At 38.0% G+C, this 223643-nt stretch overlaps 2 protein-coding genes across 10 annotated transcripts; one reads left to right on the top strand and one right to left on the bottom strand.

Moving 5' to 3' along the window:
- Positions 1 to 14612: 14612 nt before the first annotated feature.
- PALLD (palladin, cytoskeletal associated protein) lies at positions 14613 to 205766 on the top strand. 8 transcript variants are annotated; one of them, XM_031045797.2, is made up of 21 exons: positions 14613 to 15574; positions 80656 to 80834; positions 83607 to 83673; positions 84229 to 84334; positions 85278 to 85352; positions 86925 to 87066; positions 88426 to 88449; positions 96948 to 97071; positions 97891 to 98196; positions 166436 to 167131; positions 180384 to 180519; positions 182841 to 182942; positions 183491 to 183541; positions 185025 to 185246; positions 190099 to 190248; positions 194408 to 194502; positions 199481 to 199613; positions 200541 to 200748; positions 201459 to 201624; positions 202513 to 202646; positions 203621 to 205766. In XM_031045797.2, exons 1-21 carry the CDS (start codon positions 14628 to 14630, stop codon positions 203791 to 203793), a joined length of 4236 nt encoding a protein of 1411 aa, XP_030901657.1. In that variant the 5' UTR covers positions 14613 to 14627; the 3' UTR covers positions 203794 to 205766. The 8 variants fall into 8 exon arrangements, with proteins under 8 accessions (XP_030901657.1, XP_005145566.2, XP_030901660.1 ...); XM_031045800.2 differs by lacking the exons at positions 14613 to 15574; positions 183491 to 183541 and adding exons at positions 60171 to 60398; positions 63321 to 63414 and having other exon boundaries at positions 96948 to 97067; positions 97854 to 98196; XM_031045798.2 differs by lacking the exons at positions 14613 to 15574; positions 183491 to 183541 and adding exons at positions 60171 to 60567; positions 63321 to 63414 and having other exon boundaries at positions 96948 to 97067; positions 97854 to 98196.
- An 8205-nt stretch (positions 205767 to 213971) lies between these two features.
- Positions 213972 to 221276, bottom strand: CBR4 (carbonyl reductase 4). Of its 2 annotated transcripts, none has more exons than XM_005145510.3 (6): positions 221176 to 221276; positions 218505 to 218646; positions 217838 to 217958; positions 217246 to 217382; positions 216504 to 216638; positions 213972 to 215129 (listed from the first exon to the last, which is right to left on the bottom strand). In XM_005145510.3, exons 2-6 carry the CDS (start codon positions 218644 to 218646, stop codon positions 214951 to 214953), a joined length of 714 nt encoding a protein of 237 aa, XP_005145567.1. In that variant the 5' UTR covers positions 221176 to 221276; the 3' UTR covers positions 213972 to 214950. The 2 variants fall into 2 exon arrangements, with proteins under 2 accessions (XP_005145567.1, XP_030901648.1); XM_031045788.2 differs by having other exon boundaries at positions 217838 to 217955.
- Positions 221277 to 223643: the final 2367 nt, after the last annotated feature.

Below are 223643 nucleotides of genomic sequence, written 5' to 3'. Positions count from 1 at the left end.
CTTTAGATACTAAATAAAATTCAGCCACATGTATGCTTTAAGCCCTAATGAAAGTTCACCAAGATTTGGGCTAAATTCTATCCATAAGTAAAACACAATTGTACCAATTCAGTACAGATAGTACTGGATTCAGTAACAGCCAACTGAAATCTCCGATTACTCCTATAATACGGATGCATGAAGCGCACAGACTAACCACACTAAATGTGCCTTACTCTTTCAAGCTCATGATTATCACAGAGTAAAGCTGTCAAGCAGATGCAAACACAGGAACAGCAGCTAAATGCTTACTGGGGCACTGGGTGGAGGACACAAACTGGTATTATATGAAAATATGTTTTCCCACACATAAACACACAGATTGCCCTTCAAATCTTCCTGCAATCCATACAACAGTTTGTTGAAGTTGCATTGTATGTCTGCTTATAAAAATATTTACTTACCAGTTTCTAAAAAGGGAAGTCTGCATTCTGGTTTCATACCAGCCATACTACAATCAATCAATAAGAACCAGCCAAAGTTCTCTGTTTTGGTGGTGTACTCATTTAATACAGCAGCAAAAAACTGGGAACACCTTATGAAGTACCTACAGAAAAACACATTTTACATTTATGTTTCTAGCAGTTACAGGAAAATATGCTGTAACCAAACCAAGCACTGTAACTGAAGTTCATTACAATACAGCCACAACAATCACCGCAGCTGCTGGGGAGCAGGAGGTACAAGGCTACTCATGGCCAGTAGCCATACTGGCAGTGCAGGCGGAAACAGAAGCAATCACACAACCCAGCCACACCAGAGACATGCAAGTAAGCAACACAGCGCTGTGACAGCAAAAAAATCTTAATCACAGCCCAATCACCACCAAGAAAAGAAAGACACCAAAGGCAATCTAAGAACCCCACACAGTAACTCAGCAACAGGGCTAAAACAAGCCAGCTGCAACCAGATGGAGCTTAAACGGAGTTCCATGACTGGGGAGCGTAGGAGAAAGTTCCAGATGAGGCTGGTCAGGGCAATTAATACCAATTAGTACACTCAGGACCCTGCCAGTATCTGAGCTTGGGCTGAATTAGTTTTCAAGCAAGTTTCAGTATTTGCATATTAACTTCCAAGAATCAAAGCTGACTTAGAACTAACACCCATGTATTTTGCAGTTTTGAAGCACCAAATTTCAAAGCAACTCCACTTGTTAGCATTAGGATCTGCAGGACAAATTATCTTCTATTTTGTACTGTTCATGGGAACAGTACACCTGAAGGTGCCATTTGGTACCTTCCTGAGCTTGCAAATGTACTGAAAGAATATTTTAGAAAATGGGAATGTGTCTTCTCTGCTGCATGTTTCTTATTGATTACATATGAAAGACATTTCTCCTATGTTCAAAAAGGTATCATATGTTCAGTGAAAACAATGTTAGAACAGGGTATCGTGGACTATGATCCCTTTATCACTGGTGATTGAGTGCTAGGAGCTGTTTTCTTTTTCAGACATTGTGTTGAAAACATAAAAAAGACAACACAATTAATATGTTCCTAATATTGCTTTCCTGGGTAAATAAATGTTATCTTTCCAGATAAATATTTTTAAAGGAAAAATCTTTTAGTACATGAGAAAAAAATCGTAGATCGTAGTTCATATTTTGTGAAAATTTGGCAAGGGCTGTTGTAGAAATACTCTCTCAGGAAAGTTATATGCTTGCACAAGACCCTAATACCTTCAAGGGTTCATCAATTTATATAGTTTACATTTGAGAATATATCCTGAATCAACAGTTACTAATATGGTTGCTGTCACACTGAAACTCTCAGTGATAAAGTCAGATATTTCTTGTCGGATTTTCAGCTATCATATATTAGAATGCAATTCACCTCTATTATCTTTCCTTTATCATAAGCACCCCTTTAAAACACAGTGGTGGTAGAACCTATTCTTCAGCTAATAATGTGGAATTAAAGACCTACAAAGGAAACAGCATTAAATTTAAGCTTATTTGATAAAGGTGCCAAATAAAACACAATCTGTGGGGCAGAAAGGTGTTAACTAGTAAATACTTAATCTCTGTTCACCAGCCTTTCTGATGCAAGTGAAGTATGTGAAAGTGAAGTAATTTGAAAATTTTGGGCTGAACAGCACAACTAGAAAGCTGCTGGACAGTAAAAAAAGTAACAGCCACTGTAACTAGATAGGCAGTGTTAAAAGCTAAATGGCAGAAAAAGAATTTTACCTTTCATTGTTTGGAGCAATTTTAATTAGGCAAAAGAGTAAAGAAAACTGCAATTGGTCCGCTAAGGGGTAGGCGCTCTTTAGAAATAGCAGCATCATTTACAGAGAGGATTACTGAACGCATAAATGGAATTGGATTGCTGGAGAGTCATGTAAATCTGAAAAAAACTTCTGGAGGACACTGAGAAACAAATTGATTATAAAAGCTTACACGCTTCAGAGAAAAAGTGCATCTCAAGGTATTAAGCACCACTATCTGATATGCAGTGAATCATGCCATACTTGGCATTTAGGAATATTTGTAAATAGCAGCAATGTCATAGGTCTAGGGGTTAAAGCCTTGGTGGTAACATGTTATTGAGTCAGCTCCATGTAATAAAATTTGTTTCTGACTTTTTCCTTGTAAAGAATATAGAATTACATTTATAATACTATTACAGAGGCCTTCTATGGAGGTTTTGTACTTCTCAAATTCAGGAAAGACAATCTTAAATTTCATTTCATTGTTTGCTTACAGCAGGTAGTACAGGCAATTACAAATAGTGTATCTCTGAATTTTACAGTTCCTTATTTTGCAATTTAAGTAAGTCTTTATTGGGTGTTTCACTGCTAATATTGTAGCTTATTATTTTGAGAAAGAATATCAACTATGCAGCAGCAGATAAATAGAGAAAAGATAGAAAAAAAAACAAAAAAAATATGGATAGCAACCTATGGTAAATCCAGATTGTTTGCCACATTCTCAAATCCAAAATATATAAGGCATTTGGCAATCCTCTAACAATCTGTTGTCTCCAGTAAATCATACTGTTTATCCAGCAGTGAATGGATTCTTCTCACTGCTTCAATGGCTATTCTTAGATCTTTCACACTTCTGCCTTGGGGAAAAAAAAAACAAACAATAAAAGCCAGCCATTAAGAGGGTCACATTCAATACTTTTGCTTTTAAGATTCTTTCCCATTATGAAAGAAACTTTCAGAAATCAGGTGCCAGTGATTCTCACAGATGTCCCAATGTCTACAGAAATCAGAATACATGCTTGGAAACAAAAAATGCATGTATATTCTGTCTGCAAATCTGCAGCAACCATTTCCCCTGGTCTCCCATATCATTCCAGACTTGCAGTCTTATAAACCAGAGGCAGCTGCTGATATGAGTTAGGTGGTTACTGATGTCAGCCCACTTCTAACTCTTGTCACAACTTCATTGCTAGGGTTACTCTCCCAGTTATTCTACATTAACTGATGATACACTAACCTTTATCTGTTAGGTGATCCAGCTTGAAAACAAAACAGAAAGCTGCAAGAAGCAGCTGGTTTGTACAAGAATTGAAATTATTAACACGAAAATGATCAAACAAAAGACTACTACAAGTTGTTTATAATTTCCTTTCATTTCCGGAAAGGGAATCAGTGGGCTCATCAAAATAGCTTGAATAGACCAGTGTCAACAGTCCCAAACTGAATGGATTCTAGGTCTGGGCAACCACAAAACAGCAACAAATCACCTGATACAGTACCAGTGCCCCTGACTGATGTTGTGGAGGGAGAGTATTAGGCAGAAAAGAGGTCATTATACACACTCACTCAAGGACCTTTTTACACCTTATTGCTCATCATGTGAAGAATGTATGTTCATCATCACCGATAGGACTTTAGCGGAAACAGAAATGAACTAAGATACACAAGCTTGGTACAGTAAAAACACCCTCAAAAATCACAATATGGTTCTATTGTGTGCCTTAGCATATTTAAAGCAATCTTTCCTCTCCTATTACTCAGCTAGCCCAACATAATCTGCAATATGCTTATTAAGAAAAACTACTCACAAAACTTGGATGATGCCAAACTGATTAATTACTGTGTCTAGACAACTCCTCAAATACAGCATATGCCTCTCCCACAAAATAATTTTCTTTAAGTGATCTGAGCTGCACACAGAACTTTGCTGTTAGTATGAAAACAGTATGTCATTGCATTAGGAAAAGGTTATTACCATGTTCTTCTCCAGTCTTCATACACTTAATTCCTGCCATCCACTCCAAAAAAAACCACAAAAAAAGAGTACACTTACATTTATCATAGAATCATAGGATCTTAAGATCATCTAGTTCCAAACCCCTGCTATGGGCAGGGACACCTCACACTAAACCATGTCACCCAAAGCTCTGTCCAACCTCACCTTGAACACCGCCAGGGATGGAGCATCCACAACTTCCTTGGGAAACACATTCCAGTGCCTCACCACCCTCACAGTAAAGAACTTCCTCCTTATACCCAATCTGAACTTTCCCTGTTTAAATTATAATCTGTTACCCCTTGTCCTACCACTACAGCCCCTAATGAAGAGTCCCTCCCCAGCATCCCTATAGGCCCCCTTCAGATACTGGAGAGCTGCTATGAAGTCTCCACACAGCCTTCTCTTCTCCAGGCTGAAGAGCCCCAACTTTCTCAGCCTGTCTTCATATGGGAGGTGCTCCAGTCCCCTGATCATCCTCGTGGCCCTCCTCTGGACTCATTCCAAAAGTTCCATGTCCTTTTTGTGTTGAGGACACCAGAACTGCACACAATACTTCAAGTGAGGTCTCACAAGAGCAGAGTAGAGGGATGAGATCACCTCTTCGACCTGCTGGTCAGGCTCCTTTTGATGCAGCCCAGGATATGCTTGGCTTTCTGGGCTGCGAGTACGCACTGCAGTACATACTTACTGCTGCAAGTACTCCACTTACCTTTACCTATGGATTGTTCCTTCAAGAGCTGAAAACAGACATTCAAAGCAGACACTTTTGCAGTACATTTCACAGAATTACTTTGACATGTTTCCAGGAAATCTTTTAATTTATAACCTTAACTCCAGACCTAAATTTCTGTTTAACTTGGTTGTCAATGCTTTTCCATTGTTTTTTCTCTTCTTTTCCCTCTTCATCTTTCATTCTTTTCTGGTTTTCTTCAATGATTTTTTCTGCCTTTAAATCTACTGATAAATCAATGTAAATATAAAGTATTTCTGAAATTTTAGTTAAGAAATGCTCAGTGCCTTCCATAAATTTCATGTTGTGTTTAACAGCTTGTTTTACTTACAAATCTTGGACCTCCATTTTTCCAGTCCATCAGTCAGAATACCAGGACTGTACCCCTCAGTGTGCTTAGTCACTGGGTCTGAAGCTATTATGCCTAGAGAGACAGGTGGTTATAAGTACAAAATCAATACTCTGTCAAAATTCCAGCTCTTCACAGAGCCAGTGGATTCAATCTGGGGCTCCAAGCTCTATAAATTGCCTCCCAAATGAAGAAATACAAGGATCATCACTGCTGCCACACAAGTTTTCATTGCCACTGAAAGAGTCCTTTCGAGGCTTGCTTTATGTCATTCCTAAAAGTACCTATTTTAAAAACATGTTTGCTACATGATCTACCTCTAAAAGTAAAGGATTCCTTTATAATGGAATAATACATTTCCCTTTTGATGGACACAGGCTTTTTAAACATAAAACATGCATTTGTAAATCAGATGTAGAATACTTCACCCAGGAAGAAAAAAATAGATGGTTTTAGTTTTAAGCCACTGAACATGCACTATGTTAGAATATACCACTCTCAAACTGTAAACACAGTTGGCTGTATTTTCAACCAACACTGATCAGTGCTTTTTCTGACCTCTTTACATTTCACATCAGGAAAAGAGAAGGCAAAAATTCTGTTACATTTTTACATGATACAGCCTATCATAAAACAAAAAACAAGTTGCCATTGCTAGTCCATATGATACTCACCATGTCTGGAATATTTCTGCCACCACCTTTTTCAGCACCTGTCCGTTGGCCAATCAGAAAAAAGCAAAAGGCCTGAAGTCTCTTCAACTCCATGGAAACTCTTTCCAAAAATACCCCCAAGCTAAGTGTCTCCCTAATAGAAGCTAGTGACTGACAAATCTCTCAGCAGATCAGTCTAAATAGCCAGCTGTGTTTTAACATGTTTTTTTTTTTTTTTTTAAATTGAGTCCTTCTGAGGTTAACAGCGGAAGTAATCAGCTGTTCAGTGTTCCTCCTTCAGCATTCATTCCTCTTTCCAGAAGTATGGATGTCACATTCTTACACGTTTGTCTTTGTTTAGCATGATGACTTCTGGCAGCAATACACAGCTGTCTACCCTTATCTTGCACCAACATGTTTTTAGGTGGCAGGCTAAGCCTTCCTACAGACCACAGGAATATATTTGGCATAATCAAAAGGCAGTTTGCAATAGCTGTTAAAAAGGTAAAGCAATGTAAAGCTGTATCATGATAAAAGGAAAAAGACAAGTAAATATTTATTTTCCTAGAGATCATAGCATTTCATAGTCTGCTGAAAGAGGTGCATTCCTTTTTTAAAGTTAATCCCCTTGTAAAGAAAGAGGCTTTAATCTAGTATTGAACTTCAGCGCTGTCTGTGCCTGCTCAGATCAAACACATTGCACATGCTAAGACGGAATCTGAGTGCATGACTGGCTGTGAATATAAACATGTAAAATATGCACACTACGCTTGCAGCTAAAATTAATCTAATGGAAATCATTTTCCTCATGAAGAGGAAAGTCTAACTGAGCTGCACTGACAAAGACTTAGTATGTACAACATAAAAAGATACCATGTGATGCTATAAAGCATTTTTCTCACTGCCCAGCTGTGTGTTTTATGATATGTGTAAGTGCAAATGGTTTTTATTTAATATAGAAATTGCATTTCTTCAAACTTTATTTTTCACAGACATATACAGGCAATAGCTGACGCTAGTGGGACTGAAGCACATACTTAAACAGGGCATAGACAGATAACTTTCTGGTATGGGAAGTGAGAATTAACTTACCAAGTGAGATTAATTTACCAAATAAAAGAAATGGTAAAGCCACATTAATATTACTAGTATTTAAAGCATACAGGACAAAATCAGCTTTTAGAAGAATAACAGTTGAAGCAAGCAGTCCAGTTATATGAAACTAGACAAATTTAAGGTCTTGAATTTGGAGTACTTAAAAGAAAACTCTCAATTTTAAGAATGAGACTGCTGTTAACTCTCCTTTGTGCAAGATAGGACAGTTCAATTAAGTACCTAGCAAGGCTTGCTTTTCTTCTTTCAAATATGAGGTATCTAAGTTTGAATGTTAACTTTCATGACACAGATTTTCCACTAGAGTGTTTTAAATACAATTTACCTCACTTCTTTCCTTAGCAAATGATGTAGGACTACACTGAGCTGACACATTAACACAGGTTCTTAGATTTATTAAATTTATAATGTAATCTGAAATCTTTACATGCCACAGTATTTAATCTCAACCATATTGCTATGTGCTACACTGCCAAATTTTATCCTTGTCGCTACCCTTGTGAGACTGCCTCAGTCCTGCTGTCTGCAACTTTCGCTCCTTTCCAATGTGTTTCTTAATTTAACAGGAAATGGATTTGAGGGTTTGTGCTTTAACATCAGCTGTATTATAGCATTTCCCTGTGCTAAAACTTGAAATAGGCTTTCTACTTAACTGCAGAAGACTGTCAATTCCAGTCTGTTGACACCTCATTTCTTGTCTTTTAATACTATTTTACAACATGCCTTAAGGATTTTAAGGGAATCAGGCAGTGATTCTTCTCTAGGCCTTCTGCACAGATGTGCGCCTAGCCTATATGGATTTTTAAAGAATTTTATCACGAACGTATCAGTACCTGTAAATCAGATTGTTCTGACGAGGAATCATAAGAAACGTGTCAACAGTGCAGGGCCTACCGTACATGCTGGACCCCGCAGTAAAGTTTGACAATACACTCCACAGCAACGCACCCTGACTGACAGCCGCGGCGCCTCAGCCGTGCCACGACACCAGACGAGGCGGCCGGCTCCAGTGATCGCCCCCCTCCCTCTCTCCGCGGCGCCTGCCCCTCACCCGGAGGGGCTGCTGGGCTCCCCGCATGAGACAGCCGTTCTCGCTGGGTCTGCCCGAGACCTCCTCACCTACGGCAACACCGCCCCTCAGTAGACGGCTGGCGCCCGCCTCGCCTTGCCCGCCGCTGACCCTCTCCCGCCCCGCTCCCTCAGCACCGAGCCCGCTCTCTCAGCGCCGACCCTCTCCGCTCCCGCTCCCACAGTGCCTCGCGTTGGGCCGTTGATCGCGGACATGGGCCTGTGAGTGGAAAGGCTCGGACAGACGAAAGTCAGACTCAGAAACGAGCGTGTGTAAACAGCGTCGTGGATCTGCAAGAGTTCGTTGAGCGCCGGGGCCTGCCTAAAAGCACCTCGGAGGCCCGCTGACAGCACCGTCTAGGCCAGGCCACTGCCGGCTCAGGTAACTTGGGCATCTTTATCCTAGTCACAGTGTCTATTGGCAAGGATCAGATAGTTTTGCTCAAAGTTTCGTTGTCTTACTGTGATAATCCTGTGAGAGCACAGAGTACTTCACAGCCCCAAATGCAGAAGTGTATTAATCACAGTCCACACAGGGGTGCAAAATTCTGTTGAGATTTTAAGGGATGCTCATGGCATCGCCAGTAAACTGGCAGTTTGTCCATAAGTTCAGTTTTTATCCATCTAGCTACTTATGGATTGAAAAATACAGCCTCTTGAGAGAGAACAGTATTACAAGTGTTCTAGTAGTCTTGAGGTAAGGGAAGCTGAAATACGGGTTTCTCACTGTGCGGGAGGTTGCCTCAGCAAGGCTTTAGATACTATATATCTTGGACTGAGAAGCAGTTATCTCTTACCCAGTTTAAGAAATAGTATTAGTTCTTTGTGAATTGCCAGTTAGCCTTCCTTTCCATTTTATGGTTTCCTTTCTGACTCATAACTGTGGTAATTCTGTAAAGTTGTAATATTCTTAAGTTTATGGAACTGTCGTTACTTGCAGCCCCTCAGTCACTTTGTAGATGAAGTATTCTGTAAAAGAAGAGAATGGGTTAGTGCTACTAATCTTTTATCAGTTTAATTTTAGCAACCGTTGTATTTTTTCTAGACCAAGTACTGACACCACTGCTAGCAAAACTGAAGGCATATGAGCTTTTGTGCTGCATTTCTGCACTTGGGAAGATAATGTTTGAGTACCATTGACACTGCCTGACTATTTCACTGTTGAATACATTTTAATATATACAGGTAGGTACTTCTAGTGCACTCTATAAAAACACAGGTTAGTCCTAGGTAGGTAATAAATTTATTTACAGATATATTTACAAGCAAAATTTAACATGTTTGGATACTTAGAGAAAACAAACAAATAAACAAATAAACCAAAACCAACCCAAAACAATGCATAGCACCAAACTACAGCAAGGCAGTGACCAACTATGCTTAGGCACAGGTGACCAGATTTAATTTTTTTTAACTTTTAGGTGTGGAAAAGAAAATGTCTGTTAGTGACTCAAAATAACTGGAAGATTCTGTGGCAGCTGGTAAAGGGGGTTATATCTGTCTCTGCTGCTTAAAGTAGAAACAGATCTTACTTGAAGAGCTGTTTGACTTTAGGTCTTGGAGATTGCCTATCTGCTTGTATTTTACCCTGCTGCTATTTAGAGCAAGGTACAAAATAACAAGGACCATTACAGTGTTTTCCTGCTTTTTCAGGTAAGTACACAAATTACTAGGGTAAAGACCCATGCTTATTACTATATTTTGGTTTTAGCCAAAAATTAAAAGCTTTTGCACCATGTAACATCTTCACCAGATGGAATGGAAAGCTTGCACAGCCAGAATAGCTTTACAGTTTATGACAGGAGGTTTTGAATCGCTTGGGCTGACTAGTGTCAGAAATTATTACAGGGTTTTCAGTAAACCTGTCTAGGTATGCTCCATCAAGTGTGTTGATAGTGAAAGTATTATGTCCATGGAGATGTGTTCATCAGTTGAATTTGCCATGGTACTGTAATAGGAATGGGGTCTATAGCTGGTGTAATATTCTTTATCTTGTTTGTATGCTATTAGTTTTTACATTTTACATGTAAATACTAACTTACTACTACATCATTGCACAAAATTAATTCAAACCAGAGAGCAGATACAATGTATGCTGACAGAAGGGGCGGAGATCTGTAACATCTATTTGGAGCTACAGTTTTTCCTGTCTCTTCTAGGGACTTTGACTCCCAGTAGGCTGCAATCTGGCAAAAACAATGTTGCTTTTATTTCTGGAAATTACGTGAAAGAGTCTGTAGCAGTCTTCATGTTTGCTTCTTCTTTTCATGGTGCATGGAAGGAAATGATGGGCCTGAAAAGGTACAAGTGTGCTCTTGGACTGAAAGTCTTTCTTCCATTCAACAAAACTCTCACAGGAGTTCTTAATGAGGTACTTCCTTACAAAGACAGTAAGGGAGAGTTGACTGTGTTGCTCATTACACTCTACAAGGCCACAGAAACTATAAATGCATCTTGATTGTTTCAGTATTAATCCATGTGTCATAGCTGCAGGGTCTTCTTACAGCATGCATGTTTTCCATGGATTTTGTGTGTCAATTCTGAGGGAGATAGAGAATTCTTTTCTGATTGTAGGATTACTTCATTTGAGATGTGAAAATTCAGTAGGTAAATTTATACAGTGTAGTATGTGGTTACAGATTAATAATTATTTATTACTACAAAAAAGATGGACCATTTTGGCTGATAACTCTAAAAATGTTAAGGGTCTTTTCCAACCTAAATGATTCTACGATTCTGTGGGATTTTTTTTTTTTTCTTTTCCTGGAAGATTTTAAGGTGCACAAGGAAGCTGTTAATTTTAAATGCTTTTTTAGTAGAAAATCGAATTATTTATAGTCATAAAAATAGCTAATTTTATTAAAAATAAAAATCTGTTAATACAGAATCCCATAGAAAGTAATTATTGTTTAAAAATAAGTTTTACACACTGTGTTTTCTATTACCTGTGGAGGTGGGCCCTTTAAGAGTGAGCAAAAATCACATCCTAAAATTTCAGATTAATATTTTAAACCAGCCCATTTATACTGTGTTAAATACAACAAAAAATGTTTATTTAAATGGTTAAGTTCTCTGAATTTCTGAGTAGTAAGTGCAGCAGAACTGTGTGCCTCTTACAGGCCTAAGATTGCTTCTACTGGAATTCCAGATAGTGGCAGTCTGCTGAAACATGAGTTCAGTTACCAAATATAGATGAGTGGGGCAAGAATTACATAGTCACAGAGGACAGATGTAACACACAGGCCACAGTCTTCTTGATGCTTACAGAGGACCAAGCAATCTTTAGTGAATAGCTGGAGCAACTTTAAGCCAACTTAGATACAGAAAGAAAAAAAGCCATCTTTACCTGCTATTAATTATACTTGAGACTCTGCGTATTGGTCTGTTCATTGTAAGGTCTGTCTTGCATTTTCCGCTAAATTTAATTACTATACTTGGGGGAGTAATTTTGCAGGATTTCAAAAATTAGAGGAAAAATATGTGTTTGTTTTAAAAGATCTCGCTAGAGAAATGTATCTTCCTTTATATTATTCCTTTGATCAGATTTGCTTTAGGTCATATTTTTTTAAGCAATAATTTTTTATTGGACAGGTTCCGCAAATTCAGGATGCATATACTTCTCTTGTAATGAGTCCTTTGATTTTCTATGGTTTTCCATATTTCATTATTTATCTCTTGAATGCCTTAATTTGATCAATTATTCAGATGTTTTCTGAGATTATTATAATCCAGTACATTTTGCATTTGCTATTTACCATGTTCTTCCATAGAGCATCTATATTATTTTCTGAACAAATACTTAAATAGCATGATACTAAAATGTGTGTTTACCTGTGAGTAATTTTTAAACATATAACAAACAAGACCTCCAGAATGGTTTATACATAATAATGCTGGAAGTATAGCTAAACACTGATCTGCATACAACACTGTATTTTATGTTTGTGTCTTTAAATGCTATAGTATATTCCTTTCTAGGTTACCTAATGAGTAATGATGATGAAAACTGTTATAAATACTTTGTAGTTAGTCTAGCTTGGAGAAGCTAGAAATAGCATTTGAAATTTCTAATTATGATCTTATATGCTACTTGATAGGGTTAGTGATACTTCATCCCCAGTTTGCTGTGGTTACAAGTTGCTCTAAAAGAATAGTTGCTTTATGTATTACAGTGTGGCTGAAAAAAAGTCTTATAACTGGAAGCTTCCATTCAGCTGTCTAAAGCTAGACATATAAATTCTTATTTAGGCACCAGACCTTTCTCTCTAAGAAAGCTTATCAGCATTAGAAATTGCCAATAATCAGCACATTTTTAAATTAGTCATTGTTATCTAAACACCCAGCTACAGATTGATTTACTTAAATTTAGACACTGGGCTTTAATAATTATGACATACATAGCCATTATATTTTTCTAATGATAAAGCTGAGTATAAGGAGGAGGTATGCTAATTCATATTACATTCATTTTAATCATTATGTTGGGTGACTAGCAATCAGTAAGATAGCCCTCAGCTGTAAACCATTGAAACACCAGAGCAACTTGGAGTTGAAAGTCAGAGAAGTTTATGTGAGTATGTAATATATCCCTTTGAGATGTGATCAAGCTAGTAATGAGTATAAATCAAATTTAAATAAAGATGTCATTTGAAACACAGGTATTTATGAGTTACCTAAACAGTAAACTACCCTCTTTGTTCATTTGAATACAGTGCTGAAAAATAATGAAGGTGAAGGAGAGAGCAACTTTCCAGGTTTAATCCTTAGTTTTCTGGAATTCATCCAGTCTATGCTTTAACAGCTGAGCCTATAAACCAACTATTTGCTTGGCTTCTTAGATTCATTCTTTAAAGCTGCTACATGGTAGTCAGTTATACTGTATATATGTTTTCAGATTTTGTTGAAAGAGATTGGCATGGCAGCTAAATGTGTTGCCCTGTAAACACACATGAAAGAAAGATGTAATCCCAGCAAAGAATAAACCTATTGTGGTATTCTATAAGAACACATAAAATCCTAAAATGTTTTATTTTCCTCATACTTCTCTTTTATGTATTGAGTTGTAATCTGTTGGCAAGAGAAGCAGGCACATCAGGAGATGCATATGCCAGGCCAAGAATTCTAATAATCTATCAGTCAATTAATGACTCCATGCTGGGTAAGCCCTGGTGTAGTGACTAACGGTAATTGGAGCTTGCACGAGCTAATGTAAAATACATCCGAGTACATGTCATAACTGTCAAACCACTTATCTATCAGTGAGGAAATACTTTGGACCATTGAGAGAATATATAGTATTTTTTAAAATCTTGTATGGATTAATCAAATGAATCTCATAGAAGCTATGATTAAAAGAGGAACATTTTCAGGGTTAATTAAAACCACTAATGTTCAACTTAATTAAATGCTTTGCAAGAAGCTGCAATTAGTTTTAAGATAGATCACCCACAATCTAGTGACCAGCAGGACAAATAAATTTAAAAGAGAGAGTTTCAGGCAGATCCTTCCCTTTGGAAAAGACTGGTTTCCCTGATGTTGTGTTTCTTGCTTTTTCTGCCTTTACAGAGACAGAGAACATGCATCCTCATTCTGAAATCATGTGGGAAAAATGAAGATGTATAGATGCTTCTGTACTTTGTGAAACTGGTACAGAATATATATTATACACTTATATGGCGCAGGGTGGTACATAGGTTGTGAAATCTATTTCTTTAGCGGTTTACTTTTAGCATGTGGTAGATTGAGATTCCACTTATCAGTGTTAAGGAAAGTGCTACTAAATTGTATTGAAATGTACAAGTTAAAAACATTAACACAAGAAGCAAGATAATATTAAACACTTGCCAACATTAAACATAAATGATAACTTGGAGTTTTTAATCCAAACATCTGTGGGTAGATTCTCATAATGCGTTCAACTACAATATTTTTCCACTCTCAGAATTTGCTGGTTTAGGACCTGAAAGGCAGTGTTATAGGAAAGAGAAAAGTAATTATATTCCCCAGATCATCATAAGCCTAAAACCAGAAAAAAATGAAGTACAATAGCATTGATGTGAAATAACACATCAGATGTGAAATAACAGATCACTCAAATTGGTCCAGTGGAATTGAGTTTATGTGTGAAGGATGGCTTCATAGTTCTGAAGGAAGAAGTACGAGAAATATGACCACGAGTGCTCTCATTTCCACCTGGACAAGTTGCAGCCCTGGCCCATTCTAATAGAAACCAAGGTTTACAGTAACTAATGCACTGTTGGCTTCTGCTCTTCTCCCAGTTTTGTGTCTAGTTTATGGGAACCAGGATATAACAGAGGTTTTTTCACTGAGAAGTTTTTTCATTAAGGAATTGTATTTGTGTCTTCCAGGATACAAGACAGAAGCTGTGGGCAGGCATTGCCTCTTTCTTTAATGCTGAAGGAGGCTTACTGTGCAGAGAAAGGCATCAACAAGGGATATCCTGAAAATATGTCAGAAGCTTCATCTTACCATGACTTTTTCTCTGATTCCCTACCAGACATACAGAATGGGGACTTTTCAAATGAACTTTCTGCCTTCCTTACCCAGGAAGAGATGTATAAGAGCCTTGACATAGCTCGGGAAGCTATTGCCAATTCCATGAAGGAGGATCAGAATGCAGCACAAGACTTTAATCATTATTTCAACACCTCTCTTTCTAGCACTTCAGAAAACGCTTCTTTCAAGGCTACCAAACTGCATGAGGAAGATGCTTTACAGAGGCCTCAAGCAAGCAGTCTGAATTCATGTGCCGCAAGTCATATTCTCCCAAGCAATCAGAAAGAGCAACCCAGCACACCTCAAACAGCAGGTAGTTTTATCACAGTTTCCAGGAAGCAAGCAAGCACCTCACCTTTGCTAAATGCTAGTCCCCGCTTCATTAAAAGCCTGAAACATTTAGAGGATGATGATCCAGGTGTACCTAAGACAAGCCGTAAGTCTGACTTAACAGCCCAGGGAGAAGTTCCTTTCAGGAACAAGCTGTGTGAGAAAGCTGCCACATTCATAGAGGAACTGTCATCTATATTTAGACAGGCATCAGAGACAAGAGGCCGAAGTCCTGATGGGGACTCTTCTTCTCCAGATAGTGGATACCTGTCTCCTAAAAAGAGACAACTAGCTGAAAGTACCTCCATGAACCAGGAGTTTGACAAGGCACATCAAGAGGCTGAGCCTGAGGCAAAATTACCTGAAGTTCATCTCAATGGAGAACACTTTTCTGAAAGGGAGAGCATCACTCAGAGTGAAACAGTCCTTCGCTACCCCTTCATCAACATCGCAGAGAATCAATTTTCACCACCTCAATTCACTCAGAAGCTCCGGAGCCAGGAAATTGCTGAAGGAAACAAAGTATTGCTGGAGTGCAGAGTTGCTGGCAATCCAGTCCCTGATGTCAGGTATGTGCATGCCTTTTATACTTTTTAACTAAGCCACTGGACATCATCATCTTCTGATCGTGGAACATAAACTAAGGACAGGTATCACAGTGGACTTGCTTAAAGGTAGTCATATAAGAACAGCAGATCATGCAGTGTTAGTGCATGGGGTAACAGATTCTGACCTCTTTAGTTCTCTAGAGTGTCTCATTGTTTTCTGCTTGGAAATTAAGTCCTTGGTTCAAGACCCATATTGCAAAATTAGGAACGGAATTTGCTCTAACAAGATTTTGTGCGACTGGAAACCTCTTTAATCTAGGTAAAAGGAATACAATTTGCCCCTGGAGAATATATATCAGGCAATCAATACTGGTTTTCTGTCAATTAGAGTGTCTCCAAGGACCATACCAATGGGATTTGGAGTCTATACTATGAGATAACCTAAATTTTTCTAAATCTAGCCAAACATCCTGTTATGTAAGACATTTCTAGAAGACATTAAGATCCCATATCAGAGTTTCTTTTGAATCTTTACAGAGAATTTTATTTGTATTTGCTTTTGTTCAATGACAAAACATGGAAGTGCTGCATAAGTTTGATTTAGGTGTTTTGGGTTTTTTTATTATTAATAATTCATTATTCTTTCCACTGTTTTCCTTTCCTTCTTAAACTAATTGAAATTAAGGTCATCCAGCACTGCACAGTGTTTTGCCACTTCACAGGTCTGAGACACTGCTGATACACTTGCTTATCACATAGAGAGTTAGATTGTACATCTGGCTTATATAGTTCCTCACAACCTATTTTGGTTTAAAGTTGATTAAGCATATTTGATATTCTCAAAGGAAAATTTTGCCCAAAAAGTCCTATTTGGACAGGAGGGAATTTGTAGTTCCACTCTAAGAACTTTCTGTAAGTTTAGTTATATCTGAAGACAGCATAGTTCTTTTAAATTCACATTTCCTTAAAGGAACGTATAAATCACTTTCCTGTAACATTTGTTGTGCTTTAGATTTCTTCTTATCTCCTGCTGTGAAGTCAACAAGATTGAAAAAGTACAGCTTTGAAAAGTCAGGTTATGGCTATATGTGTTTACATATGCTTTCCTTCCAAAGTGAAAAATTACACTGTAGGAAGTAGCTCCAGAGAGTCTTGGTGGCTGTTGAAGACAACAATACTGCCTTTATCCTTACCTGAGTGTCCAGTGAAATGTATCCCAGACAAGCTGAATATTGAGAAACTGAAATTTTTATGGGGTCAAATGATCATTTATAGAGACATCAAGTGTGTTCAGTTGTTTTTATATAGAAAGTGGAAGAAGTTGTACCTTAACACACTGACTACATTGGTTATGTACTCAAGCTTAGATTGTCCTACAATGGAAGCCAATTGATCTTCCAAACTAGAACAAGCTGTAAATCTATGCTAAACAGAGGACTTATGAGCATTGCCAGCAGACCAGGAAGTTTACCCCAAAAAATAGAATTGTAATGCTTAAATTTGTAATGCTCATCAAGCAATATGACAGCCAAGTCATGTCAGTAATTTGGTTGGGGGTTTGTTTATTTGTTCTTTTTGTTTGTTTGTTTTTCTTTGTTTTAATATCTGCTTGGAAAAAAAGGACAAAAATCACAGTTATGGGTGCAAAGGACTTCCAGTTTTTCTTCAGACTTCCATGAAACAGGAAGGGTGAATTGAAGAAGTCACAGAGTTATGACAGGCAGGGAATCCTGCTTCTTGTGTTTCTTCTCTTAGATTCTTCTTTCCCTCTCAATAAGATAATGCAGCCTGCCTGATGTGGACACTAGGGCAAGATAAGCTGTTAACTTCTAGGAATTCTTCTGTTGTTGTTGGGTTGGGTAATATGACAACTAACATACTGGTACTGGTACTTTTGAGTTGTAAAATAGAGTAATAGCAGCTGACAGATGACCCTTGGAGGAAAAAAACCCTAGAACGAACCTGCTAATCAATACTAAAGACCTTGTCATTTAATTTTACCCATCTGTAGGTTAGATATTTAACCTGACCAAGACACCCGAGACTCCATCTGCAGTCACTAGACAAAAGCACATGCCCCATCTCTATGCCAAGAGATGGCACAGGAAGAAACAGTTGCTCTGCAATTCATATCCACAGCTAATGCAACTACAAGAAAAAAAAACCCCTAAACTTACTTGGCTTTCTTACAGGTGAGAATTCAACATGATATCTATTACCTCAAAGGAACTTATTTCTTGTACTGTTTGAATTTTGAAAACACTTCCATAGCTTGAACCTCAAACTTAGTAAGAAAGTTTCTTGCTAAGAAAGTGGGAGAGGAAGATTTTCTTTCCAGCGTACTACTTATCAAGTCATTAATAAACCCATTTAGGTACTGAGTCAGTCTGAGACAATACCCTTTTACTACAATGAAACACTGTTTCTGCTGACTTTAATGTTTTTAACCACTATGTTTGATCCTGGCTGGACACCAGATGCCACCAAAGCTGCTCTATCACTCCCCCTCAACTGGACAGTGAAAGGCTTGTGGGTTGAGATGAGGACAGGGAGATCAGGTAGTAATTGCCATCACAGACAAAACAGACTCAACTTGGGGAAATTAGTTTAATTCATTACCAGTCAAATCAGACTGTAGCATAATGAGAAATAAAAGCCAAATCTTAAAAACACCTTCCCTGCACTCCTCCCAGGCTTAACGTTACTTTGAATTCTCAACCTCCTCCCTGCGCAGTGGTACAGAGGAATGGGGAATGTGGGTTGTGGCTAGTTCATCATGTTGTCTGTGTCAGTCATTCCTCCTCAAGGGGAGAACTCATGCTCTTCCCCTGCTCCTGGGTTCCTCTCACAGGAGACAGTCCTCCATAAACTTCCTCAGCGTGGGTCCTTCGCACTGGCGACATGAACTGCTCCAACATGAGTCCCTTCCATAGGGTGTAGTCCTTCAGGAATAGCGCAAGCATGGGTCCCCCATGGGATCACTGTCCTGTCAGGACCCTGCTCCACCACGGCCTTCCTGCAGGGTTACAGCTTCCTTTGGGACATATCCCCCTACTCTGGCCAAGGATCCTCGAGGGGCTGCAGATGGATATCTGTTCCACTGTGGACCTCCTTGAGCTGCAGAGGGACAGCTTGCCTCACCATAGTCTTCACCACAGGCTGCAGGCAAACTGCTGTGCTGATGCCTGAAGCACCTCCTCCTTCTCCCCTCCTTCTTCATGGACCTTGGTGTCAGCAGGTGCTTCTCTCACATATTCTCACTCCTCCTGCTGCAATTGCTCATGCCCAGTAACTTTTCCTCCTTCTTAAATCTGTTATCCCAGAGGTACTACCACCATTGTTGATGGGCTCAGCCTTGGCCACAGGCTGGTTCATCTTGGATCCAGCTGGCATTGGCTATGTTGGACATGGGGGAAACTTCTAAGCAGCTTCTCACAGAAGCCGCTCCTGTAGCCTGTCCAAAACCTTACTATGCAAACCCAAGACAATCACCATCAGGATATTATGCTTTTAACATATATTTCAGACCTACTGAGTTACAAAAGGTATTTTGGAGGGTAAAAAAATGGTTTAATTTACTTTTATGGTCCACCTTTGAATTGCTTTTAGTTAGTATAATAATTACTAATAACAAAAATTACTAATAATTCTCTATCTGGGAGCAGCACAGACGTTTGTGAATATACTTAAAATTAGTTACTGGTAAAAATCACTTTTCTAACGTTCCCACTAAAAATACATTTCCCCTTTAGTTTCCATTTCATTGTGGATATTAAAGAGAGGAAACATATAGCACAGCTGTAGCTCAAAAACTACTTAGTCAATACAGTTCTGCGCCGTGACCTTTCTGTAATGACGCTTATTTGTCTGAAGAGGTCACTCGCACATAGCACGGACAGGATTCTCGTAGGCGGGATATCTTCTGAGCGTGGAGCTGCACAAGGGGGAAGCATAGAGCACTTCACCTATTGCGTGCTTGAGGGGCCCATAGAACGAAGACAGTTAAGTGACCGGGATAACCGTGTAAGGACACTGCAAATACTCGCCTGCAGTTTGGTAAGACGCCAAAGTGCTATCTCAAATCCTGGGGAAAGAAGGGGGTTCTTTCCATTAGAAGTTAGGAAAGCATGCAGAAAAAAATTGGTAGTGGATTAGTGGATTCTAAATTATAAAAACATTCCTAGGAACTTTGAAACAGTTAGATATTATCACCTGCGAATATCATTGCTCCTCTCTCTGGAGCTGAAAGGGATTTTTATGGTATATCCTGAGTATCCAGTAAATAGCCAATATGCTGCAGTAGGAGAGCTAGTGAAGAATGCTTGCTGTTTGTTCCACTTTCAGGAACATTTCTGTAAATTCGAGTTTGTATGGATAGGATTAAAAAAAAAAAAGGCAAAACACCGATGATACACTACCACTGAACATTCTTTTGTATTTTGGCAATAAAAAGAATCTAGTTTTCTAAAGCACTGTACTTAGACAACTGCTTCATTAGACTGAATTTCTGATTTGTAATATCTTCGGAAAACTCTATGGAGACTAGCATATGAACTGAAAAGATTTAAATACCTAAAGATACTGTTTTTGAAGAAAGAGGCCAGAAGAAAAAGCATGTAAAATATATTGAACATTTTGTGAAAACTGATGAATAGGTATGTCATCTTTGTCGGTGACATGGACAGTGTGATTGAGTGCGCCCTCAGCAAGTTTGCCAATGACACCAAGCTGTGTGGTTCAGTTGATACACTGAAGGGAACGAATGCCATCCAGAGGGCCCTTGACACGCTTGTGAGGTGGGCTGATGCCAACCTCATGAAGTTTAACCATGCCAAGTGCAAGGTCCTACACCTGGGTTGGAGCAATCCCAGGCACAGCTACAGGTTGGGCAGAGAAGAGATTCAGAGCAGCCCTGTGGAGAAGGACTTGGGGGTGTTGGTTGATGAGAAAATGAACATGAGCCAGCTTCAGTGTGCGCTCACTGCCCAGAAAGCCAACCGTATCCTGGGCTGCATCAAAAGGAGAGTGACCAGCAGGTCAAAGAGGTGATCTCACCCCTCTACTCTGCTCTTGTGAGACCTCACTTGAAGTATTGTGTGCAGTTCTGGTGTCCTCAACATAAAAAGGACATGGAACTTTTGGAATGAGTCCAGAGGAGGGCCACGAGGATGATCAGGGGACTTGGAGCACCTCCCATATGAAGACAGGCTGAGAAAGTTGGGGCTGTTCAGCCTGGAGAAGAGAAGGCTGCATGGAGACCTCATAGCAGCCTTCCAGTATCTGAAGAGAGCCTATAGGGATGCTGGTGAGGGACTCTTCATTAGGGACTGTAGTGATAGGACAAGGGGTAATGAGTTCAAACTGAAACAGGGGAAGTTTAGATTGGATATAAGGAGGAAGTTCTTTACTGTGAGGGTGGTGAAGCACTGAAATGTGTTTCCCAAGGAAGCTGTGAATGGTCCATCCCTGGCAGTGTTCAAGGTGAGGTTGGACAGAGCCTTGGGTGATATGGTTTAGTGTGAGGTGTCCCTGCCCATGGCAGGAGCTTGAAACTAGATGATCTGAAAGTCTGTTCTAACCCTAACTATTCTATGATTCTATGAAATGGCTATTAATGTTGCTGCCAAAAGAAGGGCTATAGAACTAGCGGAACAGTTGCCTAGTCTGCAAGGAGTAAGAGAAGCCATTTGGTATATGCGAAGCTTGCTCAATAGGAGATGCAGAGAGGGGCATGACCCAGGATTACCATGGTCTCTACATTCACACACAGCAATAAACCCTGTGTTTATTGCACTCAGCAATAAATTTGGGCTTCAGTTGTTCTGATTTTTCCCAGAAAAGCCATTTCCAATACCATAGCTGCTGCAAGTAATGTTTTTGGAACTCTGTATGATAAAAGTAGAGAATGATTGTGATTTTCATTTTTTGTCTCAGCTGGGAATAAAATAACCAGAAGCTGTAGTTCTTAAACTCACGGTGAAATAACAATAGTTTAATGGTGACAAGAAAAGCACTGAATAGATTGTTATTTTTCCCAGCACTCAAGAAGTTGTCCAGCCTAGTAATGAGCACAGCTGATATTTAGGCAGCATCAAGCACTGGTGTCCATGAGTTCATCCAGGAGATCTACAGCAGAGCAAAAGGTCTTCCAGAGAAACTAGTTGGGTATTTCTGACCTTTTATCTTGGTTTGTTTTTGTATTCATCACATTTTATTATGGATTCCAATAATCTTTATAACTGGCTTTTTTCCCTTTTCATTGCTTTTTTGGAGCTAAACTTTTCAAAGTCCTCAACCTATCCAAAATCAGACTAGAAGCCAGCCTTAACCTGTTGCCCTTCTTGTAAGGCTAAGGATAACAAGGTTGCAGAATGTTATTATAAACAATAAATCATCAAATGTAGGATAAGGACAAGGTGTTTATTTGAAGGCTCTGTGACAAGGAAGGCCTTTTAAGTTCCTTGGATGTTCATATCTGCATCATATAGAAAACAAAACTGGTATTCTGGTTTGAGTGACAAAACTTGAATAAAGTAGCTTTCTTCTGCAGGAGGAAAATAACTAAACTGTGATAGAAGAACTTATAACTACAATCTTAGGATTGAATCCCAAAAGAAAACAGCTACATTTCAAGAATCACTACATTTGCTCAAATTTTAATGCCTTACTTACTAGTTTACTAGCAAAAAATCACATACATACCCATGAAGGTTTAGTTACTGGTCAGACTAAACAATCCAAATGCCAAGTTAAGACTTAGCAAAGTATTGGCTAGTTTGAGAAGTTCTAGGATATCTGTTTTCTAAAGAATGTCTGAAGCATATAAAATATAAGCCGAAAGAGAAATTTTCTATATTATTCTCAAAACTATTGTCTTGATCACTAGCTTTCCTCAAAGTGCATCAGCAGTGCAGTACTAAAAATACTGAAGTTAACACTGAGCTTTAGCAAATCCCAGCTATGAGTGACCTAGAGCTCTTAAGCATTTGCCTCACTATTCGAATATTTAATTACTCCTGAGGTCTGCCCTGAGCTGTCACCTGTAATTAAAGTATTTTCTGAGATCTGCCCTGATCTGTAAGCTGTGATTAAACTATTCACACATATTCACCCAGATTCTGTGGTACAACAGGTATTGAAGTGTTTTCTGCAAAGTAGACTCTTTCTTCTGCAGCAAATAGACCAAAAAAAAAAAAAGGCAAACCCCTTTCCACATACTACAGAGTAGTAAGAACAGGGCTTCTTTGCCCTGGAATTTGTTTGCTCTCATTATAACCCTTTTCTTCTCATATGTGTTGTTTATCTGAATTTCACTGCAACAAATACCCCAAATCACCACCTAGAAACATTACTTACATGTAATACAGAACTGTTCTTACAAAATATAGAAACAAATACGAAGTACAATGCATGAATTTATAATAAAACCCCAACTACCTTGACTTCTACAACTTCACAAAATTCACCCAATTTTATAGTCTTTAAAAGCTTTGAAGCCCAAAAACATGCAATAAATTATGCTTCCACCATAGTCTTCCTATCAAGCACACCTGCAAAGAACATTGGCTGTCAGATTAAGTAATACTTAACATAAATCTACACAGCTGAGTGGAAATCCAGGTGTATAAAACAATAGTGAGTGACCTAACTAGGCAGCAGTTAGTAGGTTCTTAAGTTTTAGGAATGTAAAGGGTGTCACAGATGTAGTTTCTGCTTCTTTACTATGTGCTTGATTTCAGATGAGAAATTTGTGGTTTAGAGGTAGCATTTAGTTTTGTTTCTTCAAGTCTCTCATTGTGTAAACTTAATTATAATGAAACACTAGTGCCTTGGTGGGAAGTATGGGTTTTCTACTAGTTCTGTAATGGCAAGGCTTTTATGCCACTTATTTTTTATCAAGTATGTATTTTATGCTAATGGAACATATTTGACAAACCTGGGTGTCCTTCGTGCAAAACAGTCTTTTTTTAGGTGTGTTCCTCACTTTTTTTGTATTGGCTCTTTAATAACTTATTTTCAGAACCGTTACTTCTTCATTTGTAAAATCTTAACTATTTAGGTTATAGTTTAGAATCAGGTGGTTTGTGTCCCCCATTTACAACATTTTCATGAGTTTAAATGCATACTTAGGTTATTAAAAATGGAAACTTTAGTGAAAGTATTTTATAATTAACTTGTTTAATGCATTTGCCATACCAAGACAGAAAAAAAGCCCAGGAACTGAACTTGCTTCTGAACAACAGGACTCATAATGTGTCCTGACAACAAACTTTATTAGACTATATAAGCATTATGGTAACTGCAGTGACTGCAGAAAGATTGAAAGGATTAGTATGTGTTCTGTGTGGCAAGAGAGGGCTCTTGTGACTCAAAAAATCATTAACAGCCACATCTGTTATACAGTAAATATAAGATATTTGATTGAGATGTAATGTGACTTTCACATCTCCTATGACTGTGTTTTTAAAGTGAAGCTTACTACTTTCTGAGAGAGGATAGAAAAAGGCAACAATACTGTTGAAGAAACTGAAGTATTACTTTGTTCCAGAGGTAGTATTGGCCATACAAATGGTTTATTTATGGGGTTTGTTTTCAGTTTTTCTTATTGAAAATTGTCATTTTAACTTGTCAAACTTCATAAATAATACTGTAACTGTAGTCAAGTGCCTCTCCTCTTCCCCCCAACCTCTTTTTTTCTTTTAACACATCCATCTACTTGCGTGTTTCTCTAGGTGTTTTAGCAGTCTTACAGCTTTATCAGAGTCCTGGTTGCTTTAGTGAGTCTCTAATAGCTTTTATTTAGGTATTGATAGATTTAGGGTGAAGTAACATTTTTAATTTTAACTCCAATAAACTCATATGCAAAGTATGTTAACAACCTGTAAGCAAAGCAATTCTATCACATTAACTGTGGTCTATTGGTTTACTGGATTTATATTACTGGATATATATTAGCGGTGGATTTATTTTAGTTTATTGCCAAATTAATATTTTACAGTAAGAATTGATCTAAACCACTTCCCTAATTTGTACAATAGTTTCTATTCCATTATTTCACAGTGTTATGATTGTTTATTAACATTTAGAACAATGTGACAAGGAATAGTGGTTCTTTTTTATTACACGGCATTTTGTAAAACAAGAAGTGTTTCCAGAATTTTCTATATATTTCCTAATGGAGATAGTGTATGGAGTTAGTTTTTTTAAATTGCTCCTAAATATAGATGTTTTTTCTTACATTCTCCCCAAATTCTGACTGGTTTTCTTTGTGAAACTATTTTGCTTGATAAGTATACTTTCATTCAGGAGTCTACAATAGTCTTCTAGTTATCATTTCAGAGTGGAATCCTGCTAATCTGTCTTCTTACTAGTCTTATGCAAAGAGAGAGTAATTGTTAAGAATGGAGGAAGATTCATGTACCTAAGGAGTTCCTTGGGTCAAAAATGTAATCCTCTGTGTGTGGAGCATTGCAGATCATCTGAAAGTACAAAACAGCATATATAATATTCCTGAGTGTAAATAGAAGACTGTTAGCCATTTTAATCTGGTAGTACATTCATTTCAGAAACCTGCTCAGCAATAATGTGTTGTCATTTAATGTTTTATTTGCATTCAAGGTAAGATACAGTATCTGTGTAATATCTGTTAACATCCCCATTATTCTTGTCACCAGAATATTTTTCTTACTCCTCCCTATATCAACAGTATCTGCTTTACTTTTGCTTTTTTTTCCTTTTCATTTACGAGTCAACTATTGCACTCTTGACCTTTTTACTCTTTCCTTCTCCTCTTCTTCCCTTGCTACTCTTCTTCCCTTCTCATTTGTTTCCTTTTATACTGTTGGTTTACTGGACCATGCTATGCCGTTCTTGTGTCTTTTTTTTTGTTTTCACTAATTTCAGGTAAGGCTTGTCCATCTTCAGACACTGTATTAGGTAAGCCTAACACGTGATGTAATGGTCCATGGTGTCTCCTCCCCAGAAAGTCCAACTTTAAAAATCCCTGGAAAAGAGATTTTTCTAGAGACTTTTCTAGATACAGCTGGCCACTTCTTCCCACGTAGGCTGGCCTGCTACTGTTATGTTTATATTTTCCCTGTATTAATAAACTAGTTGAGATTCATTATGGTGTTGTGTTGAGTAATTTGCGGCCTGCAGGTTTCAGGTAAATGACATGTGTCTTTGAAATATTTTCTTTTCCATTCTCCATTCACTTTGTGGCAGTGAAAGTCCACATGTCAGGATTTTCTGCCTCTGGAACAAAACATACAGTGAAGTTAAGGCCTATTTAGATCACGTACTAATCTGCCTTCAGAATCCGTGTGGCATATATCTGAGAAATGCTAGTGAATTCATCAATTTTCTCATCTCCTAAGTAGTGGTCTTTTTACCTTGGAACCACAGCGATGTTCAAGAATGGATTCTTTAATATTTATCATCCCACTGAAGAACAGCATTTAGAATGCTCTTGTAGTATACGATAACCAAATGTTCTATTTGAATGTGTTTTGGTTTTGTCTTGCTTTATTGTTTAAAAGCATAGAGTATGGTATTTAAAATGGGTATCTGAAGAGTGGGGCTCTTTCCTAGGTGAAATGATCTTTACAAAGTCCAGATAGTGGTAACAGGGTGATTTATGAAAGTCTTATGAAATAAAGAGATTGCAAGAGAACTTAGGCTAAGAAATCCATTGATGTTACAAAATGAATATTCAAAGATCTAAAATAAAGAATGTGTGGTTGGTGTGAAGGTGCCAGGGGGGAACATGGTCTGTTTGCTTGTTTGTTCGTGTAAAAGCCCAAGAAGGTTCCTGGACACTGCAGTTATTCTAAACATTTTGTTTATTTCTGGTCCCTGTAGAATAGTTTTGACTACATGATATATGTGTTTCCTCATCATTGTTATACAGGTTCTGGGCATGACCAGACTTTTTCTTCAGAGCTGTAATTTTAGTACGTTTTCATGAATGCTGAAATATCTTTTGTTGCTTTTGCTTTAGAAAATTGCATACATTGTTTGGTTTTGCTTCCTGAAAATAGGAAGAACAAATGCAACCTGTTTGGTGTATGAAGATGGGCATTATAAGAGGCAATTGTAAAAACAATGGGAGAGTTCTTTTTCATATTGGAATTAGGAAGAGAATTCCAGCTCAATTACTTTATTTTTCTCTATCTGTGAATGCCACTGTCTCTGATGTATTTCTGATTACATTACCCGGAGTTTAAAGCATCTCAGTTCACTTCTTTATTTTTTTGTTCTGCTTTGTCTGCCTTTTAGTAAAAGAATACAGATCTGAAGTTCTTTGCTAGTGCTCCATGAATAAATAACATACTTACTAGTATTTATAAAAAGACTCAAAGACTAAATGGAAATGTTATCAAAACATGATTTAAACTGATTTCTACACTTGACAGCTAATGTGAAAAGCTTCAAAATAAATTAATAAAAATTACTCCGCAAAAAAAAGCAAAATGGTGCTGCTGTCTGCAAAATGAAAAAATATAAAGAACTTTTGCCTTTATTTACATAGGAATTGAATGAGATTCGGATGAACTCTAAAATAACAAGGCACCACATGTCTTCAGAAAGCTCTTTCACTGTACTAGCTTTGTTCATGTTCAACTTTTTTAGTTTAAAAGCTAAGCTTAATTGAAGTAGTTTTAAAATACAGATTTCCCACAAAGGTGGTACTGAAACCAGGCCAGAGGCAGTATTCCAAGAGGCTACTTTTAATTCATATTTCAATATTTATTTATATAAATCTCATATACTGGAAAGGCACAGAGACAATATAAGCATCAACAGCCAAGAAGTCTGACAATGAGGAAATACCTTAGCAATCCGCTTGTCATGGACTAATTTGAAAGTACCAGTCTTTGAAAATTAAAACTAAATCTAGAGGCTAAGTAGAACAGAAGTGGGAATGAACCCATGTGTTTTGGGAGTGGACTATTTTATTCATATTGAAATACGAAGAGAAACAGATTAGTGAGGTTTTCCATAGAAGTGTTTGGAGTCAGTAATTCTGGCATCATTACTTATCAGCATTCAAAAAGTATGCAGTGCTATTCCAAATCCTATTTAAAATATTATGCTTAATATTCTTTGACATGTTTGCTGATTTGCCTAAAGGCAATACCACATCTTGGATTGTTTAAGTTTCTTAAGGGTAATTATAGAAGTTTAATAACTGTTATTTAAACAGGACATACCTTTGTAAGGTACAATATGTGGCTTTATAAATATAAATTAAGTAAATACAATTACCACTTTGAAATGATGCTTGAAAACTTCTTTCCTAATAAAAAAAAATTTGTTATGTTTGAAATACACTCTGTAAATGCATTCTTGACAATGTGAAAGCTCGCTTTACAGACTAGATGATGGAATTCAACAAAAAAGAATTCTCTGCAAACATTCATAGCTAATGACTGAAAATGTTAGACTTAGGGCAATTAGAGCTGCAGGGCTTTCAGGGAAGTAGAGAAGGCTATGGCCTAAAAGCTTATAATAGACCAAGCATAGAAGAAACATTGCTAAACAGCAGTGAACATTGAGCTTATTTTAATAGTTTTAGAACCCATCTGGAAAGTGCTTTCTTTTTAACAAGTGCTACATTTTGACAGGGCGTTAAGTGGACTGTAAATGTGGATCCTTTTATAGGCCATGGGCTTGTGCTTTAAGCCCGTGAGAAGGTAAAGAAAGGAGTAAAAGAAATTTCCTTGCCCCCCTGCTGCCTGTCACACAGGAAAATAAGAGAGCAAGTCCTTCCTGTGATGTCCATATTTCCTTCCCTGAGCACAGAGGTATAAAGAGAGCAGGAAAGTTAATTCCTTAATATGTTTTGCACAATTGTGATTTCATCTTGAGGTGGGTAGTGCAAGAACAGCAGCAAATAGACCTGTTATTTCTGCAAACCCTCAGAAAAATCTTCCTTCCCGTGAAATCTATCACTTTATCAGTAGAGAAGCTGGTAGAAAGAAATAAATGAATGAAATCCTGTGTAGGTTTTTAGAGTGTGTGGGAGAGATGTAAAGGGGCATAATGATGAAAGCTGCCTGTTGTTCCTGGTCTAGGCAGAACTATATGCAAAATAATTATTTTGTTTATATCTGAGACATTTTAATGTTTTTTCACCATGTTACTCATTCACAAAACACTTCATGTTGTCACAAATTCTCACATTCCATGTGCTTTAGGAAACAACTGAATATTAAAAGATTTAAATTTTTTTTTTGCACTTTTGGATATTGGAAAATAATCTACAGCTATGTAGTGAAGACAAAGCATTTAGTTTAAGATAGAAAAATTAACAGAATTTCAAAGTTTAGCTTTGCACAGAATAAACCTTCATGGAAGTTTTGTCCTCTTAGACACTTAAGTGGGGTTTAGCTTTTTGCTCTAGAAAGCTTCCACTTGTAAGAAGTGGACTTTGTTGCTGCCTTGTGCTACTGTCACTTGCCTTGCCTGAGCTGACTCATGAGAACTGATCAGTAGAAATAGTGACAAATTGCAAACAACTGAAATAGTAAGGGACTTGCTTAAGCATTGAAAGCTTGAATCAATATCCATATGATATGTTTCTGTAACTCAGAAAATGAGCAGACTTCTTAAATATACACCTAGGTAATCTGGGTAGAGAAGATACACTATTTTATGAAATAAATTAGGAGGAGTAATTCAACTTGATAATTTTACCTGTATATACAAAGATACCTTTGAGTTGCAGAAGGGGTGAGTGCCTGTATAGAAATATTTTACTTGATGTGCTGCAGTACTGCATGTCAAAGTGCTTATAATAGAACATAATCTTACTTTCCTGAAGTCATATGCTACAGTTAGTGTGATAATACTGAGTGTAGATAAGTACACAACTCAAGATTAGTAGTGTGAATGCAAATAGGTCAGACTTCCTGTGGAAAAGGGAAGGAAGTTAAAATACTTAGGGGTTGGAGGTAATTAGCTGGTAGAATCTCCCCTAAAACACTGGGTGATTTTCAGCTACCTGCAGGTCAAGGCAAGTAGAGGACTAGAAGGCCTCTAAAGGACTTGTCTTCATAACAGATTTCTGGCAGAAATGATTCTTTTAGTGTAACACTAACATGCTGCTTCAAATCAAAGTGATTCATTGTTCCACCTTATTAATAATTTATACTTGCAGTACATGCATGCACTACTGTTATAAAAATAAGGAAGACTTGCACTTATTCAGTGCCCTTTGTGAGAATTTCATTACTTTATAGACAGCTTGTATGATATCGATTTTGTTTATCTTGCCTTACTTGATAAGGTTTTGCTTTTCAGGTAGCCAGGGGAAAAAGATTAGGCAAATAGAATCCATATGTCATTTATGGTACAGCTGGCAGGTACCCAGAGCTAACTATGAATGCTTTTAATATCACAGAAAATGTGGTCACTAAGATAGCACATGGCCCTGTGTAATAGTAAATAATTGCTTATAGGAAGACCATTTAAATATTTACCCTGTGAGTAGCTGAGGCATGTATTTAACTGAGTTAACATGAACTGAGGGTCTTCTACTCCTATAAACTAACTTTGATATTTACAAGTTGATAACAAGCTTGATAGAAGACTGTATAACTTTTGGCCACAAGCTAGCATACTTAGCATTTCAATCTCCCATTATATTTTTTTTTCCCCGTGGCATATTAATAAAATATTAATACACTGATAATTAGGGTCCAGGTATAGCATTGGATGCTGTCGAAATCCATTATCCATGGTATATGCTTTCCATATAGCTGATTCGGACGGGGAATATGGGTCTCTGGTCAGGTGTGTTTCTGTGTGTTATGACAGCTTTGCTTTTAAAAGGCAGGGGAAAAAAATCCACCCTAAAACCTGAGGAGTTGAAGCACACATCTTTGCGCAGGAAAATAAATCGTATTCATGTAAACTTTTCCAATCGTGCTGAGTGCAAAACTCACACAGTTTGCTCCTGGGAATGAGATAGCAAAGTGCAACCCAGTTCCTCAACAAAAAATAAATTCTCTGTTGATCAGTTTAACAAGTACATTCATTTAATCAAAATGGCACCAGTTAAAATACAATGGCATTGCCTCAAATACCTGCAAAACCAATAATGAAAATTCTTATTCTCTATTTTGTATATAGGTATGTATTCCTACTCATTGTGAAGTTAGGGAACATTGTAAAAATAGATATTGTGTTATCAGTCAGGTAAATAAATGTTTTCACTGTCTAAAACAAGCAGACATTGTGTGATTTATAGGAAAAAGAAAGGGGTTTTTATTTGTTTGGGATTTTTTTGAAGGTAAAATTGCTTGTAGTAACTCATGGCTACAGCTACCCTGCATGCCTGTGTTGGGCTGTGAATGGCAGGAGTGGGCACAAAGATACTCTGCGTAATATCATGCTTAAGCCCAGAGATCTAGTAGAAACGTGGATCTCTTAATGACAATATCAAATAAAAGCTTGAATGTGTACTGAGTTAGCTTCCCTAAACAAACCCCAAGTTATTTAAACAAAAGTAATGCACAAGTCAATTGACGTGATTATTTCCACCTAAGGCATTTTTGTGGGTAAAAAGAAGTAGGACAATATGTATGGTTTGAGTTACGTAAGTTAATTTTTAATAAATTTTCAAGTGTTTGAAGAGTGAATTTTTGTTATTGTCCAGTACAGTTTGTCTAAAACATATGCTGGCTAAGAATTCTTATTCTGGGATCAGATCTCCCACCTAGTTGAATGTGCTCATCAAAGCTTGCTCCCTTCTTCCTGGAAGTGTGTTTCTCTGGTAGTTCTGAGTGTAAATATTTTCTGAACCAATTAGGAATGAAATTATGTAGATTTAAAAATGTAATGTAAGATATAAAAGTGACTTTTCACTTTTCCTATTTTTAATATATAAAGTCAGATGTTTCTGTTAAGTACTATGCTGATTTTGGCTGGGATAGAGTTAGTTTTCTTCACAGTAGCTAGTATGGGGCTATATATTTGATTTGCGTTGGAAACAGTGTTGATCATTCAGGGATATTTCAGTTATTGCTGACCAGTGCTTGCACAGAGTAAAGGTCTTTTGTGCTTCTCACCCCACCCCACTAGCGAGGAGGTTGGGGGTGCACAAGAAGTTGAGAGGGGATGCAGCCAGGACAGCTGACCCTGGCTGACCAAAGGGATATTCCATAACATATGGCATCATGCTCAGCATATAAAGCTGTGGAAAGAAGAAGAAAAGGGGCGATGTTTGGAGTGAAGGTGTTTGTCTTCTCAAGTAACTGTTACGTGTGATGCGGTCCTGCTTACCTGGAGATGGCTGACCACCTGCCTGTTGATGAGAATTTGTGAATGAATTCCTTGTTTTGCTTTGCTTGCATGTGCAGCTTTTGCTTTGCCCTATTAAATTGTCTTTGTCTTTTTCTCAACCCACGAGTTTTCTCACTTTTGTGATTCTCTCCTCCATTCCACTGTGAGGGGAGTGAGCAAGTGGCTGGTTGGGGCTTAACTGCTGGCTGGAGTTAAACCACAACAGCTCTTTTTGGTGCCAGTGTGGGGGCTCAAAGGGTTCAAGATGATGACAAGTTTGACTGGATTTTCTAGATTAAATTTATCGCTGTTGCTGTTATAAATAAACAGCTCTTATGCTGTTTAGCTATTAATTGGCAAGCCCATGTGCTTACCACAGCACTTGCTTGCCCTTAACACTGAGTGTATTAGTGCTTTTAAAAAAGGCAAAGTCCTCCAAAGAAGTTCTTAAGCAAAACTGCAGACATTAATAAAAAGTGAGGAAATGCACTGGGGTTTTTTTAAGGCTCTACCTTAATTCTGAATGACTAATCCATAGAAAATTAAAATCTTACAGTACTATGTGGACAGCCCTCAGAAAGTGAATTTCATGATCATCAATGAATTGGGTTTACATTCCTAAATTTGTTGAGATCTCTCATGCACAAAGCTTAGACATCTAATTTTGTTACAATATATAATATAGTTGATATATTATAAATTGGTTTAATATTCCAAACTAATTTTTTTTGAGGAAATTCTCTCAATTTCTGTTTCTGCACTTGAATTGATTTCTTAATTAAATATGGATTTTTGTCTCCTACACTATGATTATACTTAACCAGTCATCAGTGAAGCAAATTTAGAAAGAAAATAAACTCAGCAGGGAAAATACTTGCTCTGTGTTGTGTGGTTTCCCCTAGAATGTTTGTGAATGGCTGCTGCTAGAAGGAGTTCTTCTGCAGATGTTAATTTAGTGAGAGCTTGGGTCATAGTTAAGCAGTATAATATAATCTAAGATAGAATCTTGGACTTTTTTAATGCATCTTTCCTATACACTTCAAAGAGCATTTGTGTGTTACAGTCTTTATTAAAAATTAATACTGATATTGCCTGGATTTAAAGACTTTAATCATTTGTCCATTAGGACAATAGAGATGGACAATATAATTCTCAATTTATGATTTGCTTAAGATGTTGATACAGTGAGTGTCTTGTACAGGAAAGAATAAGGGAAAATGTTTGTAGCCTTACAGAGGTAACCATTACTGCATGTTTTCTGCCTTTTTTCCAAAAGAGCATTGCCGCTGGTGAGGGCTTTAAAGTTTAATTAGGGAGTGTTAAGACAGAAGGCTCGGGCTTGCCATATGGCCAGAAGGAATCTATAAAAGCCTGTTTTCCACGAAACCTATGAGTGTTAATTAATTTTGGGGGACTTTACCTATAAAGGAAGTAGGTGGAGATGGTGATTTGCAGTTAACTGAGGAATTGGTACAGATGATGGGCATTGCAGTTCTAAGACATGCTACTGACTGCAAATTCAGAGGCTGGTGATTCAGAGTTTCAGCCTAGAATCTCTCTCTATTCTCAGAGGATTTCTGTATCACTGACTGAAGCCCCCCTCACCTCCTTTAAAAAACAAAACCAAACAAAAGATAACTAAATCTAAATGAGGTTAAGTTAATCTCTTGTTGGATGCAGAAAACACTGCTCTTGCTGTAATCCAGGTATGGGGCCAAACTGAAAATTGGATGCATGTGACCTTATATAGTGTGATATTACAGCCAAAGTCGCTTCAGGACCCAGGACTGGCATAAGACACATGGCAAATTCCTATATAAACTGATGCAGAAGCCGGCATTCAGTGAATGCCTTCCCTAGTTTAGTAGTTATAGCAGGCCCACTATATTATGTTTGTTCACAGCTTTTGTCCTGAGAAGAACTGTTGTTCAGGTATATGACATGAGGATAGAAATTGCATGCTTTGGATTGAGAAGGAAGATGTAATATGAAAGCTTTGCAGCCAGCAAAAGTTTTTGAGAAACAAGCTGGAAGTAAGAAGCATTGTTCTGGAAATAGCCCAGTTGCTCTTTGCTGCCTTAAAAAGTTCAAGGCTATTTCTAAGGTAGTAGAAAAGAATACAGGAACTCAGTGAAAAGCTTGTATTTAATATATACTGAAATTTGCATAGTGGAAGCTGGAAACACTGTAGCTGCACTTTAGGCACTTATCTGTATTTTCCAATGAAGATTACTGCAATAGCTTCCTTAGATAAGGAATGTCAGTGCTGAAATAAGCAACTTTTGATTCTTTAAAAAGGTTCTCTTGACACACCTAATAAAGATTCTTGGAATGCAAATGTCTGACAGTGGGAGATATGAGGAACCACCGACCCTGTTCCTGTATCTTCCCATATATGCCTAAGGCATTCTGTGAATTGGCAGTGCAAGAAAGCAACGGTACATGCAAACACGCTATTTATGGGTGAAATGAAAGAACTGAAGGAACAGCCACTGCTTAGGAATGCTGGAGAGGCCTCAGGCCCTGCCCTTACTGGATTTTTTTCTTTTGCTACTTCAGTGTAGTTTTGACATCTCTTTAAGGTCTACCACTATCATAGACAAAAATCTATTCTTATCTCCTGCTCATAAGTGCTGAAACTGATGTACAGAGCTTCCAAGGAGTAGGTTTAGAAGGAATACCACAATCTGGCTGCCTTTTGTGCCAACCACATGCTTATGTATTTACTTTCAACAGAAAAGTCCTTTAGTTATTTCTTGTAATTAACCTACAGGTAGAACATTGTAAGGAAGATGTGTTGACCATCACGTACAGCAGAACAGATGAAGTATTTTATTGTATTTTTTATCTATATTACTAATGAGGAATTTTGCTTTAGAAATTTACTTTAATAATTTACCGAAATAAAAGCAGTGATACCTTTTTTTTTTTTTGGTGTGGAAGACCATTTAATAGTGCTATCTGTGCCTATGTCCTTTTTAATTTCTTAAAACACATATTTCAAGAAACAGCAGTTCCTTTTCACAGAAGGGAAAGTATCTCTCAAGTATCTGAGAAATCAAATGACCTCATAAGCCTTTTACATCTATCTACCAAGAGTCTTCATCTCTCCCTACTTTTTCCCCAGGTTATTCAGAAAATTTTCTCTTTCACGGGATACTATAGTCCCACCATAACACCTGGAACCTAACTCTAGTTTGGTTTGGGGTGTTTTGGGTTCTTTTTTTCTTTTCCATTGTATTCAGTCTAGTTTTCAAGTACAATTTGGAGTTCAAAGCAGGCCATGGAAACTCAGCTGCAGGAGTATCAGTTAGACCAGGGAAGTTCGTCAATGTGTTGCAAGGTATTTCAGCAACATGCTTATTCTTTTTTCCACTAGAATAAAATTAGGAGTTTTGACTAGTTGTACTTCTTCTGTAGTGTCTTGCTGTCATCTTTCTTTTTTAACTGCTTCAGCTGAGCTAGTATATTTAGTTACATCTAAATGAGGCTGTATTCCACTTCCATAGATTGATGCGGATTTCTCGTGTCTTCCCACAAGTAGAACAGGTCTGCCCTCATTCTGAAGTTCGTAATGCATGTGCTGAGTCTTTCATCAAATTGCTGTTCAGTCCTTCCTTAGAATAACTCTGCTTCTTTTTATTGCTAATTAAGAATTCTTTTGTGAGTACTCTTTGGTGAAGAGTGGGAATAGCTTCATACTTACCATTTTATTTTCATCTTCCATATTATATTGGATCTATTTTGTTGTTTGATCATTTATACTTACTGAAACTGTTTCTTAGTGCTTTTCCCTGTAGTGACAATTGAAGCCATCTAGTTATGATTTCTCTCAATCTGAGTCATATAGGAGGTATCTAAGATAAGCTTCTTTGAACAAAAGGGCGTTTTTCCTCATTGTTCATGAAAACACAGTGTCTAAATTCATGACTGAATTAAAAATCAGTAAAGATTAAAAGATTCATCTAAAACTTTGAATATTTGAAATCAAATCCCAGAGATATTAGGGGTTAGAGGTGGGGGTTTAGAATTTTTTAAATGCTATTCCACTACCCATCCTATGTGTATTAGGTGCATCTCAAAGTTGAAAACATGGTGTCGAACTTTTCATTCAAGTCTTGAAAAGTGTAATGATAATTTTTAATACATATCAGTAACATATCTGAACAAGAAGGGATCTCAGTGGCAAGTTAAAACAGATATACTATTTGATATAAAATAATTATTTACACCTTTGTTTAGAAGTGACAGCAGGCTATTTAAAATGTGGAGTTTCTTTACTGGTCTCTGTTCTGAGGTGAATAATTAGCATAATCTTCTCAGAAGGAAGGTACATGACTGTCAATCTAAGAGAAATTCACTCACTGGGCCATAAAGAACTGTTCTTTGTTTTTCCTTACTTTAATGAAAATTAAACCAAAACCCAACAACAGTGGGGCAAATCACATGACATACTGAAGATTACTGAATCATACATGCTGAAAATTAAAATACAGGAATAGTGTTTGGCATACTGCTGCTAAATTCTGCAAAGATCCTATTTTTTCAGTTGTAAGATGAGATGCTTTTGTGAAGTCTTCAGGTAGTCATTATTCACATTTATTGCAGTGAATGTAGGCTTCATTGTACTTAGCACATCGCTAGTATTTTTTGAGGCATTATGCCTGCAAAGCAAAATATGTGAATAACTGTGAATTTGACTGCCATATATTTGAAGTTCTACAAGGCAGTTTAAAGAGCTACTGTGGCTGTTTTTTAAAAAGCAAAAGTGAACAGAACTGCCTGAACAGAACTGTCTAAACACATAGTATCAAATGTTCAATCTGGCATATTTCATCTTGAATCCCCAAAAGACCTTGTACTGTGGGCCAAAGGGAAAGCAAGGAGAACTGTAAGGTTTATAAAATACTGCAAGCATCTGGTATTCTTCTAAAATTAAACTTTCTTGCATAAGCTGAAGCAGGATAACTTCATCTATAAGATCAATTAAATCAGTTGCTCTGTTACATTTGTTCAGTGAATTCTATAAAATACAACTGAACCTTTTCTTGGCTCGCTGAAGAATGGAACGTGAAAATCTTTTAATTTAACCATTTAGGCTTCAGGGAGATTAATTTCTGACAGATGCAGTCTTTCTACATAATAGCTTCAGGAAAGTTTTAAATTATTATTCATGTTACTAGTGTTTTGTTTTTTTTTGGGGGGGGGAGAAATCACTGGTTTAGTACTGCCCATAATGCAAGAAACTCTGTACTAAAAAGTTCACTTAAACATGGGTCCTGAATAAATAGAAAGACACAATATGTAGAAAAGGATTCTGCTCCAGAGGAGCTTGTTTAAAGCTGATAATAACTCTGTGATAAGTGTTGAATTCTCGTTTGTTAGTTAGCTGAAGTAAGAGGAGGTTGCATACTAAGCTGGTTTTGAAGCACATCAGTGTTTAATGAGATCAAGCCAGGGACAAGAAGGCTCCTGACTGTTATTTCTGTGTTTTAGCAATTTGATCTTACTTCTGAGCTTCGAGAAAGCAAGCATATTTCACAATCAGTGCTAATTTCAAAATATCCTTTATAATAAAGGCAGTGCAGTTAACAGGAAACTAGGAGACTGATTTTAAGAGTCTGACAGACTAATGTACTTTCCACTTAATTTCTCAAGGCTTAAACCCTTGTATTAAAACACAGGCATCAGCGAGACATAAGTGAGAGGCAGAACAAACTAGTGGACAGAAAAGAGCTTGGCCTTCTGTCCGATGTAACTAGGTTACAGAACTAAAGAAGTCTGTAGTACAACAGACTTGTGAGAGCCTCCTCTTACAGAGCACCAAAGATATCCCTGAGATACAAGAAGGGCAAGTATCAATCAAAGATGTAAGTATAAGGCATAGTCAAATGGATAGAGCTCAGTGCAAGGTGCAAACATGGTTATTATTACTGTTTCCCCCAGTCTTGTGGGAGATTCACAGTTTTCACTGGACTTAGAGATTTACTATGTTCTTGTAGCTCCATGTCACCCCAGCAACAGCCACCTCTCATCTGTGGTATAGGATTTAATGAAGTCTATTGTAGAGAATGACTCTGACATCTGTGCTTAGCTGTGGAGGTTGTAACCAGAGCATCATGTTCCATTCCAGAAATGCCATTAGAATCCAGAACTCCTAACTCCTTTATTCTGCTCATTGTTAGCAAATATGCATGTACCTGTACATACAAACAGGTATTGATTCTGTAAAGATGATAGTCCACTGTCTATCTAGTCTATCATAACACACCATATCTCTCATGCAAACTCCTCTGTTGGCTACATGGTCATCAAGAAAACACATTTCTTCCAGTAAGACAAATTATACACACCCTGTGTAACTTCAGTAAAGCCAGCAAGTGCTGTAGAGATCCTCTTCCCTTGTTCCGAAAACAGAACTGTGCTTTTTTGTTGCTTTTCCCCAGAAATCAGGAGAGGAACTTGAAGTGAGAAAACCAGCAAATAATTATCCTGAGTTTTTTAAATGTATCTGAATGGCTTTTCTTGTTGTATGTGGTTGTATTCTTTCTATATATGGTTCTTCAGGTATGTCTACTTTTTATTTTTTGTAAAACTATCTTTCAACCTAATGTTTGAATCCTTTTCACTTTTCTAATTTTATGCTTTGTGAAACCTTATAGCCTGAAAATCCTTTGAGAGTAGCCATCATAGATCTAACAGAATACTTTTGATTTTTCTCACAGCATGAAAGCAAAAGGAAGAAATGCTGAGATTCAGTGATGTTTTTCTTCAGAGAGTTACTTAAAATTACCAATGGAAAAAAATGTTGATCCATGTTAGGGCCAAATATTGGCTAGAAAGGAAGTATTTTGATTACATTGTAATAGTATGAAATATTGCCTAGATAATGAAAGGCAAAAGGATATGGCCTCTTACTATATAATCTCTTTGGCCATCAGCCAGAGCAGGAAATTTTCTCTGGGAGAGTGAAGGTATCGAGTAACTTGCAAAGTATTATATTTTTAGAGACACTAGCTGGATTTCACACTGCTTTCTAGAATTAGATTGTCACCTTAGAGAACAGGCTTCTTGTCTGAAAAGTGGCCTGCAGTCTAACTTTTTTCTGGATTTATTTAAAATATACTTTAATTGGACAGAGAGGGGAAAACTACAGAGTACCATTGTTTGAGGAAGGACCTTTATTACTAGTGAACAATAGTATCCTGGAATGTATACTAGGGAACAGCATATGCTATTCATGACTCTCTAGTGCAAATGTGTCACCATAAAGACAAACACTGAAATAACGTATTTGCAGTATTTCACTTAACCAAACTGATTCTTGGCACAGTCTGTGTCAGTAATAAATCCTGAAAAGGGCAGTGATGGGTCCCACAATTTTCTTCTGTGTCTCCTGTTTGTTGTAGCAAGTGAGTTGAATGTTTTTTTTTAAGTCCTTGTGGAGAGACCATTGTATGCATCTATATGGCACTGGGGACCATGGGAGGGAAAGAAGGGGAAGATTCTCAATGGCTGGAGGGATTTCAAGTCAACGTTGAAAGGATTTTGGTTACTTACAGACCTTTAAAAGAACTGTTATTTATTGTACAGGAAAAGGTATGCTGCTGGAATTTAAACAGTGAAATATGTTTTTACTCAGGAGTTGGCCACCATTCTATTTATGGGGGCAAGGCTATCACAATTTGTTATTATGTACTAAGTAACTTCCATTTCAGAAGGTGCACTTCAGTTGATAATGCTTGTGAAATGTCACTCATTCTATAACATTTGCCATATGAACTGTGGGAGTGATATTTCCTGTGTAAGTGAAAGACTCAATCTCAATATTCATATGACTTAAAAAGGAACTAGTAGGATCCAGTGAGGTAGAGGGAACTGGGACTCAGACCCACAACTATTGTCTTCCATCATGGCAGTCTGATGGCATCTCTTTCTGGAGTAGGATGGATGTTGCAACAGAAGATGTCATTGGAGGGAATGTGGGATCCCTTCTTTCTGCCGGTCCCATGCAGGAATTCTGCCATGGATAGCATGGAAGAATCGGCGTCAGTCATGTTAGTACTGTGTGCATTGTGATTCATGATGCCAGATACTGTAATGACATCATATCATAAATTATTTCTTTGGGGGCATCCACACCTCCCTTAATTGTTTCTATCCTTTGAAGACCTGCTGATTATGGCTGCATTATCCCTTAACTTCAAAAGTCCCAACCAATTAAAAGGTTCTGGGAAGGATTTTGTGACAGCTAAGGGTGTGGGATTTTTTATTTTTTTCTTTTTAAGAGAGGAATGAGCAGAAAATTAGGTGTTTGGTTTCCCTGAATTAAAAGAACATGCTGCCCCGTAGTATATGTATTATCCTGCCATTTCTTTAGGGCATATTTTGAAATTTGATACAGGGCAACCTTTGTGCTAGAGATGTACCTTTTGCCACTCCCGTGAAAATCCACCCAGAGATTGCCAAGTTGCAACCTGCAGTTCTTCCTGGGTTTATATATGGTTCCATGTTTGAGGAATTTTCCCTGAAGCAAAGATTATGTTCATACTGGCAGTGTTCTTCTCTGAAGCACAGTCCAAGCAGCCTAAAGCTGTCATGGACTGGTGGACTTACATGCTCTCCACAGCAGATAGCATAAGGAGAAGCTTTGGTCAGGAGTGTATGGTGCACTTAAGATCAGAACTGATTGACCAAAGAGGTTACTACTGGGAGCTATGAACAAACTTGGAGCTAATCAGCCCTTGAGAACTGGGGGAGGAGGGAAGGATGCAATGCTTGAATAAGGAGGCTGGAACTGCAGTCCAGTGGGGATAGATGGAAGGATGTGGAGTACAAAGAAAACTAAATGAGAGGTCAGGATAACACTGGGCCTGTGATAAGAAATCTGAAGAACACAGATTAGGGCTGCCTAGACAAAAAGCTTAGATGTAGAAGGAGTGGGACCAGGATGGCTGAGGACAGTAGTGTTCAGCTGTGTTGCTGGATATTTAGTAAGTCAGGAATTCTCATGGTAGACTAGAAGGTTCTGATGAGTTCTGTACCTTTCTGTGATGCTGTATGATAGAACTTACCTTGTTGGCTTGTTCCAAGAAACATAAAAATGCTTAAATTATGAAGACTTACTGAAGTTAAAGTCAAGGACTTGTAATGTAGAAACCAAAGTTGCTCTTAAATAGTACCTTACAGTGTTAGCTATGTAATCACATTTCCCTCTATCCCAATTTTATTCATCAGATGAAGGATACAATCAAGAAAAGATTTTTTTTGTAGGATTCTTAGCTAATTTGTTCTCAAGATGGAAAACATGTTGATTGAACACTGAAAATTAAGCATGCTATTTGAGGTAGTGAAGTCAGCATTTTAGCTGCAACCGAAAGTAATAGAAATGCTGCTTTAAATACATGCAACGTTATCTATTCTCTGAAAAAACAGCTCCTAAATGTTTCAAATTATATTTTAATCTCATTTGCAAAGCAATGATAACACCTTTTATCTCACATCTGTAGATGCTTATGAAGTATTCATGTGAAAGAAAATAAAAAAGGCCATGGTGTATTAATAGTTCTTTTAAACTAGGTAGGTATTGCTTAGTAAAGAAGTCTGAATGTTGTTTAAAGCCAAAGCTATGGAAGAGATGGAACAGGAATGGGCATGGATATCAAGTTGAGAACAAGTGGAGAGAGAATGGATCCCTTTCAAACCCTCTGATCTTTACTCTTGCCCTGCCTATGCTATTAGCAATTGATGGTGAAACCCAGTAACAAACAGTCCCATCCTGTCTTGTCGCAAACACCATTATCTGCTCAAAGAATTCTCTCAAGATTAGTTGTTTGTGATTTGGCACTTTCTGAGTGCTTAATTTCTTAGCAATGCTTTTAACCTACCAGGTTTGTATGTAATGTGTAACGTTTTTTTCTTTCCAAATGTAATACTGAAAGGTCAGAACCCTCAGTCGTTGTTTACAAGATGCATAAAGTCAGCTTGTCAGACATACAGCTGCTCCAGCTGACTTTAAAAATAAAAAAAAATAATAAATTTTAAAACTGAGAATTTTTACTTAAACCATGGGTTGAAATTATTAAAATGCTCCACAAATTCTTTGGAAAACATGAGGAATCATTCCTCCAGATCTGCTGAAAAGCAAGACTAACAGAGATGTGCAAATAAAGATTTCTGTTAAATGCCTAATTGCAAGGCATGAGTTTGACATTCTTCAAGCACATAAAAACTGTAAGTTTTACCTGTGGGGAGTATTTTATCAGCACATTTTTTATTCAAACAATAACCATTCTTATCAACCAGAACCAGGTTCAGTCTTGTTAATAGGATGAATTGGCAATGACTTCTGTCTACATAGCAACCAGCAAATATTGTTCCAGTGGTGTGGAGTGTCCAATAAGAGGCAGGGCACACTGGGGCAGCTTTGTTCATGCCACTAGCACCATGTTGCAGATCCTTCTCCTGACCACCCCCTCCCCATTTCACTGACGTGAACGTTTTTAGAGTATGATCTCATCTGCAAATTGTAAATACTTAGTGCTTTTATGACAGGAAAATATTACAAAGTGCTGAGGCTTGCTTCAGGAAGAATTTAGGTAGGAAGCATTTTAATTTTTTGTTACCAATGACTTATATTTACAAAAAAATTATACTCCTAATTATCCTAACTTCATGAGAATCCATGTGTGCCTTTTATTTAAAGTCCTCGCTGTCTTTAGGACCTCTTAGTCAAACTGCACTCAGCTGCCTTTTCTTGTTCATAAACAGGCAGTGATTGGAGAAAAAAACCAGAAGACTCTTCACTACCCTTGTTTATAAGCTCTTAACATCTCCCTCCTAATAATGCCTTTTAATTCTGCATTTCGTTGCTCAAGTGCCTTTACTTCACTCTGGATAGAAGAATAAACTGTGAAATACTTTATTGCTCATTTTTCGTTTCACATTCTATTAATATAGGATATATTTCTTAATATAGAATACACTTAGACCATCCAAAGAGATAAGCCATAAAACTGAGCCAGAAAGTATGCCTTGTAGGGAACCAAAAGTGGCATAAAGTTTAGAGTGATTAAGTTCTAACATGTATGTTTGTGATTTATGACATTAGAGATTATTTCTCTTTCATAAGTTTCCCCATAACAATCTTAGGCATGTGGAGACAAATGAGTGAAATGAGTGTTTAAAGACAGGAAAAATTAAAAACATGCAGAAAATTAGTCAGTAGCTACCTTGCATGTAAAGTAAAAGCACTGTTCACAAAGCAGTTTGTGCTTTCATATTCTTTCCTGGAGTAGCCCTATGAGGATCATCATGCTGCAGCTGATTTGTTCCAGAATTGCATACATTTGGTCTTTGTAAGACAGATGTTTAGTCACTCAAATAAAGTGACAAAACAGATTTGGTCTATATGGTAGCGAGATATCAAATGATTCCTTTAATATGAAATGTGTGTCATCTTACAGTAGTATTTCTCCACTACTTCACTATGGCTACTCAAAAATTATATCATTGTGTATTGCACTTATACATGTTTGATCTTGACCTTTCCATAGAATGCTTACAGAAATTCAAGCCCTGAACTTCATGGCTTCCTTTAGATCAAAACTGAATATTTTATTTTAATTAACATTTGTAGTCACTGATTTCCACATCTTGATGACCAATTAGCATACCAGCAGAATGATAAAATGAGATTAAAAGGTAGACAAACTTCTGTTTTTCTTAAGCATAGATGTTACAGAAGAAGAAAGGAATTTGATCATGCAATGTCCCTAGATCAAGGATCTTAATAACTAACTTCCATGGTATTTTTTTAAGCTATTCATTATTTACCTCTTTATTTGGTTGTATTGGGAACTTGGAATATTGACTTGTTATGAACCATTACAGTTTCATAGCTACAGAAAGCTCTTGTGCCATTGAAATAAAAAAAGGCAAGTGTCATTGCATGCTTAAACATTTCTGTTAAAGCCTTTTCCTTTTTTTAGTAAAAACATTCTCATGTGCTTTTCTTAATCTCCAAAGGCATAAATAGGGCTTGGAGGACTGCATTTGTAAGACTGAGAGTTGATTCAGCTTATAAATAGGTAGTTATCATGAATTAACATTTTCCCTGGGCTCAGCAGAAACTACTAACAACTTCAGTCTTGGAAAAGATGTACAAAAGGAAAAATTGTTAGCTCTTTGTATTTTAATGTCCTTTTTTAATTTCTGATTAGAACTATTTATTACGTGCAGTCTTGCCTCAGATTAAATCTTTATAGTCTTATATACTAATTCAGCCTAACTAATTGCAGTGAATAAGCTCAGCATACTTGAAGTAAATGTGTCTTTTGGAGCTGTAGGCATTTTTATGATTTGAGTATATATCACACTGCCATACTTGAAAATAGAGAGGAAGCAGCGTTTGAGCTTGAAAGAGAATTGGCTCATAGCTGTTATTATTTCTGGATATCCCCTGTAAGTAACAGTAGTAGCAGGTGCCGGTGAGCTCCAATTATCTTATTCCTAGAAGGGCCTACATTCATTTGGAAGAGCTGAAATAGTCTTTGTTGCTTTTGTCGGCCAGGAGCAGCCAAATACCGCTATTTAATGTTGTGATCTAGATGTTTCTTGCTTCAAATTTAGAAACAAGCAAATAAAAGCCTTCCTGTGGGGAGAAGTAGAAGTAAACTTATAAAATAATCTGAAATCCAGCTGAATATTAAATATTATGTGGAATATGCATTGAATGCTGTGAAAATTTTCACTACTTAAAGTTGTTGGTTTTTTTTTTCCTGTTTTGAAGGAAGGAAGGGAGAGCAACAGATATTCTAGCATCCATTTTATAGGATGAAGTCTATGACCTAAGAGGGGTCTAAGGCCTCAACTGGAAGGAAGCTACTCTGCCTTTTGTCTGTGTAGGATATGTTTAAGATCAGTGCCACTATTGTCTACTGAATATGTAAGAATTGCCTATTTCCTAGTTAGCTTTTACAAAGTAATAATGTTAAGTCCATAAATACATCCCTCTTTTTTTCTAGAGGGAATTAGAAGTCCCACAGCATAGCTGGGCCTGAGGGCCTGTTTGAAGCTCTCTTCAGAAAGCAGTCAAGGAAGAAAGGCTGTGTCAGATTCTATACTACAGGGAGAAGGGGGGTAGTGTCGACTATGTAAGCATATTACCAGCCAGGAGTTACTTACTATGGCACTATGTGTTAGTAATAGACTATGTAGTTTTGTCTGGTGAGTACTTTTACAGTGCAGTAAATTGTTTGTCAGGTTGAATGGCTGTTATATTCCTGGTCCTACCCTGGTAATATAGGCTAGATGTGTTTTCAAAACAGACTGCACAGACTGGTTGGGAAAATATCAGTCAGCAGTAACCATACTGATAGGATTTTGAAAGCAGGTTTATCAATCCAGATAAACAAACGTCTGTACAGTATAAGACTGGGATCTTCTTAAGGGGTAAGAGGTGGTAGAGAAGCAGAGTAATCAGCTATGGAAAGAGCTCTTGCAGAGACAAATTCTAGGATTGCTATGAATGAAGCGCAAATAGAAATGCATATGTAAGCACCAGCAGGAACAGCAGAGTAAGTTTTAAAAGAATGGCCTGAAATTATAGTGAAGAATGTAATTCCCAGTGGAGCAAATTAAAGATTATGTTGCTTCTGTCAAACCCAAAAGGTTGCATTTCAGTAAGACCAAAGCCTCTTGTTAGTTTAAGACAACAAGGGTGGGAAGAAGGTTGTAGAATATGCTATTTCTTTTTCTGTTAGCCCAGAAAGAAAAAAAAAAAACTGTAGCGAAAGACTCTCCATACCAACATTATTACCAATCAAGAAGAAACTTAGAGAAAACACGAGGACTTGATAGCCAGCATCCTTTGTTTTCCACATTGTATAGAAGTGATCTTAGCCAGACCACTAAATACATGTCTTGGTGCTTGTAAATATGTGGGTGTGAGAGTGTGTGTTAAAATCAAGAGTGGATGAAATCTATAAGGGAATGAGTGAGTAGTTGAAGTCAAATTAGCTGGAGATGCTGTAAATGATGTTTTATCTTCTGTAAGGCTTTGCACTGAGTTTTGTTATACTAATTTCTTACACACCTACCTAAAAACTAGAGGGAAGCATTTAATATTAAGTGTGCTCAGCTAAGAAAAACATACTGAAATGTCATCTGAAGAGTAAACGGAAAGCTGAAAAAGAAGTGTTAATTTGATATACATCCTCCTGCAGGCATGCTGTTACAGTAAAGAAAAAACCCAAACTGTACCACCAACTCCATGTTGCACAGCCAGATCCCTGCAGCCAGGGTGGGAAAACACTATACAGTTTTTAGAATAGTCATCTTTCCAAACTTTTGCAGTAAAATACATTAATAAATACAAGCAATACTGCAAATCATAGCAAAGCAAATCTTGTGATCACAGAACAGCATAAATGATCGTGTCTCTCACCCAACTTTTGTGGTGTGGTGACATGTCTGATATTTCACTGAAGCATCTCACAGGCTACAGCAGGTCACTGGAGGAATAAACTGACTTGCATGTTCTGTGAAATAGTGAAGAATGTGTCTTATATTGATAAACATGAATATTGATGAAGACTAGGAAAGATAATCAGGTAATAAGAATGTAAAACAAAGTTCTGCTGGGCATACTCTAGAAAAAGCTACATTGATGTAGCTGATCAGTCCAAGCCAGGCAAAATTCGCTTGAAAGACTGGTTTGTATTTTTTTGACTGCTTTCGTGATTGTCACTTCTGACACTTCTCACATGAATATTTGAAGGTATTTTTAAATCCCTCACAAATTTTTGTTGTAAGTTAAATATCCTTTTACATGAGACTATTTTAAGTTGAGTAGTTTAAGTTGACATTTTACTCTAATAGGATCTAGGAGGATTCTTTCTCTTCCCTCTGTGAGTAAGCCAAGAGATGTTATGTTTTGAATATTTACAGTTAATAAAATATTTTACAGGTCAAAGCTTATAAAACAGATACACATTTGTGAATAAACTTTGATGTCAAGTTATCCAATTAGTTTGGTGACAAGAAAAAATAAGCCTTTTGTTTTAACAATTGCTCATTGCATCTTCAAGCACAATTTTTTTTCTCAGGATGAGCAAGAGCATCTGTCCAGAGTGACACCAGCAGAAATTAAATGCAATTTGATTATGCTGTAATAACTCCATAATGACTGTGGAATTGCTTGTTCTGAATATCATGGAGTCAAGCTTAACTGTCAAGGTTACGATTTTTTATCCACTTAGCCAGAGCTGTCCTGTGAGTTCATCATTCAAGCAAAATGAGCTTGGTTGATAGATGATTCCTTCAGGGGAGCTCAAGATGCAGTTCCCATTTCTCTTGTGAAAGTAATTCACATTTGGAGACAGTGTCACTAATCCTTTGTCCTCTGATTATTTCCTGTGGGTTCAGATATTTATTTTTTCTTTAAGGTGTTTTTGCACTTTAAGGTGATCCCTTAGCGTCTCATTTTAGAAAAGACAGTTTACATCGCAGTAAATCAACTTGCTGTGGAGTTAGCATTTATGGTGTAAGAACAGCAGAGAACTTATACAGCATTCTGATTTAGTGCCAAATAATTTGTTATCTATCTATGTGTTTCTTAATAGTGACATCTTTGGCTGATTGTATGGTAACATTAGCTAGCTGTGAGTTTCTACTTATTACTAAACAGGAGAGCACCCATTTCAGGGAATTCTTCAAGGATGCTAATGGAAACTGTTGGTGTTTAGTCCTCATGTTAAAATGAAACGTGTCCAGTATAGTAATTAATATACATAGCTTCTTACATAGCATTTTATTTGAAAAAGGTCAGCATGTATTGTCACATTTCATTTGATTATCTTTCTAGCTGTTGTAATATCAACCTTTCTCCTTTCTAATTATGACTGAAAAATGACAGTCCAATCTCTAGAATTACCATTCCCATTAGCTCATGTTATGAGAAATAAAATACTAGGTGACACCTCTTAGAAAGGAAAGCTGCAAGCAGGTGTACTGAGTTTAGTTCAATTTTTAGTTTTACCCTAAATTCATTAGTTCTCCTAATCATCCTAAACATTCATTAAGTTCATGGCTAAACTTACAGAGAACACCAAAGGTCTTAGCCCTTTGTAGTTCGCTTTATTCTCCTTATAGCCTCGATTTTGTGTGTAATGTATCTGTGAACATACTGATCTTTATACCTAACACATTTTTTTAATTTCACTTGACTTTCAGAGACTTGATATCGTTTTGCCAGGTTGAAGGTCCTGAGACATAAAACCTTCATGCTATACTGTCCCTGTTCAGCAGTGGGACAAACACTGCTTGGATACCTATGTACTGCACTCTAATGTACAGTCTGGATATCTTCCCCACCCGACTCCCCATAATTCAGTTGACCTTTGGATTTCTAGGGTTTTCTTCCCCCTCCTGCTCAGTTTTGATACAGAATGACAAATATTAAAGCAAAATGTATTATTCTGTGGTTTGCTCCCTCCTTTGTGAGTCATCACACATTGAAAGAGGGTTTTAGTGACTTTATGTTAATAGCGGGAAATTCAAATTGCTTGTTTTCAGTCATATGCTGATGCTTTCAGGAATTTAAAGCAGCTGTTCAGAATTAATCACCTGGATGAAGAGTTTTTTATTTACCTGCTTAGCTTTGAGGTAATGTTTGCCTGTACTTAGGTGCTTAGAAGGATTTGACATTTGGGTAGCTTATCTTTGTATTTCTTTGACTAGGGAATGGTGTCAACAGTACTACCATATGCTTTACAGCGATACTGAGCTGAGTTATCTAGAACATTTCCATGAGAATCCATATTACAAAAGAGGTGTAAAATCTAATGGAAGAGTGTAGTAACTACTGATGGAGTAAGCTTTAGTGCACCTACAGTCTGTGTCTAGCAATCCTATGGCTCCTGTGTGTGTTAAACTCTGTCCAGAGTGTAAGTAGTTGTTGAAAACTAAATTCAGATTAAAATCAATATTATTCCTCTCATTTCTCCAGTGAAGACCTCAGAACATATATTTCTGTGTTTTAGCAATTTTTTCCTCAGGTTACAAAAAGTGGGATTGAGAAAAAAAAAAGAAGCTCTGTATCAGCGGAAAATATTCTTGTGCTCTGCTCCTGTATAGCAGTGTGAACAGAAAGCAGATGACTTTTATAAATAGCTCAATCTCATGTGCAGTTTTACAATCTGTACACATATCAAAAGGAGAAGTCTTGTCCTCCAATTTAAAAGGAATGCAGCATTAACTGTGAGCTGCTACTAAGAATTTGCTATGGAGATACCCATTTTGCAGTTCCATTTCAGTAGCTGCCTCTTGTAGAACAAATGTCAACCGTAGCTGTAACATAAAACAGATTCTTCAACTTCTTGACTTCATGATACAAGTTTAATAATGGATCTGAACTATCTATCTTACCTATTGGTAGATATCTGTCCCTGGTTTTCTAGTCTCTCTTTTCTAGTTTGGAACATGGAAAGGAAACCAGGAAAGCATCTTTGCTTTTGAATGTATATTTGCAGGGAAGACCTGCAATTTTAGTACACAAACAACATAATGCTTGCAAAATTAAGACTGCAGTTTGAGGTCCTTTAAATGGATCATATCATGACCTTTAAGTAGTTCAAAGTATTTGTATTCTTTTGTCCAGTACTTCAGTTTTACACATAGCTGTCCTTGGAACAGAGAAGCTGTTGATGGAACCATGGTGGCACAGACAGACTTGACTTGCCTATGCTTTTGGCTACTTTACAAAGTATGTAAACCATCTATGGAAAATGGAGCATTATTACCTAGCAAGCTTTAATTTTTGTTTGAGGTTTGTGCATAATGGTATCTTTCTGCTTTCTCCAAGTCAAGGGGCCAGTGTTTGGAATTGTATAAGTATATAAGCAGCAAGTAAGTGTAAATTTATTTCTATCCTACATGCATGGGTCACTGCAACAAGCAGTAAGAAACCAAAATTAGTGATATGTGTTATAGGAGTAGTCAGGAGCAAAGGGAAGGGAAAGAAATGATAAGTTTTTCATTAATTTACTGCATGCTTAAAATAAAATGCCTTACATTTTAAATGGAGAATTGGCATTTTCAGCAGTATCCAAAGGGGAGGCTGTGAGTAAACTTCGGCAAACATAGATGCTCTGTCTGTGTCCTAAGAGCTCTGACTGGCATGTGGCAATGGGATGTTACTTCTGGCCCTGTGTGGGCTTGATGATCTGCTGAGTCCCTGGCATACCCATCTGCATAGCAAAGTTCTGTGAAGACATCAAGGACTTGGCAACATTGTATGTATCTTAACAATACAACAAGCCTCGATTTGCCAACAGGTATTGCTGTATGAGCTCATTCACTGAATGCAGAAACAAAAGCCAGCTTTTCTGTGAGAGGGGAAAGAGAACTTTTTGCCAGCTGCATTAGTCATTAGTCCTCTTAACCTAGCTTAACCCTTTTGTGCACAGCAAAGCTGTGAGGGAGCAAGGAGTGTTTGTTTGAATGCTTTGTGGATGCTTTTTGCATTTGTTCATCAGCTGCTGTAGAGCAGCTGGCCATGCTGCAAGAGTGAAACTTTAAGAATGTGTTTCCAGATCTGCTTGGGCAGTTTGCCATCCAGTTTGTGAAGCTATTGTTGAAGGTATGCAATAATCACAAATACTGCACTGGAGAGCAGCAGGATATCTGCTTAAGACATTTGTGACAATGTATGCATGGATTATCCATTTTTTCACTATAAATTCTGCTTGCCATGCAATTAGCTCAGAGCTTGCATTGCAGAATGATGTGAAGTGTGATCGGGTTCTAGCATGAAACACACATGCAGTCTCTCTGCTTTTATTTTTGTATATTGGTTACTCATGCTCATACATACGGCATACGTTTTCATATGAACAGAGTACAACTACCTTGTCAAGTAACATTGAACTGAAGGAAAACAGCATGCTGATAACAGCTCATCTCCAAATGCAAGCCAAAGGGATATTAAGTATGCATGATAGACAGTTAAAGAGCAGACTGTGGCCTCCTGGCAGGTACCTCCATTCTTCCTGCAGTTTTCAGACTTCCTGCCCTAGCTGCCAGTAGTGCTGTAACTCACCCCTTGGCTGTACCTACTAGGGCTGAGGAGCAATCTTTCAGTTGACAGCATTACCTACACTTTACTTAAGCCCACCCAGGTGGGGAGCCCACTCATCTTTGGGGAGCAGATGTGAGCAAGCAATAAGGGTTCTGGGTCCTGTTTTAAAAGGCCATTTAGGAAGAGGGCACAGCAGGAGAGGTGGGGGTAAGGTACATGCTTTAGGCATAGTGCACTAGAGATAAGGTGTCTTAGCTTCTCCCATTTAATGATATGCTTTGCTTTGTCTATGGCTGATCTACAAGAAGTGGCCTTCTATGGGTAAGACTGTCCTCATATAAAAGCTTCAGTTCAAAAAGCTCCTCTGATGTACTGTGTATATTAATTGCCCAGGCATGTGTACATTACATTTACACCAACTCTTTTCCAGGTATCCTGAAATTTCCTTCTGTGTAAAACTTCACAAGCTCAGCTTTGTCATAGAGATACTTTACATGGAATGAAGTTAGGAAAGCTTATCTCTTCAAAATGTAAAACCTATAATCAAGACATGGCACTGTTCCTGTTTCAGTGATTTTGTTTGTTCTTTCATCTTGCCACCACCAAATACAAACAAAAAACTCAACTGAATAGCCTCAGTTATAAGAGCATGGAATTTCAAAGGACTGTAGAAAAAGCTAACTCCATGTATGCTAGCTCACTGCATGAAAAGCACTGAAAGTGTGTCAGCAGCAGAGGGTTAGACAGCCTTTTTCTGTAGAAACCATGATCTTAGAGAATCCCAACTGTTTGGGAAAGCTTGCCTTCTGGATGTAGCTCCACAGCATTTGAAAGTTATCTCTTCAGTGTGGCCACACTCCAATCCTGATTTCTCTTCAGCTAAACGTTTCTGTCTCTTTCTGGCATAATGAACTGGAGGCCAGTTTCAAACAGAATTTATCGTAAGTAGAGATTTCAAAGCTAACTACTTAAATGTTTCTGTTAAAGTAAGAAACCAATCTTAACATACCTACTGAGCTTAAGGCTTCTTTGTTGGTGTAAATCGTTACTCAAGATTAGTGTTTTGTTTGTCCAGCTGCCTGTAGAATCACCTGTGTATATGCTAGAGCAGAAGTATCGATGTCAACACAGTGTATAATGTTTGGTAGCTAGGGGGCATAGAAGGGATTGCAAGGTGCACGTTTGTGGGTTGACACTGATGCTCTTATGGGGAAGAGAAAGTGATTTATGTAACACAGCTTTCTCACATATTAAGGGGGCATAAACATAAATTATGCATATCTGTAAGAAATCTTCCCTGAAGAATAGCCTGGGTTTTATTGCTTGTAAAATTAAAATGTTGTATCTATTCCGTGGATTAGATACAGGTAAGAAATCACTTTCTGAATTGGCCCAAACTAACTGGTAATGTTTAAGGAACATTTATAAAACAGTGCTCTATGCCATTGCGAGTAAAGTGAGCCTGAGGGAAAACCATATCCAGAATTTGGGATAATTTAGCTTTGCAAAGGGACAAAAACTTCATATGTGATGTGAATCTGAAAGAAAAAAAATCTTCAACCCTCTTCAAGGGTAGAGGTAATATTTTATAAGTATTAACATGGGATAAACATGGTTGTCATTACTGCTAACTGTATGATGTTCCTTTGGAAAGGCAATATGCACTTGAAGAAGCGGCAGTTCAGGTACATGTGTCTTAAACTGCAAATTGGCAGTTTTTTTAGACAGTGGATTGGAAATCAGGTATAACTTTTAAATGGAAAAAAGGACCTACGATAAAACAACATAGCTGTTTTGGAAACTACATGTAAGAAGCAGTTAGTTTCCCTAACACACCCAGAGAAAGCTGGGAGGATCAGCAATTAAAGGGAAAAACCTGGGGCATGAGGTAACAACAAATAGCCTTTACATTGGAATATATATTTTTAAACAGACAAACAACAACAAAAAACAAGTATATTGCATGGTGCTTCTTAAATTATGTATTTTAATATCCTGATATTTAATAAATAGCCTGGTTTTCTGAAAGGGATGACTACTTTAAATATTTTTAAAATAGTGTTTTGATGAGCAAAACCTGCACTGAGTACTTCATAACACAAAACATCTGAGGGTCTACAGAAAAACCTGAATTTTAAAATCCCATGAAGGGGAGGAAAATAAAGTTGAGTACAGCTTTTATTACTATTGGCTAGAAACACTACCAAATCCATGCATCAGCATTCACATACGCTTCCTTCTTCAAGGGTTCAGCAATGCATTAGAAGGGGAATAGCACTGTGTGGTAAGCATGACTTTTGCTCTTGGTTGGGGGGGTGGGGGGGCCGCGGGTGTCCTCATTTTATTTTCTTTTTTAATCTGCCTATGAGCTCATTTCCTGAACTCATTTTCCTCAGGACTCAGGAATAGAAATATGTGATTTACCTCAAGTTACTTTTGAAGAATTACTGCTGCACAGTTAATCCGCTTGAATAGCATTTTTAAGATTTTTTCAAATCATGAAAGGAGATTTGTCCCAGAAGTAGGTGAAGCAGGCAGCCTGGTAAAACTCAGCCTTCACTCCACAGCTATCCAAACAGCCAGAGCAAGCTCAATTCTATATAAAATGCATTGATTGATGTTCAAGGGAGGCCTGTTGCAGGCGATGCGTGAACTGGGACCCCTTTATGGTCCAGACAGCATCTCTGCTAGGTGATCTATTGTGAAGTTTTCCCCCACCCAACCTAATCCTCAGTGTCTGTGCCAAAATAACTTTTCTGGAAATAATTCTTAGGGAGTTTATTTTAAAAAAATTTCTATGTTGACTCCAAAGTTAAAGAATATGTAAAGAGTATGTAAACAAATGAGATTTCCTTAAAAAAAGAGAAAGAATTAGATATACTTTGGATAGGTCATTTAAATATACTTTTAATTTCATTTTCTGCTGATAACAATACTTCCTTTATGAAAAATATTAATTTCTAAGTTATTTCTAGTCCTTACTCTATATCAAATATAATTTCTGGTTTTTTCTGTTTCATTGATAATAAAAACATTTTAACCCTCCAGAAAGAAATGCAGCTTTGTAATACAGAGTATCTCTCAAAATGTAATGTTACAAAAGCTTGAAAAAGAAAAAATGTGGCCACCTTTCTAACTTATAAAAGACCAATAGTGACAGAAAGAGATTTCTTTTTAAACAAGTAGATGTACATGTTGTTTATCTCTTTGCAGATGGACATGGATTTTTGGCTTATTTAAATGCTCCCCTTATCTAACATAAAGCATCGGTACAAACATTTCACACTTTCTGTTACTAGTAAACCAAAGGAATCAGATGGGCTTTTATGAAAACAGTCTCAATATCGTGACTGTAAGAACTTCTCAAGTACTGATTAATTTAACATCAGAACCCAGCACAAGGGTTTGTTTCTTCAGTTTAGCTGCTTTCTTTATGAGAATTTAAAAATGCTGGCTGACTGTCAACTGTGCTGGATGCTTCTACTGCTTAGTAAACACATCTTGAAAAAAAATGCAGCATTTTTCAGTTAGCTTAAACTAATCACTGTTTCGTTAAAAAGAGGTTGTTCTTCCCATTTTAAAGCTTTGTTGTTGCTGGTTCTCAACCTGCTGTTCACTGAGAACAGAAGGGTTTATTGTTCGGTGAGGAGGTCAGGATGTTTATAGTCTTGCAGGGGTTTGATGGAATAAAAATCAACTTATTTTTTCACAAACTGCTGTATGACTTTCAGTGTATGGCAGTTCTCTTGCTGTCAGTTAAAAACTTGATCGGTTCAAGAACTCAACCTTTAAGACATGAGAAAACATAGGGGCTTTCCATCCCAGCTTAGCTACACTTCTTAGAATCACAGAATGGTTAGGGTTGGAAAGGACCTTAAGACTATCCAGTTCCAACCCCCCTGCCATGAGCACCTCACACCAGACCATGTTGCCCAGGGTTCTGTCCAACCTGGCATAATGACATAAAATAAAATTAGGAAAAACTTTAAAAAAAGAGACCTGGGATAGAACTAGGGAGCACACTGAAGGTTACCTTACAAGAGTGCAGCAAGTTTTAGGAATAGTTTGTTATTTTTTACAACCAAATCTGACACTTCTCTCTAGCCCTACTCTGGATCTATAATTTCTTGTGAAAGGAAAAGTATAATTTTCTTCTTGAATGCTCTGAAAGTGTTCACTTATTTGTGAAAATATCCAGAAAGAAGTACTTAGGTTTTTATTTTCTGACAGAATGTAATGGAGAATCGTTACCCATTTCCACACTCTATGTTTGTATGTTCTCTCAACATGAGAATGAACTAAAACTGCAGATAAATAGGAGCATCAGAGGAGGTATGAGATTCTCAAACTCTGTGTCAGTTAAGAAGAATAATTCCCATGAGCTATAGCCTCAAGCAGAATAATCCCAGTGTATGAATCATATGGACAATGCATGAATTAAACAAGTGGATGAGTTGAGTTTTAGAAATGCTTGATTCCCCTCGACTCCACCCTACCATTATCCTAGTTCTTGCATCCTTTTAAGGTGCTTTTATATTTAATCCCTCAGCAATTTAAATGGAACTTATTTCAGGACTGATTATTATATACTTATCCTGAGATTACAACTGATTCAATAAACAAACAAAAGTAAATGATACTTTAACTCTGTGAACAAATTCTTCAGCCATTTGACTTGTTTCGGCTTGGGATACCTGCATGGATTCCCCCCTAAAAGTAAACAAATGTTCATTGAAATCAGATGTAGCAACTGATTTGAAAAGTAATAGTTATTAAAATGGTTCTTGGGCCTTTTAGTCTTTGGGGAATTCCTGTTCGTGTCTAAAGAGAGATGCCAACTCTACAGGATTCTTACATTCTTCCAGTGCTCTGGAATATCATTCATGTGGTGTGACTGACTTTCAGGCTTAAGTGCAGATGGGGAGGATTTTTATTTGTGTAGTAGTAACAAATACATATTTCTACCACTTTATGTTATGATGCAACTATAAAGCATTTGGAAAACCAAACTTGTCTGAATGCACACTGTCAGTGTGATACAGATACTAAACCTGAGGTCATTCTCCTTGAGGCTGTAGCTTGTATGTAACGTGCATTTTAATAGGTATTGGGTTTGAAAAGTTTGTGATTTCTTTGGAACTTCAAATAGGTATGATACTCCTTCTGACCTTGGGTTGTGCAGAAGAGATCTCATTAATTAGTTTATTCTGAGATATTTGAACACATCCCTTTATATTCACAGCCTATAAGGCTGTTCCTAATACCTTGTTCTTCTGCATCTCTGCTGCTTATATAGAAGTGAGTTAACAATGGAAATAGAAACGCTAGAGGCCACACAAACAGAATTATGTATATACTTTTTCAAATAAGAAAGATTTCATGAAAGGAAAGCGTAATTACAGTTTCAATTTCCTCTGAGTTAGACGATATTTTCTGTAAAAGTTTAGTCAACCTTTTTGGAAGGGAGGAAGTTATTACATTATTTCTCCAAGAGACAGAGAAGACTTGGGAACAATACAGTAAGTCTCATTTTCATAAATGTCTGATTGCCCTTTAGGCCCTTTTTTGACATGAAATAATTTCAGAACATGCAGATACTTCACACATCATCTTTACAGAGGAAAAAGCTCCTCTAAACCTATGCCACAGAAACACTTCCCCTTTTTCAAACACTAATCTTCAGGAGCAGTGGAGAGGCTGAAGATCAGGAAAGAGCATATTTTGGGTCGGAAGATACAGGAACTATAGAGAGGCTATATGGATAGAAAAAGCAAAACCTATAACTGTTTTCTGAATCCAATATAAACACAGCATGGGTCATCATTTGAACAGTTTAGGATATGTAGATACTAAAAGGAAAATACTTGAATTGGGAAAGTGCAGGCTGGCTGACCTTAGTGTTCTACCTTCTTGCAGGTCTTCTTTCTTGTATTAGGTTATAGCCATTGTTTTGCAAGTGCTCCCTATATCCAAACACTGTGTGATTTTTACTGCTGAACACCAAATTTACACAGGCTATTAGTGGGAAACACATTTGTGTGTACAGAGTACAAGATACTAAAATTGTTCAATGGCCCAGTTTACCTGAGCTGTCTAGTAAGTGCTCAAAAGAAACAATTTTTTTTCCTCTTAATACATGGCTTTATTTTATTATACTATAATTCTGGGAGGAAAAAAAATTCAATATGATGGCTTTTTCATGCACACTGGCCAAGAGGGTCTGCCATAACCTCTCTGAATTGGCCTTACCGTATAGTAATATAAGAAAAACTTGCTTTTTAGAAGCTACTACCTGTAGTCAACTCTGACATTACACATTCTGTATTACTTTTTGCTGATTATATTTTCTTATGCGTGTGTCTAATGCTTCAGGAATTACTATAGCCATCTGGTCTAAGCAGTAAGCAGTTTATGACAGCTGTATCTTACCAGTCAAAATGTCACTACCACGAAGTGTCTCATTTCTGTGTAAAGAGATTGAACTTTCAGTGAAAGAAACTGTAATATATCTTTTCTTTTCCTTCCTTCCTCCCTTAACTAGAAATGAAAACATTTGAAAAACAACTGAATTCTGGTAAATATTCATCAGAATTTGAAACCTGAAGCTCATTTTTTTGTATGCAGAAAATAAGATGTTATCTGGAGCACGTAACTGCAAATTAGCAAATATACAATTGTTGCAAGTTTCATAAATGGGATAGTGTTACATTATGTTTGAGTTAAATAACAATGTTCAATAACAATGCATAAATAATAAATCATTTATGTAGCTGAGACCCCTGAAATATTCAATATTTTAATTCAGCAATTACTCAAAAATAAACAATCCCAGGTATTTTTTTGTGCCATATATCTTTGTCATCTATGACAAGAATAAAATAATGTCATATCTATATTAGTAATGATTTGTTTGATGGATAAATATTGTGGAATATCAGCTACTGAACTACTCAACCGTACTTTATCATATCTCATTTGAGTTTTTGGTTGTCTGGGTTTCAGAGTCTTCTGAAAGCAGCATCACAGGTTTGGGTCTGATTATGACAGAAGTGCTCAGACAGAGGAAAGCAGGTGACAGCTCTCCACCTTACTTTTTGTTTGCTTGCTTTTTTGTGTGTTTATTTTGTAGTTTTATACTTTTGCTGAATCCATATTCTTTTAGGACTGTGCTTTTTCATAATAGCAAATCAAATTGAAATGTCTGGACTAAGACTGAGTTTTGGACTAACCTCTTCATCTGGAGACTCAATTGCAAATGAAACTCAATGTGGGCTTATTGTTGTCCACTTAAAGCATATGTTTTTCAACTTAGATCTGTAATTAGCCAATTCAGCAAATTCAGTGCAGCTGATGTTCAAGTTGGGATGAGGTGTGGACTAAATGCCCTTAGGTAATCTTATCTGTTCTTGATCTTTTCTTGCCTGTGAAATCTGTCAGGTTAAATTTGGGCCGGCAAACTTCAAGACAGTAAAGGAAGCCAAGCTCTGTAATGCTACAAAGGAGTAAAGTGCCCACAGAAAAGTACATCACAGTAGGGCTCAGTGAACTTCCTGATACAGAACTTGGATTTATTGTAACTTTTATGGCTTTACAATATATTGAAATTCCATCTCTAGTGAATATGCAGGAAGGCAAACTTAAATCATCAAGACTTCCTTTCATTCCAGATGGTTTCTATAGGCTTCTGAGATTTACCTTCAACATAGAGTGTATTTGTAGCTTTAAAATTTATCACAACAATTGGTTTTGCTACTGGCTTTGGAAAAGTACTGTAGTTTCTTTCATGCAATGGGAATACAAGGAAGTGTATTATATCAGTTCTATAAAATCTAAGCTCCTATCCAAAGCTCCACTAGTCTTTCCTTTAGGAGAAAAAGGTAGGTCCAGAAAAAATACTGACCCTGGATATGGAAATCACTAGGTCTGATCTACACACTGTGGAACACAGTCTTGTGTAAGCAGATGGCTGGTTTATGCCATCATTGTTGAAACTGGCATGCATGAGTCTTAACTTCTCTCTTTTCTCCCTTTCTCACTTTGATTTCTGGTTTGAGAATTAGTATTTCAGAGCTATTCATTATGGGAATTGATCAGTTTTGATTTTCTAAAATAGATAGTACCAGGTCAGATGGCTCAAAATCTTGGGCTAAACTATTCTGCATGAGATGAAATTAAATCCAAAATTGCTATGACCTTTCTTTTTATTATCATGGTTTAATTAAACCTTTTAAAAATTAATACTCCTCTGCAATGTACTACTTTTTGATGGGTGTAGTATGCTAAAACATATAAATGGTGTTGTGTTTTATTGTAATATTTTGAGGGCACTTGCTTGAGATTGAAGCCCTACAGGGTACAATAAAGATACCCCTGAAATTGTAACTAATCACAGAGAGTGCTTCTAGGTGTATAGGTAGTTTTAGGGGTCATCATATTAATTCAACAGAGTCCAGATTAAATACAACTAATAAAAAAAAATAATGAGGTTATCACTAATGATTTAGTGTTTTGCCTGAATTTTTTTTTTCACTTATTCATGACTATTGGTAAGTATTTTAAACCCCCAAAAGTATTGGAATCAATATTCTAAAGCTTTTTACAAACCCCCTGATAATAGTTACATTATAACTTTCTGATTATCTAGGCAGGAAGCCTTAATTAGTTGTTGTTCTGTGAGGTTTTTCTTGTTTGTGTTGTGTTGTGGTTGTTGGTTTTCTTTTTGACAGAGAGTACTTTCTGAATGTGGAATTTGTTTAGGAAAATGTCTGAAAAAGGGTGAAAATAAGCTACATAGAGACTTTTCTATCCTTACTTCAACATTATATTGTAAAGTTGCAACATTTGCTATTTAAAAAATCACATTAAGCAGTGCCTAGAAATATCTGCGACTGGAATTTAGGAACTTGTGGAAAGGCAAACGTGATGCTGTTTTTTTTACATGTAATGAACTTCAGTAGCTGTTTCTGTTTTTTCTCTCCAGTTTGCAAACAAATGCACAGTGTGAAATTCACTCTGGCTTTGCTATTATCAAGTAGATTGCTACTAAATCATGCATCTCATGATGTGTCTTTGTAAGTGTAGAGCTCTTCAGTTGCAGTTTAATAGTGCAATCAAATGAACTGCAAGTCAGGTTGGAATTTTCTCTCTATCTACTCTTGAGATCAGAATCCTGGGGTAGAGACACTCTCAATACATGCAATAGCAGCAGAGAATGAGGGGAGACGGATCACTACATTACTTCCTTCATGTTATTTTTGGATATGACTAGCATTCCTCCCCTTACACACACCCTCTTTTCTCCCCTGCCCCCATCTCTTACATGCATTACAAGCTCATACAAACACTATCACGTACTCCGAAGCAAAAGCAAGAGCAACAGTTGGACTGAAGCCAGAGGACTTAAACTCCGCTTCCTCATTGCCAGCAGGCTTTGTTCTTTGGAATCAGTCAGAACTAGGGAGAACGTCTTCACTGCCGATCGTGAGTGGCTGGAATTTGTCAACTTGGCTGTCTATTAATTTTTTCTGTGTTCTTCTGCCGACTAGGCTGAATTTAGAGCAGCAAAGCTAAGAGACGGGGGTAGTCAAGAAATAAAGGATCCAGAGACGAGCTTTTTTGAGGGGTGTGGGGGTCAATCTCTTCTGCAACGGTAAGTGCCAGCATTAAATGTGTATAAAGATGCAAGGAACAATAAGGTGCTTTAGCTGTTTTACTACAATAGAGGAGGAGAAAAAGTACATGAGTGAATCATACAGTGTGTACTCAGTTATGGTGTTTTCAGAATAGTGTATACCAGTAAAATATTCCTCATTTCTCCCTTTTCATAAATCACTGTAAGAATTTATGTATTTTAGAAAATTTCCTAAGTACCTGTACAATTCTGTAAAGCTTTCCAAATGTCTTTATTATCAGGTTGTCTGTAAATCTGTTTTGTCTTAAAACCACACGTAGTACAGAGTAACTAGCAGAGTAACCCATTTGCTGTAAGTGCAAGAGTTGAACCTGGGAAGTATCACAGAGGATACGAATAGAACTGAAGTTCAGGGGCATGGGGGAGTGAAAAGGGATGAGATGCTTCCTAAGACTGTTTAGGTTATAGGAACCAAAAATAAACTTGTTTTAAATGACTGGCATTCATTCAGAGCACACACACCTCCTCCTCCCCTCCACAGCATTAGGAGCCAGGGGAATCTGTGTTTGAAAACAAAAAGCTTTAAGGGTCTACTGTTCTGGGGCATGCAAGTGAAAGCTAACGTACAGTAGAAAAGAGTGTATGCTTGCATAAATTACTCAGATTGAGGAGAGGAATTGCAAAAAGAAACTTGGTTTTCTTCCCATAAGCAAAATTATTTAGTTGTTCTTGCTTTATAAAAGTGTTAACACTGCTGCCTTTTAAGTTTGCTAGCAGAATGGATTCTTTTGTCTTAAGGATCCTTTTTTTATATCTTCTTGTCTTGTCTTTAGAAAAAGTTTTATAATAATCAGCACAACAGCAGGTTAACCCAAATGCCTTGCTTTCAGAAATGCCATCTAGCTGTCAAAGGAAATTCACTGTTGGAACCCATTTGTTTTAAAGTTACTGATAAGCCCTGCTATCAGCATGCTATTACGTCTTGCTACATGGGCTATCTTAATAAAGTGATAAATAACAAACCCTTGAAATCCAAAAGTTCAACTGTGTCATAAATTTGACAAAGGGGGAAAGACCAGATGATTGAATGTACTCATACAACAACAGAGCTGAAAAGAGGAAAGCTTTTTCTCTTTCCTTAACTCTGGCTTCATCAGGTACTTCAAGTAGTTATTCACCTATTTTGTGTCAACAGGGTACCCTCCCCTTACCACCTTACTAACTGCTGGTTATCAGGGTGAATCTAGTCACATGAAAAATATGCTGAATGAGCAAATGAGTGATTGTGCAAAGTATAACAGGCACAGTCCAATAACTGTTTGTCTGAGATCTGCAAATTTGTTTTTTTTCTAATTCAGAAACTCATAACAAAAGCTCTTCCATTCTGACTTTCTCCCTTCATTTGGAAGAATACTCTGCTTTGTGGGGTAATTGGTAAAAAATGATCCACCAAGTTCTGTTACTATGAAACAACTGCAAAATAGTGCTCAGCAGGGTAGTGTGCAGTGTGTTAGGGTATTGGGGATGTTTAGTACGCATTTTGTTTGCCATGTATTAAGGCACTTCTTTCTATAGCAGCTACTAGCTCTATTTCTGGCAAATTATTCACTGGACTGGAATTGCACACTAGAACTAGTGAAGATTCTTTTTCAGAGCTAAAAATGGAATAGTGTTTTCCTGAGTTGGGCTCCCCCCTGCTGATGGCACCATGTCAGGTTGCCTCAGCAGCTGCTTTCAGTTTCACAATTTACATGGGTGCTATGATGACATTTTTCCTCATTGATGTGGTGGAAAAATCTTTATGCTGTTTTTTCTTCTTCGATATGTTAAAGCATATTTTCTGCTGCCTTGTGATGTTTGGCAATGAGTGTTGAGTTCAGAGATGGGCCTGTACCAAACCCCTAGATTCCAGCATCCATGAAGTGTGAAAAGGTTAATAACTGGATCAAAACATCTTGGGTCTGGCCTATTCCTGTTTTATATATGCATCACTTTGGCTGCATATTTAAATTGTTTTTTGAGGTGATTAAAACTGAAAGAAATCTTCCAGGCTGCAGGCAGACCTTTAAAGAGGAAATGGCATTTAAGAATCTTACAGTTAGTCAAGGAAAGCTTGCCCATTTGCTTCTTAAACTTGACTTTTATGATCCCTCAAGAGATTGCATTCCCCTTCCTCTATTATAACTTTAGGTGTAAGTAGTATTTTGGAACTCCTTCCAAAATGTGCTGAGTAAGCTAAGGTGCCTGGTGCTTGTTGTTCCTGTTTGCTTGAGGGAGCAGTGGAGAAGGCTAGCAACATATATCTGGGTAATGCAGGTACCTCAAAGGGATTTTTTGATCTGACCTGCCTATAAGCTTTTAACAACATGCCATATACCTACTCATCTGTGCAAAAAGTCATGGTAGCCTGTGGTAAGAAATACTGTAGTGCAGTGTAAGGGGATACAAAGATTGTTACTGAAATTGTGGTTATTCTGCTTTTTTAATTAACCAACCTCTCTGAGTCTGGCTTGCTTAATGGATTCAATAGCTCCCTGTGAATACAATTACACATGTCCCTGCCAGCTGCCTGTGGTATCCCTGTTTGCTTCAGCAAGAAAAGCTGTTCTTTGGCTGCGTTGGCTCGCTGTGGTCTGTGGTACACAGCACTGATTTATTAGGCAGTAGTTGCAATTTTTTTCCCTTTTCCTTGAATGATTGAACTGTGATGTCACTTTTTGTCTTGGCTTTAACTTTTCAAAGAACACTTTTTTTTTTTTTTTTTGCTGCAGACTATTGTCTTAACACTAGGGAAGTGGGAAATGTGTTCATTGCAGAGCAACTCTGTCTACCCCAGCACATTCCAGGGCCACCGAATCATTTGTGGTGAGTGTGATTCAGATCTGGTTAAGATGATTTAAAAGAGAGGTTATGGGCATACTGCAGTTGTGCATTTAAGAAAATACAGCGAGTTTTTTACTGCCTGATTGAGACCACATGGCTCCAACTTAGACCTTTTTTTTTTTTAACGTGGAAATTGTTGGCTGGATGTACTAAAACGATTTTTTTTTAATTGCCTAGAGGCTGAGGGTTGGGATCATTGTATTTAATGGGAAGGTCAAGGTTAAAACAAATAGTTTTTAATGTTCCTTTGAATAAATGGAGGAACAGCCTCTTTGAGTATTTTGCACAGAATGCAAACATGCCTCTCTTAAATGAGAGCAAATGTATCTCAGGAATTCTGGATATTACAGGGTAATTGGTGGCCTGATTTGAGAGAGAGGGAGAAGGACAGAGATAAGGGCAGATCTCCATAAATCATGGTAAATATGTTCCATTCCAAAGGCGTTATGGAACTTACAAAAAGTAAAAGGGAAGGACAATGACCATTTTATTGTATACAGTTTAATTACTTGCTCTCACAGTTAGCATTTTGGGCTTCTCTTAAGAGAAATTAAAAGATTCTTATTGAACACTAATAAACTGTTGTAATCATCAAGAACAAGGTGTATCCCTAGTCAGAGGGATGCGATGGTGATAATCTGTATTGTAGGCACTTTGTACTGTTCTTTTTATTTGTGTTGTAATTCTGAAATAGGAAATCAGATCTTGTTCTTCCATTAGTACTCTCATAGTTCTTTCTTCTCATTATATCCTTTCTCCCATAAAGTGGTTCATAGCACTTAATATCATCCAAATCTTCAAATGTGAGTGTTAGATGATAAATGGCTTTTGTGTAGATACTTTCTAAATGGGAAAACTAGTCCATGGGCTTTTAAATGTAGAAAACAGACCAAAGTTATACCATTGAAAGCTACTGTTTATTCTTGCCTCTCATTGGAAGATGAAGATACAGAGCAGTTCGTACAGTAGTTCCGCATACACAGTAATTTATCTGGAAATAGCATGTAAGTATTATTCTAGAACAGCAAATTCAGTAAAAAACAATAATAAACTTTTACTGTCTTTGATTATTGGGACAGTAAACTTTGCTGGCAGAAACAAGCAAAAGGAGTGATGAGTCATATGGCTGGGTATATCCTTTCAAACTAGTTTCTTGCTTAACACTGGTTCTCTTTCTAATTTTCAGGGCACATGTGAACTTTGTTCTTAGTTTAAGAAAAAGGATCAAAACTGAAGGAAAAACCCCAACCTTTACCCAGGGTTCACAAATCACTGTTAGTTAATATCTGCCTCATGGAAAATACAGTGTAAATGTTTAAAAGTTACATGAAGTTTTTTGTAGCTTTGAAGTGTACAATGCAGATGGAAAAGCTATTAGTATTTCAGAGTAACTGCTGTGAGAAGTAACCAGAGGTCAAAATGTATACTACAGGGCCTTGACATTTCTGCCTCTTATGTTAATGTTGTGTCACTGTTCAGTTTTACTGTTAATGCACATGAAATATGTAGGAGCAACCTGAACTGGTTTTATAATACACAATCTTAATTGTAGTGTGGAAGAAACAGTACAGTTTTTCTACCAAAAAAAAAAAAAGAAGGAAGTGTAGCCTTTATGGTGCTCATGTTTGACAAATTCCAGAGCCCTCAAATCAGCTGAAACAGAGGTGGTAAGATTCTGCTGCATAGTAAAGATGGGAATATCTCTGTGTCTTCATGTAAATACTGGAATTCTGTTCTATGAGACATCTCTAGGCCAGCTTTGTTAGGGATGCTGAGGGTATGCAGGTATTAACCTGTAACTAGATTGACATTTGTCATTATTCTCAAATGTAATGAGTACTTAAATGTTTTTTTTCTGACGGTAATGCTGATGCAATCTGCGTTACAGTGCTCATATGTAAAGTAGATCCTCTCTCTTTACTCAGTTTTTCAAGAAGTGGAAAGAGGCATGATGGAAAAGGGTTGGAAATAGGGATCAAGAAGCTCTAGGATTTACATGGGCCACAGCAAGCATATGTAAAACCTTGTTTTTACAAAAAGGAGTAGACTTTAAAGCAGTCTTGAGTGTTGACCCTCAACCTGTGGATTCCTATGGAATTTTTGATTTTCCAGTAAAACCTGCTTTTGATACTGTTTCATGTTTCAGTTTTCTTAATGGTTGTGAAAAACACACATGGTGTGCTTTGAGGCATGGCTGGCTAGACCACTGTATGTTGGTAGGTGGGGAGAATCTTGAAAGTGGTGAATGCTTGGAGTAAGCAGTCACTAGCCATAGATACACAGGCAGTGACCAAGGCACAAAGCAAGGATACATGCCCAGTTTTGGATCATACTGTATTGATAACTGCAACGATGGATATAAGTTTGATAAGCCTGAAATCAAAGTCTCAAGTGAGAACTGTGCTGTGTTGTAGCTAGTGAGAGTGTGTAAAGGTACTTTAACTGATAGCTGAACAGGTAGAATAAGTTAATTGTTATTAATCAGGCAAAGGTGATACCTATGATTCATGTCTGGTTTAAGTGGTGAATGTAATCCTTCTCTAAAGAGAGTCCTTGTGGATTTTTGAAATGCACATGAATGCAGCAGTTCACCTAGTGATAGGTACCTATCTGCATAAACCAAGTTGGTCACATTTTGGCTGTTATGTAATTTCTGTAAAGGGATGCTATATTTAAGGATGCTGAGGAAATGGTGGCATAAGTTTTGCTGCCTTGAGAGAACTGAGGCTTCAAGGACAGGCACTTTTCCTTCCCCACCCTTTCCTTCCTCTTATCTGCTGTTTCAGCTAGACCTTCTCATATAACACACTCTAAATCTGTCCTAAGACACCGCAGATGTTATCTGGGAGTCCAAAGTCTTGAATTTTATTTTAGCTGTTTTAATGGGAGTTTTTTGCGATGTCTGTTATTGTACTTACCTCTGAGGTAGGATATAAGGAAACAGCATGGCAAAGAGAAGTACAGTTACTTGTAAAAATTGTAGCTGTTACACAGAGACCAGGTCTTTTTTTGTTTGTTTGTTTTTGTTTTTTTCACCAGCAACTGTGGAAAATATATTTGATAATATTACATTATGGATCAGAACAGGTATAATCAGTATTGCTGATGCATTGTTCTGCTAGTTAATGTTGGAAAATAATTCAGAAAGCTTCCAGTTTCAGTCCAGGCCAATAGGCTCAGAAACTATTAAACATGGTAAAAATATGTGTGTGCAAAAGGTCTGAAGTTGTCTGTCTCCTCTGGATATTAAACTATTATTGAAACAAAGTCAATTTTTAGATTGTTTGCTATATTTCAATGATTATACAGGTGACCTCAGATCTAGGTTCAATAATTTCTTCTGCTGAATTTCTCTTTAGTTTTCCCAAAATTTTCCAGTTGTACTTATATAAAGAGTCAATGTCACTGAGTCTGAATTACGAATTAAAGAATACAAGTGAAATAGCAAGAATTAGCTGTATGGGTGAAGACTTCAGTGTATTTGGCAAAGACTGTGTCCATAAGTTAAGAACAAGCTTTCACCAAAAACTTAACCATTTAAAAATGGTTAAATAGCAATAATGCAACAAATTAGCTGCATTATTTCTGAGACTTGATCCTTTAACTTCTGTCAAGCAAATGTGAAAAATAACTTCAAAATATGTAAAACTTAAGAAAACACTGTACAGAAAGAAAAATATTAGAATTGAACTTGAATGATCAGAATTTCTGCATTTGCTTATTTAGACATTACTAAAGAAAAACATTGAAACCACAAAATTGTCAAGACTCCAAAATGCAGAATACTCTTTATTTACAACCTTTTGATTTAATTTATGAACAAGAAAATATTAGAAAATTGTTGATTAAAAAGCAAGGAAACAAACCAAACCCCAAGAACCAAAGTGTAAGTGCTTACTATTGATTTATTTTTGGAAAACAGAAGACGTGCTTTTTTATTATATCCATTATATCCATTATGTGTGTTTTGATTATATCCATTGTCGAGTACCTCAAACAACTATACAAAAACCTCATTTGATCTTATTTTCCTGATAGTCCTGAGGACGCTTGCATGAGGACTTTGTTTTATGTTTAGGATGTGAAAAGCGTGATGATCAGTTTCAGAAATTTGAGAGCTTTAAGCTGTATGTCACCAACTTCAGCCAAACCATCTCTTCTGACTATACAGTTGCTACTCTTGTTATCGGTAAATACATGAAACAAACTGTGAGTACAGGTCATCCTAATTTAAAATGCTTCAGTGATGGCAAATTCCTCTTTTGACATCCCAGCCATTCAAGGCTGCTGCTAATACTGAAAACTGTAGTCAGTGCTGGGCTACTTGTTCTCTACATCCTCTGACACTCTGCAGAATGATGCCCATCTCTGCAGGCTGAGCCTCACTGACTAGATTTGACTGCTGGCATACTTAATGCAAGGCACTGACAAAACTGATGATAGCTGTTTTCCTTTGTTCTCAGCTACTAAGTTGCTGACCTGATCTGCGTGAATCAAGTGGTTTATCTTCTGGTCAGAAAAGTTGTGTTTACTGACTAGTTTGGAAGTAACTGGGAATTAAGAAAAAGGGAGATTGATAATAGGAACAGTATTCATGTAAGAATGAAACAATTTTGTATTCATTATGCAGGGTTTCATTTTGTATTTAATCTGGTCTAGTTTAGCTAATGCCACAGATGCAAATAAAAAGGTTAATGTTGTTGGGGTTTTTCTATGAACTAAAGCAATTGGTCTGAAATACTTCCTAGCTTCTTCCTGAGCATTATGGTTTTGAGAAGCATTACTGCTTCATCTGAAATGTGTATCGCCAGCCAGGAACTTGCCACTAACTAACTCACCACAATCATATTAAATACAATCTACCTTACGTATAGGATTTCAACTTTGTAAATGCAATTTCACCCTTATAACTTTCCATCTTCTTCTTTACTTTTAACTCTTTACAATCCTTTCCTCAAAGTTTATAGCATTATTCCACTGTAAGATTATGCTGGGCATTTCTGTAAGAGGTTTCCCTCCCCATATTGGCAAAACAATTACAGCACACTAGTTCAAAATGCACTTCTGGTCAAAGGAATATACAGTTAAAAGGGATGGCTAAGAGAAGCATTTTAGTTATAGATGATACACATTCAATTTCAGCTAGACAAGCAATCATGTTAATCCTGCAAGTTTCAACAGTTCTTTGGGTCTGAAAAATGTTCAGCATTTTACATGTGATTATTAAATTCTTTGATTTTTTTTTAACCTGCTTTAACTGTCTTCACCGCTTTTAATTTTGTTTCTTCCCTTCCATGATCATGGTAATTTCCTATCGAATACCAGAAGTGGTAACTTGATGTAAACCTAGGTGTGTATAAGTCAAATATCTGCAGTTTAGGTGAACACAGTTACAGTTATTTAGTGCACGTGTTGGAGACGTAGGTGCATAACCGTCCTCAGAGTTAATGGCAGGTGTCCATGTAAAATTTTTCTACAACAGCTGGCAAATGAAACTCCAGTACTGATTGCCATGCAGAGCTATAGAATAACTTACATCAGTCTCTTCATTCCAATCTCTTAGCTTTTTAAAATATGGTAATGCAAAGTCAGAACCTGCTCTTATTCTGGAGAGCTGGTCAGTGCGTGAACATGGTTTTAGTGTTAAGGCAGTGCGAGCTGAGTTCTGACCTCACTCTTACCTTTACTGGGTGACAGTGGACAAAGTTCTTCAGTTTCTCAATAATAAAGCATATCTAATTATTTCATGTCCAGTTACAGTTTTGAGACTGAAAATCCTATTCATTGAGCTTTTCTTTAGAGATTCATTTTATTCACCTACTTCAGAGATGAGAACGTTCGTGTGTGATTGCCGACATTCACTGTAAATGAGTGGGAACTACTGTTCTGAACTATTAGATCCTCTTCACACCGTTTTTACCAGGTGGTCTAATGTTTATGTTTAGCAAGATATGCCATGTGCTAAACACTGTGGAATATGATGGTGAATGTTCTTACTGAAAATGCACATGAGGGTATGCCTAACAGAATGGGAAAACTGGATGAAGGGAGGGAACAGGGAATAAAATAAGGGTGGCATAGTATGCTGCTCTAGTTGGGTGTTCCAGCACACACTGAGACTGAGAACAGCCCGTATAAAACCAAGAGTGTCATCTGTAATAGTCATATGTGTGGCTTTTCTGAAGCACTAAACTGTAATTCTGGTCTCATATGTTTCCCCTATTTCTGATTCTCAGTACAGAGCTGGCTGCATTTGGAGACTACTTTTTAAAATGTATGGGTTATATTTCTGTAACTTTGTTTAAACAGATATTTGAGGATGCTCAATAGAAAATAAAACAGGCAGAGTTTCCTGGATTATCTTTGGAAGAAAATTTGTTCATATGTATGTATTTCCATACATAGCAAAGGGTTCCTTTAGCCACAGGGTGAAAAAAACAGAGGAGCATCTCCACTTTGGAAATCTAATATTCTGATTTTTTGGGGAAGAGATTATAATCTTTGCATGAAACAAAACAGCAAATAAATAAATTTCTGCTGGCACAACTACAGACAGAAGCAGAAGGGGTCTGCTTGACTTAATGACAAGTGAATTAGTGGAACAATATGAAATACGGGTAATGTCTACCACACTTTGACTTCAGGGTAAGATGTTCCAGGCCCAAGAAGGAAGTTGTACAAAACCAGTCAATTTAATTATCTGTCAGAAAGAAAGAAATTATTGCTTGGTGTCTGGCATTTCATGCCCTAAAACTATAGGGGCTCCTATGTAGTAGCTACTTAAATGCAAACAGTGCATGTTTCCAGTGCTGGATTTGTCTTGTGTTCAGTGCTGAATTCTGTATAGAGTATTTCACAGTTCTGTGATAATCCTCTGAGAGTATAAACCTATGAAAGTATGGAAGACAAAAGATTGTATCTGGTAATCATTTAAACCTGATTTACATTAAAAAAATAATTAAAGCATCTACAGTAATATTAGGCACAGAACTGCAATCAGCTGTTTCATGCCTGCAGTTCCTCTTTCTTCACATTTATAAACTGTTCCATCTTTATGCTTTGATACATGGAAGCAGCTTACACATTGATTGGCATTGGCAGCAAGCTATTGCCTACATTGCAGTGGAGATGGAAGTGTGTAAGATATTTCAAAAGAAGCTTTCATCAAAATATGAAACCTGAAAAGACAAAATGAGAAAGTTGTCTGGAATGTTAAGGAATGAAATAAATGTATACTCACTGTATGTACTCTGCCTGCTTCAGTTTGAACTTGTACTTTCCTTCATTCGTCCTAACAGTGCTGGAAGCACCTACTGATTTTAGTGTGAAGTCTGCTGTCGTGCCTCTTGGCTTTTGTTTTGGTTTTACTAATCTCTTATGGAGAATGACATTTGTAGATAGATCAGAATGCCAAAGAATTTTCCCCTTTCCTCCCCTTTTTCTTTCCTTTTTAAAGCATTTAAAATAATTTTGAAGTTTGCAAACCAGATTATGATCTGTTAGTATTCACAGGGTTTGGGTTCTGGGGTTCTCCTCTCCTTATTGTATTTATTTATCTAAATTTTATTAAATTAACTCTGAAACCCAGAGAGGCTACACATCATTTTACTACTGTATTTATGAAACAAAGAAACAAACTGCCTTTTCCCAAACCTAAGAGGGAGGCTAATAATAAGTGGAAATTTGCAACTATTCAGTTATGTTGCCATATCTTGTATTTAGTGATATTGAAAAAAAACATATGTATGTGTGTATGTTTATATATGTGTATATTAGACACATATGTGCATTAAAAATACATATAAATGTTTGGCTATTGTAGCTCACTTCTATTTCCAATCCAATATATCTTTTTTTTTTTTACTAATATTTGCAGGCTTTTATAATTACATTTTGGAGTCTTATATCTGAAGAAAATTGTTTTAAGTGAAGAGAATAAATTTTTCAATTTTAGCAGCTTAGTCTCCTGAAGTTGAAGGTATTTTGTTGTGAGGTAGTATTGGCTTTATTCTGAAGGAAATTCATTTCATTTTCAACACATAATGAGAGCTTGAAAAATGACATATCAAGTGCAGCTATCCAAGGTGTTGAGTGACTGTTTTCAGTACTGAACTGCAGAACTCTAATTATAGTGGAGCAAAGAGTTCTTTTGGCTCTTCATTTGTACCAGGTGGTGTCTATTCTATCTTTTGAGGAGAGTAGTAGTCTTCCCTTTGATTATTCTTATTTATCCTTCTTCTGACTGGTTAACCTGTGAGACAGCGGGATTATTTCTTAGGCATCTGCAGAGAAGTTCTGATCATCTTTGCAGAGACTGCACTTCATTTCAAAAGCCCCTTTAGGAGATGTATGTCAGATGTATGACTGAGTTGTAATTGATGATAGAACGAGGATGATACGCAGGGTGATACGCAGCAGGAACTCAAGCTTAGTCAAATAAAAGGTTATGTAAAATACTCTCCTATAGACTTGTGAAGTACAAAATAATGCTCCAGAAAATAGTAGTGAGTGAAGAAACTGTCTGATATAGGGAAATTGTTACGTTAAATATAGTTTTGTTACATTAAGCATTGTTAATCACTTGTTCTGTAATGAGATTATTTTTCTGAAGAAAATGACTACTATGGAAAATCTCATTAAATTTAACCTGCAGTTATGAGTCCAACAGTCCTCAAAAGTGTCTTGCAGATAAAAGTATGGAAACCTCAGTATCTCAAATTACATACAAATTCTTGCGGTTTTTCTCGTGTTTTTTCTTTACATATCTGAATATGGACACATAATTTGTAAATCTATATATGCCCAAATTCACTTCTAGAAGCTACTCAATGAAATGAGAAAGCACTGTTTTTTTTAAATAACTAGCTGTATGTGTGGCAAATAATCACCATGGTTGGTGTAAAAGGCAGTTTGCAGTTTGCACTCTATAACATATCCTTAAATTGTACATTATTTTCTCTCTTTCTTGGTCCGATGATTACCCAAATATAGAACAAACAGAATTATCAATCCACATCAATTTGTCAGTTAAATTGCTGCTTCTAAAAGTGACACATTTATAACATGGGCTTGCACGCAAATACAGAAAATAAAGTTCTGTGCAAGGCTTCTGAAACTGCTTGTGAAATACATGAGTTACACCTTCACCTGGTAAATGCTTCTGTGTTCAGAAAACATACAGTTAGGATCAAGAGTGATAAGATGCTTTGTCTTTTGGTGATGGACAGAGATAAGGAAGAAAGATAAATCATTTGGGGCAAAGGTAAATTAAATAGGATATGAGTTAGGCTTTCAACTTTGGACTTCAGAATTAGAAAATGAGTTATTCAACATACAGGTCAGCATTCTGTTTTTTCATATATGAAGACTGATTGTAACATAAACAATATTTTTTTAGAAAAAAATTCTTTATAAACGTAAGATATTTGTTCATCCTGTTTAGAGAGGGAAAACATACAGATTTTTTCTTTGATATTAACTGCTTCTTTAGCCAGTTAAAGAAATATAATCTCCTTGCTGTTCCTACTGAATAAATGTAGCTGCATAGATGTCTTATTTCTGCATGATGAAACAGGATTACCTGAAACGTGGTATCTGATTTGGACACCATTAGTTGCATTTGTGAAATATCATTTGCCCCAGCACCACAGTACTGTCAACAGCAAGAGACACTTCCCTGGCTTCTTTGCTGTGTAGCATAAATGTACTTAGGAGGCTTTGAAGCCACTTCAGCAAGAAAGTTGCTAAATTCTTTATTGTTCTTCTGTTAAGTATTTGAGTATTTTCTTTATAATCAGAATTCTAAAAAAATGGTGAATGTATCCACTCCTAAAAAAAGTTACTCCTGCAAGTGAGTATCCATTAGGGAACATGACCTTAGCCTCCTGTGCTGCTTGTTACAGCGGAGATGTTTATTAATCACGATTAAATAGCTTTGGATTACATGTCCAAGTAAATCATAGAGCAAGTACCTCTTGTCTGTATGTTATATTATCTCTGGTTTCTGTAAAGAAAAATTAGCATTAAACATCTTCATTATAGGCAGTCTCACCATTTTTCCCTTACATTCAGACATTTCATTACTTTATCACATCATTCTTATCTTCTAGACCTTTATAAGAAAGCAGGGTTAACACAGAAGTGTGCAATGCATAATGATGAAATTTTACTGAATTAGAATGGTTTTGCATTATTAGCTCATTCTTCTTTACATTCTTACATTCTTCTGTATAGTTTTCCATGGTATGTATTCAGATTACGAGAAATGCAGAAAAATATCAATCACTATTTATGCTTTTCCCACACCAAGGCCACATCTTTTAAGACTTTCTGTCTCTCAAACAAACAAACAAAAAAATCTGAACAGCTGTAAGGATTCCTTTAAAAAAAAAAACAACAAAACCAAAACAATTTGTATTTCAGGACAAATTTGTCCTTAATTCAATGGAGAGTTACTGGAAAGATGTAGTTACTATTAGCTCAGGCTATCATGTGTGTAATGTTTTCACAAAGGTGCTCCATTAAGAATAGCTTGTACAAAAGCTGAGGTAAAGCAGATGGACCATAGGCTGTAGGAGATTGTTGCCTCAGTGGTGGAATTTGTAGGAGTAATTATGTAGAAGGTAAGTTCAGTAACTACAGAAAAATACATTTTGTGGCAGAAATTCTTATTGTGCTGAAGAATAATGTAGCAATAACAGTTGAAATCAGTGGCATGCATTTACAACTGCCAGAGAAATGCAAAATAACCAGATAACTCTCAAGCAACTGACTTAAAATTTTCTTAACCTAAGAAGAAAAGCATTCTGTAAGGGATTTGCTATGGAAAGTTAGGCAATTATAAGTCTTTGCTTTGCTCAGTGTTGTATTTAATTTTCATACCTTCTAGTGTCACTTTCGTGTTTTCTTGCATCAATGTATCATTTGGGTAATTAAAAGCTTCCATCATAAATACATTCTTTAAAAGCTTCTCCACTCGAAAGCTATGAAGTGAGGCCAACAATTGCAAAGAAGGGACAAAATACAATCTTAAAAAGAAAACAACAACAGCAACAAAAAATTACAAACTTTAAAGCTAATCCTGTGATTTTAAGACAAGCAATTAGTTTTGAATCAAGTCTGGCAATACAGTTTTTCTTCCATGGTTCACTGTACCCAGCTATGTAAGGCTGTGGAACAGTGCAGTACCCAAGGAGAATGATACGAGCTACAGGCTGTAACTCTGAGTATCTAGTCTGGAGCTGTCAAAATCTCAAACTAACTTTCCATTTACTTCCCCATAAGAAATGCTGAAGTGGAGCAGAATCCTTACCCACTGGTAAAACGCACAGAAAGAGACTTGGAAAACCTACACAGAAATGTAGGGAAGGAATTTTCCTAATGACAGGAATAAGCCTAAAAACATGAGCTTTGCGGTTGCTGAAGCCTGCAGTCAGTGGCAAGAATCCATTGTTCACTGTTCCTGGAAGTTTTGTAGCCCATAACTCAGCTATCGTATCTGCTACCTTCTGCACACCTTCCTTTTTGCATCCTTGCACAGAGCACAATGCAAAGCTTGACTTCAGAGGTTGCAGAATTAACTTGTAGGAAAGACAGGCTGAAATGTTGACTAGTGTCTTGAAAATACAGCCATTTGATGTTCTCTTGCCATTTTCTGTTACACTGTGAGAGGGCAGTTATGATCCCCAAGTACCTAATCATGCAATTTACTCAGCTGGATGCAAAGTCCCCATTGAAATATGTGAGAGCTTGGTGACCACTGTGCAACACCTGAAGAATCACTTAAATTCTGAATAAGTATATAATGTATACTGTTTATAATATAACACTTTTTATAATTAAGATTGGCTTCTGTGGTTGTCAGTATATAGAGCCTTTTCTTAATTGCTTAAACTCAAGGTTCAGGCAAAGCAGCAGCATCTACATTAAGATCTTAACTTTCTTTAAAGATTACAAAATACAAATATTTTAAATATATGTGTATGTTATTGATGACTTTTATGAATTGCGTATGCAAATAATTAATTGTATATTGTGCAAAAATTGAGTAATGTGCAAAGAACAAGCATCTGAATAACCTGATTACTGCAGTGTAGCTAAATCTTCCATATCAAAGTTGATTTCTATTAAAAATCAAGTTAAATTCTTTATGTAGTAGAATTCTACAGTCTGGAAGTGTTGGACTGCTAAACTTCAATGGAGAAAAGCAAAAGTGGAAGTTACACAGTATTGTGATGTAAATGCTGACTCTGACAGTTCAGGAATGTCAGAGTATTTCATTTTAACTTTTCTTCTGGAAATACTTAACACCACTAAGGATAAAATTTCTTTTTAATTTACAGCTTATCTCTCTGCACTTTTTTGTAGTGGTCAGAGTTCCCTATTACAATTCTTCCCTAAGGCTGTATCTTTGTTTCACTACAGCTGCCATTTTAAATTAACTTTTAAGAGCGTGCAGAAAGGAAAACCTCTCTATTCCTCAGTGACTCTCAAAAAACGCAAGTTCCAGCAGGATTATGCATTAGAGAGAACCTTGAGCTGTTTTTCTTAAGGCCCTGGTGCTTACTCAGTCAGTGTACTGTTCAACTCTGTTTATATTTTGTTCGCAGTCATTAAAATCCCAGACACATGTGCTCGTATGTATTTCCAAGCATGAAGGATTGTGAGGGCATGAAAATGACTGAAAAAAATAGATGTATTGTGTGAATTGCTGCTTGATGTCAGCATGCATGAGGTGCTGCTTACCTGGTATCTGTCTGTCCCTTTCTGTTGGCTGTTCTAGTTTTGCTGTTGTGCAATAATGTAGCCAGTGGAATAGCCAAGTAGGCTTTGAAGCGTGAAAAGTGAGTATCTCTATCATAGTTCCCCTGCTACCAAAATACCACTGGTTTGCTTCCTTGGAGTATTGACTTTCCAGTCTAGTGATTGTGTTTCAGTGTCTGCATTAAATGCTTAATTGCTATTGTTTTAACATAGAACAGATACAATGTATGTGAAAACTAAGTATAAGTGAAGAAAAGGCAAGGCAAAAAGTGGTACAGTGGAATTGCAGGCAGGAAGAGAAATGGAGGAAAGATTATGAAGAACATAGGAAAGAACAGAGAAATTCAGTGTTTTAAATTTGGCAAGACACTTTAATGACCAATAAAATGGATTCCAGTTACATGAAATGCGTATTACTTTCATGTGACTTTTTTCTTGCCGGCCTTTATCTGACATCTTACAGTAATGTCTCTTCTCTTTCAAGGGGACAGTTCTCTACACTCTACCTATTTGCATGGCTGCTATTGTGGCCTACAGGAATGCACCTAGGATGCAAGCTTGAGCATTATTCTAGGGACTGATACATACACACATATGCTAAACCTTTTGTCGGTGTCTCTGCCTGTTTTGTTTCTATCTATCTGCATACTTTATACAATATTGAGAACCTACAACAAAGGGATAGTGAGATGAGTAGATAATGTTTGTACTTGGAATTCAGAACCTGTGAAATAGATGTGTTTAAAACCCATATTCTCTGTACAGGGAATTTTTCTCGCAAAGCATCTTCAGCACCTTTATTCCTCTGTTACTTTCAGTGTCTCTTGGTTTTGATTTAGGTTGGGGTATTTAGGCTCCCCAGGAGTGTTATTGCTTTCTTACAGCTAGATAATAATCCTCTTATGCCCAAGAGGATCAGTACGCTGAAGTAGCCTGGACATGAGTTAATGCTGCCCTAGTTAGCATAAAGCTGGAATTTTCTTGCTTGCAAAAGCAAGTAAGAATTTGCTTTGTGGCTGTTTTTCCATGTTTAGCCGTAAGTTCTCCTGGTTTCTTTGGCTGAGTCTCCCTTTGATAGTGATCTGTTGCTTGCTTTGGTGATCCCTCTTCAGAAAGAGAGAATGCCTCAAAGATTTGTCTTTGAGTATTTTTCATTCCTTAAGAGCTGAAAATCCTCTTACCATGCCTATTCCAAGTATAAGAACAGTAAGGCTGAGGAGGCCTGTAGGTAGCCATTTTGTGCTCTGTAATAGCCCATACTACACAAAAAATGGATAACTAAAATTCAGACTGTGTTTGGGAAAAAAATGCTTAATTTGTTTTTATCTGCTGACCCTTTTTATAATTCCCAAACTCCCTTGAACTGGACTGGCTGTTAGCAAGTTATTGCAGGACAAGTATTTCAGTTGAGTATTTTCTCATTGACTTAATTTTGATGTAATCTCCAAGTGAAAGCCATGTTAATTAATCTTCTCCATTTATCAACACATAGACAGAAAAGGAAAAAAAGCCACAACTAGAACAAAGACTATAACTAAGTGTATTCCAGTGCTCTTCATTTCAAATAATTCTGCTCTTGCCCATTGTGAAGGTGAATTCTTCTTTTTACAATAAACAGTGCAGTCCCACACCAGGCCTGTTTCCCATTCATCAGACATCAGCTTAATGATGGCTGAGGTAATTTTGTATTGAATTGCTTACTTATGCGTTTTTCCCTGTGACAGACAGTGTCTGATGTAGCAGGTCAGGACTCGTTTTCAGTGGTATGTCACTGGTGTGATGCAATGAGTCTCAGTCCCAATCAGTGTTGAGTAATAGACCCACTACTTAAGGCTGACTATCTATGCATGAATCAAGGGACAGTGTAGAACTTGTTCTTCTAATAAAACAGTTTGCTTATTAAACATCATCTGACCAAAAAAAGAACTTTTATTTTGAATTGATATGCTTATCACAGTTTCTTAAATGTTTTGTGAGCATGGAAGTTGGGAGACAGTTGAAAGCCATACAGTTTGCATGAAACTCAAATGGGATTTATCTGAGAAAACAATTAGGCTTGAAGGAGAGGTTTTCATTTGCAGGATGTTTCTGGAAAGGAAAGAAAAACAGAACTAATGGTTAAGTAGAGCCTCATATTACAGGCTTTTGTCTGTGATTGTCTAGAAATTGAATTAACCTCTCTCTTGTGCATATCATTTAAAATGTAACTTTGGAAAGGCTGCACAGAGGTTAGGACTCTGAAGGTCTAATAAGCAGAAGTAGTAGCAGAGGTTCTTATGCTGGGAGAAAGGAGGACTTGTGACAAGAGAAGAAAGGAGGGGAAGAAGGGGAAGAGAAATGTTAATTTTGGCAGTTGAGTTGACAGAATAGATTCGTCTCCAAGACCAATAGTTGTAAAAGTAGGTCAAAAGGGTCTGCTGAGTAAACAAATGGAAGTTTGTTAGTTCCTTCCAAAAATGTTACTTTCTGTGTGCACTATCTGGGCAGAACAGAAGACAGAAAAGGAATTTGTTAGTCTTTTAGTTACAGAAGACAATTACATACAGTTTTACTGCCACTATCAACATTTTTTCACCTTCAGGAATAAAAGATCTATTGTTCATAAACACAGAGAGTTTGCCCACAGTTGTGGCTGTTAAAAAGGAGAATTGTCTTATGTGTGAATCTGCTAGGTTTCTTAACCCTGCATTCTAAAATAAGCACATGATTTCAAGTTTTAAAATCTAACATTTTTAGAAGAACATTTTGTAACATATGTTGTACTTCTGTTAATTACATGTAGTTTACTAATAAAAAAAGAAAAACAAAAATGAGGCATTTTATTTCTAAAGACTCCTCACTGTACTATGTAGTATCTGTCATCCTGTAGTGTTGCATGGTTTTCCTAAGTAGGTAGAGGGGGGTTGTGTAACTCCTTGGGGTTATTTTGTTTGAAGGAGGTCAGGGAGAAAGTCATTTTATAGAGAGGGAAAAAAAAAGACTGATTCTGAAGTATTAATGGATTGTAACTGCAAAAATTGTCTCATAAACCTTTACAAACGGAAGGAAAAAATGTAATTTTTTTTTTTGGCTGGCATGTTTTAGGTCTTTCCAAATTATTTTTATAAATACCATCATTTAATTTGAATTGACTCTCCCTAAATTTTGTGGATGTAGTTTTGGGGTTTTTTTCAATTCTTACCACAGTAGGAAACTAAAAATATATGGGTGAGGGAAAAATGAAATACCACTTTTGAAGCTTGCTGTCAAGAATTTTTCCTTTTGTCTTTGTCCCTACCACAGCAAGATTTGAAATTGGGGGTGGCAGAGGAAGGAAAGGAAAAGGAGGGCAGAGAGACAACATGGAAAAGTGCAGATTATATTATGGGACAAGAGGAAAGGAAGGAAAAGGAAGGGGTAAAGATCAGAGTGAGTTTGGTTAGGACTGGAGCAGGAATAACAAGCTCAGAAGGACCTGGCAAAATTTGTTTTCAGGATGTAGTGAATTTGGGAATGGAAGGAAGGCTGTCCCTATGATTTTCCTTTGATGACTTACCAATCTATCATCCCTCGCAAAACTGCATAGCAACTCTTGTAAGGAAAGAATAATCCACTTCTTGCTGGGCTGCTAAAGGTATGGACAACTCGGGGACTAGCCTATGAGAATAGGACTAGCTGGTATGAGGGAATCAAAAAGAAAAAAGGTAGGAGCTGGTACCTTCATGGCAGCAATGTGTGTTGAAAACATGGACTAGCTCTTCAGGCAGCCTGCCCTGGAAAATGCTTGACTGACCTGATGTAAACAAAATAGGTTGTACTTTTCCCTACTCATAAGTCACCCCAGATAAGTGTTTTGCCTGTACGTAAACCCATTGCTTTTGTTGCAATATCCTTTTGGTATTGGGGCATATTTGGCATTAGGGCATATCTTTTTGGTAGCAGAATATGCATTATATACATACATAAAAATCCAAAGCTAGAAAACCAGTTTATGTTCATGATCCAAGGCAAAAGTAAACCTATTTCAAGTTTAGCAATATGGAAGCTGTACCATGGGATTATATTAGGTTGACTGGGAATGACAGACAAAAATCAAACATCCTATGTGGAGAATTGATGAGTATTAGGAAGAATGGAGTAGCGAGTTAAAATAAAATTAATTAGACTGCAGTCAAAGCAAGCCCATACATAGGACACACAGAAAGCATTAATCCTCCCAAAACAGGACAGGGAACAGTTTTAAATTGTAGGTGTGTATGATTTCCTTAGCATTCAGAAATGTCTCACTACCTTTTGAACGAAGTTTATTCCAGCAGGTTATTTCTTTGCAAATGTCATTAAACACTTCAAAGCACCATATGCTGATTTCAGTAGCAATTTAGACTTTTGCAGCAGAGTGTAATGTCTTCTTGTGTGCAATGAGCCTGAACCAATCCTTTATGTTCTTTTTTCTTTGTCTTTCTAAATGTGTGTGGGCTGCAGATGGTTCTGTGAAGGAAAAGAACTTCAAAATTCCCCTGACATTCAAATCCGTTCTGGAAGCGGAGGACTTCATTCACTAATTATAGCAGAAGCCTTTGAAGACGATACTGGACGCTATACTTGTGTGGCTTCAAATTCCGTTGGTGCAGATAGTACATCAGCTGAAATATTCATTGAAGGTAAGAGGTGAACCATGACATGATGAATAAGATACTTCATGCACAGAGGAAAAGATAACTCAGAGGAAGTTTGGTTTTGGTTCTGTATATTAAAATTACATTTGCTTTGGTGATATTTTTATGGTGTTCCTCTGCTTCCTTTTAATGCAACACATTTAGAACACCTCATCATATTAATTCAGGTACTTCAAAGAATCTCCCAAGAATCAGTGGGTAGATTGCCATTTATTTAGGGTACAGGAGAGGTAAAGAATGGAAAAAGGCAAACAAGCAGAGCTTTTGTCATGTGGTTAGCTTTTAAGTAGTACCTTCTGTAAAACAAAGATTTGACTGGAAATACCAATAATAATTTTCATGATAGCAGTAATCCCTGCCTCAGTTCTGAACTTCCTTCCAATGCAAATAAATGTGACTACCCCACATGAGTTCTCTTTAGTCATGTGTAAGTATAGAATCATAGAATATTTAGGGTTGGAAAGGACCATAGGCATGGACACCTCACACTAAACCATGTCACCCAAGGCTCTGTCCAACCCAGCCTTGAACATTGCCAGGGATGGAGCACTCACAACTTCCTTGGGCAACCCATTCCAGTACCTCACCACCTTCACAGTAAAGAATTTCTTCCTTATATCCAATCTGAACTTTCCCTGTTTAAGTTTGAACCCGTTACCCCTTGTCCTATCACTACAGTCCCTAGTGAAGAGTTCCTCAGCAGCATCCTTACAGGCCCTCTTCAGATACTGGGAGGCTGCTATGAGGTCTCCACGCAGCCTTCTCTTCTCCAGGCTGAACAGCCCCAACTTTCTCGGCCTGTGTTCATATAGGAGGTGCTCCAGTCCCCTGATTGTCCTCGTGGCCCTCCTCTGGACTTGTTCCAACAGTTCCGTGTCCTTTTTGTGTTGAGGACACCAGAACTGTGCACAATCCTCCAAGTGAGATCTCACAAGAGCAGAGTAGAGGCACAGGATATAATTCTTTATACTTGGTACACTGAGTTCAGGTTGGGTTAAAAGTCAGTCATACTGGTTTCGTCCAGGATATACTGCTAGCAGTTGTCAAGATATTTCTTCATTTCAAAATTAGTCATAATTCAAATATTATTTTCTCTGAGGAAAGTAGATGACTTAACCATAATTAAAATGATTACTTTTTTTTAGGGGAGGACTGTATTTTAGACATGATTAATTGAATACTTATTTTAGTTCATGCATTTTCAGACATTCTTTTACGAGTTTTGTAACTCATAAAAATTAATTTAAATGCTTAATTGAAAGCATAAACCAAATAAATATATCAAATAGCCATAACAAATCTGAATAATACCATACCAAAATGATTTAATAGCTTTTGATTAACAAAGCAATAAACTTTTCACTATACATTAGCTAAATCATGACAGATGTGCATTTATAGGGTTTCTTTCATTACACTCTTTTAGTATCAGAGCTTTGTCATCCTACGTTGGGGTATAATAGCAAAATCCTCAAGACTTTTCTAACTCTTAGAGATTCTAGTAAGACTTTTCTTACAGAAGTAAGCATACTTTCAGAAATGCTAAAGTATAGTACAAATATATAATATTGTGTGAACTTAAAATAACAGAAGCAACACTTGTGCTAGAAACAGCTAGGTAGAGAGATGCAGTGAATAAAACCTTTTTTGAAATTCAGCAGTCTTACTATGTGAAAGTGCTGGCTTGAAGTTTTATAACGTGTAACTTTGAAAGAGAGAACTGTCCAGGTTGTTAGGCTCCTTCGCTATGATCTTTAAGAAAACCAGACTGTCACACAAGCATTACTTTGCACGCTAAGAGTCTTGATAACACTGATGCATCATACTTCTGTGCACCAGGGCCAGCTACATAAGACCTTTATCCTTTGGTCATGAGGAATACTTTCATGCAGACCCACTTTGTAGACTTGACATTGCTTCTCTCTCCTTACTTTTTCTGTGGTACTTGTTGCTTTGATTCTTGCAGTCTGAACTTTGTAAATAAATAGGGTACTTGGGTACCTCAATCCAAGCTTTGTTTCATTGGAATCAGTCTGTGCTATATTATTCATATAGCTTATGAATTCTTTATGATTTGTATTAGAATACAGCTATGATATGTACGCACAAATCCTTTGAGGAACAATGTGTCCTGCATAAATGTTTAGAATAAATGTTGTGTGAAGTACCTGTTTTTTTGAAAAATTAAGACAAGGGGAATAAATGCTTTCATATTTTTTTCTCTGAGTACAGGGTACTGCCAAACACATACATTATATCAAGCCTTTCCTGGCAAGAAATACCAGTACATAAATATTATGTATAGGTTAATATAAATAGTCTGAACTGTGGAGATCTTGGGAAGCAAGTTTAGTCTGAAAATGCTTGAGCAACTGAGTTGCTCTTACTTAAGGTTGAAGATTTGTTATCTGTGTATAAGCCATATGTTTGCTTAAGCTTCAAGTTGTAACACTGAAGTAAATAAAATTATACATTTCCACTAGAGTAGTAGTAGCCAAATTTTTTTTGGCTGTATTTCCTTCAACATGAAGGAAGACAGCTAAAAGCCAAGGAGAAAGAGCTGGTTATGATTTCTGTAACTGTCTAATGTACATAGTTTCAATCTCTATCATACATGAAAAACTGCAGGAGTTCATTACAGAGCATTCTCAGCTCTTAAAGTGAAATGCAAAAGTAGCATGTTTTTTTCTTTGGAATTTAAACATTAAATAAATCAGTAAAAGAATATGAGATTGCTGAAAATACTTTCTTTTCCAGGTGCCAGTTCCACTGATTCAGAAAGTGAAAGTTTAATTTTCAAATCAAAATCTGGAGCTATGCCACAGTAAGTGTGCAGAGTAAAACCAATACTGTTCTAATGTTCTTGGTAAGAGGCACTGGAAAATCTATGGTAGTTTTAGATCTAAATAAGGATCTGGGATATATTTGTGCATGTCTTGTCTTTTCTTCTTCTCTTGTGTGGTATAAATGTGTAGCATTGTAACTGTAGATTGTATTCATGTGCTTGGTCTGTCAGAGAAGTCTGATACTACTCTGACAACTCTTTCGCTGACATCAACTTTTCATATTCATGAGTAAGTTAACCAAATCTTCATTTGTAATCACTCAGCCCTGTGCCTCCAAAACAACCAGGCAGAGGTATGCAATTAAAGAAGCAAAATGCATTTTCATTTCTGTCTTAAATCAGTACTTCTTACTGTATTTGAAAGTGTAGATTAGCCAGAGATTATGTTCTACTTAAGCTTCCTCCCATGTTGGATCTTTTCAGCTGATAATGATATATTTATAGATGTAGAAAATACAAGGTAGCTTACAGGTTACAAACTATCATAGTCTGATTTTAGATCTTATAAAGTGCTACTGTTTTCCTTTTTCTCAGGGCCCAAAAGAAAACCACTTCTGTTTCCTTGACAATAGGATCTTCTTCACCAAAGTCTGGAGTCACCACAGCTGTAATTCAGCCTATCTCTGTGCCCAGTCAGCAGGTATTTTTAGACACCAATTTTTTAATTGGTGAAAGTATTTTAAAGTTTATTTCAACATTTGTAAGTCCTGAAAAACTATGTCATTTTGAGGAATTATATTATTGAACAATAAACTTATGTTACTATATTAAGAATGCCGATCTTTAATTAAGCATATGTCCAGTAAATGTGGCATAAAAATATACATATGGATTTTACACAGTGTGTATCAATACAGCATGTGAGCAGCTGACAGATCTGATGGTGATGAAAATTGCAGAGTATATCGCTTGATAGTGACTTGCTCCAAATCCAAAAGAATATAGTACAAATGAATGCCTACAATATGTTTTAGCAAATGTTTTAAATGTTGTTCTTAAATAAAATACTTCTGTAATTTCTCTGGGCTTTTTAGAGAAAATTGGATTTCACTATCTAGATATTAAATATAGGAAATCACTGTTCATTAGTGTATACTAAGTTTTAATGCAACTGTGGATGACTTAGAGTTTGCATATAAATCAAAATGCAAATGAAATAAAAATCTCTGTTAGATGGTACAGGGTAAATTCTTTTCCCTTCTTTTGGCTAAACTTGATAAGCTTTTAGGTATGTGGATTTTTTTATTACTACAGCAGTCAAGGGATGTAATAACAGGAGAGGCAAAAAGGCTTCAATGCAAAGGACTTACTTGAAGTTAACAAGAGTCAAACTCTCAAAATGCTTCAAGGCAAAGACTGTTGGATACAAAGTTCTCATGGGACGTATAGAAGCCTTTAGAGCTTGTGTTTTGATTTCAGAAATAAAACAGATGTGAAATATTGATGTCACTCGAGAACTAAAATGAGAACGCCGTAACAAGACTGTGCATTTGAGTGCTTGCATTATTGCATAGGTATATGCAGGCCATATTGTTGAAACCATTATTCTTTCAGTTTTACAGCACTGTTGCATTGCTTTGCAGGTTCAAAGCCCTACTTCAGGCCTTCACCGTCTGGATGGATCCAAGCCTATGTATTCTGCGCCCATTTTTACAAAGGTATGTTTTATCCATAATTATTTTGATATCATACTCCTGTAGTCCAGTAGGAAATTTCTAAAATACAACTTTAATTGAAAATATTATTTTCATTGGTCCTCAAAACGTCATTTCTGTAGAAGTAACTGTTGTTTAATCACAGCTTGTTGAAGTCAAAATGAAGCAGAGAAGGTATTTCTGCTTATAACTTCAGAAAAATAGTTGACTTCAAGCTAAGATGGAATAGCAAGTAGTTTTGCCTAGACAGAAGAGTAAGCCTTGTTCTCCACAACTGTCTAGCTTGGCTCCATCATAATCCCTTTTGCATGGCAAAAATCATAAAGGTCTGATTCTATCCCTCAGAATTCTGTGCTGACACTGCAGATGTCACAGGAGAATGAATAGTGGAGGTGCAAGGGATTAGAGAATGTGGTTACTGCAAGATAGGGAGGAAGGTAATTTTCTAGAAGGAGTAGAAATAGGAGAAATACTGCCTCATTCAGTAACTACCAAAGCAATCAAAACTCTCCTGTTCCTTCTCAATCCTCACATCTCTTATCCCTGAAATCCAGTATTAACTGGCTTAAACCAGTTGGGACATACCAAAGCAAAATTTTGATTACACAAGAAATGAACCAGATATGAACAACAACAAAATATATTTAATCCAGCTTGCTGATGTAAATTTCTTTCTATCCAAACTTCAGGGAACAATCCAAAGATTTTTAAATTTCCATGGAACAAAATTCTTATATATTTGATTAACTACAGATATATATAGACTAACTAGGGATAACTCTGAGCTTAGACCTAGATTCAAATGCTTTGCTGCATTGAAGCCTAAAACATTATTAATAACCTGGAAGCAGAATGAGACAGCCAATACAATACAAAATAATTGATTTATTATAATTTGATTTGTAATCTTAAATTAGTTAACAAAGGCAAAAAATAGTGTCTGTTTACTGTCGATTCTGTTACTTATAATACTGTTTCTGCTCTCTCATTGTAATTCTTCATAAAAGATTTAGATTCTTCCTGAAATTTTTCAGATATACATAAGAATTTATTACAGTCATAATACTGTCTCAGAAGCCATCCATACAGAAGCTAGTATGTCCTGACAGCATGTGTGTCATCTGCTTTTGCTTGGTTGGTTATAAATGGCTCACAGGAAAAGCAACTCCACATTCTAGAGGTTGACCTGAAAGCAGCACAGCTACTCTCTCAGGACCAAGTCAATGTATAGTTAGTTGCAGAATTTTAATTTCACGTTGTGGAAGAAGAGTGAAAAATGAAAGGTCAGACTGCAACTATTGACTTATTATGATCTTAGGAATTAAATAGTCCTACAGTTTTTCCATCTTTGTTCATGTTAAGAATGTATTTGAAAATAATCTATTCGGTAATTTTAAACTATATATCTCATATATTAAATTTAGTCAGAATGAAATACAGCTTACAGAAAATGCCTATTGTGAAAATAAAATGACGCAATAAAATAAAGTTGAAATATTGCAAAGGGAAGAAAAGGCTATTTTTAAGAATATAAAATGCTCCTGGTTCATTTGAATTGTGATTGATATATTCCAGGAGCTACAAAACTCCACTGCGTCTGAGGGACAAGTCGTGGTATTGGAATGCAGGGTCAGAGGACTCCCTCCCATTAATGTTAAGTGGTTTCGACAAGGGATTGAAGTTCAAGATTCTCCAGACTTCAGAATTCTCCAGAAAAGTAAGGCAGTGTCGTAGTTTAACCCCAGCTGGCAACTAAGCCCCGTGCAGCCACTTGCTCACGCACCCCCAGTGGGATGGGAGACAGAATCACAAGGGTAAAAGTGAGAAAACCTGTGGGCTGAGATAAAGAGAGTTTAATAGGTAAAAAGCAGAGGCAGCTTTGATTATTTGTGAGCACTACTCAGTGACAAGTAAAACATCCCTGAATTGTTAACACTGGGTCCAGTGAAAATCCAAAACAGCCCATACTAGCTCCTATGAAGAAAAATAACTCTATCCCAGCTAAACTCAGCACATTCTGCATCCCTTATTCCATAGCATTTACATCATGCTCAGGTCCCACACTATTTAATACATCTTCAGTAACCACTACCCCCTTCCCGTCCTTTGACATAATACACAGATATCATTCACCTAGTCTGTGGACCACCCCTGTGAAATGTCTGTAAAATGTCCACAGATGCCCACAAAATGTCTGTTGACTTCATTTGCTCCATGATTTTGGGCTCCATCTGTTATGATGGTCACTCAGGACAGGAAAGGTGGTGTGTTGCATAGAGTTACTTGGCAACAAAGCCAGCTCAGGCTGGATCACTGCTATACATGCACTGTTTCTTGTAAGGCTTGTCCTGCATTGGCTCAGGTGATTCCTGCTGTAGTAATTGCTATAGCATGCAACTCAAATCATGGGTTACAGCATTTTAAAGCTATATCCATTACAATCTCCACCCCTGGTCCTTTTGGACCAAACCATGAGCTTTATCATTGCAATGACCTCATTCTCTTGCTCCTAGACTGGTGTGCTGGTTTTGGCTGGTTCCTGCTGTGTTTCCACCCCTGGGGCAGTTGATTCCAGGTGTACTGGATGCCCCTCCAAGTGAAAGCAAACTATGGCCTGTGCTCTGCTGCCAAAGAGATTGAGTAAAACACATTAGCTGTATCAGTTGTGGCATACCACTTGGCTGCCTTTGACTCCAGCTTGTATTGAAGTTCTAGCACATCCAGCACAGCACACCCAGCACAGCCACACTCAGCCAAAACCATCACAGGCAATAATCTGAAGCAGCTATTTTTCATACAGGGTGGGGAAAGATCGTGACATAGTCTGTCAGGATTGAGTTTTGGATAGAGTCCTCTCTTCCTCACATTTCAGTGATTGTAATGGCTAGAAGAAATAATTGAACTACTGCAGCCAACAGACAATTTAGCTCTTCTTTATTTTGTAATGTGTCTGCAAAAATTCTGTACTTGTCTACAGTATTTCAGTATAATGTGTTCATTCAATATACTGCTGTTCATTAATGGAATCTCTACTATTTTTCATGTTTGTTTCTCCTCCTTATGATGTGATATACAGAGCCACGATCTGCAACTGAACCTGGTAAGAATCATATGAAAAAATAATCTCTTGATTCACTGGCTCTTTTTGTTTGTACTGAAGCCATAAATAGAAAAGTGTTTCTGCTGAGCATTGGTAATATAAAACCCCCATAAAGACAGTGTTTCTTTATCACACCTTCCTTACTCTACACTGTCCTTTACATCAATTCCTTTATTAGTTAAACAGTAAATTCCACTTAGAGCCTCAAGGAGAGACTCACAGCTTAAACTTTGAAGGAAATTTTATTCTCAGAAAATTAGCAATTTGCATACTGCTGAGGAAAAAGAACAAATCCCCCAAAATTCCATTACCCAAATTGTACTTGCAAGAGTTTTGTAACACCCAACCACTAAATGCTAGTTTGGCCAATCTAGCTTGGCAGATATGAACTGTCTTAAATACAAGTAAAAGCTGATCCTCAAAAACAAAAGCACATTGAATTTTTCTAGCCTATTCTCATGGTAAAAGTCCTAGGTTTCAGAAAGCAAAAAGTGTTCTTCCAACTAAAGGTTTTTCTCTGGCTGCTTCATTTTCCTATTATACATCTTTATATGCTGTGGTGGTTTCTTTAATAGTAAGTGGATGCTGAAAGACGGAGAAGGTTCTTTAATTCTTCTGAGTCAAACAACGTGTAGAAGACTGTGGTATAGTCTGAGCCTTGCATTAAGAGGGTGGCTGTTTTTGCTTGAATATGCTTGAATTTGGAAAGAGTTTTAATTATGGAGTAAAAGGATAAAACTGAAAAATTTTCTAAGACCTGGGTATTCCCAAAGAGTGCCTCTGAACTGAAGGACCTTAGCAATGGTGGTGATGTTATGAAATTTGGGGGGTTGCATTGGCAGTCTTTGACTGCAGGGAGAACAGACATAGCAGCTAAGTGATGTTTGTCAAAAAGTAGTTTGGCTATGAAGATATGGACTAGAAAACAGCAGTGACAAGTTAATCCTAAGAGAAATGCAGCTTTCTCTTAGCTTTTGTGGAAAGAAGTGAGGAGGGAAAAAGCTCCTGGTTTCTCTATCAGTTACTCAATTTTCTTATTGCTTCACAAACATACCTACACACATATACCTATTTTACTTCATGACCATCATACATATATGCATATACATACACACGTGAGTGCATGCACACACACATACATGCTCTATCCTGACACTTAATATTTAATTGTGTGCAGCATCATCACCTGTAGTAACAGGAGATGCCCAGTACATGTAACTGAATGTTATGATTAATGAAGGTTTGAAATGTGAGCTATGTGAAGGATTGAAGAGTGTTAGAAAACCAAATTAACCTGTAATGAGGAATTAAAACATGTCCAAGTACTAACAGTAGGCTATTGGTAGTTTGCAGTCATAATCCAAACTGTAAGGTTTAAAAATTGTAAGTTACAGTACAGAACAGTTCAAGGAGAGTTTCAATATCATTTCAGTCCTTTTGATATGAAAAGAAATAAGGGAGAATAGATTTGTGTTGAAATATGTTAAATTCTATATCTTTCTTGGAACATTCTCCTGTAATATATATTACAAAGTAAGTCTCCTGGCTGTTTTCTTGAGATCTTAAAAAAAAAGAAAAAAAATCAGATCAGTGGGTTGACCTTTTACCCCTTCCTAGAGAAACTTATTTCTCGAGCAAGTAGTATCATCTTTTCTAGATTTAATCTACCAGTGCTATCAGAATAGTACCTGGTATATCTAGGTCACTATTACCAGGAGCTTCTCTTCTACAAAATCACTTGAACTGCGTTCACTGTCTCCTTTAACATGATAGAAAGGATCTGAAAAGACTGAAACTACACTAAGTTTCTATAAAGTCCAGTTTTACTAGTGTATCTGAGGGTTTTGTTTTTAATAGCTGATTTATAACTGTTCTGTCAAAACTCACAATCATGAATAATGTTTGCTTCTTTTTGTAATCTTTTTTTTGCCCCTTCACCCTCTTCAGGCAGCATAGTATGTATTATGCTACGTCAACAAAATATTTCAGAGCAGGAATGCACTGTTACCTAGTAGAAAGGAGAAAAGTGCTTGTTTGAGACAAAAGGTTCAAATTCCATTCTGTGAATAATTGAATACAAAGGAAATCATATGTTATGCCTCTTGATAGAAGTTTTTTTTTATGGGCAGCTAAGTAATTTTCAGAACTGCTAGTTGCAAGGCTTGTATGGCCTGACAGATATTACTGTGGAATAAGTAAGAATATTTATGATAATTCACAAACCTAGCAATTTCCTTTCATAGCTACTAAATGAAAGAGGAAATATAAGGTGGGATTCTGAGTCCAAAAAAATACTCTGCTTTCCAGCCTTCTAACATACCTGTACCACAGTGTTGATGGTACATGCTTGCCATGTCTGATTAGCTTGCAGACCCTGGGAGAGGATACCTGAAGCCTTCTAAAGAGCACTAGAGAGTGGATCCTTACATGAAAGGTATATTTCATGAGTTTTCCGAGGTACATAAAAGTTACTTACTATCAAGGTATCTTATACCACTCTCAAGGTAGGCGGCAAGGCACCAGCAGGAAGGCATCTCAAAATACTATTTTGGTATCTGTATTGCTGCAGTTTAGTAGACATAACAGTAGTAAATGCCTCACAGCAGTCTGTTGTTTTGGGTTTTTTTTCATGCTTGTAATTCCATTGTACTATATTTATAAGAACTTTCCTGCTACTCAAAACCTGTGAAAGAGTTTCAGTTTGTTATTTTGTTCTCTCTGCATTCATTGAGGTAAATAGTATCCCTATAAGATTTGTGCAGTACCAGTTCCTACTAAACCCTATTAAATAATGTGCATTGTCTTACTCTCCACTAAAATTAATGACAGTACACTTATTGGCTTATTTGTGTAGGAATTGACTCCCTGCTTGCAAAGGGAATGTAAATAAAGTTTGGGCAAGATGTAAATATTTCTTTTTGACATAAATGATGAGCAGTGTTTTGTGTATTAGCAGTAATACTGTTTTTTTAGGATGTCATGAAGGCTCTTAATTCTTCTACAACAGGAAGTTGAGTAGGTTACAGAAGTAGAGTAGGTAAGGCACTGATTTGTGATGCAGTTCAGACTCTTAAGAAGCCAGACAAAACCCTACCTGCAGAGGAAGCTGCCCATAAGCAAACACACAGCTGGTATTCAGTGCAGATGGTGAATATGTGTGCAATACTGATAGGGAAACCGGCATGCCTATGCTAGATAAGTATTTAGAATTTTGAAAAATGAACATGATTTCTAATGTTTTTTTCCAAGTGTACAGCTTCCATGGAATTTTACATAAATTGCAACAAGTTGTGTTGACTTTAATTGCTGGTTGTCAACCAAAGTCCAACCATCAATAAACAATTTCTAGTGCTCAAAACATCAGTTGCTTTTTGCTAGGTCAATATTAATTATGTAAGAGAAAATTGTTCCATGAACTCACACAAGTAAGAAATTAAGAAGCAAATGGGGGTTTTTTGGGTACATTCTATCTATCTTAATGTGTTTTGCACTCCTTTTTCTGTCTAGACAGAAATCAGTTTGCATCACAAATCTCTCTAGACTGCTTTGTGAATTAATAGCTGGTCAGATTACATAAAACCAACATCACAGTTTGTCAAATTACCTGCTCTGTACTTCTGTCTTGGAAGTTTTGACTTTATACTGACTGAATCCTTCAAAGAACAGGCTGCCTGGGAATGAAAAATCCCATTGAGTCATTTGCCAGCTGTTGGTATTTTGACCATTACTCAGCTGTCTGGAGGCAGCCACAAACTGTATTGAATTACATTAAAACAATTGTCTAATGGCATGTAAGAAGAAAACTATATGAAGTAATTTTTCTTAAATTGCCAGGGAATTGCCACATATGCATGCTTTGTTTTCCTAAGCACATTACTGTGTGTGTTCACCAGAAACATCTCAAAAAATAGTCATCACTTCTCTTGGATTGTGCTTTCTTTTTCCCTGCCTGGCTGCTGTGTTCCAGTAAGTGTAAGGAAGTGCTGTGTAAGTCCCTTAGAAATCCCCCCATATTTCTGCATATTGGAAACAGAAAATATATGGCAAATGTTACAGAAATCCTTACTGCACTCTCACACAAAGAAAATCAGCTTTTTGACAGCTGATGAGATTCAAAACACAGAAACTTCAGTAGGTCAGAATGCATGTTGGATCCTTGCATTTTTTATTGAAAACAAAAGAATTATGACTAAGAGTCTAGCTCTTTCACTGCTGAGGAGCAAAGAAAGGCTTGAAGAGAGCTATCTCCAATGAGCTATAGCTCAAAATGCCAAATGGAGAGAAAAACTGAAACTAAAATCATCTTTCATTAAATGTGGTCTGATCAACCTATGTGCTATTGGTATTGCTTCTCAGTTACATTTTCAGTTGTACTCTGTGCTTCTGAGCTACAGAATTCTTGTCCTGTCAGTGAACCCTTCTTAAGTCTGACTAGCACAACTTTCCTTGCTTGTTGATGCTTCCAAATTCAAAGTAAATCTTTGTTTTTGCACTATTTGTTTTTCAAAAATGCTGCTATTCATCTTCAGTTGTAAATATTCAGAGCTTATGGGAATACATTAGTCATCACAGTTACACTGCTGAATACATTGATTTCAGCTTCAATCTATACACCTGACTTAACTTAGGCAACTGCATTATCATAACTGCCTTAGTGTAAGCTTCAGCATAAACTTTTCCTAGATGCTGATAAATAGCTTGAATGCTGCTTTAGGGACTAAAGTCCATGTTGTCATTATTGTATCATACTGCATCATCATATATTCCTATTCACTGTGCCTGAGCCAGCTACTTAGCAGCTATCTTGGGTATTGATTACATTTGCTGTAACCTGGGTTCTCTGTCCTAAAACTGCATTATATTGCCCAAAATCAAATTTGCTGTTGTTGAGTTTTCTTCTAAGTGTTTTATAAGTGCTGTTTGAGGTATCTTAAGGTACAGGCAGTTTTGTGTATTTTTGTAGAACCTGTCTCTTAATTTCTTGAGTGGCATAAAGCCTATTAAATAAGCCAGTGCTGCCTGTCTGGGTAAAATTGTATACAATAATGATAATCAGAAACAGGTAAATTATTTTTTTTTCAGTGTGTTATTGCAAGTTAAGGTATCTACAGGTCTGCAATGCCATCTATTATGCTCCTTTGCCTATTCAGTTCTGCTCTATTTTCACAGTTTCTCATTCTCATGTACATAAAAGATGCACAGATACCTAAAGGGAAAGTTACCTGATGGTGTCTTGCTTTGCCATTAAGCTGTAGTTAAACATCTGATGACTAGGGGAACAAGAGAAGAACAAGAGACAAGTTGTCTACAAGATGGCAGGGTTGTGTTTGATTAGATTTTTACCAGGAAACCACCATTCTGACTAATGCCTATCTTTGCATAGCAGAAAATTTATGGCTTTGAACCTGCAGCTATAGAAATAGCTCTGGTTTTTGCATCCTAATGAACAATGATTAATTAAAGACCATACCTACTTCCCAGGACTATGTGTGCATTACAGTGGAGGAAGCTAATGATCACATTTGGCGATGAAAGTGCAAATGTAACAAGTACTCAACAACTTTTAATTTAATACATAGAAACATTATGAAGTAAGCACATCACAAGTAATGAAATTTGTTAAAATGCAACAGTTTTGTCTTACCAAAGATAATTCTTCTTAATGGACTCATGAACCATAAAGGGAAAGGATTACTGCATAAAATGTAATCTTTCTTTCTAGATAACTGACAAAATAATCAAGTAATTGCATGCCTGAGCATTTTACATGTTTCAGTGAACAGAATGCTTTTGTATTCATTTAGTCAAGTGTTAAATACGTTTTAAGGCCCTGAGAACAGCATTTCAGAGCTGCTTTCTGGAACACATTTTTGTGATGAAATTATTTGTCAGCTGGTGATTGCTGGGAAGTAGAACAGACATTATTTACTTCACATCATCCAATTCTACTCTGCACAGGAACAGAAAGAAAAATAATTACAAAAGTCAGGCTGTAAAGCTAGAAAATACTCGGAGCACTATGCATCCAGAATGTGTTATGGCGATCTTTAAAGAATGTTTCTTTTGTCAATTTAGTACTTTATTTCCATGTTTTTCATTGTAGTAAGCCTTTTAGCAAGGGCCTGGAGGTTAGTGATTTCTTGGCTTGGGGGAAGAAAAATTAATAAAGACAATGGGAATGTGTTGTTTGCACATGCTTTTTGCTCAAGCTGCCTTTTGATTAGTTCTTAGGGGTGATTTTTCTATTTTCAGTTTAGCCAGTTTTCTCATGATTAATCACAAATGTATACCAGTTTGCTCATCTGGCTGAGAAGACTGAATTTTAAACTCTGATTAATCTCATCACTAATTTACTTTCAATTTCTGTTACAAGGATTACTGTAATTTACCATGTATAATTTACAAATATGCTGCTTCCATAAATAAACCACATCAGGGCAGAGTCCATTAGAATTCTTGTGTCACTGAAGAGTGAAGATCAGCTCTTCTCATATGATCTTTTTACATACTTTAAAAAATGAAGAAATGTTATGCGTTAATGAGTTCTACTGTTTGGAAAACAGGACTTCTTGTTGTTATATTTTGTAGTACCTTTGCCCTCATTCAAACAGCAGATCCCACTCATAGTGGGAGTGATTTTCTTTTGCAGACCTAAAATACCCAGCTTTCAGAATTCTGCTGTTAAATGAACAGGAAACTAGTATGCTGTATGTATCAGATTGCATCCCCAGAGTCAGTTCAGTCCAGGAGTAGGCACGTGTGGTTTACAATAGAGCTTCAACTGCTTACAACACACCAAGACTCTAAAAAAAGCTGATCTCAGTAGTTCAAAAACTAGCTTGTGTTACCCATTACTTTCCTGATAAGACCTTTCATGAGTCATTAATCTTCATCTGGGTCAGATAACATCCAACGTGCTACAGTAATACCATAGATGCCTCTTGCAGCTACACAGAATGACTGGTTTGTGTTGCCAAAAAAAAAAAAAAAAAGCAAACCAACCACGTTCTGCTGTCTGAAAAACAGCTGTGTGCCAAATATTAGTCATTCATTTTTAAACCATTTCCAGTACAGGGAGTTTTTTGATACCTTTTCATTTATAATTGGGAAAATTCCTCAACTTTTTTGTTAAAGGAGACAGTGGTCTGCCATTCCACAGTGGAAATTAGGGAAGGAAAAAAAACCAAAGCAACAAAACAACCCCCCCAAAAAAAAAATTAGAGAATGTTTTCCTTCTTTGAACTAAAAGATGTGAAGCTTGCCTTATTGAACCTCTACTACTGAATAATCTTCATACAAGATGTATTGGAGTCTGAAGTATTTTCCCTCACTTTTCTGTTTTTATTAGCTATATTCCATTGATTTTGGGATATGTAGGATTGCATGTAAATGTTCATTTTTTTCTAATGAAACTGAATTCTGTAAAATGCCTCTACATTCTGTTTGAGACTAGAAAATGAGCATAAGCGAAAGAAACTCCTAATTAATTAAGGAAACCCACAATGCAGCATAGTCCAGGTCTAAAAATATCTAGGTGTGTTGTGTAAATATTAGGACTATTTAGAAAGGCTATACTGTGATTTTATTTATATATATATAGATTAGATACCATTACAAGTAGAGATAAAATGAAGTGACTTAGAAGAATCTGAAAAGAAATGCCTGGATAATTAAGTAAGTGCATTATGAATGGATGGGATTGATTTATAAAACATTACTGAGAGACCCAACCTGAAATATGAACAGTCTAGCCTTCATGTAAGTTTTCTGACTGAGGTCCTGGTATAATCAAAGCATATACTGTGACATACCAAAGTGGAACGGAACAGATTTCAAATAGCCGTGGAATACATCTATGTCACAGCATGCTGAACAGTGTCTAGGGATGCTGATTTGTCCCACATTTTGAATTTATCCTTTCTCGCTGCTGTGCAAAGGCAGAAATTCTCTTACCAAACTCTGCAAAAGAGGAGTACTTATGCATCCATAGTTTGCATTTCTGGCTACTTTACACAGGAAAGCTAACTGAAAGTGGTAACAAAGTACTTTCTGGTTTTACTGAGAATGGCATTTGATCTGAAATGTTGCATTTAGTACAGAAAACTTCCAGGAAAGAAGGAATAGTATGACATTGATGGTTTTAGAGGGCCAGGAGGAGCTTGCAAGTATTGTGTATGAAAACCAGTACATAGATTTGTATGAATTAGTACTATCCTCCATAAAAATGAGGATACTGAGTGTGTAAAATGACTGCACAGACCTGTGCCTGCAGAATCACTGTTTAAGACAGGCCACTTTGAAAACAGCTTAGTGAATTCACTTGTTTTGTATATAAAAGGATTTTCATTAAAGCCATGTACGTTGGAAGCTCTTCTGTGGTCCTCCCAGCATTTCTTTGTATAAGGAGCATTTTCTGGTGTCCTCTAACATAAATGCAAAAACATGATATGGTGCTTTAAATAGTTCATGATGCAGTTTATTTTTCTGCTTATTTCCAGAAGAGATATGTACCCTTGTAATTGCAGAAACTTTTCCTGAAGATTCAGGACTTTTCACATGCACAGCAACAAACGAACATGGTTCAGTAACAAGCAGTGCACAACTAACTGTCTGCTCAGGTATGTGATGAATGGAAAGAAGAATTTTTAATCATAGATCTTAGATAATTAATTTACCTGTGAAGTTGTCAGTCTCATTCTCTCTTAGAAAAGGGCTGTTGTAAGACAGGGGGTTTGTGGGCCTCAGAGCAGTCATATAAAGCAAACTGAATGTTTTTATTGGCTCATTTCCTAGTTTAATGTCTTTATTCTTGTAAAATACAATTTTAAAGTGCCTGCCACAAGCCTGATATATTTTTAAGCAGTAAGGTTCTGAGGCTAGATGGTAGCAGAGGCAGAATGAAAGCGGGTGCAATTACGCTGCTAAAGGTGGCATATGCCTTTTGTAAAATAAAAAACTGTGGCATGATATGTTTAGTTTTGTAACATGTTTACATACATATTTCAGTGGAATGCACTCACCTGGCTGCCATTGCAAACATGCCATGTATACATACAGCCTTCAACATTGTTAAATTATTTGTTCTTAAATGATGCTGAAACTCCAGGAAGGGGAAATGCTGGTTCAGCTGCTGTTGTCAGTACTTGCCTATCTCACTTAGTGGCTGGATTCCAGAAATAGATTTGGAGGTATCCATAAGGATCCTTATTATGCATTTTGCATGGGGCAAAGTCAGAAAATTAATAGCCAGTCATGTACCTAATTCAGCATAAATTAGCAATGGGAGGTCTAGAAAAATGAGAGCCAAAGAGATCTCATCTGTAACAAATTGAAAATGCAGCATGTATGTACCATGTACATTGTCTATAACTTACTGGAGACACATTCTTTTTGATTCCTTTTAGCCAACTCAGAAAACTCTACTCATGAATCGCTGGCAAGAGAATCCAACAGTGATGATTTCCATCATTTCCCACCACTTCCTCCAGTTGAAATTAGCTCTTTTGAGATTCCTCCTAAGAAACATACAGAGACTCATCAAGCAAGCAATACTGAGTTGAGATCTGGTGGGAAGGCTCATCAACTGCAGCTCAGTTCATCTGAGGAAAAAGCAAATGGTGTCCACCCCATTCATGGAGTAAATGGAATGATTAACAGCAAGCCAAATGGTGATAAATCCATCCCACCTCCAGCTGTCTTGCTTTCACCCACAAAGGAGCCACCACCTGTGCTTGCCAAACCAAAGCTGTGAGTATTTTTTTTATTGTTTTCTTGTTGATTTTTTTGTTTTTTATAAACTTGATATTTGTTGAAAGCAAATTTTTCCCTGGAGCCAATTCAGTGTTAGACAATGGACAATGACCATGTCTGTCCCTTGGACAATCTTCTTATTTCTGTGATTTATGTCCTAAAGAGATGAATGCAAGAGAGAACTGTGTTCTTTCTCATACTGCCATGGCAGGGGGGTTGGAACTAGATGTTCTTAAGGCTCTTTCCAACCCTAACTTCTATGATTCTATCAAAGGAAAGTGCATTATGTATAACACATTCTGTAGAAAGATTTAAGATAAAGTCACCAAAAAGAAGTGATAAGGCTGTTGCTCTGCAGTCTTTATTCCTAGTCGCTGTACCTGAATGTCAGAGTGGCCTGAGATTCTTGCATGCTATTCCCATTTCAGTACTGGTTAGTGATCTTTATTCTGAATGGTTTTGGTTTTGTGTAGTTGGTGGATATCCTTTCCAACCCTAGCTCTTCTACAATTCTATGATATGCGGGTGTGTAAATTTTGTATTATTTCTTACATTATGTTTTTCTGTAACATGTAACTGATTCTACTGTCAGCCAGATCACAATGGCTGTTTTATAACTATAATCTGAAAATGAAAAACTTAAGGAGAGGAGAGAAATATGTGGAAAAAACAGTAATATTTTACCTTACATTAGTGATAATACCTTGCTCATGCAAGAGTGATCTTATACTGTTAACTTATAGCTTCATTTGAGCATTGCACAGACTTCTGGTTTCCATCTCCCTCAAGAATTTTTTGAGTGTGACAAAGGAACAAAAATGCTATTTTCTTTTATTTGCACCAATAATTAGAAGGGCTTATTAATCATAAAAAATGTGTTTAAAAAGAAGTATGAAGTATGGTCTTCAAGCTTAGCAAGATTGTTTGCTTAATAAGAGGATAACTTGCAAAATATAAGAATACTGTTCTTGTACCAATCATGCTGATTTTAAATGCACAAAACCACATGCTTGAGGCAGTAAGCCAACAGGGTTCCCTTTCTGCACTTACCACTTTTTTCTTTCTGTTGCTCTTTGTCATTCTAAGAAATCTCTGTCAACTATAGATGAGAAAGAGTGGGAGAAGTAGAAAGACTGAGTGGTGGAATTAAAATATATATGATGGTGATTGCATGTATGGGAGGGAGGATGCTGAGGATGGTGTGTGATGTGAAGTGAGCCAGGTGGTCCTGTACCCAGCACATCTGCTGCTAGACTCATTTGTGAAGAGAGGAAATAGAATCTCCAGCAGAGCAGCATTTTGCTGCAAATTTCACCTCAAAGCTTGATTTTCCAGAAGTGAAGCTGCCCTAAATGAAGGAAAGAAGGCTGTGTAATAGACTTCCCATTGTAAAATGTTCACTGCTACTTGTGCAAATTTTGTTTTGTTCTTAAACATAGAGACATCATATAAATAGAGTTCATCATATAGAGTTGAGCATTGTACATAATGATGTGAAGGGGATGCTATTACTAGAACGCTTTCAGTTGCTTGTGTCCAAAGGGATGACCTTGGAATCCCTAGGGCAATTGCACTCAAGTCCTATGTTTTGCCATTAACAACATCTGATGTGCAAGAGCCTGATCTTCATTGCAGTTGCAATACATATTTTGCTTGGCCAAAGCCAGTGTGAGTCTGTCCTGCTATCAAAAATGGAAATCTCGCCTTCTGTTCCACCAAGTATTTTGCTCCCAAGCATACTGGTAGCCTAAGAAAGGGAAAGTGTGCTAACAGGAGGAGGAAAAGGAATGTATGGCTGCAGAGACTTGAAATGAGCTTTCAGTGTTTGGGAAACTGCATCCCAAGTCAAAGCTAATAAAATAGTTGCATTAAAATTAGCTAAGTAGTAAAGTAGCTATCTCAGCCATGAGAGTGGTCCCTCTTAAAGAGAGCTCATCTGTGGAGTTCTGTCTGTCCACAGAGTATTAGAATTTGATGATAGAAGCAGCATATATTGGCAATAACATAACAGCAAACATGTTTATTGTAATTTTTTAAAAATTATTTAGACATTTAAAGTAATGTTGGCTGTGCAGAAAGTCTGAAGCTTTAGAATCTTAGTAGTGAGCATTATTTTTGATGAAACCTGATTCTGGTTTTAAATTTCCTGAAGAACCTCTATTCAAACCTATCTTAACTCATAAATTACCTGACAGCTTTATCTGTGAACTCTGTAAAAATAGTTTATTCAGCGAACATTGAAAGTAACTGCAAAAATTTGGGAATGATGGACTGTTTTTAGTTTAGTGTTGTTTATTATTATTGCTGCTGTTATTATTACGTTTTTATTGTTCTTGTTATTTTAACTAAAAGGAGAGGCTGAGTACCTTCTTGAAGTACAAAATACATTTGCAGTTTGGCAATACAGCTGTAACCAACAGCTATAAAATAATGATTTACCACAATTCAGTCCTATGCAAGAGCTGGCATGCTACAGGGAGTTACTGTAGTTATTTTCTGGATTGTAGTCCTACAAAATGCTGTTTGTGGTTACAGATGCTCAATCTTTAAGTAATGATGTTAGTTGTTGACTTAGTCTGGTGCCAGGAATAGTTAAAACAGATTTTAATGTGATAATATACAGACATTTCTGGGAAAAATGTATAGAGAATTAACTGGGAAAGCAGTGAATAACAGATACTTTTTAACATGAAATTTAGAGAGCAATAATGATAAACATGGTTAAAAGGCACAATATTTTATCATGCATTGCTTGCAAGATGAGTTTATGTAGACAAGAGAGGAATAACTGCTGAACTGAAACCAAAAGCCCTCAGATTTCTGTAATTCAGATCCCTGCTGCTGGCACCTATTTGAGGAGATTGAGCTATTAGTGTGCATTGGACTTTTCCAGGCAATAGCAGTATAAGGCACAGATGAGCTTTCAGAACTGTCCCTATAAATGTGTAGCATCTTTAGATACTTACCACTTTTTTGCCTAATTTTGAGAGATGAAATATTAATTTCAGTATGTAGTCCATGTGTGAAACTGCTGCCTTAAACCCGTCTTAATCCTGAGTCTGAATGTCTGCAAAAAGGCAGGATGCTGTTCAGTAGAACTGTATACAATGTGCCCATGGTTTATCATTTATGAACAACAAAAGATATATAAAAATAGAGGATTTTATGAGGAAAATTTACTCAGATATTAGATTGGTATTTGCAGGTAGGAGAGAAGAAATTACACAGATAATAGGATGTTGTAGAGACAGCTTCCTGTTAAAAAAGTGTGCAAGCAGAACCACTGAGAGGACTAGAATAAAAAATATCAGTCTCTTTTCTTCAAATTGTAATGATGCTAAATCCTAAATCTTCCTACAAATCTTTAAGCTGCTCTATCTTCATATTCTTATGACTGAAAGAGCACTTTTGAAAGCATGGTTCTTTCCTAGAGAACTGCAGACAATTTAGTCTCCATTTTTCTTGTGAGAAAGAAGACCCGAGTTTTCTGAGAAAGCTAGATTGCCTGTATGTTAAAATTTTAAGTATAAATATATAATACTGTGTGAAAATGCTCTAATTGAGTTGTATCGAGTTATATCTACTCTAATGAAGCTGCATGAACTTGTAGAGATGTAAAACTATCCCAGTTCCACCTCAAAATCCTATAGTTACTGATCGGATGGATCTGATGTTGCACAATAATGATCCATTTGCTCCTATTATCCTGAGTTCAGTTTTATGGGACATTTATAATTCTGGAGACTTTCATTTAGACACAGTCTAATGAAAATGTGTCAAAAATTTCATATTCCTCAAAATAGTCACAGATAACATGAATATTGAAATGATGTACTGGTCAGTCTGCTGTTAAGGGTAGCCTGCTCAGGCAGTAAAATGTCACTTTTTTCCCCAATTCCTAAGGGGACTTTAGTGAAAACCAAAGAAGAGATAGTAACTTGGAATTGTAAATAAAAATAATGAATGGGGGTTCTGTAAGTGTTCTGCTTTCAGTGACTTCAATTGCCTTTCAGACCAAGGAATATCATGACCCAAAACCAGTAGCAGTTATTGCTGAGAAATTTCCTTTTTACCAATCTCTTTGTTAACATAGTGTTAAAGGGTAATCATAAATGACCTTCAAGCCTTTTAAAGTCTGCAACAATGGGGGGAGTCTGAATCTCTTTGTAACAATTGATACCAACAACAAGAAAGGTTAAAGGTATGTGGAAAATGTATTTTCTAGGGCTTTTTAATCTTCTTTTGGCACTGACGTTTTCTAACCTTTATTAGGTGGAGACAACTAATGGTACATCCTGCTTATATAAAAGCTAATCAGTATTTTAACAGGAAAAGTCAAACATCCTTGAATCAGTTATAAAATATGTGAAGTGTGTGCCATCAGCACAATATTCACATAGGACTTTGGTGTGTTTTCATTTTTTTTTTACGCTGAAAATATGACACATTATAGGATTGAGATGAAATATTGTAACTTTTAAAACATTTCTGTTGTTTTTAATTTCTTTCCTTGTCACGGAAATAACTGATGAGTTTAATACTTAGAAATGATCAAGCAAAGCAAATCCAAGTGTTTGGTTCTTCTACCATGCAGCATTTTCTGAGAAGTTCTCAGTGTGGTTTGTGGATACAGAGTTGCTGTAGAAATGTTCAAGGTTTCTCTTAGTATCATAGGATAGAGTTCTCAGACTGATTTAAATGCTTGCCTGTGTGCTAATCCTTGCAGACTAATCATCATATGTACTTACTCCATATTTACATGGCTTTGGAGATAGCATGTAACCCCATTTGCCTTGGTATTGTTTCATCCCTGACCTCATAATGATCTAGTCTACGCAGAATTTTGAAAATGTAAAAATACAATCTTTTGCTGGCTAGAAGGAGAAAGGGAGATGAGAAGTGATATAGGGTTTTTTTGCCCTACTTTTCTTTTGCTCTGTCTCTGTGCAGAAAAATCCATTTCCCAGGACTTCCCACTGGCTATAGCAGGTAGACGCTGAAGCTTCAAAATGAAGACAGATGTATTCATCATTTGTGTTTGGTTTCTCTCTCTAAACCGATTTCTGGTTGACATAATCTAGTTATAAAATTTTGTAGTTCCTAACAGCTGTCACTTGTGAGCTAAATACTAAGAAAAAGCTGCATATTTAGTTATTGATCATAAAAAGGTCCAAAAATCATGCTCACTTTTTTACCAAGGGGGAGAAGGGGAAGGCTTTTGATACTTCATATGATACCTGCAACACAAAACAATAATATGCTTATGCAAACAAGTATATTTTTTGGTGACTGAAGAGTAACTGAGGTCAAATGGGTCAGATCTACAAATTATTTGTTTCTCTGTCACCATGAAAACACTAAACTCATAGGCATATTTCAGACGTCACAGGTCCCAGAATATGTAAAACATCTGGCAGACACAATGACATGTCAGAAAATAGTTTTACATAAATTTCTTTGGGGTTTCCACTAGCTGTAAGGATTCAGCAAAAATTTGAAGATTGTCTATACGATTACAACCTATGAAATAATGTGAAATGTAATAAAGAAAATGACAAAAATCTGATGAGAAAAACATGTTTGCAAATTAAAGTATAATCAAAATAACCTTTGATTTGTGGACTCTATTCCCCAGTCCCCTATGGGGCTGAGTGTCTGTATTTTTGCCTGGTTTATACAGATGATAAATATCAATCCACTGTAAGTATTCTGATTTGACATCCAGAGAATGATGGCAGCAGCTGAAAAATGTATTCAGGAAAATTGGTAGAATGCCATTAAAATCTGTTTTATATTTTCAGTAACATCTGTCTTCTGCCCTATTAGAGACTTCTACAAATCAATTTCCAGAAATTAATTGACAGATATAACCTATGCTTAAAACCCAGACATATCTAAAACTGGGTGAAGAAGCTTACAAAGTTAAAATTGCTTTGTGAAGTTTGTAACAATTTAAATATTGGTATTTATTATCTTAATACTGAAAAGTTACAAATACTTAGTATTCTTTCTCTGTCATTCATTTCATTAAAGTCAATTCAGTACAAGGGATAGTAGTTTATTCAAATCCTGTTGCAATTGTTGATATATTTCTGCAGTGAAAAATGGAAATGGGAGAGGAGTAATAACAATTCAGAGGAGAAATTTCTCTTGCTTAGATTACTGCATGAAAAATCTTTGGCTTAAGAATTTAGAAAATGCAATTAATGGAAAGAGTTTCTTTGCATTTCTTTTTTTAAAGTACTTTTGTTAAAATAACTTTAATAGGAAAAAAAGAGTAGAGGTTGAAGTTACTTTTCATTCACTCTGTTTCCCACAGTTGCTTCACTCATGCGCTTTCTCGCTCACACTTGTATCTTGCCTTCTCTTTCTCTCTCACACTTGTGTCTTGCCTTCTCTTTCTCTCTCCCCCCTTCTTTCATTCTGATGAAAATCCTTCACAGTTCTGACAGATGACCCACTCTTAGTGTAAGGTTCATCAATTCAGGATAAGAATTGTTTTGCATTAATAGCACTGTCATGTTTTCTTGAGGCCTGAAAGGCTTCTTAGTGGAGACAGAGGAAAATCTCACAGCATGTTTTCCCTTTCAAATACAATAATGTTAGAGTTAATGTAGAAATTCCTTGTCTGTGAGTTCTGGTTTATAATGCAACTGTTGCTTTCAGCTACCTGCTTGGAGAAAATAAATATTTGGATCATGACAGATGTATAAAATACAGATTAAAGTACTTAAGTTCCCAGTGGGTAAAACCTTGAAGGGGCAGGGTAGAAGTCTGAATTTTTAATTTAAAAATTCTTACCAAAGAGGTTTCTTTAAAGGAACTATGGAAAATATTTCTAATGAACTTACAAATTCTTCCTTGTAGTATTAAATGGTTATACTGGTCTGCTTCAATGGTATTGACATAACAAGGCCATTCCTGAAATGACTGTGTTATCAACATAGTTACAGTTTGAATAATTAAGTCATTTTCTTGCTGATTTGAGTGGGAATTGTTGTATGTTTCTCTATCAATCCCAACTATAGTGTTCTCCCATAATCATGTTCTTTTTTGATGTTCTGATGTTCACTTTGTACAATTTCTCATAACTTCTCCGTATCTTCCTATTACATTTTTAATATATGCCTGTGAAAAAGTTAATGTGTTGGCCTAAAATAAATATATCTGTACTTTCAGCTTTGGAATTACTTATATTCTGTGGCAATTCCGTAATAGTAATAAAAAAATCCATCATATGGCAGCTATAAACTCTGCTGCCTTCTTGGAACTGCCATATAGTAATTAAGACTTTGGTAAAAGCAGATCTTGCTCTACACGCATATCTGGATATGATCTCAATGTATGAACACAAAAGTATACCAGCAGTTCCCATTTCACTGAATACCATGTGAGACATTCTCTTGTTGGTAAACTGCCTATTTCACCCAAGGACCTGCCATACAAATGGCAAGCCGATGATAACTTGTGAATGTAGCAGATTTAAGTTTAGCATGCCAAATCTTGGTTCTAGTTTTAAATATATGTAAATAGAAGTATAAAAATATTAGAAATGTATCTGAACATGTAAATGGTCTGTGGGATAATATTAAAGATTTTTCACTGATTGCAGAAGGGTACTTTTTCATTATGTAGTTTTTTCCTTATTACTCTGGCACTAAAGACTGGCCTGGAATCTGGAAGAAGATACCCTTCTGTATTCTCATACGTGTGCAATGTGTATGCCAAACATTAAAAGATGGTAAAATCTTATGGTAATTTAGCTGAGTTTATCTCGTGAACTTTCATAAAGCACTTTGCTAGTGAATGCAATGTGCAAGTCCTTTGGTATTTTCCCACCTTTCCTATCTGTACCTGTTTCCTTTATATATTTCCACCTCTAGCTGATATCTTGAGGATTTATTTTTTATATATTTATGTCGGCAACTGCAGTCCAATGTTATTATATTTCTAATCTGGAAGACAATAATGGAAGTAAACAAACTTCACTGAGCTTAAAGCCTTTAGAATCCTAATGAGAGCCTGCACTCAGAGTATTTGAATGACCCCTCTTTCTAGTTCAGCTTCTGTAACATGAACTGGTAAGCATATCTTGCCTTTCTGTAGAATCTTCTCAAGTGTTCAAGAATAGCAATAGGTATGCAAATGGTAATCTGGTTGAAGAAACCAACTTTGTGGCTCAGTAGCAGTTTATTTCTCCCTGGTAGCTGAATAAATTAGAGCATCAAGGGCACATGCAGTTCCAAAAGGCAAAGCAGAATGGCATGGATTGCTGCTGTTGTAGTTTAGAGAAACTTTCATGAATGTCAGGTAGCACACTGACTTTGAGAAAAATTACTTATTAATGAAATTCTTACAGAGAGAAAGCTCAATGAGCCTCAAGCAACAGCTGCTTCATTGCAGTAGTTGGTCTCTGGTTTTCCCTGAAGGATGGAGAAAGTTTTATTTTCCACCTTTCTGAATTCCATAGTAACATTTTCTGCTGTGGGCCCTTAAAGGAAAATGCTTTTCAGTTTATTAAATATTCAAAACCTACAACTCTGAAGTGGCAAACATTACTGGAAAAGTCTGTTTTTATTTTCTGACAACTGATTGTAATTAATATGCATGTTTGGAGCATTGTTAAAATTCAGTAAATTTTCATAATTACTTACAGAATAAAATTGTCAGTGTAGATTACACAGAAGTGAGAAATCCTCTTAAGTGCTTCATTTTATCTTTTATTATTATTAATTTCCATGGTATTTTAAATACTTAGGGAAATAGTTGTCATATTGGCTAAGATGTTATTGGCTTGCTAAAATTGGTTAGAATTTTAAGTTGGATACACTTCAACTTCTGTTTACTTTTATAATGCTCACTGGGAATTAAACTCTTCCTCCCTGAAGTAATATCGGATAAACAGTGTTTTCTGTTAGTAACAGAAATTCACAACTACCCTTTTGGCCCCATTACTATTCATGTTTACTTAACCCTCCATGCAGTCTAAAATGGATTTCAGTGACATTTGCAGACTTTGTTATCTAGTATATCCTTGTCTGAGTGAAACTGCCAAGTTAGCCCCTAAAGTCCAAACTGTGTGCCTTCAGCTTCCATTAAAACACATAAACATAGTGCTGGTTATCAGCAAACACCACAGAAATGTGCATAAAATGCTCCATGTGCATAAACATCCTAGCCACATCCACAGCCATAGAGATCATGTAATAAGTCTCATCTTGGCTTTATCAAAACCACAGCAGATTTTGATGATTTGCCACAGCAGGGAACTGGATGTTCTGTAAAAAACACCTGCCTCAAACCAAAATGTTGAGAGTGTAGGGGGTGATGTCACAAATGTCCAGAATTGTAAATGTCCAGCCTGACTGTTGCTGTAGTATCCGTAAATATATATTCTCTTGTTTTCCTAGGACATGTATTTGTGTAGATGAGAGACCAGGAACTGCTAACTTTAGTTAAGACAGCAGAGATGTTTAACCCACTGAGATAAGACTAGGGAGTTCTAATGCTGCTCTGTGAACTTTTTCTCTGACCAGTTCACTTTTCTTATATAAATTCTTGTCCCTGTTGGTAGAAAGGCAAAAGACACAAGAGAACTTCACTTTTTCCATCATTAAATCACAGTATTTCGTAATTGACTGTAGTTGCAGTAATGTGTTTTATTGGAGAAAGCTACCAACATGAACGTTTGACTTTCATATTGTCCAAAGATAATTCATAATTTCATTACAACATGAAGTGCTAAATACTATTCTCACAATATTCCCAGGTTGAGGAAAATGGGAGGGGAAAATCCTGCTGTCCTTCTAAGTGCAGAAACAGTTAAAACAGCTTACTAGAGATACTGCTGAATTAGCAGTAGCTAAGTAAGGTATTCCACAGTATTTTCATGGCTAAGGTAAATATTTAAATTCTAATGATTCTGTGTTTCATTAAGTAAAGCAATTGATAGTCCAGCTTATTCTTGCACTCAGAATACTGCACGGCTAGCTATCATGGTTTCTATAAATAAGTATGTTACTTGTTCAAGTTTCCGTGTTGTTTACCATCACATTTGTTGCAGGCAGTGTCTGGCAGGGGATTCCATTTTTTGTCAGCTCTCTTACAGTGGGGGTATTAACATCTCTTTTAAAGCTCTCTGCTATCACCTGTAGAGAGAAGACAGTTGTTAGGTAATGTAGGACTACTATAGGAGAGTCATGTTTTATTCTCAATAGAGTGCAATTTCTGACAAGTTACCAGCATACAAATGGTTCTATAGCAGGATGATTTCATGGTTAAAACTCAGCTGTGAGTTGAACAGTTTAACCTGGGTCAGGAAATGAAGTTACCCAACACAGAGTAATATTCTGTGCTGATTGGTAAAGAGATATGTTAAATATGCCTGTCAATTCTCTTTTAGTATTAAAAAGAAGATACTGAAGGAGGTTCTAAATTGCCTTACCATGTATTGTTCTACTGCCAGAATGAAAAGTAACTTCGTGCTAGCAAGTTACTGACACAAAACATGTGAAAGAAAGCACTAAATCATCTTAATTTAGGGTATGTGGCTTCTTTTCATAAATTTGTCAAACTGGAACTCAGAAGGTTTGAAAATTTGGATTTAGACATGCTTTTGAAAATGAACATGAGAACTTAAAATACTGACAGATAAGTCTTTGCTTGATTACTGCCTGTACAATCTGCAAGAAATGTTATGGGAAATAAAGAATAGTTCATCAAAAGTAGCAAAAGAATGAGGAAAGGGGCTTGGTTTGGTTTGGTTTTTAAAGCAAGCATAAAATATATGAGTGGATGAGCTACCCAGGCTTTGATGTAACTGGCTTTTTATATGAGGTTTGTTCTGCCAGTTCTGAGCAGGAGAGAGCAGGCATGTCAAATCCTTTTCCAAACAAACCTCTCTGATTTCTGCCAGGAACCAGCCTTACTAAAGTAAGGCAAAGTTAACCCTTATTTAAGAAAAAAAATAGCCTTGTATAATTTGAAAGAAGGAAATATTGAAGTTTACTGGAATGATGCTTCTAACAATAGACATGGATTTAGGCTATTAAATAAATTATGCCATTTTTTCAACAATTCAGAACAATTCAGAACAAGCTTTCAAGTCACCAGAACAAATGGTAATTTCACAAAATATTTAACTTTTCTGAAAAAAATATTGAAAAAGTCAGAAATTAAAGAATTTTTGTAGTTGACCTCCTATTCCCCAAATTTACTGGTAAAATATGAGGTAGATGAATGTGTTTATATTCTTTTACTACTACCATGCAATTAATATTGGTATAAGTAATGGCATAAGCAGTAAAACTTAGAAAATACTTTCCTCTCTGTAACAGATATTGATATAGTATGTTATAGCCTTTCTTTATGGCCAACAAAATCCAGAACAAAAGAACAGCTTTGCAAAATGAAATCTGATCCTTCTAAAAAGATATGCACTTTGTAAGAACCCCAACTGAAGCCACATCTAAAATCCAGTTTATACTTAAACAGTGAAACATCAAGCTCTGGACCGCCAAGCCTGATCAGGTGATCTTTGGAGGGAAACATTTAGGATCCATGCTCTGGATAATGGAAATTCTGCAAAGCTTTACAGGCAGACATTAAAATGTAATAACAGATAAGTACTAGTATGATTTTTAGTGTCATAAAATCATCGACTGGGGATTTGGACAACATAAATGTAACTTATTAAAGAAAATATTAAGAATAGGAAATAGCTGTTTATATTCAACTTGTTGTGTACCACTTGTATGTTTATGTACGCATGGAATGTTTCAGGAAAACACTGGGAAACTGCATCAACTTTTTGCCAATGAAAAATGCAATACAGCGTTATTTAAGGTCAGAATAGCATTTTTAAGAGTCCAGATTTCAGACAGTAACTTCATCAGCCTTGTATGTAGGCTGTTGGTTGTTGACCTTACTGAAAATATTTAGCAAATTATTTGAGTTCTCTGTATCCATTTTCTTTTGTAGGTATGGGAATTCATATGCTTCTAAACATTGTAACAGGTTCTAATTATTGTCTTTATACCACCTAGTATCCTCCATAAATCAGAATCTATTTCTAGATATAGTAAAAGGATTTGTCATAAGTGGTCAGAAAACAGTTGATTTAGAACCCAACTATTTTACTTCTTCAGTTTGTGGTTAGAAGAAGAGTTATTCACTTGAACTTCAGAAAAAAATGAACAAGAGAGAAATATTCTCTCTAAAAAGAAGTGTTACAAACATAGAATATTGAGTATTCTGCCACTGATATAAATGTAAAAACAGTTCTGAGAAGATAAAGGTATTTTTTTAAGTTTTGTTTTAGTAATCAGTGTCAAACTTCACAAATATCTAAAACATGAACTTTCAGATCCCCATTTTCATTTGCAATTACTTGACTCTGGCACATATCCACTTAATACCCTGTGCGTGTAGCTTCTTGGAAACAAATTTTAAAGCACAGTAATACTGTAGCTTATTTTAGCCAGACATTGAAATGGATTTTGTTCTTATTTGATATTCCCAAATCCTTTTCTTTTTTTGGTTGGAAAAGGATAGACCCTTATAAGACCCTTTGAAATAAGCTATATATGTTAAAATGAAAGTAAGGAGAAGGGATTTTCAGATACCAGTCATTTAATCTCTTCTGAATATTTGCAGAGCATAGGAATTATCAATAAGTTCCTGAAAGATACTTTGGGTTTGTGCCAGTTGGAGTAGAACCCAGCTAACATTCCTTACCAGTCCTCAGAACCATGATATTACACATATCTTCTAGAATGTGGAAATAATAGGGTTTTCAAATCCTTTATTTTATGAACAAAAACAATCTAAAATATAAACTGGTTACATCTATGGTTATGATAGTGGGTAAGAGTATATGCATATGTGTGTGTAGATTCCTGTGATAATCATTTTAAAAGTTTCCTTCACTTAAATATATTTTCTGATACTCATGAGGAAACCTCAGTCTTACCAGTGTAGAGATAATGTATGATAGTCATTGCAAGAGGTATGTGATGTGCTGAATGTGAGTTCACTTTTGGTTTTGTGATATTTACCTGGAAAATACTTCTGCCGTCATTTTGGTTTGTTACATTTGGGTTTGTTGCTGTTGCTCTTGTTTTCCTCTTATTTGACAGTTGTGATGAACATACCTCCATGAAGCTGGTCACAGGTTTATTGATGGAATAAATGATACAGCATACTGCTGCTTCAAGAGTATTAGGATGTTGTGCCCCTCTAATTCTCCACAGCTTCACAATTATTAACAATTAACACAATTAGCACTTGACCTTTCTCTCTTGGCTTCTGTTGCTAAGAACTGTGTACAACTGTACAAAATCACTGTCTCCCAGCAGCAGATCTGGGGATTCCACTATCCACTGGAGTAGGCACACTGTTGTTTTGGCTGTACAGTTGATGGATGAGGAGACCTACTAAGCTAAAGCCCAGCCAGACTTGTTCCATAAAACTATCAAGAATCACTATTTTTTTTTTTTGCTCTAGTACAGGAAAATACTGGTTCCAGACTGAGAGACAGTTGCACGGGTTGGTTCCAGCCTGTATGTAGGAGGAAACTTGAGCATCATTCAGAAGCCTGACACTTCTTTTGACACTTCACATGAGGTTTTCACAGCTCACTTCATTTGCTCAATTAAGCTTGTCATCTGTTTATCTTCAGTATGTCTTGAGTGTGAGTCTCACTGATGAGGCTGGTTTCACAAGGTCACTCAGAGGTCAGTCTTCACACAGCCTGTGAGAAGTCAGTTCGTAGTCATCTAATCTAAGCTGGGTGATAATTATTTTTTATAACATTATTTATGACAAAATAAGGCTGCCAAAGCAGCACAGAAAACGTTAAACTGTGAAAGTGCAATTTCTGCAGTGAGCCTACATTATGGTGAGGGTTTTTGGCAGTGTGTAGTTGAAAGGTCATATTTACTTGAGAATATTCTTAAACAATATTCTCAGAAAAAAAACTCTGTAGCTCTAGATGCAAACTACATTTGATACACTCTTGTTTTACGGAACTGCCAAAAGATGTTTCAGGTAAAGTAAAGCTGTTCCTTTAAAACTGGTTTGTTCAGCTCAGTCAGTTTCAGACAGCCTGCCAAAGCAAGTCAGGTTGCTCCAAATCACTGTAAACATGCTCAGGGAAGGAGAGAAGACAGTAGTTGTTTCTTGACCAATCAATTACATGCTGTCAGCTACTATTTTTAGTGGGCGGCTGTAATAACCTGATGACCCACAAATGCTCCATGGAAAGCTTAGAAAAGTATTCTGTTTCAGGAATGTTTTTATTGTACACTGTGCGGCTTTGTTCTTTCATAGTATTTTTAATGCTAAGAATAATTCCAGAGCAAGAAATGTTGATTGTAGCAAGTGAACGAGGTGCTTTTTAACTGTAGCAAACCTATTTTTCTTAGAGTTGGGACCCTGAGAGGTTTCTGGCCTTCTGTTGCTTACATTGCTTTTTTTCATAGGCTTTTTGGATTCTCAGTAGTAGATAATATTAGTGATGTACACTCCAGGAGACCTCTTCTGCTCTAGCCTACTTTCAACATGCCAGTACTGAAAGATGTGAGAGGATTAGTTTAGGCTGTGGTTTCATGCATGCACTTTCAACAAGCATAAGTCAAAGTTGCTGTCGTCCTGTTCTGGCCTCCCCTCAGCCAGCCTAGCCCCATGGGCTGCTTCCCTTGGAGCAGAGAAAGACCTAGCCCAGGATGCTGTGCTAGGTGAAAAGTAGGAAATGCAGCAGGTACTTGCATAAATGCTTGTGCTGGCACTTTTTGGAGGGCAAGTCAAAAAGGATTCTTAACAGCAGTAATGCCAACTCTAAAGCATTTGTAGGTGAATCTGTGGCTTCAGAAGCCCTGCTCTTTCACTGATAGTGCCCTCCTGCTCAGTAACTCTATTGGGAAAAGTGTTTTAGTTGCTTTTGGTTTTTGTTTGTTTCACAACAGTGCAATATAAAGGGGTTTTTGCTTAGTAGAAAGGACGTTTGGCCCAGGTTCTACATCCATGAGTTCATGTGCTCCTTCTGTTGCTCTTTAGAGTCCCTTGAGGTCTAGTAACTGAAAAGATAAAGCTGTTACAATTAATATCCTAGAAAATCAGACTCCAGAGACATACCTGCAATTGATTCATACTCTGTTATTGAGTTTCATCCCATGCTTCAGCAAAAACATGAGGGAATATCTGCTCAGGAGATATCTGCAAGGAGAGTTGTAGAAACTTCCACAGAGACTGAGTAGCGTAATAGCACTGTTCATTTCCACTGTTGTCCTGTGCTGTTCCTTTTTCTGTCCATCCTCTGTCCTGTCCCTATCCCTTCAGTTCTTGTCTCTTCAAACATAGTAGCCTCTCCCCAAATTCCTTAAATATTTCCACCGTTTACTTAAAGCTAGACAACCCCCCTAACTATGAAAATTAGTAAATACTGATCTCCTTCAGGGTGAGCTTATCTTTCCTTCTGTTATGCAGTGATAGTGCTGTTGGGAATCTTGCATTGTGTACTTCTAGTATCAGTTATTGATTTTAAAATTTCTCTAATGCAACTGTGAGTTTTGCTTCATACATCAACTAGTAACTGATTTGGGAGAGATGAATCCAAATAAATTGGGTGTCTCTGAGGTGGCAGAAATAAGTATAATTTAGCAGAAATGCTATTTCTGTCACCTGAGAGTTGAATTGCACAAACAGTTGTATTAGCAGAGAGGTGGGAAACTAGCAATGGTGCCTTGGAGGGATGAAGAAGTGACTGAATAGGAGGGAAAAGACAAATTCCTAAAATTACTGATGAAAAATGTTTCTGTTCTACTTAAAGTTTCCATTATCTGTCCCCAGCCACATGTTCAGCTCCATCAGGTTGTGCCAAGACCAATTGTGTGTGTTTGAGACTAAGAAACCACTTTACAATGCAATGAAAATATTATCATCTATGCACATGATACATCATCGTAATTCATACAGAACTGTGATGATTTTGAAGCCAAAGAGCCACTTCATAAATTTTGTCATTGCTTTCAATTAAGGCAAATCAATCTTATATAAGACATCAGGGTGTAAGTTAAAAATTCTAACAGTACAATCTGAAGTAAAATAGTTGAAGTACTCAAAAACTATGGCAAATGCTACTTTTCCCAGCTCTTGACCAAAAGCCTGGTGCATATGCAAAAATACTTGAATTTTTCTTTATTTTCTTTATTTTTTTCATTGTTAGCTGTCAAAATTCCATCATCAGGGATTTGTTTTGTTTCTGTGTCAGACACCAGGATGCAATATCCTGAGCTCTTGAGGCCAACTGCATAAATGGGTCTGTATCTGGGTTTTTTTTTTTTCTGATTAAAGCTACAGTTTTGGAAACAAAGTACCACATTTTTTTTAAAAATTGGATATGTACAATTGCATGCAGTGTTTATATTAGCACTCAGTTTAAACATCCGTACAAATGGTTGTAGGGTGTCCGCGCTTGGTGCACTGTGCCCATGTGCACTGGTACAAACTGTGCACTGCAGAGGGTTTTTCTTAGTTTAAAGGTATGAACCTAAACCTGCTTGTTCACACAAAGCAAAAAAGTAGGGCTACAAACAGGCTGCCACAACAGCTTTCTTTTACTGAAGTGGCAATGAAAAAATGAATTTTCCTGTGCAGATGAAGAACACTGCATGCTCCAGACAGAACAATTGAGCATTTCAGAATGAATTATACCAACTTGTGGAACCAGACTCTTCTCCCTGAGGTCATGTATTTGCATAAATTTATCAATCTGCTTGGAAACAGACGGAAGAACGCTCATGCATTGCCTTTTAGACAAGAATCTGAAGGGACTTTCTCCTTGTATAAGGAAAAAAGCATCCTAGGGAAGACTGTGGCCACTTACTGTAAACTAGAAAGAGGCTCTTAAAGCTCTTCTTCCCACTGATTTTCACACAGCATGAGTTGTTAGATTGTCTTTCCTTTAGACAATTCCAGGCTCCGGTTTAACAGTGAAGCATACTGTAATTCCCTGATTCCTAGTTCAATCTCCCTAAGGGAGGTAATTCAGGAAGCCCATACTTCCTTGTAGTTTCTTGATTGTCAGGCTATTTTAGTTCTTTATTTTTATTCAGGACCACCCATGAAGCACTTTAAACTTAATCTGATTGCTAGGGCTTGTAACAACAAGTTCAAATGCTTCCAGACTTAAAACAGTTCTCAAACTAAGGGGTCACTTTCTATATTCAATATTTTAGTAGCCAAGTTCTCAGGAAAACCAGTGATTTTTAAAAGTTATGATCTCATGACCTCAAAATCAGGTTAGGTCTGATGTTAACAGTGTATTTTGCAGATTACAGGTCTAGCTAGCAAGCACCAGACAGAGCAATTACAGCTATTGACAAACTACTGGACTTCTTTTCCTTTGTGAAAACTCTTTGCCCAGCAAAAACTGTTCCAGCATTTGACATAAAACAAATGCTTACCAGTCACTGTGGAAGAGGTTGCTTACAAAGAAGCACGGATTGTTCACGCTGCTTAATGCACACAAAGACAGCTATATTAGAAGGGCAGTTGTGCATCATCTCCTATGTGGTTAATAAGGGGGAGCTCTCCTAGGAGCTGTTTCAGATTCTTGCAGAACCCAGAAGCATTTCAGTGTCCAGGAATCCCATCAAGCCATGTTATGATTTTATCTCATGGGAAGACTGATGATGTACCATCACCTGTTCCCAGATTTTATTTCCACATCAAGGTCACTGATTTTCTTGCTTTCCTTTTGATGTCCTTGCAAATCGATGCTATTGGTCATTTGCTAATTTTGGGTTGCTTATAGTTGCCATTCAGCAATCTTGAACTGAAAACCAAAATACTAATGCCTTAGACATATAACTTTAGGTAGATAAATTTAGCATAGCTTATATCTCTCCTTCAAACAGTAATCGTGTCAAAAGCAAAAATATTTCTGGAAATAATGAATTTGTTATCCACATTTTCCATAATGAGGAAAATGTCAGTGTATGTTCTTTCAAGAGTACTTTCAGGATTTACAAATATGCCCTCTTAGTTTAAAGCTCAGTTTCATTTTATGAAAAATGTATTAAATAACTAGAATGGCAGTTCCACTATTTTTGCTTATTTATGCTTACTTTCTAATTAATCTGACATAACCTACACATTCAAAATTAAGCTGGTGCCCATCTTTATTTTTTGTGAATGTCTGCTTATATCTGATTGTTTTGTATGGCTATTACACTGTGTTGGCAGGAGTTTGAAAGTCTTGGAAAGATTCTGACCAATCTGTACCAATGTCTTTTCAGTGAAAGCAGTCATTCACTTTCACCCGCTATCTAGGAGATTGTCAAAGCTGGTAGAACTTTTTAATAACAAACAATGCCAAACTACTAATTAGTGGAATTGGATAACTATGGAATAACACAGTTTGTAAGAAAAACTCCACATTTTGATTTATTAAGACTTTACAAAGTGATCTACAAATTTATATTACACAGAAATTGTAAATTTTTATTACAAATGGCCTTTGTAACCATAACATGCCATGATAAGTTTCCTCTCTATGCTTTCATTGTTCATTTTCAGGGCTACAGCAGTCTCACTACCATAATTTGTGTAGCAGTTGATTTATTTTCTTGTACTTCCCTTTTACTTTTCCCCCACACTTGTTCTCTATACTAGGGATCAAGAAACAGTTCAGACAGAAAATTACGAATCTGAGCTCCAGGGGAATTCAGAGATGGGCTTTAGTTTCAGGCCCATCTTTAGCCACATATAATAATGACTAAAATCTCTTTCAGCTCTTTTTCTTTGGTGTTTTTTTAATAAAAAACAAAAAAACAAACCAACAAAAAAAACCAAACCGACAAACAAACATTATGTAGCTCAGCCGCAAGGTGGGAAGGGAGGAAAGCTACAGTTTACATCAGACAGACAACTTCACAGTTTAAGAGACAGAGCTCCTGAAGGAAGAAACTAAACAAGACAAGTGTTTGACAGTGTCCTGCAGAATATCAAGACCAACATCACATCGGTCTATGTTCTGGAAGGAGTATGAAGCAATATCCCTGAAATTTATTTGTGGTCAGAAATGTTCTCATGAATTGGCCCAGCATCATAGTTTAGTCTTAGTATATCCTGAAGGATTCTTTGCCAAGTAGTTGGAAAAGCTTGGGGAAGCTCTTGAAAGCCTTTCAAGATTTCTTCCCTTTCCCCCCCCCCCCTTTCCCTTGCAGTGAGACATAACCTGTCTCATGGAAATTTAGCCAGACAGACTGCCTCACAGATCTCTTGGTCCACTGACTTGAAGCTGAGGTAACTGTGGTTTAGATTAAAGGCAGTTGCACACAAATGAGCTTAGTTGCATGGCTGAGTGATATTTTTTGAGTTGAGATGAGCATTTTCAAACACAGTTGTATGTTTTAATTCATTAGTGTATTCAGTAAGGGTGGATTATAGAAACAAGAGCCTCAGTAGTGACTGTTTCCAGATGGGGTCTTCTGTTGCCTTATGCAACTGACATTTCTAGACATTGCAATGGGACTGCAGGACAGAGCTGATGGTGCTGGGTGGGTGGAATGGCAGTCATGTATGTTGGGAGGTTTCTCTCAGCCAGTATAGTTAGTAATGCGCTCCCAAAATGAAAGTCATTTCCAGTGAGAAAACTTCAAGTTCAAGTAGGTGGGAGAGTGCAGATTACCTCTCCCCCAGCAGCAGAAATGCAGAAACCAAGCTGTCTTGCTAAGCAGGAATCTGCTTCTACTCCTGGGACTGCTAGTTGGAAGATTCAAGGGCGAATGGGACCTTTGTGCTGCCCACATTTCTAAAATCCCACTGATGTCTTGTAGAAACAACAAAAAATAGTATCTGATAGTCTCATATCCCTTTTTTTGCTATCCATACAGAGAAGAATTTGAAAGGTATTGTTTATTGTCATTGGGGAATAGCATAGAATGTTTAAATTCATATCTGTTCTCAAATGTTGTTCATAGCTGTCTCCCAAGTGTTAGATGTGCCATTGTAATCTTGATGTGCTCTGTTGTTTTCAAAAGTTCTTCTGAATTCTCACCAACATCAACATTGATACATTCCTGTATTATCCACCTCTCTGGTTTTGATTTGTGAATTCAATATATGATTAGTAACCTCTAATGTTTATTAGGTAAACCATTCTATACTATTTCATGTGGGACTGCAAGATCTAATGGAACGTGTGTGCCATTGCTGTCAGAGGGGCTTTTTTTGAGTTTGAGAAGTAGAAGAGGGGGAACTTGTATCAATATAGAAAGAAAAAAGGGTGTAAGAGTATAGTTAGATTCAGAAATGGCCTGGCTTTCTTAACTGGATGGAGTTCTGTCCTCTCAGTGAAATACCTGTAACCTGCTACTCAGGAAGCTTGCTGTCCATTGAATTTTATAGTTTCATCTAAAAAGCATTTTAGATATTCTCAATTTGCATTATTTGTCCAGTGTTTTTATGTATGAAAGTTTGCTTTGGGACTCTCTTCATCTGCAGTGTAATACTACACATGGCCTAAGGAAATATGTGGCAGAATTTAGTATCTTCATATAATTTTTATAGTGTAGTTGACTGACTTATGCTGTATCGAAGGCCATATTTTACTGTGAAAAGCAAAAACCTGTCTTTCCCAACTCCATCTTATGACTTCTTCACTCTGAAGGCATCAGCAATTATGCAGCCACATGGCCAGCTGAATTAGGTAGCTGGTATAGTTGAAAAGTACAAAGGTGTGAAAAAAAGTCACAAACTTCACTAGCCTTTCAGTGTTGGCCCAAATTTAGTTCAGCTTAAATGAACAATGAAATTGCATCCTTCATGTAGAAGGTGGCTTTGATACACCTTTGATAAAAATCCTTTAAATGTTACTCGTGGTGCAAAAAGCAAAGGGACTATATCAGCCTGTGTGAGATATGACTGTACTGTGCAGTGGTACAGAAGGAAACTTTCTTGCAGGAATGGCTTACTAGCAGTACTTCATGGTAACATTTATCGTGTTCATTCTGACATGTCTCCCTACAGAATAAAAATCTTGACACTGATGAATGTCTTGAAAGTTTTCCAGTAAGTCTTTAAAACTTTGCACAGTACAAGAAATTGTACCTAAAAATTTAACCAAAATATTTATCAGAAGGAAAGAAATGGGGAAAGAAACAGCTTAGAATTTCCCATTTTATTTTGGGTAGTTGTTTTCTGCCCAGTTCATGGATGTTGTCATGTACGTGTTAGATTATTATGTGACTTATTGATCTTTACATAGTCTCTTTGGGCTTACTGAAAGGTAATATTATTCAATCTAAAATATTACACCAGACTCTCACAGTAGCACAGTCTGTTTTCTATAGTATAACTACGTATAACTTCACTTCTTAAAGTTGTTTGTTTTGTAAAGCAGTTTCATACTTGAAGGATATTTTTTGAAGTTACACCACTGGTATGGATCCACAGAATTCTTTCTTTGCATTTCCAGCTGCTCTATAATAAATTCCATCTGTGATTTATCTATATTAGTATTGATTTTTTAGCTATGCTAGTTTATGTCTGTCTTCTGCCTTACTGACCCTGAGGTCAACTAAAGTGGTGGCATACAGCCAATTTCAGAGGGCATTTGGTTAGTTTACTCCCTTTTAAAGTAGTTTAGGAAACATAACTCAAATATTTCTGTTATTTGACAAGCCTGTTTAACTTTTCCAGTTGTACCCCCTTTACTCTGAATTTCCTCCTCCTTAATATTTTCCAGTTCTAGAGAAACACATTAAAAATGTACCTCACCTTTAGCTATTATCATTGTACTTTTCTTTCTAAATTTCTAGTTTTGTTTGTCCAGCTATGGTTTGGTTATTAGGTTTGGGTTTTTTTTCCCTAATCCTGTACATGTTTTTGCTTTGTACTACTGTATATTTTCCTTTTAAGACATAGTTATATAACTCTGGCACATAGCCTAAACTCATAATTACTTTAAAGGGAATTAGAGTGTGCAAGGAATGCAAGATCAGGAGTTTGGAGAATGGTCTGGTGGAGTTGCCTTTTTTTCCCTGTACAATGAGTATTTATCTTAAACAACTTTCATGACTGTTGGAAACTTACTTCACTTCTTCTCAGCTAATATGTGTTTCATTAGCATTTCTTGGCCTGAAGCCAGTTGATTCCTTCAGGCTTTGTTGAAGTGTAGATTGCTTTTTTTTCCTTTGGTTTGGTTTGACTGGGGGGTTGGGAGGACTTTTTTGGTTTGTTCTATTGTGGGCTTTTTTTCTTTTACCAGTTCTCTCTCTGAAGTGATTCAGCTTTGATTTAGTGGCTGTTGTGATGTTGGCTTTAAGTGGCTTTTAGTCTCCTAGAGCAGTGACTAGAGTTGGATCTCCTTGGTTCAAAAGTCCAGACCTTTATGTTGTTTTGCAGAATGTACGGGATCCTGTCCAGGCAATAGCTGATTAAAGTAGGATAAAAAAGTACATTTAGTGATCAGGCTTATTGTATTCCTTGAGAATTACATCCCACGCCATGCATTAAACCATGCCATCACTATTACCATTCTGCTGGCAGTATTACTTAGGGCACATTTTTCTCATCGCTTACTGGGAGATTTAAAAAAAACACTGTATTACCTTTGAGATACACGTGGGACTGATTCCTCACTTCACTGTGTGTTGTGTTCTTTGGAATGTGTATTTAAGTAAAGGAAGCTATACAGGACTTCTTAGAAGAAAGAGCCAGGAAATAGCGATGTAAATAAATCAGGCAAGCAGGCAAAGCTTTTTTAAGGTCCTAATAAAATGTGAGCTAGTGTAATTACCTAGCTGACTGTATCCAGAAAAGAATTGTATATTTTTCTCTAGGGTGGTCTGAGGGGGACAAAAGATCCTTAAAGCATAAGAATATTCAAGGAAAAGAAAGTAACTTATGATAGCAGTGACACACTGAGTGCCTTGTGTACTAGTGGAACAGGCCAGCCAGTGGTAAGGGGAGGTTGTTCAGCAAATAGTTCAGAGGTCAGTAGCTGCACAAGACCTTCATCCTTTATTCATTGCAAATGTAAGAGTCATTTTGGTGTGGTTTGTTTTCTGTTTCTAGGGTAGTTTAAACACGTTTTTTGCTTTTATGTACAAGACTCCCTAAGTACTGTGACATAAATCACACTTTGTTTCAAAGAAGCAAGTGTATATTATGACAAACTTCAGATTACTGACACCTGTTGTAGTAAGAGCAGCAGAGTGAAAATAATCAAACTGGGAAAGCTCCCTTTCCAATTCTACTGCCTCTCTAAGAATTAAAGGCCTGAGTTGTTCTTCCCTTCAGGATATGTCTTATGGGATCCTGAGAAAAAACTGGTAAACGTAGTCAGGTGGCCATGGTTGAGACACCTCTTGGTAGAAATTTGTTCATGTTTGTGCATAATTCCAGTTGCCCCATTTTTATAGATGCTGAACTGCTGCTTAAAACTGGTTCTGCAAAAATTAACTGGGGAAATCCAGCCTTGTGTCATCCAACTTTAAGCTGTGTTGCATCTGGATTGCTGTTCAGTTAGTTTACAGTAGCATTCCCCATTAATAAAGATTGCATGTACTCATTGAAGATCTGAAATATGTGTTTTTATAAATAAAATGTTAAAGAAGATGTAGGAAAAAATATTATTATACCTCTTTGTATGCCATAGTTTAATACTACAACACTTTTCCAGTAAAAACGAATTTCCCACATTCTTTGCATGACTGACACAATTTTTTTATCTTTAGTACTTTCTCAGGTCACTTTTCCTTCTGATTCTGTAATTCTTATGCATTCATCTCCTCACACATAGATTAGAATCTTAATGTAGCATTGTTGCTGCTTGAAATCTAGAAGCCTCTTGGGACAAACCTGAATACTGAGTCTTTGTGCCTAGAGTGCCCTGAACAATTTCCAGGATTTAAACACCATCTTTTTCACAGTAGCAGTTTCATGTGGTTCCTGGATGGGTAAGGGCTGCTGAAGTAAAACCTGCTACCACCATAATTATTCTTTGAATTTTCTGGCATGCCCATCTCTTTTAGGGGTATCAGAAAGCTGGCACAGCAACCACACATCAGCTGACAGCTCTTCTCCTGTGATGCTGGATGAGTGCTTGGGGCCTGACATGAAGAGATAAGAGCCATCCTTCAAAGTATTTGCCCAGCTACCTATAAATTAATATGGCTAAATCTTTTTCCATGACCACTCTGTTTTTTCTCCCAGTGTCACTAATATAAAGGAATTCTGCAGAGGGTGGTTATTTTACAACCACTGGACGACTGAGCAAGGGATTTTGATTATTTTATTTTTAATGCACAAAGTATTTGTAAAATATTTCTATAATAAATGTTGAAATACTTGAATAATTTATAGGAATTGCAGTAAACCTACTGAGGGAGAGTAAATTTCATTACAGCTATGGACAATTGTTATTTGGAATGCCTTTTTATCTTGTAAGTCTGTAACATTCAGTGAGAGATATATAGTTAAGTTTGTTGGTTTGAACACATCATCATAATGAAAGTTTAGCTCTGTACAAGAAACTCTGATTGACTTTAGAGACACTGGTGTTTCCCTGGGCCCAGACACATTCAGATACTAAGTAGTCTTGAGTGTGTACCTATCATGTTATAAAGATTTTCTGTAAGTGCTGATTTGAGAATGTTAAACATCATCTTTTTACAAAGCCTTCTAGCACGAATATCCTAAAGCAAAACTCTAAATACTAAATAATTTCATCTAACACAGTGGAATATGTTAGCATTGGATACCCCTTCCTTTCCTTCTAAGAAGCTGAAGGAAGTATGGATCTTACAGAGTGGCAGAGTGTAAAGTTGTGAAAGGAACACAGTAGTTCTTTCAGAACAGACTCTCCATAAACTGAACAGACCCTGCAGCAAAATAAACAGTGTTCCATTATACAGGATACCTATAGGGAGTTTTCATTATGCCAAACCCAGAAAAAGATTTATTTTTGAATTTAGCAAAGAAGTAATCCAAGAATGTTTGCCAATGAGTATATTGGGGAACAGCCTCATTCTTATCTCCTCTCCCTCCCCTTATAGAATTCCTGATATTTTGGGGTTGTTTGTTTTGGTTTTTTTTCCAAAAAAGATTCTGCTAGTTCTGTAAGTACAAGTCAACAATAGTAAAATGTTGGAAGTCAGCATATGTTAGTATATATTAATCTTAAAGGCTGTTTTTAAACAAGGTGTTGTGTTTCTCCAAATATAAACCATACGTGTTATATAGTATTATAGCAAAAGCCTTGCTGCAAGTATATTTTTGTTTTAGTTTAGTCAAAATAGTAGAATTTTCAAGGCAAGTATACAATTGTCAGTCATTCTCTGTTGGCACCAACTCCCCTTGGGGAAAAAGGAGGACAAACTTGTTCTTGAAAGTCCAGTTTTGGTCAATGAGTAAGTATCAGTTTATTAATAGGAACTGCATGTCTGCAATGCAGCCTTTTTCCAGCTGAGAACATATTATTGTTGTGACACGGAAAAATCCTTATTTGCTGTGGTTTTGGGGGCTATTTCTATTTGTTTGGTGGGGTTTTGGTGTTGGTGGGTTTTTTTAATCTTTTGATTATACTATTTGTAATACATGGTGCTGAACTGCTTTTAAAATAATTCTGGAGTAGTGCAGTTGTTGGACTAGAAGACAGATTTGCTTCAAGAAATTTAAAATACTCTCCAGCTGTCTTTGCTAGTTAGACAACATCTATACTGTTGATACCAGTAAAATTAGTAAATATGCAAATGATCAGTCACCAGCATAGCTGATGATCCCATGAGTTACACTTCCTGCCTAAGAACTGGTGTCTGCTGCTATTGCACTTGCTCTCACAATGGACGCTTGTAGAAGTTCACAGAATTTTTCATGTCTCACAAATTGCTGCCTAGTGCAGTGCTGCTCTCTTGGCATATCCTCTCAAAGGAACTTTTCCCCTTTTAAAAGTTCTAGTTAAGATACAGCATGCCTGACCATGAAACACTCCTCAACCAAAATCTCACATCAGTCTTTCTCATTCTTCTGGAATACAAATGTGTGTTGTTCACCTATGTCAGATAGGCCTTTCTCATGGCCTAACTGAAACTGTAAAAGGGAAAGTATTAAAGGTTGTTAGCAGCTATGTGTCATCAGTTAGTAGATGTTATCTGATACTCTATCCACATTCTGCTAGTTTGCTATAATTGTAAAGCCTAATTACAAATTCAAGTAGGATCTTTTAATATTCATTCTTACTGCAGTGTAAATATATTTATCTTAACAGTATTTTTTCTGGGAATGGAGTTTTATTGTGCCATACTCTTTTGCAGTTTATTTTCATTCAGCTGAATAGCTGTTGTATTGTAAAACTTTGTTTCTTACTGGTAAGAATGCTAGAAAAGGATATATGGTGCAAACTCTCTCTCACAAAGGATTTCTGTGGAAGATAAGCATGTAAGACTGGATGAAAATTGAAGTTAAAGCTAATCTGAACAAGTTTGTTCATCCATTTCTACCTGTACATATCACCAAAATGTTACATAAAAATATGTATATAAAGTCAACTAGGACAAGACAGTTTTATACACTCCTACGATTCCCTTTAACCTTTACTCTCTCACCTTCATACAGAATCTCCCCCAGCTGCCCTGTCAAATGCAGGTGAGATAAATCCCTTACATTCCATTCTCATGCTTTGCATCTGTGATTCAGAACAGAATTTCTAGGAAGTCCTGCCAAGCCAGTAACAGTCCAGAGTTCTAGAGCACACCTTCCTACATGTATGATCCATGGATTTCTGACCAATGGAAAAAATCTGTCTGAAATTCTGGTATCATATTGAGCATGTGCAAAGCTGGATTTTTGGTAGGAAAGGGGTTTTTTTTGTTTACTTTTAAATAAAAGAGCTCATGATCTAGTCAAATATAGGCATAGTTTAGTGCAGAGAAAAAAAAAAGACTTATTTCTGGCACTAGTAAGATCTGCCAAATAAACTGATTCTCTACAGAAGTGTGCAAATGCTATAACATCCTTAAGATGTAAAAAGCACATTCCCCTTTTATCAATTTTGAGTTCAAAACTTTAATTTCAAAAACACATAAAATTTTCTTCTATAAAACTTACAATTTTATTAGATATTTGCCATGAATTATTTCAGCATAAAGAGAAAGTTTGCAAAGCTGTAAGCAGCTGGTTGCAGTTTCTTCTACCAATATGCTGTGGACATCTTTACCAAAAGATGATGCTATACTTTGAAGAGCATATTACTGCTTACCAACAAGCTGTCTGAACACTTTCTCCTGGAACCATGGACAATACTCTGGTGGGTTTCACACCAACACCTTTTGCATAGGTGAGGACTGTGCTGGTTTGTTGTCTCTTTGGTTGCCATCAAGAGAGGACTTACTGATGGAAGTTCTGGTTTGTAAACCAAGTACTATACAATGGGGAAAGAGCTCTCTCAAAAAGCATTTTGATAGAGTGTACAGTGTTGGAGTGGTTCATGACCCACTAGGTAAGGAGAAGCACCAGTCAAGAGCTTTTCTGTGTATTTTAGAACAATTGCATTCCTTTTTCTATGCCAAAACATAGCCATTACGATTATATAAATGTAAATCTTTCTTGAGAAGTCTGGTTCTCTTCCTTCATTTCCTGTAGCATGTTAGCTGCAGCTTATTTCAGACTGTTTTCTCTTAAGCTCCCAGAAAATGTAAACACAGCATAAAAATCTTGTCCACAAATCTTCACACTAAGTCATTCTGAACTCCCACTAGGAGTATGTTGCCCATAAAATCAGTTATTTCAATAGTAATTTGCAGTCTTCCCCTCCCCTTTAAATATGTTGTAATGTCTAGGAAGAAGAAACCTGGTTTCTAAAGGACAAAATTAAATCTGTAACATGTGCTTTGACAGCCCCAGACTTCACGATGCATGTCTTTTTGTTACACATTATAGTGGGGTTTGGTTTCTCAAAAGTTCAGTTTTTCCCCTGAGCATCCAATAAACATTACTCCTACAAAGGAAGAAGATCTGATTAGTAGAGCTAATACAGCTAATTAGCTGACCAGGAGAGCTAATACAAAAATGATTTTGTATTGATGGGTTCATTTTGTTGCAGTGCTTCTTTGTTCTGTTTAGCACTGTCTGATCTGTCAATCTTTAGTTTTGCCCAACATACTGAGATGAGTTAAACTGTGGAATAATGCTGCCAAGTTTTCTGTTATGGTCAGCATCAGCTTGTAATTTCTTCATTTCATTCTGCTGCTTCTTACTGTACTCTGTGTTTATTTACTATTTACCACTTGCATGTATGTGATACTAGTTTAGTTAACCATTTAAGAAGTTACGCAGCATATATTTCTCTTGAAAACAAGACTGGAAAGCAGTCATCTGCTTGCAAGGGACAGCGGTTTCTGCTGCCATTCTGTGTATTTACTCCATTTGGATGATAATATGTTGGCAAATGTTCTCCAGATCTAATACAACGCAATGGGGCATGTCAACTATACATATGGAGAATAGTACTTCCTAATTCCCTTAATTTGTGTCCAGCTGTCTACAAGAGCACTGTCCTTGGCTCCTGCTGTAAATGTAAGTCAAATGTATGACTTTTTACCACTCATAACTGCATTGTATTTCAGAGTAACTTTCATCCAGGTCTCCCCCACGATATATTATAGTACTTCTGCGCTCAAAGTTCTGGCAACGCTATTTTGATATGAATGCACATGGTTTTCATTCATATACATATATTGTTAATGTTGCTCACATGGGTCTGTAATCAGAAAAACATGCATTAAGATTAAATGAGAATTCAGTTCAAACAATAAGTTTATGTTGTTGTAATTAAAAAATGTTGTAGACAAAAGTCTCGGTATTAAGGAAATGGTTTTGGTTTCAGTAAAAAGGTGCATTTCTTTTAGATTCCCATTTACATTTACTTGACAGAAATCTGTGATACTTGGGAAAATATATATTTTTTTTTGGGATAATAGTTACAGCATCATGAAAAGCATTTCTGCACAATTAGTGTGCTGGACTGGTTGCTGGGTCTACTCTAGGTCATGCTTTGACAAGAAAGGTTGCACCACATGATCCTTGCAGTCCCTTCCAACCTGGTATTCTGTGATTCTATTTTATGATACAGTGTTGGATTAAACATTTAAACATAAGTTCGTGCATAATGTAGAGTTCTTTTTCTGTCAGCTGTCTGTTTTTCTTGTCATGGTGAAAATGCCAAGATAGAAATGTCTCTTATCTTTCTTGTGATTCCATGCAAACATATTTTAATGGTCAGCTGAACTGTGCAGGCTAATTTTAAACTGGGAAATAATCATTGTTTGCCTGTGTCTGTTTGGCTGCCTGTGGGTACCTATACACCTGACTGTGTGTGTTCCCTGTCTTTCCATGAATGTTCTGGGATAAACTTGGAGCAAGCAGTACTCTCTTGGTTTCAATGTGGACATCTGTTCCTTTCAAGAGTATCTAAAATGCTTAGGAAAAGAAAAATGTATTAAGCCTACAGATTAATATTGGCCAAAACAATTTGTGAGGATACTTTGAAATAGTATATTTAGCTAATAAACTGAAGTCAGCAAATACACCACTGATTAAGGGAATTTTCAAGGAGTTTCAGGGGACTCTTTACGAATGAGGACAGTATCTGAAAATTCATTAGATAATATAGAAGTGATAGTATGATCTAGAATAAAGAATCAGAATAAAAAGAACATGAACATAATGTGACATTTGGAGGGGGAAAAAGTAAATAGAGGTCACGCCTTGCGATTCTACTCAAACTACTTGAAAGAATCAACAATAATCACCGGGTGACTGAAGTCTAATCAATACAGTACACTGGATTTCTAAAGCATGAGTTTGAGTGAGTGGGTTCACTGGGAGAGGAAAAGGAAGGATTCAGTTGTGCAAGCACAAACTGGCAGCTACCAAAATGAGAAAACGGCATAGGGAACACACGTTGTACCACAGAAGCTTTGCTACTGGGGTCAATGGTAACATTTTAACTATGTGGAGTATTTAGAGAAAAAACCTGTACTTTGAAACCTGTTTGACCAGGCAGAAAGAGGTCTGGAACTGTCATTGAAAGTTGAGCAGTAACTTCCCAGATGCCTGTGAGATCATCCTTTCTGTGAGGACAGAGGCCTAGGCTTTTGTAGGTGTTTATGTAAGTTTTTAGATAGCCTTTTTTAGAACATTACAAGTTCCTCATTCAGCAGAGGCATACTTCTATTTGCAGAAGGGAAACATGGTACAACAGCAAAAGCACCTCAGAGGTTGGTGGATACGTCCTTCCACCCTGAACATATCTGTTACGGCATCATCCTTTCCATTCAGAAGAACTGATGTCAGATGACAGGGCCTGGGCAGTAAATAGGTGCAGAACCAACAGTGAGTTATTTGTCAGCAGCCTGAACAACTGCTGAAGGTGATGGAGTCAGTCTGAAATAAACCAGTACTGCTGCAGCCGATTGCAGTGGAGAGGCCTGAGCTCTCTGAGATAGTCCATTATGGTGTAATAGTTATATGCCCTTATGAGTTTTGTTTAGTTTAGTCTTAAAGCATTTCTGTATTTTGGATTTTAATTTAACATTTTCTTTGTCGGTTATGAATGTTTTAATTACATTCATTTTGAACCACATAACTTGAGAGATTTTTATGGACATAAATTCTATGTAGTTATTCTTTTATGCTTCTTATTTTACCATAACTTGTTTGTTGTTGTTACGGGGTTTTTTTCCTGAGGTGAATTTTAGCATGGTAGTTCATGTACATGATGTAAATATGATATTATTCTGCTATTCTTATCAAGCTGTCCCCTAAGCTTTTCTCTTCTGAGAGTTTCTCACAAGTAAACAAACTTGTTCAGGCCTCTGTTGAGGGCAAGAATGCAATGTAAAAATACCAGAGGCGTTTTTCTGTTGAGCTGAAAATACAACTGGCTTAATGTGTCAGCTGAAGGAGTGCTATAGGAAGGTGGCTCTAAAGGCACTTTGGTACTCTCCCTAATTATTTTTTTTCATGCACTTGTGCCCAGGAGCAGTCACTATTGCCCTATACATCAGTGACTTAATGCAGGGTTCTCTTTGTTCCAGTCCAGTACTTGTTTTCTGCTTCAACTAGAAATCAACAGGAGCTTGCAATGATGGAAGAACTTTTAGCATTACTTAAGGACTTCTTTTCACAACTTAATGCTAAAGAACCACATTGAGAAATACAGGCATGTTTCCAGACTCCCAAGCAGAATTACAAAGTTAGACTTTTAGCTGCAACTTCTCCTTTAATTTGTTGCAAAACACTGTTTCTTGTCACGCTGCCTTAGAGAGGGCTCTCACAAGACTTCTTTTGCTAATTTTGAATCATTACTTTGTGAAGGGTATTCCTTTTAAGGAGTCACAGCTCAATAATTTCCTTAGTCAGAGATATCTCTGCATCTGAACTCCGTTTTTTTTGGTTGTCACTGTGGACATAGTCAGTATATATTCTCCTGAACTGTTACCATTTACACATTTGAATTTAAAGAAAGAAATTGCTTCCTGCAGGATTCCTTGATATTTATTTTAAAAATTGCTATCTGATAAATGCCTGTGAGATGCCACTTCAAAAAGACTAGACCTAAAAGACGTGAACAAAAACCTGCAGTGACCAGCAGGTCTTATTCTTTTACTTAAGTATTCTTTCTTGGTTGCTGATGGTCTTACATATACATGTACAGCTAGACTGCAAATTCTTTCTCATGAAGTAGCTGATGTGCTACTGAAAGTAAGTATGGAACAACACTGATGCCAGCAGGGAGTGTTTTGCTAGCAAATTTACACTGACTTCCAGCAGGTGAGCTGCTCTTTATAGTGCTACTTGAAAGAGTTTAGGGCTACTTTGAGAGTGAAACTAGTTTTGCTGGCTTTCTTCTTGTGGCACGACAGAATACCTACTTTTTAAAAAATAGGTAGCAGTGCTGGGGGATTCCTTTTTCTCTGCAGAAGGTGCCAGTTAAATCCCCGAAGGACACACCATAACCTGTTCTAAGGAACAGTGAAAAATATGACAAGAATCCATGAATTTTTACAGTGGAACTTTGCAACTTCACGTTCCTTTCCTGTTGACAGTGTTTTGTCCTGCACACACTGCAGCGGCAACTGAAAAAGCGGCGCTACCCGGGAAACCCCCCAGGCTCTGCGAGGTGAGGCTGCTGAAGGGGGGCAATGGACGAGCCAGAGCCAGGCTGGCTACGGCTATCGGCCCAGCTCTGGAGGGTCCCCTCTGCCGCGCTCGGAGAAAGCCCGGCTGGCCGAGAGGGACCGTGAGAGGCCGGGGTCGGGTCTTGGGGCATGGGCCGGGGCAGGTCCTCCCCAGCGAGTCGCGGGGAAGGTGCTCCTTACATGGGCATGGCCGCGGAGAAGCTGCTTGCCCCGGGCCCGGGCGGGGTGGCCCCGCTGGAGCCGGGCGGCGTGGCGCGGGGGGTTCGGCCAGACAAAGAGCAGTCCCGGCGACCAAATAAGGAAGTTGGAGCTGTAGGATTTCAGAATAGCAGCAGGGGGAAGGCGGGAAGCAGCCTCTCTGCAGGAAGCTGCTTTCTGGGAGTGGTAAATACGGGGGACCGAGGCTCACGAACTTGTCGTTATCCTCCTCTAATCTTCTGCCAGCAAAGCCGAAGAGCTCAAGCTGTGTTTGTCATATTTTCTCATGTTTCTGAAAGCTCTCTGTAGATTTCTTTTTATAAAGGAGGGGTCTTTGGCAGCCCTGTTGGTTAGCAGCCTGAAGACAAATGAGCTTCCCTCTGCCGGGGGTGGGGAAGGGGGAGGAAGGGAAATCCCATTGTAGATAATTTCAAGTATTATGAAAAGACTTTAAGAATTTTTGTCCGCTGCAGTGTTCTAATGAAAACTTAGAAACTCATTTAGAGGGGGTACATGCTCACCCCGAGACACTGGGGTGGCTTTGCAATTGAGAACAGTGGTAGGGAAAGAGAGAAGTGAAAGACAATGAGTAGTAAAAAACCATCCTGACAATTCTGATAGGAAAGTACTTCCCAACAAATAACCTGGTGGGAAAATATTCTGGGATATCAGAAATACAAGTAAGGTACTGTTTTAAACACAGGTATGGAATTCATACCCTGCCATACTAATCCCCAGTGTTCTGGGACATCTTAATATTTATTTTTTTACCTGCTTGTATAGGCTGAATTTAAAAGGTCTTGTTCCTGGTGGGAAAAGACACAGGACCCCATTCACCTTTTCACTTCAGACTTACTCAAAGCAGGAAGAATCAACACAACAGACACATTGAATAGTTGAAAGAGCAGCTGTGATCTGTGCTGTGTGAAAGCTAGATCAGAGAAAACCAAATAGCACTAACATTTAACATACTGGCAGGGTTTGCTCTGGTTTCAAAACGTTAGTAGCAGAATGTCTCCTAAATTCACAGCCTTTAGAGCAAACAAGTACATGTACCATGAGCTTGACATCCTGATGAAAGGAAGTAAGTTATGCCTTGATCTTGAAATTATGACCAGATCAGCTCATAAACAGCTACTGAAAAACATTTTAAACATTGTGGGAAAGCCTGACTCTGAAGAAACAGCTTCTTTATCTTTCCTGACAGGCCTTCCAATTACAGCAGCTGTATGTTACCAAAGTGCAACCAATTGAAAGATACAACACACTCACTAGTACTGTATCAGTAGTGTTAAAGAAGTGAATGTAGTATTAAGATTTGACTTACGGGTGACATTCTAATTGCTGCAACCACCTGAGACTTTATAAAAGCCTCCTAACGATTTAAGCCTTTGAAGTGTAGGCAGACTTGTCGGAGAGCCGTGGTGTTGCTTGCAAATGTGATTCCAATATCACAGCTGAAGAGTGTTGTGCCAATTTTACTATCAAATAAAGAAGAAATCATAGATACAACACTAATGAAACCACAGAGGGTAAGCCTTGGGCAAGGTTATTTTGCTCTAGATCCTGATATGTTGGTTGAAACAGAAGAGTATCATAAGTATCAGTGTAATTTATTTCATTAATAAAAAATAGAGAATCTGAGAAGAGCAGTAGTGTGAGGGAGGAAGAAAGTGCAAAGAAAAGTTGCAAGAGTTGGGAAACAAATACGGAGCAGAACCAACTTGGGAGAAAAAAGAAATTGGACAGAAACTTACACAAAATAGTTCTCATTTGTGGTGTTGGTGAAACTGGCAGCTTAACATGAGTCAAAATCTTTTTGAGTCTCAGGAGTGAATTGTTTTCCAGTTTATATTTTGGTATATTTAATGTAGGCATTTCGAGAGCTCCTATGCATTGCCATACCAGTAGTGATGCAGGCCAGGAAATTCTCATGGATTACTCATGGTCAAAACAGACTAAGAATGTGGGTACCAAAGTATGTAGGTGCTTTAAGGAAGCCACTGGGATACTTGATTTCTCTATGTGCTTATTCAACTGCTACTGTTCCAGTTCTTTATTAAAGTGCCTAATAGAGCTTGTGGGTTTTTTCCATGCTGTTACAGGGGTCTCACAGTAAGTCTAATCAGTATGGTCTGGAGCACCTCTCCTGTGAAGACAGACTGAGTTGGGCTTGTTCACTCTGGAGAAGAGAAGGCTCCAGCGAGACCTTAGAACAGCCTCCCAGTGCCTAAAGGGGCCTACAGGAAAGGTGGAGAGGGACTTTTTACAAGGCCATGTAGTGACAGGACAAGAGGGAATGGCTTTAAAGTGAAAGAGGATAGATGTAGATAAGACATTACAGACAAATTCTTCGCTGTGAGAATGGTAAGGCACTGGAACTCTGGGCATTCTGTTGCCCAGAGAAGCTGTGGATGCCCCATCCCTGCAAGTGTTCAAAGCCAGGTTGGACGGGGCTTTGAGCAACCTGGTCTAGTGGAAGGTCTCCCTGCCTGTCACATGGGGGTGGGGCTAGATGAGCTTAAATTTCCCTTATCAAACCAAACCTTTCTATGATTCTGTGAATTTTGTACTCTGACTTTTGCTATTTTAGTCCAAAAGGTGGATTAGTGTTATAACAAAGAAGACTTAAGTGTGAGTCACTTTGTCAACCACTTGTGTATATATATTTATGTCCATAAAACTGGTAACTGCCTTCTTACAAATATTGTCTCAGCTATTGGAACTTCTAATTTTTGTTTTCCTTTATATATAATTAGAAGTTTGGGAAAAGATCCTCTTTTCATTTTATTCTTGTTAATTTGTGTTTTAATAGATTGCAGACTGCAGTATGATTTGCCTTCAAATGCTGGCTCTAGAAGTGGTTTCCTCTCTGTAAAACACATAGCTTTGACAGTGTGTATTGGCAGAACTGAGTGATGGGAAATGTTTGCTTGAATAATCTTTCTTGTCATAAACATGTGATCCTTTATTTTCTAGAAGTGCTAAGAAGAACAAAGGCTACAAGCCACTTGGTACTCCTAGTTCAGAGAGGGGGAATTTCACCAACAGGACATAATACCAAACAAAGCAATTTATAGTTATGACCCCAGTGTATGCAAACACCAGTGAAGTTAGGTGGTGCAGGATGCTTCTAATTCGAAATTCAAGAGACGTTTGAAACAGTGCTAAGTCCAAAGGACTGGCACATGTTTGGCACTTTCTATTTCAGAAGTATAGTTAGTCCCCTTTGTTTTTAGGAGAACCTAGCTTTGCATGCTGGCCTTCTCACACATTCCAAGAAAATCGGTGTCCTGTTCCTGGCTTAGTTATCCCCATTCAGAGCTTTCTAACGTTGTCAAGTACACTATGGGAGGAGATGTAATTTTATGGAGGTTTGGGGGGCTGTTATTTTTGTTTGGTTGTTTTTTTTTTTTAAATAAAAATCTAAACATCCACAATGGTTGGCATGTCAAAGCTTATTTTGCATAGCTCGTGTAAATGGGATGCATTTCCTTCATGTAAGAAAAACAGGGAGGTTGTAGAAGTGGCTCCATAAATCATTGAATTCAGTGAGCTGCATATGAATCAGTTTGAAAGCTTGTAAACTCTTTCAGTTCCCTCTTCTATTCCTTCAGTTGTCTACGTTACTGTCATTTCCATCTGAGCTTCATGATGTTTGAACTGTAATATGATGCAAAGCTCCATTGTGGCTAGCTGAATACTGTTTGGGTTGATTTACAGGCATGCCTATATACTTGAATTAATTTCCAGTTTTTAAGAGCAAAAAAATCTCAGGTCATATGCCTCCCCCATGTAGAAAACACCATTTGGATCTCTATTGCAACTTCTTCCTAGACCTCAGAGTTTTTTAGGGTTTTGTTGGTAGTATTGTTTCTTTTCTTTTCAAAAACTATCCTGGTTTGATTTAAAGAATTGGAGAGATCTGGTCTTAACTGGCATAGTCAGAATCACACACTCCAGCATAGTTTTTAATTGTCTTTGTTATTCAGCAGCTAGCATGCTAAAATTTTGCTTATCATACTGAAGAAGTGCTAGGTAAGCAAATACAGTAGAAGTGTCTGTTCACTGAAGATACACTACAAGCAAAAACGTTACAAATTACTGTGTAGTAGTTTAAGACCATGACTGACTCTCTCAAGAAGTCCATTGAGTTGTTTTATCTCTGTTTTCCCTTAGATTGCTGAGGTTGTAATTATTCTCTGTGAGGTTTTCTCTGCATTTTCAGCTGTTTTTTCTGAAGTAATCTTTTTTTAGTATTTGTACTCTAATCAATACTAATTTCATTTTTTTTGCAGGGTGGTATAAAAAGCGAATCTTCATTTTGTGAAGATTCTCCAAGTTTGAATGGGTACTAGCAAGAAAACCAGCTTGGGGCAGTTTGGTGTTGGCCTTTGCCATTACTTCCATTAGTTCACAGAAATTAATTGTTGGGGGGAGTTTACTGCATTTTCTTAAAATGTGTTTGTTATAATTATTTTCACATTTTAAATATTTTATGTAAATATTAGGACTTTACTGGAGTTGTAGGCAATTGTCTTTTTACATGTAAATTGATTTCCCTCATTTTAGCTTGCCAGTCATGCTATACATACAGTTGGAAACTCCCTAAACTAGAAACAAATGTCCCTGGAGCTGGAATGATAGGCAAAGTTGTTTACAAGAAGGAATCACAGATCATATTAAGTTAAACATATGGTTTTGTTTCCTTTCTCTTTGGATCTTTATCTCACATTGTGCTTAATGTTTGGTTCCCAGTAAGCTGAGCTTCGTTTTCACTTTCCATGCCCAGTTATGCTTGTGGAGTCACAGTGAAGCAAATGTCTTGAACTGAGCTGATGTGCACAAGCTGTCTTTTTGTTTTTATCTTCCATCCCCATGAAGTGCACATGAGCATACATGCATAGGCATAAAATTATTCTCCTAAATTCTTGGAACATATGTCCAAAATATGTGCTGTATAAGAGCTATGACAGAAGAAGATTTCAGAGAACTCAGTTGCCTTTACTGCAGTATTAACTCACTGCATTAAAAGACAAAGGGGAAGGTGCAGTTAAGGGACATTAAGTCCAGGTACTGTTTTTATATAATGGTTTTTCCTACTGTACATCAGTCTGTTCTCTGTTGTGTGTGTTAGATTATATGTAAGTTTACTGGCTGAGCTGTGTTCTGTTTGTTATGTAGAATACTATCCTCAACCAGCATATTTACCCCAAATCATATAGAGACCTGATCAGTGATGATACTTTTTTTATCTTTGTACTATCTCAATAGTATGTGCATGAGCTACCATGCTTCTTCCTCATAGTCATGTACCGGAATTGGAAACAGAGTGTCAGTGTAGTGACAGCCTTCTCACTGCCAGGATCTAGCATGTCACTCTTGTTCTAGTAATGGGGAGATGCTTTATTTCCCTTTCCCTTTTTCCTAGTTGGCAGCACTCCTCTTTCTGTTCTGGAGCCCTCTGGTGATGTGGAATGAGTTCTGAGTCCTAAAGAAGGTTGAGTGGTGAAAACGGGCAAAGGGGTTTGAGAAAGCAAGGGGGGATTCAGTGCCTCCTTGTTCTGTGTTGTCCACCGTAGAATGAAATTTCTCAGATGCAGGTCTTGCTCCTTTTGGGGCTTCATACCATTTGGAGGAAAACAGCTATGAGGATGTTCTTCTGGAAACTCAACAGATTCCAGGCATCCATAACTGGACTGTAATACACACCGATTGGAAAGTGGAGCTAAAAGAAGGAAGAGGAGCACCATTACTTTCCGCTGCCCTGAACTCTCTTCACCATTGCCCAGGGTAGTCAAGAGTAGTGAGAATAAAGGTTTTAGAGATATATCTTGTGAGGATGTCCATCCTGTTTTAAGTGGATGTTTCAGTAGATGATACTAATGATTAGTTTTGTTCTATGATTACTCATAAAACTGATGTTGGCATGTAATCTGTAAGAAAGCACTTGATCCAGCCCACATGGGTTCTAGGAGGAAGGGCATAAACTGACAACAGAAATCTGTTCTTTAGTCTTCATCTCCTTATGGAAAAAAAGAAAGACATATTTACCTCCAAATGATGCCCTTAGTGGAATATGCAGTAATAATTAATGTATTTACAGTAGGTGTTTGACATTCAGGATGGTTTTGCATAATTATACTGCAAAATGGCAAGATTTTGGTAACTGGTAACATACAGTGAATGTTCTCTGAGCTCTGATGCTGTTCTTTGGCAGGTGAAGGAGATACAGGAGATTGTTTTAAGGCAGATGGCTGATGTACCTTAGCACAATAAAGTGCTTTGGTTTTCCTGATAGAAAAAAAAGTTCTAAATACAATTTAACCCGAAAACGTGTGGACTTAGTAGTGGTAAGTAGTGGCATAAATCTTGTTTAAGAGCAGAAAAGTGTTACAAGGCTTAGAAGTATAACTTGAGACATCCCTTCCACAGGTGTGCACTGAAACACATATCCAACCCCCGCTCTGTCCTGCAGACAAAAGCGATGTGGGAAGGCTGGGTACTTCCTATACAAAAACCAGCGTGAGCTCCCATGGCAAGGCTTGGGGCAGCAGTAAGCAACGGGACGGGCCTGGACTGCTTCCTTCTCCCGCTCCCCGGCAGCTTAGCTCCCGCCCCTGCTTTAGCAGAGGTTTCTCAGACTTTTCTGCTGGCTCTGGGTGTCGAGTTCCTGGAGGGAAGAGAGTAAGCTTGCACCGGGAACCCGAGCCTTTTTTGGCAAAAAGTGTGTTCAAAAGGCCCGGTGCGTGCAGCTCCGAGGGAAGAGGGATTAAAACTTTAAACTGCGGCAACAGGGAAAGACGATCCCGACGGCGATTCGCTGCGGGAGCGCACATTTCTCCGACGCTCCCAGCAGCCCAGTACCGCCTCTCGCACGGCCCGGGCAGCCGGAGTGGCCCGGGACTCTTAACGTGAAGCTGGCGGAGTGGGACGGGACGCGGCGGCAGAGGCTCGGTGCCGGGCCTGCGCCGCCCGCCCGCTCGCCCGCCCTTATATAGCGCCCGGTACCTGCCGCTCGCCGGTCCTGTCGCACAGCTCCTCAGTCCCCCGGGAACCTGTGCTCGGGTATGTGATAGCTGGCCGCCTTAGTGCTGCCGAGGTAAGATGACAGGATGCTTCCCTGAGCTCCTACGTGACGCGTGGTCTTCGGATGAGGCGAACGCACGGCAGCAGCGGTGATCGCGGCGACTGAAACCCTGCTGGAAGCGGGTCGGGCTGGCCGCGGTTCTTTCGGGTATTCCTTTCTTTGCGCGACTCTTTCTTGCCCTGTTAGTCTGTACATCATCTGTAGGTGCATTCGAGTTTGGCCGATGCACTTTCTTTGCCGACCACTCGGTCTTCCCAGCGGCGGAAAGGATGCTTCGGCGGCGGTGTGGAGCTCTGTAGCTCAAGACATACTAAATCAGTTGTTAGTTTGCGAGTGACTATGACAGAGTAAAAGATGAGCGCTTTCGCAGCCTCCTTTGTATGAGACTTCTATAGGCACCCGCTGATTCCTACGTGAGGAGAGACTTGGTAATGGGCAGATGTGATGGGTTAGAAAACTTGCTATAGCTTCTTAGCAAATTACACTAAACTCAAACCAGATATTGGGGTTGGTGGTTTTTTTTTGTTCAGTGGAATTCATTAGTCTGCAAGGAAGACATTTGATGGCCCAGCAATGATGTGCTCTTGTAGCTAACTTCTTTGGTCGAATGTTTATCACTGAGTATTAAAAGGAATTTGGTGTTACTTAGTAACTTTGTAACTTATAACAGTAACAGTTTTGGAGTTTCTTTTTTTCTTCTTTTCCAAGTCTGTAGCAGACATATGTTTAAATTTTAGTAGCAAAGACAAAAAAAGAAAAAAGAAAAAGTGAATTTTCCTGGCAGCAGGCACATAATTAGAAAGAAGGCTGGGAAAAGTAAGACTGGCCTTCCTTATAATGATGTGTTTACAGAAACTTGGAAAGCAGAGATATGCATTGGCTATCAAAGAGAAACCAATGTCTGCTGTTGGAACATTTGGGTCAGCTTTATATTAAGGAATATGGCACTGCAGAGCTTACATCTAAAAATAGGAGCGGACACATTTGATGTTTCATGAAGCTCTGAGGTCAAGAAACTGTTTTTCCATGATATTCTGTGGCTGTATTGAACTGAAACCATGATTCCTGGGACCAAACCTTGTATTTCTGAAATTAACTCTGTAAGATGTATTACATATTGTAATATGATGTGTTCTGGGGAGGAAGTTATAATGATGTTCTTAAGGAAGCCCAACAGTTTCCAGACATCCAGAGCTGGTCTGTGATTCACAATGCATACCAGACATAGAAGGATTAAGATATAGAACTGATAACAAGAGGATGGAAAAAGCCCATATAAAAAGTTAAATGGCTCTCAGCATATGTCCATTTATTGTATCTAAACCACTGCTATGAAAAAGAGGGCAAATACTTGTGAGAACAGGATTCTGAGGGAGATTGTGTTGTATCCTGCTTTTGGAAGGGGAACAAGACCTGAAAGTACTGACTGCCTGTGAAATAATATTCTGGTACTAATTTTCCTGGTCAGAAGAAGAAACACTATGGGAAGAGGTGAGGGCAAAAGGATAAGAGTTTGAATAAAAGAAACTGGAAAGATTGAGTAGGAAGCATACAGCTGTTCTTACAACTTCTGAAACTCACAGGAACATACAGCTAAGATTTTTTTTTTTAATTAAGAATATCTCATTTGGGTAAAAACATTTCTCTCATCTTCAAGGTAGTGGAACCATGATAATCAACAAGTCAGAATTTACTAACTTATTGTACACTGAAATTTGACAGTTTTCATAAAATTGGAATGGTAGATGTGTGGTAAAGTTTATTAGCAGTTGGCAGATCTATGTCACAAGTTTTCTGGTAGCTTTGTGAGAGCCAAGCCATCTTTTTTCTTTATTATTTTTTTCAGTGAAAAACTGTTCTGAAAATTTGAATTGTGTTTTGAGTAATGACAAGCAGCCTGATGTATCGGGATTCCATTTAAAAGCACTGCTGTTATGTTCTCATACTTAGAATCATAGAATGGTTTAGATTGGAAGGGACCCTAAAGATCATCTGGTTCAAACCCCTCTGTCATGAGCAGGGACACCTTCCACTAGACCAGGTTGCTTAAAGCCCTGTCTAGCCTGATGAAGTCCTACAAAATTCTCTCTTATCTTTAAATTGTTATTAAATTATTTTTATTTTTTGGGAGTAAGAACAGGACAGTTAGATATATTGTCATGGCCAAGCTCACCTTGCTGGACACTCATCCACCTATTATTGTGGGCCTATTACTGTTTATTAGTCTGAGTCTACTGCTTTCTCTTTGCAGAGACTATGTGATGATTGCAACATACACAATTTGCAAAGTGTTACTCTACAGTAATTATTATTGTTGTACAATTGTTTTAAAGTAATTCATGAGATCTATAGTTCCAGGTAACAAAACACAACTTACAATTCTCTGCTCTTAAGAATTTATTAGGCAACAGTTGTGGAGGGCATGATATTCTAACCACTCTACAAATAGGAAAGTGGTTGCAGTTTTGTCATCCACTTTGTGGTCTATATGACTGAAGCAGACGTTTCTAACAGCTATGTTAGCTATGTTAGAACTGCATGACTCCATTTCTGTAAGGACACTGTGGTAAATCTGATGAATAATGTTCAGCTGTTGGCCTTTGGGCACCAGAAGGCAAAGGGAGTGGTCTGGCTGGAAGTGACCTGTGGGAGGATGTTGGTCAGCCTATTTCCATGCAGAATTCCTTCTGTCTCTCCTGTACAGAATTACTTTCTATTACTCTGCTTCAAATGATCCATGAGAGACTTGACTTGTTAAGCTTACCTGTTTCTCAGCTGGGCAAAGTAACCTGACCTTACCTTTAAAATCATGTATTTGATGGGAATTTATTACATTCTTCAGACTGCAAATGAATTTTTAAACCAGCTCTGCTTAAAGTAGCAGCTTTGTGATTCTTCTCATGCCAACATTAATGTGGACCCATGTGCCCAAGAGCAGAGTAGAGCATCAATGAGTGTGATGTCATATAAGCAGGTTTTCTCTGTATATAGAATAATTTCCTCAGATTATGGATATTGGTAGGCACTTAACCTGAAAGACCTGAAGATAAAGATCTTTGGTTGTAAAAAGCTGAGTTTTTTAAACTAAAATATGTAGATAAGTACATGGAACACAATGAGAAGAAACTGTCTGAAAGATGAAGATAAGCATATGCACTATCAGTTACATAATTTATGAAATGTCTTATATTATTGTCACATGTCTTTTCATTTGCTGTTTACCCTCCAAGAAAGGAGTCTTAAGTGCTTGTGGGACTCCTGGGCCTTTACTAACCAACCGAAAAGAGTTGGTGGCCCTAAGACTTTATTTTTCAAAGACAATTTCAGGTTTATGTAGAATCTATTAATTGATAGTCCCATATATTCTTGAACGTAATCATTGGCTGGGAAGTTTTCATCCTGGGAATATTGTTTAATCAAAATATGCCTATGGAATTTTGTATTCATGAATCATCTTCCCATTCTTAAGAGCTAGCATTTCAGTGCTAGATTAAATAATAAAGTTCCCTTTGGGGTGAAGCTCACACTCAGTACAGCAATATTGAGCAGTGATTTTGTAGTTATAATAGATGCATTTGGAAGAATTATGAAGAACACTTATAGGGTAATTACTAACCAAGTTACAGTACACCCAAAAGGCTCATTTTAACCTCTTATTCTGCAGAATGTCTTTTGTGACTACAGGTGTCAGAACTTCATGGAGCATTACAGATCATTTAACAATTTGTTATTTATATAATAATTAAAAAAAAAGCTTATTATGCCATCATAATTGTCATAGAAGGAGAACCAATGATTAAGGCAGCTCTTTTTACATGTGAAATATATTTTCTGGATTAGCACACAAATAGAAAACTTAGGAAATCATTTTTCTTCACATTGCTGTCTGACATTTAACATGGTCCTTCTCCTACCTGCCTGGGACATTCTAGCCCTTGCCAAGGCAGGAAGTCTGTATTTCCTTTATTGAAGCAGAAAGTGATTGTAATTAGTGTATTGTGTGTGGCACTCCCCAGCGCTTTCCCTTTCCACAAAGGGAAGGAGTTTAAGATAAACAACAATTATTTTTATATAAATACATAAATAAATACAGTGGGCTCCATTTATTGCTGGGCCTTTTTCTGCCTGGTGCACCTATGTGAGATGAGCCAAGAAACAACTGAACATGCTTTCCCTAGTTTGCATAGTGTGTATATATCTCCAGGGATAATTTGAGTTAAAATCTTCTATTAACTTAGTTTATCCTAAACCATCCTTTGGTAACAGTTATTCAGAATTCATCCCAGTCCTTCCCAGGACATTTTTCTGAGACTGGTGAATTATATTCCTTTGTGTCACCAAAATATGTTCCTCTTGGTTTTTTTTTTTTTCCTTGAAATGGGCTCTGGATTTTGTTTATCAGTTTCAGAAGATGGTCTGTGTTATATGTGCTGGTCTAAAACATAGGAAAGGAAAGAAGCGATTCTTTCTTCTTTTTGAGCAGTGATCTTAGATCATGGTTCACTATAGAATATTTCAAACTGGAAGTGGCAATGTGGGCTCCAGTTCATACTTCAGCCTTAAAAATGTGGAAGACTTGATTATTTTTTTTTTTTGTGTCTGTGTGCCTGGAGCTAATACTGCATTGCCTAAGTGTTCAGGTTCTGGTAAACATTCATAAGATGGCACATGTCTCATTTGTCCTTTTGGGTCTGTATAAAGTGAAGGCTTTCAAGAGAAAGACTATTATTTGCAGACATGATGTGTCAGCCAGAAGAAATGTACAGGAAAAGATTTTTTGGTTTTCATTGGCAACATGGTTACATTTTTTTTCCAAGCTAAAATGTAAAAATAGATTAACACACAAAAATCTGTTTTAGTAATGTTAATATTTATGCCAACCAACTAACCACATCAAATTCACAGTGAAGACTGATATTCTTGTCCTGTATGTTACTGTTCCCATTAAGGCAATGTAGCTGAGGCACACATGTAAATAATGGGAAAACGTAGGAAGTTCACCACATCAGTATTTAACTCCTTGCTTTTATAGTCTCGAGCAGGTTTGTTTTACAAGTTTGCATTTACGAGATTATTGAACATTGCTTTAACCCCTTGAATTTAGATGAAGATGTAGTCAGCTGGAGTTAATTTTTTCATCTGAATTTAATTTTTAAATTGCAATTTAAAAAGAATTCCTCTTCTATGATGAGGATGAATCCAATTCTGAGAGCAAGCAATGGATGCAGGCAGTATATGGTGGGCTGAAGAAACTTCATCAGGAGCTCCTGCCTGGGCTCTAGTGAATAGAAAAAGAGTATGGAATATTTTGCGTTTTTTGTGTTTCTTCTGCTACAGAATCGTTTAAACAGTATGACCCCAGTTCTGCAGCCACACCAAATACAGAAATCTGGTTTAAATCAAGATCTGCATGTGTTACAGCAACTTTTCTCAGGAGAGCCAACCTGCTGGGTTTAGGCCAAACTTTAAGCTCCTACCCATTTTTGCACCTTACTCACAACTTGGAAGACCATTATGCTCTTTTTGTAGTTGGATTTTGTCATCTTTTGTCATCTGTCTTATGTTTTTCACTCCTTGGCTGAATTCATTGTTCTGGAGAGGCTGAATTACAGTATGAAAATAGTCACTAGAAGCAGAACTGTTTCTTTCAGCTCAGTTTCAAACACCATGTGTGTATGTACATGCAGATATGTGTAAAATACATGTTTCTGACTTCAAAGAATGGATAATACAGAATTATTTTTTTATGTGAGGGGATAATGCAGATCTGCTTCTCTCTGTATAGGAATCAGATGGTGTGTGAATGTATGTGTGTGTGTCCATACAGAGCATAAAATCCGTATCTGACTCATGGGGATGATTTGTTTAAAGCAGCTATTAAAGTGCAAAACAATTTTAGTAGCTAACTTTGGCTAGCAGAGCAGATTCACCAAGGCAACGCAGAAAGTTTTTCACAAATGAAAGGAGAGTTTCCTTGCTCAGAACCCCAGTGGTGCTGTATTCCTTCCAGCCCACCTCACTGTACTTATTTTGGCTCTGACATACACAGCTTTTCTTTTCAGTACTTGAAACTTTCAGGAGGGCACTCTGATTCGTGGCTGTGTTTTGCAGTGACCAAAGCTCTAGTGGATCTTTTGGGGTTTTTTGTACAATTGAGGCTTTGAAAATCCCCGAGGAGCTCATAATACTTTGTGGATGGGGTCTTTTCATGCACCCTGTATTTGTGTGTGTGACTTGTGTTTCCTGACAAAACTTTTAGGGAATTAAATGAAAGCATAAGTTACTCGGTATTGTGTTACTAATGGTGAGTCTGTTGCAAGATGATGCCATTTACTCCTGTGCAAATCCAAGGTGCCTAAAACCAGAATTCCTCAAAGAAAATGCAAAGGGATTATGGATATCCACACTGACAGAGGTGTTGGTGCATGACTACAGATGTTTTTCAGACATTTTCCTGAAAAGAGTGCCCAAGCTGCAGAAGTGTTCATCAGTATTATTCAATTGACAAGCCACCAGACTTTGTATTTTGCTATATAAACTGCAGATTATTTTCAGTGAGGAGTCACTTTTCCACAACATGCATTTCTTCATCGCCAAATTCTATTTTTCTGTTTCTAAAGCTACCTGATAATTTTCATGTACCATGGTAATTCTCACATGCTTAGGTTCAGTGTCCTTGCCAGATGACATTTATTCCTTCACATATAACCTTTGTAATGTATTTTTTGAGGCAGTGAATAGTTTGCCATACTTCTTGACTATATTCTAGGGAGAAAGTCTTGATTTCCTATAAATCTTCATAGTTCTTCTATCTTTATGGAAATCTGAAGATCTGTATGTAATGTAAAAAGGAGAGACACCTCTTCTATCAGTTTCTGCAGACATATGAAATCCAATTTATAAAGTGAGACTACGGAAGTTCAAACTATATTGAAAGTACCGTATGTTTTCTTATGAGTCTCTAGGATGTTGCATGTGGTTTCCATTCTTTTATCTTTAGTGGCCTTTGGAGTTTCTGCTAGAAATTCTGAGGTTATTAACTAACATTTTCTTAAGTTGTTCATCAGGAATTTCTGGCAAATGTTTGCTTCCATTTTCTGCTTTGTATTAAAATACCCTTTAAACCTCTGATTTTTAATTTATTCTTTTTTAAGAAGAAAAAAATAATGTCAGCCATATTTCAGGAACATTTGTGCTCATAGGACACAGTTTTCAGCTAATAAAAAAAGCCAAGGTTAGAAGCTGTTTTCACATGTATGCAACTGAATTAGATGAGTGTTGCATGTGTATTTGTCCATGCAGATGGAGAGAAAAGAGGAGTGCTTGTTACAGTAAAACCAGAATGATGTGTAAACATTTTCTCAGACAAAGAATGAACTTCCAGCTGCTGACTCTAATGTTGGATGTATGGTTGCCTCTGGTCCATAAAACAGTGTCTTTAAGTGTTTCTGAGTTTTTTAGAAAAAAAAATTATAAACTGATTCTAAGACTCTAGGTTCCTGTGTCCACTATCCCTTCAAACTTTAGTGGTCATGCTAATGGTTAGATATAAAGAGCCAGTTAATATGAATAATGCCATTTATCTGAACCATATGAAATACCCAGAAAAATAACCAGAAGGCTCAAAAATCAGAATCTCTCTGCTGTATTTCCCTTGCTCTCCCACCAAATTGTATGGCTGCCATCAGCAACCAGCTGCAAGCAACGCATGAGCTCTCTCTGCAGCCCTAGCTGGAACATATTGTAGTAATCTAGTCTTGATGTCAAAGGCACGTCAGTTGGTATAAGGACCAGTGTAGGGTGGAACCGTTCTTGGATGGTGAAGCTCAGCAGCAACCACATGCATCACACTTAGCCCAAGATCAAGGACCCAGTTTCACCTCTTCAGGAACCTTTTAAAGGGGGGAAGCAAAGCTTTCTGGAGCATGAACTGACATTTTAACAGAGCAGGGTCTTGTGATTATTGCCTGTCTAAGCTTCAGTATATCCAGCTGGTTTGTGACACCTTGTTGGAAGTTTTCTTATCACAAATGATCACCAGGATTCTGCAGGTTCCCAAAAGTATCTAGAAGTTTAGACTGAAGAAACACACATGTAGTGGATGTTCTGTTTTTTACAGACTGCAGCAATAAATCAGGACATCAACATGTGAGTGCAAACATAATTAGTTTTAGGTTCTTTTGCCATGCATGTCTCGAGATGAAGCAAGTCATTCCTACAGTTCTTGCAAGGATCTGATTATTTTCTATGGGTATGGCTTTGTATGGTGAAGTGTTTGGTTCAGAAAAAGTATTGGTATCTTTAATGCTAGATTAAGCATGGGTGTTTTAGCAGAAGGCATTAAAATACTTTTGGTTTCATCCTCTTCTGACTGCAGTCTGCTGCTACAAATTGCCAGGCAAGGCTGTTTTATCCTCACTTTAAACACCCATTGAAGACTGTTTTATAGTGCTGCTGTAACTTTGTGCAGTTAATATAAACGTTAGTACACACTTTGGCCTTTTTTGGTGGTAGATTATAACTAAAGAGGAGTGATGTAGGGACAGTTAATTATAATGAATTACAAAAGAGGTCCACTAGCCACTGAGGCTAATTATCAGTTTGCAACTAAAACACAGCACTCACATTATGTCCTTTTTTGGATTAAGAGAATTGATGTTTGTGCTTTAAACATTAGTGCCTACAAATGCAAAAGACAAGCCCTGTTTACTGAGTGAATTCTTGTACGTGTACTGAATTAGAGGAACTGTTTGCAATGCTAATATTTGAAGTAACATGCTCATTGATAAAGAGCAGAGCAGAACAGAATTGGAATGCATTTAAGCAGGAAGCTGATCAGTAGCAGATGAAAGCTGGGGGGGCATTGAGTGAATTGAATTAACAGACAGAGTTCTGAGATGCCTAATATATTTATTAACTGTCTTCCTTTTCCCCAAAAGATTTAGTATGTTTGCCAGAATTTCCAGTACTGGTGGAGCAATATTGATTATGCAAAGCAATAGAGGATTGACTAGTTGGAGTGAAACTGGAATGTTTGGGAGACATTTTTAAAACATGTAAATAGTAAATTTTTAATTAATGGAAATGTGTAAAAAATCCTAGGGCCTCATAAAGGGATTGATACAAGACATAAACAGTTTGTCCAAGAGATTAAATTCTTCACAAACCCAATACTTCATGTGCCTCTGAGTGGGGGAAATAGTTTCTAAGCCATCATTGGTGGTCTTCATGATAGAGGAAGAATCACAGAAATCTGCTGTCAGGCTTCCTGAGTTACTGATGTAAATCTCTGTGGTTGGGTGTTGTGATTATTCTCAAATATTTCTATTTAATTACCTCGTATTCTTCAAGAGTTTTGGTTTAGGTTGTCCACTGTTTTGCATGAAATTGAAAATGTCAAATCACTTAAAAAGGAAGGAAGCTACCAATATGATTAGTTTATCAATTAATTGTTCTTTGTTTTGGAAAATTTAGGGTTTGTAAAAAACACTGACTAATGGAGAGGTATGTAGAGTAACTTCAGCTTTCATAATAGAGGTAAGTGCAGCATGCAGGAAAGAGTTGGGAAAAGGACTTTTTGGAAGATGTGCAACATATGAAAAACAAGTTTCCCTGATTTGTCTGTGAAGCAGTTCAGTGTTCCAGTGTTTTCCATGGAAGCTCTTGAATGTATACATTCAGGTCTAAATTAGTTGGTTGTCCTGTAAATTGCTGATTGTGCCTAATATTCTTGTTACCTGTTTTCAGGCCTTACATTGTACAAATACCTGTCACATGAATACTGCATATTGACTTGCAGATTGGCATGTTGTGGGGACTATCATGGTTTTGGTTTAATGTAACCAACCCTTTCAGTGCCTTTATTAGTATTATTATTATTATTTTTTACCAGAAAATGTTAGTAGTTTTGCTGTGATAATAATAGATATATTGTCCAGTGTTTTGCAATAATTTTCTTTGTCATCAAATTCTCATTGGTGCTAACTCTTGAGTTTTATCTATGGCGTATTTGGAATTTTTTTTTGTTCCCAGGTAAAATTAGGATTACATTTACTGTGGTCAATGAATTTATACACTGGCAATTAGAAGCAATAGTGTTCATCATAGTTGAGCTATGTCAAGTCAGGCTATGGCTAGGAATAAAACAAAGTTATAAAAATCTCTTGGATTTGTCAAGAAGTGTCAAGTTTAATTGGTTATACGTCATTAGCTCTAAACTTGTCTGTTTCTGCTCCAGAGTAAGTGTGCACACGTAAATAGTTTGGAGTACCTGTTGTGGTAGGTGTATGTATTGCGGTGTAATTCTGCCTATAAGGGAGCCCAACTGGTTGCTTCATCTCTAGTTTCCTAGTCCAAACAGAGGAACAAGCAACACTCCTAAACTGTAGTACTGTAGGCTAAAGCTACTTCAGAAAATTGGTACAGGTGCTTGTTAAGCCACAATAAACTAAATGATACTTAGCTGGTATTGAAGGAGATACCTTCTGATTTATATATTTCTAGACATTTTAAACTGTTATTAACTGATGATGGTACAGTTTCTTCTGATGCTACAGTTCTCTGTACTGGAAAGAGTTGGTATCTTTGTAGCTCAGGCAGTCAAATCATTAAGTGGCAGTAACAAAGCAAATTTAGACAGTTTAAACCATAAAAGATGCTAAAATAAGTCCATAGTACCTGAAATTTGAACTATTGTAAACATGCATGGATCTTTGCAAGTTGCATACTATTGCTTTTTCTACGGTCATTTAACAAAAGTTCTCCTGAGCTCCTGAGAAATTCTGCCATACCCCTTAGTAGGAAGATTTTTCTGTCCCAATCTTTGAAGCAGAAAATGTCAATCATTGTTGTTATTTAGATTACTTGGATTTGTACGCCATCATAAGCATTCCATGTGATCTGAATATTTAATTAAAATTTGGAAAAGACTCTAGTGTGACACCAGGGACACTGAGTTAACATCCACAAAATTTTTCCCACACTCCTTTGCAGACAGGGATATCTTCTAGGGATGAATGAGAAAACTCTGTATTTTCACTTCTTCAATCTGCTAATAAAGATAGACATGGAAGATAGTATTTTTAGGTTTTGTGACAACTTTTTGGGAGAAAAGTGGGAATTGACTTACTTCAGCCACACTACGAAATGCTAATCAGATGTTTTCCATTTCTGTTAAATGCTGACTGGACTTAGCAGGAACATGGGTATGAAACCTTTGCATCTCTTAGTACTTTTGTGCCATTTATATAAAAGCAAGTTACTGAGATACTTAATTCACCTTAAAAAAAGTACTCTTAAATCGCAAACTAAAATTTGAAACTAAATATTGTAATACATGGATGAATTTTTAAATGTAAATTTTCAAATTTGTTTGAATGAAGTTATATTCATTACCGAAGATCTTAATTATCAGAGCTACCATTGCTCCCATTATTTTCAATGCAATGTCTGTGTGCTTGAACATATAGGCTACTGCTTTGAAATCCTGAATTCATTTACACATATTTGGAAAGCTGTTGCAGCTTGGTTTTTCTGTAATAAAACAAAAAGATGATAAATTTAGCATGTATATGCCCAGCTAGACTATCAGTTCCTCTTGTGGCTTCTATATATAGTAGGCTGTCTTGCATAATAATAGTGCTAGGATGGATGAGTGAGAGAGTTGCAGTTGAATTTTTTCCATTACAGCTCATTTCAGCAGATGTTTTCTTGGTTTCCAAAATGACAGAGCAAGGCAGTACAATAGTTGAAACTTAACAGAGTTATAATAACTTATTCAGCATGAATTTTGTCATCCAGTCAGTAGGTTTTGGTAAAGTTCTGTTGGAACTAAGATGTGATTAATGCTAGAAAAATATAGCTGCCGTATTATTTAAAACTGTGTTTTGAGTTTAACTTGATTTCTCTGCTTTCCCTGACTTTTCCTGAAAGCTAGGTATTAATTGAAACCACTGCTAAAATGGTATTTTAGAAAGTGAGCATTGGCTGGTGCTAAGGATTCTGCATATGGTTTTAAAATGAAAACCCCTAATTAGCAAGTAGCCAATTCACAGATCAACAACAGTACACAAAGATGAAACCGGTCAAGTGAATATTGTTATATATACCTCTGTCATTCAAGCAATCAATTAATCAGCTGCATGTCTTAATTTTTAGTGAAATGAAGGCCTGTACTGTGTGCTTGGCCAGAGTGTGTTAATATTGCACAGATGACCTCTGTTTGAAATCTGTAGATGGTTCCAGCAATGGAGGTGACATTTACTTCAGTTACTCACTGTGCACACTAACCAGCTTAAAAATCTCTTTTCTACATTGTAACCTAAACTTTGGGTTTACTTCCATTAAAGGCTTAATTAATTTTAGGACAGGTGAATTAAAAAAGTTAATTCAAACATAAAGATCTTGTTCAGAAGGTGTCCTTCAGAAATAAAAAGTGCATATAGAAGATCTTTCTTAACCTTCATGATTACAAACTAAAGATAGGTCTTCACAAACCCTACCTTGGAAGGGCCTTCCTCACTGGCAGTATAGGCTATGGGCAGGCTTTTAGGTGCTTGTTCCTGGACCCTTTTGTTGCACCAGCAGAACACTTTGGATGGCTGCTCCTGAAGCAATGAACAAATTTATGTTTAAAACAAAACTCCTAAACCTCAAAACAAAACCACAAAAACACCAGCCCACAAAGCAAGCTATTGATTTTTCCATATTCTAGGGACAATTTCAACTTTTAATTCACTTGGTCTTTCTGCTGTAAGGGTCCTAACCTGTTGGTCCATCACAACTGGATGTTGTGCCCCCACCTGGAGTACTGTGTTCAGCTCTGGGGCCCGCAACACAAGAGGTGTGCAGACCTGTTAGAGCAAGCCTAGAGGAGGCCCCAAGGATGCTCAGAGGGCTGGAGCACCTCTCCTGTGAAGGCAGGCTGAGAGAGCTGGGCTTCTTCAGCCTGAAGAAGAGAAGGCTCAAGGGAGACCTTAGAGCAGCCTTCCAATACATAAGGGGGACCTGCAAGAAATCTGGAGAGGAACATTTTAAAGGCATGTAGTGACAGTGCAAGCAGGAATGGCTTTAAACTGACAGTGGAGAGATTTAGATTAGACATTAAGAAAAAATTCTTCACTATGGGGTGGTGAGGCACCGGAAAAGGTTGCCCAGAGAAGTTGTGCCCCATTCCTGGCAGTGTTCAAGGCCAGGTTGGATGGGACTTTGAGCAACCTGGTGTAGTAGAAAGCATCTCTGCCATGGTAGAGGAGGTAGAACTACATGATCTTTAAGGTACATTCTAACCCAAACAATTCTATGATATTTGCAAGAACAGGGAATGGTACACACAAGTACTTGAGGATATCTTGCTGAGTAAGTGGGACAGAGAATCCAATGTATTGTAGGCCTGTGTGATTCTTAAATGAGAACATTCACAGAAGTATTGAGTGTACTTTGTCTTAGTAGTGTTTTATTTGCTGCATACCCTTACTTGATTAACATTTTCTTTCCTGAGAGCCACTGATGTAAACATGACAACATTTTCTGTAAATTTTTAAAGACTGTATGCTGCACATCTGCAACTAAAAGCAGTAGGAACCAGTGAACTCTTCTCAAGCTTTTTTGGAAAAAGCACAGGACAAAATGACCTACCCTGACTTTTTGTACTGTGGTAAATACGTTTTTGTGTTTGTGTGTGTGTCAGTGCCTAAATAAATTATGTTCTCCATAAAATTCCATGCCAGCAAATACTGCAGGCAGACTTGAAGCAGGAGTTGGATCACTGGCTCAGCAGCTGTGCATTAGAAATACAATAACTGGAATTTATGTTTACATTAATTATAGCACGAACATAAATTTCTCTGCGCTTTTTATTCTTCATGTACTATGTTGATTGCTTACCATCTCTCATATATGACACAGGCAATAAAGTCGAGCAATCTCAGTAATGGATGCAAAAAAAAAAAAAAGACTGTCTTTTTCGAAAAAACCTTTGCATGTCCAGTGGGGTTTGCTGTACATTTAATGTATTTTTATTGTGTACAATCAAAGCTTCCTGTTGCTTGCAACGAAAAGCTCAACATATGTGCCTGGCAACATCTGGCTCTTAGTAAATGAATATCATACAATATTTTGCAATAATTAATTTCTTCAAAATAAAGTCATGATAGGGATGAGGGATGGTACTGATGGTACCATAAAATAGGGGGTTTGTCTCTCTGAGGATCACAAAGAGTAGGCTGCAAATGAAACTATGGTAGATGTTTGTGTCTTTGTCCTACTTTTGACCAGTTGATTAGGCCTCTCTTTAATTCATTGCTTTATAAGGTTTCTAGGGAAATCCTGAGTCTACTGAAGTAAAGTCATGGAAACTGGAACTTCATCCCTTTTTACTGGAATCATGTACATTTTACTGGAATTTTGTACATTTAATGCATATAATTTGTTAGAGATTATGCAACTCCCTTGCTCTGCATTTGATGACAATTTAAAGATGATTTTCATTAGAGATTCTCTTTTCAGTGTTGTACCAGGTGTCCCAGCTCTATGTTGTGGACCTTTGAAGCTAACTACTGGCCTTATATGCTGATCCTCACTGAAGACTTTGCGGACACTTCCGAGTGTTTAAACCAAGATGTTAAGTTGCAGAGAGGATTCCTATTAAGGAAAAGTGATGTAATGGCCGTGGAACACTGCCAGCTTCTCTCCGCTTGTTTTATTTATATTAGCTGCATACCAGAGAAAATGCCCCATAAAACATGAGTGCTCCTTGCTATATTTAGCCAAGCTAATTTACTAATACCAGGAGATTATGTTTATATGCAATGGAAATAATTATAAAAAGATTTGGGGGTATCTTACTGAAATAAAACAGGTTGGACTTGGGAAAAGTAAAGACCAGATTTGCTGCTGGTGCATAGAAAGACACCAGGCTATCTTTTAGCCTTTACACTTGCAACATACGTATTTCTGCACTGCAAAGCATTGTTTAACATTTTAATTGAACTATTTTACTGATTGTTTAAAGAACACAAAGTGCAAGAAGCTATTTACGTTGATCTGAGTCTTTTTAGTCTTAGCAATGCAGATATCCTCACAGCTAACCAATCTTGCCATGTATATTCCTGTCTGAAATACTTACATTTGTCTTCATATGGAATACAGTGTGATACTGTGGCATTTTTGTGGTGTTTAAAATTTCTGGCATATCTTTTGTTGATTGTCTTCTTTGACTTCCCTTTAGGACTACTTTTCAAATGAGTAAACAAATTCCCTTTTTAATGAGTAATTTTTATTTTGCCTGGTTTATGTTCAACTCTTTGTTCTACAGCTGATGATGTTGATAAATAATCACAAGATTTCTTCCTGGCTCTAACAATGTTACTTCATTATGCTGTTAAACAATTTGACCTTTTCCATTAATTCTGTTCCTACATGGTGACCCTAGCTAGGTGTGGTAGTGTTAGAACTATGGATCCTCCCTGATACTAAAGAATATTCCCCATTAAGAGTAGCTGAGTACATTTGTTAGATGCTGATAAATAAGAGCTGTCATAATAGTTAACTACATAATGCGTGTGAAAAAAATGGTACCTTGAAATTAATAAATTTTTAAGTCTAGTGTGGGCTTGAAACAATGTCATGTAGTATGAGATGTGTAGTTGACTCAGGAGCTACTAAGTTGTGGGCAGGGGAAGGAATTTTGGTACTGTTCTTTTTAACTACATTACTAAGGATGTGTTAAACATTTTATATGTTTTCTGCTTAAATCTGAATTGGCTGTCTTCATTTTGAAGCCTGTACTTTATTGGGATGACTTCTAAGGATACTTATTTGAGAGAGTCTTCATACATTCTGACATTTAGCATCCAATTTACACACTATGAACTGCACTCTGGAGGTTTCACTGGCCATCTAGGAAGCTGTACTGCTAATGGAAGTGAGATGCCAAAGATGAGATGATGAGAACATTTCCCTGTGTGTCTCCTTTTGACTAGAAGAATTAGAGAAACATGACAGCAACCTGAGGTACTGCAAGGCCTGAAGGAAAAGGCAAGTGATCTTTTAGGTCTATTGCAAATCAAGTACCATTGTTTTACACATCTGGAGCTTATTTTGAAGATATAAAACCATTTAATATATGGAGGATTTAAAAATTATTGTGAGATTCTGTTGCTATTTCCAAGTATGCAGATCTTTTCTCATTCATTCTGAATGATTCATTGGGGAAGTAGATCATGCTGCTAAGAAATCATGAGAAAAAATTTTGAGTCAACTAAGGGTCAGAACACATTTCCTGCAATTATGAAATGTGTTAATCAAGCTGGACCTTTTGCCTTACAGATTGCTCTTGATTTCAAATATCAGATTTTAAACATAAGGCAAATTTAAAACAACAAACCTTGGATCATGAGATGCCATTTCTAGTATTAGACTCTTGAGGACAAAAGTTCTCCCTAATGTGGGAGATCAGACATAACTGATCTGTGAAGTATTGCCTGGACAGTGTACAGCAAGAATTATGTGCTATCAATTCTTGCTTAGAAAAGTTTATTTCCCCATTTTAAAAACTAAGGCCTCGTGGATTAGTTATTATTTAAGTAATGTTAATATTGAAATCTTGAAATCCATTTGGAAAACTGAAGTCTCTGAAGGTTTATGAAATGACCAAAAAATGGACAGCTTCAGACAACATTGCCTTTAGGGCGTGAGAGTCTAATTAATGTGGTAAGTCTAAGTGCATGGGCTCATTAAACATTTGGCATGCACAGAGGATGACTGTAGGGAAATTAATTTTATTTTCCTCCAAACAAAAATACCAAAGCAGCTCAGTCTTTCTGGAAATCTGGGTGCTCGCTTTCTTGCTTATATGCACAACTTGTTAGAGAACTTAAATGTCTTTGTCTTCTTGTGCCCTTTATGACACAAACCACAATATATTAAAATGCCGTCTGGAGTCTCTAGCTTTTTGACTTTCATGTAATCATTTCTTGTTCTGCAAAAAACTATCATTGTATATTGCATGAATTGTCTAATCAATTAGCTAACCTCAAATAACCCAAAAGCATTTCTTGTGTAACACTGCAGTGCTGTTTGAGCTTTCTTGCTGAAACAGAAAAGGAATAGAGTGATCCTGCAAATGAGAATCAGTGTACTTCATCAGTTTTATTTGTAACTACAGAGTAGCTTCAGTAAACTGGTCCAGAGACACAAGGGTCATGTGGGCTGTAGCACCTAGAATAACTATCTTTTAGTTCAGAGTAGAAAGCTAGTAGTCAGAGGACAAAAGGTATCTTAGGCCGGTGTTTTCCAAGGAGTAAAGCATGTTTTTCTAGAGAAATTAGCATATGAAGCAAGGTAGAAGGTAAAGTTACGAATTTTGGTATTGTACACCCTAGGTAGCACTTCTGGAGCTCTTAATGGGTGGTGAAGAGGTAATAACAACCCATGGGAAAAGGCAGGGAGAAGACAGCAGTTAGAGTGGGAGAGGTCAGTGAGAATTAAAATTGAAGACAGACCAGCATTGAACGAGGGTCTGAGTACTGCTGAGAGGAACAGAGGATTGTGTGGCATCTCATGGTTCATACGGCAAGAACTATCTGATCCACGCTGATGCTGACTGTAGTGCTATTGGGTATTAGTAATACCAATTTGGGTATTGTCGGAATCCCTCTGTCTCTCAAGTAACATACAAATCAAAAAGTACGTTTTCAATATGGAGGTATAGATTGTTTATTAAATCACAATCAGATAAGAAGTTTCTTTTTAATATCTCTCTCTCTTTATCTTTTTTCTATGTATGTGGAGGTAAAGGATAGCTTAGAGTCCAAGCAGTCATGTTACTGACAACATATGTTTTGTCTGGGAGGTTTTCACTGCAGGGCAGAAGGAAGGACTGGAATTAATTAAATTCTGGAGGTCAGCTGCATGCAATCAGGTAGTAAAATCTGTACTGCAGCATACAAAATAGTAACATTGTAAAACTGCTGCCTAGGATGCCTCTATATGTCTAAATGTTAATCTGCATGAGTATGAAGACAGAATTTCTTGTGGTATGCACACTTATTTTTAAAAGCCTTCTAGGTGGTATGGTTTAGCTAAACACCTCGTGGTAGTTCATACCTCTACTCTGTACGTGTAGCCTACCTCAGGAAGCAATACTTACAAACAAGAGTGGCTCTAGAGTGAAAAAATGTACTGAGGGCATGATATCAATGCTACACATTTCACAGTCACTGAGTTTAGGGGCTTGTGTTTTCACTTTGGACTAGTTCTAGTCTGCCTCCATGGACTGCAGCTAATTGGTGGCTGGAATTTGTTGCATTTGTTTCATCTGACAGGAAATTGGTTCATGTTCTTAAGTGGCTTCTCCACAATATGTGTGGAGGACAAGCAAGTGAAGGTAGTGGGAGATTTGCTTCAAAAAGCATACTTCTGATCCCTGTTAAAGTATAAGTGCAAATGTGTCCTTACTATCTTCTTAGAAGTGCCAGTCTACATGGTTCCTTAGTTTTGGCTAGTCACCATGTTGGTTGCCATTTTACTTGGGAAAAATTAAATTTGGTCTTTCCTTTGTTTTCTGGTTTTGGGTTTTTTTTTTGTTTTGTTTTGTTTTGTTTTTCTCAGCATAAGAAGGCTGACTCCTTTCACCCAGAGGTAAGCAAGATTAAAAACAGTTTTAGAGAAGGGACCAGCCATTCAGAACCACTGGCACAGCAGTTGCCCATAGAAAGTGTTTATCGTTGCACAATTTACCTGTATGATTCCTTCCTTTTTGTGTCACTATGCATCACTTAAGGCACAGCTTAATTCAAGGAAGGCCTTACTGTTTAGGTCTCCCATACTCAAGGTTACTTGATATATTAGGAAATAAATAGTACTGTGAAGTGAATCATCTTTATGGAACGTATTCACTCAAAAGTACAAAAGAGATTATTTGCTCTGTCATTTATATGTAAAATATTCCATTTAAGCTTTTCAGAACAATAGCTAGCAGTTAAAAAAGTGTTAAAATCACTTAACAGGGGAATACTATTTAATATTGTATGTTGCCAGTGCAAGAAGCTAATTCAAACTGAAGGTCTGTGTCCAAATGTGCGTAATTTCAAGATAAACACATGAAGTTTCCCTTCATCTTGTTAGGACAGGGAATGTGATTTGTTCTGGTCAGGTCTGTGCAGTCTGTTCAGGAGCAGAATATATTCTGAATAATTAAAAGTATATTTTGGCTGCAGTAACATCTGTGTACTGTGGATGGATTTTTTTTCCTCTGCTCAGCAATTCTGCTGACAGGTATTCATTTTTTATTTTGGAACAAGCAATGGGGAAATGACAGTAAGGTGAGTATTCAGTCATAGGGTAAGGCTGCAAGTCTACTTAGTCCTTAGGGTTTGTCTAAAACATCTTCATTATAATTATATTCATCATGCAGTTGTAGTCAGTAGGTCTGCATACCTAAGGGTGTTTTAGCAGCATTTAAAGTATCATAATTTTTCTTGTCTCTTATACTTCTGAAGCACATGTCTGGCTAGATAAGAAGTGACAGTGCCCTATAAACTCTTATTTTATTCTCAAAATTATTCCAGTACAGTGAATGAAGATCCACATCTTAAATTGTGATACAAAATAGGTCACAGAAGTATTTATCAGGCAGATATCACTGAAATCAATGCCAGTTGCTGATATGAAAAAAATGTGATGACCCAAAAAGATGTTATCACTCTACATGAGCAGATAAAGTTATGTCTAACAAAGAGGTCTTTTCGGCTTTCTAAATTCAATAGCTGATATAAGGTATATATGTCATGCTGTCAAGTGTTTTCATTTTACTAGGCTCTGCTGTTGCTGCTATTTCCCTGGTGAGTGGTGGAGTTTCCGTTCTGCACTGTGAGGAGCGTAGCCCCCGAAGTATCTGCAGGGCATTAATAGATTGAGCATTTGCCATATCTTTGTGGAAATATTTATGCACAATGCTGCAACACATGAAAACATTGAGGACACTTCAGCTAGTTTTTGTATTAGGTGCAGCTATGTAATGTGGAGGGGGGTAGTTACTTGTTCTGGTTTTACATGCCAGAGAACAATATCAGGGAAGAAATGAAAGACTGTTGTTCCTTCAATTAATGCATGAGGTGGGCTTCACCAGTGCTTTTAAAAGGCTATCTAAGAGGGCATCTGGGAGGAAAAATTCTCCCACTAGATCTGCAGATGATCTCTGGTGATACCAATCCCTAATACGGCAGTAACTTCAGTTACCCATGGAAGTTTGCAGCATGCAGAGTGACTACACAGTTATTTGTCCTTTTAAGTATTTTTATTTTCACTGGCATACCTTTAATTGAGATTACTAACTGCATGACAGGGATATAGTGTCCTGCGCTGGATTGAGCACAGGATACAATTGTGTTAGGGTAGCACCGGTTGAATAGGTGCCACAGAAGTTGTGGGTAATGCTATAGTGTTATTTTCACTTTTCAATGCTCTGGAGAACCAGGCTGACAGGTTGTTACTGTCTTCAGCAGTTGCTGTTACTTTCTGGTGCTTCTCCTCCTTCCATAAGAGTTAGTGTATGTTGTTGACAGGGTTATTTTTCTGTGTATAGAAGGACTTCAGCCAGAATGGTATAGTACTAAAACTTTTTGGTACTAAGATGGTGCTGACATGTAAAGCCATTAAGTCTTTGTTGTACTAAGAGAATCTCATACATACATATTTATTTCATGTAAATACCAGGTTTTATGTATTGCTTTCCTTTCCAATGGTTCTTTTTCATATGGTGTTTTAAGAATAGAATAGCTCCAGTGAGTTTCAGTAACACAGACTACTGATGAGTTAGGTGGCAATATCCAAGCTTCACATGAGGCAAGAACCTGCTCAAATGTCAGAACTGTCTGTGAATACAGAATGGCTGGTTAAAGGGCCTAGAATTTAGGCTCTAAAAATACCTTAAGTTCTTCAAGAAGTTTTAATACATACTTAAATTTTTAATTCTCCTAAAAGCACAGTGGCAGCAATTGTCAATGTGTTAGTTTCTGGCCATCCAGTAGCTCTTCTGTTTGTTTTTTTTGTTGTTGTTGATTTTGATATGATCATTCTTCCTCACAAAAGTATCTATTTCAGTAGTATAAACCAGTCATCTTCACATGTAACCCAAAGAACAGACACTTCACAGGTATTGCATGTTAATATTGAAAGCATGAAGGTCCAGTTTTAAGCCCACTGTAACTGTTGGTGGGTAGTCATAAAAATAAGAAAATCCCTCAGCTTTGGTGGGCAGTGGTAGATGAAATATTATTTATAGAGCATCTTGTTAATCAAATATATTAATTTTAAAATAAATAAAGACAATTGTGCATGTGCTGTTCCAGTGGCAGCATTGAGAAAATGTATCATACTACATCTAGTAGAAGAGGAATGGCTGTCCATCCTCTGTTCACTTTTGGATTTAGGCTAGTACAGTTATTTGAACTTGGATAAATTTATTTTCCTCTCCATATTTTCTTTGAATATATACCAGTCAGCACAGAATATAACCTTCCACAAGGTATAGCACAACTGGAGGCAGAAAACATTTTTTTTCCACTTGCAGGCCAGTTCATTCTTGCATTCCAAGTCATGATTTCCTATACTTCAGGTCAGTTCAGCTCTAAATCAAAACCTGTATTGCTCTTATTAATGCCCTGTTGCAGTTGACCTTTTAATAACATAACTTCCTTCTTCCTTTATCAGTAAAACTTTTTACCTGTGTCATTTGTTTAACTTAAATCCATCAACTGGATATTCTGTGTGCTAGTTTATAACACTGTTGAATTACTAAACCAGACAGATTTTTGACTACCAGACTAATTGTTATGATCTAAACATACCAGAGGTACATGTTCAGCCATTTTGCTAAAACTGTATTATGTCTTTATGACTTTTGGGAACAATGAATGTGCACAAGAGCACAATTTCCTTTCTTTCTGTACCCACGCTAAATGTGTTATCTCACTGGTGCATGTTTTGAAAAAAGTCCCTGCGGTGGTATAGAAAGATGAAAAATGGTTCCTGTCTCAAAAAGAATTGCTTGTGTTCGCTGAATGCTGGCACTATCACTACTGTTGGTTTCCTCAGTACAGAAATTACCTTGATGCCTGTGACAGATAATCAAACCATAATGTAAAATGGGCACGCGTACAACTGCCACTTTTTAGGATAGATAGGAAAGTTTTTAACAGCCAAATTGCAGCATGTTTTCTTTACAAGAGAGTTCACAAACAGTGCAGCTACAATGCAGGTGGTTTACGTTTCTCTTCTGTGTGCATGAAGTTTCTCAGATGAAAAGTCAAGCTTAGTTTCGTAGTGTGCTCATAATACAGTACCTGTGTTAGCTCTTGCACCATATTGATTTTCCTGAGAGTGCATTAGGTTACAGTGAAATTAATTATAAACACTCCTGTATATTAACCTGAAATATGGAAAATGTTTTCTGTCATGAATCTGCATTTTAAGATTGTCAGGCTTTGAAGGGCAAGTAATGAAAATGTTAACAATTTGCAGCTGGTTGAGATGGTTCCCAGCTAGGGCTCTGTAGGTAATCAGCATGAGGATTAAATTGTAGTGACAACCCGCATCTTCCATGAAATGTTAGTATAGACAAAAGTTATCCCTGAATGTTTGCAGGGTAGAACCCAAACTGGTGCTGGGTTTTGTTGTCATGTGCATCGTTGTCCCCTGCATCCCTTATCTCTTTCCCTGGTTTTTACTGGAACTGGTAACTTCAGTCTTGCATAAATGTGACTTCTGGCAAGGTTTTAAACGGTCCACATTTCTTTTTCAGAATGTAAGGGATTGTTCAGCATCAAGAAGCTTAATACTTGAGTAAATGTATTTGTATTAATGCAGCCTGAAAGCTGTGTGTTGTGGGTTTTGTACAAAGGGCCTTTGAAAGTTTACCTTCTTGCCTTGTCATATATGTAGGTTTCTAAAAATGAGTAAATACTCCTTCAGTGGACAGTTTAGTTGGAATTACTTTTATGTTCTGCATATATATTCTCAGTACAGCTGATAATTAATTCACTGCTAGCTTTTTTTTTTTTTTTTAACAACTCTCAACCATTGATAAATCTGGTGGAAAACGTTAATTTATGTTAGGGATTTCATCAGAGTACAATTACAGATACCAGTGACTACTGTCAAATTTTGGATTAGTGGGTGTGTGCATTTCAGTCTCTTAGACAGTAACTGTCAGAGGAAGTTTAGAAAATTACTCATTTGCAACAATATCATTTATAGTAGTAAAATACAAATGCTGTGGTTATAGAAAGCAAATTCAACAGTGTGTTTAAGAGCTAGCTTAACAACTACCTGGCAAGTCTGCCATGTCAGCTGCCTGGGAGCCACAGTTGCAGAAGCGCTGTGAATCTGATCAAGTGCGGGAACCACAGCAGCTCCCAAGCTCCCACCACTTCTAATTCTACATTCCTTCCATGCCTACCAGCTATCCAGTTAGGCTGCCAAGGAACAGAGAGCTCCAACTGTATGTTATACATTCTGATTTTAATAAATTAATAAATTATGGGGAAAAAAATCCCATCCTGAATTTTGCCTTATAAATATCTAAGTATAACTATTTATATGTATTAACATATACATATAAAAATACATCTAAGCATGCATACTTGCTGACATGGAAGTCAGTGTTACCTGAGAAGAGTCCATGGGTTTTAATACAGCATGATGGTGGCTGTTTCCCTTTTGGTAGAGGTCTGGCATGACTGAAGTAGTAATATTAAGTTAGAAGCTAGGCCTTCATTGGAAGGTGGATTTCATGGAGGTGAGTTGTTCTTACCCCAAAATCAAAATACAGAGGTTTTCTGGCATTGGTTTCAAATCTTCATTTAGGAAAGTAGCTCAAGCTTTTGAAGTTGTGGTTAATTCTGATTACTTTCATTCAAAATATTCCTGTACTTTCATTTGAGAGGTCTGGTTTGTTTTAGAACTGCACCATCTGTTTCTCAAAGGGCAAATCACTGGTAGGATTGTGAAGGGGCCAGACAGCTTTTGTTCAGGAATGACTTGACATGGAAGTGAGCCCACTCCTCTTCCATAGATGAGATGATAGATAAAATTCTTTCCTTCAAACAAAAGTTGCTTTTCTTTGTCTGTATTCTATTTGTTCCTTTTCTTTTGTTAATATGAGGGCCAAAACCTAGAATTTAGGAAATTTGTAGAAAAAAAAAATTTATCTTGGTTCTTTACCTGTGGTGGTTTATTTCAATGTACTTTATATATAGTGTTGTAAAACACTGAATACTTCAGTGCCCTTAACATGTGTTATGGTAGACACTACCTGGATAGAGTTCATGTTGTGCATGACTGCTTCCCTCAAGACTTGGTCAGCATCCCCCTACCTTTGGAGAATCTTCCCGTCCAAGATAGATAAACTGGATAGAAGGACTTGTATATAAACTTCTGTGTTTAGAAGGTACACAGAGCAGGTTATATGGAGGAGTTGTTGATTTAACTGTAAATAGTGGGGTGCTTCCCGGAAGAGGGGCATTGTTCCTTTTAATTTTTTATTTATTTGTTTTTTTTTAATAAAAATCTAAGTTAAAATAAAGCTGGTGGGTATCCTAACATTGGGAACCTGCAAATAAGCCTGACAGAGAACTTTCTGTATGCAGGATTTGCTGCATCCCTGAAAATGCTATCTGCTGTTATGTCCTCTGCAATCCAGTAGCCAGTTCCTATTGGGATGTACAGCCATCTGTCTCTGTCCCCTTCTCCATAGCAAGGGTCCAGGCACTTAAAGTTACATCAGTTCCCAATGGTGGTTATTACCAGTTCAGTTCTCAAAGTCAAGTACTGCTCTATTAATTTTCAGATCAATGTGATACAAAGAAGATATCAGGGAACAACAACAACAAAAAAAAACAACCACAAACAACGTTATGAAAATGGGGTAAAAAGATAAAAAAGCCTCTTATAGTCTAAACCAAATATATACCTCAGAAGATGAAGGCTTGAGTAGCTATGAAAATATGTTGTATGTATTGGCATCCTTAGAAAAGATTCTGATCATCTCTGTCCGCTATTTTCTTATACAATCAGTGTTTTGCTTTTAAAAAGATAACATTCTGTAGCAGCCCGCCAAGAAACCTAATGTCTCTAGTCTTCCCTTTGAACAACTGTTTTCAAATGTTTCTCACTATCATTACTCTGAAAGTCATCACCTTACTGAGCAGATTCCAGGTGCCCAGAGCTGAACCTGTGCATGCAACTGGTCTTACAGACAAGGCAGGCCAGAAACCTCATGTCTGTTGCAACTAAGGTCTGCTTCCATTGAAATACTATTGCTTTCCCATGCGCATTTCTTTAACTGTTTTAGCATATCTATTAGAACATCTGAAAATGTATGTAAAATCTTGGTTAAATATACTTGGTATTGAAAAACGAAAAAGGGAAACGTGAAGCTGACCTTTTGAAAATACTTATGTACTAGTTGGCCTGGTTTTCAGTAAGTTGCTGAAATGTCTCAATATTTGCTTTACCCTGGTTATGACTTTTTAAAGTATGTACTTTTGCTATTCACTGGTTGAATTTTACTAAAAAATTACTTTAAAATGTCCATTCTTACATTGTTATAATTAATTATTTGGCAAAATTAAAGACTCCTCCTGAAAAAATAAGTTTGTCTCTATTGTTTAAACAAAGTTGATGTATTCCCTGAAAGCATGTGTGCCCTTTAAAACACTGGGATTAAAAAACTTATTTCAGCTAATTGGAAAGAGGATGTCATTACAATTAAACTAATTTTTCCTGAAATCTCATCCAAAAATTGAACTCTTTTAAATTCCCTTTGTTTCCCTGCTGATGAGGGCAACATAGCAGACATTCCTTTGCCTAATTTTGGCTGCTGGGCTCTGTATCTGTAATACAGCAGTTTTATCTTTCAGGGACCTACCTATGTAGAACTTCCACTGTTGTTGGTGTCATGGCAAAGGAAGATGTGTGAAGTAATTATTCTTTTATTTTTCCTTCTTCATAGTGACACATCCTTAGGATATATCTGCCCAAGAAATTACTATTATAGGGCAGTATCTGCTGTCAAAAGTTCTATGGTAGAGAACATCCCTTTGCAGACAAGGATCATGCATTTCTACCACTGGCATGAAAATTTGCCCTAAGAAGGTCTTTATGGTTTTTCACTACATGGACTGATGTGATGATTATGTCTGCATGTGAATTTTTCAAGCAGACATACGCTTGCTTTGCCTGGCCCCCTAAGTTGATCAAAAGTTTTGCAAATAGGGTTAGTGCTGTCTTGAGGTACTAAATCCTGACTTACAGGCATGTATATTCCTGTGGCCTCAAGTCAAATGTAGTGTAAGAGCAGAGACAAACCTGCCAACCTTTTTGTAGATGTACCCTGAAACTGGTCTTTGCTGCAACCTAGATTGGTACAGCAGCAGCTCAGTGGCAGGCACTGTAGTAGTATACTTACCATTGACAGGGCCATAAATGGTCATTTGTGTGATGCTGTTGGCTGGGCAGAGCGCCATCTGACTTGGCAAGGGAAATATAAAAGTCCCAAGACAAGACACTGATTTGCTTTCAGCACATGTTGGGTAAACATAGAAGGGTTGGAGACAGCAAAGTTTCTTCTGTATTCAGCACACCATTTACAATACTAAATTTTCCCCATTGTTTGTTTTTAACATTAGCCTCTCTCTAATAAAAAAATAATATTGGGGGTGACTGATGAAAAATAAGTATTATTTGTAAATCATGTTAGAGGTGTTGGACTGTAGCTCTGCAAATAGTCAGACTAAAGATACAGAATGAGTTGAGAGTAATAGAGGACTTCCTCTTTCCAATCTGAGGTGATCTGAAGTATTTCTGCCACCAGCCAAGAAAGTCACATGATGATGGGAACTAAAATTGTGTTGCTTTAGCCCATTCAGTGAAAGGAGACTTTTATGTAACTTAACAAAAAATGAGGAATAAGGTTCAGTTCATGTCCTATGGAGTGAAAAGTTGAACTGATAGTGATTTAGAGTCTCTATTGTCAACATTAAAAATGAATTATAAAATTTACAAGTGAGCTGCAACACTTCAATATTCTTGTCGCTGATTTAATTAAAAAGGAAAATGCAATCTCCTTTTAAGTACTGAAATACGTATTGTTGGCGAGATGGCTGTTTCTAGAATGAAGCCATCTTTACAACAGAAAAGAAAAAGGCCAACTGTTAGATGTAAATAACTGATTTTTCAGTTTTCTGTCCTAACCAGGCTTGCTCCCCGTTTTCTTATCTATAAACATTCTTCTTTGGCCTGAGATCATAAGCAGAATTATTGTCAGAAAATATTTTCTGGGAAATATGGATGGTTGGAATATCAAAATTAATCTTAGACTGGAAAATATGATGATATTACCATTTCTAATTTTGTTGCTAACAACAAAAGTATATTGTTGTGCCAGAATTGTACATTCACACGTTATGCATGAAGGAGATGGCTTCTAAAATTTCTGCTCAAAATACTTAAATCGGACATAAACAATGACACACATGTATATAATAAAGTACTTCTATATTAAATATACAGCAAAGGTGTATGTACATATGCTGAAAATTTGTGGACATCTGGAGTATTGAGATAAAGTTATGATTTCCAGCTGGAAGATGACAATTTTTAAGCAAGTCAGTCTGATGTGTTTTAAGATAATAGACCACACAGTTAATTTTGGTTTCAGTGTCATTCAAACACTGGTATTGTGGACAAAAAAGAAGGCAGTGCATGGTCTGGTTTTCTTCACTGCTGGACATTTTGCGTTTTTTATTATTTAATTAACTGTTCTGACTGCTCTTGTATATTAGTTTTTTAGTCTTTATTGTTATGCTGGTGAATGTCTGCATTTCTAAAAGAACTCCTTATTTCCATTTGAGCTGATTGTACTGCAACTAGTAACTCCTCAGAATTGTTTTCAGTACCTACTAAGACACATCTCAGCGCCAACAATTAAGAATAAAGCCTGAAAGAACAAGTGTGACTAAAGACGGGGAAGTTGAGTTCCTTAGGTTACAAAGGATTCTTGGAAGTCTTATTTGCTCATCTACAGATACATGGGTAGGTCTGACATAGAATCATAGGATAGTTAGGATTGGAAAGGACCTCAAGATCATCTAGTTCCAACCCCCCTGCCATGGGCAGGGACACCTCACACTAAACCATATCACCCAAGGCTTCATCCAACCTGGTCTTGAACTCTGCCAGGGATGGTACCTTCTCCCCAAGTACCTCATTAAAAGTATGGCAGCAATTAGGTCTGCCCAATTGGCCTGCGTAGACTGCGGCAGAAATCAAGGCTAAAGTTGTCACTAGGTAAATATCTGAGGCTTATTATTGAAACAGGGACATTGAATGAAATGGGCAAGAGATGAAAAGAAACCTTGTTAAGAACTTCAACAAATTTTTACCATTATATTATCTGAAAATAAAATATCTTTAGCATCTTCAAATTGTCTTATAATTTACCCTTTTCTAAGAGCTGAAGGTTCTGTTAACTTCTAGAATGCATATACTTTTTTCCCCCTTTTTGAGTTCAAGACCATGTACCATGTTTTAGCTCTGAGGAAATAAGGCTGTTGAACTTACGCAAGCACTTTTAACTTTCCCTGCCTTCTGATTTTCCTAGATCATGAAGTGGTGGAACTTTTACCTCCTCCTCAACCAGCACTGCATGTCTGATCATCTTTTTGTCTATTTTTCCTTCCTACAGGGACCCTATAAAAATACAACAGCTGCAGAACCAAATTCGTCTGGAGCGAGAAAGTGGCCAGTGGTACCGTCACCAACAGCAACCTGATCATCACCAGCACCCTCCCTCTTCTCCTTCCTTTCCTCCTCCTCCCTCCTTCCAGGAGCTTGCATCCAGCCAGTCTGTTATTTCTCCTGTGCCAATGAGTATTCTTAACTCTCATACTTCCCCAAACATGCAGTCCTCCGGCTCCTTCAACTATGCTCGACCTAAGCAGTTCATTGCTGCTCAGAACATCAGCCCTGCTTCAGGTTATGTGACTCCATCTTCAGGATCATCTACATCCAGCCTTCCTTCTCCTATGTCTCCAACTGCTTCTCAGAAGCAGTTTGGGAGGGTGCCTGTTCCTCCCTTCTCTCAGCAGTTTGCCCCAGAAGGGGAGTATGCCTGGTCTCCTTCTTCCCCATCCCCTCCACCCCCACCTCCACCTGTCTTTAGTCCAACTGCAACATATCCGGTGTGTGATTCCTTTCCACTTCCACCTCCCCCACCCCCTCCTCTTCCTTCCCTTTCTTCACCTTCCCACAGCCTGTCTCCAACTCCCAGATTTCCTAACTCCAGCCAGTCTCCAGCAGCATTTCTCAGCTCCATGCTGCCATCCCAGCCACCACCCATTTCTGTCAATGCATTAGGCCTCCCGAAAGGAGTGACGCCTCCGTAAGTATCTGCTAATGAGCTCCTTGAGTTTGACTGTACTGGAGATTGTACTAAAGATTACTGCACTTGCTTCATTTTAAGTTTCTAGGGTACTTCCATGTTACCTACCACCTTACAGCGATATGTGTGAATAGTCTGCCAATGCCTCTGTGCTAGAGAAGGGATATAAACTGCACAGAAGTGAGCTTCTGAGAGAGTCCTAGAGTAGGAACACAAAAGAGGAGAAGCTAAAACTTTAAATTGGAGTTGATGAAAATATGAAAGCAGTAGCAAAAGGCTCTTCATGCCTAGGGTGGTGGAAGGAGATCCAGGAAAACTCCTCTCATGACCCAGTTCCTTTAAAGTCACATATGCAGTGATATTTGCAGTCTGTGTTCCTATTATGCCTGCAGGTAGAGAAATACCAAGTAAAGACAGCATTATTCAGAAATCTGTATAGCTTTGTGATACTTAAAAGTATAAAGTATTTAAGTCTACATCTGACAACAAAGTGGTTGTAATGATATATGACTTTTGGTTAGTTTTTGTTCTGACAAAGTTTAGGAAAGGGTTTAGGAGGGGATTTAGAAAAGCGCTGCATAAAACCAAGCAGAATCCCTCCCCCTAACAACTCTGCATACTTGTTTTCCCCTTTTGTCTTCTCTAAAGGCCAAAATAGTATTTTGGAGCATGTCAGCTCCCGTCATAGATCAGTTTGTCTTTCCACTGGCACTATACTCTCATTCCATCCTTAGAGAACAAAGAGACATGCTGAAGAACAAAAATGAGAATAGCTGTGTCCAAGGCTTATTTATAACTTTGTCTAGAAGTTTGTCTAAACAGATCTATGGTATCTAGGTGACTTGCGCAGCTACGGGCTGTTGCGGTAGGAACTTCTGTTATTTCAGTCCAAGATATGAAAAGGAAGAGAAGGCAGAAAGCAGACAGATATCAAAGTAATAAATCATACATATGCTTTAAAAAGCATTTCTTTATCTTGATTTCTGTCATATGGCTCATTATGGACTCTGGCCATAAAACAGGCTTAGGAGAAAAATTAATAAATAGTACTGTTATCCCTTGCACTTATAATAGTTGTGATTTTCTGTCTTACCATGTCCTTTGCACTGGCTGAGTTTCTCTATTGGTACTGACTGCTGAAAGCTGCATGATTAAATTACTGACAGCTTGACTGATAAGCACAGTCCTCAGAAGCCTGAATTTATCCCTGATTTTTCAAGAATAGCTGTAGTACAGCTATATAGTTCTGGATAGGAACTGGTTTCTCTTTCAGGTTCCATTCTGTGTGCTCTGAGGGTGAAAGCAGCAGTTTGATCCTCTGCTGTGTCCCTCTTTCCCTGTTATGCTACGTTCATGCACACATGTTCTCGTTTGATGCATTAGCTGTTTTATTCCTCATTCCCTTTGATCTTTGGACAGAGGGAAGACTCTGCAAGGATGCTTTCCCCCTCCCCATGCCCCTCACTTTCCCAAGCCTAGCAGCCAGTCCGGGTGTGCATGTGATGATGTGCCTATCTCCCCCAGAATGAGGCAGCAGTCTCAGGCTCTAAGCTGAGGTTGAGGTGGTTGGCTGTTTGGCCTGCATTCCCTCAGGAAATGTAGTCCAGATGGGAGCTGGATCATGTTAACTGTACTGAATGTATGTGTGTGTAATTTATGTATATATACATATGTGTGTATATATACAATAAGCATTTGTCATCTGAATTATAACATTAAAACATGGTAAAAGATGTACTGTGTGATGCAAAAAAAAAAAAGTAATAATCTATTGTCATGTATCTTTGATGCCAATTTTTCCCTGACCTCTCTCTTTTCATTTTACTGTGTAACTTACTAATGTGTGCCTTGGTGAGTAAATAATTCTGTTTCCCATAATTCTCATACCGCTCCTGAGCAATTCTTCTTACCTCCCTTCCCCCCACAGCTTTTGGTCTCTTCTGCTTTGTGCTATAGCCTCAGATCTTTTTCTTTTTTTCCCACCTTCACTTTTTCCTTGTCTTTTGCTTCATCCTCACAAATCCTATTTTCTTGAACACATTTGTCTTTCTGAGATGTTGTAGGTTTTGAGCCATTCAGAGTATTCCATAACCTCAGCCTATAGTCTGGCCATGTACTCCATGATCTAAGATTCATAAATTGGAAAGGATGTTACTGTTTTCTGACAGAGTGCTGTGCAGGCTCAGTACAAGGGACAAATTGGAGCATTCAAAGTTTTGCTTCAGCTCAGCATCTAAAATGGTAGTCATCCCATGTAGCTTTGTCTCTTCTAGATCAGTCATATGGTGGTGATATGGAGAATATGGTAGTGGGTTGCTGAAAGTGAACTAGGCAGTTAGAAATACCTTTCATGGAAAGGAGGTACATTTTTGCACTATAGAGACTCCAAATACAGTGTTTGAAGTGGTAGGATTTCCTCTTTAGGCAACAGCTTTATGATTTATTATCTTATTTCATTTTTTGAAAGTTTCATGATATTAAAAAATACAGTTTTTAAAAATAATTAGTATTATTTTGTTTATTATATTTCCAGCATCAATGGAAGCAGACTTGGACCTTTCATTGCATTTAGATACTTCAGCACTTTTCTATCAAATGCTTCTAGCAGATAAAATGCTCTTCAAACAGTTTTCCTCTCTGCTTTCAATGTTTTCATGGCTCCCTTGCCTTTTTTGTGTATTTCAGGGCTGGTAACTCACTGTTCATATTTTGATTACATGGTCTTTTTACCATGGCTGTTTCAGTCTCTTCTCTCCAAGGCTGTAGGTACTGTACACTGATAGCCAAGTACCTGAAAGAAAGAAAAAATGAACATGTAGCCTTGTCAGAGTCTCTTGTAATTGCCAAAATCCATTGTTTGGCAGAGTAAGAAATTCTGCAGACTGTTTTTAGAAGTTAAGCGTATTGATATACTGTGGAATCTATTGAAATTTTTTTTCCCTAAATTTTTCATACACTTCGATAATTTTTTTTTTCATTACTAAATCTTAGTGCAGCCACAGATCTGCTCTTCAGAATCAGTACTTGGTAGGCATCGTGCTTATTTTCCTCAGATTGCTTTTGTGGTAGGAGTAGAATAAAGGTAAAGTAATAAGCATTGAAGCTAGAGGTAATTATTTTTGTAGATGTTCAAAGGCAGCATCAGTGATATTTTCAGTAAAATCGAAGGCACAGTGATTGCATACAAACCAACAGAGTCTTAATTTCTCGTCATGGAGTCAGACCTTCCCTCCACCGGCTTTCTCCAGGCATTTCTTTTCCAGTGTATCTATCTTTGTTCTACTTAAAAGATAAATTAATCCAAGGAAGAATTCTGCCTCTTTTTCTGTGGGGTCAGACGAAATGTTTCCAACTATTTCATCCCCTTACTCTGTGAGCAGTAAATACAATGCTAATGTTTCCACTAACAGTTGATATTTTCCTTGGTTTTGGACCCTGAGAATCTGTGGAAGTGACAGTGAAAAACCAGTTTGATCAAATAAACATTCTTTCCAGTTGATAGATTTGGAAACATGACACTGAGGGGATTGTTTGGTTTGGGTGGGTTTTTTGCTGTTTTTTTAATAACATGTAGTCTTACAGCCTTGCCTTTATCATGGGAATAGCTACTTGTGAATTTACTCCATTTGCAACAATTGTATGGTAACTGCTTCAGTTGAATAAAATATATCTCCTCTTTCCAGTAAGCTCTAGGCACTTTGTAGTGACCAGCATTTTCAAGCTGTGACTGTGGTGGAGTTGTGGTGGTAGCTAAGCAAGCTTTGGGAATAACCTTTTTCTCTGTTAATCGGGCAGGTGTGTTAAATTCATCCCTGGCCAGAGCATAGTGATATTAAACAAAAGAGAAAAGCTAGTGGAATTAAGTACCTAATTATGTACTTAAGGCATTAGGAATGCTTGTCAGGTATTTCAGAGGTAAAGCTTGGCTGGAGTAAGATTGTTGGGTGCTGTTCTTAAAAAATCTCAGTTCTTTCTTCACCTAAAGAAGTGAGTGGATGTGTTGGACTCAAGTTAACTTTGAGTTACAAAAGGTTTGCAGGGAGCAGAGTTAATGTGACAGACCTAGAACTGAGGGGGTTTTGCCCACAGTTAAGTCTGTAGGAGCTGGAATCTGCTCTTCTATGTTTATAGAAAAAAACAAATTATATCTGTATGAAAAGAAGTAAGAATACTTACAAATTCTAGGCTAGCACATACATTGGCAAGTTTACAAGAGCATTTGTGAAAGCAAAATTAATCCCATGAGAAGGATCTGGTCAGCATTTAGTGAATATTTAAATAACAAGAATATAAATCCTGCTACTGGAAGCTTGTGGAGTCACCTAACCTGAAGAAATACAATCTCTTTCCAAGTATAAAAACCATGTATTGTCAGCCATACATACATTCTTTTGAAAGCACTCAAGTAAAAAATACAGTATTTTCTTAGACACTTTTCCTGAAAGTAGGGTTTTTCTTAAAGTAAAATAACCTGAGTCACAAACAGAAACAGTCTGACTCTACAGAACTGCTGAAAGAGTATGTCTCTAGATTTACAACTTCCTGGAAAATAGTGGAAAACAGAAAAGAAATCATTGTTTTGAAGAGTGTCTAAAGTATCTCAAAGTGTAATTAAATAAGCATTTTTTATCATCAAGCACAACTGGATTTAATTGCTGTTTCAATGATCTCTAGAACCTTAAATACAAATCTTAAATGAGATTATGTGGGAGTCATAAGAATAGCAACATCAGAATGATCTGTGGTTTTTTCCTCTTTGAATCAGGGGCATGTACTGTGGTTTGTCCATTGAATACTATCTCAAATAGCGCTGAAGCAAATGTTTTAGTAACCCTCATGTTCCTTGAGTCAGTTAGCAATGATGGCGACCACTCTGAGGAAAAGCTGCACGTCCCCATCTTTTTATCTTACAGCTTTCAACCATCTTCCAGTACAAATCTTATCTTTCATTTTAGAGTGAACTATTTCTGTCCTATGCAGACCAGACATTTACTTTTCCCATTTCTGTAAGTTATACCTGTCACAACTGTAATGAATGGAGATAGCCTACAGTATGATTGATGAAAAAAGTGATACATTGGAATAATTACCTTGATTAAGAATTCCAGCATCAAACTGAGGGAAGGGTCAGGATGGCTTTGTGCTTCTAAGGGAGTTCACCTCATCTCTGTATGCTACCTATTCAGTCATGCCTGGTGTTATCCTGGATCTCAAGAAAATGCATCTGAAGACAAGTACTTCTGTAACTGGAAAACTTCCAGCCAGTATTAGGGTTTGTGTTCCTGTCCATTAGACCATCTTTGTTTAAAGTTTCTTGCTTTATTTTGTTGTGGTTTAGTTCTTTATCTAAATGGTATTTGCAGATGCTTAAGAATGTTGTAAGATGGCAAGTGAACTTAACTGAGAGAATTAGTACATACAACCTTTCTGTTGAAAAGGGAGAGAGGCTGCTTAGCAGCACTGGTTTGTAACTTTTTTTGTTTGCAGATGTTTTTCTTCAGAGAGCTTAACCTCCTTGTTTCTATGGCATTCAGATTAGCTTAAAATATCTGTGAATGTAGAAGCCAGGTACAATGCTTGATAGTTGTGGAGACCTTAAACAGAAGCATTTCATCAACTGGAGTAAAGGTTAATATTTTGGATATATTACCTTTTCTCAGTCCAGTGTAGGGTTTTTTTTTCACATGCTGCTTTTTTGGCAGCCACCTGATCTTCTCAAGACTTCAGGACTCTGAGGACTGTGCCAACCTTTTCTGCATTCAGGAGTAGTCCGTGCTTTAGTGATTTCTTCTTTACTGACACTTCAGGTGAAGCTGGTAACAATCAGGGATTCAGATAAGATTACTGGTTACAAAATAAGTATGTTTTAAAAAATCAATATCCAACCATGCGGATGTTTTTTGAAAGGCAAATGACAATTGTGTATCTGTGTTAACTAGTGCAGCATGAAGCAGAAGGATAACTTGCTCAGGTGGGGAAGGAACTGAATGGGAGCATGAAAAATAGTAGTTCTTTAAATAAGTAAAAATGCATTTATAAAGATAAGCTTTAGAAAAATGGATATTTGGTGGTAGGTGTGCAGTTTGTAGGTGAGTTGTTCTCTGTTATCTAGTCACTAAGAAGGCTCAGACTTACTCAGAAACACATTCATATCAGTCTTGAGCCTATCCAATGTGGAAGCACAATTTTTTTCAACTGTAGTTTCATCACCTTGGGTGGTAGAAATAATTGAACTTTTGTTACCTTTGTTTCATTTAGTACAAGTCATCCTTAGTCAGGTCTGTGCCTCAGGCATTGCCTGAATTCAGATGAATGTAGTGTCATATTGCTGAACAGAGCTGACTCCTGTCTCCACAGTGTGTATGACAAGATCAGACTGAAAGGGTTTTAGTATGCAGCTGCAGCTTCAAAGTTTGTGACCTATTGCAGTGCTTGTAGTAACTCTCTTACAGTAAGTGAAAAAATGTATTAAGTGGGCAGGAATTAGCTGTATTTTTGGAAGGCTTTAGTTTTAAAGGAAAAATCAAGTTACTGTTCATTACCTCAGTACCAGAGAATTGATTTGGATTTCTGTGAAACTGAGCCATATTGGCTGCAAATAGGAATTTGTTCTTGGAAGGATAACAACAGCCAGCCTGTTGCCCTTGTTTACACTGTAAAAGGTACATAGGAAAAGCAGGAATTGCATCCAGCATGCACTGTGTGTAATTAAAACATGAGAAATACTGCTGGTTTGGCCTTCTTTCTAAACAAACATAACTAAGGAGAGCCAAACCAAGGTTGCAAAAATCTCTGCTATCAAAAATCTCTGTGTGAATTAAGATGACTGAGTTTTGGCAATTCCATAACACCCTTTTTGACCAAATGAATTTTGACTTATGTGCTTTTATCTATGTCTGTATTCAGGCCTGCTGTGACTTAAGAGCTGCATGTTTCTGAGATGCTTAAAAATCTGTGTGAATTGCAGCCTGATTCTCAAAGACTGATAGGCATTGAAATATGTCTTCTCCAGCTGCTTCCTGCTACCTTTATAATCACAACGTACTCTGAAAATTGCATCAGGCAAAGAATGAACATACAAATACATAAATGAATTGGCAGAACGTTTTGTTTAATACTCTCCCTGAGAAACGAAGAAAAGAAACCTGATGAGTCACTAAGGACTTAGTGCACAAACCTTAATGCATCCAGATAAGGGCATGTAAGATGGTAAAAAATATTTGCAAAAGCAGCTCAAACAAGCTTGCTGCCAGGCTGTCTTGACAGACAAACCATCTCAAGCTGAATGGATCTGTGCTTTAGAGAATAGATTTACCAAGGATCTTCCATTTGTTGTCATTGCCTTATAGCAATTTTGACATTCATCCCAAGAATGTGTGTCTTCAGAGCTTATTTGGTGAGGGGTATTTATGTGTGTGTGTGTGTATATTTATGTACGTATTTTAAAGTGTATACATGTAGAGAAAGAAAGAAACTCTGAAGGGTGTGGAAATAGAGCATCTGCAGGAAGAATTGCATTTTCTTTGTCCACCTCTTAGAATCATAGAATCATAGAATGGTTAGGGTTGGAAAAGACCTTAAGATCATCTAGTTCCAGCCCCCCTGCCATGGGCAGGGACACCTCACACTAAACCATGTCACCCAAGGCTCTGTCCAGCCTGGCCTTGAACACTGCCAGGGATGGAGCATTCACAACTTCCCTGGGCAACCTATTCCAGTGCCTTGCCACCCTCACAGTAAAGAACTTCTTCCTTATATCCAATCTAAACTTCCCCTGTTTCAGTTCAAACCCATTACCCCTTGTCCTATCACTACAGTCCCTAATGAAGAGTCCCTCCCCAGCATCCCTGTAGGCCCCCTTCAGATACTGGGAGGCTGCTATGAGGTCTTCACGCAGCCTTCTCTTCTCCAGGCTGAACAGCCCCAGCTTTCTCAGCCTGCCTTCATATGGGAGGTGCTCCAGTCCCCTGATCATCCTCGTGGCCCTCCTCTGGACTTGTTCCAACAGTTCCATATCCTTTTTATGTTGAAGACACCAGAACTGAACACAGTACTTCAAGTGAGGTCTCACTCTTCTTTTTCTTTTTTCTTTTTTTGTCCCAGTTTGAAATAGTCAAGAGGAGTTTTCCTCTCTTGAAAGAGAGGGGGTTGCTAAAGGCATTTCAAGAAATTTCGATGGATACTCACTTCTGTCATTATGTTTTTAAACAACCTTGCTTACATTGTAAACTTAAGTGAAAGGAAGGGAATCTGTTTTTCAGGCAAATTGCCTTGACCAGGTCTTGGATGACACTTCACATCCACTGTGCAAAGCTCAGGATGTTCTGGCACATGACCAGAAATCTGGAAGGTTGTCAGGGAGACTGCCTCTCCTGTTAAAAGCTACCAGGGATCCCCAGACCATTGCTGGGATATTTGCATGCCTTCTTCTTAAATAAAATTCCTTAGCTTCCCTACGTGACTTGTTCCAGTGTTTACTTGTCACTGTTGGAGGGTGGAGAAAGGAGAGTTCTACCTGTTTTTTGTCTAAGCTAGGCCTGTTGTTCTTCAAGTTCTTGTGTACTTATTATCCTCAATGCAATGGGGAATCATTGAGTGCTACCTATTTTTTTCCTGGTTTACAACTGAGTCACCCTTTCTATCTCCATTCTCCTTATTTCCTGATTAAATAAATAGATTTTTTTTTTGTGCATATATGACATAGCTTGTCACAAAAGCTGTTCTTTTAAAACCGTCTGACAGGGGGTTTTGTTCTAAAACTTTCCAATTTGCTGTATCTTTCTTGAAGTGCAGTGGTAAAACTGGATCCAGGGTCCAACAGCAAGGAGTAAAGGAAAGCAGTGAAGTTTCATGGTTCGTGCTAATGTGTCTGAGAATTAAGTTTTTTTTCCTTTTGAAATCATAGAATAGTTAGGGTTGGAAAAGACCTTAAGATCATCTAGTTCCAGCCCCCCTGCCATGGGCAGGGACACCTCACACTAAACCATGTCACCCAAGGCTCTGTCCAGCCTGGCCTTGAACACTGCCAGGGATGGAGCATTCACAACTTCCCTGGGCAACCTATTCCAGTGCCTTGCCACCCTCACAGTAAAGAACTTCTTCCTTATATCCAATCTAAACTTCCCCTGTTTCAGTTCAAACCCGTTACCCCTTGTCCTATCACTACAGTCCCTAATGAAGAGTCCCTCCCCAGCATCCCTATAGGCCCCCTTCAGATACTGGGAGGCTGCTATGAGGTCTCCACGCAGCCTTCTCTTCTCCAGGCTGAACAGCCCCAACTTTCTCAGCCTGTCTTCATATGGGAAGTGCTCCAGTCCCCTGATCATCCTCGTGGCCCTCCTCTGGACTTGTTCTAACAGTTCCATGTTCTTTTTATGTTGAGGACACCAGAACTGCACACAATACTTCAAGTGAGGTCTCACGAGAGCAGAGTAGAGGGGCAGGATCACCTCCTTTGACCTGCTGGTCACGCTTCTTTTGATGCAGCCCAGGATATGGTTGGCTTTCTGGGCTGCGAGCACACACTGAAGCTGGCTCATGTTCATTTTCTCATTGACCAACACCCCCAAGTCCTTCTCTGCAGGGCTGCTCTGAATTTCCTTTTTGTCCAACCTGTAGCTGTACCTGGGATTGCTCCAACCCAGGTGTAGGACCTTGCACTTGGCATGGTTAAACTTCATGAGGTTGGCATCAGCCCACCTCACAAGTGTGTCAAGGTCCCTCTGGATGGCATTCCTTCCCTCCAGCGTATCAACAGAACCACACAGCTTGGTGTCATCAGCAAACTTGCTGAGGGCACACTCAATCCCATTGTCCACGTCAGCGACAAAGATATTAAACAAGACCGGTCCCAACACTGATCCCTGAGGGACACCACTCGTTACTGGTCTCCAGCCGGACATTGAACCGTTGACCATAGCTCTTTGTGTGTGGCCATCCAGCCAGTTCTTTATCCACAGAGTGGTTCACCTATCAAATTGATGTCTCTCCAATTTAGAGACAAGGATGTCATGTGGGACAGTGTTGAACGCTTTGCACAAGTCCAGGTAGATCACGTCAACTGCTCCACCCCTATCCATCATCTTTGTAGCCCCTTCATAGAAGGCCACCGAATTGGTCAGGCAGGATTCCCCTTTAGTAAAGCCATGCTGGCTGTCACCAAGCACCTTGTTGTTTTTCATGTGCTCTAGCATGCCTTTCAGGAGAATCAGCTCTCAGATTTTGCCAGGCACAGAGGTGCCTTGTTTGTAGTTGTGCTGGGGGGGAGGTTCACATCCAAGTTTTAGCCTCACAGATTCTTGGGAGATGCTGAATATGTTAATGCTAATTTTGCATTTATGTGCTGTTATGCTTTGAACATTTTTCCTGGGTTTTCTCATCATTAGACCACCTCTAGACTAACTATGAAGATCATTGCAGCTGTTACCTGCAAATGAGTTGCAGCCTCCATAAGTTCAGCATAAGCAGCCCACTTGAGAAACATGCTTTCTTATTTCATATTCCATTTGTTAAGGTTGAAATACTAAGTACTGAACTTAGTACATATAGACCTCTGAAGTACCTCATTGGTCTCTATTCTCCCAGTTTGATGGGGAAAAAAATCCTTGATGCTCTCTGAATAGCTTTTTCAGACAGTTGTGCAGCCATATAGTAGAAATTTCAGTCAGACTCTGTTCCCCTGATTTACTGGGGAACTTCAGTAAGCCTGAAGGCTTACTCGGAAGCTACAAACTGAACTGCATCAAAGCTATTTCTTTCTGTTTGTCTGCATGCTCATGTGAGGTTTGATATGATTCTAATTTCATTTCCTTATTATCCTCACTGCTTTGAAAGGGACTGTAATACTCTTTTCTTACCTTGAGGATGCATTTTGAACTTGTTGACCTGTAATTCTCTCAGTGCTCCTTCCTGGTTTAGAAGGGATATGTTTACTTTGGGTTTTTTGTTTTCAGAGATAACTGATAATGCTTCAGGAAATGCTTTCACTTGTTACTTGAAATCCACTCCAGAGCACTTAGCCCATCTCCCTCTTTTCATGAGCTGTCGGGACTTTCTTGGGTAAACTGCACATTTCACCTTTACAGCCTGTTGAGTGCCAAACATAAGCAGGCCTTTTCCTGCTAAGACTTTATCACTCAGGTAGGAAATTTGTAAGAACGTGAAATTAAAACTGTTTCTTATCATTTGGAACTTTCAGGGTAGGATGTGTGTCTCCATGAAAAGCTGGCACAAAGCTTCGTCAAGGTGAAGCCAGATTTGAAGTAAGCTGCCTTTAAGTTGGCCAGATTTTATTTTGAGAGGTGTGTGTGCTTATCTGAAAAGTGGTGAAATTCATTTCCGTGACAGTGCAGAGCTGAGTGGGGTGCGAGGCTGGAAGCTGAAGGGAAAGGCTCTGAGCAGAGAGATAGATGCCACCTTTCCACTAGCTTTCCAGTAGCTGGTCCAGCCTTGCTGAGGGATGTTACCTTCTGGTGCCCTCTTCCCACCTTCTTCTCTCCATTTTCCTTCCATGTCTTCCTTTAAATTTACTATCCCCAAGTTCCTTAAGTTATTGAAACATCTCTTCCTTGAAGAGATCTTACCCCTTCTTCCTCTTAGCATTCTCTTGTCTCCCTGTAGATGGGATAGTTTTCCTGACTTCTTCCCCAAAATAGAGTGGAGGAGACTCTCTCTGTTACTTGTGACAAAGATGCCCAGCTAAATGCTGAGGGAATTATTCTGCTGGTTACTGAGATCTCCAGCTAGTGGCCCAATATTTCCAGGGTGAGGGAAGCTGTTGTTCTCTGTCTGTTTGTGACATTAGGCAACTGTCTGCTCTTTTGCTGCAATTTAATGGGAAAATACAGTTCTTTTTACAGTTTTCCCATTTTAAATTTAGTTTCAGTAACAGAATATGAAATGTTTTAGGAATTTAGACATAAATGTTTCCAATTATTGTCTTCTCCTAATGTATTCACTTAATTCCTTTTTGGGCTCTTGACAGCATGTATGTATTGTTTCATTTTAACTAATGCTAAAAGTTACCATTGAAAACACTTGCAGAAGAATGACTTTTCTCTAGCCATGTTATAGAAAATTAGTACCAAGAGTATCCAAGAAAAATTGCTATCTCCATATGATTCTTGTTTAACATTTTGGTCTTGGTAATTGAATTATGAAGTTGTGTGTTGGAAACAAGTTTACCACTTACATGCTAGTCTGGTTTTCTTTTTTTCCCCATCTCTGACATCTGTGAGTTTGTCTGGTTTGGTTCCGTGTTTTGCATAAGTCATTCCCATGTAATGGGCTGAGCCCTGTTTAGTTGAAGTGGGGAAAAAAAAAGAAAACCAGAACTCATTGAATCAGTGTCAATGTTTTAAATGATAATGTGTGACTTCACTGGAGAAATGGGCTGTGCCACAAGTTTCACGTACTGATAGAATGCTGGTATCTTTGCAGCTGTGTAAGAGCAACTGATCTCCAATAGAAATGTTGGGCATTTCCAGCAAAAGAGCTACCATAAATGTTAAATATTAGTTCAGACTGGGGAAAAAAGATTCCCTGTGCCATTCCAGAAAGTAAGAGTGAAACATCCTGAAAGTACTGTCGTAACTTGTAGGCTGGTATGAGGCATAGCTCAGCTCTGTGAAATCCTTGCTATTCCACCGTGAATCCCTGCTGCTGAAAACTGCTTTACAGGGATGATTTTCCTTTTTGCCAGAGTATGGAAATAATATTTACATGTTGCCTTCCAGTTATGTGTTCACAAGGAGATGCAGAATAAACATGAAGTTATGCATTGTGTACTGCAAAGCTGTGACAAGGAATTAGTTAATAAATAATGTAGGAAATTAATTATTAACTGCCTTGCCTTGCATCTTTCTGATCTTTTATCTAGCCAGTACTCCATAAGAACCTAGTTTATCTTCCATCCCCACTTACCTAGTCATGCTTTCTCTTTCATTTTGCCTCTCACTTTGCTTTATTGCTCATCAGTTTCCCCTTTGAGTGTATGGTGTTTACAGCCACTTTTACACAATCCTGAGTCCTATTCTAACTAATGCATGCATAAAGCTTAGCTTTAACTTTGCTTTTAAACTAATAATTTCATCAGTGATGTGAGTTAGCAGGGATAGTATAGTAAGTAAAATACCAGACTTTTAATTTCAAAGAAACAATGTTGTTTTCTTCACCAGCAGCAGTGGGTCCAGATAAATTCCTAAATACCAATGATTTCAGGAAAGCTTATGAATTTTCCTGTACTGTTTTGCAGGGGATTTCCCAAGAAAACAGGCAGAACTGCTAGGATAGCATCAGATGAAGAGATTCAAGGGTCAAAAGATGCTGTAATTCAGGATCTGGAAAGAAAACTTCGCTTCAAGGAAGACCTTTTGAACAATGGGCAACCGGTATAAAAACATAAAATACCCCAGGGAATGGGAGTGGGAATCCTGGGCAGTTTCACAGATATGCTGCATATAAAAGAATTATTGTAGATTATTTTTATATTTTATGTATTTATTATTACTTGCATTCCCAAAGCTGCATTTCCGTAAGGAATGATAGTGTACATTTTGACCTGTTGCTCCTCCTTTTGCTTGACAATTTCACTTGGGCCTAACAAAGCAGTGGAGGTCTCAAGGGTGATGAATTTGCATAAGCCTGCACAGTCTGTACCTTTTTCTGCCTCAGAGGCTATGTGCTTTGCATGTTCATTACTGAGTGGCCAGTGAGTATATACAGAGCTCTTGATCAGACAAGGCTCATTTTACCTTTTATCCAGCTGTTGGACAACAAGGGAAAGACTTAAGTGGTAAGCGGACATCAAAGGGATACATGACAGTTCATCATGAGAAACAACCCATTAGGAATCAGGTGTCATTAGATCATGCAGTTGTGGGATTTTTTTTGACCAGTAGAATAGAAAATAACCTATAGTACTAACTTAGAGACTTTATCAGGAGTTAACAACCTGCTTGAGGAGTCAAGAAAGGAGGTAAAATGGGCATCTCAGACAACTGAAATGCACAGCCTCAAAGTTCTCCATTAATTGATAACATACCAGATTCTTCCTGCTCAGAGCTGACAAGAAGCAATTCTCCTAAAGTTTGATTACAGTTATCAAGGCATTGATTTAAATGTCTTTGACACAGGAATCTGTTAATTTTTTAAATGTAGATTGTCAACCCTTTTTTTCAATGAAATGCTTTCAAAAGCATCAGAATACCATGGGATACGTTTGTGTCACTGAAAGGTAGTGGGCTTTAGGTTTTCTGGACCATGCTCAGAAGTTTGATGGGTTTGCTACTATGTCCAGGATGTGGACTGAGGTGGTGTAGTTCAAGACAGCTGATTGAGACGGACTGTCTAGTCCACAGCTGCTGGATTCTGGTTCTTAGTGAAGTCAGCGGAGTAAAGTAGGGAAAACTTTCGGAGTGACTAGTGCTTCTGTACTTACCTTTCTCCATTGACTGCACAGGGTTGGCAGTTTTCTGTAGCAGTTAAGCACAATCACTTTCATAGTATGTAAGTTTGTAGGTTTTTTTTAAAGAAGGTGGGCTGAGCATAACTGTCAATGCCTATTTTGGAAAGTAAAAGAGATGTTTGGCCTGGACAAATGAATGGAATGTCCTGAGAAAGCCCACATGGCCTGAGGGGAAAAAAAACCCTGTGATCAGATGATGTGGGAGCTTGGACCATGTGAACGCTGGTTTTGTGCTTGCCTTGAGGCTTTTGCTTTGCAGATTCCTGTCTTGGGTGATTCTGTTCGCGTAATCATGGCTGTGGGCACTTGGAGTAATCACAGGAAAAATTAAAGTGAAGAAAAACTTCATGACTTCCTTAGACATTTGTAACCAAGCCACTCTGGTACCTTGTTTTCATGAGTTTCAGCCTGCTGGGTTAGCCACAGTATGGCATACTTTAAAACTTAATTTAAATGAAATTTGTAGGAATGGAAGTGTTAATAGCTGTAATGTTTTACAATTTCCATTCTTTCATTTTTCTGTTTAAATGAGGCATGTCACCATGTAATGAGTTTGTCTTTCAGTCACTGGCATTTTTTTGCAGCACTGATGTATAGTGAAGTGTCTAAGTGTGTGACATGTTATTGAATGTAGAAGAAAAAGTAATAATGAAATAATTGAACTGCACACTTAAGGCTTTGCTTTAACTTGCTTTACCTTCTGAGTGTAAATTGTATTTTATAAGCTGTCCCTGTAATTTCCCAAAGAGTAAGAAGAAACAGAAACAAAAACCCTTAAAGAATATATTTTTCTAAAAATCTGTCATATTTTTGACAAAATCCTCAAATAGAGTAGTATCTCCTTAGCATTTTTGGCAGTTTCCTGCCGTGTGGTTCTAATGTAAAAATAAAGCAGAACGACTAGGAATAAGATTGGAGATGATTTGACATGCACTTTTTTGATGGCCATGCTGATTTAAGCAGTTCCTATTGCTCAATCCTGCCCAAGTTCCTGGCAAGCACATGGAAACAAATGGCAGAATCAGGGCAAGGGTTGTTTAAGCCAGAAGAGCCACTTGTAATGCAAAAAAAATGCATTACAAACTGCGGTAGAAAACTGCTGTTAGAAACATATTGCTGCTCTCTTTTAGTAATGTTACCTAAAGCACTGCTTACTGTCTAACTGCCTTGTGGTTCTCAATGGGAAATAAGAACTGGTTTTGTTTCTTTTCCCTCCCCCTTATCCCCATATTATTTTTTATTCAGAGATTAACGTATGAGGAAAAAATGGCTCGTCGATTGCTGGGAGCAGACAGTGCTGCAACTGTCTTCAGTATACAAGAACCAGAAGAAGATCCTGCTATACAGGTGCACAAAACTCCACAATTTCATAGGGAAAAAAATTCTTTCCATTTTTCTTCTTTACGGGCTGTGATTGTCTTAAAAAAAAGAAATAATTCCTACATAAGACAATAAATCTGCATCTGATAGGAGAGTTCTGATTACAGGAGTCATATGTTCTATATCAGTGAAGTAAACTGGAGGATCACATGCTTATTGCTCAGTTTTTCCATAAGGTTGAGAGTTCTCAAACGTCTGCTCTCTGCTTTATACTCCTCCGTTTATCCTATTCTGTGCTGACCTTTACGTCTTTCAAGGAAAAAATACATCTACTATCTTAAAACCATCTTCTCTTTATTTGTGTAATCTGCACTTTTTGGATGCAGGCCAAAAACACAACAGAAAGTCTGCTTGAAAGGCCAGGTTCAGATGCCAGAGTTACCACTCGGAAATGTGTAGCATTCGTTTGCTTGTATTACCACGTAAAGTATGTTCCGCTGATAAAAACTGTGAAACTGTCATGGATGCCTCTTGCTTTTCTTTCTGCCTCTTGATCTCTTTTTCTACCTTTGCAGGAAGCTCGCTCTGTTGGTGCTTCTGTAGTGAGTCCTGTGGATATTCAAAAGGTCGTTTTCACCTTTTTCTGCCTTGCCTTTTTGTCCGTTGATTGTTTGGGTTTTTTTCCTCTGTTGTCTTTGCCCTTTCCCTTCTACTGTTCTCGGTTAATAACGAGAGGTCACCTAGCATTAGTACCTGGGGAGATTTGGGCTGCACTCCCTTCAGGGTGTTGAAGTTGTTCCTAATTGTTGGAGTGCAGGCAGCTTCACTGCAGTAACAGTGTGCTCCAGTATCCTGCCATAATGTTAACATGCACTGATACTAATTGCTTTGCATCCAAATTAGCTGCTTTTTATATATGTACTTCATGGTTTACTTTTATGCTAAACTCTCAGGGAACAAAGAAATTAAAATACCTGCAGTTTACAAAGGCTTTTCTCTTCCATTTTGTATTGGCGTTGAGGGTTATGATTAGTTCTGTAACCACTCAGTAGAAAGACTGCACATCATTCCCAGTCCAGAGGTAATGATAACAGGATGGATATGTGAAATGAGGCTTCATATGAGACGTGTGTTCTATCTTAAATAAAACAAGAGTCAGAGACAGTGGCCAAAGGTCATTTGCAAGGGTGCCTGGATTTCTGCTGACTGACAAGAGCCTTGACTCATTTATTACTGTATTTTTCTGCTTCTGAGGTTTCTTACATTCTGGCATTATCTTTGTTATCACTGAGATTCAAAGCAGAACTTTTGTATTACAAAGTAGATAAGAGTGAACAGTTCAAGAAAGTAAATAACTGTGTATGTTGCAGCTGATGTTTCCTTGTATGTGAATAGCAAATTGAAACAAGCAGTAGTACATGTTTACACCGGGTGAAGCTTTCCACTCTTCTTTCTGTATCTTGAATACCCTTATGCTAGATTTTGGTTTTAAGAAAAAAGTGATACTTTTGGCCAGACAAAGGGGACCATGGCAACAGCTGTAAAGAGGCAGCTGTCATAGGCTACCAGGGTTGCCATGTTCTCTTTTTCTTTTTTCTTGTTTTTACAGACAACTGTAAACAAAATCATTTTAACCTTCTGGTGCAGCCTCCGGTACGCTTCTATGCAAATAGCAGATGTGAACCATATGGTCTTCTGGCCATCTGGAAACAAAACCCACCCTAAATTTGCCTCTACCCTCAAGGAAATATTAATGTGTTTCTTTTGTCTTTATGAACTGCTTCAGAATACTTTTATTCTTATAGTCTTTGTTTAAAAAAATGAAAAGAAAGCAACCAATGACTTTCCTTCCCCTTATAAATTAGACCTTAAGGTAACATGAAGTGCAGTTTTTGCCTTATACCAGATGTCTTCATTGTTTCATAGGGAAGTTATTGGAGGCACGGATTATAGTGTTTTTCTTCAACAAGATACAGTTTCCTTTTATATGTAAAACCTTAATGGATTGTCAAAGATCAGTAGAATAAAAAAACCCAAAGAATTAGGAACACATCTCGCTAAGCAACATATGGAAGCTAGATGCTAATATGTACCTTTCTTGTTTGACAGGAGTATAAAGTCTCCAGCTTTGAGCAAAGATTGATCAGTGAAATTGAATATAGGCTGGAGAGATCTCCTGTGGAAGAATCAGACGATGAGGTGCAACATGGAGATGAACCTGTTGATAACAGTGTGTCACCATATTTTGAGATAAAGCTGAAGCATTACAAGATCTTTGAGGGAATGCCAGTCACATTTACATGCAAAGTGGCAGGAAATCCAAAGCCAAAGGTAAGAGAAGAGGGTAAATGTTTTTAGAAATGCTCTAAAGAGTTTTGTATTGGTAACTTACAGTCAGCCCCTGGATGCTATGGGCTGTGTCTTACAAGAACAGCAGACATTCTCTTTTGATGAGAAAAATGCCTAGCTGGTATGAACTGTCAAATTTATTTGACATCACTAGAATTACTTAGATTTATGCTAGTAAAAAATCCTACTATGAGGCTTCAGCTCTTAGTTACTCCCTCCTGAGACTTTATCTCAAGTATTTTACCTAGAAGTAGTAATACTTCTATCATTTTCAGAGTTACCTTATGCAGTGCAATGCTACAAATCCTCACATGAGCTGGCACAGTAGTCCCTAAAGCAGCAACCTCATCAGGTTAACGTGAGTAATTAGCTCAAGCACAGCAACATGCTAATGCAAAAATACATTGCTTGTGGTTCAGGATCCAGCACGGTATTTTTGTGTTCTTCAGGGCTTAGAGTTTATCTTTAACCAGACTGAATTTTATTGAAAGTTAGAGGAAGGCATAATAAAATATCATAAGCTCCCATAGATCCCAATGGCAAGATGAGACATGATGGCGGGGTTTTAATGGTGAGCTTCTGAGGGAGGGTTGGGCTTGGGAAGCATTTCCTTTGAGTAGATGTAAAAGTACCAGTTGCATGATGTCAGTAGCCTGGAAGAGTGCCTGCCTTTGGTAGCTTGTGTTTAACCATTTCACAAATTGCTTGGCAATCAGCTGACTCATTATACAGCGCAGAACAGCAGTAGCTGCTTCAACTTCTTTGCCAAAGCCAGTATCTTCCCCGTGAGGTCCTTGCAGCTCTTACAGTGACCTCTTGTGGATGGGGGCTCTTTTCCTCTTAGACAAGATCAAACATGCCTATCTCTTAGATCTTTACAGCAGCAGCCATATCTACATCTCTCATGTAGTATAAGTCTTACAGGTATTTAGGGTTTTGAGCAGAGATAAATGCAATGTCTTTACATGTCCAGTGATCTAGATGTGTGACACTGCACAAAGTGTAAAAAGAAAAATGGACTTTGTCAGGTAGCAGCAAAGAGAACAGAGAACTAGAGCTACATCTACACTAACAAGAAGTGTGGACCACAAGAAGCAAATCTGAAGAATGAGATATCCATCCTGCCTGTGTTTCAGGAGGTTTTACTTCAGGCTAGCTCCCATCTCATCCCACGAACTGAAGCAGATGCAGCACATTAGATGTGTTCTTGGAGCACATTTTCTGGCTTGGTTTCATCTGAAAGGAATCCAGTTCTGTGCTCCAAGATCACAACATGATGTGAACCACTGCAAAGTAAGTGGGGCTGATCAGTATACTGATATCAAAAAAGCACTCCTGCTTCAAACTCTAGACACACACTGAGAAGATTAGCCCAGTCTGACTGAAACCAACCCTTTGATGTCCAGCATTGCTTTTGAGGTGACCGCATAGGAGAGTCTGTTGTTTCCTTAGTGCTAGAGGTGCATTGTGCTGGAGGGATACTCTTTTTGCCTGAGGCTTGTGACTAAGTTGCTAGATGACCTACTATGAGTCAGCCTTAGTCAACTGAGCCGTTCCCTGATTTTCACACTTTTCAATTAAGGTGTAGTTTCACAGTCATCTTAATCTGATTTAAGACAGATGAAAGAGGATGTCTCCTTTCCCTCACTTGCCTTGTTCTGGGGTTAGGGATTGCACAGCAAAGAAACAAGGATGTTAGTACTTCACAGTATTATAAAGGAGTATCTGATATGAATGCATCCTGCATTAGATAGGATGTTCTGGTTTTCTGCAGCGTGAAAGCACGCACATTAAGGAAGCGATTTGCTTTTGCACCTGGGCCTGTGACCCTTTATTCCATCCACTTGCAGATGCTTTGTGCAATCTGTTAAGTTGCTTGGGATGGAACCAATTTCAGTCCTGTTGGATGGCTACTTGTTAGCTGGGCTTTGCAAATGTCAAAGGCTCCATCTCCCCCTCATCTGCCTGCTGGAGCATGCCAAGATAGCAATTTTGCAACGCTCAATGGCTGAGGGCTGCCCTTCTGCTGTCATTTGTTGAAGCTGGAAGTGTTGCCCCTGAATAAATTCTTTTCTTTGGCAAATGAAAAGCTGGAAATAATTTACTAACTTGAAGCTCCTCCCTTCTAAGTGTTCTGTCAGCTCTGCCAAGGAATGGCTTTGGGAAGGGCTGTAGTGTTTCTAAAATCTGGCATTCATTACAAGGGATTTTTCTAAGCAGGGTTATTGCCTTGATTATTTTTTCCCCTGAACATGCCATGTAAATTGAATACTGATGTGCAAGTTCTGTCTTCATAAATGTGACTTTTAAAATCTGAGTCTACTTTTGTTACAGCCTTCAGTGTAATGTAAAACTATTTTCTCACTAAAATGAGAACCTGTGGTGATACGGGAGGGATTGTGGAATTCTTGTTTTTAAGGGATCTTTCCCTTCAGAGTTAGGCCAATTTCATACAAAAGGTTAATTGAGATCTGAATGTTGCATAAAGCTCATACTGCTCCTCTTCACAGGGCTGAATATAATTCTTACAACCCTTTTGTCCTCTGTATTCATTGTATTTCTATTCATTGCATGCTGGTTTCTAAAAATCTGGTGCAAATAAAAGCAATCCTGATGCAGTGTGCAGTGCTTATGTAGCTTAATGGTATATTTATTGAAAGATATCCTAGGAAGAAAATACTTCACTGCAAGGGCCATTGTCTTCAGCAGTGGTAGTGTTTTATTTATTAACTCCATGTCAGATAAAGGTAATAGTAAGAATTTGCTGTTCATATGTAGAACGTGGTGATGCCAATGCTTTTAAGCATAGTGGAAATAGGTATTGGACAACACGTGCATAATGTTTGGATAGCTGGTTCAGTTAATATTTGCATGTATTTCCATATAATGATTCTGGCATGCGTCCTGATATTTCTAAGTGCATCATTATTGAATAATTACTACTTAATGCAGTAGATTTCCAAGCAACATTATGACACATGTAAGGCATGCAAGTTAAAACTCATTTTTTGCAGCTATGTTGTTCCTAGCGCCCATTAGCATGTGTGTATAAGTGATCAAATATCTTTTGCATCTCCAGTAAGTGCTCTGTCAGCAGACGAGAAGACATGACTAAATCTTTTGTTAGCACCACAGAGTCTCTGCAATGTTGTTGACAGACAAAATGGGAAACAAGTATAACCAGCTATTGAGGAAATGAAGTCATTTCTAGTTACACATAATGCTTGTTAATATAAAAACCATAAATGGTAATTAATTTTTAAGGGAAATTTCCACTCCTTCCCTCCAAAACATTCCGTTGTCTTTTTGTGAAATTTAAAAGTATACCCTTAACTTTCCCTGACAAGTGAGTGAATTTAGCTTTGAAATGTTGGCATGTGTGGAGAACCTAGTGTGTTAAATGCTATCAGGAGCTGTGCTTTGCTTTGTCACTTCTTTTTAACTAGAAAGCTGGCACCCTTTCCTTACTGTAAGACCTAAATTCCCATTTCAAGAATTAGACTGAGGAAAATGTGTGTATTTTCCTTGTGCTAAATAGTCCTTGCAGTCATGCCAACAGGACAGATCCATTTGTTGTACTTTGTACAAGTTAACCTTGTGAAAATCATGTAAGTACCTGCACAAGTGACCTAGGAAGTGCTGAGCACCACTGATGTTACAGCATAATACAAGCTTCAGAAATGGCAAGTAAATAATGTTCTACTTAAATATGGGTTTTGGGAGCTGACAGCAGCTTTCCCAGTAGAACATTTTTCATATATTCCTCTGTGTTTTCCTGCACATACCACGTTTTTCTTTTGACTTCAGCAAATTTCAGTTTGGGGGTTTATATTATTTTTTAAATGTAGCAAAAAACCCTAAACAAACCAAATCCTAAACTTTGAGGCATTAAAAAGAGATACATATATTTTTGTGTAATTCATGGATTACTGTAAGATATTATTCTGCATACATCATTTTCTTTGGCTCACTGCAAGTACATCTTGGGTCAGCCAGAGACTAAATTTATGTATGAAAACTAATGGAAAAGGCCTCTGTTTGATAGATAATGTAACTGTTCTGTACAACTTGGAACTCTATTGGTGTTGGCATACAATTAATTCTTAATGGCTATCTGTGCGCAGACTTGCTTTGAACTATTTCCCATGAGTTTGTAAAGCTGTCCATTTCTGTAGATGTCTGTCACACGGGGGTGACCTCTTGGTCTTAGTCATGTCATTACACTGAGCTGGCCCATGCATGCACTGAGCTGCTCACTGCCAGCACAAGCTGCTGAAAACCTCCTGGATTTTGGTCCTGTCAGTGTAATGGATGTGAGACACAACTGGTGTTTCAACAGTGAGATCATGACTTCCATTTTATTCATCACTGGATTAATTATTTCCATAATTACACTTTTATTTTCTGAAAAGAGCCCAGTATCATTCTTAGGTTCTTTCTGCAACTTTATAGATTTAAGTGAAATAAAACCTTTAAACTGAGTCCTCTTCTCTGAAATAGAACTTTTCTTAGTCATGACACTTATTTTCAGCTCTTGAAATGTTCAGTGGCTGTCCTGTCATGGGAATGGGCACAGGCCTTGTGCACCTGTAAGGTTCTTTGGTAAATGTTCATGCTGTGTCCTTTTCTTTGAACCATTGCTGATCTATAACTTGTCTTTTAGTGAAAGGGATCCATGGAGTGTGGTTCTGCACTTCTACTGTCAATCAAACCAGTCTGCTTTCCATGCTTACTAGGGCAGTTGTCAGCAGGTCACATTTGTTAGCACTATTAATTGAGAAATGATGACAATGAGCACCCACCCTTACCAGCCAGGCCTTGTTTTCTCCTGCAGATTTATTGGTTTAAAGACGGGAAGCAAATTTCTAAACGAAGTGATCACTACCGAATTCAAAGAGAACCTGATGGAACTTGCTCACTGCATACTGCAGCCTCCACCCTGGATGATGATGGGAATTACACCATTATGGCTGCTAACCCCCAGGTAAATGGAGGTTTGGCTCCAGAGCAAACGTGCTTCTGGACATAAATCTTCAGAAAACGATCTCATCTTACATATGCATGGTTTAATTAAAATGATGAAGTCACCATAAAGTATGTATATAAGTTAGATTTCTGTTTTCATCTTGCATCAGTAGGGTGGGACCTTTCTATCTCCAAGAGATTAGCAACTCAACAGCAGGTTTTTTCCTATGGTTTGAGGTTTCAGAGGGGAGGGGTGCTGGGTTTTAATCATTCTTCCACCATTTGTTTCAGCTGATAACATCTCTGAAGCCTAACTGAGCATGGATAGCATATGTACTATAAAGGGAGAAAAAAATCTAGTTTACCAGCACAAGTAACCTAATCCAGCAATTTCATTTTTCTTCTGTTGACACTACTCACCAGCTGAGGCCAACTTCTGGAAGCAAGTGGGAGTGTAATACACCTTAACATGTTTACTTTAGGCAGTGATTGTAATTCAGTAAGGCAAAACACTCTAGCACTTATTATGGAGCAGGGAGGTCTCCTGTGTTGACCACAAAGTCTTAAACAGTATTTTCCTGAAACATGGAGCATTACTGGGTTTGTAATATTATTTGCTCTTTGCAGACCCAGTACAAGAGCTGAGGTCTTCAACAGGAACCCCCAGGTGTGCTGGAAATGGCTATACTTCCAGTTCAGGCATCCTAGTGAAGTAACTTTCAATCTGCTACAGCACAGCAAGTTGAGGGGGAAGATTTGCAAGTGAGAAACCAAGGCAGGAACATAACATTAGGGATGTAATGAATTACTTTCTTCTGTAGCAGCAAGCATCTTGCCAAGATCAGGCCTGCAAGTAGAATCACATTGTAAAATAACAAACTATATCTCTGAGACAGTTTAATCTAAGCAGGAGTGTTGTGTTATGACTGTTGCTAGGTTACTTAGCATGACACTGCCATTTTGCCTTGCTCTCTTACTGTCAGTCCTGTTCACACTGCAGCATGCTTGAAAACCTATGGGGTTGTGCACACAGGTGATGCACAAACCCGAGCTTGAGGCTGGGTGCTACAAATTGCAGTGCTTAAATCTAGGTAGTTTAAATGTTGTTCACGCATATATGAAGAACAGAAAGAAATAATAATGAAATTGCATAGGGCCAAGGGAATTTTCAAGCTGGGAGTTCTTACAGACGACTATTGTGTTAGAACAATTGGTACCATTTAAATAGTGGAAATTCACGGGAGGTTTTAAATTGTTAGATAAATATTCACATGCTGAAGGTAAGAAATGAGTCCTGATCATCTTCCTGTAAGTGTTAGCACATTTGCAGTTCCCCTGTGCAGTGTTACAGCATGAACCAAAACCTTGGAGAACTTGGTGACTAAACTGCCTTTGTGTTTGGGCACTGTCCTCTGCCCCTGAGTAGGCAGAGCCTACTTTTGGCATTTGTTACTCTGAATAATGCTCATTTGGTGGCACAACACTGATCTAGGTTATTGATTCTGGTCACTGATGACACTAGTTTGTTCTTGGGGTTTTTGATGTACTAAAATGAGCTGGGTTTGTGTTGTTCCTAGACTGGGGATTCAAAAAGCACTCTTGTTAAGTGACAAAATCCTGCATCTGCTTTTCCGCCCCTTTGGAGAAGAACCAGAAGTGCTCTCCTCTGGCTCCCCTAAACAAAACATCTGTCTGCTTCACCAAGCCCATTCTGTTCTTTCTTTACAGTGTAATTCCCAAGCAAACTTACTTATCTCTTCTACTATTTGCTTACTTTTACTATGCATTTAACAGTACAATGGAGGCAAAGAAAGGTTATGAGCTAATGTACTCGCCTTTCACACTCAAAGATCTGGATTCCAATTCTTTTAAGTCATCCTGAGTGGAAATAAGTTTGGCATAGCTTTCTCAATTCTAATGGAAAGTTGTCCACCTCTCAGAGCTATCACAAACTTAGGCAAATTTGGCAACCTTTCCTAAGGAAAAGTGAAATGTGTAATATAGGAGAGCCTAAATCAGAGTTCTGATGGACCAGCAGATACTTGCTAGGCTGTTGCTGTGGTTTGGTTGTTACTATAGGAGCCACCAAATGGCGCAGCAAAAAGACATATTCTTAGCAGATAGAAATTGATTTTGTTAAAGCAAAGGATTCAGTTCCTTAAAGCTGTGCCAGTTTATGCCACCTCATTGTCTGGACTAGTCCAACAGGACTTAAGTTTGCAAAATGGCTTGTTGGCAGACCTTGGGAATTGTCAGTGGCAGTGAACACATTGGGTACTATTGTTTGTGACATAAAGTGCCACAATGTGGAATTGAGGTTCTTGCACACCACAGGGTTCTGCAGTAAAATTTGCCATATAACCTCATCCAGAGCAAACAGACCCCTGGCCTGGACAAACACAAACCTTGGCCTGGGCCATTAGTTACCAGAGACAACCCTTAACTCCTAGCTTCCCAGGGACTGGATGGGCTCCAATCAAATCCTGTTTACACCTTCTTTCTTTTCATCCCATTCTCTCTTCTTCTCTGCACTATACATCCACAGGTCTCAGTCCAGGTTTGCCTTGCTTTCTAGGCTAATTCTCACTTTGTTTCCTTCCCATTTCTCCTGTGACTTCAAAAAATCATGTTTCCTACTCGTTCCTCCCTACCCAAATTCTTTACTGTCCTTTTTGTTTCCATGTGATGCCTTTGTATATTGAGATATGCAGTAATTATCCTCAAAATGTGTGTTTGTCACCTGCCACAAAAAGATTAATATGCAGTGGAGCCTAAAATAGGAATGGATTTGTTCTGGATGTCTTCAATGGTCTTGCAAAACAAAAAAAAAAAAAAAAACCTTTTGCTTAGAAACTGCCACAGATCATGCACAATGGCTTATTTTAAGGCAAGGACTTTTCTTGTGGACTAACTGGGTCATGGGAATGAAAGCGAGACACAGGGACTTCATTTCTAACAGCCCAGCAGTAACACAAAGGTCACTGCCATTTGTAGCCCAGTTGTGACCACAGTGAAATTATTTTTTGATGGGCTCTAGCCAGTTGTTAATGAACAGCAATCTGCAACCCCTGAACTACTGCAACAAAAATACTTGTCACCCATTACACTGAGACTTGAGTGCAGAGCTCACAGCTTAGAGTGGAGCACACTGCATAGCTGACGTGGCTGTTGCCCTACTGCTACCAGCCCAGGGACAGAGACAGACATACATCTCTTGTACATTTACCAACCAGCTACTTAAAAACTATTCTTCAGAAGTTACTAAAACCATTACATTGCTATATAAAAGTATATACACTTTTACCACAGTAGTATTTTTATACATAGCTTTGATATTTGCATCCATTGTGTATACTTATTAATACTACTAGATGCTTTTACCCCTTACAGGGTGAATGTTCAGAGCCCTGGACATCAGCAGGTGGGGCGTCAGGCAGCCCCATTCCAACTTTGTTACCATCAGTGCTTGTTGGTGGACAACCTGTCTTCTAAAAACCAAAGTAAAACAAAAAAAGGGATAAATACCACAGAGCCCATGCTCTAGCTATCATTCACTGAAAATAATGTGAGATGTCTGAACTGTCTCCAGCACCCACCATCGCAACATGTGCTTCTGTGTGATTCCTGCCCCTAAGCCACGTTCATGCTATAGAGAGAGCGCTTTACGTACTCATACAATTCCTTTGGGTTTTCCATTTGTGGGGCTTTCTGAGCTGCGGCCCCACCAGATCAAGTGGATCCATCCACTCTGGAGACAACAGCTCTATCACTACTCACCAGTACTTACCAAGTGTTATTTTCATTACCTCATGCTATTTGTCTTTCTGTCCACTTGCTGTGTGCAGACAAACTTCCAAACCACAGCAATAGCTCTTTTAAGGACACTTGCCATAAATACCAACCATCCTTTTATAAGAAAAACTTCCAGGTGGAACGTTGTACTAGGATTCTGTTACATTCACCATTGTTCCAGTCTGTTCTGGGTTAGATTGGAAGCTGATAAAATAGTTTAGCATCAGAAGGTGTCCTGACTAACATCTGTCAGTGACCCTTTGAAAGAAGAGACTGTATTACAGACTCTGTAACATGCAGGCAGAAAAGATGGAATCAGGTTCAACATTTATTAATAATTCATGTTTTAAGTCTTCTCATGTTCCTTCTCTCCACCACTGTAACAGGGCAGAGTAAGTTGCACGGGCAGGCTGATGGTTCAAGCTGTAAATCAAAGAGGCCGCAGTCCATGGTCACCTTCTGGTCAGCCACATATGAGAAGGTATTTGACGCCTTTTTTTTTCTTTCTTTTAATAATAACCTTTTGCAAAATTATTATGGTAAGATAAAGAATGCGAAGGAAGAAAGTAAGTTAAAAGTATGGCATTCAGGAAGAAAGGGTGACCTTGCTGTCTTAAAACTCTCTGCAAAGCTTTGCACAGGCAACTTCTGGAATGACATGATGTTTATGCATCTTGAATTTTTCCTGTCTCCTCCTCCTGTCTTTGTGATGTTCACTGATAGCTCCTCCTTGCACATTGTACCATCAGCTGTTAGGAAGGACCTTGTCACTTACAGGGTTTTTTAAAACATCTGCCCTGACTAGGACTCTACCAGGAACCTCTGCTTTCTGCAGGTTTTAGTAAGTCTTCATGGAAAGAACCAGCAGAAATAACTGCATGCCAAGGAAGTTTATTAGATTTACATTAGAAATATTTTAGGATTTCAGGTCAGGTTCTTATAAGGAATTATGAGTCAGAAATGAAGAATTAAACTTATCTTTGGTGAGTTTACAGTTATTCATATACGAAACTTTGGTTTATGGTTTTGGACCATATAAGGGAATTCTTATTTAAAATACTTTTTTTCATTACCCAAAGCATTTATGAGGCTATTTAGCACAGCTTAGACATTGATGAACAAAAAAAAGCATTTCATTTTGGGTACCAAACAGAACTGCTGTCAGGGGAGTTCAAGGGCTCCAGCTCCAGATTCTGCCCTGGTGTGTTTCACTTATGGGTCACAGTGACCACAGAATCTCAGTCCTGCCTAACTGTAATACACAGAGTAGGTGTAATGACACAGTCCGTGTGCCGTAACAGAATGAGTCTGTAACAATTAGCATGGTGGCAGTATGTACTGTAGCACTGCTGCATGCAAACCAGGCTCTCTTCCCCCTCTTCCAATAACTAGGCAACTAGGAAGCAAGGTTGGTTGTTTAAAGGACCGGTGTTATTCCTGCACAGAACAAACTGAGCTTCCCACAGCCCCAAAAGCATTTCCTAGCACCTCACTGAGGCATCCTACCACCTTCCCCGTTTCATGTTTTGGCCTGTTAAGCCCAAAGCCCAGAATGCTCATGGAGAGGGATGTCCTGCTATTGCTGCACTGAGAGCAGCCCAGAAAAGCTGAATCTGTCTAGCATGTCCTGTCCAGTAAAGACGTAATGGTGCAAAATGAAAAGTCTCTGCTAGTCCCTGAAGGGAAAAGCTGCCATAAAGAGTCAGGTTCCAACTGAATGAATCAGTGTGCACAGGGTGAGAAAGGAGAAACATCTTTAAAAATGGGGATGGGAGAAAGGAGGATGGGTATGAGGAGAACAGTGAGCAGCTGACAGACACTTCTGCACCTTTCTGAAGGATAAAATGTGGGTCTCTGTCTCTGCAATGGCCAGAGCCTTTGGGTAGCAATGGAGGAGGCTTTTTTTCAATCTCTCCAAATGAAGTTGAAGTCTGAGCCTGCTCATGGCCAGGACTTTATTTTCAGGCATATAATACTATTGCTATGGCCAGGGGTCCAGTAGAGTAACCAATTATAAATAAGAGATTTACATATAGAAGTTTACTTAAAATTAGGGCAATTACTGGGGATTCTTATTTCCTGTAAAATTACCACACGTGCAGATACCTTTACTTACAGATGGTCTCATTTCTGCTCAGCATTTAGCACACTTCTGCTTAGCGAGGTTTCCTACTCCTCCCACCATGGCCAGTGTGGCCATGAATGTGTAAAGCCCACCCCAGGACAGCCCACAGCACTGGCTGTGTGCACCCTCTGCACTGTGGTGTTTGTCACATGCATCACTGGGTACTTTTGATAAGTGGCACTCCTGGGCATTACAATGTCCCTTCTATAAGCTTTTCTGCTTGAGAACAATGAGTGCTGGGGTTTTTTTACAAGTGTAATTATTAGCTTAATGAACTTTATGACTTGTTACACCATTGACAGGCTTTTTCCTGAAGTATTTTTAATCTCTCACAGAATGTGTTCTGGCAGAACTCTGGGTTTTGTCATCTTCACCACATCACGGACATTTCAAAGCACTCTTTGTAGTTGTTATTCAATTTTTTATGTATTTTTCTGAAATGTGCTTAGCTTGCAAACAGCACCTTCTCAGCATTACTTTGCCTGGAAGGATGGAGTTTTTGAGCTGTCTGATGTGTACCAAGCTGTGGGTCAACCCCTTAGGTACGATGGTGCTCAGTGTTGTTGCTCTCTTGTGGTGCACTGCAGCCAGAGCCCCACATAAGTAATTTTAAAATGTGTAAGATTTAGCGAAGATTTAAAAAAGAAATATTCCTATTGCCCCTGTTCTCAAATAGAGGATTAAATTGAACTTACTCTCCTTTATCCCAAATTAGTGATCATTATCATGCGGTCAGTCATAAAGTCTTCCCCAGCTTCTCACTCACTGGCATTCCTGGTGCATTGCACCACAGCAGCCCACAGAGTCCTGTCCACATTTAGTACATGATATCAGTATTGCTGAAATGAGTTCCTGCAATTTGATGCCTACATCACAGCTCTGAAGAACACACGGCTAATCCAAGGGTATTCCAGGCTCCTGCAATTTGTCATTCCTAGACACCTATGTACTTGGCTCTACTCATTTTGTTGTTTCTTGAAAACCACAAAATGTTTTCCTATTCAAATAACCTTAGTTTCACCTCTCAAGGTAAAAAGGCTTAAAAAGTAAGTCTGCAATTCCAGAGGCAAATTTACAAAGAGGTAAAAAGAAACACGTCATTTACTTCTGACTCGGAACAGCTTGCTGATTGAGGTTGCCTTTCACTTGTGTGATTTGAAGAATTAGTTTGCACAATTCAAAAACATGCTATCAAACAAACAGCTTTGGTCACAAACTCTGTAATTTCTCCCTCCTTTTGATCAGAGCTGCCTTTCCACGGACCTGTAGCAGTGCGAGATGGACTTTCACACTTCTGTGGTGCTAGCTGACCTGTTTGGCTCAGCCCTGCACTGGTTACTTGTACTTCATTGGCGCTGTATCAGGAGTACCTAAGCAGGATGCACATGAGCACTATGAAGACAAATTTTCTGTGGGTTGCTCACACTGTGTAGAACTCACTTGCCCAGATCCATTGCTTCTAGGTAGTCTTGGAAAACTAAGTATCGAAAGGTACAAGTACAGGTTTTCTTTGCTTCCATTCAGCTCTACGCCAACTACATGCATACGAGGCATGGATGTCTGCAGAATGGGTTAGGAATTTGCCAACTAGAGCTTAGTCTTGCTCATGAGCTGTAACACAGCAGATACTGAAGTAGCTTTAGATATGTTCAAGTAGAAACAAAATACTAACTACTCCAGACCTGGACAGGGACACTTCAAGAGTTACACAAGCTTTTAGTATGTGCAAATCATCAGTCTGTGTTGTTCACTTCGGTATCCATTCTATGTTGATAAGTATGGGATAGATTTCCCAGATGCACACATTTGCCGTTAGCTGTAGCTATGGAAAGCCTGTGATGATCATTAACAATTATCTATTTATGATAGATGATAATACAGATAAACATGTTTTATACAGATGAACAGAGCAATAATAGAAGGGCAATGACAGAGAACAAAATACACCAGATTCAAGCAATTCCTAGCTATACTTCCCTTCAGTGTGCAGCTGGAGTGTTTAGCTGCTGTACAGTAGTACAGCATCTTGTTTTCCAGATGTAACTATTGGGAGGTTTGAGCTTTTTTGTTCCGAATTATTTCAACCTAAAGAAATGCCCCTGGGCAGTGTAAAACAAAGTATAGCCACGTATACTGCAGCATGTATCCTGCAGACACAGAAACACTGGCAAAAGGTAATGGAAAATGAGATTCACAAAAGACAATTTCACTGTACAGTGTCATTGATATAAGTTACCCTGGAGGACACTTGAATAGCTCCTCTTCACTGCAACAGGATGTCACTGCAGGCAGCAGCTGGCTCCAGAATGGGACCCACTGGAGCTGATCAGGCAAGGACAAAAACTGATCTCAAATTCTGTTTCAGTTCCAAGTCTCTCTGATTACCAAATCACACCAGTGGAATAATGCTGATTTCTGTTGGGGAAAAATCCAGTTAAATGAGGAACCACTTAGAAAAAGATTTAGCAGATTAAATTAACAGGCAAGAACAGCCAGTGCAGCAGATTAAATGATATCCTGGAGGTTTAAGGTAATTGATGCTGTTTCTGGGGACAGACATTATTCTTCCTTCTTATTTTTTGTTGAACTTTTCACAGTACCTTTATAAAGAACAATTTAGTGACTGAAGCTTTTCTCCCCTGTTGCTCACAAATGAAAGTCTCATTTTTTTGACACCCCAGTTTAGTGGCTTTGAAAGTGTCCAGGACTATCTCAAACAAAAACCTGCTAAATGAGGAATAAATACGCACAGCACTTTAATCCCCAGACTTTTCTGTATGGTCTTTCGTAGTGCAGAACAAGAGATGGTGAAAAATAAGTCTGTTGTGAGAAGTCTCTCCTCAGCTGAGATGAGATAGCTTTTAGAGTTGTTTTTTCCTGAAAGGTAAATATAATTAATGAACTACACACACACTTGGTGCCATCATCAGCAACAGCGAAGGGATTAAATACACAGGACACTAGAAATGAGGAACTGAGCTTTATGCTAAGGCCTACTGACTTATTTGTATTTCAGTCATTTAAGGACTAACTCTAAACAAAAATACTACCATGTATAAATGATCGGTACAAGCAATTATTCTGTAGCAAGATTGTCTTCTAGATCATATTTTGCCATAACATGTGAGTTAAATGAAAGTAATTAATTACTGTGTCATAATTAACTTGGTCTGAGCCAAGTGCTCACTGTATGTGTGTAAATAAAAAGTGATTATGGGTATAGGTCAAAGGAGTGAATTAAAATTCAAAGCAATTTTGTATGTAAGGGATTTTGATTCTTCTGATTTAGCAGAGAAAAAAAGAGTAATTTACCTTTATTTTATGTTATTTTAAGACCACGATCTCGATCAAGGGACAGTGGTGATGAAAATGAACCCATTCAGGAACGATTCTTCCGGCCTCATTTTCTGCAGGCTCCCGGAGACCTGACTGTTCAAGAAGGAAAACTGTGCAGAATGGATTGCAAGGCAAGTACCATGCAGAGGGTGGTGGGGGCCTTTTGGGAATGGTACCTGACTCAAAACCTCAGTTAATATTTTTAAAGCTATTTTGCCTACTGGCAGTTTCAGCAGCTGTCAGTAGGTCAATTGGTCTTACTGCTTACGAGTAAGTGGACAATAAAAGTCTGCCTGACCAGGCAAATCTTAGAGCTCACAGAAAACTGATTTTCAGGTTTCAGCTATGCAGGGGTGTGGAGGGAAGCAGCACACACCACAAGGACAATGCGCTTCTCTTTTTTAAGACCTTCTGCCACTTGAGTTTTGATCCCCCGTTAAAGTTTCAAACAATATAACCTTGATTTATGACTTTGCTGGACAGAATTAATTCAGGCTTGGATGACTCTGTGTACTTTCTGCTGATCTATTTGTGAAAAGTTATTTGCTTTCACGCAGTACCCACAGCAAATGGCACAGCTTCCAAAAGCACACAACTTGTTCACACAGACCAAGCATTAACCAGGGCAGAGGGTGCTGTCACTGGGTTACACCTAAGTGGAATGGAACTTCGAGTTCAACAGTTAGTCAGCTAGCATCTTTTTGTCTGTAGGTTCTCCACCAGAAGTTACATCAAGAAAGGAGTATCTTCTCATTCCACCTGAAGAGCAAGCAATAAAAAAGACAAAAGGTGTCACCCTGCCTTTTGTTTTGCAATGTAGTATTATTTAGCTACTAGCATATCTAAACACTGATCTTTTTTTAGTCACACCCATAAGACATCATGGAATTCAGGGAGTTGGCCAGAAAGTAAATGAATACAACTGAGTCAAAGATATTTAAATCTTGTGGTACACCTGCAGTAGCAAACCAACCCAAACTCTCTGATGTAGCAAGTCAGGACTCCTCCAGTGTTTTGTATGGCTAAGACCAATTCCCATTATTCTGTTCACACTTAAGGTTAGTGGATTACCAACTCCAGATTTAAGCTGGCAACTGAATGGAAGACCAATTCGCCCTGACAGTTCTCACAAAATGCTGGTGCGTGAGAATGGTGTGCACTCCTTGATCATAGAACCAGTCACAGCCAGAGATGCGGGAATCTACACATGCATTGCCAGCAATCGGGCTGGTGAGAACACATTCAGTCTGGAGCTCATTGTTGCAGGTAACATCTTCACACTAAGCTTCCACCCCGAGAACTGTAAGGGTAACAACACACAGGACAGTGTAAGTGCTGTCCAGCGACATGGCTGAGGGGTAGTGGGCTAAGAAAAGGAAACCTGTTAGTAACAGAAGTTACGTTTATAGGTGATACAGCTTATGTTATGTAGTGGCATAAGCTGACAGACACATAAGCCCTGGGCACACAGTTAAGAGGTCTGCTGTCCTGAGGCACAGGAGGGACTACAAGCCAGGCTATTTGCATTAATGGGTTTTTAAAAGCAATTTGTGCAGACCCCTATCTACCAGTACCATATGACTTGTGTGTTTTGCAGCATATTGGACTGATGCCATTTCCAGCCTTCAGGTAGAGCAGTCCTTTCTATAATTAAAAGCTATTCTTCTAGGGATTATGAAGGAGCACTGCTTAACAAGCAGAGAGCAGCCAGTTTATCTGATCTTCACACTCCATATTTCAACTATTCTGGGGAAGGAGGGAACCACTCAGCTCTATTAGTGCTCACTTTTCCCCTATTACAATCCTGATCCGACCGTTCCCTTCAGATGAACCAGAACTGGACTTTGTGATTCATGAAGACAACATTTCAGTTTTGTGCCACTTAGATCTTTCATTATTGGTTTTAGCATGATGCTGGAAGAAGAGCTGCACTGTCACAGACTAGTGTCAACATGACACTGTCTTTGTTTCCACAGCTAAGGAAGTACACAAAGCACCTGTGTTTATAGAGAAGCTACAGAACACGGGCGTGGCTGAGGGATTCCCAGTGCGGCTGGAGTGCCGGATCTCAGGAGAGCCGTCTCCTCAGATATTTTGGAAGAAGGAGAACGAGTCGCTCACGTACAACACTGACCGAGTGAGGTGAGACTGCCTTAGAACCATCTCCCCATGTAAAACTCCAATTGTGACTTACCCGGTGAAACACATGAAAACCTAGGAAGCCGTAAGAATGCTCTGTGAAGAGCACCTCATAAACATTAACCTAGATATTGTAATAATTTATGACATTTACTCAGACTTGCAGCCAGCCTGGTGGCCGAGCCGGAATTAAAATGTTAGTTCTGTTTTCCAGCCTTGGAATTAAACAACTGTCTTTTCACTTGAAGCAAGTGGAGAAGTAGTTTTTATCTTCTAGGACTAAGACTTCTAGCAACGTCCTAGTGAAAACCTAGGCTCCTATGGAAAGCTGTCTGCTTGCAGCAGAAACCTTGATTCCTAACTGTTGTGGAGCTAAGCAACTAAGAGTCAGTATGTTATACTGAGATCTATAAACTTGTCTTTGATATTAGTAACATTTGTAGGAATTTTTAAAAGCAAACTGATGATACATTTCAAGAAAAGGAATTAATTCCTGATAGAACACTAGTAAGTTATTGCTGTGCTCCTAAATAACTGAGAGCATTTCAGTACCTCATTCCTTGAGGTTCTTTTATCTTCTTCCCAAAAAAGGTCTGGTGTTCCTACGACTTAAATTAGATTTATGGATGTCTTAATCTGTGATTGTGAAAGAGAAGCTACTTTATGCATCTCTGCTTCTTAGTCTTCAGTGCAGGATATTAAGCTGCCAAATTGTCAAGCATACTCAAGGTTTGATTTTCCACTTGCTAATTTCAGACAACGTTCCACATTGATTTAAAATGGACAATATTTAATCTGTAACTAGGAGTGGGTCAGTTTATAATGACATTTTAAAGTAGTCTAAATTTGTATGCAATTTAAATACTAATTTTTTCATTTTCTTTTGTTTAGCATGCACCAGGATAACTATGGCTACATTTGCCTGCTTATTCAGGGAGCTACAAAGGAGGATGCCGGCTGGTACACATGTTCAGCTAAGAATGAGGCTGGGATTGTGTCATGCACTGCCAGGTTGGATGTTTATAGTAAGTGACTTCAGTCTTTGTCATCACAGTAGCTACCCTAAAAGCAACAGTTGTGTAAGTTTCAGTTTGCTCACAGAAGGTTTACCTTGGTCTCTCTTTCTTTTGTTTATAGTTTCTCCTCAATAATAAAGATCCACATCAAGACAACAAATGCTCTGTCAAAGTATATTTCAGAGTCTTCCAGATACCTAAAGCAAAACAAGCGTGCATGCTTTCTGTCTTTGCTTAGTATATTAAGTAGAGCTAATTAACAACAGATAACAGCATGCTTATGTTATTTCTGTGGATCATTATTACTATTGCACTTTCCTAACCTTTTTTATTCCTTTGTACATCAGTCTGTAATACACATGTGACAAATACCAGAAGTGTAGATGTTTTTATGGCTTTCTGCTTAATTACTCAGTTTGTTCCAAAGCAGCCCCCCACACACTGAATGTTTTGTCTTACCAGTGTTTTCATAACAAGAATAAGGAAGGGAGGGAAGGAGGGAGGGGAAAGACAGGAATGGTGAAGGATGGGTTTTGGTGGTGGTGGGGTGGTAATGGGACTTGTGAAGAGGAGACCTGGCTCAGTATGCTTCAGCATACCAGGGCTGGCAGTGGCAGTCAGGTTCTTTCCTTTTACATACAACAAATAACCCTTGAACAGGCCTGTCACTGGAATACGAGTGCATGGAAACACCCCCCTTGCTGTCATCCTTCCCAGTGACACAAGGAAAGGTAGAAGCAATGCCAAAAAAGCCAAGTAACAAACACAGGCACTGTTGTTTTTACATACCATGTTTGAAGATGAAACTAGATGCTGAGGTTTAAAACAAACAAACTATACCAAGAAATGAAACAAACTCACCTCTGATACAGTGGTTTTTGGCTGCTCATAAGTTAGTATCTCCTTTACAAAGGGTGGATCTGGCACGTTCCGTTGTCCAGCTCAAGATGGCTAACATTTTTTGTTTCCTTTTAAATCTGTAGCTCAGTGGCAACAACCACCTCAGACGACCAAGCCAAAGAAAGTGCGGCCCTCAGCCAGCAGATACGCTGCACTGTGTGACCAAGGACTAGACATCAAAGCAGCTTTCCAGCCTGAAGCAAATCCAGTCCACCTGACAATGCAGTCTGGCTTGGTAGAAAGCGATGACCTGTAGATTCAACCACCACTTCCATCATTTTCTTTCAAAGCAGAAACACTGAAAGCCGTTGCCTTGACCAATGATACTCCTATGTCACTTTATGCAAAGGCAGACACCTTCAAGTACAAAAGATAAACAACAAACACAATAAACATATATTTCTTATTCATTATACCAAATTAGAATAGGTAGATTATTAATGGAATTGTACACATTGCACAACAAATCACATTCACCCGTTCTTTATACCTAAGTTGCTTCAGCTCTTACGAATAACCCTTTTCATAAAGGCCAAAATACATCAGAGTCAGATTTTTCAGATGAGAACACTGTTTATCACTACATGCCTTCATAAGCAGTAAGTAGATGTTACACAACCTTAATGGTGCAAGATGTTTTACTTGAGGCCGTTCGATCACAAAGAAAATCAGAATGTGTGGTTGCTGACAGTTCTAAACCAGCACTGCACTCTGATAGCTACAGTGAACAAGTGCAATATTGTAAGAGTAAACTAGGAAGGGACAAGGAAGAGACACACAAGCAAATGCTGTGTCTCTGCAAACTGCTTTCTAGTCTACAAGGAAAAAAATATCTTGCCTTAAATGCTGTTAGTATGGACAGTTCTGTACAGCAGCATCAACACTGCAGTTTTAAGTTCTCTGTTTTTGATCTTGCCATCCAGAAGGAGGCTTACTTACAAGCACACAGCCAAGATAGGTCAAGCATTAAGTAACTTAACAGCTCAGAGGTAATGAAGAGCTGACATGTTATAACAGTCTCCTCCAGACTACAGCTATTGGTAACTAGATGGGGAAAACATGCTGTCAGTATGACCTCCTGCAGTGGGTTACTGCAGGGGCTGGGAGGCGGACAGGGCAGACTGAAACCCTCTGTGGATTTCCTGAACACAGCCTGTAACCTTGTAATGCTCCCATTCCCAAATTGGAATTTCTGAGGGGAGCTGGAAACTAGGGAGTGTATGTGTGGGATGTTCGACTGTTTAAAGCTTGTGTGATGTGCCTGAGGATTTTAGAAATGTATAGTAAGTGAAAAATGGGTTGAGACTGCAATATGAATTTAAATGACAAGTATACACCACAGAGCTTGCAGATCTGAGGAAGCAGAACATGAAGATGGACAAAACCAACATCAAATTTGTGCCTTTTTTTTCCCTCTTAACTTAGCACATGTCTCTGGTAGATATTTTTTTCCTTCTGTCATTTTCCTGTAGGCTCTTTACTGGGTAGAGTCTGTGCGCTGTAGGTGAAAAGCCTGAAGGCTACATTCAGAAAGCAAGGCAAACCCACCTGAACTGGACCCCACCTAAGTCAGATGTGACTTGGTAGTTTTAAAGTAGAAGCAAATGAATTTCAGAGGAAGGGGAGAGAAGGATAGAAGAATTACTAGGCCTGACAAGGAAAACGAGCATGTGATGGTACGAGCTACAATACTTTGCTATGAAAGGAAAACACTGTATTCCTTATATGAAGCACATATATGGTATCTTCCATTATTTATAATAAAAGTGTTGAAATCTTTTATCTCAGTTCAGTTATTCAGAAGTCCTGTGCTTAGGGGTTTTGTTTTTTTAATTCTGTAACTGTGTACACCATATACTGCATTACTGCTATACGTGTATTGCTTTGTAAGTACACAAAGTTTGTGTTGTGTTTTAGTGACTAATAAACGTTAGCACATACGGTAGTACAATTCTGGTGCAAGATATGACCAGTTTTGGGGATCGTTAATCTAGATTAACGCCATAGTCTGTCATCTGGGAGTAACCGATTCTATTCTAGAAGAAGTATGTCATATCGTTTGCCAAATTCTTCTCAACTGTGACATGCTAATTTTTTGTTTAGCTTCACTAGCATTATTTTGCCACCTTTTATTTGTATTTATAAAACAAATGTATTATCATTACTTTGGATTGTTGTGCTGACATAATGTGGGTTTAACATCAATAAACATTACACAAATAGAAAGTGTTCCTTTGGTAAAGACTATTAACTGTCTCAGTACAAGAAATTTTAAATATTATCAGACCACCAAAAAACTTACCAGAATTTATCAGAACATTCTGGTTGTGACCCAGACTCTTGTTTAAACAAGAGAAATTCTGAGAAACCTTTGCCCAATAAAAGCACTTGAAGATGCCTTTTGCAGTAGGTTAGAAAAGCTGTAGGTCTATTCTGTGTGTCCACAAATTGCAATATGACATCAGTTACAACTAAGGGCACAGTCCCAGTGCAGCTAAATTTGTTTCAGAATAGTCTTCTCACAAGGCAGTATCAAAATGAAAACCATACAAAGTTAAGATTTACTTGTAAAACCCTGAATATTGACTCATTTCCCCTCTTCTTTCTGCGCAAAGGCAGCAAGAAAGATGCAAGAGAGATAATACTTTTTTTTAGGCTTGCATTTCAAGCATTGATCACTACAAACAGAATTCTCTCAGCACTTGAGTGAGTACTGACATTACTGGTGATCCTGCAGCTGAAGTCAGTGGAGCCCTGTCTGCTTACAGTGAATTTGTCTTTGGCCCAGAGACTAAAAAGCTGAGACTGCTCTTGTGAGCTGGTTGAAGATGAAGTCATCATCACATTTTGCCTCTGTATATATGTACAGACACACTTAAGTAGTAAATCACATCTCTAAGCAGCAAAGTTGTTTTTATGAAAACATTCAGCTGTGCTGTTTCTTAGTTACTGGGACTGTTTGGGTTTACAAATTCAGAGATAGAAGCGTGGCACAAGAAAATGACATGCTTTCCAAGCCAGAAATCTGAAATTCTTGGAAGGATCAAAGTAACGTTCACAAGTTTAATCTCGCTCTCCCCCAATTCCAAAGATAGACAGTATGACCTGAAAGTATACTTTATCATTTTATAAGACCAAAAAAAGAAGTCCTAGCTTTGTGCAAGACTTCAAATTATTTAGGAAGCTCATCACTCCAAGCACATTCAGAGCAATGGAGGAGTTAGTGCAACTCCATTCAGGATGATGACAGACACCTCTGTCAAGAGTAGTAACAGTGAGGTGCAAAATTCCACATGCATGAGGGTTTTTCAGCTGGTAGTGTTACTTGACGCACAACACCTTTATCCTGCACCTTCACAACAGCAGCACCCCTTAGTTAATATACACCATCTCATTCCATCACAGCCCACTGGGTGTTGGGGACCAAAACTTACTGTAGTCCAGTTTGAAACCCTAGCATATACCTCATAGCTGCTTTCTATATTGCAATTAGGTTGTATGTAAACACCTTGATTCTCCACATGTGGGCAACTGCATCCTTATCTCTGCAAGAAGCCCAAACAGATTTAATACATAAGCAAGTACTTCATGAGCTCGTATTACCCATCATGTTGTGATGCTGAGGGGATGGCTGCATGTTCTGGCTGTCTGACAGCTGCCAAGCCCCTGTGGTACAGTAGAGAGGGACTAGAGATGCCTGCTCAGTCATGCACGTTGACAGCAGACTGGATTCACAACTCTGGTGTACACGCAGGAGGCAGGATTTGCTGAGATGTAGCTCCATTTCTCCTGAACCGGCTAAAAGAGAAATCCCTCCCCCTGCACAGTTTCTCTGTCTGAACCCAACTCTGAGCATACAAGACACATGAGGCAGATGAGAACACAGCTCCTGCCCCAAGCAATTTACAATCTCTTCCAGCCAGCACACTGTATTCTTTCAAATGTCTTAAAGCTTGGTACTCTAATTCCGAACTAAAGCCACAGTTCGCACCCTTTTACAGAAGCAACTAATACATTAAATAATCTCATCTGCACTGAATCTCTAACAAAATACCATAACATAACATATGGAACATAACACTCTGAGCAAAAAAGCCAGACTCCAAGCAACAGTACCTGTACGCAGTGATTTCAGCAGCTATACGGTGGATGAAGACTAAGGAACTTCAGACAGACACCATCAGGAAGCAGAAATTGCTCTGTAAAACCGCAGTACAACAGGTCAACCCTGGGGAAGGGTCAAGTCTCACAACCACTGTCACTTTCTGGTTCTGCAGTAGCATAAATGGGCCAGAGGCAGCTGCAGAATGAGAAAGGAGAAAAACATAGCACATGGCCACTGCTCAGAATGATTGCACCGCTTACGGCAGGAGCTCAGCAAATCTCATCACACTAAGAGGACTGGCGTGGGCTTTTTTTTGCCTGAGTCGGTTCTGTTTTACACAACAAAACATACCCTCAAGACTTTTTTTTAGCCAGACCACATGTACAAAACTGCAATGTCAAAGACAGGATCTTTCCAAGCTACTGCAAAAGGTGGTGAAAACACCTCGGAACACTTCCCATACAACAGACTACACACCTCACTTTTACTGCAGACTGAGAACTAGTGGATTTTAGGTATGGCATTTACCTGCAACACTTGTCTGACTATCTGTTGCAGTCATTTGTAGAAAGGCCCTGTCTAAAAGAAAACCCTGCACTACTCTCTAGTATAATGCACTACTCTCTAGTATAATGCACTACTCTGGTTTTATTAATGTATTAGCTCACTTCCTTCTACAACACTTCAGAATCAGATTCACTGAACAGTTTTGTAATAAAGCTACAATAAAAGTTTTATTAAATTCTGTATTAACCTCAGCTGTAGAATCTCTGACTAATTACTAATTAATGTTTATTCTATGTATGTTAATGTAGAGTACACAAAAACCTAAAATCAAATGTAATTCTATCATCACAATTGTTAGTAAATCCAGTGATGTCGAACTGTATGTGACTTATGTCATTTCAGGTATGGAACAACAGCAGCTGTCAACAATTTCAGTCGGTAAATTTCCAGAACCACTTTCCACTAGGCAAAAGGCACCACGTTGCCAATAGAAGCAAGGATTTAACAGAAAACTTAGCAACCAGCTTTGCAAAAATGTGTAGTAAATTAACCTCACTAATATTTACAGATCAACTGAATATGGCTTCACTGAAGAGCAGAAAGCATAGCGTAAGCTCCACTTGGTGCTGTGAAAATGATGGTGAACTATAAGCTACGGGTGCTCTCTGTTCTATATGCCTTCCAACAAAGAGCTACAAGAACCTGCGGAGAACAGATGCATTTCTGGTCAACTGCTGCAAGAGATGTCTCACCCTCAAAAATCATATGTGCACACTAAATTGCATCTACACAAACCCAGGCAATGTCTATATTGTTTCATAGGGCTGCAGGAAATGTTCAGTAGAAACCTACCAACTACCCAAAAAAACAGGCTAAAAACTCAGACCAACAGCATCAGGAATTGAAGCACTGCAACTTCAAGCTTTTAACAAGTCTTCAACATACAGGCAGAGATTTCTTTACAATACAGCCTCCAACATACATGTGCAACATGTAGTTTCAGTGCATTTGGCATTAGAAGTACTGTGCAGGGTGAAGTGCAAATAAGAATCCATAAAACAAACTGCTTGCCTGCCATGCTTCAGCAGTACCATATAACCAGCTTGCAGCTATTCCTAAACTAATTGTTCCAAAATAACAGCAATTCCAAACCTGCCAACATGCCAGGCCTCCTCAGCAGTGTCAGCCCCACTCTGAGCAAGGGGAGTGACATCCACACAGCTCCTCTGGCTCAGAGTTAGCTCAGTGACCTCTGCTCCCATTCAATGCGCATATGGTAATAGTAAGGTTCAGTAGCTTTTACCTGTATATTGTCTTAACGTGTTTGACATCATCATACCCAAACTGGCAATTTCTTACCAGATCAAGTAGGATTTTGATTTTACAAAACTGGTAACAACAATGCCAGCCATCAATGTTGTATCTACACAGGCACTTCCCTGAAACTATATAGATATACTAACCAACCCATTATCAATGCAGCAATGCCTTAGGATAGACTGCCCTCAGGAGGCCAGAATGAATTCTCTTCATGGAGGTAACACTCGCTCACTCGGCACATGGTAACTCAGCAAAGTTTGTATGCTTGTGTTACCATAAAAGAAAGTCTGCAGAAGCTATCCCTCACAATAGCTCCTACTCAGAGCTGCAATATCTAAAGAACAAACAAGCAAACAAACCAACCCTCACCAACAGTCTGTGTTCTGCTAGAAATTTCTACTGATGATAATCACAGAATCACAGACTGGTTTGGGTTGGAAGGGACCCTAAAGATCATCTGGTTCCAAACCCCCTGTCATGAGCAGGGCCATCTTCCACTAGAACAGCTTGCTCGAGGCCCCATCCAGTCCACGAGTTGCAATATATGCTTCAGAAGCAGGAAAACACTAACACAATGAGTTCACTACAGCAAGTTCTAAACTACACATTTCTTGAGAGATAAGCAGAAGGAAGGCTCCAATGACATATCTAGGAGAAATGAAGCATGAGAGCAGTCCATCATCTTTCCAAACACTGGAAAAAATGCAGAGAAGAGATACAAAACAATAAACTTTCTAGGCCTACAATGTGCTCCAACTGAAGCCCAGAACATGCAAATCCCACTACTTACAAAGTTTAAATTGAATCAAATGTCATCAGGAGAACAATTTTAAGTTTCCTAAGCTGGCAGTGATAAGACAAGGCACATAACTGAGTAAATACCACAACACACAGTCTTATTGCAAGGATTTCACTTCTGAAGCAGGAACCCAACTGAGTTAAAAAACCCAAATCAATAATTCTGGATGAATATAAGAAAGGGAGCTGCTGTACAAGAGGACTGTGTGCTGAATTAAATGACAGCTGCAAAAGCAGCCACCCTCAAAATATGCCTTGGTGTCCTCTCCAGAAATTCTGGGAGATGGTGAAAGGCCACACAGGTACCACTGTGGGGCAGGAGAAAAGATGCGGAATAAAATGTGAACTAAGTTAAAGACCAGACCTGGGTAGAAGCTTTCTTTAAAATGCTCCCAAAGGCAGGTGATGAAGTAAAGTTTCAAAGCATGCCGGAAAACAGCTGTAGGAAGAGGGTATGGATTCTTTAGGAACTGCAGAAACACGGAGTAGTCTAATAGTTCATTCTAAACAACAAGAAGAAAGTAGGAAGATGTATTTAAGAAGAGATTATAGGAATTTTAAGCAAGATCGCAGGTGAAGAAACATCAGATGAGTAAGCGCACATGCTCTCACTTCCACTAGGAATGGAATCACAGGAACTCTGTATGTTTATTAAGAGAGTGGACTGAAGTTTCCCAAGCTCAATTGAGAAACAATGGTAAGCCAGACAAGCACACAGTGCTACTCAGGAGCATGCAAAAAAAAAAAAAACCCTCAAATCATTTCTATGTAACTTGGCTTACATGCTAGCACTGCAGGACCTGTTTGCTTCTAAATCAAGGACAGTGACATAACAAGCATACCAGAAACATGATGGGAGCAAGACAAATAAGCAAGACATTGATACAAAATATATAGGAAAGTCATAATACTAAATATCAACACATTAGCTCATCGGATCAGGTATGGATTTAACTTCCAGGCCCTATAATGCAAACTCTGCTGTCAGACAATATTATTAGCCACACAATTAGGATGATGGCAGTAGCTATGACATTCAAGGTCTGTAAGGCCAGCAGTGTAACCATCATGACAGACAGCACTTACCAGGAGGTTGGATAAATGTCATGCTGAACAGGCTAGGACTGATTTTCTAACATACTTTTTCCCTGCAGCTGATCAGGATCACCCACCTCTGGCTGAGTCAAGATGCTGCTTTCAAAGACTGGCTTTGGGTGGTTCTATTTCTGCAAGAATATTGACCAAGTTTACTAGACTTCCATTCAAAGGAGCATCATAAAATAAGTAAATATGCTAACATGAAACCAAACAGACAAGTCAAAAAACTAAGATGAAATGCTAGATGACAACACTGAGATTGTACACCCTAAGCTTCCATGTGACTTTAAATACATGCACTGAACTGATTTGGTTTTGTGGGGAGAGCGAGGCTGACCTGGATTGAAAGCTACCAGAATTTAAAGGCCAGCCTTTGTAAAACCAGCAGTCCAGCTTTTGCAGTAAAACAGAATCGGTCACTAAATATAAAATTTATAGGCAGATCAGCACATACAGGAACAATCTACAAATGTGCATCCACATCCAAACACTTCCCCACAAACAGGAACCTGCCTAATAAGGCAAGCAGATGATCAAAACAAAAAGTAAAGTGTTCAGGGAAGACCACAGAGGTAAAAAAATCCCCAAACTCTGAACAAAACCTGGAGTTTGGTGCCATGCAGGAACTTGATGAAGGGTTTATCCCTCAGAGCAAAACACACCAGCAGAGTTACAGAGGAAGAGTGACAAATGGCCATGGCAGAGGACTATCATTCCCTAATTCTAAAGGAAACTTTTGGGTTAAAACTGCCTCATTATCAAATGACTAGAAAATGGGAAAAGTGACAGCAAGCTTTTGGGAATTTAGTGGGTGGAATGATCACTTGTTTTTTCAGAAGAGATTGAGGAGGGATGCAGGAATCTACAGACTAGTTGTATTTTTCTGTACTTAGCAAACTGCCAGAAATTGTTCTAAAGCCATAAAAACTGGGTAAACATACTTAGGAAAGTCAGAGTTGCTTTTGCAAAGGCAAGTCACGTTTGATAAATATTTCAGAGTTCTTCTGAAGACTAAAAAGAGATGAGAGTAAGCAGATCTAATACAGCACGCTTAAAATCCTGAAAGGCATCTGACATATTCCCTTGCCAAAACCTATTAAAGATGCAGTGCTGTGAAGAAGAAGGAGCTGTTGTATCAGTAAATTGTTTAAAGATAGAAAAGAAAGGGTGTGAATCGGCATTCTTTCCTAAGGACATGGACTTCCAACAGACCACCACAAGCACCTATGCTGGGGCTAGCAAAGTACAATCTATTCATAAGGGTTCTGAGACAGCAATTTCTGAAGCCCACAGTGCATTTCAGTAGCAGGAAGTTACACAAAGTAATAAGGGGATGAAGGAATAAATAAAAGAATTGCAGAACTGAGGAAATTGGTGTTTAACAGCAGCAGACTAAATTCACTGTAGATAAATGAGAACAATTCACACTGGGGAAATACAAAAAATCAGAACTAAATACATAGGTAAGGAAACAGACTCCAAGCTGACCACTAATCATTCAGGACTGAGTTACTATCCTTATATAGCTTCTGAAAACATAAGTGTAAAGGTTAGGAAAAGGCAAAACAATTTAGCATTATTTTTGGAAGCAATATAAAACAAAACATAGAACAACCTATGGTTTGTTGGTTTGTTTTTTTTTAATAAATTCAGGTTTTAATCGCACATATGAACTAAAAACGTCATTGCAAATAACTTATTTAACGTTCCCTTACTCAACAAAACAGGGGATAACAACAATGAGGGTCAGAACTCACTACGAGGAAATTATTTCCTGTTTCTTACCTTTGGCTTCCAGTCAAGACGTGTCACACAGGTTTTGCTTACAACATACTAAGGATGGGTATGGGCAGCAGCCAAGTTACTGACATATTATCATTCAACTAGTAAAAACAGGAGTACCAGCTGTCTTTCCCCACCTTTTTCTGAAGGCACTTTCAGTGCCTTTCGAAAAGAATTCATCTATTGTCTGACCAATTCTTTCTTTTAAAGAGAAATATAATTGGCAATTATATTCTTGGTGCAAAGACAGCTTTGCGGCAGCAAATAACATCAGCAACAAATACCACCTCTCTACAAAGAGTTAAAGTTGCTGGAAGGACTACCTTAGTGATATTTTATATTCCAAAGTAGTGACACTGTAAAACTGTAAAATCCCCTGAAAACACAACCATTCCTTACACTATTTTGCAATACATACCTGTGAGAAGCTTGAACATGCACTGCTTTCTGGCCCAAAGACAAGATTTCTAGCTGCACAAAGGAAGAAAATCTCAGACTTAAATAGACACAAAGTTATCATCAATGAGATCTCTTCTTTCTGTACTTTGGTTTGTGCTAAGATGGGAAGCAATTTCAAAAGCTGAATCAACATCTGGATCATCACACAATGAACACTGGAGCTAAAAAGTGAAGGTCCTAAACCACATTTCCAGTTTTCTTCAGAGATGATAAAAGCATCCATTATCAAAAATTACTTGATCTCAATAGAAAAGCCTGAGGTCAAATTTTTGGTAGTTTTTCAGGAACAGAGAAACAGGATCATTTACAGCTGAATAATTACTCTGCTTCAAAAGCTGTTTCGAATAAAATAAATGACTATTTTATTGACTATACATACATATTAAAAAGCATCAACACAACAGTTGAGCTGAGTATTCAGGAAGATATACAGCAAGACACCTTGACTCCACGCTTTGGAAGTGATATGTGTTTTTGAAACATCTGAGTCACTGAAAATTCTTTTGTGCAGCAAGGTCTGCACCTGTATTGCTCACACCAGTGCATGTGCAGATCAAACTCAGAATATTACAGGAATCAGCAACTCCAATAACCAAGCAACAGTCCTTCAACATATACACACACACAAGTGCTACTGGACTGAGCGCTGTACATACATTCAAGAAAGGAACTGAGCAGGTTTTGTCTTTATAAAAACATATTACATATAATTAAATGTCCTAAAGTCAATTCAGGTATGCTTAAGAACCAGAAGCTCACAGCTCTGTAGTGTCAGCTAGAAGCAAACAAAAACCCAAAGGAAACTTTGTAGGAACTAGCTGAAAAGAATAAAAAAATATGCCATTTACAATCTTTGCCCTACATGAAAAACTTGATGCAATCATATGTGCCAACCAATAAACATGCCTCCACTTTATTAACTTTAGTGTAACATGATCATTTGAATAAAATCTCCATTTTATCCCAAATTCAGAACATGACTTCATGAAAATATAGTGCTTTAAAAAAAGTAGCAGCAGGTTACTTAAAACTATCGCCATAGTAAAACCAGATCTTTTTCAAATTGTTACATACACAATCGCCTTGTGAAATCACAGCCTTGTCCTCACGGAACTTTCTTTCCAGGCTCTCTCCTTTTACTGCACACACAGACTTCATAATACCAAATGAACTCTTTCAGATAGCTGAATATACACGCCAGACTTTAATACTGCTGAATTTCTCTTCCGGCTAAGTAATGTCAAGTCAATTACATACATCAATCTTCAAATAATTTTCACCCCTCTCCCTTTAATCAGTATATATTCATATATTACCAAAGTCAGTACTTATTGAAGGTAGAATTTAAGTCATAAGCTGCAAGCCCCCATCTACAACTAGAATACTCCCTGTAACATAAGGGGTCTCTAGAAGAAAGACAACAGCTTCTGCAACTTCACGAGGCTCTCCAAATCTTCCAAGGAGAATTGCTTGCTTCAACTGATCTTCTTCCAAATGAGCAGTCATCTCTGTGTGAATAAAGCCTACGAGAGGAGAGATATTTGAAGAGTTACCTAACCTTCAACTAAAATTTTTTAGTGAATTTTCCCCAGAATACTCAAAAGTGAAATCTATAACGAGGATTCAGCACCAGCTACCATTCTTCAAAGTCAATCCACATCATTTTATGGCTAAGACCAGTTTTTTACTTATTAAAATGTTTTCTGGTTTTGGGAGCACTGATGTAATAATCAAAAGACACAGATCTATAAAAGTCTTTTGGGTTTTGGGTTTTTTTGTTTGTTTACAAATGGGTAACTAAAATTGGGTCCCAAGCCCATATTTAGTATCACTTTTCTGAAAGATAAAATACACTCATTTCACCAAAACATTCTCAATAAAAACACTAGTATGGAATCTCTGGGAAAAAAAAAAAAAGGCCCTACAGCTTGCAAGCATTTGTTACATTTTAGAACTCACAACAGCATTTGAATAATTTTTATTATAGCACTCATTCGAAGAATATTTCTTGGCATTTTTAAATAACATTTCTGTCCTTTAAATTTTCAGTTACCTGACATTCAGTTTTCTGTCTGCTGCACTTCTCTTCATGTAAGCTGCAGCTACATAAACAGCTGATTTTACCTGCTTTCTAGCTGCCACCAAGGTAAAGTCTCCATTTTGCTTTCCACTGCACAACTCTGCCCCTTTATGATGGCTCTGGACCCTTCAGTGAGCTGCTCAACTCACTAAACAACAGAGTATTTTTCCTGCCTAGTACACAAGCTGACCTGGTTTATGCAGCAGTCTGAAAGGCATCAGAGGTAGGACAAGGCAAGCAGCAGAATACACAGCTGTGAGTGGAAAAAGTCAGAAAAGGCAGAAAAGGTGTTTCCTTATTGGTGGCAGTTTGCTTTGACTAGGTCATCTCGTGAAACCACAGCCTTGTCCCTACAGAACTTTCTTTCCAGGCTCTCTCCTTTCACTACAGGGGGAGACAGGGATCCTTTCCTGCTGGCTTCTCATGGTCTTTCATGTTTCTCTAATAACATATAAGCACTCTCTAGCAGGAGATGAAGGCAGTCGTCTATAATTAGTTCTAATCCTTCCATTGGTGAGGACAGCAGGTTTTGAAGAAGGAACAAAGAAAAAAGAAAAGACATTTATTGTGTAATAATGGTAGAGGAACAGGTAGACACTCTTGAGATTTCTCAGTGTTCCCTTAAAAAGACTGAGGGTTTTGTAAAAAAATGAATTATACTTTAAACTTATAAAAATACATTAAAAACATTTATTTTCAAAAGTTGATAAAAAAAATACCAATTTGCCTTAAGTTACTTTCAGAGTACAGCAAATATCGAGCAGTCTTGATGTAAGGAAACAGTCAAGGATGAAGGTAGGAATCCTCAAAAACTTACCTGGAGCGACCACATTGACTCGAATTTGCTTTTTCGCTACTTCTTTAGCAAGGGATCGTGAAAATCCAACTAATCCTGCTTTGGTAGCACTATATACACTTTGACCAGAGTTGCCTTTAAGTCCCACAACACTGCCTAGAAATAAACATCAAAGAGAAGATTAAATGACTAATTTGAAATCTCATACTAGCTTCATCATTTTAGTTTTATATTTGGAATGGAAAATGAGATTACAATAAAAGGAATTAAAAGTACACTACTAAATGTACTTTATAGCCTGCTGCTGGGATAAGCAAATCCCTCAATTATCTGTGATTTTTGTGGAATCCATATATCTTATGCTGACAAACAGGCACCAGGAGAGGAAGATGGAATGCATCCTAAAAAATACCCTTGCACAGGACAAAAAAAAACAAAACAGAAAGAAACCAACTGTACCTATTTGACTCTTAGTTACTGACTAGCAACTGATAGATTTAACTACCAAAAGGGATGATAAAGAATGGTAACATTTTTTCATTCAATAAAATGTAATCTCTGAGGCATTTATTACTGAAACAAGATGGTTTTACATTTAGAAGTTGCTGAAATTACACAAAATAAGCATTCATAATGAAATGCTAAATACAGAATGTCTAATTACAAAGAAGTCAATTGCAACAAGTGGCATTTCAATATGTTACACATGCTAAGCTTTCCTAGAAAACTAGTTCATAGAATTCCACTCAGATAAAGAACTTACCTATATTGACAATAGCACCTCCCTGTTGCTGAATCATGCTTTTTACAGCAGTTTTGCATGTCAACATTGTTCCCAAAAGGTTAGTGTGAATCTGGGCTACCATATCTTCAGTCTTGGTTCTCAGTAACAAACCATCCCTGACAAACAGACAAAAGAAACCCAGAAAGAACTCACTGTGCAACCCCAATGATCACATTTACTCATAATAAAATATGACTGATGAACGGAGTATCAATGGGGAGTTATATAGTTCTATACATTCTAGCATTCAAAATTGTGACACTGAAAGAAAAAAGCTAGCTGTGCTTCTGGTAACAAAGCCTCCTTTGTGGAGAGGTATCAAACATTGTTTTGGATTATCTCAGGGGGAAGAAAGAAGAATCGAGGGGGAACTCAAACTCAGAATGCAGGAACTACAGTGAAACTTGTATCTTAGATGTCATTACTGTCATAAGGAACAAAACATCAGTGAGCACTTCATGCTGTTTTCAGATGTACTCATTAACAAAAAAGTACATGTAAAGGCCCTTAGCACTTTACAATAAAAAGCTGTCATCTAGAGTTACGTATAATCTTGTAACAAGTAACTAACCTGTTGATCCCAGCTGCATTAACCAAGTAGTTAACAGGACCTAAATTCCTCTGCATCTCCTCAAAAGCATTTTGGACTTCTTGTTCACTGGATACATCACACTTAATTGCCAGATGCCCTGCTATATTCAAATAAAGGCACATCATAATAATAGCGCAAGATGGTACGTTGCTCCTAAACTTCTTCCTTCAGAACTTATCAACTCAATTGCAAAAACAGATGTTGACCTAGTTATAACTTGAGGAACCTATTTAATCTCCACAGAACTAAATACAGACAATTTTTAAGTATTTATTAGTTATGTGACAATTCCTTGTTTTAAACTTTTGGCCTTCTGAAATTAGAAGCTCAGCATGAGCAGACTGGTCTCAATTCTGGCTTGGTCAGCAGCCAAGGATGACTCAATTCATATCACCTCCCTGTTGTGGCCTTGAAACAATTCCTTTCATCTTATTATTTCAATATTGCGGATAGAACAGGCAACATACTTCACTTTCCCATGAACATTGCGAAAACAAAATTGTACAGCTTTTCTTCCAAATTCCTCAGCCTTTATTTCCCTTTTCCTATCATTAAATGATGAGGTTTATTTAATGACTCATGACTTTTACAACTTACCCAAGCACCGAACAATGAATAAATAACTGCAAAGCGGTAGCACACGTACCACCAAGACTCCGTGCAGTGGCTTGGGCTACTTCCAGATTTCGACCAATAATCGCCAGGTGGCAGCCTTTCTGTGCCAGTAATTCTGCGACAGCTTTTCCTATTCCCCGGGATCCTCCAAAAATGGCGCAAACCTTTCCCATCTGCAAAAATAATTCACAAATTATTCATTTATTGCAAATAAACCATGAATTCCAGGTCAGTATAGCAAGAGAATAACCACTGCTCTTGTCAACTTTACGGTCTTTACTAGTTTGTAGCACTCTGTAATGTCAGATTATAGAATTACTGATGTGTTAATTTCTATTCACCAGAAAATAAATACTCGAACTAAACAGGACACCACTTCTACAAAATGCAATTTAATTCTTAATGATTTATGAACTACTAACAAAATTATGTGTGCAATCTACTATTTCAATAGAACAGAATGGTTTGTGCTGGAGGGGTCCTTAAAGATCATCTAGTTTCAAACCCCCTTCCATGAGCAGGGACACCAATACTAGTATTGTGGTAATTTAACAGGTTGATGAAATATATGATTTATATATTCAAAGGCCTAATGTATCATTCAGCAGTTTATTCAAAGCCCCGTAGAAGTTGTAATTGTATTGTTCTTGCAAACATTATTACTGTACTAAAGTCATTTAGCCTCAATGTCTCATTCCACCGTAAGTATCTGTGCTGGACATCCACACTACAAACATTACAGAGCATGACTTGATACTACTGTATTTACACAAATTTACACAATATTGTATTATTTAATAGTAAGTTACACTACATAATACTATGTTTTACCACTAGCCCTAGTTGGGTTTTTTTTCTGCCTTTGAAGAAAAAATAGAAAAAAAAAAAGCTTTTTGAAATGTGAAAGGATTCTGAAGTACCTCACTTAGATGTTTAGGAAAGAGTGCAAGAAAAAAGTACTTCTGTAGAATGATCTTTTACTCTGCAACCAATAGAAACCAATCAGCTGTTCTGGGATTTCCTGAGGAGCCAGAGGCAAAATCCAAGCACCAGTAATGTCTCTCTTTTCCATACATTTGAATAAATCCTTTTTTAACCCAATTATTTTTTGTCTCCATAACATCCTCAGGCAATGAGTTTCATTATTTGTGGAAAAGTACTTCATTTTGTTCTTAATTAACTGATTGGATAATATTATGCATTTCTTGTATCTTCCCCTTACTGTCCATAACGTAAAAGGCAACTCTTCTGCATTATATCCTCCCCTCATGTCCTTCTTCAGGTCTATTTAGTTACTCCTTTGCATATGGAAGCCATTCTGTACCTCACTAAAGACTGTCCAAGTTCTTAATCCTGCCAACCTACCCGTTGCCTTAATTAGGCTTATTATACCCTTTCTGATATGTGATAACCAGCAAAGCACAGAGTGTTAAGCATACAAGGACACCATCAGCTCATGCAATGACATAATGATTTTGGTCTTCTGTGACAGGACCTGAAAAGTCCTTTTCTGTAACGATGCACACGTTTGTCTGCTTCCACTGGCAAACTGAAATCTCCTTCCTAAGAGCAGGAAGAGGATTAAATACCTCAGGTGGTGGCCCTGACAGAACACATACAAAAAGATATCCTGTGTGAAGACAGTTCCTTTGTGACAAAAATGGGCATCACTGCCTCAGCAGAAAGGCCAGTTTTCTGGCTTGTCTGTGCTAGGTAGCTAAACTGCAAGAGATGAATCAAGAGGGCTTGCACCCCTGTAACTACAGCTCCTACTGCCTTAGCAGACTAAAGGCACAACCAACCAACCTATGTTTCATTGACAGTTTCTTTTCTTAGAAACAACGTCTCAGTCTGCCTTCTCCATCCCAACCCAGCTCTTCTTTTCCAGAACTGCCACAACGGCTCTAGGAAGCTCTTGCCTACTCATTGAGCAAAGCTGTACTAAGATTTCCTCCTTCACATTTTGTTCTTACCAGCACTGCCCACACCTACTCTCTTATTTTCATTTGAAACATGGAATAACATAAATTAGGAAGGATCTCTGTAAGTCATCTTGTCTAACTCCTCCACCCACAACCAATGTCAAGTTAACCAGCTTATGCTGTTTATAAATGCTGACAGACCTAAATATGTATTTCCTGGATAATTCTGAACATGCTCAGCTACACGGGACCCAAAAAGCTGCCTGTGGGAAGGAGGCTTCTTTAAAACCTGTCATTCTACACTTCCTGGTCCCTTTGAGGAGGGAAAAAACCTTATGGACTCTATTCTCATAAAGGACAGTGAAAGCCCCTTGTGCATGAACCACGTATGTACAGGGAGAGCATAACGCCTGCTTCCAACACTGTGTTTTTATGCACTGAGGAGCCATACAGGTTCTTTGGAGCTGTGACTTGGAAGAAACAAGCTGCACTCACAGTAACGACCCTATATTCCTCGGTCAAAGAAAGGTGGAGAAAATCAAGTATCCTTTGAGCACCACGCTCTTCCAGATCGCCTTACAGCGCACACAAAAGCCTGTACCACCTTTGTCTTCTTCGGCCCTTTCCTTCCACACCACTTTGACCCGTGCATGGCCGCCCGGCCGCCCGGCCGCCCACCCTTGCGCGCCCTCCGCTGCCCCTGGAGGACACCGCCGCAGCCACGACACCCTCACGGAGCCCTCCCTTCCTCCTGCCCCCATCTCCTCCGCTCACACCAACCTCCTCCGCCCTGGGGCCTCACTCCTGGCCCTCCCCGACCGAAGCCCCTCCCGCCTGAGCGCCACCGTCCACCACTGCGTCTGCGCGGCTCCGGCTCCCGCTGCCGCTCCCGGCGCGTTTTGGCGCTCGGGCTCAGGGCGGAGCGCGGCCGCCCGCCCGCCGCGGTGCACGCCGGGACACGTAGTCAGTGCGCGGCGCCGTTGCCACGGTGGCATGGCGGCGGGGGGGTGTCCGCCTCCCGTCCCTCGCGAAACTGCCTGCCGTCCCCGCGGTCGGGAAGGTGGCTGAGGGAAAAACGGCTTTAGGCGTGTTTCAGTTTACAGCCTGGGTTCTGAGCGGCTTTGTGTTTGCATTCTGCCCCCTTTCCGGCTCGGTGCTGAGCTCAGCACAGGCGGCACAAGTGTACGGAATGGTGTAAAGAAAGCACCTGTTTGCAGAAGCTGCTACTGCGCGTAGCTGCTGGGGAGGGAGCCCGGAGATGCTGGCCCCCATCCTGCATCCTCTGAGGAGCATCCTCACTCCATAGGGCATGCTGGTCTTGCACTCTGGAGAGGGAGACACAGGCAGGGCCACTGCCATGGCTTTGGCCTTGTGTGCACCTCCCTTCTCACAGCTCACAGGGACAAGGCCTTAGGCTTTCATTTTACCCTTAGATGAGACATTAGGAATAAATTCTTCCCTGTGAGGGTGCTGGGGCCCTGGCACAGGTTGCCCAGAGAAGCTGTGGCTGCCCCATTCCTGGCAGTGTTCAAGGCTGTGTTGGACGTGGCTCGGAACAATCTGGTCTAGTAGAAGGTGTCCATGTCAGTGGCAGGGGCATGGAACCGGATGAGCTTTAAGGTCCTTTCCAACCCAAACCATTCTGTGAATTTTAAATTGTGTTTTACTTCTAGGTACCTGGGCAGCATCTGTCTAACTTGTAATGTCCACTCGTACTTCATGCCTATCCCCAGCATTCATTGCCAGAGTTTATACGGGCCACAAAGTAGCTGCCTTACTCTGAACTGAAACTTTCTGCCCCATCCTTGTTTCCCTCTTCATGTACAAAGAGGCGTTTCATGTGTAGACACATACAAATGGATGAATGAGGATTTTGTCTCCAATTTTCACATTTCCTTGCCACCAAATCCCTTGTATCTTGGGTGAGGTGTCACTACACCAGTAGAGTTAAATCAGAAACACTTAAAGGGTAGATAAACCCAAATACAAAACACCTGTGAGTTCCCATTTCCAAAAGAAGCTTCATGATACACGATTAAACTAATGCAAACACCTGCTATGTTTTAACAGTTACACTGTTAACATTTATGTCTGATGATAAGCCAAAGGGGTTTCTGTGGACTCAAGTCACACACACGTAAGTTTTCACCTTAGAAACAATAGTAAACCCCATCACAATTGTGTATGGTAGACTTTTGAATTACCTTTGTTTGCTTTTTGAGAGAGAAAAACTATTATTAACAGGTTCCACAGAGTAACAAATGTCCAAATAACACTGAACTTTCTGCGAGCTCAGTGGGAGCATAACCTTGTACAGTTCAGGCTTGAAGGCTGCTATTCAGGATTTCAGATTATAAATGGTTCCAGGGGAGTTGTAGAAAGTTTAATAACATTACCTGTATTCGTGTAGGATTCTTTTTCCATGGATCATTATGTACATACAGAAGGAAAAGGAGATTTTGGCATTGCTAAACAGATGAACATCTGTAAGAAAAAAAAAAGTCTTTCAGAAAAGCTGTTAAAATTAGCTTCTTCTAGAAAATATATTTATATGTATATTGCAAGCTGGTTCTGTTTTCAAAAGAGTAAATGGGATTTTGTGACCCAATGGCATTTCAGAATAGGACATATTCTGAAAAGCCGGAGGTTCCAGCAGTTGAATAAGGGAAGGCATAAAGAGCTGAGACTGTGGCTCAGAATAGTCTCTCACTCAGACTTTTGCTCTCTAGCATAACTAATGAACAGGATTCACAGGGAAAATTATGGCTTTTTCTTCAGGTGATATACATAAGCAAAGTAACATAGAAGGGAAAAAATTATCTTCAGTGATACAGCATGTTTTCTGAAGATGCGGATACTCCAGAGAGAGTAACTGTGAGCACCATATTGTACAAGGATAGCAGCAGGAATATTTTATGTGAAAATTTTGTTAGTAATTATGACTGTAACCTATTTGTGACCTGTGTTCTCATCCAGAGAGCTGACCCATCCTGGCAAGAAAGATACAGAAAAGCTGGTCATTGCTGTATGGTTAGGACTTCACTGACACAGAGTAAGCTCAGAGTTCACTGTATTTTTTCTTTAAACTGTTCTAGAGTTGACAAAGTAAAATATTCTTTTCAAGACTCTGTTTGAATCTTGTTAATTAACTTGTGTTTAAAACAAGCTGTCTGTTCCTTCATTGGCCAAAGCGGCAGTAGCTTGTTTTTTCCAGATGCTTGGTTAAATCATGAGATCAGATAGTCTAA

Source organism: Melopsittacus undulatus, chromosome 7 (genome assembly GCF_012275295.1).
Source record: "Melopsittacus undulatus isolate bMelUnd1 chromosome 7, bMelUnd1.mat.Z, whole genome shotgun sequence".
Lineage (NCBI taxonomy): Eukaryota > Metazoa > Chordata > Aves > Psittaciformes > Psittaculidae > Melopsittacus > Melopsittacus undulatus.
This window is presented reverse-complemented; position numbering and strand designations above follow the sequence as displayed.

Coding starts and splice junctions, on each gene's coding strand:
- CBR4 (XM_005145510.3), bottom strand. CDS start 218,646: ATGGGAAAGGTTTGCGCCATTTTTGGAGGATCCCGGGGAATAGGAAAA. Junction 217,383..217,837: donor AATGCAGCTGGGATCAACAG/GTTAGTTACTTG, acceptor TCTGTTTGTCAG/GGATGGTTTGTTACTGAGAA. Junction 216,639..217,245: donor AGGTGCTATTGTCAATATAG/GTAAGTTCTTTA, acceptor GTTTATTTCTAG/GCAGTGTTGTGGGACTTAAA.
- PALLD (XM_031045797.2), top strand. CDS start 14,628: ATGTCAGAAGCTTCATCTTACCATGACTTTTTCTCTGATTCCCTACCA. Junction 85,353..86,924: donor CTGCGCCCATTTTTACAAAG/GTATGTTTTATC, acceptor GATATATTCCAG/GAGCTACAAAACTCCACTGC. Junction 190,249..194,407: donor TTATGGCTGCTAACCCCCAG/GTAAATGGAGGT, acceptor CCACTGTAACAG/GGCAGAGTAAGTTGCACGGG.